Here is a 288,358-nt window from a genome sequence, read left to right as displayed (position 1 = left end):
TTTCTCACTCTTTCACAAAAATCACTTTGAGTTGCCTCCTCTTTGTTCTTGGCATGCAAATGGGCTTTGAACACATAGAAATACCTTTATAAAGACTTGGCTTTGATTTGGTATTTGTAAAGACCCACTTTTGTAATGTTTTAAAATTAGCATTTTCTTCACTTTAATACAACTCTGTCCTTTTGTTTCCTCCTTGATTTTTTGGCTTGAATGATGTTTTCTTTTGGAAATTTTTGCAGGGATAGTGGCATGTCTTGAAAAAGGAAGACCAGGGCTGCGCCTGGAGAATTCAACAACTGAAAAACTTTTGAAAATTACATGGCAATTTATTACAAAACGAAATGACAAATTTTCTTCAAAACAAGTTTTGAAGAAAAGTCATAGTCGAGCATATGATGATGAAAATATTGAAAATGAAAACTTATTAAGGACCTCCCTCATGGGTCTGCTGGCATTGTTGGACATTGTTGAAGACCAAATCAACTAACCCTAGACCTAGTGACTGAAATGACTCTTGCTGATCAATAGACTAAAACAGGACTGTAAGTGATTTTAAAACTTGATTTTGATGAATAGACCTGAGCCAGCAATGATAAGGCATGAGGGGTAATGAATGACAAGATCCTTCCGTCAGATTATGGCATGCCCCTAGCGGAATGCAGCTGAGTGAATCAAGCAAGACACCTAAAAATGAAATGCAATAAGAGAAATGATCTCTGACGGAGGGATGACCATACCGACTCTAACATTTGGCACTATCATAGATGAAGGGGCTTCAGTGAGTATCCTTTCCTCAACTGCTTGGAAATAGCTTGGTTTTCCATCGCTTTTGCCTGAAAAACAAAATTTGTCAGGCTTCAACAAAGGAACCAGTCGACCGTTAGGGATCCTTCCAAAGTTAACGATAACTTTGAGAAAGAAAATCGTTCATTTGAATGTGATGGTAGTTCAAAGGCCTTTATATTACAATCTACTTCTTAGACGTGACTATATATATAACATGGAAGTGATTGTTTCCACACTCTTTCGAGTGATGTGTTTTCCACATGAAGGCAAACTGGTGCAATTAGTTGACCAGCTTTCATTTCCCAGTTCAAACACAGCTAAGAATTAACCATCATCCCTAAATGGTCTCTTTACGTCAACAATGTCTCTTCAACCTTCATTCCATCCACTTAATTACCAGGAGTAGTTCGGTGAATGTAATGGATTTTAGGGGGCATGCACCCTGGTCTGCGTCGGTAGGCGAACCTAGAGGAAAAGAGAGATTTTCTTGAAGGTCATATGATTGGACTAAAAAAACATTCCCTTGTAGGCTATGTGATCAGTCTGAAACAGATGTTTCCTTGACAGGTTATACGATCGGATTGAAGAATCATTTCCTTGTTGGATATGTGATCAATCTGAAACAGGTATTTCCTTGTATGTTATGTGATTGGAAGCTCACCATTCACATTCGTCTATTTCAATGGACAAAGTCGAGGAAGAGTTTTTTTCTGCTGAAAAAAACAATCCTACCTAACCGCAAGAACTTTCATATGGTAACCTAGAACCTCTCCTTTTCTGAAAGACCTGGGGGCATGCAGACCTTTGTATGCAAGTGAAAAACGACCTTTGATTTTTTAGTTTTTCTAGCTTTGTAGCTCGGTCGTTTCTAACCTACATAAAAAGGCAATGAGCACATGTTATAGTAGAGTTCAAGCTCATTAAAAAATAAATCTACCAATAAGAGACATATTCAAATGCCTGGAAAGAGCAATGTTTCCACAAGGTTCAAGCTCATTAAAAAATAAACCTGCCACTAAGCATAGTTTCTCCTAGTTCAAGCTCATTAAAAAATGAATCCACCTTTGGTAAATAACTTTCGTGATTGCCCTACTATCAGCCTTTTCGATCCTTGGTTTTGTTCCTACCATCACCTCCATTCATTTGGCCGATCATACGCTTCCACTTGATTGTTTACCCTTTTGAGGAACAACTGCGAGGAGTGATTCAGGTTGTCACCCTCTTCACACTGCCATGTTTTGAGAAGTTCAAAACTTGCCTGGAACCAGTTGCTACCTAAAAATACCACTCGTTCCTCAAAAACAAGTCGCTTTTAAACTCTTTTTAGACTCGTTAAATATAAAAAGATTGTCGAGCCATTGACCTTTCTAGCTTGTTAAAGTAAAAGGAAACGCCATCCCTCCTATACATTTTAATATTTTTTGACCTAAGGGATTATCAAACAAAAAGATAGAGCGCTTGTCTTTTTCGGCACGTTAAAGTGATCGAAAAGTCATCCCTTTTGTATTATTTTATACTTTTTCAGACTTAAGGGATTATGCTACGAAAAAGGACTGTTGGAGTTTCCTTGTCATCCCTTTTCAAACTCTCTAAACAAGAAAAGGACTGATTTATCTTTGTCGTTAAACTCATTAAAACAATAGCGACAAACTTGTCCACCCAAACAAGAACGAGTCTCACTGATGCTAGGCTCGCTAAAAACATAGCGACAGGTTTTCCCGAAGGGCAAATTATAGACCAAGCATACGTTATCCTCCTCAAGCTTGACAAAAACAACGAGGTACTGGTCAGCAATGACTGGGGAAAAGGGAAGAAAACTTGAAGAATTTTATTGGTAGCAGGTCGCTCTTGAACATGACACTTTCACTCCATCACCATGATTGAGTCGGGTTGGGTTATTCTGTTCACCATATCACCATTGGTCCTCTGTACCATCCATGGGGTTAATGCTACCAATCCATATCAGCATCGCTGACATGTTCAAGAGAAGTCATTCAGAGAATTCACCATCCAGCAAATGCCTCATCCACTGCAATACCTTCAGCCTTCATTTTTCATGACCACCATTCCTGAACCTTGTATCATTAGATCGTTTTCACCTCCAAAAAATCATTTGCTCCATTTCATGTCGTAGATGTGGGATACATCAAGGCCCTCCTACAACGGGTCACTTCTTGTCGACATCAGCTCATTATCCAAGAAGTTGAATTAGAAACAACCCTTTCAGTACTTTGAAGCTTGCATGCCTTAATGGCAAGTTTCTCACTTCCGGTGACAGGTTTACATCAATGACCTTCGACCAGAAGATTTTGCGTGGTGTTCGACATCGGCTCATATATTCACACCACGTGAATTGTGTTGTAGTACCTTGAGGGTCATTATCATTATCGGTGATTCCTCTCGCGCCTATTAACAACTTACATTATTGGCTGGTAATCAAGCGATGTCTTTCCATGTTCGACTTCAGAACATCTTTTCACATGGATCGACTTGTACATCGGGCGAATATTGAACGAGTTTGAAGACCTCGGATCTAGTTTCATCCATCCGGGCTGCGATATATTCAGGAACATAAAGACATCAAATGTGCACAGAATCTACATAGATAGTCATCTAAGCAAAAGAAGATGACTCTTCATATGAAGAATCACTCTGTCCTATGTACATGAAAATGAATTTATGAAACTGAGCATGGGAATGCCCACCTCAGCTAGATCATGAAAATAATATGATGCTGAAGTATTGTATTGTATCTTATACAAGTCACCTTCCAATTCGAATACCTCGGATCCTCATGATAAAGCATTTCACCTGACATCAGAAGATTTACAACCTCATGCTTTAGGGGGCAACTGTTATAGACATATTTGGGCACTGCAACCCCAAACTCATATGTCCATAAACCAAGGGCTCTTTAGTCCCTAAAAGTGTTGTTTCATACCCTAAAGGATCATGGTCAACTGATTACATCATTTCCCAAAAGTTCCACCTGAAAAAACACTCAGAACTGGCCAAAACTAGACCATACTAACTGCTCCATGGTCAAGGTGCAATGCATACTGGCTGCCACACTAGCCAGGTGCGATGCATACTGAAATGGCCTTCTGTAGGGTGTGATGAGTGAGAATAGACAAATGGCAGAGACAGTTTGCTAAGTGGAAGCTCATGGAATCTTCCAGAAACTTCTCCCAGGACACTTGCCTCTCTAAATTCACCCAGGGATGAGTAAGAGATCAATGAAATCTCCAAGTGGAACCAAGAACTATCAGTGGAATGACACTAATCAAAAACCCAGAGCTGACTCACACCCTTGCAAGACATCTATAAATGGATCCCTCATTTGAGAGATTTGGAGGCTAGAATTTTGTAATTTGTAAGGAAGTGTTGTTGGTTTATCTGTGAGAAAAGACATTGTATTGTTGGGTGATCTTGCTTTTCATGAGGTGAAGAGGGCTTCTATGCTAGGAGGATGATGTTGGATCAGACAGCTGGGTTGTAATCCTCTCTTCTACTATTAATAAAGTTTTTTGAGTTTTCCTCCATATAATCGTGTATTTGTAAATCTTATTGTTTATGAATGCAATTGTATGGTCAATGTGTTTCTGATTCTGCATTTTTTATAATGTTTTAGATAGAGATGCCTTTGAATCTACAGGTACTCTTTGAAGCGGGACAAGTAGGAGAGAAGTGGCAAATTCTATCAAGGGAAAGAGAAATCAAGCAAGGATCCAAGCGGAAGATCTAGGTTGGTCCTCTTTTCTTCCCTCTTATCTATTACACTTAAAGGAAATCTCGAATTGCCTTTATTTTTTGTTTCTAAGGTAGCTACCCATCTTAGTGGGACTAGCAGTTCGAATCGACACTAGTTTTCCCTGAAACAGGATACACCATATTTGACTCATCTGCCCAACCAAGTGGGGATATACCAAAGTTTATACATGACAGAAATACAACAATTATTACATCATCCATCCCAAGGATATTGGGGAAATAAATTACATCATATGACCAATAGAACTCATTGAAATATAGACCATGACAGAAGAAGTTATATCACACTAATGACTGATGCAACTAAGAAATAGTTGAGTTCAACAACCATAATGCCAACAATGTGGAATGTGAACGCTCCCCCTGAACCTGTGCTACCACTATTTTTTTTGTTAGAAAAACATATACGCGCTTTCAGCCAAGGCAACCCACGTGTACCTGCGCATATACTACATGAAACCAACATGTAGTAAACTTCCTTTGAAAAACTGGATTTAACAGCAGGATGATGCAGCAACAACTCCCAACTTTTGTCTGAGATATTCAAATGTTTCTCTGGGCAGTGGTTTAGTGAATATATCAGCAACTTGTTCTTTGGAGGGGACATTCTCCATTTTGACCTTTTGTTCAATCACTCATTCTCGTAGAAGATGGTCCTTGATGGGTATGTGCTTGGTCCTTGAGTGCATGGCTGGATTCTTTGAAATACTGATGGCACTTGTATTATCACATAGAATGGAGATGGGTGGAGTACATGTGATCTGAATGTCTTGCAAAGTTTGCATCATCCAAAGTAGTTGTGTGCAGCAAGATGCAGCAGCCAAATATCCTGCTTCAGCTGTAGATAAAGCAATTGAACTTTGTTTCTTGTTGAACCAAGATACTAACCTAGAACCCATATAGAATGCACCACCACTAGTGCTTTTTCTATCATCAACACTTCCAGCCCAATCTACATCTGTATATGCATGAAGAGTAAGATTTGCATCTCTAGGATACCATAGTCCAAAGTCCTGAGTTCCTCGAATATATTTGAAAATTCTTTTGACTACCTAAAGGTGTGATTCCTTTGGATTTGCTTGGAATATTCCAACTATTCCTGCTGCATGCATGATGTCAGGTCGGGTACCTGTTAGATAAAGCAGACTGCCAATCATGGATCTGTAAGTTGGTTGATGTACTGTTGTTGATTCATCATTTGAGCTGAGACTGCATCCTGTTACCATTGGAGTACATATAGGTTTAGAATCTTCCATTTTGTACTTTTTCAAGATCTGCTTAAGATATTTGGTTTGTGAAAGAAAAATACCATCTTTAGTTTGCTAAACTTGTAGACCAAGAAAAAGGTAAGTTCACCAAGCAAGGACATTTTAAATTCTTGCTGCATTACTGAAGCAAAATTTTGACTCATGGATTCTTCATTGCTACCAAAAATGATGTCATCAACATAAACAATAATAATTAGCAATTTATCATTTTCAATCTTTGTATATAAATTGCTATCTGCAGAACCTTTTGTAAAACCTTATTGGTGTAGATGTTTGTCAAGGTGGTAATACCAATCCCTTGGAGCCTGTTTCAGACCATAGAGAGCCTTTTTGAGTCTGCATACAAGTTTTGCATCATTTCCAAGAATGAATCCTTCTGGTTGTTCAATATAAACTTCTTCTTCTAAATCTCCATTAAGGAAGGTTGATTTTACATCCATTTGGTATACTTTGAATTTCTGAAAACTGGAAAGAGCAAGAAACATTCTTATGGCTTCAAGTCTGGCAACAGGTGCAAAAGTTTCTTCAAAATCTATACCTTCTTGTTGAGCATACCCTTTACAAATAAGTCTGGCCTTGTTTCTAATGAATTCTCCATTTTCATTCAGCTTGTTCTTGAATATCCATTTAGTTCCTATAATATTTTTATCATGAGGTCTAGGAACTAATTCCCAAGTGTCATTCTTTTCAATTTGCTCAAGTTCTTCATCCATGGCCTTCACCCAACATTCATTTTTGCATGATTCATTTACATTTTGAGGTTTGGTGGAGGATAGCAATGCTAGATAGCTTGAGGTCCCTGTAATAGTTCTTCTTGTCTGTACACCAGCCTCCCTTTCTCCTAAAATTTGAGTTCTGAATGATTTTTTTGAATATACCTGGATGGAGTCTTTTCTTCTACCATTATATCTTCTTCTGGTGCTTCATTGGTTTCTTCTTCAATATAATTTTGATTTGATGTGGGAAAGTAATCCCCATCTTCCTCATTATCATAATCTTCTGTTGATTTTATCTGTTTTGGATTTATGCATGCTTCATCAACTACAACATCAATGCTTTCAACAATTTTCCCAAGTTTTATTATAACATTTATATCCTTTACTTTTGGAAGAATAATCAAGAAGAATCCCTTCATCTACTCCAGGTTCAAACTTACCAAGTTTTTCATCGGTCCTTTTGATAAAACATTTTCTTCAAAAAACTTTAAAGTATTTTACAATAGGAGTCTTACCATACCAAAGTTCATGTGGAGTTTCAGTGCTATTTACCCGAACATTTTCTTTGTTGAGAATAGTCACGGCAACTAATGCAGCTTCACCCTAGAAGGTTGCAGGATTTCCAGATTCATCTAGCATAGCTCAAGCCATTTGTTGAACTATTCTATTCATCCTTTCTACTACACCATTTTGCGGAGGTGTTCTTTTAGTGGAGAATTCTCTTTTTATTCCATGTTGTTCACAAAAGTCAAAGAATTCATCTGATATAAATTCCCCACCTCAATTAGATCTGAGGCATTTGATTTTTCGATCTGATTCATTTTCAACCAAAGCTTTGAAGGCTTGGAACTTTTCAAATGCTTCATCTTTATGCTTTAGAAGACCTATCCAACACATTCTGGAAAAATCATCAATGAACAAAATAAAGTATTCTTCTCCACGAGGTGACTTTTTCCTTGTTGGTCCACATAAATCAGTATGGATAAGTTCAAGAGGCTTACTAGCTGACCCTTCTTTTTCCATGAAGTGAACTCTGGTTTGCTTACTGATTTGACATGGTTTGCATATTGTATTTTCTGGGATGCTGATATCTAGAAGATCACGAACAGCCTTGAGTCTGCATGCTTTTCTTATTTGAGAAAAGCTTAGATGTCCCAATCTTCTATGCCACAGCTAGTTTTCATCATTTTTGCTTAGATAGCACTGTTGTTGTCCTCCTTTGAGTAAGTTTTTTGTAGTTCTTGTACCTTTGATCACAGTCTCTCCTGTATCAAGCTCACGAACAACACATCCGTTTGATCAAAACACCACTTCATTTCCTTGATCACACATTTGATTGACACTCAATAGGTTATGCTTTAAGCCATCTACATACATAACATTTCCAGCTTTAACCTTTTCTTTCAAGAAAACAAAACCTTTACCTTTTATGACAGCTAGAGTGTCATTTCCAAATGAGACATTCTTTTCCTTTTCTAAGGCATTATATGAGTGAAGTTTCTCTTTGTCACCTGTCATATGTTTGGAGCATCCACTGTCGATGTACCATTTATTTTCTTGTCCTTCTGCATACAAGGCTATACCACATCTTTCTATTCGAGATTCTTTCCTTCTTCATATCTTGGGATTTAATGGCATTTGCTCCTTTTGAGGTGTTTGCCAAAATTTTCTCCTACATTCAGATTCTTCATGACCAAATTTGTTACAAATTGAGCATTTTATTTCATTTTCAAGAGGAGAAAAGTTATTATAGGAACTTCTCTTGATCCCTGTTACATTCCTTTGATTTCGTGCTTCTCTAGTCATGATGGTTTTGTAAGCAACGCACTGAGTAGCTTTGTGCCCAAAATTATGACATGAAAAACATTGCCCATTAAAGAAGTTTCTGCGACTATCAAATCTATTCACCTGTTGATTGCAGTTTCTATTGATATTCATCTTTGGAGCAAATTGAGTATGATTTGCCTGAGGTTGGTTGTGGCTTCTATTGATATTCATCCTTGGAGCAAATTGAGTATGATTTACCTGGTGATCAGCTTTATGCCTTTGTTGATGATTGTCATATTGTTCACTGGTCTTTGCTACATCAAGATAGCTTTTGGTGGAGGTTGACGACTTATGTGATTGAGATGCTTCTTCAGTCTATCCAAGACCTGTTAAAGAGAGATTCCATACAAGCTGGCAGACTGTTATGCTAGTGGAAAAACCTGTGAGCCATTTATGAAACCAACGTTTCAGACTAGCTAGGTGAGTCCATCATCATTGCCCTGATGATGGACTCACCTAGCTAGTCCGAAACGTTGGTTTCATAAATGGTTCACAGGTTTTTCCACTATCCAAGACCTGTCTTTATCAGAGGAGAACGCTAAACTTTGATAATTTCATTCAAAGTTTCTGATCCTTTAGAAAAATTAAGATTGAGAGATTTTGTTTTCTCAAGATCTTTTCCTAGACCCACAATTTCACATTCTAGTTTTTCATTGTGTTTTTCTTTTTCAGCAAGTTGGTATGTCAAGGTATCTATGATCATATTCTTTTCTTCTAAACAGATTTTGAGTTTAGAGATTTCTTCATGAAAGGTTTCCTCTTCTAAAGCATCCAAAAAATCATCATTGTCATAAGCCATGAGAAGCCTATAATCATCACTATTAGATAAACCATCACTATCCTCTTCTAAACTATCCCAAAAATCATCGCTATCATAAGCCATGAGAAGTCTGTAATCTTGACTAGTTTCATCTTCATCACTATTAGATAAACCATCGTTATCTTCATGAGTATAGTAACTCCTTCTATTCACAACATGTTTCCTATTTCCTTTTGCATATTCCTTTCCTTTTTCATATTTATCTTTATGAGGACATCTGGCAGCATAATGACCGATTCTACCACAAGCAAAGCATTTGAAAGGTAGCTTACCTCTGAACCTTCCAAAACACCTTTGAATCTTCTTGACAAAATTTACCTCATCTTCTTCTTCTGAAATTTGTCCTGATTCATTGTGTTCTTCCTTTTCTTTTCCTTTTGTTGAAGCTTTAAATGTGGCTTCTCTCATATCTGATGGACCTCCTTTTCTCATATCAAAAGCAGTTAGGATTCCATGAAGCTATGTCATAGTGATATTCTACAGATCCCTTTTTTCTTCTATGGCAGACACTTTTGATTCAAATTTAGCAGACAAGGATCTTAAAATTTTCTCAACTAAGGTAACTTCCTTTATTTCTTCACCCAGATTCTTCATACAATTAACAACCTCATCTATACGTAAGAAGTAACTAGCTATATTCTCATCACTATGCATCTTAAGAGTTTCATACTAAATTCTGAGAGTTTGAAGCTTAGCACGTTTTACCTGAGAGTCTCCTTCGTAGCTCTGAATGATTTTGTCCCATATCTCTTTGGCTGATTTGAGCTGCATGACTTTGACAAACTCTGATTGTGACAAACTTCCCAATAAAGTATTGACATCTTTGGCATTGGTTTCATATTGCTTTTTACCTGTCGTGTCTGTAGGAATTGTTGTTGGAAATTTATATCCTCCTTCCAAAATTTCCCAGACATCTGTTCCAAGAGATTGTAGATAGGTTGTGGTTCTTATTTTCCAATAAACAAAGTTTCTCCCATCGAAGATTGGCGGTCTGATGGATCCCATGCTTTCGTGATTATTCATCTTGATGGATCTTCCTTCAAGCGATCAAGCTTCTTCTGAAGAACTTGGCTCTGATACCAATTGTTGGAAATAATACTGAGAGGGGGGTGAATTAGTATTATCAGATCAAGAATTTTTCTTTTTCATAATCAGATTTATATATGCTACTTCAGAGAGGGGAACTAGCGTGTACACGCAACTGTCTTTAAGGCAACCAGCATTTATGCAGTAAACTTATGATTCAGTTAATTCATCATATGTTGATATTTAATCAGTGCAACAGTACTTCGTCAATCATTAAACAGTAACCATGTGCAGTATAAACATAATAAACCATTACACATAAGCAACACACATGAACACCAAGATTTAAGGTGGAAACCCAATGTGGGTGAAAACCACCTACTATTGTCATCTCTGTCTTCTTTTAATAATAAGAAAATATGTTTACAATCTTGTACTGGTGCAGATTCATACCAGTATGCAGGCTTCTACCTGCAGAAGGTTACAACCTTCTCTCGTTCTCCAGCTTCTACTGGAAGGGAGCTACAACCCCCTAGCTCTTGTACTAGCCAATATGTTTACTAGTACGTAGGTGCCAGCCTACAGAAAACTCCACTCTTCCACCAGGGACCACGTTTCATGAATTTTCAAACTGGATGCTCCTAGAACATATCAAGACATATGAAGACCTTGACTCATCAATAACCCATCAAAAATTTAGAAACTCAAACTTCATCAACCAACATGCAGTTAATCTGAAACAATCAGATCACTGTCATCAGAACACTGTGTTGAACCCAGAAACCTGTATCAACATTCAGAACCAATTGAAACCTCAAAAATTCATGTGTCAGACTGTATACGCTACTTCAATGAAGAAAACCTGCATGTATACGCTACTTCCTTCAGCCCAACCTGCGTATACCTCTAAATATTCTGAATCATAAAATCTCTGAATCACAAACTGTACCAACCAGTAGTGTACTAAACATCTATTGTCAACTTACAGAACTTTACACAGGCAGGCAACAGAAAACACTTCTTCTCACTTATACAATCAATCAAATATCAACCTCCTTATGCATTCAGATTTACATTCAGATCTAAGAAGACTTCATTGATAGACAATAGTAAAATAGCAGCAGCAATAAATCAACAATATTGATCTGATAGATCAGTCATCTCTGAACATCAAGCCTTTCTTTTGTATACGCTACTTGAAAGAACAAAACCTGCGTGTATACACTCTTTTGCCAAGACGAACCTGCGTACAGATCTGCAAATATTGACTTAGAACTTTGCTGCAATTATAGACTTCAAACAAACCCAGATCATGATAGATAACAAATAAAACAGACGCAAAACATCAGATCTAGCCTCAACCAATATCAGATCATTCAAGAATAAGTCATTTCAGGTCTCATGATCCTGATCCAATATTGAACTCAAGGTGCACATAAATATTTCAGATCTAGTCCCAAACATAACCTTGCAACATAAAATATACTTCAAATAGAAGCATTACTTAGAATCTTATTCACTTGCACATATGGCCTTATCATCCTCTATTCTTTATATAGTTTTTGGCCTTTCTCAATACCATGGACCGAATCCACCTAGGACCAATACCTTGGATCAAATACCACGGACCGAATACCTCAAACTAGATAACTAGGGTCAATATCATGGTCCAAAGATACCTTGGACCAAATACCTCAGACCAAAACCATGGTTTTCAACATGTACATGCTTTGCCTTCTGTGGGAGTGCGTGTGTACGTTATACACTATTTCTGTTCTGAGTACCTGCGTGTATACACTGCTTGGACTAAGTGAACCTGCGTGTATCTCTTAAATTTCTCTTACATCATCTTCTTCCTTCAACTTCTTTATTCTGATCAATAGACCTTAGTTCCATCTTCCTAATCCTTTGTACCACTACCCTATTGCCTCTGAATATTCCTATTAGCCTCTTATCAAAACTGAGTTGACCTATAGATTTACCATCAAGGACAATACTTGTATCATAATGCCAACAGAAATTTGGTGAATTGCTTCAAGGCCTAGGGCCTCAGGTTTGGTTTCTTATGATCTTACTGCCTTCACTATCTAATTAATCAAGTTAATCACATCTAAAAGCAGTAACATTAAACTCTTACTTTACTGAAGATTTTTTGGGCATTTAATTAACTAATCTCATCACAAGGTTTAAATGATTGTCTCCTTCCTTTCTGAAGTTTAATCATAACAAAAATTTGCATCTAAATTCAACATTTTCTGAGAAATAATTGATTGGAGACTATTTGATATATTTTGCATTGGTGTGGCATCTTAAACTCACTGATAATTTACTGTTGTCCTAAATATAATTTCTAAAGTTTAAAGCTTTAAGATCATTTGAGAAAGGGAATTGTTTGATTGTTTACTTCAACAAAATTTAGTAGTTAAAGGCATTGGATACAAACGTATTTCACTCTTTACTATCAGAAATTTACTTGTTGCTCTCACAAGTTTTTATTTTCACTGTCGTCATAAAACAATTCTACTGTTGTCCTAAACACAATCTCTGAACTTTTATGTTTGCTGTTCATTTCAACAAGTTTTTTTGGCTTTGAATTTAAGTTGAATACTTGCTATCACACACACATAAGCTCACTGCCTAAATAAAATTTTCCCCACATATTTGGTCAAGAAGATAGTTATAAGAATTTGTTGCCATTTAACTTTCTATTTGCTCATAAGTTCTTAATTGTGAATGATAGTTGTGCTTAAATCTAATTTCTCTTTGAGCTAAGGAATTTACTCTAAGTGACATTGAAGATAATTTATTCCATTTTCATAACCTAAAGATAATTGATTGGTTTGATATTTAATTGCATATTGGGCATCTCTTAAATAATTTGTCTTAGAAATTCAACTAATTGTGTTCAGCATTTTTCGTTGAAGATTAGATAAGTGTTATATTGTGGATGTTGGTAAATTGTGTATCTTTCTGTTTTCAGATTGAGTATTTTCATTTTATATTGGGTGTAATCTCCATAATTGGGCTTATCTATCAAATTTCTTGGATAAATAACTTAGCGTAAAACTTGGATTAAATCAGAATCTAAGTACTTCAAAGTTCTAACAATTTCGCTTCATTAATCATCCACTATTCTCACATTGCATATGCATTGCAAGTTAGTCTTGCATTTAATAATCGACCTCCATGTATAAGCTTGGTTGAAAGAGAGATATACCTTTGTGTCTTCTCTTGAGAAGTCTACCCTTTTTAGTATCTAAAACGGTGACCTTGCAGTCGTCAGAGCCACAACCTCTACAACGTCGGAGGCACCAGGTACGTTAGATTTTAAGAAGAGGGATCTTTAATCACACCCATGTGTTCTTCACCTTGAATTATCTCAACCATTTTCTATAAAGTTTAGGATCAATATAGACAAAGATCAAATAAAATACTTAGAATAGGCATTTAAGTAAAATCAACCAAGATTTTTGCATTTCACATAAGTCTTAGGAATTGCATTTCATATAGGATAGTTACTCATCAAAGAAGTAGTTGTCCATCCTGTACTTGGTCTTAAAATTTGTAAAGCAAGAGTATTGACTCCATAAGGCACTGGTTTCAAATCTTATAAATCTAATCGAATCCTTAATATCTTGCTAAATCTAAACAAGTACTTGGTCACTCAATTGTGTCTCCCAGATTAGTTGGTTCCCAACTAGTCCTTCTTCATCTCATTTCCATAGGGTCTACCCCCCATAGTCTGCTTTTGGGAGATAGCTTAAATGGATAGGTTGGGAATTAGGTGACAACCCCTAACTTGAGTTGTTGTCACGGTGCCTATACATTTTGAGCGACAAAATTTCCACTTTAATGTCTTCATGAGATACAATGCGACTCAAATATTCCACATCCTAAATCCCCAAGACACACTTGAAAGACTTTACATATAGTTGTTGTTCCTTAAGTAGTTTTAAGACCATGTCAATGTGTTGTACATTACTCTTCCTATAATTTTTTGTAGATTAGTATATCATAAAAAACTGCTAACCCATTTTTTTTAGTAAGGGTTTGCAAATAGAATTCATCATGCTTTGAAGTGTAAAAGGTATATTAGTAAGGTCAAATAACAACACTAAAAACTCATAATCACCTTCATTTGTTTTAAAGGTTATTTTTGGGATGTCTTCTTACCTCATTTTGATTTGATGATATCCATAATGAAGAACCAACTTGGTAAAGAAAAGTCGGCCTTATAATTCATTTAATAATTTATCAATGTCAAGAATATGAAACTTCTCTTTAATTATCATCTTGTTGAACTCTCTGTAATTTGGACACATATGCCATGAACATTACCTTTCTGTAAGCCATCACCATTAGTGAAGAGAAAGAACTTTGGCTAAGTTGAATGATGTTGGCCTCTAAAATCTCTTGAATTATATGATTAATTTCACTATTTTGTGTACTTGGGTTCTTGTAAGATCTAATATTAGGTGTTACATTTTCTTTTCTTTCTTAACTAGAACATTTAATATATTTATAGATCAATGGTTGGGTTGTAGCCTAATCAACTGACATTACAAGGAGACTTCGCATCGGTGATTGAAGTTTACAAAGTGGCGCCTTAAGAAACAAAAGGGTGCGATTTGCGATCCCCGAACAATCACATCGGAGAAGAGCTATTGGCGGTGTCAGAACAAAGACCAATTCTTCTAGCGATGCGATCGATTAAGGCCCCTAAATACTTATCGGTGCTTTTAAAAATAGATGTATATAAATAACACATAAAGCCTTCCTTCGGCGCTAATTCCTTATAAACCATTATAAAGGAAATGTCCACAAAACAAACTTTCTGCCTTAGTACGATCTTGACACACATTCTAAGGTTCCACCTTTATCGTAATCAGGAATCGGTACCTCTGCGGCTTACTTTACAACACTCCTCCTCCACTTCCGATATGTGATTGAGCTGTCGGACTTCAAACTTTTTAGGCTCACGCACATAACAACATCGGGTCCGCACCCATCAGCCCTTCGCATAATCTCGTGACGCCACCAACCCTCGATCCTCGATCTGCCAACTTGCATATTGAACCTCCGTCGTTGATCTACTCTTGTTAGATTCGACGGTTCTCGTTTGTTTCGGGTTGATAACAATACCCGTGGGTTAACCACCCGATAAAGCAGTTACCCCACACTCTGTCGTTGTTATGTGTCCTCCAATTAGTTGAATCGAAGTCGAGCTCACGATACCACTTACCACTGTTGATGCCTACCAAAATACCACTCGAGGTTAAAAAAACCACTTTTTCGCTTCGTTAACTTCTGCGCTCTTTCACGAGCGATGACCCTTGATCTACTCCATCGGTCAGTTCCGATAGTTCTAGTAGGTTCTTCTGTTGCTGAATCTAGACCATTGATCACTAAGTTCCAATGGTTGCTCGGGGCATAATTTTCTTGGCGCAGCGCTGTTGAGCTATGTAATGGAGATCCACACAGGCTCATCTGAGTTTTTTTTTTAGGAACCCCTGAGTCAGACAGCATCCTTCGTTGGCTTTGATATCTGCCTCCTTGTTTGATTTGCGGAGGATGTGAAAGAAGGTGGAAGAGGTAAAAAACCCAGTAGGCCCCGTAACCTCGGGAGAGTATTGTTGAGAGCTGGGTTGCTAAGATGCTCTTCTGAGTTTAATGTCTTTATCAAGAGCTCTGAGTCCCCGAAGACCTGAAGAGTTGTGTGTCCATGCTCCTGTGCGATCTGGCAGCCTTTAAGAAGCCCGAGAATTTCAGCCTGATTGTTTGTGCTCTGTCCTAGTCCCTAGTTGTAGCTATCTATACGAGAGCCATCCTGAGAGTAGTCCACTCCACCTGCACCAGAGATCCCTGGATTGCCTTTAGAGGCACCATCGAAGAACACAGTTACCTTTCCCTGCTTCCTCCACCAGGTTTGGAACTTTGCATCCGATGTTCTAATATGCCAAGCAGGATTGAATGTGGGGTGAGCAGGTACTTTCTTGCTGGCCCAAACGAGAAGGGTTCCCAGCCAGCCTCGTTCTTCAGTTGTGAGGGTATCATCTAACTTGCTGGGGTAGTTCCCTAGAGCTTCCATCAAGGATGCCTTAGCTCTGGCTACCACAGACAAGGGAGAGGACATTACATTGTTGAATATCCAGTTATTTCGGGAGAGCTAGAGCTTCCAACAAATGAACTTGGGAATGGAGTGCCAGATCCGATTCCACAGAGATTGGGCACTGAGAGCCCTAGGGTACCTAGCAGTCCAGGTGGAGAAGAGTTCCACGACTGTGCACTGGAGAGGGGTGGGTGCATCGAGACTATGGAGGACGAGAGCCCATACCGATTGTGCAAAGGCAAAGCTTACAAAGAGGTGATCCACGTTTTCGGATGCCGATCTACACAACATGCACCAATGTGGCCTTATAATGCCTCTGTGGGCAAGATTTTCACCTATCAACACTTTCCTGTGGATAAGTAACCAAGTGAAAAAATTCACCTTGGGTATATCGTATGCATCCCATGTGTGCTGCCAGATGGAAGGATTGAGAACTTGATTTTGTGTGGATTGCAAGGCTGCAAAGCCAAGTGCAGGGGTGTATACCCATGTCTTCCCCCATCTCCAGAGATCTAATGTATGTAGGTTAACTGGTGCAAATCCCTTCAGCTTATCCAAGAGAAGGTGCTTTTGGTGAAGTAAGTGTGCTGGCAGGTTGGGGAAGACCCAGTCTTCCTAGTTCCCTTAGCTATCCCAAGCAGAAATGTTGGCTAGACTGTGCAATCCGTGCTGGGAGAGCTAGTCACGGAGATCAGCTAACTCCACTGCATGATCAAGGGGGGAGTTGCCCATGATTTTAGCTTGCCATATCATGATATTTGCTCCATTTCCAAGCACCCTGTAAAGCTGGTTTTGGAAGGTGGCAAGCCCTTTTCTGCAAAGATTCCAAAGCGGCGTGCCTTTGGGGACTTTGTCCGCTTGGAGATTTCTCAATTGGGATCCTTTGAAGTATTTATTCTGGAGTAGTTGGCTGACTGGGTGGTGTTTATTGGAGTAGAACTGCCAAAGAATTTTTCCACCTAAGGCAATGTTGGCTAGGTCAGGGTCTCTTATCTGAAGACCACCTTCCAGCTTTGGCCTTTTCACTTTGTCCCAACTTACTAAGTGAAATTTCTTCTCGTTTCCTTTGCCTCCCTGCCATAGGAAGTTTCTGAGCAACTATGAAATCTGATCCGTGATTGTCTTTGGTGCTAGGAGGAAGGAGGCCTGATAGATAGGGAGAGAGGAAAGGACAAACTTTATGAGGATTAGCTTGCCAGCGTAGTTAAGCCACTGCCCACCCCAAGTAACTATCTTGGTTTTGATCTTGTTGATGGCTTCAGTCCAGAGTGAGGCTCGGTTAGCCCCCAGAGTTAAAGGCAGTCCCAGGTATTTAATTTTTTCCCAGGAGGCATAGCCCGGAAAGTCCAGAATTCTAGCAATTCAGAGTGTGGTTTATTGCTTTGCATTCCAACTGTACACTGCACTTTTTCTTTTATTGATAAGCGCTCCTGAAATGATACAGAAGCTATGCAGGGTCCCATTGAATTCCTTTGTTATTCGTGTGGAAGCTCCTCCCAACAGAAGAGAATCATCTGCGAATAAGGCATGGTTGATTGGTTCTAATCCAGTCATCGGTCGGATGCCCGAGAGAGTACCTTTATTTCTTTCCGCTATCAGTTTCCTACTCAAGGTGTCTGCCATTATTATGTACAGAAAGGGAGATAGTGGGAATCCTTGCCTTATCCCCCTTGATGCTTGGAAATAAGAGGCAGGTTGGACATTAACTGGCAGGGTGTTCCATGGTTTGTTAGTGCAGGCCGTGATCAGGTTCACAAAAGTTGGGCTGAATCCAAAGGAGAGTAGAACTTTGTAAAGGAATGAAAGCTTTACCCGATCAAAGGCATTGATCATATCCAACTTGATCAACATCCCTTGCTCCTTCCTCTGATGACTGGAATGCATGGATTCTTGAACAAGTATCACATTATCCAGAATATGTCTTCCTGCTACGAACCCTCCTTGACTGGGAGAAATGAGCTTACTTAGCAAAGGTTTAATTCTATTTGCCAGCAATTTAGCAAGAATTTTGTAAGAGAAATTACATAGCGAAATGGGTCTGAATCTGTCAAAGGTAGCCAGATTCACTTCTTTGGGTATTAGGGCAAGGAAGGTGGATTTGGTGATGCCTCCCACTTTAGCCTTTTTCTAAAAAGCCTTTTCCATTCTTAGTAGGTCAGATTTGATGATTGTCCAACAAGCTCTGTAGAAGTGTGCTGAGAAACCATCTGGGCCTCGGGCTTTGTCTGGCTCCATATCCCAAATTACATTATTGATTTCTTCCTCGATGAAGGGCTTCATAAGATTTGAGTTATTCTCCTTGTTAACCAAGGAAGGGATCTGGGAGAGGAAGTCATTGGAAATCGCCTCGTCTCCTGTTCCATCCTCTGTGTATAACCACTAAAAGTGAGTTTCAATAGCTTCTTTAACTTGGGCAAAACCTTTGTCAACTGTCCCATCTGTTGAGGTGATTTCTGAGATGTGATTCCAGGAGAGGCATGCTCTGAACTGCCTGTGGAAGAAGGTTGTGTTTCACTCACCTGCTTTCAACCATAGGCTTTGGGACTTAAGCCTCCAAAATTCTTCTTCTTTTCTGAAAGAGCTGAAAGAAGCAAGTTGGGCTACTTGTTCTTTCTCCAATTCATGTGTGGTTATGTCTTTGTCCTCCATCTCCCTTTGTAAATCTGCTAACTATTGGACAGTTTCTTTCTGTGTGTGGTGAAGGTGTTGGGAGGTGTTTTGACCCACTCTTTCAGAGCTTCTTTGGTTGCTTTTATTTTTGCTCCCAAACATAACTGGGTGACTAGGTGACCGTGATAGACCAAGCCTTGTCAACGACTTCTATAAACCCTTCCTGCTCTATCCACAAAGGGCTAAAGCGGAACGGTATAGGCCCCAAGTTTTCTTCCTCATCCAGTGGTAAGAGGATGGGTTTATGGTCCGAGGTGAGCTTTGGTAGGATTCTCGATGATACTATTCTCTTATCCATCAAAAGAGTGCTCTGCACTAGGAATCTGTCGAGCCTGGCTGAGATGTGGGCTGCCCCTGTTCTATTGTTGGTCCAAGTGTATCTCCCCTTCTTGGGTTTAATATCAAGAAGATCCCACTACTAAATTATGTCCTCCACAAGGGGTAGCAATGGATATCTACTATTGTTACCCCCTCTATTTTCTTTTGGGTCAAGAACGACACTTAGATCTCCTGTTATTACAATGTTCATGGGAGAATAGCTATCTACAAAATCGATAAGTGTTTGCCAACACTCTTTTTTCTCAAGGTAAAGAACAGGAACATAAAGATTAAACAGGGTGAGGGTGAGCTTACTTGCTTTATGTCAAAGCTCAGTGTAAATCCAATGTTGAATCTCAAAGGAATTCTCTAGCTGGAACAATTCCTCCATCAAAACCATGGCAAGTCCTCCTGAGGTTCCCCTTGCACTTACAGCCATCCCAGCTTTGGTCTTCCAGTTCATTCTGCTTAACTCAAGAAGGGCTTCCCCTTCTATTTTTGTCTCTTGGAGCATGAGGATCTATGGGGTTTCTATTTTCATGAGATCTTTAACAGCTGCAGCCTTCATGTGGTTCCCCAAGCCTCTACAGTTCCAAGAGACTATACGCATTATTTATTTGGGGTAGTGGAGGAGAGGCCTCCCTTTGGTGGCTGTGTTCTGGTATTTCGGCTTATGGACATTACTAGAGTGGACTGACTTCCTTGCATTTTTTGCCACTCTGCTTCTTTCTCTCTTGCTTCCTTGAGGGATTTCCTCCCTGCCCCCTTCGAGGGCCTTTCAAATGTCTCCTCTTCCGATGAGCCTGTCAATTCCAAGGGTTTCTTTCTTATCATGTCTGCATAAGAGGGTGGCAGAGAGCCTTTTCCTGGGGAGTCATTTTGGGCAGGGGAAGCCCCTGCGTTTTCTTCCTCGATTAATGAGGGGTTTGCCTGTTGTTATGCATCACTTTCCGTAACAGGGGTTTCTTCCTATGTGCTTAGAGCTACGAAGGAATTTGAGAGAGGGTATGTTCTAGGGGGTACTGCCCCTTCTGGTTGTAACTCTATGGACGGCACAATGGTTCCCACTTGTGCCCCTTTCCCTCTCGTTTTGCTGTGCTACTTTGATGAGGCCATCTTCTGCACCGTTGTCCATTGGTCTCCTTTCATTTTCTCTACTTCTTCTTTGATTTTCTTTTTACAGTTTCTTGCAAAGTGCCTGTATCCATGGTAATGCCTGCACTTGAAAGGCAGTGGTTCGTAATCCAGTTCTTGCACATGAGACCATTCTGCCACTGTTAGTTTTATGGCTTCTGGAAGCCCAACTTCCAAATCAACCTCGACACAAATTCTGGCACATGAGTATTGTCCCTTCCTGTCTGCTCTGTCAATGTATTTTCCAAGGGTGTTTCTGATGGTTTCTAAAGTCTTCGGACTCCAACAATGCAAGGGTAAATGAGGAAGGCGCACCCAGACAGGAACAGCCGAGGGCACATCTTGGGCTGGATCAAAGTCTGGTGTCCATTTGTTCAAGTACGGACCCTAGGGACCTGAATTATGGCCTGTTTTTAAAGATGAGGTTCCTATCTTCAATGCAGTAAAAAATGAAAATGAAATAACCCTTACCGACAAAGTGCCATTTTATTCCTTCTGAAACAAGCGATCTCTAGTTGTGTTGCACCCACGATTCAATGGCTCTTGGTGATGGCCATGAGCCAGTGAACTGGACAATGAGTCCTCTTTCTACAATATTCAAGGCAACAAGACAGGGTTCTTCAGTTGGAAGAGCGACGGTCGAGATTGCTTCCATTTTCTTGACGAACTTTTGCTGGGAAGCTGAAATTGGGCGCTTACTACATTCGCCCACCAGCTGCTTGAAGGCCAGGAGTTCAGGGGGGAGGGAGGAAGGAGGCTCAAAGCCTCCCTCTGGAGCCATGGCTGTGAGAAGGGTTTGCAGGAGGGCACTCGTAGAGGTAGCAGCGGCACACGAAAATCCTTTTTACAATATTAGGTGTTACATTTTCTTGATGAAAATGAATATCATGGGTTATTATCTCAAGTAGGTGGAAGACCTTTATGCATATCTCTAGATACCTTAAAAATATTGCTAAAAGAAAATTGGAGATCCATAGGAACTGAGGGTCTAGATGTTTGAACATATAGTGAGTACAATTTGCACTGGTGCAATATAGACCTATTAATATTCCAAAAATTATGATGCAGTCACCAAATTTCTCTCGGTCTGTTTAAAGTCATCACATTTTCCCCTCACTAGCTTCATCGCTTCATCTTTTCCCTTTTTTATGAAGGATAACTCTCCTTCATCGATCAACTTCAACTCATTCTCTTATTAATACGCAAATTTCTTCCTTTTCTAGAGAATGTGTTCCACAATCTCTTGTCTATTGGGTCTTCACCTCATCCTTCATTCTTCTTGTCCTAATCCAAATGTGTTCCTTTGTTTTCACAGTTTCCTCTTGGTCACTTGCAATGTGAGGGAATCTCATCTAACAATCCCACATAACTCCCGCAGTTGTTGTCTCTGAAGGTGACTTATGCAGAATTACTGAGCTCTCCAATTTATTACACTATGGACGATAGTTCATTTACTAGTTTTTTTTCTTCCCATACTTTTAGTGATATGTCCATACAAAGCAACACCCAAGTGTGCCTATTGTCTACACATCACCAAGATACGAATTCTAAGCAATAAAAAGCTGAAAATCAACCATGAATCAATCTTGTGCCCATGCTATTCAACCAACATGGCTCTGATTGTGAAAAATGTAATCCCTTCACTGATCACAAGGTGTTCTCCCTATTCATTTAATACAAAATACTGTATTTATGAACTATGGACTCATGAAAGCAAGTTCAACATAGATTCCAACCAATATGCCCTATTAACAATCATACCAACATCAGATCTGCGATATTTCTCAACACAAACAATATTGGTCCATGCAGGGTGCATTCTTCAATGAGCTCATCCTGGGTTTGGTTGTTTAATTTCGCCTCTCTCAATACATAGATCAATATTCTCTCGCTTCATATTTACACATAAACCAAATTTCTACAAGCAATCATACATACATACAATTCATACACTAAACATATAAAACTTTATTCCACTTAATAAAATTTATACATACACCTACTTAGAAACTCATTCTAATCTATCTACTCATTTGGCCTTATCTACCTTCAATTGGCCACACTTCACATTCTACATTTTTTCTCCTCTTCCTATCCTCAACTCTTATTTTTTCATAATTACATACAATAAGAATCTGAGCTACAATTGGTTCAGATCCACAAAACCTTCAACAAACTCCTATCTTTAGGATCTCTAGATACACAAATTTTTCAGGAAATCCAACTACCCTCAAATCTCTCTAACTCTTTCAAATATTCTCAAGATCTCTCGTAAGAAGAGATCTTACGAGAGATCTTATTCCAATCCTAATCATATTTCACTTAAAACATAAGAAATACAATTTAATAAACAATAACACTCAATTAGGGAACCAACTCCCTTGGTAAACAAAAGACTTCTAAATCCAGTCAAAATGTGTTTTGACTTTGGAAGTAAGATGCTCTTGTAGCATACTCCTAAGGTGAAAAAAATTGCATGGTCTCTAGACCATGTGTTTTTATTGCTGCTAAAAGTCCTCCTGGATCAAAAACTTTAGTATGTAGCCTATCCTTTTGTTTGTTGTGTTGATGTTGTATTGTTGCCTTTTGTCCTCCAGGCTTCCGTATTTTATGTTGTTGCTACCCATTCGCCTTGCTAATACAAAATTCTTCAATCAACTGCATTTCCTTGTTGGTTGTCCTCATTCTTTTGTCGTACCTATTCCTGGGTGGTTTCCTCATCAATATCCACACTTCTTCAACCACTATATCAAGGTCCATTTTTGGCTAATCTGCACTGTTGTTGTTGTCCTCTTATTGCTTCATATATCCCTATGTCATGAGAGTGATAAAAATCTTATTAACTTGTTGGTCACGTCTTGCAATTGCTTCCTCATTGTCTCTGAACATAAGTTCCTTTTTCTCCAACTTTGTTTTTGTACTTTAAATATGCAACTATTGGTTTTCAAACAATTCATCAAAATCACCTTGAATTGCATTGGTGTCCTCCATCCATTTTCACTGTTTGAATCTCCTATTAGCCCTTCTTTCAAAAGTTCTACCTTATCTTCATTTTTTCTTTTCTCCTCTATCATGAGACTTCTAATTAATATTAAAATTTCCTTGAGCTTGTCTTCATGGAGTAATTTTCCATCTCTGGATGTTGCTACATCTTTTTCACTTGCATAATATTCATAAGACGATGATGGAACAAAAATTGCGACCTATTTTGCTTCACTTTCCTTTGTCATAACAACTTCCTTGTTAAATTCACCATCTTCATTGTGAACAAACACTTGCTCACAAAATTGCTCCATTACAGCCATCTCTTTGAGAAGTTCCATTTCTTTGTTAACCTGCATAAATACATCAGTTAAGTATTGATCACCATTTGTCAAACTTGCAAACATACACAAAATATCAAATTAAAAAATATAAGATTCTTGTTTTTCCTATGCTTCAGTTGCCTCTTCTTCTCCCTGCAGACTATTTATAAATTTCTCTTCAATATGTCTAGCTTCTTTTGCACCAAAGAACACATATCTTTCAAACTCAACTGCTTTGAGTTCCTCTTTCAACATGTTATACTTTCTTTGTCTTAACTTTTTATGCAAAGAAGGCCATCTTACCTTTTTCTTCTGCAATATCTAACCATAACATTGTTTCTTCTCCCATTCTTCATACTGTTGTTTCAATTTATCAAATTATGCACTCAATTAAGCCAATTATCTCTTTCTTTCTTTTGCAATCATTCTTCTTTTAATTACAATTGCTTTTTCATCCTTTCCTCTCTCATTGTGACTTCCTTTTGAACCTTGCATGTGACTACCAAAAGCCATCTTCACTTCTTCTTGTGAACTCTCACTGTTCACCTGTGGGTTTCAAGAAGCCTATCTCCTTATCTGTAACAAGCTTATTGCTTGTTACCAATACAAAGTCCCCCTCTTGGTGTTTTCTTTTTTCTTCTACACAATTATACCCACACTCACTGTGGAACTGCCTTAGCAAATTCTACCCAACCTCTACTTGTTGGAATTTTCCCTCCTTCTAGTTCCCTACAGTAGAAGCTCTTCTCCTTCTTTCTCTGAGCACGTCTACACCTCAACTTTCAAAGTTGTTTGGCTTATTCATCTACTCACTCCTCTTGAGAACTCTATTGTCCTCATCTTAGTAATCTCATCTTGATATTATTGGTTCTGTCACAATCCTTGCTTGAATTATTTGGTTGCTTCCTCTTTCCCTTGGCATAGTTTCATTGTTATATGGTTGTCACCATTTTCTCTACCACAACTTCTTTATTGTATGACTATTGCTCATCTTTATTATGTGACTTGTAAAATTACTTCTTCAAGACCAGAGTCAACAAAGAAATATTTGAATCTACGCCAATTAGCAATCTTCCAAATTCATGTGTATCTTTCAAAATAAATTGTCCGTCAAAAGTAAATTTACTTGGTACTCATTTAACCAACTAACCTTAAGAGAACACTAGCTCTCTCACTTCCTATAATCGCCTCTGCTTCCTTAATCTGTGAATTTGCAAAATTTTACCTTTCCAAGAACTATCATCCTCCAAAACTTATTCCTCGGTTTTTTTTCTCCACTACTCCAAGAGTGCACCTACTCCCTTTTCTCAATAAGCACCAAACAATCATATAAAAATAATTACTGTTAGACACATACATGGTAGTGACAAAATATTAAAGATAAGCATGAGAGTCTGTCTATTATTAACAAATGATATACATTTATAGTACATTCACATGACCTTTGATTTCGTATTCCAAGGTCTCTTGGACTTCCTTAGACTATTCAATTTACACACCAACCCTTAGAGGATTAGGTGTCCAAAATTCCCCCCCCCCCCCTAATCCGAAGGGGTATGTATGAGTCCAAGAAGAGAGTTGTAATACAAAATGTGAAAAAAATGCATGGCAGCACTAGGCTGAATGTGCTCTCTCAAATGTTAGTATAAGGGAGGTGGTTTAAGGATGACCACCAACACTGGAATGCTTAGTGCAGTTCCTAGAACTCTTCCAAGTCTAGAAGGAAGCTCAAGTCTTTTGCTAGAGGAAGTGCTCCTGATGTTTTGAAGAGGGAAACCTTCAACCATGAAAGGGAGGTCTCACCCTGCATAAAAGGGAGAACCTCAACCTAGAAAGGGAGGTCTCACACCACATAAAAGGGAGAACCTCAGCCTCGAAAGGGAGGTCTCAACCTGTGATGGTTTAAGGATGACCAACAACTCTGGAATGCTTAATGCAATTCCTGGAACTCTTCCAGAACTGGAAAGAAGCTGAAGTCTTCTGCTAGAGGAAGTGTCCCCAATTCTTTGAAGATGTATCACCGACTGAAGGCAAGCTCAGGGGCGTATTTGTCTCCAGCTACAACTCTGAATCTAGTATGGCAGGTTGTGGCTCAGGCTCTCTTGATGTGGCTTTGAAGCTTGTAGATGACCATCATTTCCCCCCTGGTCAGATACAAGGTGAGATGATGGAGAAAACTCAACTGCAAGACTGTTCAATACTTTAGAACAAGTTCGGACATATGACTAAAATATCTTATTGGTTGTTGATGCCCATTGCCAAGAAGCGATCCATCCAAGATGAATCTTTGCTCTTGCGGGAGGTTTGTTTCTGAAGCATCTGTTTGAAGAATGACTGGTTTTATGACAGTGCTTACATGGATGAAGATCAAAACAGTGATCTTTCATATGGCCAACTTGGTCACAGTGTTGGCATTTCACTATCTGTTGTTGTTGTTGTGGAAGAAGAGTAGAATCTGGAATAGCTGAAGGTGAACTATCATGAAGGAATCCAACACTCTGAAACTGAATGGGTTTTGAGTAATCTGGAATATGAAAGGAAACCTCCTTATCATATCCAAGACCTGTTATGTGCTTGTTGCTGACAAGCTCTTCCCAAGGTCTGATGATGGGCTTGTGAAGTGCAAACTAAACTTTTGCATCTGCATGTAATTCTGTTGCTTTATTGGGCACTGGATCTGAATCAACTGTAACATTATTGTCCTGCTATTTATGGGAGTCTATTTTTGATCTGATATATAATCTTAGACAATTATTAAGGTATTACAAACTCATGTGCATGGAATTGCCTATGTTATGTTGTGCAATGGATCGATAAGATTGCGAAATACATAGACAATGAAGAAGTAAAAGAAACATAATAGACAACACACTTAAACACAGCAAGTTTAATAAGGAGTTCACCCAACACTCCTAGGCTACATCTCCTGGTCCATCCTTCAATGGTGACTTCTCTATTATGTCTTCAAAACAGAGTTTCACAACAGTGAGCTCAATTTGAGCCTCACACAACAGATACAAAACAATAAGGATTTATTTGGATTCCCCAAGTCTCTTCTGAGTACACTAACTCTCCTCACTGACTCTCTGTCTCTGTTGCTCTGTTTCAGCACTACCTGCTCCTGTTTACTCTCTGTCTGTGGCTTTTAAAGCCAATCTACGTTGTCTGTTCATTTCACCTTCTCGGGCTCTCTGGCTTCTCAACCTCTGTCTATTCAGATCCCTTTTTGAGCATTAGCAATCATTGCTAAATGCTTCCATGGATGGTGGCCACCCATACTATAACAGAATGGGTCATCGGGCCGTTGAAATCCCAAAATTGGTCGTTTTTTGTTTACACAGAGAAATGCGTTCAAACACAGGAAAAGTCTTCCAAACACTATCTATCAAACTTCAAATATCCATAAATTTGCCTTATACTCCTATCGGGTCCACCTATATACCGGCATCGCATCTCCACTATTGATCTGGGAGATTCGGATCCAACAGTTATGGTTCGTTTCAGGCGGCCCTTTCGTACAGGGGTTAACCTCCTGATGAGGATGGTTTTCTCTCCCTCATCCTGGACATGTGGCAGTGATTGTATGGGATCGGGCGAAGCCTGGCCCAAACCATTTACCGCCTTTGGCCCGCCCGAAATCCCACTCATATCGTGATTTCCCTTTGTATTAAAAATACATTGAAAACATTGAAAAACCTGAAAAATGGCTTTATCATACTTGAAATCATATATAACAGTGTTAATATACTCTTTCATGTCAGAAATATCGCATCGGTGCTTTTTCTTTGGTTTTTTGTTTATTCAACGAAAATGCGATTTACAAAGGAAAACCCTGTTTTCCGGATCTCAAATCATATCAAACATCGTTTATAATCTTTATCGACCCCGCTCCATTGTAATGTTCTGATGCGATATTGCGATGCAATCAATCGCAATCGCACATCGCACATGCCCCAGGCCAATTGTAATCGCTCCTTTGTATTTGTCGATTGCGATATCGCGCGTTAACATGCGCCGTCGATCTGCGCACTTGATCGACAATCCTTGTTGATCCGCGCTGATCGCAATTGCAATTGTCATGTGATAGCCCCCGATTGCCTCTACTTGCCATCGCTAATTGCGAATTTCCATTCGGATCTGGACCGTTGACCAGCCAGATCCAACGGCTCCGATTCAAAGTTGCTTTAAACTGCTGATAACCCTGTTTTCAATGATTTCTTGATGTTTTTGCCTCCTGATAGTGTTATCCGCCTTTTTAAGCATTTATCCTTGTGCGATAGTTTTGATCTTTTGAAAGATTTTGAAGACTTAGAGGGTTTTTGGATCCATTTTGGATCACGCCTTCCCACTGAAAAAGCTTTTGGACCACCAAAAGTTGGTTTTTAAGCATCAATCAAGTGAGGATACAGCTTCCTCACTTGTCCAATCTCTATCCATCTTGCACTGCTTGGTTTTGAACCTTTGAGTCCAATTTTGAGGTACTCAACATCCCCTCAGCGCGTAGTTCTCATCTTCTTGTCTAGAACTATATCTTCCTGCAACTCATTGAGATATTCAGGCAACAGATCATCAATAGAAGGCCACTGACTTTGCTCTTCGGGGTCTTCAATCAATGAAGGTTTGAATAGTATCAAGTTCTCTGCATTAACTACTGAATAGATGTGCATGTAAGCTGGCAAATCAAGGCGAAAAGCATTCTCACCAATTTTCTCAAGTATCTTGAAAGGCCCATACCTTATTGGCTTCAACTTCTTACCTTCACCTTGCATTATGTCCTTGCTGATGTACAGCCAGACTTGATCACCAACTTGGAAGCTATGATCAATTCGATGCTTATCATGCCTTGCCTTGTACTTGGCTTGGCCCTTTTCCAATTGTTCCTGCACTACTTGGTGAAATGCTTGGATCTGTTCAATGAACTTGGTTGCTTTTTCCACATCATTGTGTCCATCAACTGCTATGTCTTTACTAAAGACAAAATCCAAGGAAGACCTTGGTATAAAACCAAAACAAGTCTCAAAAGGAGATCTTTGTGTAGAAGAATGTTTAGCACGGTTGTAAGCATGTTGCACATAACATAAATGTTCATCCCAAAGCTTGGGATGCTTGCTGCAATAGCCCCTGAGCAACTAGATCACTGTCCTGTTGACCACCTCTATTTGGCCATCTATTTGTGGATGAAATGTTGTGCTCTTCTTCAATCTGGTGTCCATTAACTCCCATATACTTGACCAAAAGTTCCTAACAAATCGGGAATCTCGATCAGATACAATAGAAGTGGGTAACCCAAAATGAACCTATACATGCTGAAAGAACAACTTTGTTGTTTGTTCAGCTGTAATCTGCATGTTACAAGGTATTAAAATACACATTTTGTTGAACCTGTCCACAATAAAATACAAATAGTCATGACCTTTTCTAGACTTTGTCAATCCCCCAACAAAATCCATGGAAACACTTTCCCAAGGATGAGAAGGAACTGGAAGTGGAGTGTACAAGCCTAGTTTTCTATTGTTGGGCTTGCTTTTAGCACACATGGTACACCCTTTAATATATCTAGAAACTGTTTCATGCATTCTTGGCCAATGACAAAACCTTTGTAGTTGTGCAACTGTTTTACTTACAACAAAATGACCTGATATTAGAGAAGTGTGTGCTTCTCGGATTATATTAACTCTTTCAATTTGAGGAATGCATAACTTTCCCAAATGATATAAGAGTTGGTCTGTAACATGATAATCCAATTCTTCTACTTGTTTGCCATGACTTAAAGTTGCATATACATCCTTAAAATCTACATCTTGAGCATATTGTTCAATGTAGCTTTCATGCAATACTGAATTATGCTTAAGTATAGTAGATGCATTTATAATTGGTCTGGATAACATATCTGCAACCTTATTTTGTATGCCTTTCTTATATCTGATGACAAGATGAAACTGTTGTAGAAACCCCATCCACCTATAGTGTCTTGATTGTTGCAATTTAGTTTGTGAGTGTAAATATTGAAGTGGTTGATGATCAGTATGTATAACTGTTTCTTTGCCCAATAGGTAATGTTTCCACTTTTTCACACTCTGTACTAATGCATACAATTCTTTATCATATGTGGGATAATTAACTACTGTAGAATTAAATGTCGCGGAATGATAACATATGGGTTTACCATGCTGCATCAACACTGCTCCCATGGCATAGTCACTGGCATCTGTTTCAATCTCAAATGGTCTTTGAAGATCTGGCAATGCTAGTACTGGTGTTGTACTAATCTTTTCTTTCAAGGTGTTGAAGGCTTTCTGTTGTTTGCCTCCCCACTGAAACACCTTGTTCAATCCTGTTAAAGCATGTAAGGGAGCTGCAATCAAGGAAAAGTTAGCAATAAACTTTCTCCAATATTATGCTGCTCCTCGAAAGCTCCTAACTTCTGTAGCAGATTTGGGTTTAGGCCAGTTCACAATGACTTCAACCTTAGAGGGATCTATCTTCAATTCACCACCCCCTACAATATGACCCAAATAATTCAAATATGTTTTACCAAATTCACATTTTGATAATTTAACATAGAGATTTTCTTTTTTCAAAACATCTACAGTCTGCTTTACATGATTCAAATGTTCTTCCCATGTTTTACTAAAAACAGGAATGTCATCTAAATATACAATTACAAAATCATCAATAAAAGGCCTGAGTACATCATTCATTACTCTCATGAAAGTGGTAGGAGAATTAGTTAAGCCAAAAGGCATAACTAGCCATTCATACAGCCCTTGCTTTGTTTTGAAAGTAGTCTTACATGCATCTTGCTCTGCTACTCTGACCTGATGATAGCCACTACACAAGTCCAACTTGGAAAAGTAAACAACCTCTTTCAACTGATCTAATAGATCATCTATGTGACGAAGAGGATAACAATTCTTGATCATTATTTTATTCAGTGCTCTGTAATCAATGCACATCCTCCACGAACCATCTTTCTTTCTCACCAATACGATTGGAGATCTGCATGGTGATGTGCTTGGCCTTATGAACCCTTTGTCGAGCAACTCCTGTACCTGCTTCTTGATCTCTGCATTCTCTAAAGCGGATAACCTGTACATTCCAATGTTAGGCAATGGAGCATCTTGCTGCAAATGAATATCATGTACAATTTCCCTTTTGGGTGGCAGACCTTTAGGTTCTTGAAATAGGATATCATATTCTGAAACAACTTTTTCTAAATCAGCTTTCTGTTTAGCATCACAGCCTTCAAATACATTGGTTTTATCAGGGGTCTTTTCCTTTACAACCATTAGTAAAAATTTCTTGCATGAATTTACAATTCTTTTCATCTGCCCTGAGTTAATGAGAGTGTAGTTATTTTTGAGTTGATGAGCTCTTACAATATATTCTATTCCATATTTTGTGAGTTGATACTTATTTTTCAGTTCTATAGAAAATGGCTTTTCTATCATACAAGTAAGGACTTCCTAAAACAATACCACATATATCCAAAGGAGCCATATCTAACTCAACCTCATCTACAAAAGTTGACCCAAAAGCAAACCTAAGTTTACATTGTCTAGTCACTTATAGCTTTGCTTTATCACATACCCAACCTAATGGATATGGCTTCTTGTGAGGTGCGGTTAGTAGTCCCAACTTCTTTACAATTGCTTCAGAAATCAAGTTTACTTGTGAACCACTAAAGTATCAATCTTTTGATGCTTGGAAATAACTCTAATATGAAAAAGCTCATGTCTTTTCCTCTCATTTTCTTCATTATCAATAGATTGTGAAGAATTACTAGTAGATGCTTCAGAATTTTTACCTTTTATACCTGCAGCTGTGACTAGTGTTTCATCACCTGAGTCTGACCCCAAATCTTTCTGAATAGCAGCAGCATTCTTCTTCTTCTTGCCATCGAACTTCTTGGGTTTCAGCTCCAGATGCAAAGACCAGCAATGTTCATCATCATGTTCAACCTTCTTGCAGTGAGTGCATGAAGGTTTGTCTTTCTGTACAGTGTTTGTCTTCCTCTCTTTTCATTTTTGCTTCCTATTTTCCTTATTCTTGCTTGCAGTGGGTTTTGATGATCCCCCAATCTTTGGGTTCACATTCTTGCCTCTAGCCTCCAAATGTGTAGCCTGAACAGATACCTCATCTATGCTAGTAGGGTTAAACATGAGAATGGTGTGCCTCAAATAGCTGTGTAGACCACCTATATACTTCAACAGAGTTTCAGGTGAGTCTAGATAAATGCCTAGAATTCAAGCTCTTTTTCTAAATTCCTGGGTATAGCTTTGTACACTTTTCCCCTTTAATTGGCGAAGAGTTTGCGAAATCATCATGGCTTGCTACATATAAGCTAGTGGATAGAATTGTTTTTTAATGGCAGAAACAAATTCACTCCAGGTAGAAAGAATTTTACCATGCTTCTTCAAATCAGCTTGTGTCCTGCCTTCCCACCACACTAGGGTAGTTCCTCCAAGGCGAAGGCTAGCCAGCTGAATCTTTCTCCTTTCTGAATCGATGTTCTGCACCGTGTAATATACATCAATCTGTCTAATCCAGTTACGTAGCTTTTCTACATTTAATTCTCCATCATATATTGGCAAATCAAATATTACATCTAATTTAATCAAAGGGCTAGAAGGAGGTGTTGATAGAGGAGGCTCTTTCCCTTTCCCTTTGCCTTCTGAATGGCCATCTAGAAGAGGTTCCTCTGTTCCTTTGTCTTGTTTAGAGGTTGAAGTATCTTCAACTCGACCTCTCTTAAATTCTCTATACATCTCTTCTACCATGGCTCTCATGGTCATGAAACTGTTCATGAACTGAGAGTCTGATTCCAAGGGAATTTCTTCTACCATTTTCCTCCTGGGATAGAATCTTCTTATTTCTGGGTTATTCTCAACCAGTTCTCCTTCTCCTAATTTGAGCTTTGACCTAGTTAGTGTTACTAGGAATAGTGTCTATGCAGAACTGCTAATCCCACTAAGGCTAGTGGCTACCTTAGAAACAAACAAAGTAAAGACTACTTTCGTTTTCCTTTATGAGAGATAGATGAGAGAACAATAAAGGAGACCAACCTTTGTCTTGCGCTTGGTTCCTTGCTCGATTCCTCTCTCTTATGATAGTCCTTTGCTACTTGCTTCCTTGTATACCCAGCTTCACGGAGTACCTGTAGAATCAAAGCAGCACAATACTATACGAGAACATGGATCTATTACCATAAACAATCTAGGATTAGATGTAAATTGACCATACAAATGCATAAAACATAAATCATACAAGAGTATGGAGGAAAACTTGAATAGCTTTATTGATAATCAAGGAAGAGCCAAGAGAGTTACAACCAAATGTTCTGACCCAGCATCATCCTCTCAGCAAGAAGAAGCCCTTCTTCACCTCATGACAAGCTTAGATCACCCAACACTATGATATTGCACCAATAAACCAACAGCACTTCCTCACAAGATACAAAATTCCAGCCTCTGGATCTCTGGGATGAGGGATCCATATATAGATATCTGCAAGGGAGGTGAGTCAGCTTTTGAGAGTTGATTAGTGTCCTCTCTCTGATAGTTCTTTATTCCACTTGGAGATTGATTATCTCTTACTCATCCCTGGTCGAATTCAGAGAGGCAAGTGTCACAGGAGAAGTTTCTGGAAGATTCCATGCTTCTCCACCTCGCGAATTGACACTGCCATTTGTCCCTTCTCGCCCATCGCACCCCATAAAAGGGCGTTTTGAAATGCAACGCACCTACTGTGTGTATTTAGGTGAGATGCAATGCACTTTGCCTATGGAGCAGGTGAAATGGTCCAGTTTTGACTAGTTCTGAGTAGTTTTTCATGGAGAACTTCTGGGAGAAGTTGTAATCAGTTGACCTTGTTCTTTTAGGGGTTGGAACAACACCTTTAGGGACTTAGGAGCCCTTAGTTTATGGACATTTATGCTTGGGGTTGCAGTGCCCAAAAATGTCTATAACAGTTGCCCCCTAAAGCATGAGGTCGTTAATCTTTTTGATGTCGGGTGAAATGCTTTATCATGAGGATCCGAAGTTCTTTCAAGCTGGAAGGAGACCTGTAATAAGATACAATACAATACATTATCTTCATAATATTTTCATGATCTAGCTGAGGCAGGCATTCCCATGCTCAGCTCTCTAAATTCATTTTCATGTACATGAGACAGACAATCGTCTGAGTGTAGACTGATGATTCTGATAGAGCCATCATCCCTTAGATTGGATGATTATTTGTGCAGCAATGATGTACATTTGATGTCCTTATTTTCCTGAATATATATCGCAGCCTGAATGGATGAAACTAGATCCGGGGTCTTCAATCTCGTTCGATCTTCACTCAAAGTAAAAGTCGATCCATGTGAGAGATGTTTTGGAATCGAACATGGAAAGACATCGCCTGATTACCAGCCAATGATGTAAGCTGTTAACAGGTGCGAGAGGAATCACCGATAATGATGATGACCCTCAAGGTACTACAGTACAATTCACGTGATGTGAATAGAGGACTTGGCATCGAACACCACGCAAAATCTTTCGGTCGAAGGCCGTTGATGTAAACCTGTCGCCAGAAGTGAGAAACTTGCCATTGAGGCATGCAAGTTTCAAAGTACTGAAAGGGTTGTTCCTAGATCGACTTCTTGGATAATGAGCTAATGTCGACAAGAAGCGATCCGTCATAGGAGGGCCTTAGTGAATCCCACATCAATGACACGGAATGGAGCAAATGATTTTAATGGAGGTGAAAACGATTTGGTGATATATGGTTCAGGGTGGTGGTCATGAAAGAATGGAGCGACGATGTATTATAGTGGGTGAGACACAGGTGAATTCTCTGAGTGACTTCTCTTGAACATATCGGCGACACTGACATGATGGATTGGTAGCATTAACCCCAAATGTGGATGGTGTGATGGAACCATGGTAATGTGACCGGTGAATGGAACAACCCAACCCGACTTGGATGCGGAGTGAAAGTGTCATGTTCAAGAGCGACTTGCTACCAATAAAGTTTCTTCAAGTTTTCTTCCCAATTTTTCCCTAGTCATTGCTGACCAGTACCTCTTTATTTTTGTCAAGCTTGAAGAGGATAACATATGCTTGTTCTATAATTTTCCCTTTCGGGCAAACCCATCGCTATGTTTTAACGAGCCTAGCGATAGTGAAACTCGCTCTTGTCTGCTATGGACAAGTTTGTCGCTATTAGGTTTTAACGAGTTTAACGACAAAGATAACTCGGTCCTTTTCAATTTTAGAGAGTCTGAAAAGGGACGTAAAGGAAACTCCAAAAATCCTTTTTTGTCATCTAATCCCTTAAGTCCGAAAAAGTATAAAACAATACAGAAGGCATGAATTTTCGGTACTTTTAACGAGCCGAACAAAACAAGCGCTCGATCTTTTTGTGTAATAATCCCTCAGGTCCAAAAAAGATTAAAATCTAAAGGAGGGATAGCACTTCTGGTCACTTTAACGAGCTAGAGAGGCCAATGTCTCGGCAATATTTTCATATTTTACGAGTCAGTTGAAAAGAGCTTAAAGGAGACTCGTTTTTTAGGAACGAGTGATAAATTCGAGTAGCAGTTGATTCCAGGTAAGGTTTGGAATTTCTCAATCACAACAGTGTTACAAGGATGGCTAACAGGATCAATCTTCGCATTTGTTCCTCAAAAGGGGTAAACAATCAAGTGGAGGTGAATGATCGGCCAATATAGAGTGGAGGTGATGATGAGAACACGACCAAGGCTTTAAAGGCTGAAGTACTACATTCACGACGGTTTATTTACCAAAAATTGGTTCATTTTTTAATGAGCTTAAACGCTGGGGGAAACATTTGCTCATGACTTATGTTTATCTTTTAACGAGCTTGAACTATGTGCTAAAACTGCTCGAGGCGGGTTTATTTTTTAACGAGCTTTAACCCTGCGGTAACACTGCTTGTGATAATTTTGCATGCCCCCAGCATAATAATGCAAATCGAGGTGCATGCCCCCCAAGCTTCATTGCATTCAACTCGGTGGTTGGAATGAAGGTTTACCTTTGAGACTTGGAAAGGGATTTGTTTCATTTTTTAATGAGGTTGATACAGTAAAAGAACTATCCTCATGACTCCTTGTTTCATTTTTTAACGAGGTCGACACGAGATAAGAACCGTCCTCGGAATCCACCGTATTTACAGTATTTGATAGAAAATCAAAAATTGAAGGATGATTAAGGTTTCTGGAATAATCTTCGTGGTAATCTGGAAGACGGGAATGATGGTGGTGATTTTCCCATGGTGCCTCTCCTATCATCATTGAGTGAATGATTCCTTTGTCTGTAGAACTTACATGCGACCAAGGATCTGAAGAGGTACCATATTCCTTAGACCTATCTATCCAAACACTCGATGAGCGTTGATTTGGGTCTGCCCCCAGGCCAAGAAAATTGATTGTTACAATATTTCTAAAATGGCGATGATCCATGCTGTCAAAATGTTCAGGAATCTTCTGAATCCATTAGATATAGAAGATTTCATATTGCAGGTTTCCACTGTGGCCACTTCCGCCAGATTATTTGGAGGCGGTAGGGAAAAAGTACCCATTAAGGCAGGGTCTTTTAGGAGACCTACTCCGATATTTTGAAGCGAATGATTGCTTCCATGGATCATTGGAATGCTTCCCGTAACTTGTGAACTGTTGGGGAGAAATGTTTGTTGGTCGACGATTGTAATTCCTCCTTGAAAGGGAAATGCAATCTTCCTGAAGTAGGTCGACACAACTGCGGCCATGGCATATATCCAGGGCCTTCCCAGTAGGATGTTGTAATCGAGGTTTCCGTCGATTACTTCAACATCAATTTCTATTGTTTTTCCCCCTAGTTCAACTTGCAAGTTACTTAAAATCCCGTATGGAGTGTATGATCGTCCATCAAATGATTTTAACATTGTTGACGATCGCGATAAGGGTGGTGAGCCTAAATTTTTCCAGCAACTCATCGACATAATACATGTAGATGCCCCTTCATCAATAATTGTTCGATGAACAGTTTTGTTGAGGGCTTTCACTTGAATAAGGAAAGCTAGTTGAGCTAGTAACTGAGGGTCATATCCTTTGTGATTAAAGGATACAAGATTGGAATCCGTTGGTTCAATCCCACCTATTACTGATAATAGATCCTGCTTTTGGGAGAGGCAATTTTGCGGTACCTCAAGTGTCGACATAGCGGACGGCGATTGGGCCAGGTCCTCTACTATATTATAATTCTGTGCTACTTTGGCACGAGGATTAAATGTCGATTTGTGTACTTCTCCCTTTGGCGGCTTTATCATTGGTTCAAGAATGATGGGTGGCACAACTTCGGTCAAAGTTGTTTTCGAACTACTAGGTTGTTCATTAGCCTTGTTATTCGACAGTTGTGGATTCCCATAATCTTTATTCCTTGTCAAAGCATTATTTTGCTGCTTTGAGATAGACAACATAAGCACTTGGGATCGGGAAGCATTTTGATTAGCAACCAGTTTGGTTCCTGGGTTTGGAAACGGACCAGTCAATACTGCTGAGGTTTTTGAACTCTTAAAGAGTTTCTTAACTTCAGCTTTATGTGGACAATCTCTCGTTCGATGATCCTCATCGCATATCTGACACCCCGCGGGGGGTTTCCTTTACCCAGAAGGGTTTGCAGAAGGTTTTTCAGGAGATGACTCATCCTGCTTCTTTTTTCTCCCTTTCTTTTTCTTCTTGCCCCCTGGTTGCTTCAGTTGTTTGCCCTTGTCGGTCGACACGGCATTTACCTCCGAGGCGAGAAGTTCTTCATTTGCATTTTGATCAGAAATCTTACAGGCTTTCTTAGATGTAGCCTTTGTCGATTTCGTGCTTGTCGTACCTATCACGCCATCACCGGAATGAGAGTCTTTGTTTGATTTAGGAGGGGGAGGAACAGAAAACTCCGGTCTAGGAGCATCAGGTATTTTATCGTAGAGCGTGCCAGACTGAGTATAGATCAAGTCTAGATATTGCACACGAGTAATAACTTGCTCTTCAGTGACGACTCCTCCCTTTGCCACATCTTCTGTAATGGAAGGTAATAATGACTTAATAAACCATTCAACTAAAAACTGATCAGGAACGTACGTTTTTACCATTTTACAACGACGTCGCCACTCATGAATATGATCAGATATGTGAGTGGCCGTTGTCTGTTTGAAATTGGTAAGAAGCTCTGTTCCTGTTTCGTACCTTATTGGTAACTGAAAATGGGTTAAAAAGGTTGTGGCTAGGGTGCTGAAGTTATCGAATGAAGCTTTAGGCAATTCGATATACCATTTTGCTGCCAGACCAGTTAACGTTCGCTGAAAAAGGCGAAGCCTAATCGAATCATCGTTTAGAGTATTAGATGAACACCACAGATGAAAGGTCATCACATGATTCGACGGGTCTTCACCTGGATTTCCATTAAATTTAGGAATATCTAGCGAAATTTTATGCGGAATCACCAGCCACCAAGGGGCGTAAGCAATTGGATCATTCGTCAGCCGGTTTAGATCTGGTAATTCTAGAGTTGCTACAAAGGGCAACTGTTGATTCAGGTTAGGCGAAGCATACCCAGGATAAGATGGAATCGCCTGAGCAGTGGGTCTTTGCATACCAGCATAAAGTATTTGATGCTGGTAACTTTGATAAGGTTGATGGGCATAACCATTATAGTATGGTTGTTGATAACCGCTTTGGAAATGCAGTTGCCCATTACTTACAAAGACTTGTTGCTCAGGTCCTTGATATGATTGTTGGAATTGCGGTTGTTGAGATTAAACCAGCCCTGGTTGTTGGACCATTTGTTGTTGTCCAATACTGGATGATTGACCAAGATGAGGAGTCATAGTACTTGTTTGAGCCTGAGTCGCTCCAGATAGGGAGGCACTAACCTGAGGTTGCGATTGAGTCGTTGAGACAAGAGGCTGTTGTATTGCAACCTGAGAAACTTGGGGTTGACATACAACAGGTAGTGCTTGTACTTGTGATGCAGTCACCATAGTAGGTATAGTGGGAATATTCGACACAGGGTGGACTGGTTGCATTGAATATACAACCCTTGGTTGCTGAGGCAGTATTGGTACCCAACCGCTGGATGTAATTCCAGTTTGACCTAAACTTTGTTGTAAACTCCCATATGGTTGTTCTCCGAGAGGGAACAATGAAAAGGCATACTGCCCTCCATATGGTGGCAATCCAATACTTAAAGGGTAGATCGGCCTTTGAAGACACATTGGATCAATTTGTTGAGTTTCAACATAAGAAATACCAGATGATAATACGGATGAAGAAATAGGAACTGACCATGTCGTCGAAACAGTCCTTGATTGGACTCCGAATTGTTGTTGATAACTTGCCGGGACAGATGGTATACCGACGAACATCGTTGGAGTAGTAGCAGGAGGCTCTGCCGCTACTACGTCAGATGACACAGTCCTGGATGTTGACGGTTGTTCAGACATATCTAGTCTATCCAAAAGATTTCCTAGCAATTCTACAAGAACTTGCGATGAAGGGAGACTAACTTCTAAGACCAACGAGGGAACAGTGACGTTATTCCGATTAAAATAAATTTTAGACGCTTTGACACAACTTGTTTTTCAATTTTTAAGAGTCGAGAAAAACAAAAGATGACTCTAGTCGACTTCGATTTTTAATGAGCCTGAAGTGACAAGTGCTCAGATGGACCTTTTCCGTTAAGGAGTCTGAAAAGGAACGAAAGGGACTGCTCTGGAAATCTAGACAGAGGGATTACCAAACCAATCGCAAAACTACAGAATACTTTTTACGATACGGCAGTCAATCTTCCCGAATGTTGTGTTCAGTGCATTGCGATCGATAGGGCGGCAGACACGGCTTCCTATGGATAAAGGATTAAGCCTATTGTGGTCTCCCAAAATATACTCGACGGTACGTGGGAGAACAAGTCCGTACTGGCACTTGTCGTCTCAAAGTGGAGGAATCACCCAACCAACAGTGAAAACAACATTTACCAGGCTTTACGATGCCGAAATACGTCTCTAGCCTAGACTTCTAGATGTTGTGCGTTAGGTTCCAAAGCGTTGTTAGAATCATTAAATTTATTTTATAGTTGATCTTGCTTAAGAAATTTGCCTTTCAGGTTCACCGCGTGATGTAAATGTACAATTCCTAAAATGCAATCTAAGATGATAAACAGTCGTTTTATCTTCTTTGTGCAATGAAAATCCTAGCTACTAAGGAAAGAGAAATGGCGTTCTTTCAGCAAAGAGCAAAGAGCACACATTATATGCACTGTCCTAAATCAAACCAACAAACAGTCTAAATGCAAATGCACATGCATGTATTTTTTTTCGGCCTTTTTAATATGTGAATGATAAAAAGAAAGCTAATGCGCAAATCTGAATTATCTTTCAAAGCGACAATTACTAACAAGTTTCTTTTCAAAACAAAATGAGGACAATGACAACACTTTGCGATTTGGAATTGAAAACTTGCTTTTGACACTTAGAAAACTACTAATTCAGACCAAATACAATAGTAACAGGATAATTGACTATCAAGAACAATCAGATTCTCTTCTATGACTGAAAACGACACTTGCGACACTTTCAAATCAAGAAACGACAGTACAATTATGCTACTTATTTGTAAAGGAGAACTGAAAATGACTCAAAAAATACATAAAAACATTTACAGTTCTTTTGCACAATGGAGGCAGAATATCAGCAAGGAAAGGGGTTTTAAACAGAGGTGTACTGACTACAGGTAGCAAAACTCCTGAATAGATCTGAAAATAATGAGCACAAAAACCAAAATTTAGGAACGAGGCCTTGTCTGATCAGCGCACCTGTAACACAATGAAACTGAAATGCAATGCACCTACTACACTCGGGAAGTGCGCTTCATTTGAAGTTCGCAGAACAGACAGTGCGTTGGACCAGGGACGAGACTTTGATTGGGTTCCGGGTCACAGTTTGCAGTTCAATTCAGGGATTTTGGCCGAGCAAGTGGTAATCAGTAAATCAATCACAGGGGTAGATCTAAGGAGGTTACTAGAGCCACCACAAGGGCAATTAGAGAGTTTGTAAATCAATTGTTTAATTCATAAACAAAACCCGGAGATTGACTGAAGCAACATTTATCTACTTTGCATTTGCATAGGAAATGCAGTTCGAAGGCTACCTGGCTCAACTTCAGGCTCCGTCTGTAAGTTTATGAAGTAAACAAATGCAAATAAACAAACAACCTAGTCGCTCCCCAGTGGAGTTGCCATTTTGTTTCGGGAAGAGTGTCTATGCAGAACTGCTAATCCCACTAAGGCTAGTGGCTACCTTAGAAACAAACAAAGTAAAGACTACTTTCGTTTTCCTTTATGAGAGATAGATGAGAGAACAATAAAGGAGACCAACCTTTGTCTTGCGCTTGGTTCCTTGCTCGATTCCTCTCTCTTCTGATAGTCCTTTGCTACTTGCTTCCTTGTATACCCAGCTTCACGGAGTACCTGTAGAATCAAAGCAGCACAATACTATATGAGAACATGGATCTATTACCATAAACAATCTAGGATTAGATGTAAATTGACCATACAAATGCATAAAACATAAATCATACAAGAGTACAGAGGAAAACTTGAATAGCTTTATCGATAATCAAGAAAGAGCCAAGAGAGTTACAACCAAATGTTCTGACCCAGCATCATCCTCTCAGCAAGAAGAAGCCCTTCTTCACCTCATGACAAACTTAGATCACCCAACACTATGATATTGCACCAATAAACCAGCAGCACTTCCTCACAAGATACAAAATTCCAGCCTCTGGATCTCTGGGATGAGGGATCCATATATAGATATCTGCAAGGGAGGTGAGTCAGCTTTTGAGAGTTGATTAGTTTCCTCTCTCTGATAGTTCTTGATTCCACTTGGAGATTGATGATCTCTTACTCATCCCTGGTCGAATTCAGAGAGGCAAGTGTCACAGGAGAAGTTTCTGGAAGATTCCATGCTTCTCCACCTCGCGGATTGACACTGCCATTTGTCCCTTCTCACCCATCGCACCCCATAGAAGGGATTTTTGAAATGCAACGCACCTACTGTGTGCATTTAGGTGAGATGCAACGCACTTTGCCTATGGAGCAGGTGAAATGGTCCAGTTTTGACCAGTTCTGAGTAGTTTTTCATGGAGAACTTCTGGGAGAAGCTGTAATCAGTTGACCTTGTTCTTTTAGGGGTTGGAACAACACCTTTAGGGACTTAGGAGCCCTTAGTTTATGGACATTTATGCTTGTGGTTGCAGTGCCCAAAAATGTCTATAACAGTTAGTATTCAACAATCCAGCACAGGCTTGTATAACCTTAGCAAACCTAAAGCTCAGATACCACTTGATCTGATATATGATCTTAGACAATTATTAAGGTATTACAGGCTCATGTGCATGGACTTGCCTATGTTATTTTGTGCAATGGATCGATAAGATTGCGAAATACATAAACAATGAAGCAGTAAAAGAAACATAATAGACAACACACTTAAACACGGTAAGTTTAATAAGGATTTCACCCAACACTCCTGGGCTACATCTCTTGGTCCATCCTTCAGTGGTGACCTCTCTATTATGTCTTCAAAACAGAGTTTTACAACAGTGAACTCAATTTGAGCCTCACACAATAGATACAAAACAATAAGGCTTTACTTGGATCCCCTAAGTCTCTTTTGAGTACACAGACTCTCCTCACTAACTCTCTGTCTTTGTTGCTCTATCTCAGCACTGCCTTCTCCTGTTTGCTCTCTGTTTGTGGCTTTTAAAGCCAATCTGTGTTGTATGTTCATTTCACCTTCTCGGGCTCTCTTGCTTCTCAACCTTTGTCCGGTCAGATCCCTTTTTGAGCATTAGCAATCATTGCTAAACGCTTCCAAGGATGGTGGCCACCTGTATTGTAACGGAATGGGTCATCGGGCTGTTGAAATCCCAAAATTGGTCGTCTTCTATTTACACAGAGAAACACATTCAAACACAGGAAAAGTCTGCCAAACACTGTCTATCATACTTCAAATATCCATAAATCTACCTTATACTCCTATCGAGTCCGCCTGTATACTAGCATCGCATCTCCACCGTTTATCTGGGAGATCCGAATCCAACGGCTATGGTTCGTTTCGGGCGGCCCTTTCGTACCGGGGTTAACCGCCTGATGAGGGTGGTTTTCTCTCTCCTTAGCCTGGACATGTGGAAGCCATTGTATGGGATTAGGCGGAGCCTGACCCAAACCATTTACCGCCTTTGGCCCGCCTGAAATCCTGCTCATATAGTGATTTCCATTTGTATTAAAAATACATTAAAAACATTGAAAAAACCTGAAAAATGGCTTTATCGGACTTGAAATCATATATAACATTGTTAATAAACTCTTTCGGGCCAGTAATATCGCATCGACGCTTTTTCTTTGGTTTTTCGTTTCTTCAACGAAAATGCGATTTACAAATGAAAACCATGTTTTCCAGATTTCAAATCATATCAAACATCGTTTATAATCTTTATTGGGTCTGGCTATCGACCCCGCTTCATTGTAATGTTCCGATGTGATATTGCGATGTGATCGATCGCAATCACATATCGCACATGCTACGAGCCGATTGTAATCACTCCTTTGTATTTGCTGATTGCGATATCGCGCGTTAACATGGGCCATCGATCTACGCGCTCGATCGACGGTCCTCGTTGATCCACGCTGATCACAATCGCAATTGTCATGTGATAGCCCCCGATTGCCTCCGCTTGCTATTTCCGATTACGATTTGCCGATCGGATCTGGACCGTTGATCGGCCAGATCCGACGGCTCCGATTCAAAGTTGCTTTAAACTGCCGATAAGCCTGTTTTCACTAATTTCTTCATGTTGTTGCCTCCCAATAGTGTTATCCACCTTTTTAAGAGTTTATCCTTATGTGATAGTTTTGATCTTTTGAAAGATTTTGAAGACTTAGAGGGTTTTTGGATCCATTTTAGATCAATTTCAATCTTCTGAACAGAAACAGGTTCAGAATGATGACTCCACTACTATAATTCTTCCTTTTGTAGTTGAGATTCAAGCTGCAAAAAGGAAATGTTTTCTTGTTCATGTTGTAGACAGGTCCGAATTTTGGAGAGAGTCTTTGTTGATTCTGAATGTGTTGTTAGTCGCTAAGTGTATCATAGTATTAAGGAACTCTAATACTTCACCAATTAGAACCATTTCACAACAAATGTACCAATATTACAACCAATACAAATGACTTCTGTCCTCCACAAAATACTTCTTTTATATAAAGTGTAGATAATACACTAAAAATGGTTCTATTTATTTATAGAGACAACTCTATAAACAACGTTGGTGCAATCATTTAGCTTTTCCAATACATAGTAGAGGCATATTTGACCCACAACACTAGTACACTAGCACTCAGTAGCAATAAATATGACTCCAAAATTAGTGTTTCAACACATACCACGGTTTGCAACTATACTGTTAGCGCTTGAATTTGGCCTCAGGCTGAAAAAGACAAAATCCAAGGCAACATCAAACCACTTAGCCTCGTAGCTAGCCCTACGGGGCTGGAGAGGGCTCTCTCCTGGTCTATCTCGGCAAAAGGTCTTCAAAGGGCAGAGATGACCAATAAAGAACACTGATTTTAGGCTAGTAAACTGATTGAGAAGGTTTGATTTTAGATTTTTAGGGTTTTGGTGGAAAACAGGAGGAGAGCAATTTTGGGTGCGGGGATGGGACACAGCTTTTGCAGAGGTCTTTTTGGGGCAAGGTAGGAGATTGTCTTGATGCCTTTGATTTAAGTGAATGAATAGGAATGACCGGTGAGGAGCTAAAGAGAGCAAGAAACTTTCGAGAGTTCTCTTTAGACAGAGGAAAACATAGATATTAAGCAAACTTAAAGGCAGAGCATATAAATTATGAATTCTACCTTAACACTTCATTTACTTAATGTGCAGAAAAGAAAAGTGGAAAAATGATACACATAACACACTTACAAGTACATGAGAGAAGCACACCATCAACACAAATAACCACAGGAATCCCAAAAAGTGCTGCAAAACCCTGGTCTTTTCTTTGCCAAAATTGCAGAGATACAAAGTGTAATACAGTCTAAGCTTATCCCTCAAGAGTCCAACCATGAAAATGACTAAGAAAATACATAATATAGGCAAGCTAACACCTTTCCTTGCCTCTAGGGGTCGAGCTCATCCTTCTAGGAGCTGTTTCAACGAATTCTAAACTGAGCACTAAAATCTAGGCAGTCAAAACCACTTGCCTCTATAAGCTAGGAAACCAATTCATTCATTAAATTTTTGACTTTTTATGAATGAATCTTCTAGAAGAGATAAATAAGTGCCATGACATCATAAAATTACATCAATTACATCAAGGAGGATGAAAAATCACTCCAAAAGTCAAAACTAGTCAAATCTGCGTTTTGTTGAGCTCTAGGTGAAAATCTGGCAAATTTCCCTGATGTGTAGCGCCCCAATTCTCAACGCGTAACGCGCCTTTGAGCCAACTTTTGAGGCACTTCCCACAATCCAAATGAGGCAAAAGTAGGCTTGTTGGAAATTTATGGATGTCTACTTTCCAACCCAAGTGGAATTTCTCAATTTGGTGGTCATTTGCCCCTCCAAAATTGCAATCTCCCAAGACTGCTCCCTGTGTGTCCAAAAAGTGGCAGAAAGTCATTTTTTGCATGTTTTTTGACCTTCTGAGGGCTCAAAACCTGATGAAATGTCTTGGAAATTGCTGAGAAAGTGTAATTTGTCATGACAAATCCAAAAATGCTGAGTTTTTGAGGAATGGACTTTCCCATCTTCAGGGTAGCGCGCAGCGCGCTACGCGTTGAGAGCAAGAACCTGTGTGTGGCACAAAAAAGTCAAAATTGACCAAAATTGCTCAAAATTTCATGAAATTTGAGCTGGAAGTGCATCATTGAGCACTGTTAGTGTCAGTCTTTCCAGCCTTCCTCCAGTGATCAAATATGCTCTTACAAAGTGGTCTCAGAGTGTCAAGGTCAAATTTTGTCATTTCAAAGAGTTTTCAAGCAAAATTTGGTCACTAGGCATTAGGTCTAGGGTTTGTTTTCACTCCTTTCAAAGTTGCCCAAATTTCAGTCCATGTCACTATTCAGCTGAGCCTATCATCATTCATAGGGTTGTCATTATTATGTCAGTGTCTAATGAGTCATTTTACACCTTGTCCATGCTTCAGTTGCGCCTAGGCAAGGTCATTTCCCTCTCCTAGGGTTTTGAAGGCAATTTCTCTTGGATGGTCAAATCGTCGGCAAAACTTGTTTCCTAATGTTCATACACCTTCCCCTATCCTTAAAGTACCTTACCAAATGCTTCCCATCACTGAGATTCCCCAAATTCCTCATTTTCGCACAAACCCTAGTTTCTAGCTACAACCTGGCAATTTTCTAGGTTTGGCCTGTGTTTTGCCCTTTTGGACCCCTTCCCCTCGCTCAATCTCTGAGATTCCACTTTCCCCTGCTTCCTAACATCCCTCCCCACTCCCAAAAATTTCCCCAAGAATTTATAAGCCCCTTATCCCCTTCATTTCGCTTCATTTCGACAAAATTCCTTGTTTCACACATCGGGATAAGTTTCACTCAAAAGATGTTTTATAGAAATAAAAGATGAATTTTGGAACACTGAGAGAGGTTTTTGTCCACAACATGCCAAGGAAGACAAACCTCCTTCACTCTTTTCACAGGTGTCATGATTTGAGAGAAATGTCAAGAATACCGTTGCCTCAGGAGAATCAAAGACACCTCTGAAGTGACCTTGGGAAAATCAAGTTTTCTCCTAGCTTGGTTGGCCAAATGATTTTCTTGATGGGTAAAATGATAACTAGACACAAAGAGCTTTCCAATTAGCTATCATGAGCTCAATTTGGGGTTGAGGAAGGTATTCAAAAGTTGACTGCAACAACACTCTTCCTTGAGGCAGCCTCATTTGGCACTTTTTGACCAGTCTTGGGAGATTTGATTTTTGACAAGGCAAATGAACTCCAAATTGAAAAATTCCAGTTGGGTTGGAAAGTAGACTCAAATAAATTTCCAACAAGCTATCATGCACCCAATTCCGACACTAGGAAGGCCTCCATAAGCCTCCTACAAAAGCGCGACCCATTGAGCCTTGCGCGCGACCTGTTGGGTGCGCGCGACCCGTCAGGCTGCCCATTCCAGTTCAAAAATTACACAGGCGCGACCCGTTGAGGGCGCGCGACCTGTTGGGAATTCCTCTGCCAAATTTCGCCTGCAAGCTGCAAAACAACTCCGGATTGCTTCAAGGTTTCATGGTAAGCCTCCCATCATTAAAATACATTGTTTGCCAAAGCTTGAAAAGCATGAGGATGTATTTTAAAGTCATCATTTTGAAATAATGAGTCCAATGTATATTTTCTTAAGAAACTCAAAGTGTTAGTAAGGCTAGGGTTTTTCTTGCTGTTTTCAAGGTCATCCTTTTCATCCCCACTTTTTCCCTACATGCCATTTCCACCTCCCTCATCATTTTTACTCAATCTCTCTACCAAAAATACCAAAAGCCCTAAAACCCTACCCCTATTCCTAAAAATCAAGAATCTAAACCTAAACCCTACCTCTCATAAAACCTTTGCAAACTATAATTGTGTGATGGGGTATATATCATGATTCCTTCCCTTAAACTCCCTATTTCATATATTTTTCCCAATTTCCCTTAAAAGTCTCCCTTCCCTAACATTTCCCTTGTGTTATTTGTCCCCTTGAAACAGCATTTCAACAATTTAAATAGCAGATTTTTGAGCGAGAGGCTATGCTTCTCTGGGTCAATGCTCATTTGGAGAGGTTGCTGGCCAAGGCCAACCAAGATAAGGACTTGCTCAGGAACATGAAAAATCATTATTGGGCGCGGATGCATGTATGCAAGGCGAAAATGAAAGTGCTCCAAAGGAAGTTGGCCAAAGCACAAAAACGAAGGAAAAGGGACGATCCCCTCCATATCTTGGCTGAGGCTTCTTTGAAGGAGCATGATACTGAATAACTCAACTCCAGCACAAATTCCAAAAAATTTTGAATATTTTGGGTCATTTTTTATTTTTTTTGGCAAAAAACAGGTTTTCCTCCCTGACGGGTTGTGCGCCGCGCGCGACCCTTTCGATTGGCAACTCGATTTTGGAAAAACTCAGCATTTCTGGATTTGTCATGAAAAGTTACACTTGCTCAGCCATTACTAAGAAATTTCACCAAGTTTTGGGCCTCCAGAAAGTCAAAAAACAAGCAAAAAATGACTTTCAGCCACATTTTTGACACACAGGAAGCAGTCTTGGGAGATTGCAATTTTGGAGGGGCAAATGACAACCAAATTCAGAAATTCCACTTGGGTTGGAAAGTAGACATCCAGACCTTTCCAACAAGCCCACTTTTGCCTCATTTGGACACCTGGAAGTGCCTCAAACGTGCCTCCAAAGGCGCGCAACCCGTCCAGGAATTGCGCGCGACCCATCAGGCAGTTTGCACAGGAATTCAACCTACAGCTCAGCAAAACGCAGTTTTGACTGGATTTGACTTTTTGGAGTTGATTTTCATCCTCCTTGTTGTAAATGATGTAATTTTATGATGTTTAGGCACTTATTTATCTCTTCTAGAATATTCATTCATAAGATAGGTAAAATGTAATGAATGAATTGGTTTCCTAGCTTATAGAGGCAAGTTGTTTTGACTGCCTAGATTGTAGTGCTTTGTTTAGAATTGGTTGAAACAGCTCCTAGGATGATGAGCTCGACCCCTAGAGGCAAGGGAAGAGGTTGGCTTGCCTATATTATGTAATTTCTCAATCATTTTCAGAGGTTGGAGAGGTTGGACTCTTGAGGGAGAAGCTCTTATTGTATTATTCATTGTATCTCTGCAATTTTTGGCAAAGGAAGACCAGGGTTTTGCAGTCCTTTTTGGGATTCTTGTGGTCACATGTATTGATGGTTTGTTTCTCTTTGTACTTGTAAGTGTGTTATGTGAATCATTTCCTTACTTTTCCTTCTGCAAATTAGGCAAATGAAGTGTTAAAGTAGAATTCATGACTGTCATGCTCTGCTTTTAAGTTTGCTTAATATCATTGTTTTCAACTGTTTAAGGGGAATTCAAGGTTATTGCTTGCTCTCCTTAGCTCCTCACCGGTCATTCTCATCCATCCATCTCTATCAAAGGCATCAATATTGTTTCCTACCTCGCCCCAAAGAACCCCCTGCGAAAACTGCGTCCAATCCCCGCAGCCGAAATTGCCATTCCCCAATTTTCCACCAAAACTTTAAAAATCCCAAATTTAAACCTCTTGATCAGTTTACTAGCCTAAAATCAGTGTTTCCTTATTGGTCATCTCGCCCATTGAAGATCTTTACTGAGATAGACCGGAGAGAGCCCTCTCCTGCCCCATAGGGCTAGCTACGAGGCTAAGTGGTTTGATGTTGCCTTGGAGTTTACCTTTCTCAGCCTAAGGTGAAATTTCAAGCACTAACAAGCACCATGCTCCTTCAAAGTAGCTTCAGCCAAAATATGAAGGGGATCGGGCCTTTTCCTCCGTTTTAGTGCCTTGGCCAAGCGTGCTTTAAGTACCTTCATTTTTGCTTTGCATACATGCATTCGAGCCCAATAGTGGTTCTTCATGTGTCGGAGCATGTCTTTGTCCCTGTTTGCCTTTGCTATCAACCTCTCTAGATGTGTGTTCACCTGAATGAGCATAGAGCTTTGCTCCTTAGGTGTCAAATCACCGGGTCTCTTGCGAGCCAAGTTCCGGTCTTCTCGGATCCTTCGCAACTCATCAAGAGAGTGTTCATCCTAAATAAGTAATTGTCCAATTTGCCATCTCCAATCTTTGCTGCAACAAGTCATTTTCAGCCCTTAGCTGTTGGATGATCTCCTTTGACTCTAGGCTAGGAGAAATGATATCAAGGTCAACAACATCTATGCCTGGAACACCTGATGGCCCCTCATCAATCTTGGGCTGCTTGCCTCTCTCTGGTACCAGTGCTGCTGTCGAAAGCGAGACCCCTTCCACCTGATGTGGAGATAATACTCGCCGTGCAGATGCAAATAAGGCCCTGTGGCCTCTCTGATATGTGACAAATGGAGGGGAGCTGACATGCTCGGGCTCTAGAATGTCAAACTGATGTGAAGGCCCTCCCTCATCACGGACAACCTCAGGAGGTGGCTGTGGCACTGTGAACAAGTCACGAGAAATGAAATCCTCCCATGGAATACCCTGTTGTGCCAACTGATGCATGATCACAATCTTGATCAGTGCATAATGATAAATGCTCTTGTGTTGCTGTGCTGGGCTCTTTCTTTGCACCAAGGGCACCATCCTCTCTATATTTCGGCACATGAAGAATGGAATGTTCATCATTTGTACCCGTGTGAAATGCATCAACAAACGGATATGGTACGAATACAAACGTGAAAATCTGCCCTCACAAGTGAAATAGCGAATGATGATCCTCATCAAAGGTGCATACTCGTCTCTTAAGAATCTGAAGGGAAAAACACCAGTTAGGTGCCTCATATATACAGGTTTGATATATGGCTCATAATGAAATCGGTCCAACTGTTGGCGCTTGTTCCACTCTTCTCCAATATTGGGTATCCCTGTTGCTTGAGCAACAATCTCGGGTGACAATGTGAAGTCCACTCCTGCAAGATTCACATGCCCATTGTGCAAATGTAGGACAAACAAGCGGGCCAATTCCTTGTGGTGTTGAATTTGGGAGATTCTCTCACAATATTCACAGCATGATTGATATCGGAAACATGACACTGCAAGTGGACAAGCTTGTAGATAAGCCAAAGAGGTGGGCTCCTCCCTGACATGCTGACCACCTTTACCACCCCTGTGATGCCTCCTTGGCACCTCTACCTCTGGTGTTGATTCACGGTCATCACTTTGCTCATAATCTGTTTCGGTTTCTGACATGGTTTTGGAGGCAAGTGACTGAAAAATAATGTTGACTGTGCACCCAATGAACTGCTGTTTTGACTTGTTTAGATGTTGTTACCAAGGGGACAAACACACTTGGGAAATTTTAGGGAAAAGGGAACATTGAGGGGATTAGGGAAAACAAATGTGAAAGGAAAATTTAGGAAAGGAACATGGAACATATACAATCATAATTTGTGGGATTTTAATGGGAAGTGGGGTTTAGGAAATTTACATAGGATTTTAGGAATTAGTAGGGTTTAGGGATTTTAATGATTTTTAATAGGGAAATTATATGATTGCATGGAAAAATGTCAAGGAAAATGGTGATGAAAATATGGGGAAAGAGGAATGGAAAATGGGAAACCTTGGGCAGCAAATTTCAATGAAACCCTAGCACATTTACATTTTTAAATTTGATACAGCAAGGTAGGGTTTTACTCCATATTAGCATGGCATTTTTGCATGTTCATTGCTCATTCATCTTAGCCAAACCAAAACCACCATGGATTAGAGGCCTACCTGAAAAGACTTGGAGAGAGAAGCAGTTTTGGTGGCTTGCTGGCGATTTCCTGAGCAAGAAACCCAACGTGTAGCGCGCCCAGCCTGATGCGTAGCGCGCCTCCAACGCGTAGCGCCTGAGTTATTTAGCACTGGAAAATGCGCACTGATGCGTAGTGCGCCCCCAACGCGTAGCGTGCCTCCTCTGATGTCTAGCGCGCTGCTGCAACTGCTCAATTCGCCCAATGAACCTTGAAATTGACTTGACAAGTATTCTCTTGAAGTGTTGAGAGGCAAATGAGTTACCAATGAGGAATGGCATGCTTTTATAGGCTTCCTTTTAATTTTTACTTGCCCAAAACCCACTTTGTAATGTTTTGAATGTTGACACTTTTTGCTTTAATTGGCTCTGACCTTTAATTTCATTTCTTTGAAAAATTGGTTGAAATGATGATTTCTTCTGAAAATTTTTGCAGGGATAGCTTCTGGGATGCTTTGGCAAAGGAGACCAAGGCTGCACTTCGACATTTGAAGAATTTGAAATTTTGAGAATTTTTACAAAAATGAGATAATGACCTTGTTTTCAAAAACAGAGTTTTTGAGAACAAGGCAAAAATTTAGTTGTACAATGATAAGAAATGTTTAATGAAGGACATCCCTCTGGCCTGCTGGTCCTTGATGACCTCTCAAGACAAAATTAGACTCAACCCTAGACCTAAGACCTTAAAACTTAAAGCAAAATGAATGACCCTTTGAGGACTTTATTTATTTAAACAAACCTGAACCAGTAGTGCCAAACAAGAGGGGAATAACGACATAAACTCCTTCCACCAAGATTATGGCATGCCTAACGGAATGCAACATGATCACACTGATGAGACACCTAACTATGAAATGCAAAGAGCTTTGATCTCTGGTGGAGGGCTACTAGACCGACTCTAACATATACAAAATAAAGAATGGCACCTACACAATGCAGAAAGATGCATATACATTCCTAAACACTCCCACTGTATATAAACACATTTACTCTGCAACCCATCTCACAAATATATTGTATCTCCAATGCACATATAACACCAGCCTTCAATCAACTTGACAATATGCGTTCACAATCTAGCATTTTATCCAATGGACGAGTGTACAAACTTCAATGCTTCAATAGAGAATTAATTCACAGTTGAGTAGATATTCTATGTTCCATTTTAGAGGTAATGTTAAAGACAACATAGCTACTACGTTCCACCATTCGCCTTCAGAAATTGATAAGCCTTTCCCAAAGTCTCTTGATTCCAACAAAATAGAGATCCTTTCCAGGACAAAGTATATCAACACCCGCTTCATATGAGTTGGATTGGTGATATTTATATGCTAACAAGATAGGTAGTGTGATTGGGAAAGGTTGCAGTATTATAAAATCCTTGAGGCAAGAAACTCATGCCAAGATCAAAATTGCAGATTATATCCCTAATGTGGAAGAGAGAGTTATTATTATCTTCAGCTCTCGAAACGATCAGCGAAAATGAGAGAATTTGTCAGGGTTTCCTCGTTCCGCCAAGACTTAGCACTTCCGCCAAGTTTAGTCTGTCTCGAAATTATATTCTGTGATTTCCTAATGGTGGGCTAGTTGCAGGTGTTAAGGATAATCGTTCCAAACAACAAACTATTCATTCAAGTTCGGGTGGAACTCCTTCTTTGGTTTCCTTTGGAGAATCAGTCATCAACCTCCAATTTTAGTTATTCTACTAAAATAGTAGAACTATTTAATTTACCCGATATATGGCAAACCTTCAAATTTTCCACGGAACCAAAAGGAATTAAAACGCCAGTTCATAACCTTATCGCGTCCGAAATTTAAATTAACTCATATGCATCTTTCGACGCGATCACCGTCAGATCTGACTCGTCTAATCGAGCAACTATCGCATCACCCGCTCGCCAACGAGCTTGGCCAATCTCCATCGTCAATCAATCCCGCTTGATCCAACAGCTATCATGTAATCTCACGTGAAATCTTGCACAATGCATAACAAGTCGAGAGTGCACGAGAAAAGTGGTTTTCCCTTGCTACGTTTCAATCACTCAGGTTAATTGAATTTGTAGAATACCATTTACAGATTTTAGGGCGCGCGAGATACTGCTTATCGCCTACGAAGATTGCTCCATTATTCTGCACTTTTCCACTCTTTTGTCGAAATGTTCCTTGATGTGATCTATCCATTTCTTAACTTAATCTCCTGCGATAAGATCTCCATCGCTCATCTTCCATTAACCTTGTCCATTGATCCGACTGATCCAACGGTTACTGTGCACTGTTACGTTCTTTTGTTTCTTACTGTGTAATAGCCTATTCGGCTTTCTGCCTATGTATTTATTCTCGCCTTACGGTCTTCAATTGTTTTGATCTTGATCTCCACTATGTTTCTTCATTTCTTTGTGCCTTTACACTTCCTTCATAAATCCTTAGGTTTTAGGAAGCCTTGCAGTTATACCTTCGCTGTAACATTGAAGGTTTTCTCCAATATTGTCTGTGTGCAAACCTATAACACTCTTCTCTGCCTTCTTCTCCGATTCTGCACACCTTTGGTAGAGCGCTCAGGTGCAAAGTCCAGGCAGGTGCGTTTTTGCTATGAAATAGGCATGCACATAATAATGGGAGTTCTATCCACAGGAATGCAGAACTGACATGCACAGAGAGGCCACAACACAAGTGGCTCAAATTGGAGCAAGGCAGGAGTACGCCCGCTCTGATACCATGTTAGACACATACATGGCAATGAAATAATATTAAAGATAAGCATGAGATTATGTCTATTATTAACAAATGATATACATTTATAGTACATTCACATGACCTTTGGTTTCATATTCCAAGGTCTCTTGGACTTCCTTAGACTATTCAGCGTCCACACCAACCCTTAGAGGATTAGGTGTCCAACAATTAACTTTAATTGTACTAGGCATATCTTCCAAAGAACTGGTCAATAGTCCTGCGATATTCCCTGCAACACTTCCAAACGTTTTTATTGACTAAAAATGTGGTTTTAATCTCTCATTCAACACAAACCAAACCAATCAACTAGAACAAATATTAAGATTCATTAATAAATACTTTTTTCCATCAAAGAACCCACCCCATAGTGGTTCGATTCTCAAATAATTTGAATCGCAAGGTGTTTCTTGCTAGGATGGTGGTTTTAGCAAAGCATTTTCCTTTCAACTAAATACAAACACAGAGGCCACTATACTAATTCATCCCTGTGAATTAAGCAATACAATTAGAGCAAACCTCTTCTTTTTTATACTATAATTTTGCGACCGCGAGGAAATTTACTCTTTAGTCTACAATCAACATTCACATCGCACAAGATTTGTTGCACATGCACTTTTCCCAACGCATATATCCTTTATTTTATGTGCACTCAGACTTTTATTCCCCTTTCATTTCAACAAGAAACTTCTTTCCTCACTCTTTATGTTCTTTATGATTTCGGCCTCGCAGGAAAACTTTAACTAGACAATAATATGACCCCTTCAACTCCGCAATGTATCATCCTGCCAATGATCTGATCCGTTGTCAGGTTGATCATAGATAATCTCTTCCTTATTGCGGTGGAAGACACAAGCAACACAAAACTAAAGTGTCAATGTATCAATTTTTCAATTCACAGTTTCTACCTGATGATAATTCTCAGTTGCAGTTTCCAAATAATCTTTGTGATGGATCAATCAACACCTATCTTCACACAATTTTCTTCATGTTCTTTGCGACAACATGATGATCCTTCAAGTTGCCAAATGTTCATCGTAATTTGCAAACAAACGTTGAGATCATCACTTTGGTTCTCACACAAGAAGGGACTTGTGACCATCGGTTATTGGAATAACTTGAGGAAGCAACTTAAGTTTCACAATTTCCTTGAACAATGTATGATCTTCACAATCCACTGTCGAATCACCCTTATTTGACACAACATAAAAAATCATTGTATTTCCTTTGCATTTTTTTAGCTTTGCAGTGCGAAAACTTGTGTTGGAATTTATGATGTCGTTATAGGTTAGACCTTTGTAACTCTAACCCAACCTTTGATCCCTTGTTTTTTTATTGATTTTGTAACCTTCAGTGGAACACCCCTTGCAGATTCTCATCTGATAATGCCACAAATATTTTTCCCCAAATTCCTTCTTCTTAGGCACAAACAAATACTATGTTTTTGGCACACACATGACCATGAGCTGGGAGAATGCATCCAAAAATGGGTCCTTGTGTTGATATGTCGCAAATGGGTCCTTGTGTTGATATGTCGCAACAATCTTCTCGCTTTTCACTACGGTAGGAAAGCTCCTACTCTGATACCACTCGATGCAATACAAACTTGTTAATATTCCAAAAATTATGATGTGGTCACCAAATTGCTCACGACTTGTTCAAATTCATCGTATTTTCCCCTCACTAGCTTCACCGCTTCACCTTTTCCCTTTTTTCTAAAGGATTGAATTAACTCTTCTTCGTTGATCAACTTCAACTCATTATATTATTACTGTGCGAATTTCTTCCTTTTCTGGAGAATGTGTGCCATAATCTCTCGTCTATTGGGTCTTCACCTCATCCTTCATTCTTCCTATCCTATTTCAAATGTGTTACTTTATTTTCACAATTTCCTCTTGGTCACTTGCGATGTAAGGGATCTCATCTAACAATCCCACTTAACTCTCTCAATTGTTATCTCTGAAGGTGACTTATGCAGAATTACTAAGCTCTCCAATTTATTACACCGTGGACGATAGTTCATTGACTAGTTTTTTTTCTTCCCATACTTTTAATGCTATGTCCATACATAGCAATGCCCAAGTGTGCGTATTGTCCATACATCACCAAGATATGAATCCTAAGAAATAAAAGAATGACAATCAACCATGATTCAATCTTGTGCCCACACTATTCAACCAACATGGCTCAAATTCTAAAAACTGTATCCCTTCACTGATCACAAAACGTTGTCACTATTTGTTCACTACAAAATACCGTATTTATGAACTATGGACTCGCCAAAGAAAGTTCAAAATAGATTCCAACCAATATGCCCTACTAACAATCCTACCAACCTTATATCTAAAATATTGTTCAACACAAACAATATTGCTCCATGTAGGGTGCATTCTTCAACGAACTCATCCTCGGTTTGGTTGTTTAATTTTTCCTCTCTCGATACAGAGATCAATCTTCTCTCGCTTCATACTTACACACAACCAAAATTCTACAAGTAATCATACACAAATGTATGGAGCTTTATTCCACTTAATAAAATCTGTACATACATCTACTTAGAAACTCGTTCTAATTTATGTTGAAATTGTAACAAGAAAAGTATTCATTTGAACAATGCCTTAGTCAAATGGATAAATTTGATTTTCCACATTAACAGGATGATCGTTGGATTGTAGTTAACTATAGTGACATGGCCTTGTCTACAATTTAAGTCAGTAAATTTGAGTTTGTAGGCTAGAAGTAGATTTGTGCATGAGTTGATTGCTAAGATCTAGCAATCTAGTTGAGTTATTGTTAGTTGAACTCAGTTAACTGAGCTCTAGTCATTAATTGAGTCGGTTGAGTAGTTATGACTATTGTTAATGTTGAAAATAGAAACAAGAAATGCTAAAAATAGAAATGTTATAAATAACATTGCTATAAATAGCATTTCAAGTACCAGTGTTGGAAATAGCAACAAGGAATGATAAAATAGAAATGCTAAAAATAGCATTTCGAGATATATTCAAATTTTAATTAGTCCCTGAATTAAAATTCGAATTTGAGCTCAGCAGTTGTTTGTAAGATAATTAATTAATTCATCTTGAGTTAATTAGTTAGAGAAAATCAAACATGAAGTCTATGTGGAGACATGCAACAGTTATCCCTTTGATTGAGGAAATTATCCCTTAATTAAGGAGATTAGGATGAGTTGTACTTTGATTTCTAATTAGTTAGCTCAGTTAACTGAGTTAAGTCCAGTTAGATTAGTTCCAATAGTTTTTGGAACTGATTGTGATCCAAAACAGATTTTGGATAAGACTTCTAAGTCTAAGTGTTCCTCACTGGGGAAAAATGAAAGTCCAAGGAAGTTCCTAAAACTAGTCACATTGCAGAGATCGTCTCATTCTGAATCTACTGCAACTTGAATGGGCAAAAACTGACTTAGGATGCAGAAGTTATCATAAAATGAAGCTGCCTATATCCTTTGGAAAAAGGAGCAAAATCCCCTAAAAAGGAATCCTAAAAACCCTCTAAATCTTCAAGTCTTCTAAAAATCCAAAAATCCATCACAAAAGGAGAAGTTTTAGACTTATCGGATAACACTGTCGAGACCCAAAAATATGAAGAAATGGTGGAAATAAGGCCAATTGGAGGCTTAAACCAAATCTGCACAGGAGCCGTCGGATCTCGCTGATCAACAGTCCAGATCCGATCGGCAATCGCAATCAGCGGTGGCTATCGGAGGATATCAGAGCATAATATATGATTATTGCGATCGCGACATCGCAATTGATGATTGCAACGGAGCGATATCTCAATCGGCGACCACAATAGAGCGCTACACCAGCCCAGGGCATGAGCAATATGCGATTGCAATCAATCGCATCGCGATATCGCAATTGCAGAAACACAATGGAGCGAGGCTTATACACATGTATATGTGCGATGCAATTAGCTAGACCCGATGGATATATAAATAGTATTGCATAAGATTTGAGATCCGTCGAAAGGCATTTCTTAATGTATTTTCATATATTTTGTTATTAAACGAAATACAAAGAAACAGCGTCGATGCGATAAAACCCGGACCTGAAGGGGTTTGGGAATGAAAATACATAATATTTGAAATCCATCATAAGCCATTTTTGCAGTATTTTCACAGTTTTAATGTAATTTCAATACAAAGGAAATCACGATATAAGCAGGATTTCGGGCGGGCCAAAGGCAGAAAGCGGTTTGGGCCGGGCTCCGCCCGAAACCATACATCGGCTGCCACGTGTCCAGGGCGAGGAGAGAGGAAACCATCCTCATCGGGCGATTAACCCCCGTACAAAAGAAAGGCCCAAAATGAACCACGGCTGTTGGATCTGGATCTCCCATATCAATGGTGGAGATGTGTTCTCGCTACAAAGGCGGACCCAATAGGAGTTTAGGGCGCAATTATGAAGATTTGAAGTTCGGGAATAGTGCTTTTTGCGGATTTTTCTTGTGTTTGGTATATTTACCTGTGTAAGCCGAGAATGCCAAAATTTGGGGATTTTAAGCACCGATTGCCCCTTCCGTTACAGAATAGGTGGCATCCATCCCTAAGGGTGTTTAGCAATGATTGTTAACGCTCAGAGAAGGGATTTGAGCAGACTGTGGCTGGAAGACAGAGAGCTCGAGAGGGAAAATGAACCAACAGCGCCGATTTGGCTTAAAAGCCACAGAACGATAGAGATAGGATGACTGTTGGTTGCTAAGGTTGTTCTGGCCTTTTCTTGCTGAAAGTGAAGCCAAAGCAGGAAGTTGAGGCGAAGGAGGCAATGCAGAAGCAAAAACGCAGCCAAGGGAGTCACTTGGAGTTCAAGTGAAAAGCCCAGAGAGTTGTAAACTGATAGAGGGTAGAAAGAAGCCAGAGACAAAGAGCCAAAGCCAGAGCCAAAGCTGAAGAGCCAGAGTCAGAGCCAAAGAGCCAGAACCAAGAGCCAAGAGCCAGAGCTTCAAGAGCCATGGAATAACATGGTGTCTGAACCCGTTGTTTCTGTGTAAAACAGTAGGAGTTAAGCCAAGAGCTTGTAAAAAGACTTATACCATAACCCCAGAGAGCCTAGTTGAGTTAACTAGAGCTCACGGAGATGTAGCCCAAGAGTTGTGGGTGAACTCCTACTTAAATTGTTGTTTCTATGTGTGTTTTACTGTTGCATTGTCCCTGGTGTTTTATTTACTATTATATGCATTTATATATCAGTTTCAACACATTAATTTATAGCGCATGAATAGTTAAAAATCAATGCAAGCATACACCATTATTTTCAAGTATTTTTAATTCCGCAAGGTTAATCAATAAGACTTGGGAATATTTTAAGCTTTGGAAGTGGGAGAGGTTCTTGTAAGTTAGACAAGAAGCTTAAGCGCCCCATTTTCATATCAGGTGGTATCAGAGCTGTAAGTTTGGTTAACCACACCTTAAGAAGGTTATATCAGAATGCTTGGTTGACAGAGCAAAGATTGCTTGTCTAAGAGGTGTTTAAACAGTCAGAGGTTGATTGTATGCTTGTTTTGCAGGCTGACTATTTTCTTAGTTTGCAGAGGTGAAGAGAAAGCTATAGATAGCTCAGTCTGGGAAGGAAAAATAGGAAGAAGGGCTGAAGGCATTCTTCTATCCCAAGGACCTCAAGGCAGTCCTTAAAGCACAAGAGGTTTGTTGCAAAAAGTTGTTGAATAAGCTCTTTATTTATCTTGTTGAAGTTTTTTTTGTTCATTAGCATAATGAAAACTTCTACAAGTGGGTCCTCAAATTCTACGTTCTTCACAAGATTCTTTGATGAAGACATGAAGCAAGAGTTGTCCACCATGATGGATATGGTGAGAGAAATGTATGAGGATGGAAGGAAGAGCAACAGACTTAGAGAGCAATTGAATTCCGTGGAAGAAGAGAAGCAGATGCTTTCTAACAAAATTCAAGAAATAGAGAGGCAACTTCATATTGCAAATATGAACCTGAAGAGGATGCATGAGTTGGAGACACGGCTCTTTGTTGCCCAAGAAGCCTTGGTCAAGTATCAGCTTGAAGAAGAGGTAAACCATTCCAGTTTGTCTTCAAATTCCTCTGAGAATGCTTATATTGGTTCTTTTGAGAAACATACCAAAGGCATAGGTTCCAAGCTAATGTCCAAGATGGGCTATGAAGGAAAGGGCTTAGGCAAGCATGCACAAGGTATTGTTGAACCAATAATGATTGAGGAAAGACCTAAGTATTTGGGTCTTGGCTATGGACAAGCTTATGGAGAAAGTCCCAAGGCTGCCATGAAGGCCATTGAAATAGTTCCAAGGAGGGGTTGCATTACAGAGTTTGAAGATTGTATTCAGGAGGAATGCAATAGCTTGAAACATCATTTGCAGGATGCAGGTTTTCAAAAGCACACACTTGAACTAGAGAGTTGGGGAGACTCTAACAGCCTTGAAGAGATTGATGGTGTTCCAAGGGGAGCCACTTATTCATTTGCTTCACCTCCTCATGAAGGCAATAAAGGTGAAAGAGGCAAGTATAAATCTGGTTCTAAACATTTTCCTTTTGATTTTGCAAATCATGGTAAATTTCCACATATGTATGGGAAAGGAATTGCATGTTCCTTTTGTGGTTTGGATAACCATCATGTTTCTAGATGTTGGAATAGAATGGCCACATATAGGAAACTTTTGAAGGAAGGGAAGCAAGAAGCCAAAGGTCCATTGGACAAGGCAAATCATGATGTCAAGAGGATGCACATGCAGTGCACTTACTGCCATAAGCAAGGACATCTTGCTGCAAAATGTTGGACTTTGAATCCAGAAATGCTTCCACAAAAGCTGAAGAAAGTGGAAAGAGAAGATGGCAAAAATGGAAGTGAAGATTCCATGAATGATGTGTCTCAGAATGATTCACATGATGATGCTGATGTGTAGACAAAGGTAGTACCTTTGAAAGGGATTGGTAAGGAACGGTTAGATCTCTTATCCGATTAAGATTGCATGTCTATTGATGCATCTACATTATATTTCATTTCAGCTTCGAAAGTACAGTGTGCTTAAGTGAAAGTTGAAGGATGAAATGCGTGCATGAGCATGAGATGCATGAACACAGGGATGTTAATGATTTCCTACTTTTTGAACATGTATGTGTAATTAACTTGCAAGGTTGATTGCTTTGATATGCATGTGATGCCATGTTGACTTGGGAGAAGTTAACTTCGTCTCCAACTAGAGATAATGATGAAGTGTTTCATGTTTTGAAAAAGAGTCCTAATGGTATTTTCTACATGTTTGACTTGAAGAGTCATTTGTTTAAAGGCATGTTTTGTGGGCTTGTTATCTAGTCCATCATTTGTATGCAGATGTAAGACATGGAGGTGTTCACAAGATGTGAAAATCTGTTTCTTTTGTTGAAGCAAGAATTTAGTATCCAGTTGTTGTCTGTATGCTTGTTGTTGTTAATAGATGTTGTTGGCAGCTTTTCAAATAGGTACAAATGAAAGTTTTGTGGAGCAGATGTACTTCACATTTGTTTGAGCCACCTTGGATCAATGATCAAGGCAAAGAAGTTCAAACCACATTCTATGACTAGTTCAGCAGAAGTTCTGCAGAAAGGCAAGGAGGAAGACAGTTCTTCCCAGGAAGACCAACCCATCTAAGAAGGGAAGTGGTCAGAAACTTTGGTTCAGAGGCACTATGCAAAAGCAAGTGTAGGGAGGCTGAAAGAAGAGGGTGAGTCACTCTCATTTACTGTTTAGATCAGTATATCAGTCTTTTGGAGACCAAAAGTTCTTTTAGTGGGAAGGTGTGATCCAAACCGGATTTTGGATAAGACTCCTAAGTCTAAGTGTTCCTTACTGGGGAAAAATGAAAGTCCAAGGAAGTTCCTGGAACTAACCCCATTGCAGAGATCGTCTCATTCTGAATCTACTGCAACTTGAATGGGCAAAAACTGACTTAGGATGTAGAAGTTATCATAAAATGATGCCTATATCCTTTGGAAAAAGGAGCAAAATCCCCTAAAAAGGGATCCTAAAAACCCTCTAAATCTTCAAGTCTTCTAAAAATCCAAAAATCCATCACAAAAGGAGAAGTTTTAGACTTATCGGATAACACTATCGGGACCTGAAAATCTGAATAAATGGTAGAAATAAGGCCAATCGGAGGCTTAAACCAAATCTGCATAGGAGTCGTCGGATTTGGTCGATCAACGGCCCAGATCCGATCGGCAATCGCAATCGAGGGTGGCTATTGGAGGATATCAGAGCATAATATATGATTATTGCGATCGTGACATCGCAATTGGCGATTGCAACGGAGCGATATCGCAATCGGCGACCACAAAAGAGTGCTACATCAGCCCGGGGCATGAGCAATATGTGGTTGCGATCAATCGCATCGCGATATCGCAATCAGAGAAACACAATGGAGCGGGGCTTATACACATGTATATGTGCGATGTGATTAGCCGGACCTGATGGATATATAAATAGTATTGCATAAGATTTGAGATCCGCCGAAAGGCATTTCTTAATGTATTTTCGTATATTTCATTATTAAACGAAATACAAAGAAACAACGCTAATGCGATAAAACCCGGACCCGAAGGGGTTTGGGAATGAAAATATATAATATTTTAAATCCGTCATAAGCCATTTTTGCGGTATTTTCATAGTTTTAATGTAATTTCAATACAAAGGAAATCACGATATAAGCGGGATTTCGGGCGGGCCAAAGGCGGAAAGCGGTTTGGGTCGGGCTCCGCCCGAAATCATACGTTGGTTGCCATGTGTCCAGGGCGAGGAGAGAGGAAACCACCCTCATTGGGCGGTTAACCCCTGTACAAAAGGAAATCCTAAAATGAACCATGGTCATTGGATCTGGATCTCCCAGATCAACGGTGGAGATGTGTTCTTGCTACAAAGGCGAACCCGATAGGAGCTTAGGGCGCAATTATGAAGATTTGAAGTCTGGGAACAGTGTTTTCTGCGGATTTTTCCCGTGTTTGGTATATTTACCTGTGTAAGCTAAGAATGCCAAAAATTGGGGATTTCAAGCGTCGATTGCCCTTTCTGTTACAGAATAGGTGGCATCCATCCCTGAGGGCGTTTATCAATGATTGCTAACGCTCAGAGAAGGGATTTGAGCGGACTGTGGCTGGAAGACAGAGAGCCCGAGAGGGAAAATGAACCAACAACGCCGATTTGGCTTAAAAGCCACAGAATGACAGAGACAGGAGGATTGTTGATTGCTAAGGCTGTTGTGGACTTTTGTTGCTGAAAGTGAAGCCAAAGCAGGAAGCTAAGGCGTAGGAGGCAACGCAGAAGCAAAAACGCAGCCAAGGGAGTCACTTGGAGTTCAAGTGAAAAGCACAGAGCGTTGTAAACTGATAGAGGGCATAAAGAAGCCAGAGCTATAGCTAGAGTCGAAGAGCCAGAGCTAGAACCAAAGAGCCAGAACCAAGAGCCAAGAGTCAGAGCTTCAAGAGCCAAGGAATAACATGGTGTCTGAACCCGTTGTTTCTGTGTAAAATAGTAGGAGTTAATCCAAGAGCTTGTAAAAAAGACTTATACCATAATCCCAGAGAGCCTAGTTGAGTTGACTAGAGCTCACGGAGATGTAGCCCAAGAGTTGCAGGTGAACTCCTAATTAAATTGTTGTTTCTGTGTGTGTTTTATTGTTGCATTGTCTCTGTTGTTTTATTTATTGTTATATGCATTTATATATCAGTTTCAGCACATTAATTTACAGCACTTGAACAGTTAAAATCAGTACAAGCATACACCATTGTTTTCAAGCATTTTTAATTCTGCATTGGTTAATCAATAAGACTTGGGAATATTTTAAGCTTTGGAAGTGGGAGAGGTTCTTGTAAGTTAGACAAGAAGCCTAAGCACCCCATTTTCAGATCAGATTGTGAGTTCAGTTAGTTAATGCATGCATGCAACTAGTGTACTTCAGATAACTGAATATTCTCTCATAAATAACTCATGCATGTCAGTTCAGACAAAGACCCAGATGAGATCAGAGGATGGGACAATGTACTATCAGTTGCAGGAATATTCCCATGAGGATATCTCTTGCATGCATAAGGAATTATTTCCTTGAGGATTGCACTATTATTTATGAGTTTGGTGAGTAGTGTGTGAGGTAATTACACACAGGTGGCAGCTTGAGGACCCAGGAGAAACCATGCAAGGAAATAGGAGGCTTGGAGGACTGAAGGAAGGCATATATGTTGTCTGTTCTATCTATGAGCAGCATTGAGGGATTGTACTGAGAGCTGGATAGCTTGTGAGCTAAAGCTTTGTGTACTCCGGAGATATTTCCACTTATATGATAATACAGAGTTTGGGGTTTTTAGCTGAGGCTTTCCCAAGATTATTCTTCTGTGTTCATGTGCGATTGTTTCTTCTTCATTTGTTATATGTGTTCTATTTGATCTTGCTCAAAATTGATTAAGCTTATGCAAGTTTGTTTGTAGAAGTAGATCAAGTATTTTGCTTTAGTATATTGCATTATCAGGTGATCTGCAGTGAGAATTTTTACATGGTATCAATGCTAAGGTGATCAAAGCAGAGAATAGTATACAAAGAAGGGAGAAGTTCGAAGTTTAAAGTTCTTGATTATAGAAATCAAATTCTTATCACATCTCAAATTTCACCAATGGCGTTCAATGGTTTGAGACTCGAGTATGCCCTGGATGGCAGCTCAAATTATATAGCCTGGAAGGATCGCATGGAAGCAGCATTGGAGGACAATGGTTTGAAGGACTTCATTGATCAAGAAGTCCCCAAGCTAGTAGTTGATAATGCCCAAGAATTGGCAGAATGGAAGAAATGTGTGGCTAGAGCGAGGAGGATTCTTCTGAAGGGAGTTCGAGACCACATTGTCTCGAGTATCCATGGGAAGGAGACACTGTTTTCAATGTGGAAAACATTGAAGGATCTATATCAGAACAGCAGTGATCAGAGGAAGCTAGCTCTGAAAAACAAGCTTCGGAAAATCAAGTGTGAAAAGGGCGACACAATCTCTACATATCTGAACAAGCTCACCACCTGCAGGGATGAGCTTGGAAGTGTAGGAATCATGACAACCGATGATGACATGGTGAGTCTTGCTCTCCTCGGTCTTCCTAAGAGCTGGCATAGCTACCAAGACTCAGTAAATGGAAGAGAGAAACTAACAGATTGGGAACGACCGTGGTCAGATCTGATGCAGGAGGAGATCCGGAGAAGCACCAGAGATGGTTCTTCATCAAAGCATGATGATGAAGAAAATCTAGCCTTAGTGAGTAAGGCAAGGAAAGGGAAAGGGAAGGCTTCCCACTCCAAATCGAGTTCTTCCCATGGTGGGAAGAAGATTGAAAAATCTAAAGTGTGATGCTTTAATTGTCATGAGGTGGGCCATTATGCTACTAACTGTCCATTGAAGAAATCCCAGAAGGGATCCTCGAAAGGATCTGAAGGTGAGGCATTGGCCTCTCAGTTCGAATTGGATTTTACCCTCATCGCATGCATGGTTTCATTGATGATGGGTTATGGTTGGTTTCTTGACAATGGAGCTTCATTCCACATGACCAGCGATAAGAGTCTGTTCAGTACCTTGGATGAGAAAGACCTCAAGATACTCATAGAGATCGGTAATGATGAAAAGTATAGTGTTTCAGGTGTGGGCACAGCTTCTTTTCAGAGGGAGCATGGAGCTCGCATTACCTTGACAAATGTGAAGTATGTGCCAGGGCTAAAGAAGAACTTGGTATCGATCGCAATGTTGGAGGACAAAGGCTATGATGTAGTCTTCAGTAAGGGAAAGGTTTTCCTTAGACACATCACCACAAGACAGGTGAAGCAGATCGGTTCACGAGTCAAGAACCTGTATGCTCTTGTGGTTCAAGATGCATGCAAAGCGTTGAGGAGCAAGGAAACTGTTGGAGACTTGGTGGTTGAGAAGGAGAGTACATTACCTCTCAACATGCAGTGCTAGAAGAAGTCTCAGACAATTGTGGAGGAGTCACAATTGGTGAAGCAGCTTCAGGAGGTTGTGGAGTAGCCACAACTGGAGAAGACGAGAGGAGACCGAGTGGAGGCATCCACTGATGCAGAGACCTCCAGTAGGGGGAAATTTTGAGCCAAGTGGGCAGAGGGATCACATGCATCCATACCTCTAGGTGGGAGGTGGGGCGATGTGTAGTGATAGTCCCAAGAACGTTGAAATAGGGGTAGGATCCTTGAGGTACCCAACCTCTTTGATTAGACCTTGCTATGGAAGCCTCGACGAGGAGTAGCAGGACTGGCTGAGTGGGTAGAGACAGATGCGGATGGAGCGGCAGAGGAAGCTTCAACATCAGAGGATGTTTCTAGCCCAACAGGGAGGTCAGTTGGGAGATCAGTTACTTACTTCTCAGTAACTGAGTTGCAGTGCAACAGTGGGCAGCACGATGCAACATGATGAGAGGAGGTGCAGTGCTGGGAGACAGGACCAGCAGCAACATCGATGCAGCAGGAGGAATCAATGTGATTGATGCAGTCAGAGATCAAAGTGACAGAGACTAGAGCAATCAGATACTGAAGAGCACAGAGGTGCAGAGTTTTTCAGTCGGCACAGGCAATAGCAGTCAGAGACTTTGATGACAGAGGCATCATTCTGATTCAGGTTGGATATTTTTTTGTTTCTAGAGTTGTTGGAGCAACAACACAGGGAGAAGTGTTGCATGCATAACACTCCAAAGGTTCAAGATCAGGTTCGAGTTGAATGCCTTTCTTGTTGAGAGGGAGTGTTGAAAATAGCAACAAGAAATGTTATAAATAGCATTTCAGGTACCAGTGTTGGAAATAACAACAAGGAATGATAAAATAGAAATGCTAAAAATAGCATCGCTATAAATAGCATTTCGAGATAGATTCCAATTTTAATTAGTCCCTGAATTAAAATTCGATTTTGAGCTCAGCAGCTGTTTGTAAAATAATTAATTAATTCATCTTGAGTTAATTAGTTAGAGAAAATCAAACATGAAGTCTATGTGGAGACATGTAACAGTTATCCCTTTGATTGAGGAAGTTATCCCTTAATTAAGGAGATCAGGATGAGTTGTACTTTGAGTTGTAATTAGTTAGCTCAGTTAACTGAGTTAAGTCCAGTTAGATTAGTTCCAACAGTTTTTGGAACTGATTGCGAGTTCAGTTAGTCAATGCATGCATGCATGCAACTAGTGTACTTTAGATAACTGAACATTCTCTCATAAATAAATCATGCATGTCAGTTCAGACAGAGACCCAATTGAGATCATAGGATGGGACAATGTACTATCAGTTGCAGGAATATTCCCATGAGGATATCTCTTGCATGCAGAAGGAATTCTTTCCTTGAGGATTGCACAATTATTTCTGAGTTTGGTGAGTAGTGTGTGAGGTAATTACACACAGGTGGCAACTTGAGGACCCAGGAGAAATTGCACAAGGAAATAGGAGGCTTGGAGGACTGAAGGAAGGCATATGTGTTGTCTATTCTATCTATGAGCAGCATTGAGGGATTGTATTGAGAGCTAGATAGCTTGTGAGCTAAAGCTTTGTGTAATCCGGAGATATTTCCACTTGTATGATAATACAGAGATCAGGGTTTTTAGCTGAGGCTTTCCCCAGATTATTCTTCTGTGTTCATGTGTGATAGTTTCTTCTTCATCTGTTATATGTGTTCTATTTGATCTTGCTCAAAATCGATTAAGCTTCTGCAAGTTTGTTTGTAGAAGTAGATCAAGTATTTTGCTTTAGTATATTGCATTATCAGGTGATCTACAATGAGAATTTCTACAGTTAAGTCATTGATCTCTCAGCTAACTAGTTAATTAACTAAAAATAAACCGAGTCATGCATGGAATTCGAATTGCCTAGTTGAGTGGATGGAAAAGGTACATTTGTATTTATAATTGTATATTGTTGAGTGTATAGTTATTTTGCATTGAGCAGGTGATCAATTCCCCATGGATTTGTGTAAGGAAATAGGGAATTTCCATATCATTTAGGAGCTTAATTCATCCAGGATTGCGAAAGGAAGTAGGATGTTGGTTGAGGCTTGAATTGGCTAAGTGTTGGCCAGAGCAGGTTAGGAAGCAGGAGAATAGTTTTATAGTGTAGGGTGTGCTTCAAAGTTGAAGCAAGACATTGTAAGTGTTTCTCTTTCTCATCTAAATTAATGCAAAGAATCGAAGGGATTTTTCCAAGTTGGGTTCCCCTATAAAATCATTGTGTTCCTTGTGTTTTGATGGTTGTATGTGTTTCTATCGTGTGTTTTCCTTTCCGTAGAATAGTAGAAGAAATTATTATCTCTTGATTTCAGTTCGATTTCATTAGCAGTCACAAATTTCTTGCAATTTCTATAATTTATCTACTCCTTTGGTCTGATCTACCTTTAATTAGGCACACTTCACATTCTACAATTTTTCTCCTCTTCCTATCCTCAACTCTTATTTTTTCATAATTACATACAAGAAGAATATGAACTACAATTGGTTTAGATCCACAAAACCTTCAACAAACCCCTATCTTTATGATCTCCAAATCCACAAATCTTTCAGGAAATCCAACGATCGTCAAATCTCCCTAACTATTTCAAATATTATTGAGATCTCTCCTTAGGAGATATCTTATTATAATCCTAATCATATTTAAATTAAAACATAGGAAATGTAATTTAATAAACAATAACACCCAATTAGTGATCCAACTACCTTGGTAAACGAAAGACTTCTAAATCCAGTCAAAATATGTTTTGACTTCGGAAGTAAGATGCTCCTCGATCATGCACGTACACCATGGTGTCCCCCTTTAGAAATTTTTTATTGTTAGAACTTGTCACTTTAGAGGGTTGCCCTTGGATACCTATGAGTTCAATTTCATTTCCTTCCAAGAAAAATGTCATGAAAAGATCTTGAAAATTAAGAGCCAATATTCCAATGATTACAACTATTAGACTCGTAATACAACATCAATGCCACCCATTTTAATTTCAATCATCATATTATCCAATAAATACTCCCCCATAGTGAGCTTCATGTTGTGGAACGTCATTGAACAATTTATGGTACCTCCATCTATAGTCATTACTTGAAACTCTAGTGCTCGAAATATAAAGCAATTAAGAAGTTTGGTTAATTTGAAATTAATGACGTTATGGGTACCACCATAATCAATAAACACTCTCACCTTTTTCTTTTCATGTATCCTTCTATCTCAAGAGTTTGAAGAGAGTTGATGCCAACCAATGCATGCTAAGATATGGTTGGGGTAGACTCTTCTAGTTCTAAATCTCGCCATGGTTCTAGTTCTTGATTTTCTTCCACTTCATAATCCATGTAGAATAATTTCCTCTCATTGGACCTATGTCCCATACTATACTTGTTATCATAATTGGAACAATGCTCCTTTGCTCCTCTTTTATCCATTTGTTGAGGTGTCAACCATGTAGGTTGAGTGAGGTTATGATCTCGGATCCTTCAGCTACCATAATTATCCAAGATCTTTTTATTTTGTGATGTTGTCAGAATTGCATTTAAAAGAGCATAAAATAACACATATGCATGCTTGAGCAAGAGGAAACATGACAACGATCAACAAGTCAAAACACAAGAAATTTGATAACGAAGTTCGTCCAGTGTGGACTACATCTCTAAGGCCGGTGTCAAGATGGTGGAGGTTGCTTCATATACCGCTGGAAATGATGATGATGTACATGGAAGACTATTTGTCATAGCAAGGACATACACCCTCAAACAAGAGTGGCTTGTCTCTCCACGAGACATTCGTCTTACAGGAATTCTCACTCAAGAAGGCTTCCTCTCAGCATGACAACTTAACATTATCTCACACAATGTGGCAATGAGTATCCCTTCCACATAGTTACACATGGATCTCAACAACAATGCATAGCAATACAAGCTAAATACATCTCACATAAGGTGGAAATAATGATCCCGACACATAACATCAAATAAGGATCTCAAACATGATACGTCATCTAAGCAATTATGAAGGAAACATAACATGCCTAATTCATGTACGTTCACCTCTGAAGTTGGCTAAAAAATGGAAGGCTCAGCTGCAAAAACTGACTACACCACTGAATTTCTGTCGTTGAGAGGTGTAAAATTGATTATCCATTTGTCGAATTCTGACACCGTCACAATATGGGCCCTTGGGAATCTTTTAGATTCCCTGTGATTCTCCAAAGATTTTGTTCTCTGGGTTGACTGGAGATCTGCAACTCAAATCACAAATATGATCTCACCATCATGATCCTTGCGAGATTCTGAGACTTTTAAGTGTAAACTCGGTTGCATTCTAACTCTATCGATTTTCAGCCTCCAAGGAATCTAAAATATTCCCTCAAGATTCTTTAAAGATTATGCTCTGCTGGGAATCTGAAAATCTACTTCTCAGATGGTGATTATGATTTCACCATCACGTTCCCTACGAAATTCTGGTTAAAACGACTGTAAACTTGATATCATTTTGATGAAATAAAAATTTACCTCCCCGGAGAATCTTTCAGGCATAAAAAAGTATTCTCTGTAAGATTCATCTCGAAAAGTGTGCCATAAATCTACCTCCTGGAACTGTGTCATGGTTCTACACTGCTCAAAGTTCCCCCCTCCTATTTTTCTCCACCATTCAGCCGCTCTTCTGTCGATTCCCCCCCATGGTTGAATGAGGTCAGGTTTAATATGATGTTGGTGGGCAGAATTTACAAGAGCGCCCTCATTGGTGCGTTGGTTAACATGGAGAAGTAAAGGCATGGAGGTCAGGGTTCAAATCCCGCCAACCCCCCACATTTTCTTTTAGGTTTGATTCGTCGTATAAATATGGTGCTCATTATGATATGGTTTCCACCATTGGATATAACAAACATTTTGTTTTATTATAATGTTGGTGCGTACTATTGATAGCAATATAAGGGCAATTCCTTAACGAGGCTAGCGGGACCGCTAGGGGTGGCTTGCCCCCCAAATTTAACACTTCTACATTGTGTCATATATATTGTTTGACCGATGGTGGTGGTGGGGGTCATGGCTCGCCACCTATTTTGTTTTATAATTTTTGTTTCTTGTTTAAACAATAGGGTGATTTTTTTATTTTAACAAAAATAAGGGTCATTGGATATTTTAAAGAGGCAACAGTTTTTCCCATTTCGGTGGCCGAATTCCAATGACCGTTGTCGGTCCAATTTGTAGGTCCATCAACCCTGCCACTTGGCCTAGTTAACCCTGAATTTTGACTGACCCTATCTCCTCCATACGGACTTGGATTTGAGTGTCGTTCACATCATTGGAGTTAGGGCGACGAGCACTTCTCTCTGGTCCTAGTTCGAGAGAAATCTGACCAATTTGAATTTTCAACTATTATAAGCCCTTTTTTACCTTTGAGGGTCTCTGGAGCCACCTGGATCATTCCTCCCCATTGAGGCGCTTTTGGTCCTCCAAAAGCATGAACATAATTTGCAATTGTCTTGTACATTATCTGCACCACAAGTGTCCTGACAAGTCACCCTTCCTTCTCCTTCACCTTTGTTCTTTGGAGCCATAAGCGATGAGCCGACACCTGCATCCTCTGCAAACTATAGTACAATCTTTTGCAAATTACATGCTTACTTACATGACCAATAATGACCCAAGCATCCCATCCTTGCCAAGAGTTTACAACACATACTATTTGGTCAAGTTTACATCAAAATGGAAACAATACCCCAACTATCACTACAAGGCCAAAACATGATTGTTGCTTCAACAAGTGATGAAAAACACATCATCACTTTTACAATTTAAATTGCAACAAATGATTTACAAAAATAAGGCCATGACAAGCTAACACATCTAGAAAAACCATCTCTCACATATCAAAGTGAATGGTTCATCTTCCTGTGGCGGATTCACTTGTTGCACAACGTTTTCAACTGGTTCATGCACAAGCATTTTATCCTTAAGATGTTTCTCTGGATGGAGCCTCCAACACGTGGCTCTTTGATGACCACATATGTTGCAATGACTGCAATAAGTCTTCGTCCTCCAAATCTGCATAACCTGCTTATTTCCCTATTGTGGAGAAGGCCTTTCACACCTCATCCTCTTTCATGCTGCCACTCTCTTTCAGCACTCAACAATCACATGGTTATGTAACCCACAAAAACTACATGTTTTTTAATGCCATGATTTATGTTCATCATTAACAACATGTTTATAATCAAAATGAGCTCTAGAATATTGAGACTTGTTATACCTTTCCTGGATGTCTCTGGTGCCATTATGGCGATGAGATTTTGCCTCAGCTCTTTCTCTGCAATGTGCACTGCCATGGGATGATGGTGACATGTTCACATCATTCTCTTTCCTTAATGGTTTCAACAATGTCTCAGAAACTTCTAACACCTTTGAGCATTCTCCTTCGGTGTATCCCAATCCTGCGAATCGAGGTCTTTGTACAACCTCCAATGGCTGAGTCATGCCTTGGCTATTAATACCAAGTCCTCCTCCTTTGTACCCCATCTTGGTAAGGAGTCTCATGCCAGTTACTATAATTGGTACCTCCATATTTCCAGCAAAAATAACATCATGTGAAGATGAAAGTGAAGAACAATCACAATTGTTTACCTCAACTGTCGATTCTGAAACAGGTGATTATGGCTTCTTTAAGTATTCGTTGTGCTTCAACTTCTCCAAGGCCCCTGTCATGGCTAGCAGTTGAAGCTGCAGTCTCCGCTTCTCCTATTTCTCTTCTTGTAGAAGTCTCCTTAATTCAGCATGCTGTGCTTGAAGACTCAGGTCGTTGCGCTTCAATTCTTCCCGAGCCTCTTCCATGGCTCACAACTAAAGCTGAAATTGTTGCTTCTCCTCTTTTTCTTCTCATAGAAGCATCTTCAATTCAGTGTTATCTTCTTGAATGCTCTGGTTGATCTCCTCATTGGAATGATGAGAAGACGATGAAGGTGATGAATGTTCATTGGAAGGGGTAGATGGAGCATCGTACTCTACTCTTTCTTTCTCTCATTCCTCTATTCTCTTCTCATAAGATTCATACATCATGTCCACCATTTTGGAAATCCTTAGGAAGGCCTCATACATTTCTTTTTCATCCTCCATTGTTGCACATTCTGTCGTTCATGCTCACAATTCACATCAGCAAGAAGACCGCTCTGATACCAAACTTCATCTGGGATCCTTTAGCTACCAGAATTATCCAAGATCTTTTACTTTTGTGATGTTGTTAAAATTGCATTTAAAAAAGCATAAAAGAACACATATGCATGCTTAAGTAAGAGGAAACATGAGAACGATCAACAAGTCAAAACACGAGACATTTGATAACAGAGTTCGTCCAGTGTGGACTACGTCTCCAGGTTGGTGTCAAGATGGTGGAGGTCACTTCATATACTGCTGGAAATGATGATGATGTACATGGAAGACTCTTTGTCATATCAAGGACATACCCCCTCAAACAAGAGTGGCTTGTCTCTCCATGAGACGTTTCGCTTACAGGAATTCTCACTCAAGAAGGCTTCCTCTTAGCATGACAACTTAACATTATCTCACACAATGTGGCAATGAGTATCCCTTCAACATAGTTACACAGGGATCTCAACAATAATACATAGCAATACAAGCTAAATACATCTCACATAAGGTGGAAACAATGACCCCGCCACATAACATCAAACAAGGATCTCAAACATGATACATCATCTAATCAATTATGAAGGAAACATAACATGACTAATTCATGTACCTTCACCTCTGAATTTGGCCGAAAAATGGAAGGCTTGGCTGTAAAAACTTACTTCACCAATAAATTTCTGTTGTCGAGAGGTGTAAAATCGATTATCCATTTGTCGAATTCCGACACCGTCAAAATCTGGGCCTTTGGGAATCTTTAGATTCCCCATGATTCTCCAAAGATTATGTTCTCTGGGTTGACTGAGATCTGCAACTCAGATCATAAATCTGATCTCGCCATCATGATCCTTGTGAGATTGTGATACTTTGGAGTGTAAACTCGGCTGCATCCTGACTCTCTTGATTTTCAACCTCCAAGGAATCTGGAAGATTCCCTCAAGATTCTTTAAAGATTATGCTCTATCAGGAATCCACAAATATGCTACTCAAATGGTTCTGATTTCACCATCGCGTTCCCTGCGAAATTCTGGTTAAAATGACTATAAACTTCATATCATCCTGATGAAATAAAAATTTACCTCCCTGGACAATCTTTCAGGCATCAAAAAGTATTCTCTATAAGATTTGTCTCGAAAAGCGTGCCATCAATCTGCCTACTGGAACTGCGTCATGGTTCTACACTACTCAAAGTTCCCCTCTCCGAGTTTTCTCCATCGTTCGGCCACTCTTTTGTCGATTCCCCCCATGGTCGAATGAGGTAAGGTTTAATATGATGTTGGTGGGTAGGAATTTACAAGAGCGCCCTCATTGGCGCTTTGGTTAAGGTAGAGAAGTAAAGGCGTGGAGGTCGGGGTTCAAATCCTATCGACCCGCCACATTTTCATATAGTTTTGATTTTCCATATAAATATGGTGCTCGTTATGATATGGTTTCCGTCGTTGGATATAACAAACATTTTGTTTTATTATAATGTTGGTGTGTACCGACGATGGCAATATGTGGGCAGTTCCTTAATGGGGCTGGCGGGACTGCCAGGGGTGGCTCGCCCCCCAAACTTTACACTTCTACATTGTGTCATATATATTGTTTTACCGATAGAGGTGACGGGGGTAATGGCCTGCCACCTATTTTTTTATAATTTTTGTTTCTTGTTTAAACAATAGGGTGATTTTTTATTTTAACGAAAATAAGGGTCATTGGGTATTTTAAAAAGGAAACAATTTTTCCTGTTCCGATGGCTGGAGTCTGGTGACCGTTTCCGGTGCAATTTGTAGGTCCATTAACCCTGCCACTTGGCCTAGTCAACCATAAACTTTGACTGGCCCTATCTCCTCCATACAGACTTGGATTTGAGTGTCGTTCACACCATTGGAATTAGGGTGACGAGCACTTCCTTCTGGTCTTAGTTCGAGAGCAATCTAACCACTTTGAATTTTGAGTTATTATAAGCCCTTTTTTACCTCTGAGGGTCTCTGGAGCCACCTGGATCAAGTTAGGATACATAATAAGATGTTATCTATAGTTGTTAGTGGCCACCCTTATAGTAGCCATATTTTTACTTTAAATTTTCCTTGTCACATTGAAAGCATGATCAAGAAATTTAAGCGCCAAGAGATGAACCTCATGTTGAACTTTAAAGTTTCTATAAATATATCTAACAAATTATCCTTTGGAATGTTCTTAATTCTGAGATTCAACATTCAAAATTGTTGAATATGCTCTATAATTGAACCTCTTTGTTACACATTTATAGATTGACTATAGAATGTGTTGCTCTTAATATCCCCATTATGTGTTATTGGTTCATCAATAAAATTGGAACAACAATAAAATCCCTTTTTCATTAACAAAGCCATTGGTACCATAAAATTTGATCAAGTTTTAACTACAAAGGATGTAAGAGTTATTTTTTTTAAAGTTGGCACTTGATGTAGATAAAATGACTATTTCATTTGGAATATTCATGGCATAAGACCTCTATAATCAAGCATCCTCATATAGATCCTAGGAATTAAGGAGTTCCTCGGTCCTAAGTTCAAACCCTAATGATACATATCTTGGAGTGATGAATACTCAAATGATTTTGGGATTCAATCTTTGTATCCTGCAAATGTGTTAAAATATTAACCATATATGACCAAGGTTCAACAATTTTTTTCTTCTTATTTTCATGATCTCCTTGTTGAAGAATGTAACTAGTGTTGATCTTCATAATTGTATTTGTTAAAAGAAACAATTATTGTAAAAGAAAAATATTTCTAAAGCACGGGTTTCATGCTCTTTCATTTATTTTCTAGGTCATAACCTCCATTGAAAGCCTCTAGGTTTTGTCAAGAGAGTCATTGTCATATTTATTAGACCCTTCTTGGGCTTTTTGTATCATGTAAAGAAATTTATTTTTGAGTCAAAATAGTCATTTTGTCCCTCCTCACCAAGTTGGCTCTATTCGAGGCAATTCAACCCTATGGAATCAGTATAAATAGAGGCAACTCGACTCACTTGGAAGCACACTCACACAAGTTCAATCTACAAAGAGAAAGAGGATGAAAAAGAGAGCGACGTTTTTGGGCATCTCTCTCTCTCATGTGAATAGTTTGCTAGGGTTTTTGGATTGAAGCTGCATTTAAAGAGTTGAAACTTGGAAACTTCGGCATAGGTAATCTACTTAAAGGAAGGGATGACTTGGTGAATGGAGGAGGTCTTTGTCTAGGTCAAAGGGGTCTTGGATTGCCTCACCTTGATATGAATCTACCAGTGGAAGAGTTGGACTGGGTTTTCCCCTAGATAGGGGTTTTTCCTTGGCTGAGTGCCTACATCTTGTATCTCTTGTTATTGTGATATTCATATGCATTTAATTTGGTAATTGCTTGATGAAGGACAACATAATAAATAAGTAAAAGAAGGCAACATAAATCACAAGTATTTATCAAGAAAAGAGGAATCAAACCCTAATACCTACATGAATTGATTTCTCAACACTCCTTGGGTAACAATATCACATTTATGGAACCTTTCATTTAAGGTATGCAAATTCATGGCTTCCATGAAATTTTGCAATCATTCCATTTTTTGATCGATCAACTTTTCCATTTTATCTTCAACTTCCATCTTTTGATTCATCAAATTTTCCATTTTATATCTAGTTTTCCTTTTAAATATTTTTGCTAAATAAATATTTTGCAACAAAATATCACCCATTTCATTAAATTGGTTCCTTGATTGGGATACTTGGTTCCTAAGCCTTCACATTCTTCACAAGTCATGGATGAGTTCCCTAGATGTTTATAAAATATAGAATTATTTCCACCACTTCTACCCATGTGAGCCAAAAATAATATTTAGTTAAATTTATCCTCTATTTCCTTTTTACCACACTTTCCAATCACCTCAAATATACATTTCAAAAAAAATCCACAAGTTTCAATTTAGGATACCTTTTGAGAACCTTGATTTGGAGATTATTATGTACAACAAGCTTGCACCTGATATACTCCACAATTTCTACACCCCTACTCACCTCTCAAAAATTTGATTTGTGGTAGTCCAATATATCTTCTATGCAATACCACATGTTTGACTAAATTATGATGTATCAAGAAAAGGTTATGGTAACCTTCGTTGATTTTGGTTCTTTTAGGAGAGTGAATTTTTTTTTTAACCAGAATGAGTAGTTTTGTTTGTTTGTTTGTTTGCTTGCTTGTTTTTGTTTGTTTGTTTTTTTTTTAATCGTGGTCATTCGCGTGAAAAATTGGGAATTTACATCATATTTTCAAGCCTACTAAGGGATTCTGAGACATCAATTTCCCCATCCCTTCCCTGAGAGTATTCCCCATGCTTCCTACAAAAATTTCTCATTTCTGGTAGCCTATGGCTATACATTCGATAAAACTGTAATAGTAAATATATACATTTATAGTTTGCCATTCAAAAACATTTTTCAAAAACAAAGTGAGAGAACAGATTATTCCTCCATCGGCGCTGGACTGTTCAAATCCAGTCCAGTGAATTCTTCTTCATTGCTCTGGTTGTTCTCCTCCATCTTGAGCTTCAGTTGCTCAATTTTCTGACGCAGCGCATCCACCTCGTCTTCCAATTGTCGAATGTGCTCCTTCTTTTCCAGCTACTACTCCTGCATGACCAGAGCCTCCTTTTGTTGTTGATGTAGACAACAATGCAAAATTTCCAAACCTTCCCAAATCTCCAAATGCTCCTGCACACAGTCCTTACAGGAATTCGTGTTGCTGTCACCTTCTAGATCTTTTCCCTCCCTCGACCCCCCTATCCTAGGCCTGCGGTGGCCCCAGGAACCGGACAGAGAACTGTCCTCTGCAGAATTGCTATGCACGCTCATGATTTTTCCCAGAATGCCACAGACCCCCAACTCTAGAGTGCCACAGACTTCCAACTCCAGTATGCCACAGACACCCAACTCCAACATTTCCGCAATGTTTTGCTCCAACTCCCCCACCTGACTCTACTTATCCACACAATTCTTAACCTCACTTAGACAACCAACACTCTGTAAATCAACACCCAGGTTCCCCTTATGAAAATAAAGTCCCCCAAAGACCCCCTTGAAGGCTGACGCTTTGACCCAAAACCCACAATAGAAGCTCAGTGACCCTAGCTTCAGCCGCCAAGCCTTCGCAAAGACCACCTGAGCAAAGATTATCCTTAAACCATAATAGCATATCAAACCGTTACTCCTTAAATAAAAGGTGCAGGTCTGGATATTGATGGTGTACTGGAGATTGGTACTCATCGAGATGAGATCTTAATGCTCCTCCTTAATTTCGCATATATCCACCATAATTTCCCATCTCTTCTCCTCGTCCTTCATCTACACCCTCCCCTTCCTCCCATGTGTGGCCAAATAAATTCTAAGCAGAAGGATTAAATGTTCCTCATGCTCTCCCATTAACTGGCCATCTCCTATGCTGGGACACCGACCTTTGCAACAAATTCTATGTTGTGGGGGTTGGGATCTCACGTTGTGAGAACTCCAAAACCCAAGTGTAGTACCATCATGAAGGACGCAGACATGTTGATGCAACGAGCTGAGATAACCATTGCCACGAGGCGCAAGGACAGGTCAGGCCAAGCAAAAAGCCGATGTGACTGGGACTAAGGAGCGGGAGGCTGATAGAAAAGGAGAAGGGGGCCATAACGAAATGGAGAGGAGGAGGAATGATAAGGATGGGAGGGTTAATGGGATGAGATGAAGAAGGGTGAAGGGAGTTAGGGAGAAGAGGGGATAAATGAGAAGAGGGGAGGGGAAGGAAGGAAGCGAGGGGGGTAAGGAAATATAATGAATGACTAACCTTGAGATATCCAATTTGTTATTTCTTTCTAACCACTTGGGTGAGCCAAGAATGCCATCCTCAAACTAATAATTCAAACACATTACTAAGATTAGGGAATGCATATCATTTCCTCGACCTCATTCACTATACTTCTTTCTGCATTCCACTGACAAGCCAAGTTTGCTTGCATGTCTGCTTCTTGGTTATTCACTCTTAGGATATGAAAAAATGACACTAAATCAAAGAAGGGAATCATCCCTTGGGATCTCTTAATAATTTGATTTAGGTTCATGTTTTTTGCTAATGAATTATGATTCATATGCTTTATGATCAACATTGAGTCTCCTAAGACTTGGATCTTTTTGATGCCATTTTTTTGTGCCAAGGATAGACTGAGAAACAAACCATAAGCTTCAACTTGATTTTTTGTCTTCCGACCCAGGCCCCCAGCATATCTGTCTTCAAAGTTTCCATTGAGATTAATGAGAATCCCTCCCCCTCCTACCACCCCAATTTAGGAGAGTGAACTTTTATGGATCATCATGCATTCAAATTTTAAAAGTTATTTCTAAAATTTTGAATTGAAATACTATGGTTCGTACTTTATTCAATACAACCAGTGTCACTCAATTCAAATATTTATAGAATCATATATGATTGTTTCATTGAGAACACCTGTTTGAGACTAGTTTTAGGACTAGTAAAAAAATATAACTTCCATAGAATGTAAATTTAAAAGTCTATTGAAACATAATCTCATTTTTTTAGTGACAATACTTCACTATGTCATCTCAGGATCCCACTATTATCTAAAACTTCCTAGAAAAAAATTACAGTAAAAATTCCAAGATGGCTTGCTTGAAGAAGCCAACCCAATGATCGTATGCTTTGAAACCAAATGTTATGCAACAAACAACCAAATAACATAAAACAAAAGAAGATAAGTAACCCCATGCCTTGAGAATAAGAGAGTAGAATGATCAACACAATATTGAAAAGATCTTCCAAGTAAGAGATAGAGTTTGGTTACACCCTAATAAAAAAAGTTGACATGGACCATGGAAGAAAATGAATACCTTGAGATATGGACCTTTCAAAATATTGGAGAAGGTAGGCAACATTGTTTTCAAACTCAGTCTGCCACCTTTATGTGTATTTACTTAGTAGTAAATGGAGAGAGCTTGAAACTCTATGGCTATTGATGCTTAATGAAGATGAAAAGGGCCAAGTCTTATCTTCTATTGAAGATTTGGCACCAAATGCACATGCATAATTAACAAAGTATAAAATTTTGCAAAAGAATATCAAAATGTCCAAATGAGATTAACAATAAGTTTAGTAGGCATGATTAAAGGGCTAACCACCAACTAATGTCAAATGGTACTCAAACGAGAAAGTTAAAGAGTTGTTTCCTTGTCTTTTTCAAAAGTAAAGCTTTTGGTGACCAAAAGCCTCCAAAATGAGGAGGGATTATCCAAAATGGATAACATAAGTATCATATGAATTCATGGATGCTCTAGACTGGGGAGAATAGTATTATAACATCTTAGAGATGGTCTTGACTTTATCAGATTTCAGGGAATCAACATTTGACATGTTTTTGGGACCTTAAGGAAACAATTTATGGCCTTGCAAAGGTTGATAACTATTGCAAACTCTCATTAACCTTATGTTAAAATTTTATTCTCATGGAGACATTCCCAATGAACTATTATGTGCTTAAAATGAAATTCATAATATGGAAATTGTGGTCCTAACAATGTAACAGTTCCAATATTCTTTGTAGGACAAAGTGATGACCATGTTAGCTCACTAGAATTCGAATATGGGGAGTTAGTAGCACATGTGAATTTCTAAACCCCTTTCATTACCCCAATTTTTGTAATGTAATTAAGAACACATAATGCTAGGATGACAACATTGATGCTATGATGTCAAACTCTATTATATGATCTAATGTTTATTTTTATTAAAAAATGCTAGAGCTAAAGAAAGTGGACTACTAACATATTATGATGCCTTGGGGAGGGGGAAAACTTGACTTAAGAGGAAAATATACCTTGGGTAAATATTTCCTCTTTATGTGATGGCTATTCTTCCCAAGAAGTTGAAAGGTTGGGAAGATGAAGGGTCAAGGTGTGATTATAAAAATAAGAGGAAAGAGCAATCAATGTGCTCTACTTCTTGGTTCAGAAGCTTCTATTACTGTCTCGTACATCTCTCGCGCTCAAAAATTTGAATTGGCATGAGAATCGGTGACAATTTGTGTAACATGAATTGAATGTGTTGTAGTGTTCTTTCCTTGGACTGGATGACTCTGAGGACTAGGAGTTTTAATGTTTGTGTGTGGCATATACAACAATGAAGAAGGGAGGGTCGAGGGACTATAGAGTTTGGAAAAATGACTCCCTTTTGCTGTGCAGACCTGCATTGTCATTTGTGAATGTCTATGGGTTTGGTCAAGGAATGGAAAGGCTGAACACTGAGATTCTTTCATGTGTATGAAGGAGAGTGGCCTTCACTTTTTGTGTTAAATTTGGTCTGAAAATTGTGTGCTAAATCCCTAAGTTTAGTTTTTCCCTCAAGGCATCAATATTTGGCTCGAGGGTGGCCAACTATGAGAAATATTGCAGCATATATGAGCCTATGGTTGGGTGGAGAGTGGCTCACCCTTCTTCAGTTCTAGATTGCAAAATATTTGACTCAAGATAAGTATCTCTTATGCATGATTATTTAATTGCTCTTTTCAACAAGTTTATATGTACATGCATTTACTTGTCCACACATTTATCATGGCTGTAGTTGTTATACTATTTGGCTATAGTTTTTTAGTATTAAATTTTGTAACAACACTGGTTGAGGAAGACATGCTTGCTAAATTCTTCTTTAAATAGGCCATGTTGGAATTTCTGCTATAAATTTTCTTTTGAGAGGTTCCAAAATATGAAACTTGGACCATAGTGAGGGAAATCCTGATGATCTTCTGGTCCAATTTTCAGATCTTGGGTCACAAATTTTAGGAAATATGATCAAAGGAACTTGGGCTTTCTAAATTCATATTTAAATAGGTCATGTTGGAATTTCTGCTATAACTTTTCTTTTGACAGGTTCCAGAAGATGAAACTTGGACCATAATGAGGGTAAATCCTGTTGATCATCCGATCCAACTTTTAGATCTCGGGTCATGATATTTTATGAGATATGATCATAGGAAGTCGAGATTCCTATATGTTCTTAAAATCATGCATCAAACATTTCATGTTGGCATTTCTGCTATAACTTTTCATCTAGGAGGCTCTAGAGACTGGAACTTGGACCATAATGAGGGGTACTCCCACTGATCATTTGGCTTAGTTTTCAAAACTTGGATTGATATAATTTAGGAGATATGTCCTAAGGAAGTTGCTATATTAGTTTACATACAAAGTGTTTGAAGAAATGCCTAAATGGTTTAATGATTCATTGCATACAAATTGTTTGATGAAATGCCCCAATGAAAATGTAGTTTTGTGGACGAGGATAATATTGTTGTATGTTAGCATTGTTGTATGATAGTCTTGCTGTAGCAGATCTATGTCTATTTGCATGCAAAATATTTGAAGAAATGTGTTAAAGGTGTTTTATTACAATTTTCATATAAAAAGTTTGATAAAATACCTCATAGACATAAATCAAAAGTTGCATGATTGAGTGGTATATTTTAGTTAGAACGTTACAAGTGGAATAACAATCTTTCTTATTAGATTTCATACAAAATGTTTGAAAAAATAGCTACAAGAAAAATACTACTTAATTTGTTGTACACAAAGCATTTGAAGAAACGTTTAAACGTAAAGTGTTTGAAAAAATGTATGAGAGATGAAAATCAAGTTTTTGCAAGTGTTGTTAGGATAAATTTAGTAGGAGTATGCGACATAATCTAGTACATGCTTCTATAAGTATTATGGAGGCTCTAAGAGGGTTTTAAAATCCTAAACCTAACCCCAATTCTGACTTTAAAAAACCTAACATAAGGGAGAGAAGTGATTCATTTTTTCACTAGCTCTTGGTTGTTCCATTATATGAGCAAGAGTGCGGTGGAGAAATAGGTGAGTAGAGAGAAGAAACCATGTTGTATAGGACTATAAAAGACTATTGAGTCTAATAAATTTATAATAAGCTTAACCTTTATAATTTTTATTATAATCTTCGTAACATAAAAAAAACACATAACATGTCCTTCATTAATTACTAATTTTGTTAAGTTACACGGTTTAATATTTGTTAGGTTACACAGTTTAATATTTGTGTTACTATTATGTAGTGTTGTTATAATAATTATAGGTTTTTGTTGAGCTACACCAGTAAATATTTGTGTTCCCATTATATGGTATTATTATAATAATTTGTTTTATATATAGTAATAATTAAAGAATCCCAATATTCTTATTTTTTTTTTAATTAGAACATTAAAATACAAAAAATAATTATGCACTACAAAAAATAAGCTCATTAACAAATTGATCATTGAAACTTCTAAACATATTATATATTAATTTAATATATTAAATTTCTATTTACATGAACAATTACTTTACTTTCTTGCTTTAATGTCCTTGAAAACATAAAAGGTCCCAAAATTTCAAATCACAAGATATTATCAATTTTTCAAAAGGTCCCAAACATTTCGAATCATAAGATATTATAAAAAAGTAGAATGTTTCCGTTACAAATTCGACAATATGACAATTAACTTCATCATAGTTAATGTTTTGTACCATCACACATTTACTTCGTGTACTTTGTCAAATTTCATATAATTTACTTTTTTCCAAAACCTTTTCAATGTGTGAATATGAATATAGACATTTAAACTGTGATATTTATTTAATAATAAATAAATTGAGTATCAAATTTCAAGTCAATTTTTCATATTATAATTTTATTATTTTTTTAATCTAATTATTAATAGCATTAATTTTATTATATATTTTTATTATTTCTTATTAATTAATGTATATTACGTAGTTTTAACTAAAAGATTATTATTATTATTATATTAATAATTAAATTTAATTAACAAAATATTATTATTATTATTAATTATATATATCATATGCACGTGACGTGCATGACATGATGGCTGGGGCGGATGGCTTTCGCTCCCCCCAGCCAGGATCGATTCCTGCGGCGGTGGTTGAGGCCCCGCGCTATGGTGTATTTGTGACGGCTATGCCGTAATTCTGCTCATCTGCTGGCTTCGGCCAAAAATTCTGCTCATCTGCTGGCTTTGGCCATATGTAATTGTAATGCTCATCTGCTGGCTTCAGCCAAAAATTCTGCTCATCTGCTGGCTTCGGCCATATGTAATTGTAAAAATATCTGCGGGCTTCGGCCATATGTTGATTTTCCCTCTGAAAAAAATCATATAGTTTAATTAATGGATGAAATAATTAAAGTAATAGTTAAATAAATTATTAGTTAAATTATTTCATCTATTAATTAAAGTATACGATTCAAATACATAATTATTAATAGTTAAATTAAAAATATAAAATAATAATATTTGAGAATTCAGGTTTGTGATTCATAATGATGAATGATAACTCTTTTGGATTAATCACAATATTGTTTTAGGGGAGATTCACTTTTTGGTCTGCTTGGAATAAGAAATCCTCTAGGAGAGGTTTTGGTGGTATAACCTGTTATATTAGGGACTCTGTTTCTTCTCACATCCGACTTCATAAAACCGACCCCTTCAATCAGTACATTTGAATTGTCGTTCCGCAAATCACAAAAATGTTGCAGATCTGTCAGAGCAATTGAGGCACACGGGAACACATAGGTGCGAGACGGAGGGATTGGTTCGTTTATATAATAATAAGAAGATTTTAACTCCGGAAATAGGTCAACAACAAGGCTAAGCCTGTAAACGGTTTCCTTAATAACATTGCCGAGAAACAGTTCAGTGGCAGGAGGTTTTAGACAACGGGCTATGGTATATATATATATATATATATATATATATATATATATATAGATGCCGACGAACATCCAAGTGCAATAATGTTTTTTTTAACGTGGGGTTGATAGGTCATGATAATGATCCACACTCTATGCAAGGCTGCTAGGGCATGGTGTCTAACGGTGAAAACATATTATTCTACAACTCGTCTGAATCTCTGGTTCCAAGAAATTGTGTTTCTGCATAATTTTGGAAGATCTGTTGAAGTGGATCGAAGAGGACTACAACAAACATTCCATCCAATTAAATCTGCATTACAAACACAACTCTAGACAACTCTGATAGGTGCATACATTCCCACTTACTCTCCTCTTGTTAAGTTTTGCTTATTTCCACTATAAGTACTTCTCCTCACATTTCTAAACACCCATCTAGCAAAGGGAGACCAAGTAAGATTACCCTAGAGATTCTTTATGAGTACATTGAATCTTCAGAAAGACGAAGAGAAGAAAGAGAAAACCATTTTAAACTAGAATTAACTACAATGTTTGAAAATAACCATAAATTGTTAGAAAATAAAATACTCTCACTCGAGACTGAACTCCAAGGAATGAAAGGTAGAATTCAAGAAATCAAACATAGCAAACAAACAATGGTTAAAGAAAATGACACTTCGAAAAACGAGATTAAAAATCTAAAATAACAACTACAAAGTAACTGAGCCCTAAATAACACAGATAATAAATTAGATATTAAACCCATAAAAGAAGAAATTAATAAACTAATTGTTCTCGACCATGAGCGCCACAAAAGAGCCTTACACCTCATAATTGTTAGCATAGAAAAGCAAAACAATGAAGACACATTAGAACTAGTTAAAGAACAATTAAAGACAAAATCTCAAATTCAAACAACTTATCTCACTGAAGCAATAAGGGTAGGAAAGATACTTGAGCATAAACATAGACTAATCCATGTCAAGGTCAATTGTAATGACCATAAATTAGATATACTTAGGAAATCCCCAAGCCTAAAAGGAACATAAATCTTTATAAATGAAGATCTCATTCCAGAAGACCAAGCTGAACTTAGGAAAGAAGTACAAAAGGTCAAGGAGGCAAGAAAAGAAGGGAAATGGGCAATCATTAGGAATCAGAAAGCTATTATTAGAGACAGAGTCCCAAACACGAGTGATAAATAGGGAATAACATCACTTTGGATCCTCTTCTGGAATTGTCATGGTTTTCCATGGTGTAAAGGTCATATGTTAAGTTGGATCTCGAGTGATATTGATCTTATTCTTTTAGTTGAAACTTGGGAGCATGACGAATCTAGGGCCCCTCACCTTGAAGGATTCACTCTTTAGTCTGCCCGGAATGAGAAATCCTCCAGGAGAGATTTTGGTGGTATATCATGTTATATGAGGGACTTTGTTTCCTCTCACATCCATTAGGGGAATTTTTATGTCTAAAATGGATCTTCTAAGGAAATTATAAAATAATAAAATAAGATTATATTACGTCATCAAATTTTAGAGGGAAAAAAGAAAAAACTATTTTTCAACTCGTATTTTCAACTTATCTCCCTATGGGTTTACTCAAATTTCGAGCGGAAACACTCGTTGAATGCAAAATTTGATTCCTCATCCAAGGAGTACCCATGTTGTATGCTTTCGATGGATCCTACTACATGAAAACTAAGAAATACATAAAAAAAAGGTGATTGCAATCACGTTTTTCCATATATTTCTCATTTTTCGTATAGCAGGGTCCATCTAAGGTATGCAACATGGGTACTCCTTGGATAAGGAATTAAATTTCACATCCAATGAGTACTCCCGCTCGAAATTTGAGTAAAACCTTAGGGAGATAAGTTGAAAATACAAGTTGAAAACATAGTTTTTATTATTTTATTATTTTTTAATATGTTTACTTTTTTACTCCAAAAATGGTGAATCATCCCCCATGGTTGACATCATCATCTTGAATCCTATTGGTTCTTATAAAGTTTATTTTGGTTGTACATTTTTCTTAGGAGGGCCATTTTAGACCTCAAAATTCCCCTAATGCAACTTCATAAAACCGACCCCTTCAATGAGTACATTTGGATCGAGATCTTTGATTCTACAACCAATAGGATATTTCTTGCAATCTTCTATTTCGCCCCTATCAACTCTACATCCTATAAGAAAAACAACCTGGATAAGAATTGTCCTTTCAATACCTTAGAAAAAAAAATCTACAAATTAAGGAATGAAGGCAATAGCCTTTTACATGGAGACTTTAATGCTTGAACATCGATAAACTATAGGAGTGTTTGGAAACTGCGGGCTGCAAAGGCACTGAACTCGCTGGTATTATCATCACTCTTCTCCTTTATGCTGATGATATTGTTCTTCTTGCATTGAGCCATGATGACCTAGACGAGCAACTTAAGACTCTTCATGTCTACTGCTCCAAGATGGGCATGACTGTAAATATCGACAAGACTAAAGTCATGATCATTAAATCCAAAAAGATCACCCATGGTAGTTTCGTCTATGATAACAATTGTCTTGAGCATGTGTCTTCTTATAAATATTTGGGTGTTGACTTTCCTCATTAGCTCAATTGGAATTACAACAACGAGAAAATAATTATTGGAAGTTGGAAAACTTATTATGAGCTTGAAAACAATTGTAAGTCAATTGATCTGTACATTTGGACTAAAAGAAGGTTCCTCTTTGAGACTTTCGTCACCCCTGTTATCTTATACATATGTGAAGTTTGGGGGTGCAGTATATCTAGGGAGTCGTGGAGAAAGATTGAGATGATCCAAAAGCAATTCATAACCTATAACCTCAAGATCAAAGGAAATACTCCCTATGCTATCCTCTTGATTGAAACTGGCCTATCCCCCATTGAAAGAGTGACTATGTTTAGATATCTGATGTTTAAGAAGAAACTTCACAATATGGAATCCAAGAGGCTCCCAAAAATTGCTTCTAACTTTAGTCAAAACCCCCAACTGCGCCTCAAGTGCGGGTGCATCAGGATGCTAAGTCTTGGCTCAACCTTTGGGGGATTAAGGAGGCGATCATCATGGGAAGAAAGGACAATATCAAAGATACTATTACCTCCAATTTTAAGGACAAGATGTGGGATGCTAAGGAGTTGGAGGGTAAAAGGAAGCTAAAGTACTACAAGGAGGTGATCAACCCCACCCTTGATAACCAGAATTATCTCTCTATGTTCACTAGCACTAAGAAGAAAATGAACATCGCTAAGATTAGAACTAACTCTCATGATCTTCGGAGTGAGGCCGGGTGGTGGTTTACTCCCAAGACTCCCCGGGACGATAAAATTTGTCAGATTTGTGATACTAAGAAGGTGGAAGATAAAAAACACTTCCTTTTAGACTGCCCGACTCTTACCCACATCCACTCTCAATTCCCTATCATCAGCCACACCTCCAAGCTTCTTGACTTATTAAGCCAGCCCAACTATATCGATCTTGGAATGCTTCTTTCCCTGCTCCTTGATCACAGAAACAATATTTTGAAAAATGACAATTAGACTCTATTTTCTTGAGGTTCGATAGATCACATTAGTCTTAGTGGATGTTAATCATCATTACGTAGTTTAACTAATAGATTATTATTATTATTATTATATTAATAACTATATATCACTTAGTTTAACTAATAGATTATTATTATTAATTTAACTATTAATAATTATATCTATATATTATATAGTTTAACTAATAGATGAAATAATTTAAGTAATAGTTAAATAAATTATTGGTTAAATTATTTCATCTATTAATTAAATTACATGATTTAAAAATTGTGATATTTATTTAATATTAAATAAATTGACTATCAAATGTCAAGTCAATTTTTTCAGATTATAATTTTATTATCATTTTTAATCTAATCATTAATAACATTAATTTTATTATATATTTTTATTATTTACTATTAATAACCATATATATTATATAGTTTTAACTAATAGATTATTATTGAATTAAGGCTTCTGTGATCTATATCAAGTTTTTGAGACATGTTTTCAGCGATAATCACATCAAAATTCATTTGTCGACGTGTTTTGAACCATCAAGTGTGGTTCATCATCAGGACAAGATGAAGAACCAGATCATGACAACAAGTTAAATAGAGAGACCCATCATTCCAACGACTAGAAAGAAACAACTACTTTTGACTATGACTAATAGATTATTATTATTATTATATTAATAACTGTATATCACTTAGTTTAACTAATAAATTATTATTATTATTATTAATTTAACTATATATATATATATATATATATATATATATATATATATATATATATATATATATATATATATATATATCGTTTAACTAATAGACGAATAATTTAAGTAATAGTTAAATATATTATTGGTTAAATTATTTCATCTATTAATTAAATTACTTGATTCAAATATATAATTATTAATAGTTAAATTAAAAAAATAATAAAAATATAAATAATAATAATAATAATAATAATATTTGAGAATTTAGGCTTGTGATTCATAATGATGAATGATAACTCTTCCGGATTAATCACAACATTGTTTCCCTCAACTATGGTTCATCATCATGACGATTATTTTAGGGGTCAACATTTCGAATCCTTATCTGTGGTTCATCATTAGGATTTGAAATGTTAACCCCTAAAACAATGTTGTGATTAATCTAGAAGAGTTATCATTCATCAATAATAATGTTATTGTTAATTGAAAGTAGCCTAGGTGGTTGGGAGGGTTTAATGATAATTTCCCCACCAAAGTTCAAGTGTGATTGACATGATGCATGTTGCTCCTTAGTGAGCCATGTTTAAAAAAAATGTTATAGCCCATAGGTATAGAAATCAACCTCCCTCTTAGCTTGAGTGTTAAGAGTGAGGTTGTTGGTACCATGCCAACCCATAGGTATACTCATTTAAGAGTTCACAAGGCATGAAGCCATTGCAACAACTATTCATGTCACTAATGGGGATTTGAACCTTGGTGGGGAAGATAACAACTATTCCACCCAACCACCCGAGATAATCCCAATTGACTAAAATTTTTGGGCATTCGGTACAACCAAAGGAAGAAAGTCGACCTCTGTCTTAGCCCAAAGGCAAGAGAGAAGTTGTTGGCACTAGGCCAACCCTTAGTGTAGACTCACTTAAGAGCGCAACATAGTTATTCTATTCTAGAGCGTAAACATGTAAACTTACAAGACTTAAACCTAGACGAGGAAGATAACAACTATTTTGTACAACTAACTAAGTTAAACTCAATTAACTAATTAAAGACGTTGTCTATGGAGGCCATTTCTCTGAGACGATGAATTTCTCGTTGGAATTCTACGAAAAGTTCTTCAAAGAAATCCAACTATGGGAGTGTTTAAATCATTTTTTTTAATGTCGAAAATTGATTCAACACCATCAAGAACCCCTGGGGTATCTAAAATCTTAAAACTTGACAATTATAACCTAGATTTTAAAAAATTCCTGCTAAGTTTTCTCAAAATCATAGTAAAATTTCTATTATTAACAAAATTATAAATATATATAAATTATTATATTTAACCATTACTATCATTACAGTGGAAAATAATTTATCTAATATTACTCCTCTTAATAACCTCATTATTTCAATCATAACTCACATGCCCCTTATTTGAAGTCAATTGTACCATGTGCAAATAAAAAACTCAAGACATGAAGTTCCAGCACAAAAAACAGCATCACCTGCTTGGAACTAGAACAATCAGAAATAGCAACAATATGTGTTCCAAAGCGATTGAACCATCCTCATCCATGTGCATGAAAATGACATGATTGTCACCATGTAATTATACATGTCCATGACCAAAATCTATTAACAATTCCGTAACATAAATACCCCCAAAAAAAAGGAAATCCCGGGGAAGAATGCGATGGAGTCACCCGTGAAATGTTGCCATTGGGCATGAAAGGAACGTGTAAAACATGGGATGGGAGCAAGGGATCATGATATGTATTGATTTGTTTAATGGAAAAATTGGTGTGAACGGTGGAGCTCAAGTTCAAGTGGCAGAAGTACGTTTTTAGTATCCTGTCATGGAAGACCACATCGCTCTGGGTAAAATTGGACCGAGGTTGTACTGAAGTTTTTTGTTTTTTCGATTCATGCAAGCATTCTGCAAAATAAACATCTGAACTGGAGGAAAACGTTTTTGTGGATCTGTCTGCGTAAACCAAATCTAATGTAGTGGGATTGAGTCGGCTGCTTCCTTCCATTACATGTTTGGAGGAGGAGGGAGATGGCGTCTCAACAGATAATTGTATTTGATGCATGGATCCACGAAGTGGAGGAGGCGATGCGGTTAGCAGAGGACATTGAATCACGTATTAGGGAGCGAGGTTCTTTTCAGGCAGTTGGAGGGGATCCCAACTCTGTCCTGATAGGAGCCCGGCGTAAGCTCATGCTCTTGGCTACCAAGCTCGACCGCTTGGAATCTCTTCTTCAGAATCCGCCTGCCAAGCCCGTCCTGTAAGTTAATCTTCACCTAATTATATTCCTACCTTTTCCATATAAAAGCATGCTTTTGTGTGCATATTTCAGCATATCATAATGGAATAATATTTATATCCCCAATTCAATTGCTTGTGCATTCTATAGCCCGGGCGGAGGTGGGGCGATCCACTGTGTGGGTTCTGTAACCGTGCATTCGGTCCATTGAATATGGACTGTACAGCAAAACCCATGTAAACACGGGTTTGATAAGCACCTCGATGTTGTGAAGTTTCAGAAGTATATATCGAGTTCACACCTATGCCTAACATGTCAAATATCATAATTCAAAATATGCAACCTTGGGCTTTGCTAGGCTTGGGTTGAGATGGATAGTATTTCTTACTAGGTTGGGTGTAGGTGGGTCCCTGCTGGTGGTTTATCAAGTTTCAACCCTGTGTGATGACCTGAATTTTTAGTGAAGTGGGTGTATTGAATATGAATACAATGCTTTGAATTTATAGTGAAGGGGTTGTGTTGATTTTTTTATGTGGTTTATGGATTTTGAAGATTGGTGATCACTATATTCACAGAATATTTATATAGGTATATTTACTTGAAGGAATCACTTTCTGCTGGTTCAATCATGGAGCTTGATCCCGAGATTATCGAGAAAATTGAATCTCTAATTTCTCAATAGCAAAAATGCTTTAATAATAAAAACACAATCAACTAAATTAACCCTTAAGATTAATGATTATATTGACATTTATAGTGATATTTCCTTGAATTTATGTTAAAGTGATTGTATTCACATCTATAGTGAAGTGAGTGTATTGAATATGAACACTATGCCTTGAATTTACAGTGAAGTGGGGGTATTGACATTTATAGTGAAGTGGGTGTATTGAATATGCATACTATGCCTTGAATTTATGGTGAAGTTTAATATGCACTTCAAGGTTGTGAAGTTCAAAGTTGCATATCTTGAATTTTTTATAAATTACAACCTATGAAATATTAAAAAGTGAGATATGCAACTTTGAAGTGTATAGTACACTCTGGTATAGATGAGTTGGTATTAATATTAGAGTGTAAATTCAGTTTAATTCTGGATTTGTTAGGTATAGAGAGGAATAAAATTGAGTGTAAATATTTTGATTATTTACATGGATCTAGGTTGGTTGTAGTTTTGTATTATATATATATATAATTTATTATTAATATATTTAAATTTACACTATAATAATATTTCAATATAAAATATCATATTTTTTTTTTCTCTATGTTACACGAAATGTCTAAGAACTTGATGTTTCGGGTCATATCAGTACCCAAAATGCCAAAACATAACGGAAACATTGCTAAAACGTCGGTGTCATATAATCATCTATGAAAGTTAATATAGATCTGGTTTTAATTCTAAATTGTTATCTGAGTCTTATTTCTCTTTTTCTTCCAAGATAATGTCTTATTTCTCTTTTTCTTGCAAGATAATGTGTTATTCGTTTAATTCAAATTATATATGTAAAAACATATATATATAACATTTAAGCCGATATTTCTATTTTTGGAAAGCGATGTTTCTAAACATACCTGTTTTGAAAACTTTGAAACGTTTCGACATTTTGTACAACATAGGTATTTCTATTTATATGTAAATCTGGTACCTGGCTTTTTGGTGTCTCTAGTTTTATGTAATGCAAACATATCAAATCTATCTCTTTCATATATACAAAAATATCTTTATTTCTGTTTATACCTCTATTGGGCTAACCTATAACCTATAGTATTATTACTATTATTTGTTATAACTGTTTTATTTTTAAAAATAAAACTATGATAATGTTAGTGTTAACCATGTGACATCATCCTACCATATTCGGCTGTAGAAGTGCCTTTCGGCACAACTAGGTTGGTCAATAACAGATGCGATGCTGCCCATTCTGAGAATCTACTTGAAAGCACAAAGCAGCCCAGTAGTTTGAATGGCTCACAATGCTGTAATTCATGACACTTTTAATTGTTTGATATTCTTATCTTTCTCTATGATTTGTTAGGCTATCAATTGCTTTCTGTTTTTTGGTTGGAAGTGCTTTGAAAAACATGCTCCACAGGGTTACACTGCAAAGAGCAGACTTCCCTTGGCTTAAGTGCCAGGTCTGAAGTGTATTCCACTAAGTCACCCAGGACATGCACCTGTCCTCGTCCGTTGGAAACTCATCGAGTCATTTCAGGCAGGTGAGGCAAACTACGCCAAGAATGGAACCTTGGAAGACAGCTCAATAATCGGTCAACCTTGTCAGTGTAACAATACCCTTTTGGTAGGCAGGCTGTCTATATTTTAGTCACTATTTAGTATTTACCTACCTTTGGTCCTCTGTCAAAGATATAGCCTTCAAAGAAATGCTTTTCACTATAATATGTGGATTTTTTCCTAGGGGGCCGATGGCTTATATTTATTTATTTATTTCTTGATATCACTTGAAAAATAAGTGAAAACATTATCGAGAAATTTGTCAATTATCAGAAGCTAGGTTGGTTTGAAAATAGCGTTTTTCTATCTGTTGTAGAAATCAAAAGAAACCACTGATAAAACAATTTAGTTTTCAATTTTATATTCATTAATTGAAACAATCATAGGAAGCATGAATGACATCTGCACTTGTATGCACATTCAATTTTAGAGAGGAGACCTTGAGCGTACATTGAAGGTTGCATAGCATCGTTGAATGAAGACTGTTCTCCACTTGAAAGGGGTGCTATGTTCTGCCAACCTTCAATATTTCTTAATGACATGACAGACTAGTTTTTCTGAAGGAAAAATTGCTAACTAATGCAAACTATAAACAGTTTCCTAACTTCTGTTAGTTTCAATCACCATTATGTTGCCCTTCTCAGTGCTTATAACTGTTTGAAAAACATTGTCTTGTAAAAGTTTCGGTGTTCTAAAAGCTTGCACTAGCTAAAAAAAACTAGATTCAGTGTTGAAAGAACTTTTTTCAAACCCGTGAACAATGTTTACCATTGAAATATGGAAATCAACCACTGTAAACATGCAAAACATAAAGTATCTTCCAGGGAGATCGAAGAAGACGGAGTCTAAAATTATATCTTCTTTTTATCTTTTGCCAAAGAAATAGGCAAGAGTGAGGTTGCTAGTATCAGGCTAGCCCACAATTATACTTGCTTAAGAGTGCTTAGGCTCAAAGCCATTACAACAATATTCTTCCCGGCATCAAAGCTCAACATGTCATTAGCAGCTATATGAACATGGGTGAGTAGGATAACATTCATTACGCACAACCACTCAAGATGTTCAGGGAAAAAGAAGCATATAACTTCATCATAATATAGATGTTGAGAGTCGAGACACACATAATTCTCCAAAATTTGATGTCTTTGAACAAAAGAGTAAAAGTCACAGGATTTTTAGAAAATGGATGCTATATTTTTTCAGACATATGTACAAGAAATAGAGATAGAGAAGATAATTTTATTAATGCCCGATGAATAACCATAAAAGTAGATCAATGTAACTGAAAAGCAACCAGTATGAATATAATGTGAGAGTGCAAGTGCAATTCCCAGACACATAAAAAGTGGAACTAATTTCAAACTGCAAACATAATATTAATGGAATCTGAAAGAGACAGAAAAACACAGGAAGAGAACAAAAAGGAAAGAAATAGAAGCGCAAAATGAAACAGTAATAAAAGGAAATCTAGACCAGTCAACCAACTCTCACTGCTATGTCTTCCACTGTTATTGACTGTTACTATTCTTTTCAGTTATTTTTGCATTGTAGCATCTGCAGGGCAACTCATGCGCATTTTTGGGCAATGGCCATTGACCTAGTTTGCTAAAAAAAATGTGTTCTTCTTCAACCTGTTTAAACAATCATTTAATTCACTTGATGCCAGAGGGAAGCTGGCCAATTTGGTAACTATGATTTTGTTCAGTCTGGTAATGAAGGTTTTTTTTTCCTGTCATAAATAGTCAGTCAAGCAGTTGAAGTATAAATAACAGCTACTCTTATAGAGGATCAAGCTAGTGATCTTGCCTATCAACCACACCTCGCATTGAACATATTACCTTTCTCTGTTGTGGTTCACATTGCGAATCGCTTTCCCTTTTGGTCATCTTTTTACTGTATTAAAAAATTACAATTAATTATTCTGTGCTTGTGATGTTTAGAATGTTGAAATGACATGTACCATTCCCATTTCAGTCAACATGACTTTATTTCAATGAAATTGGAGACTGCTGTTTTGGTACCACTTTACTTACTTTCGACCTTGCGACCTGACCGCCTTCAACTTATATTGACCTTGCGGCCTGCCCTCTCGATTGATACCTATCCGTCTATATATATCTCCCTCCTGAGATCTTCTCCCTCCTATCCCTTTCGAACTACAAAAGTCATCCCACCTACTAAGGACGTGAATCTCAAGCCGTTTCCACCAAGCCCAGTTACACCTGATGCAGTTCAACTCCCCCCACAGTTCTTGAATTGCCCAGTTCCCCATATCCACGATACAATATGGAGAGTGCATGTTTACACCCAATGAGACACGACGGACACAGTTAGTTCAACAACTTCCAGTTATCCATTTTGCCTTTTCATCACGTCTCCTTATGTTAGGCGGGATGCATTCATTAGATGGGCGGGGCTACTCGGTTGAGCTGCTGGGCAGGGCTGCTTGGCTTATAGGCTGGGCTTACGCGCTGCTCAGCTTGGCTCCCAGGCTCGGTTGAGCTTATAGGCTTGGATACTTTGCTTTGCTACTCGACTGGGCTACTTGGCTGGGTTTTTTTAGGATTATCAATGTAAGACAAAGTTCACACTTGTAATCAAAAGGGAACCCAATCAATTTACGCGGCTACCATTGTACCCAAATATATTCCACAATGCCCTCCTCCTCCCCCCCAAAAAAAGAAAAATAAAAAACCAAGATAGTACACAGTATACAATATGATTACGCGATCATGCTTGATGATCAAAATGGGGTTGATACCTCTCATATATAGGTGTTAAGTTTTAGAAATAACTCTAAGTTGGATCTGGCATAAAAACTAAACAATGTAGGAAAAAACCCAATCCTAACACTAAAGCTTACTAACTGAACCCTATGGAACCACATGTGAGCCCGTTGATGGTCACAAGTATCACCAAGACAAGGTTATAACACTAACATCTTCCTTAAGCATGACATGGGGACAAAAGGAAGGAAAGGTGGCATCATAAGAAAACTTTTGAGACCACAAGATAAAATGTAAACAAATAATACTAATAAATGTGACTGAGTAAATGTTACATCTCAACAGCCCCTCTTGATATTCAGTCAGTGAAGATGTGGCTAAAATGACCAAATAAACAAAACAATAACATCCCCTCTTGATTTTTATTCGGGGTGGGGAATACAATCATGCGCACTAATGATGATAGTCTCCAAGAGATGACAATAATGAAGGAAAAGAACATACTAAAGTCTAAATGTTGATTTTGTAGCCTCGGAAAGTCTTGTACATTGGCTTGGTCACTGGTGTCTTAGCATGTAGAAGATACTTGATTGCCTCTTTAGGTGCTTGCTTGGTGTTGTAAGTGATTTTATGATTTCTTTCCTAAGGTTAACTTAGGAACAATACAATAATCAATTTAATTAATTGTTGTGGACTATTAAGCCCGTTGCTGTTACTCTACAAGGCTATCACTAGACCAAGTGACAACAATGAGATAGTAGCCCATTGTCACGACAACTACTACACCTTGCTCTTTATGGACTTTCACCAATGGGAGGAGTCCCGGTATAAAGGTCACCCAATAGGTATTCTAAGTTTTAAAGGTATGAATTGACTTAAAGACTTCTAAGGGAAAGACACAATTTAGGTGATTGGCTCCAATTGTGAAGAGGAAGCAATTCACTTTCCTTAGAGAAGCGAAAATGGGGCAACACAAGACCTAGGGTTTGATTGATAGGTTGTGAGTTGGGATGACCCAAGGTCAAGATGCCAAGAAAGGGTTTCCAATGATGCGTTTCAACAAAGTTATGGCACATGAGACCCTCAAGAAACCCTCAAGTTGAAGCTAAAACCAAACTAGGGTTTTACACTAGGGAAAACAACCAGGGCAAGAGAAATTATGGATGGAAATGGAATGAATGCCCACCAAAGGTATTGGTTTTGAGGCAACTACTACAAACCTCGATGTTTAGACTTTCCAAGGCCAAGAATCTCCCTCCCTAGTCAATTCTTACCAACCCTAGTTGGTCGCTTGGCCTTCATAGGTCTGAATTGGAGAGAGAGAGAGAAAAGGTTAAAATTTATGGATAAAATTTGACTTGATCACCTACAATGGATGTCCAGTGCCTACTCCTTAGGTGGATGGAGTCTATGGATATTCAAGGTTAGCTAATCCTTGTAAGGGAGTAAGGATATTTTGATGCCCTAGTGTCAAAACCCTAACTATTATCTTTGTGAGGGATTAAAGGCACTTGGGAGAGCTACAACATGAGTTCACCAGGGGAATACCATTCACATGTTATATAATGAGTAATGCATGTAATAATGGTATCTAGCTTCTATGCATTAGATTTTCATCAAATTAGGGCACAACAAAAAAAACCTTAGATTAGCTATATATTCCATAGATTAGACATAAAACAAAAATTTATGAAATACAAGGCTCACTTACAAGATAACATGCATGAATAATCCATCATTGATCCAAGATAACTTCTCCAAAGACAAAGACATAGCTCCAATACAAAGTTCGTTCCATAGATCACATCTCTCCACAAGTAAAGAAGGTCGAAATTATCCTAAGAGAGGCGGAATTGTCCAAGCAATGATGATCCTTGATGAAAAGTTCCTCTTCTCTATTTATATGAGGACAAGTCTAATTCTTAGTCTAAGAAGGGTAGCACAAGGTGGGACCATCCTCATCTAGGCCCTAAATCAGTTGCCATCCCTCATATGGTGCTAGGCTAGCCTTGGGGCATGCTGGGTCTAGGTGTATCATCTTGAAGAATCATTAAATGAGTGCAAAGTGGCAGAACACTCTGGATGTAGGAGGTGCTCAGGGGTAGGTATGATGTTTTGCTATTGCTCAGAGACCCAAGGCTCTCAACACTTCACTTGTGGGTGCCAATATACTTCTCTGGGGCTTGGGTACTTGTGGGTAAGATGCCCAGGTCATGGGCTGTTGAACCACTTGACAATCATAACATAAAATCTAGTGAAAGCAACCAGTCATCAGGGACAATAATCATTATTTCATCTAAGTGAACCATGCTTGAATATAAAGGGCTATTTAACACTTAAAATAAGGATTCCCTTCGAAAAATGGGGTCTTGAACTCACAATGGTGTTTCCTCCCTAGGTAGGAGTGGCTAAAGGATACCCTATTAGGTGTTTCTAGCCCCCAAGGGGAAGTAACATTTCCTCAGTCCACCCTTCAATTGATAGGTGTTAGTGAATAATAATGATGGTACAGAGGGGAGAAGACTTCATGGCCAAGTGCCATGGTCAAAGGGACCAACATGATGGGGATCCACATCCTGAGTGTATAGATGTGAGGAGGGAGCAATCGTGGATGCATGAGTTACCAACTCGGCCTTTCTTTTTCTACCCCTCTTGTGTGCCTTTTACTTTTGCTTGATTTTTCCTTGTATCACTACTCGTAGCTCAAAGGGTTAGAGCTTGCTTTGAATGATCTATAACAATTGTATTACCCCTTAAGGATGAGTCATTTCATTGCTCATTGGGGTTAGCTCATGCAAGGGTTCCTTTTTATTTTGTGATGGAGCAACATGTGCTCAGGAACTGGGTGATGGCCATAGTGAGCGAGGTAGAGTTCATGCTAGGATTTTGCCCACATGCTATTGTGTATGTCCCGACCATATTTTGCATTTGATATTCTTTTGTTTTATTTTATGGCCATAATATGCTTTTTCCTTTAGCTGCATCAACCTCCCAAGGCAAAGTTCCGAGCCCTACCTAGGTATGTGGATGTATGGGTGCCAAAACCCAAAGAACTAATGGTTAGTTGAACCCAAAGAATGGAGGTGGAATATGGGCTTGTAATGTAAGGTGGAAAGTGGTAAGTATGGAATAGGGATAGATGGAACACGTTATCTAAATCGAGGCTTCCCGTGTAGTGCCCCTCTTATACGCATTGGGCCATTAGGGGAGATCTCACTAGACTAAGATCAAAGATTAAGCCCCCATTTAAGGTGAGGGAAAAAGATCATGGTCAAAACCCTCTTTCCAGGTCAACCCATAATCCATATTAAAAGCCCAAATATAAGCAAGCATAAGCACTCAATTGCAAAATGAATAAAGTACCTTTTAATTGGAAGCCCACCTCTGTCTATGTGCTCTTGTCGAATGGGTGAGAAAGTATATGATTGATGCAGGTGGTAGAGATAAAATGACACGTCATCAGCTAGTGGTGGTTGTCAGGGGCTGCATGGTTGGCTGACTCGATGTGAAGAATGGGATTTTTTTTTCTCCTATAGGGTCACCCACTTTGGTAGGTAACATCTGGCTCCAACTGGGACATGAGCTCACCGTAGAGCGCATGATCCATATGCTTGAACAGGGAGTTCATGAGAACTCCAACAATCCTTGGGATCGTAGACTTGTAACTTGCACATTGCAATCAACTTGTTTGGGAGCATGTGCACTAGGCATAGGGTATCACCCATGTTCTATATGAAAGTATAAATCCGTAATGAAAATAAAATCTATTTTAAATGCAATCTATATTAGTTTTTGGTAGTAGCGGACATGTGTTCTAGTCTCTATGGTGTTTATGAGGTTAGGGAACAAATTTTCTCTAATACCCATAATTTTTTTGCGAGAAAACACCTCAATTCGATTAATTAGCCAGTTATTAAAATTTCCCCGAGTTTAACTTAGGAAAACTGGTTAATTAAATTGAATTAATTGAGGAAAATCGAATTTGCTGTAGAGACTTTCAAAAAAGTCATTTGATGGAGTCAAGATGATCTTAGCCATCGATTGTGATTAGATCATGGTCGTTGATTGCTCAACAAAAGATTATAAAGAGCAAGTCGATGGGGTCAGAGAGACATTTGAGTAGTTTGACTTACTCAGTTGTAGTAATTAAGCAAGGGTGCAATTGAAGCAGAAGGAGACACCGACAACAAGGGTTTTAGTAGAGATTGGGGAGGAGAATTTCAGATAGTATTTCCACAGATTTTCCATTGTCTCAGTGACTGGAAAAGAAGTCAATTTTATTTGTAGGAGGGGGTCGAAATTAGCATTGCGAGTAGCCAGTTAGACAATGTTAGTGGCTGAGGAGCTCGTTTCAGTGAGCTAGTGCTAGATCTATCACCCAGAGGCAGAGCAAATGGGCCAAGAGCATTGATGGAGGCAGTTTGACTTGCAGGAAGTGATTTCTAATAAATCCCCAACGCTGTAATCTTTGATGTGGGTGGCCTTGAAAGCATATTGGCCAACTTGTTTGTGTTGCCCTTCTTATACTTGATCACCAAATGAAACTACTGTAAAAACCCCATCCACTTGTAATGCCTAGTCTGATGTAGCTTACTCTATTCCTGCAAGTACTGTAACGGCTGGTGATCTGTGTGGATTACTATCTCCTTTCCCATCAGATAATGCTTCCACTTCTTCACAGCTTGCACCATGGCATAGAGCTCCTTATCGTAGGCAGGGTAGTCGAAAACTGCCCCATGAAATACTTTAGAATGTTAGCATATAGGCCTTCCTCCCTGCATATGACGAAACATATGACAAGGTCACAGGAGCTTTTTGAGACTCATAGGGGTACTAGCGAGGCACAGTGTTGATAATATCGCTGAGATATCGGCGATATTCGGAAATATCGCGATATTTTCGGCAAGCCGAAATATCGCCGACCAAATATCACGATATTTTCGAGTTTTGAAAATCGCGCGAGATTTACGATATTTCGGCGATATCTCAGAAAATATCGCGCGACGACCTAAAATATCGCCGGTGACCCTGAAATCATTCCGCGCGGCCTATATAATTCGATTTTTGGTTTTTTTGAAGTCATTTTGTTTTTCTGAGCGCTGGAGAAGGAATGTGGTTGCTGCCAAGGAGGGTTTGAAGCCAATATTCGCCAATACGCCACCAACAACGAAGATTTCTAAGCTGCAAGTGCCAAGAACAGTAAGACAATCTCGATTCTCATTCTTCCGGTTCCCTACAATCATTTTGCTTGGTTTTTGATTTGATTTCAAATTGCAAGGGTTTGCATTGAGCAATACCACACATATTTATAGAAAATAACTTCATATTGATCACTGTCAAGGTAAACCGTAATACAATAATTCCATTCTCCACCTACAGCAGTGGTATCACGGTTCCAACAAAAGAGACATATTTGTTCATCTTATTGTATCCTATATGGTTTTTGTTGCCTGTCTAAACAATCTCTTCTCCACAAACATGAACCACTTCCACCGGACAGGAGCAATCAACAGACAAGTCACAAAAATATGCTGCCATTACCATATAATATATATGCACAGCGTGACAGCATAGAGGATTTACAGATGGCAGCTGTGTAATATGCTAGGCTGCAGAAACAATCAAGCATCTAATGTGCGGCTACAAAATATTTTCACAATTACCCATTCTGCAAACAACATTCAATATACAGTTTCTCATGATCTTAACTTGATGTCCTCATGTCAGTTTTTGGAAAGAATGTAGAAGTATGAATGGGATAAATGAGCATATATTCCTCCTCTTCTACAGCATTTATGCCCAAAAGATGTAGGGAATCATCACCTACAGCAGGTCTAGACTCTAAATTATAAAGTTATAAACCATTTGCAAACTACATATGTCATAAACCATCAGTAATGTGATGTCAAGTTTATGAATGGAATGAAAAACGCCTCTAAAACCTCTCAATAGGTATAAATTTATAATGCTGGCCCATGGGGATATTGAACCGTCAAATATTTGATTACCCTCGAAGAACAAAAATTTCAGGCCTATACACTTTAATAGAATGCCCACAATTATCTAAGTTCCTGACTTCTTCTATTTTCAACATACTTCAAGAATGTCTACCTGATGGATCTTAGAAGCCAATGATAACGCTTACAAAAACTCAGATGAAGAGAAGGATGATGATATTCTCAAAGATCCGAACCTTTTCAACTGCTAAAAACATGTTGTCATGGATAAGTATCAAAGTTTGAAGAAGTACTGTTGGAATTTGGAAACCTCATCTTTTCTCTCCCATATCGATGCAATCATCAAAATCCTCCCTCCATCAGCTCAAAAGGTGCTGCCTTCTTCTTCAAAGATTGCACCCTGCCTTGCTGGTTAAAGATGTAACTTTCTCTGTGCTCACTGCTATGAACTTATGAAGTCTAATAATGCATTATGCACCTACAGCAGTGGTATAAGTTATAACAGTTATATATTATTATATTTTTCCCATGCTTGGCATAATGCTGAAAGAAATTGTTCTCATTCCGTGCCAATTTGCTATGTGTTTCATTTGCCATTTGGATACCTCACGTTACAACATGTTCATACTCTTTTGTTCAAGAGTATTCAACAGTCAACTTGTATTACACTTCTATTCAACAATCAACTTGTATTACACTTCTATTCAACAGTCAAGTTAAAACTGTTTTGTAAAATGATGTGGTTATTTCAATTTGTAATTTGAAAATTTCGTATTACTTATTAAGTTACTAATTCCAATTTTTTTTTGGTGCTCTAGGTTTCCGTTTGAGTTAGCCCACTACAAAATACAAATATGCCAAAAGCCTTGGACCCATTTTGGGAGTATGGGAGCCCTGATGGTGGGACAAATCGTGCATATCTTACATGAAAATTGTGTGGGAACAAGATGACAGGTGGGATTACACGACTGAAATACCATCTTGCTAGACTCAGTGGACATGGTGTTGGGCTTTGTACAGTTTCTAGTCCGGAGCTTATACAAAAAGCTCTTGAGGCAATTGAAGAAAAGGACAGAAAGAAGAGGCGGAAAGAAACAAAGCTGAACGTGCAGGTAGATCTTTCGGGATATCTTCTCCTGATTTTGGTGTTGAGGGTAGTGGGCCTAGTGGCCCTAGTGGGAGGGGCTCCACAACTGGCACACCATCACATGCTACTGCTAGTGTGAGTGCGAGGTCATCATTTTTTGTTCCACGAACAGGCGCTGGAGCACAACCTGGCATAAAATCGCTTGTTAAAAAAAAGGAGAAGCAAAAAGCAGATAGAGTCATGGGGAGGTGTATTTTTGGAGCGTCTTACCTCTCAGATCACGAAAACCAATCCATTTTGGCAGCCAATGTGTGATGCTATTGCTGTTGTGGGCCCAGGGTACAAAAGTGCCACATATGAGGAGTTGCGGGGCCCAATTCTTCAAGCAGAAAAACAGGACATCAACTCTAGATTGGCGGAGTTGAAAAAGACATGGGAAGTCACTGGATGCACAGTGATGCTTGATGGTTGGACAGATAGGAAGGGTAGGACCCTTCTAAATTTCTTGGTACATTGTCCTAAAGGTACCATGTTTATTAAATCGTTGGATGCATCAGAACATATCAAAGATGCAGCAACGATATGTGAGTTGTTAGATGGGTTCATTCGGGAGATTGGTGTGCAGAGTGTGGTGCAAGTCATAACAGACAATGCAGCTAATTATGTGTCTGCCGGCAGAATGCTTATGGAGAGGCATCCCACATTGTTCTGGACTCCATGTGCAGCCCATTGTCTTGATTTGTTGCTTGAGGATATGGGGAAACTCTCCTTCATCAAAGAGGCAGTTGATATGGCTAGGAGCATCCCCAAGTTTATTTATAACCATGCTTTTGTTCTTAGCCTTATGAGGAGGTTCACTAGAAACAAGGAGTTGCGACGTCCTGCCATCACACGTTTTGCCACAACCTTTATTACTCTTCAGTCTTTGCTTCGATGTCAGTTCGAGTTGAAGCAAATGTTTGTGTCTGATGATTGGCGTAATTGTAGATACAACAGGAGACCTGATGGGAAAGCCATTGCAAAAATGGTGTACTCTGAGACATTTTGGCGTGGAGTAGAAGAAGCATGTGCAGTTAGCGAACCTATAGTAAAGGTTCTTAGATTGGTGGATGGAGAGAAGCCTGCAATGCCTTATTTGTATGAGGGCATGGATAGGGCCAAGGAGGCCATTCGTTCCTATTATGCAAACAAGGGTTCTGCTGGCCTTGATAGGCAGATGATGTTATGGGATGTGATCGATAGTCGGTGGATAGGGATGCTTCATCGACCCATTCATGCAGCAGCACTCTTCCTCAACCCCGCATTTTCATACAAATGCAACTTTGATTTTGATGGCGAGGTGATGGAAGGGCTCCATTCCTGTATTCAGAGGATGGTACCTGATCTTGAGCTTCGCAGCAAAATCAATCGCGAGGTACAATGTTATCAGGATTGTGTTGGCCTATTTGGCTTTGATGATGCCATTAGGGAAAGGGCCCTCTTCATGCCACGTAAGTGACAAGTCATCACTCATTAGAAATTAGAAATTTGAATTTAATTATGTTTTAACTTTTAAGTTTTTGAATTTTTTATTTCATTATTTTGTTGTAGATATTTGGTGGCGAAGCTATGGTGCAAGGGCACCAAATTTGCAAAAATTGGCTATATGAATCTTGAGTCAAACATGTAGCTCTTCAGGGTGTGAGCGCAATTGGAGTGTATTTGAGAAAATACACGCCAAAAAGCGCAACAGGTATAACTTTGAACTCAAGCCTTCAGTTGAGCAATTACACTTATTGTAATTTTTAATTTTTAATTTATGACCTTCAACTTCAAGTGTCAAGAGTCAAGAGTCAAGACTCATTACTTTTTTTGACACTCTTACAGGTTGGAGTTCGCACGCCTCAACGATTTGGTGTATGTGCATTACAACATCCGACTTCGAGTGAGACAAATAGAATCACCAATGGATCCAGATGCCATTTCCTTAGACAATATTGATGTATTGTCTCCGTGGAGGGTGGAGTCTGAGGAGCCCATATTGGAGGAGTCGCCTTCATGGTTAGAGCCAGTGGCAGATGATCCATTAGAGCAGGGGCAGTAAGAGGGGGACTCGGAGTCAGAGGAGCAGCAGCACTTAGAGGAGGAGCAGGAGGACGAGGACACTGCGGGAGCATCAGCATCAACACCATCTGCTATAGATATAGGAGAGCATAGCTCCATGCCTAGCACTCATTATTTGACATTAGGTGCAGAGGCAGGGTCAGGGCCTTCTACTACTAGGGGTAGGCCTGGCAAACAGCCCATCATGTTTTCCCGTAAAAGAGGGAGAGGGCAGTAGATAGATAGCTGCTAGTTTTATTTGTTATGCTACATGTAACTCATGATGATGAGATACTTTTATATATGTGATGTTATTTTGTATTGGTTCTCCACATTTGAGTCCTTGAATGGACAATTATCAGGGATCAGCAGGATTTGGTATTGTTGAAATTTGGTACCGGAGGACAGGTGGTTCCCTTAGGCTTTGATCTTTGGCCTAGGGAAAAGTGTCCAAAAGAATTTAATTTTTCTCCTAAAGTGACTTTATAATTTTATAAAGTTAAATTTAATTTAAAAGTGACTTTAAGTGATAAAGTTACTAAGTTTAATTTTAAAGTGACTTTTATAAAGTCATTGAAAAATTAGAAAGAAAAAGTGACTTTGGAAATAAATGACTAAGTGGGTCTTTATTAAAGTGGGGTGAATTAAAAAATAAAAAGTGAGATTTAAATGAGCATTTAATCTCAGCCATTGATCTAAATCTATTTCAGCCATTGGATTTAGAGATCACCCAAAAGTCACTTGGGTCACCCAAAAGTCATTTGGAGTTATATTAAGGGAGGAAAAGGAGGAAAAGATCACATTCGATTCAATTCTTTCATGAGCAGATTGGGAGAAGAAGAGCAAGAGAGATTTCTGAGCAGGGAGGAGAAGGAGACAGCAGCTTGGCACACATTCCAAGGTAGCAGTTGAGCAGATTTGTACAGCTGATTCAGCACACAGTGAAAGGCAGATTTTGGCATGATTTTCGAGGAGAGGTTTGCACAAAAATCGAGGAGCAGTTTGCTGGTTTTTCTGCATGCAAAACGAGGGCCATACAGCAGCATTTAATGCTGAAAGTGGGCACGAAAATCGAGGAGACCGTACAACATTTATTACTGTCCTGTTTGCTGTAATTTCCAGTTTGCTGTGAAGCATGGGAAAAGAGATAAGCTGTAAATTTGCTTGCTGATTTTTTGCTGAAAATTTCTCACTGTAAAAGGCAATTTTCAGAAATAAAGAAGAGCTCTCAAACTGGTTTTCCCCAAGAGTTGTAGGGGGTTTTTCCAGGGTCACATTGACCAAAAATCTCAGTGTTTAAATGTGTAGGGGGTTTTTCCAGGGTCACATTGACCAAAAATCTCAGTGTTTAAATGTGTTTTAATGGCTGTTTATTACTGCTGATTTTTATTTCTGCAATTTCCAGCATTCTGTAAAATTTCCAGAATTTGTGTTTTCAGCAAATTTATTTTTTTCAGCTTGTTAAATGTATGGTTATGGGAAAGGGCATTTAACTATATGGGAGAAATAAGGAGAAACTGAAAACCGGGGTGGGAAAACAGAAATTTTTACATGGTATCAGAGCTTGAGTGCTGAAGGGCAGTTTGGGACAGCAAAAGGAAAAATTACAGTTGCTGATTTTTCACTCAGAAAATTCCAGCAAGCTGATTTTTTCATAAACAACAGTTTTATCTTTACTACAGCAGTGCTATTTTTCAGTTTTAGGACAGCAGGATGTCATTGGGATTGAGGGTGGAGGATAGGCTGGATGGGCATATAAATTACAGCGTTTGGAAGGAGAGAATGCAGAGTATCTTTGAGGAGGCAGAAGTCTGGGATATCATGGTGCATACCACACAGAACCCTGTTGTTGTGCCTACTGATGCTACTCAGTTGATAGCTTATAATAGAAAGAACAACAAGGGTAAGAGGGTGATTCTAGACGGAATCAAAGACCATTGCATTCCTCATGTGAGAGGAAAGAGCAATGCCCATGAGATGTGGACAGCATTGTCCAATCTCTACCAGAGTACCAATGAGAACCGGAAGATGGTCCTGAAGGAGAAGCTGAAGAACATTAAGATGGGTAATGATAGTGCAGCTGGATATCTCACAAAGATTACTAATGTGAGAGATGAGTTGGCAGCGATTGGAGAGGCCATTCCACCCACTGAGTTGGTGCGGATTGCAGTGAATGGCCTCCCCCGTTCATGGTTGAACTTTGCTGATGGGGTTTGTGCACGTGAGACCCTTCCCACATGGGAGAGGTTTTGGGATGATTGCATTCAGACAGAGATCAAGAAAGGTCAGCTTGGGGCAGCCAAGCCAGTTGAGCAGGATGAGGATGTAGCACTGGTGGCAGGAGGCAAAAAAGGCAAAGGGAAGAAGCAGGCTTCCACAAGCAGTGGTGGGGTCAAAGGCAAAGGTAAAGGTAAACAGGGGAACACACAGAAGGACTATTCCAAGGTGAAGTGTTGGAATTGTCAAAAGATGGGACACTATGCAGTTGTGTGTCCGGAGAAGAAGAAGAAGAAGGGGAAGAACCAGGACGTGGCAGCTTCAGCAGAGATTGAGGACTTTGCTGGTCGTTTTGACCGAGAGTTTGCGTTCACTACGTGTGAGTCCTCTAGTGCAGGATCACCTGCCACACAGGTTCAGAGGGAGCATGCTTTTCCCTCGATTAGCGGAGCATCTTCAGGTATCTGGTATGTGGACAGTGGGGCTTCACGTCATATGACAGGAGTCCGTGAGTACTTCTCAGAGCTTTCAGAGAGTGGCACTGATATCGAGGTAGTACTCGGTGATGACAGAGTTGTTAGAGCAGTCGGGGTGGGGACAGTGACATTTCAGAGGGAGTTCAAACCTCCCTTGAAGGTGTCAGAGGTTCTTTATGTGCCAGGGATGAGGAAGAACCTCATATCCGTCTCAGCTTTGGAGGACAGAGGATATAAGGTACTGTTCAGGGAAGGACAGGTGTTGATGTATCCCAGGGGCACTCTAGCTAATTCAGCTAGAGTGATAGGTGTACGCCATGCAAAGGTGTACAAGTTTGCATTCCAGCCCCTTTTGGCATTGAGTAGTAGTACGGAGAGCAGAGCTAGCAGTTCTGAGCTGTGTGAGATTTGGCACCGCAGGATGGGACATATGTATCATAGAGCCTTGAGGACATTGCGGTAGATCACTACAGGTGTGCCAGATTTCAGTACTGATCACGTTGATACTTGCAGAGGTTGTGCGATGGGCAAATTTGCCAAATCCCCTTTTCCCAGCAGTGACAGCAGAGCGACGGGGATACTTGATTTGATTCATTCCGATGTGAGCGGTCGGATGTCTCATGTTTCCTTGAGTGGATATGAGTACTATGTTTTATTCATTGATGATCACTCCAGGAGGACCTAGATTTATTTTTTGAAGACCAAGAGTGAGGTCTTCAAGCGGTTTCAGGAGTTCAGAGCTCTTGTGGAGATTCAGACAGGTCGAAAGATCAAGTCCTTGAGGTCGGACAATGGAGGAGAGTACACCCTTGGAGAGTTTGTTGACTATTGTGCGGAGGCAGGCATTAGGAGGGAGTTCACTGTTCCTTACAACCCCCAGCAGAACGGGGTTGCGGAGAGGAAGAACAGATCCATCATAGGGGCTGCCAAAGCCATGTTACATGATCAGGGGTTGCCATTGTTCTTGTGGGCAGAGGCCTGCAACACAGCTGTTTACTTGCAGAACAGGAGTCCGCATCGTGCCTTGGGGCACATGACTCCGGAGGAGGCTTTCTCTGGGAAGAAGCCTGATATTGGTCATCTTCATATCTTTGGATGCATTACATACTCCTATATACCCAAGGAGAAGAGGACCAAACTAGAGCCCAACGCAGAGAAGGGTATCTTTGTGGGCTACAGTGAGACCTCAAAGGCCTTTCAGATTTACATTCCTGCACAGAGGAGAGTTGTTGTCAGACGGGATGTGAAGTTCGAGGAGGACAGGGCCTTTAGGAGGTCACGGGAGTTAGAGTATCTGGATCAGCCAGACCCTCAGCAGCAGTTGAGTCAGTCGCAGGGATCCAGTGGGCAGGGATCAGGAGGATCCGGAGGTACATCTATGAGGATGTCAGGTCCGTCAGTGAGCAGTGGCTCGCCGAGCCAGAGGGGTGGTGCTCCGGGCAGCATGCAGAGCAGTTCACTAGGGAGTCCACTGATGGACAGTTCACACGGTACCTCAGCTTCTAAAGGTTTAGGTGCAGGCAGGAGGACAGCAGACAGACAGTCAGGAGTTCAGGCTCCTGATGATGATGATGAGGAGGAGTTTCATTCTCCTATGGGAGAAGCATGCTCAGGGAAGAGAAAGCCCAAGTGGCTTCAGGACACCTTGAGAGATGCCACATCTGTTGCTGAGCCGAAGAGGCCGGTCAGAGAGAGTAGACCACCTGAGAGGTTTTGTAGCTATATGGCGATGGTTACCAGCATCCTTGACTCTGAGCCTTCTAGCTATGAGGAGGCAGCTAGCCAGCAGGTCTGGAGAGAGGCCATGCAGGAGGAGTATTCTTCTATCATGAAGAATGATGTTTGGGAGGTGGTGCCGAGGCCTGAGGGCAAATCCGTGGTTACTTCCAGATGGCTTTACAAGGTAAAGCATGCTGCAGATGGCAGCATTGAGAAATTCAAAGCGAGGTTTGTGGCTAGAGGGTTCTTCCAGGTAGAGGGAGTTGATTATGAGGAGACCTTTGCTCCCGTGGCTCGATATACTTCGATCCGCTCCATTATATCGATAGCAGCAGAGATGGGTTGGAAGATCCACCAGATGGATGTGAAGACTGCATTTCTCAATGGCTTCATACAGGAGGAGGTGTACATTGAGTAGCCACAGGGCTTTGAGGTGCATGGGAAGGAGTCCCATGTGTGTAGACTGAAGAAGGCCGTTTATGGCCTGAAGCAAGCTCCCAGAGCTTGGTACTCCAGGATAGATACATATTTGCAGGGGATGGGTTTCACAAAGAGTGAGGCAGATCCGAGCCTTTACTTTATTGTGATTGGTGAGGAGCCTCTCATTCTGGTGCTGTATGTGGATGACTTGATCATTACAGGTGCAGAGAGACTCATAGAGCACTGCAAGAGAGATCTTGCGACGGAGTTTGAGATGAAGGACATCGGCTTGATGCATTACTTTTTGGGTTTGGAGGTGTGGCAGGAGGAGGGGCATTTCTTCCTGGGGCAGGGGAAGTATATTGTGGACATCCTTAGCAGATTCCACATGGAGGATTGTAGACCCATGTCGACACCAATGATCACCAACTGGAAGAAGCTTCATGCTTCGGATTCCGAGTTGGTGGATCCCACATTGTACAGGCAGCTGATTGGTTCCTTGATGTATTTGGTCAACACTAGACCAGATATCTGTTTTGCAGTCAACACGATGAGTCAGTTTATGTGTGAGCCTAGGAAGGTTCACTGGGTGGCTGCAAAGCACATTTTGTGGTACTTGCAGGGAACAGTGGATTATGGTTTGGACTACAGGCAGGGAGATGGAGTGAGATTGGCAGGATACACTGATTCTGATTGGGCAGGTTGTGCTTCTGATAGGAAGAGCACTTCAGGGTGCTGTTTTGGGTTGGGTTCAGCAGTAGTATCATGGTTCAGCCGGAAGCAGCAGTCAGTAGCACTGAGTTCAGCGGAAGCAGAGTATATGGCAGCCAGTCTAGCTAGTTGTGAGGCTATCTGGCTTCTCAAGATGTTGTTTGGCTTATTTGGTCAGCCGTTGAGACCTTCAGTGATTTACTGTGATAATCAAAGTTGCATTAAACTCACGGAGAATCCAGTAGTTCATGACAGGTCAAAGCATATCGGGATCAGATATCATTTCATCAGAGACTATGTTCAGAAGGGAGTTGTGAAGCTTGAGTATATTTCCACTGATGAGCATGTTGCAGATATTCTTACCAAAGTTTTACCACGGGGCAAGCATGTCTACTTCAGAGACAAGATGGGTGTGGTGAGGAACACCTTCCTCGGTAAGAGGGAGTGTTGAAATTTGGTACCGGAGGACAGGTGGTTCCCTTAGGCTTTGATCTTTGGCCTAGGGAAAAGTGTCCAAAAGAATTTAATTTTTCTCCTAAAGTGACTTTATAATTTTATAAAGTTAAATCTAATTTAAAAGTGACTTTAAGTGATAAAGTTACTAAGTTTAATTTTAAAGTGACTTTTATAAAGTCAATGAAAAATTAGAAAGGAAAAGTGACTTTGGAAATAAATGACTAAGTGGGTCTTTATTAAAGTGGGGTGAATTAAAAAATAAAAAGTGAGATTTAAATGAGCATTTAATCTCAGCCATTGATCTAAATCTATTTCAGCCATTGGATTTAGAAATCACCCAAAAGTCACTTGGGTCACCCAAAAGTCATTTGGAGTTATATTAAGGGAGGAAAAGGAGGAAAAGATCACATTCGATTCAATTCTTTCATGAGCAGATTGGGAGAAGGAGAGCAAGAGAGATTTCTGAGCAGGGAGGAGAAGGAGACAGCAGCTTGGCACACATTCCAAGGCAGCAGTTGAGCAGATTTGTAAGCTGATTCAGCACACAGTGAAAGGCAGATTTTGGCACGATTTTCGAGGAGAGGTTTGCACAAAAATCGAGGAGCAGTTTGCTGGTTTTTTTGCACGCAAAACAAGGGCCATAAAGCAACATTTAATGCTGAAAGTGGGAATGCAAATCGAGGAGACCGTACAACATTTATTGCTGTTCTGTTTGCTATAATTTCCAGTTTGCTGTGAAGCATGGGAAAAGAGATAAGTTGTAAATTTGCTTGCTGATTTTTTGCTGAAAATTTCTCACTGTAAAAGGCAATTTTCAGAAATAAAGAAGAGCTCTCAAACTGGTTTCCCCAAGAGTTGTAGGGGGTTTTTCCAGGGTCACATTGACCAAAAATCTCAGTGTTTAAATGTGTTTTAATGGCTGTTTATTACTTCTGATTTTTATTTCTGCAATTTCCAGCATTCTGTAAAATTTCCAGAATTTGTGTTTTCAGCAAATTTATTTTTTTCAGCTTGTTAAATGTATGGTTATGGGAAAGGGCATTTAACTATATGGGAGAAATAAGGAGAAACTGAAAACCGGGGTGGGAAAACAGAAATTTCTACAGGTATCGCCTTTGATATATCATTTCTATTTGACATCATGATTCATATATATCAGTGTTTTCTTCATATTTATGTGCCAATGTGTTTATTTCATGTTGTTATTGCTTTATATGTTTAAAAATCTGAAAAAAAATGAATATATTATGCATTTTTTATGCTTGCCGATATTTTGCTGATATTTTCGCCGATATTGCCGATAAGATATTTTTTGGACCCTCGCCGATATTTTCCCTATACCGATATTATCAACACTGGAAAGGCAGAGGGATTGTTTTAGTACCCTGCGAGAAATGAAAGATCATAGCAAATTCCTCCTCCAATCTCCTGGTAAGATCATCTATCTCAGTAGAAGTGGCAACATTGGCTACTTGCTTTCCTTTCTTCTTCTCTTCATCTCCCTTCTTCATCAGACATCTCGACGAAAAATGACCCATCTCGCCACAGTTGAAACACTTGACCTTACTCAAGTCCTTCTTCTGCTTACCCTTCATTCGCGCTACAAGTGCCACATCATCATCAAAAGTCTTCTTCTTAGGATGAAGATCCTCGTCTCGCAACTCTTCCTGAATGAAGTCGTCCCATAATCTATTCCAATTTGGCAATTTCTCTCTGGCAACGATTCCTTTGTTGAAGGACTTCCATTCCTCAGTGAACCCTTTCAAAGCAATCCTCACCATATTAGAATTTGAAATAGTCACACAGACGACAACAAACTCATCTTTGACCTGCGACAATCTCGTCAGATACGAAGTCACGCCTTCACCCTTTATCATCTTGGTGGACTTCAACTTATCCTCCAATGCCAGTACCCGGTTCTCGTTCTTATTCTGGAACAAATTCTGAAGAGCTATCCACATCTCATGTGCAGTGTTCTTCCCAGACAGATGAGGTATTAGGGAATCCTTCACACCATCAAGGATGATCAATCTCGCCCTTGTATCCAAATCCTCGTACACTTCCAACTACTTTGGGCCAGTCGGCTTCTTGATGGCTTTCTCGGCGAACTCCCAGATCCTGTTGACCTACATGACCAACTTGATCCTTTCCTTCCATGGACTATAGTTGGATAACCCCTCCAACCTGTCCTCATACTGGATACTAACGTGTAACTTCAGCACTGTCATCTACAATGTGACCAACTCTCTCTTAAGCTGTACTTCGCTGTGCACAAATTTGATTCACTGACTTCCAAAGTAGCTCAGACATGCTCTGATACCATGTTGAATTTCCACGATCTTGGGTCTAGGTTAGAATCTTAAAATCTTTGATGCTACTAAACCAAGAATCTCAACAAGAACTACTTTGCACAGTGGAAAATATAAAGCAGTAAATCACATATGCACAAGTATACACAATTTTTAACAAAATTGTACAATAATGCACAACCCAATCTTTGTTATATTAAACCAAATTTGAATAATACAACAATCTATGGTATGCAAGATACAATGACAAACTTCACTGCAGCTTCTATGTCGTATCTTGCCCTGCTGGTCCTTCGCTCCCATATTGCTCACTAGCTGCCCCTTAGTCTTTCAAAGGACAATACATCGAGACTCTAGGAGGGATGCCACCTAAAACTACTGTAAGTCACTTATGCTGCATGTACACGAGTTGATCCAATCTACTCTCTCGGCCGGCCAATTCCCGAGCTCCAATCTGCCAGGCTAGCAATCACCTTTGTCGATCAAAGTGTTGCACTTTCGGCACCAAACTTCACCCAACCTTCAGCTCTTTTCGTCAAGTCAAGATAGCTTGTCTAGGGCTACTTTGGGCAGTCAACACATTGCCCTCCACCAGACCAATGGCACCCAATACAAACATTGCAAGATCTGCACCTAGTTGGAGTTTCTTGTCACCAAAGACAACTCGAATGCTTGGCTCCTAGAGGTTGCTCAACAATTTGATCCAAAACTGGTCAAATCTTTGACCCAACACATGACACAACTGCTGCTCCAAGTCTGATGTACTGCTGTACTTGGTTAGGGCACGTGCATGCTGCAACAACCCTCAAATACCCACTTAGACAACCCTTCTTTTGCTGTGGCCTAGGCAAGGCAAGGTGCTCTCATTGTTGGCTGTTGTTCTGGGCAGCTTGCAGCCCCAAAACCTCCCACGCTACCCTGTTTTGAGGTGGTTAGGGATGCGGCCTACTACATTCCTTGCTGTTACCTAACAACCCATCCAAACAACCTCTCCTTACCTCGTTTTTGCCCCCAAACAGACCAGCGTTTGCCTCTGTTGAAACTCGGTCTCTAATCTAGCACCTCGGCCCTCAAATAGTGGCTCGATCATCTTGAAACGAGCCCTAAAATAGTCCCTCTGCCTCACTGCTTTGTCCTCCTTACTGCGACCCTCAACAAAAGCATTCCATCTCCTCTATGAGCTTCTCTCTTGTATTGTGTTGCACTTTTGGATGGTCTAAATGACCTCCACTCACCTCCTATTTATACATAAATAGAAGGGCTCCATGAATTAATGATGGGTCATGTCTATTGGATGAATTCTCCTCAGGCCTACATGACTTGATTGTCCAAACATTAATGACAACTTCAAAAATTCATAACTCAAGTTCCAGAGCTCTGATTTGAGTGATCTTCAAAGTGTTGGAATCGGCACGCCAAGTTCTATCACCTCAAATTTTCTCATGCTCAAATTCTTCATGGTTTTGGCTCAAATCCCGATGGGTGCAAAATCACACCCTTGGGTTCTAAGCCCACAAGTGACCCTTGTGGTGCTTTTCCCTCCAAACCTCGAACCCTAGGGCTTGGAGTACCTCCCAAGCTACTCAAAAATCAACAATAGGGACCATAGCATTACTGATGGACACATCGTGTACTGCCGTACTCCCTATGTCTAGGATGCATGATATTCAACAACTTGATCACTTGTGATCAAGTCCGATTGGGTTTTGACCCTTAGTTATGAGGATTGACTTTTGTCAATGGAGAGTTGTAAGGTCTTGTGACTCACTGTTGATTGATTCTTCTTCATTATCTATATCAGTGTTCAACAGAGTTGAGATGGGATGCAAAGATGATTCATGATGATAGGATGGCATGGATTGGTAGGTGGAATTCTTCCTAGTTGAGAAGGAGTGCTAAAATTGACAACTAGGGCCAAATTCCACTTTGGACAGCTCATTTGATGAAGATAATCCTTGCATTAAATTCCTCTTCTCGAGAGGATCAAAACCGACCTAAAGATATCCAAATTTGGATAAGGAAAAATATTTATTTATTCAAAAAGAAATTCTGTAAGGCATGACTTGATCAAGGCGGGAAAAATTGAAATTTGAATTTGATCCAAGTGTCAAGTTCGGCTTCACCTCCATAAGGGAAAATCGACATATCTATTTGTATATATAGGCATCCTCCATCCTCATTAGAGACACCTTTGAAATATTGCAGGATTGAGGCTGACTAGGAATACGAGTTTGGGGAGGATTGTCTTGACATTTTGGTGCAGATCTCTTGGAGGAGCAGGGCTGAGATATCAGAGGTAAGTGTGAGCCATTCTGTGCTAATTTCAAGTGTTATTTACCATTTGTTCTGGGCCACAGAGCTTGCTGTAGCTACAACAAGGTTGGAGTAACTTGTTGGAGGACTGAGAGGCCTAGTGTTGGGTCTTCTCTCTAAACCACAGGCACAAGGAGTACACCCTAGCCTTGATAGAGGTTGTATTTTTTGGAACAGTGATCAAAACTCCTTGTGTAGCAGCTCGGTGAATTGTAGTGTGACCTAGGAGGGTATACAAGGTATCTTGATCTTGTATTTTTGTTGCCAGATTGATTCAAAATGTAAGGAAGGAAGGCTGCAACGTTTTTGGAAGAATGATGCTACAAGATGTACCTCAGATCTGAATCATAGTTTATCCCTAAGGGCCGACAAAGGGTTGCATCCTTCTTGTCAAGTAAAGCCACAAATACAAGGAGTTTTGATATAGTGAGAAGGGACAACAAGCAGTCCTAACCGGCGCAACCCTCTTCATTCAGTTCAAGTTAGGATTGCAGTTTTGTGGGTACCATCGATTCGTCTAAACGCTGTGAGGTTACATCAATTGGCAAGTCTACTTTGACTTTAGATTATTGTACTCTTATCTCTCTCTGTTGAACATTTGATATATTTAATAAGAAGATTGATCAAGGGTTTTCAACTTTTCCCCATCTTGGGGTTTTCCCCTGGCTTCAGCCAATTCCTGTCTTCTGCATTTATGTTGAATGTCCTTTCATCAGTTACTTTCATAAGATAATGGTTAATGTGATTGCTAATGAATAAATGAAATTAAAAATGGGCTAATGAAGTAACTGACCTAAGCAAGGAACACGTTATCCAAAATTTAACAAGCCCTAACTTGGATAAGAAACCCTAGGACAAAAAATTAGCCTAGGATAGTATAGTGGTATCAGAGTCGTGCATTTTGCTAGCATGTGAGTGTATGAGTCTTGTATGCTTCTAAGGGATACAAGTAACATTACAATCAGAAAACCCAAAATTATTTGTAGTACAACCATGGGGGATAGGGAAGACCGAGGAGGACTAGATCTTAATAATCTCTTACATGTGCTAATTCATGGGCAAGCAAAAATAACTATTTTGTTAATACAAGGGCAGCAATAGGGACAACAACAAATGACCAACTCATACATGCCATAAACGATCTTGGTAATAATATGGTTAATGGTTTGAATGTTGGTAACAGGACTAGTACTGAAGGGAGCAAGAACCATAATCTTGCCCCCATCAATACTTTTGCACATTCCAATGTAGGGCAACCAATTGAAGTAACCATAGACCCTTACTTCTTTGGTTTTTGGACAATCAGCTAGCCGCAACCCAAGGAGCAATAAAATAGGATGGACTCTTTAATGAGCAATTTTGGGAGTATGCAACGTATGCAACACTAGAAGAAAATACACGAGCAACCATATCTCTCTGAGAATACAACAACACCAAATTCCAAAATAGACCCAGCGAACAACAAAATCAAAATTTGATGCGCAAGGTAGGAACGCTGCCCATCCCCTCTTTTGATTGGTAATCAAAATGCTCAGCAAGGGCTTAGGTACAAAAGTTGGACACCTACTTCCGGTTTAATCCCATGCAAGAAGTAGATGCTATCCAATTTGCTACTTTACATTTGGAAGGGGATGTGCATGAATGGTGGTACCATGGATAGGTCACCTTGGGACACTCCAACATAACATCTTATATGGAATTCACCCAAAGGTTGATAGAGTGTTTGAACGGAAGGATCCTGGTATACATTTTAGAGAATTGGCACAAATCAAACAGACAGGAACATCAGATGAGTACATTGCAGAATTCGAATGGACAATAGTCATGGTGACAGGCCTCTTAGAGCAGAGGCGGGTCATGCTGTTCATAGAAGGTCTAGTTGAACCATTACATGGATGGGTCAAGGCCTTCAAACCTACCACATTACAGGAGGCCATCACCAAGACTCGAGATATGGGAGGTGTAGCACCAAAAGTGAAGACTCCACCCATACCACAAGTCCCTCCAAAAGATAAGGGCAAGAGGACATCTCTGAACGACAAAACTAAGAAGGATCGGTTGGATGAAGAAGCTCGAAATGAGCTTAGAAGAAAGAAGCTCTGTTTCACTTGCAAAGAGCCATGGGAACCTAGTCACCGATGTTTGGGAAAGGGAAAGATTCACTACATTGAAGTACTACCCGATAGCAACAATGAGAGTGATATAGCATAAACGCCAAACAAGGAGCCTAGCATTTCTGAAGAAGCACCATCCTTGAAAGAGGCTAAGAAGCCACGTCCGAGAATTGAAGGAGGTACTATCACCACTCTCTCAAGAGTCCCTAAATATCACACCTTCAAAATCAAGGGTGCTATACGAGGGCAACAAATCATAGCATTGATTGATGGTGGAGCAACATACAACTTCATTGATGCAACCGTAGTGGCAAGGAGAGGCATCCCTGCCCAAGACTTTGAAGGCTTCGAAGTGAGGGCAGCTGATGGGTATCATATGACATGCACACAGGTAGTTCCACGTTTGAGTGTCACACTAGGTAAGTATACACTTACTGATGATTTTTATGTGATAGAATTGGTAGATACTAATGTGGTGCTGAGAGTGTACTGACTAGGGAGATTCATATTGAACTACCAAGCAATGGAAATGGAATTCTGAGACCCAAATGGCAGCAAGATAGTACTAAGAGGCATGACCAATGGTGGCCCCTGAGTTGTACCAGCCAAGCAAATGGAGGTCATACCCAAGTAGGGTGAAGTCACTTGCATGACAGCTTGTAGAAATACAAGCCCTAGATCATCAAGTAACAACTTACAACCATGAGCCGGGGTGCAAAGAGAATGCTAAACACATGCACATTCTTAAGGGATTGGAGAGCCCACTTCTTAGTGGAATACTTCAAAAATAATTTTGCCTGCGAATTTTTGGATGGACTCATCCATTGTAACAAGTACAAGATAGAAGATGAGATCATCTTCTATGAAGATCAAATATATTTTGTCCCCGGATCTGCACTCAGGGAAAAAGTCATTAGAACTTCACACGATAGACCAGCTGAAGGCACATTGGAGCTTCACCGTCAAATTAGAGATCACACAAATATGGAACAAACAATGGGAAAAAACAGGTCAAAGATGGATGGCAAGGACCCCAAAGAATATCTCATCGCAACAGCAAACTCTCCTGAAGTTGAGGTCAATATTATAGGAGGAAACACAATGCATATTAACTGTAAGAAGCACCATGTGGAAATAAACAAGGAAAATGTGGAGTTCTATTTGCACAAATTTTCTGCTCATGTAAGAGAAACTGTTTATAGAATTGGGAAGCAAAAGCTGCTGATTTTCCAGGAGGATCTCATGTCCCTGAATTATATGCCAAATTTTGCTATAAAAGTGATATTGCAGTTCGTTGTGCTACAAATCATCTTGGAACGACAAAAGCTAGGGAAGGAGAGAATCCAGTCCCTAAGGATGAGATGGTTCCCACCTCTAGTTTATTTCAAAACTTCATTACTACATTACAGATTGTCAAAACTTACGCAGGGATGAAACCATGTGAAAACAGTGTCTTAAAAATTGAGAACAAGTCACCTATAAATAAAGTGAAGACATCAACTAAACAAGGGCAACTTATGGAGGCTGTTATGAACTTACTAACAATTTTCTGCTCCTTATTAGAACTATGGGAAGGTGTTACTATATCAGGATAAGTAGAATTTATTTCTACAGTAACCCGAGCCATTTGCCAACAAATTAGCTTACAAAGCTTTAAAAAAGCCTATAAAATTACTGTAGGCAACTGTGTTTTTCCACCTATGATCCAGTAAGAGGGAACAACAACTATTGCAAGATGATATTGCTCACCAACATTATGGTCATCAAACTGCAAGAAGAAAAAGGGGGTACTGATATGCTTGATATGATAACTGTGTGGCACCTGGACATGCCATTGCTTGAGGGCAAGCAATGTTGGGAAGGGGGGATTGTAATGTCTCCAATGGATTAATTGCCCATGGAAGGACGGAATAGCCTATCCAACCCCGTAGGCTATAGTCTTGATAAAGGGGGAAAACTTAATTTATCCACTGTTTGGGGCAATATTGGGTAAATTTTGGGTCGGTTGGGGCAAAAAAGCCCAAATTGGGGGTTGTACTTGCAACCCCTCACATTAGAGACACCCAATGGGGAAATCTATAAATAAAGGAGAATTGGAGTCATTTATCATCATGAATTTGGATTTGATATCTCTATTTTCTTGAGTTGAGGCTTTGAGTGTTTTATACCCCTTATTCTTGATTAGCTTCAGTGGGGTTGATCCCATCCTATCTAATCTTTTTTCCAGTTTCGGTGGAGCTGATCCCACCATACCTAGACACCACTCTTTTCCATGTCTTGGAATAGGTCATTGGAGCATATCTGTTTGGCACATTGAGACGCTTTCAGTTCAGCTAAGGGAAATTGGCCTGGAACTTGTTGAAGGACAGCCTGAGGCAATTTGGTAGCATTCCTGAGGAAACTTGGTGGTTTTCCTAAGGAAAAACTTGGTGGCTTTCTTGAGACAATTTGGTGGTATCTCTGAGGCAAAACTGGGTGGCTTTCTTGAGACAATTCGGTTGTATCTCCGAGGCAAAACTCGATGGCTTTCCTAAGGCAATTTGGTGGCACCTCCAAGAAAGATTCAGTGACATTCTTGAGGTAAATTCGGTGGCTTTTTGAGGTCATTCAGTGGCATTATGAGGCAGATTCAGTGGCAATTCTGGGATAGTTTTGGTGGTTTATGAGAGTCGAGAGAGTGATTTGGGGTCTGTTTCTATTCAGGAGACTGACCCTCTTAAGGCTGTGGCCTACCACAGGGAGACATAATTCTAAGGCAGCGAAGACAACAGGAAGGAGATCAGACTGCTACAGAGCTGGCATTTGGCCTCCTAGGGATATGGGTTGCTACAAGATTTTCTGAGCTGTAGGCAGCCAAATTTATTCCGATCCTGTTAAGGCTGCGACCTACCACAGGGAGACATAAATGATAATTCTAAGGCAGCAAAGAGTCAAGACAACAGGAAGGAGATCAGATTGCTACAGAGCTGGCATTCGGCCCTCATAGGGATATGGGTTGCTACAAGATTTTCTGAACTGTAGGCCGCCAAATTTATTGTTCTCTTAGTCAGCAAGTTAGTCAGGTTCTGTGTAGAATAATAGAGTAAAATAAGCTACTAGTTGAATTCAGTCAAATTATTGGAATTGGTTTATTTACACTTGCTACAATATTGTATTGAAGTATTGGTTGTATACAACCCTAGTTAATGGGACAGTCGATCCTATTTTATGGTGGAATTGAGGAATACCATATTGCTATCATTCCTACATATCCATTGTTGTTGTTGAATAACTAGTGTATTATGTGAAGGAATATCTGCTATTGTATGAATGATTGAATTTCTATTGCTTTTCTTTTGGGAGCTGAAACCCTAGGACAAAAAATTACCCCAGGATAGTACACAGACATAAAGACAAGCAATGTCCCACCACCACTTCTATTCAACTCCAGTCAACTCTACCCAATTTTGATGAAACTACCTAATGCAAGCCTTATAACATGGTAGAAAAAGCGTAATATGCCTAATCAATGATTCTAGTTTGAGCGAAGGGTACATTTTTGCTAAGGCCATGATAGAGAAGTTCAACAATCAATACCACCAACATCGAGGTACATAAAGGGCTTGGTGCTCTTGATTAAATGGCAATCCCATCCCTTGTACATGATAATATCCAATGAAAATGATGCAATCTTATTGATCTTGAAATCCTGAAAATTGTTAATTCCATTGAATTTTGAATGGACTATGAAATTCTAGTTTTTCCATATAAAGTCCAATGAGTTTGGAACCACTCTCAAATGTCTTGAAACAATTAATGGTAATGTCAAAAAATTAAGTAAAAGGACGTTTTGTTGGAAATACACTGATACTGATAGGGGGTGAATCAGTCTCACATGGATTTAAATTCTTTTTACTTAAAACAGAAATCACTTCTCATAATCAACCGTTAACACAATCCGTGAATACCGAGATTAAAGTGAAAAACCAATGCTGGAGAAAAGCACTTGAATGCTTTTCTAACAGTCTTCGATTTATTGCAATGTTACAGGAAACTACCTGTGAGGACACCAATCCTTTGTAAGCACCAACTTACAATATTGCAGGCTCCAAATTGTCAAGAAAATGAGGACACCAATCCTTTGTAAGCACCAACTTACAGCTGTTCAGGCTCCAACTTGTCAAATAGATGATAACATTGATCTTCTGCAATATAACTCAGCATAGTACTTTGCTGTTCACTGTTCAAGAGTCAATATTTAGGCTTATTATCTGTTCAAGAACATCTTCCCTCCTAGTAGCTTGTACCCAACGCCACTCCTTTTTTCTTCACTAGTTGACCTGCGGCCTAGACAGACTAGGACTAGGCCTTCTCAAAGGTTTAGGGTGCACTCTCTTCCAGGACTTGACCTCCTAAAAGATTTGGGTGGACTGTCTAGCTCTACTAGAACTCAGCCTGTGGCTAGCCCTTAAAAATAGACTGAAAACTTTCCCCAAGAATTGTGCCAAAAAAAGCCTCCTAGGACCTATACCTCGAGTAGGGGCATGCTTTCCTCTTCCTGACTTCTTTACTTGGTTCTGCTCCTCTTCCTCTTGGTTCACAAGGTGTGAACCCTTGTTCTGCTGCCCTCGTCCTTCACTAAAGACTCCAAGATCAGATCTGAGTTATTCCTAGGTAATGGCTAATCTCTCCTCCTCATGATGCCTATTTATAGTGATTTGCACACCTACATTGGGGCTGACTTGTGGGCTGACTTTTGCCAACTGGCAGAATATATATATATATATATATATATATAGAGAGAGAGAGAGAGAGAGAGAGAGAGAGAGAGAGCTCCAAGGGTTAGCTTAATTGGTTGAGTTCCTGTCATTAAAGCACCTCGCTAATGGGAGGTCATGGGGTCAATTCTCCTCGATGCTCTTGGGGTTAAGCTCTATTGTGGACGTAGCGGCCACCGATTTCCAGTGTCCTTGAACCACACATAATATATATATATATATAAGAAAACAAGATGTTGGTAGGGTTTAGGATTTTTTTTATATCTTTTTTTTTTTTTGGTTATAATAAAAAAACAAAAATCCTATCTCCTAAACTCTACCAATGTTTTGCTTTGGGGAATTTTCATTTTGTCTCACACAGTTTGACGGTTTCATACCAAAGTGGTCCTCCGAACTGAGCAGAAAGCCGAGTCAGTATGGTCACAGTCAACTTGGATGAGTTGACCGAGTCCAAGTTGACTCAGATCACTTTCTTAAAGACTGCTTGCAAACAACATGGGTCGATAGACTCAATGGGATGACTTAGAACCTTTGATTCTATGAAACTTAGATCCCATTGATACAACTGATTGGACACCAGATGACTTTTCGCATTGCTGATCCCAAAGACATTTCTTCAGGAATGCATGACTCAGCCTGGTATCACCTTATCTTTTCAATGATAACGCCACTCATGACTGCTAGTTTGACATAACTGTTGAATTTTGGTAGCTGCGGTCAGTATTCTTCACTACAAGTCGACCCTAAAGAAAAATGAAAAAGAAGAAATTTGAAATTTAAATTTTGAATTTAATTTTTGCCTCCAAAATGTAAGGTCAGCTCCAATTGTTTAAGTCGGCCCAGCACTAAGAGACGTGCCCCTTGGGGCACCTTAGATCACTATAAATGAGTCACTTGACCATCTCTATTCGACACAATTCGGATCTCATGCAAAACCATCAATTCTCTGTTCACACGTGCGAAAGAGAGAGAGGAGACAAAGACAGAAGTTTGACCTGTGTTGACCAAGATTATTTCTGTTCTGTTTGACTGAGATTCTGAGCAGTTGACTAGGGTTTCTGAGGCAGTTGCAGAAGGTGGTCTGTTTGACCAGGTTTGACTTACTGGATTTTGTGGTCAGTTTTTGACTGGGAAAATCAGATTGTACTTTTGATGAATTGAATAATTTCTCCCATGAAAATATTGCTGGGTTTTTCCCTAGTTAGGGTTTTCCCAGGGGAAAAATATGTCTCTTGTGTTTAGCTGTCTCTTCATGATCCTACTGTCATTATTATTTTACTGTTGAGATTTTCTATGTATAATTGCTTAATGATGAATGTGACACAAGAAAGATTAATTCAGAAATCATTGGAAAGATTATTAGATTAGAAAATCATGAAAAATCAACAGTAACCAGATCCTAACTGAAAACTTATTACTTGAGTCGGAGAAAAGATTGACTTGCACAATCAGAAAATGAAAATATAGCTCAAATTTCCAGAACTGTACTGCTTTTAATCTACTGCTTGGTCATGCATGAGTAGGATTATTCATGCCTCTCCTACCTACCTTAACCTACCAAAGAGACACTTGTCAAGAATAATCAAATTTCCAATGTAGCTAGGCATGCATTCAACAAGTTTTTCTGGATGTGTTGGTTTAGTTTCTTGTCCTTTGACTAACCCCATAAGGTTTTTATGCATTACAATAAAACTTTTTACCTTCCAAGTATCGAAGTTGTGACCATTGAACTTTTCCAGAGGGGCTTCCATTTTCAGAAAGAATAAAAGAATTATGTATATGAAACTTCTGGAGATAAGACAGTGTGTGTAATCGCCCTCTACCTTGTTTTCGAAAAATGCATCATATATTACAGGGCTCACAAATATCTTCCTCTAATTCTTCATTGCAGGACACAGGCTTGGGGGAGTATTTCAAATTTCTTGATGGTTCACAGTCTATCGTTCCTTCTTTAAACCTTCCAGTGTTTATATCACGGATATGGTAGCCCTCATAGAAAAAAATCGTCATTCCCATTACTTCTATATACTGAAAAGGGTTTTCTAGCCGAGTCAGTGAGAATATACTCATCAAATCTACATGACTCATGGATTTCCTCCTCTGTCGAATCCTCATTGCTGGATATGGATTTAGTAAAGCAACCGAAAATGTCTGATAACCTAACTTCCAAAGTTTCTTCATGTTTGTGATTATAAGCCTCTTTCTCAGAATCTGCATGTTTTTTATCATATGATAGATGAGAGAATCATAATGCTCCTTTTCCTCTATATCCTTGCATGATTCGTTATTATACTCAGAGGAATGGGTCTGTGCTACTCGGGATGCAGCAGGTGCTCTTGCAGGTGATCCTACAGATCAACGACGTACACGTTCTCAGTTCGATAGAGCCTCTTCTTTACTGGCTCAAGCTTCAGCGAATTGTGATCCTGACACCTTTGCAGAAGCTTCAGGCCATCCAGATTGGGACACAGCTATGAATGAAGAATATCGTTCATTATTGGCAAATGATACATGGGATTTTGTTCCTCTTCCAAAGGGACGAAGACTTGTTAGATGCAAATGGGTTTACAGAACCAAGTTTGGACCAGATGGAAAAGTTGATAAACATAAAGCTCGTCTTGTTGCTAAGGGTTTTTCACAAGTTGAAGGCATTGACTATACTGAAACCTTCTCCCCAGTTGCCAAAATGAACTCTATCTGCCTTGTTCTTTCCCTTGCTGCCTCTTTCAAATGGGAAGTCCATCAGATGGATGTTAAATCTACCTTCTTGCATGAAGAAATCTATATGGAACAACCTCCTGGTTTTACACAAACAAACTCCAGCCTTGTATGTCGGCTTAAAAAATCCCTTTATGGTCTCAAGCCTCGGGCTTGGTATGCCAAAATGAATAGCTTTATTTTAGATACTGGCTTTTCTAGGTGTCATTCTGACAATACTGTCTACACCAAGAAAGTGGGCAAGTCTCTTATCATTCTTGTTCTTTATGTTGATGATCTTATCCTTATTGGTAGTGATCCCAACCTTATAAACCATGTGAAGTCCAGCCATAAAAAGCAGTTTGAAATGACAGACTTAGGACACTTGCATTATTTTCTTGGTCTTCAAGTCTTGCAATCCAAGGAAGGTATTTCCCTTTCCCTGTGATCTTCTACGCCACTTTCACATGGAAGACTGTAAGTCAACCCCTTCTCCATTTCAGTTTGGAGCCAAACTTTCAGTCACTTGTACTTCCCCTAAAGTTGATGCTACCTTATACCGTCAACTTGTAGGAAAACTTTTGTATCTGACCCATACTCGTCCTGACCTTTCCTTTGCTGCTGGCCTTATTGCTTGGTTTATGGCATATGCAAAACCCACATGAAAGTCATTGGAAAGCAGCTAAAAGAATACTTTGTTATGTTCGAGGTACAGTTCATTTTGGGATTCATTACAGTGCAGAAGCATCTCCTCTATTGGTTGGTTTCACTGATTCCGATTGGGCTGGTGACCCTAATGATCGGAAGTCTATTGCAGGTTATGTCTTCACTCTTGGTTCTGGACCTATTACATGGGCTTGCAAGAAACAAATTTCCATTTCTCTTTCTTCAGTAGAAGCAAAGTATCGTGGCACCATAGAAGCTAGTAAGGAAGCCCTGTGGCTTCGTCAGATCCTGTCAGAGTTTGGCTTTCAGCAACAACATCCGACTACACTTTGGTGTGATAATCAAAGTGCCATTCAACTATGCAAAGATCTAGTCCAACATTAGCGCAACAAACACATTGAACTACACATGCACTTCATCAGAAAGCTCATTCATGACCATGTTCTTGAAGTGCAATATTGTTTAATCGATGATCAAGTTGCAGACATCTTTACAAAGACTCTCATAGAGGCGAAGTTTACTAAACTTCAATTTATAGTTGGAGTTCAGGAAGTTGTCACTAAGGGGGGATAGGCTCTAATGCCTCCTTCCTTCTTCTGTTGTGTCATATTTGTACATCCTTCAATCCTATCCCAAGTTGTTCTTAAGGGGGGATGTTAGGATATTCCAACACATAGGAAATAGTTAAGTATAACTTGGTCTAGTATAGAGTTAGGTAAAGTGCGTTTCTTTACTATTTACTTTTGTAACTTACAATTCGACAGTCACGATATGTTCTAGACATGAAGTGATCTAACGGTTCATTCTCTCTTTGGTATTACCGACACTTGATCCGTGGCTTAACATCCGTTTGGTCCATGATCTCTATTTAAAGAGCATGGAGGGTCATTTGTAAGGTGACCATTCATGAGAGAAGCTTATGTAAATTTTCATTCTTTTATTAATAAATTGCCTGAAGTGGCCGCGTTGGCTCAGGCCGTGGACTGTTTCCCTCTTTGAGGGTTTTAACCACGTCAAGAATATTGGTGTATTAATCTTTGATCTGTTTGTGAGCGGTGACCTCTGGTGTTCTATCTGAGGAACTTACCTTGTAAATTCCTACATGGGGAAGGATAGTACAGTTGGACCATGATTCTTCATTAGTGTAGGGACACCATCATATTCGTCTCCTTTGCTATTTTCATGTAATCTTTCAAAATGCAGAGAATTTTATATCATTATTATCACTTTCTGCTCGTAGTCATCATTGCATAGCTGATTTTTGGAAGTATTAGAATCCCTGGGGGAACTCAAAAGACTCTTTTCACAACAAACATCTTTGGGGAATTCTTCGTCAAAAAGATCTGCTAGCTGTTGAAAAATGGAACAATATTGTTCAATGTGGGAAGCCTTGCAAACTGTATGCTAGGTTGAGAATGATGTTACAATATTGGTTTTCATGGTAAGGCTGCTCCTTCAGCATCAAACATCAAACTCTTCTCCTTCAGTTGCATCTTAACCGCTTGCACTTTCTTAAACTTCGTTGTTGAAAGGTAGAAGATGATCTATGAACTTACCATACCTCATGACCAACTTGTCAAGTGACTCAGATAAGGGATTATCATTAGGGGTCATCTGTTGGAATTTCTAAGTCTAACTGTTAGAAATCCTTCTTGTACTTTTTGATTTATTTCTTCCTACTTGTTTTGTTAATTAACAAGTTATTTACCATGTAAATACTGAAAATAAATACAAGTACAATCTCAACACATATAGATCATCAACTGAAGGAAAAACAACCACACAAGTGACACCGTTATTTTTGGACTAATGTCCCTGGAAAAGCCCAATGTGGGAAAACCGGTGCAGCTATTTGAGGGTTTTATTATTAAGCAATTTTAAAATACAATCTGGGTGCTAGAAATGGCTCACCCAACAGCGAATGCCCTCGACAGTAGTATCTCTTAGTCGGAGACAGACAGATATAAACCCCAATCTGCCCCACGAAATCTCCTAGAGTCAACCTCTAGGGTCCGCGTCAGCTTCTCTGGCCCAAAGTTTGCCCAACGTCAGCTTCTCTGGGCTCTGCGTCAGCCTCTGCGTCTCCCACGCTGGCCCTCCTTAGGCTTTGTGCAGCTCCTTGTTGCCTCTGCGTGGCCTTTGGCTGCTTTTGCGTGGCCTCTAGCTGGCTTTGTGTCAATCCTCTTCCGGCTTCTGCGCTGATGCTCCGATACTATCTCTGCCTCTTTGCTATTGCATTCACTGCCCCTCAGCTGCAACCCTGATCACTCCTTTGATTTCCTTAGCAAGCCCTGCCCTAGAAAATAGAATTCTTGATCAACTCGGTGTGTTCTCCAAGTGACCCTCAAGCCTCCTCTTATACTTTTCTTGTTGACATTTCAACGGACGAGATTAAGTCCCTAATCAACGGCTAAGATTAGATCTGGCTTGATCCATGACTTTTGGAACATTCTAACCCAGTTTTATATTAATAACCATTAATGTTTTATTTTTCCTAAGTTTAAACTTAGGGACTCCATTAAAAATACTAATTATTTTAATATCTCCCAAACTGGTTAGATTCTACCAAACCATTTCTGGGTATTGGAGATCTCATGTGCTTTAGCATCTCCACCAATTTTCGTGGCTAGATCACATCCGATGCTACCCAAAATCAACACTCCCTCTTAGTAGTGACTGTGCTCTAGTAATACTCCTCACTTAGCATCACCCTGATCATTCGGCATCGGTCCCTGTGCTGATGCTAGGCCTGCTGCCCAACATCCTCTGCACTGCTGCATCGTGTACTGCTACCCTTGGCCCCGCCACTGCCACTGCCACTGTTGCATCTATACGACATCTCCCTCTGCATCCATGATTCTGCCCATGGCCCTGCCACTGCCACTGCCGCATCTGCACTGCAACCACTCTCATCATGCTGCATTGTGTTGCCCATAGCACTGCCACTTCTAATTGCTGCACTGCAACTCAGTTACTGAGAAGTAAGTAACTGATCTCCCAACTCTGACATCCCCATCAGGCTAGAAACACTCCCGATGCTGAAGCTCCCTCTGTCACTGACAAGTGCTCCCTCTGTCGCTCCATCCGCATTCTTCTCTACCGACATTCGCCAGTCTTGCTACTCTTCTTTGGGGCTCCCATAGCCAGGTATAATCTAAGAGGTTGGGTACCTCGAGGATCCTGCCCCTCATTGCCTGTAGTCCGTATGACTACAGCTCGATGTCTCCCCATGTCCTCTCAAGTGGCGTATGAGCACTCATGGCACAATCATCATCTGTCTCCACTTCTTTCTTCGCCCTTGCTGGCGCAACCTTGGTCTCAGAAGCCTCTCCCTTGCTCTTCTTCCTCGGACACTAGCTCGCATAGTGACCCAGTTCCCCACAGTGGAAGCATTTGACCTTGGAGAGGTCCTTCTTCTTTCATTTCTCTTGCTTTCCCTCAGATGCTAGGGCAACATCCTCCTCTTCCTCCTTCTTGATTCTAACCCCCTTGCCGCTGCTTCCCGCCTTGGTTAGCCTTCTGATCTCTTCTTGACGAAGAGCCGCCCACAGTTCCTCCCAATCTGGAAGGGTCGACCTGCCTAGTAGGCTCTGGACAAATATGTCCCAATCCTCTAAGATTGCATTCAATGCGGTCCTCGCCATCATCTCCTTACCCGGCGTGGCCCCTATGGAAGTCAGTTGATCCCGGATCTCCTTCAATCGACCGAGGAAGGTGTCTATCTGTTCTCCCTTCTGCATCTGGTATGACCGCAACTGATTTTCTAGTAGCATCTTCCTCTGCACAGAAGTATGCTGATACAATTTCGTCAGGGCCTCCCACATTACATTTTCCATGTCCTTTTCAGCAATATGTGGTACTACATGGTCCTTGACCCCATCAAGGATGATGCTCTTGGCCCTCGCCATTGCCTCCTGGTACTTTTCATTCTCAGCCGGGTCAACTGGGATCGCTATCGTGTTCAAGGCGAAGTGCTTGAGACGATTCCTGTCTAGAACAAACAAGATCTTGGCCTTCCAGACTACGAAGTTTGAGGCTCCGTCCAGTCTGTCTTGATCTCTTACCCCATTCACTGCCATTTCGTTGCTCCTCTTTCGACTCTTTCGAGTCTCTCTACTTCCCTCCTGGAAGTTCTCGATGTGACTCCCTTTGAGCCTCGATTTCCCTCCTGGAAACCCCTCTACCAATGTCGAGATGCCCCCACTCCAATCGTTAGTGCAACTGCACCACTGATCCGGATTTCTTGGCTAGAAATCCTTGGCAGCAACTCCCTCCTCCTTGGTCTTGCCCTGTTAGGTACTGTTCTGACCACAGTACCCCATCAACTTCACTCCACAACTTACCCACAGCTTCCTATGCCCCAACAAACTGAATGTTGGAGCCTCTAGGCTCTGTGCAATCCCGACACCAACAAAATCCGCACCTCCTGGCCACGGGCGTCAATCCTTCCTCACTGAGAAAGATGACTGAGCACTGCGTAGGTTAGGTCTGCTCCTCTTTGCCACTGCGCTGATCCACTTCTCGGCTCAAACTAATGATGCAGGTACTGTGTCACCCCTTCCTTGCTGCTTTTCTGCTAGGAACAACTTCTGTCACTCAGGACAACTGTTTCTGCTGCTGCTGCTCTGCTCGGTTGATGCCCTCAGTTATCTTGTGATCTACAACCACGCTCCGATACCATGTTGGAATTTCTAAGTCTAACTGTTAGAAATCCTTCCTGTACTTTCTGATTTATTTCTTCCTACTTGTTCTGTTAATTAACAAGTTATTTACCATGTAAATACTGAAAATAAATACAAGTACAGTCTCAACACATACAGATCATCAATTGAAGGAAAAACAAGCACACAAGTGACACCGTTATTTTTGGACTAATGTCCCCGAAAAAACCCAATGCGGGAAAACCGGTGTAGCTATCTGAGGGTTTTATTATTAAGAAATTTCAGAATACAATCTGGGTGCCAGAAATGGCTCACCCAACAGAGAATGCCCTCGGCAGTAGTACCTCGCAGTCAGGGACAGATTTCAGCCCCAATCTGCGCCACGATATCTCCCAGCGTCAACCTCTAGGGCTTGCGTCAGCGTCTCTGGCCCAACGTCTGCCCAACGTCAGCCTCTACGCCTCCCATGCTGGCCCTCCTCAGGCTTTGTGCAGCTCCTGGCTACCTCTGCGTGGCCTCTGGCTGCTTCTGCGTGGCCTCTAGCTAGCTCTGAGTCAACCCTCTCCCGGCTTCTGCGCTGATGCTCCAGTACTATCTTTGACTCTCTGCTACTGCATTCACTGTCCCTCAGCTATAGCTCTGATCACTCCTTTGATTTCCTCAGCAAGCCTTGCACCAGAAAATCGAATTCTTGATTAACTCGGTATGTTCTCCAAGTGACCCTCAAGCCTCCTCTTATACTTTTCTCGTTGACATTTCAACTGTCGAGATTAAGTCCCTAATCAACGGCTAAGATTAGATCTGGCTTGATCCATGACTTTTGGACCATTCTAACTCAGTTTTATATTAATATTTTATTTTCCCCAAGTTTAAACTTAGGGACTCCATTAAAAATATTAATTATTTTAATATCTCCCGAACTGGTTAGATTCTGCCCAAGCCATTTCTGGGTATTGGATATCTCATGTGCTTTAGCCTATCCACCAATTTTCGTGGCTAGAGCACATTCGATGCTACCCCAAATCAACATCTTTTGAAGGTCCAATCCTGTTGTGTGAAGTAACCATGCGAGATCTTGCCTTGAACACCACTGCTTGTTCTCACCTAAATACAAGCAACGAGACTTTTTATTTAGAAGGAAAGAGGCTTTGTCCCTTGGTAGAGTGGCCAAATGAGCAACAAGGTCTTCAATGGGCTCATCGATCATTCTCATCAGTGTTGTAGCTGAACTACTGATTCGAGGGAAATATCATTTTGGGATTATTGGCATGGATTAAGTCATTGATGCATGACCCATGCCCCATGAGAACTAATAGGAATGACCAGTTTCTCATGAATTTGACTTGTCCCCAACAACACCTCCATTTTGTTGTCTCTTGAGTCTGTCCCTTTAAGATGTGAACTGCTAGCACCGCTTGGAGCAACCATAAGGCAACTTTAGAGGTAATGCTCACTGTCACCTTGACATCACTTCTCTCACTTCATTGCTGGTCCTTTTCAAGTGGTAGTGGGGTAAGCTTGATTCATATCTCCAATCTCAATTGAGCTAAAGGATTTTATTGTAAATGATTAGATAATAACAATGTAAAGATTGAAAGGAATAAATTGAAAAAAAATGGTTGGATGCAAAAGGACTGGTGCCTGTCCTTTGGGCTTATGAAGCCTCAAATCAACATAGGGGCATGAAAATGGAATGCATAATATTAGCAGGGCATTTGAAACTTAATGAATGAATGATGCCAAAAATAAACTAGATTATATGTGCCAGTGCTGGATGAATGCATTCAAGCAATAGAATGAATCTTGATACATTGCCTGAATCAGTTAGTGAATCAAGTAACGGATTAACACAAGTTATTATTATTTAGAACTTCAAGTGCGTAATGATTTGACAACAACAAAGTTGGCCTTTTAGGCTTACAAAGAACAAGAAGGGATTGGCAAATGAGTCATTGCTCGTACACCCACCCGACTCAAACACCCAGGGGATAGAAAGAATCTATGTGAAAAATAGAATCAGATTAATTAACTCACAATCATGATTGCAACATTAACATAACAGATCTAATTTACAAAGGAAAGAGTAAGAAGAGGTGGAGGCACTGCTATGGTATTTAAATATTCAATTCCGGCAATGGCAATGTAATACCAGTATAATTCCTTCATTGCCCAACCCTTGCAAAATCTTTATTTCCTTCTTAACTAGATTGTGGATTTCAGCTTTGTTGACATGGCAACATTGTCCTTGGGCACAAACTCTCCACATAATTTCCGCAGTTTGATCATTTCTGATCATTGGGCAATAAGTAACTGCTTCTGGGCACAAATTGATCACCATGACATGTTAAATGGTGATAACCTCTTAATAAACTCAATGCTTCCATGGAAATCAATCTTGATTTGTGCATTTAGTACTCCTAGGCAAGAAAGATGGCATCGCAATCTCTCTGTTTTTCATGAAATCCTTTGCTTTCCATCTTGATCATCTTGACAGAGTCCACGATGATCAACCCTTCAACTTTATTAGAGTCCATGCTGTATCTATTTGAGATAACTGGTTATTGCTATGAGTTAAGCTTGTTACTCTCTTCTTGGAACTCAGGTTCTTCCTTGCCCTTAATTCATGAATCATTTGAGCATTTTATATGATCCATGTGGCATCCAATGATGTCCAAGCATGATGCTGACTTATCATCCCCTTTAAGGCTTCATGCCCTTATTCCTTTTTATGGTGTTGTCCTCTTCTATGTACCATGTGGAACAAGCTCTACAGGTTCCTTTTCACATTGATTGGCATCTTTGCATCAAGAGGCGCTCTCCAGTCCCTTATAGAAGAGATGTTGTAATGTCTTGTTATATTATGTTATGATATGTTATCTAAACAAAAATAATAAAATAATAAAAATAAAAATAAAAATAACCCTACATTAAAATAAAAATAACTTCAAAATAAAATAATAAAAATAAAATTTCTATGTTATTTTATTATTTTTATTAATTTTTGTTGGGTAGTTAAGGTAAACTTGACTCGGTCAAGTTACCGGCCATTTTTGAGCTCTAGGTTTTATGAGAACCCATTGTATTGACCCATGGTATTCATGTGGAAAACCAGCCTAGATCCATTTTAACTTTGGATCTATCAAGCGTCGAGAGGGATCAAATTTCTTTGTGCTCTCAAAAAAGAGGTTTGCATCTTGAGAGATTTGATCCCTCTTAGCGCTTAGTAGATCGGAAGTTAAGATGAATCTAGTTTGGTTATTGACCTTTGCTTGAGAGAATGGGAATCACTTTGCTTGGCAACCCAATGAAAATCCTTGAGGCCACTTTGTCCAGTAGATAGCCATGTTTTCATATTTCCCATGCATCTCTTTTGCTTGGTGACCAATGACCAGTCCTTTAGGCACACATAGGGTTGTTGTGCTCAATAGAGAGGTCTTTCTTGGTGAGTGAGCTCTCCTTTGCTCATAGTTTTTGTTGTTCCTTAATTTGGTGCTCCATAGCCCTTTGTTCTTCTAGTGGCCAAGTATAATCTTTCTTCTTGCAATTGAGCATATGTCCAAACTCCTAAGCAAGGCTTCTTTGATTGATGACTTGATACTTAGTCAAATTCTTCATTTCTTGCTTTGATTTTCATGCTAGGCAGATGCGTCCCATAATTTCTTGATAGTGTCATCTCTTCTTTGCTCATTGAATTGACACTCAACACATTTCCTCACTCATAGAGTATTGATTTTCTACCATTCACCGAAAAAAGCTGTTGAACAAGGTTTCTATACTTCATGTTTTATACTTGGCCATTTTTATGATTTCTACTTGATTGGCATGCTAGTTGTGTTTCTTAGTACTTTTCATCCTATATTTATCTCCCATGTATGAAGTAGAGAGTTCCTCTTACACTCAAGCACGTGCCTTGAGCAAAGTTCTTTTCTCTCTGGGCTTATTCTTGACATATTTCTTCTTGTTTTCACTTGCTCTTTGTGCTTGGAGGTTTCTTGCTTTTTGCTTATTGCATTGTTCTCGCTTTTGATTGGTCCATTGCCCATTCCCTTTGCTCAACAAATATTAAGTTGGCTCTCCATCCAACACATCAAGCACCGATTATGAAAATTGATGAGTAAAAACATTGGGCAAGTCATGTTTGCTCGATGTTAATCCCAATTGGTTTTTCATGATTTTGGTAATACATTAACATCAGGCCTTGGAGACTTAACTTTTGCTCAATCTTTCAACCACAATTACTACATTGTGAGTTTAGGTGATAATAATGTATAATGTAATTATGTTGAATAAATGTTGGGTGGAATTTTTTGCTTGTTGATTTTGATAAACTTAGTTGGAGGTTTAGTGAGGTTGGATAGAGATAACTCCCAAGGGAGTGGCTATAGGTGTAGGGAGTGGCTATAGGTGTAGTTAGAGGGATGTCACAAGAAGTTCCTAAGCTCATGGAGCTAATAGCTTGGAACAAGGAAGTAGCAATAGGCTGAGTGGATACAATAAGTTGGGTCCAAGACTTAGTAGGTACTTGGCTAGTAGGGATGAATTCTTAAACTCTTCTTGTGGAGCTCCGTATTGATTAGATTGGGGTTGTTTTGAAGAGGTTTCAAGGGTTGAGAAACAGTCGCTTGGGTTGACGAGGTTGGTTTATAGGAGATACTGAGTGCTTAGGAGAAGAGGATAGGAAAAAGGTAGAGGTTTGGATAGGATCAACAAAGGGTTGTGCAACTTTTGGAGGTGTGGGGTTAAAGTTGATAGCTGGGTTAGGACAAAGGCTATGATAGAAGGAAACATCTTTCATTTGGGGATGAAACCATGCAAAGTGTTAAATTTTTGATGATCAACATGAGAGAGATGAGAGATGTAAACATCAAATATTTTATTAGTGTAGCAGTGATCAAGAACATCAACTTGGCATTCTTTTATAAACCATGTAATACATTATTGAACCACCACTCCTATAACTGACTTATAAGTAATATGGGTTACTAGGACTAACAACACTTTATTTAATATCAATAGCAATTAGGACTACATAATATTTTTCAGTGTTGCTTATTCTAACACCCCCATTAATATGAAATCTCTCTCTCCTTGTCTCTTCATTCCTCACTGTCCTTGAATTCAAAGTTTTTAACAACTAAAGAATGATTACAGAATTTGTAGAACAACCTTGTTCAACTTTCAGTGATGCAATGTTGCTCCAATATTGAGGCTTTTGTAGGCACTCTATTTGAAGGTAGACTTCAATTGATTCCCCTACTCACTGTCAGATTGACATAACCCTCTTTTTGTTATGAAGGTAGAACTTAGAAGACAATAAAACCACCTAGCTAATCAATAAAGTAGGCATGTTCTAAAACATGTGATCATCCCTGGATCTATCATCATTTTCATTATGAGAATCTTCATAATATTCATCACCTGCATCCATGGCCATATCACAATTTTCCTTTCTAATATTTCCCTTGAGTAATATATGTTGGAAATACTGAGAGGGGGTGAATCAGTATTTCCTTTTTCTTTTCAATTGGTTAGTTAATCTTTAAACACATTATGAACATAAAACATCACATCAAGACAGTGCACAGAATTTGGCTTTAACAAAAGCTCGGTTATGTATGAATGTACATACACCAACAATTTACCAGGAAGGCCTGGAAGGAAGTGAAATACTCCCTAAGGTTTTTCCAGCAAGCTGGAAGGAAGCAAAGTCTTCCAGAAGGTTGGGCTCCCGTACCAGGGATAATGGCCCAAATACATTCAGTCAATCAATTGCTGCTACAACCATCTGCTGCTTCTGCTACATCTGCGTCAACTTCTACCACAGCTGTCTACTGCTCCAACTGCTGCCTCTACTCTACTGACCACTGTCACTGTCATTTTCTGTGTCCACTCTACTGCTGCTGCTAGTCTGTACTACTGCTGTCATAAGCACAAAGATTCTCAAAGTCAGTATCACATGCAAAAATCACTGCCATTTCAAAGCTCACCATCCTACTGGACTGTTTGTCAAGGGATATCATCATGTCATAGGTTATTATTATTACCGTTATATATGCCTTGTCATTTCTCTGTTTCTGCTCAATTTTACATCAAATCCTAGCTTCAATTGATTTTGTACCTGCATCAAACAATTCAGTCTTCTTTCTATTCTTTGTCAACAAAAGTTCTTTACTCTTCAAGCTGTCAAATTTTGACTCATGCTCCAATGCCAAACTTCATTGTAGTGTACATACTCAACTCAAATTCTGCTCTACTAGGCAACAGCCCTAGCTGCTTCTTGACAGGTATCTAGTTAATGGCAACAAGATAACTTCACTACACATATCCAGTCAGTCAGTCCCTCTAGGATGCTGATGCAGGTTCAATTCTTACTGCTACCCTCTGCTGATGACATTGTCTTGAAGATGAAGGATCACTAATGTGCCTGTAGAACCCGCTCTTTGTAGATCTGCTTTACTGCTTTGGATTTGAGTCATGCCTCAATAGATAGTAGTAGCAACCAGAATCGTCCAGACTTCCATATATGCCACAGAAAGACTTCTTCAAACACTATTGTGTCTCGTATCTTCTGATGATGCTTCCTATCTGAAGATGCCTCTGAGCTGTCAAGGTTCTGATGATGCCAACTAAGCTGATAAAGACCTGAAGATGTAGTTCTGTTGTAAATGTCAATCACTGATCTAATCCACCCATAGAATTGTGCCTGCACTTTGCAACTGCGAATTGCAACTGTAAAATCGATCTCTCCTGATCTACTTTGTCACTGCAACTAGCCCTGCACCTATCTCCTGAGGATTTGACTGCGCCTAACTGGCTCTGCGTTGTCTCTCAAGATTCTGATTGCGCCTTGTTGAACCTTCGATCCTCTTGCTACTTTACTACTTTGGGTTTCCGTAGCAAAGGTACTGATTCAACCCGAGGAATCCCATGCGCAACAACTGGATCTGATTTGCTGATCAAGCCCTCGGCTAGATCTAGACTTCCTTGCTGCTCCTCCCTAGGAACCTGCCCGATCTTGCATACTGGAGTATCATACTCCTCCATTTGAGGATAATGCTGCAAACATAGTGAATTCATGCTCCAATCTGGCAGGCAAATCCTCGATCCCTGCCGAAGCTGCTGTTAGCTTCCCCTTCTTGTCCTTCTTCCTCTTCAGACGCTGGCTGACATAGTGACCAAGCTCACCACATCTGAAGCACTTGACCTTCGACAAATCTTTCTTTTTGTTCTCTCCTTTACAGTCTTGTCCCTGGCTGGAACCCTTTTTCACTTTTCCTTTCTCTGCAAGAGCTACGTTTTCCTCCTCCTTCTCTATCTTCGGTCCCTTGCCACAACTGCTAGTAGTTCCATCGACAAGACTGATCCTCAACTCCTCTTGAGTGAAGTCAATCCACAAGTGTTCCCAAGCAGGTAGCTTGTCCTGTCCAGTAATCACTTGAACGAACATTTGCCATTCCTTGCTAAACCCGTTTAGAGTTGTATGAACCATTTCATCCTCTGCTGGCTTCTCTCCAACTGTTGCAAGTTCATTTTTGACACCCTGAATCCTCATGAGATAGGATGTTACATTCTCGCGCTTCTGCATGTTGACTGTCCTCAACTTCTCCTTGAAAGTTGAGAATCATCTTCTGACTCTCTGAAGGTTACTGGTACAACTTGATGATGGCATCCCACATCTCCTTTGCAGTTACCTTCTTTGCAAAATGTAGGATGATATGATCTTATACATCGTTTAGGATGAACCTCTTAGCCTTGGCCATGTCCTTCCTGTAATCATGTAACAAGATAGGATTTGCTGGTACAATGACTATTGCTGTCACAAAATCCTTCAGACTATGCTCATCCAAAAGGAATAGCATCCTGGCCTTCCAGATGCCAAAGTTGGAGGCTCCATCCAACCTATCCTAATCTCTTAGTCCTGCTGTGACCATCTTTGAGAAAATCTACAAAACTCATTAAACTGGAGAAATTTACATCACTCCCCCAACTTGAAAATCACTTTGGAAACACTAAGTTTCCTTTGGGAAAATTGATTCGACCTCCTTTTGCAAACTCACACCCCTCTGCGTGCAGCTCACACTGGATCTTTTATCGGGCACTAGATCCTGCAACTCACATCGACAATTGAGAAATGCTCCCGGAAATTCTTTGCGATGATTATATTGCCTCTCTCTGTCCTCTGAAGCTACTCACACTTCCTCCACCAAATAGATTTGACAACTTGAAATGAAATCACTGCTTTAGATTTGCGAACTAGGTAAACTGGCTATTCGATCTGCTTGCTTTGGCCCTCTTTTTGCAGATAAATTGACCTTTATCTAACTCTGAGAATATTGGAGAAATGAAACCCTTGTGTGCTTTGTCTTCCTTGCCTTGCACTGATTTGCTACTGCAAAACCCTTATGCTGCAAATCTCTGCACTAGATCTGCTCTGTGAATCACTGATCTACTCAATAAAAACCCTTTCCGACAACCTCACTGCCTGTTGCTACTGCTATGAGACAATCCACAATTTTCCTTCGGACTGGACTGGAAATCGAATTGCTACCTGTTTGCAATTCGCATGGCTGGCCTATGCAGATTTGGTTCTCTGTGCTTCAAATCTCCCTTCGAACTACAAAAACCTCGCTTCTCGAGGCTCTGATCCAATATTTGTTGCTTTGATAGCTTGTGAAAATTTCCACGATTGCAATAAACTGGAGTGTGATCTTCTATTTACTGCATATTATTTGTCTTCTAAATTATTATTCAACAAATAATGATTAAATCACTATTGCATTCTTCACAAATAAAAACGCTGCGGAATATAAATACTGGAACTAAGAAAATATGCACACACAATAAAAATGACACCATTACTTTTGGACAAATGTCCCTCGGAAAACCCCGAAGGGAAAACCAATGCAACAAATGAGGGTTTTATTATTATCTTCAACAATATAGGAAATTACAACTAGTTGCCCTTTACTGGCAAACCTATGGCAAATATTGATCTCAAGTGGTGAAATATATTGGAGACTAATTGTTTCCCTTTGCTAATAAATCTAGCCTCTCCTAGCCTGCTTGCACTCTCTCTGGCCACTTGCATTGCAACCCAAAATGTGCACTTCTTGCCTTTGGATTTTCGCACAACCTTTGCAAATTCAACCCAACAAGTAAATCTGTCTCCTACGGTTGCTAGACCAACTCGCTCTGCCTCTGGGACACTGATTCGACCACTGACAATTGAAACGTGGTCTCTCCGACAACTCACACTGGATAAACTAGCTATCTCACAATGCTATTTCAACCTCCTCTGCAGATGAATTCGACCCCCTCTTCTTATCTCCTAAACACTGGAAAATACTGAGGAAGTCTTCATCAGACTCCTGCTGTTGGAATTTCTAATTCTAACTCGTTAGAAATTCTTCCTGCACTATCTGGTTTATTTCACCTACTTGTTAAAATACTTAACAAGTTGCTTAACCATATAAATACTGAAAATAAACACAAGTACAGTCTCAACGTCTACAGATCATCAACTGAAAGAAAACAAGCACACAAGTGACACCATTATTTTTGGACAAATGTCCTCGGAAAAACCCAATGCAGGAAAATCGGTGCAACTATTCAGAGGGTTATATTATTATGCAGTCTTTCTAAGTACAAGAGGGTGCCTAACCGACTCACTTGACAGAGAAAAATACACTGAAACAATACCTCTATATTCGGAAACAGGTATTTAGAAAACCTGTCCCACGAAACCCTCTCCGGTACAACTGAAGCTCAGCGTTGGCCCTTTTGGCCTATGCGTCAGCCTCCTGCTGACCTATGTCAGCCCCAAGACCCTTTGCGTCAGCCCTCTGAGGCACTGCACAGCCTCTGGGACCCTCTGCGTCACTCCAACAGCCTTTGCGTGGATGACGCCGTCCCTCTGGCCACTGCGCTCTCTCTGTTGGGCTCTGCGTAGCCTAGACTAGCTGCTGCTCTCGCTCTCTCTGCTTCTGCACTGGTCTCTTAGTACTGTCTCTGCCTCTCTGCCTTGTACTCACTGCCCCTCACTGCTGATCATTGATGCAACTTTGCTTAGCAACCCTGCTCTAGCAAAATGAATCGCTGATCACTCTGGTGTCTTCTCCAACCGACCCTCAAGCCTCTTCTTATACTTTTCTCGTTGGTCCTTCAACGATCAAGATTAAATCTCTAATCAACGACTAAGATTGGATTTGGCTTGATCTATGACTTTTGGAACCTTCTAACCCAGTTTTATATCAATACCCATTAATATTTTATTTTTTCTAAGTTTAGACTTAGAAACTCCATCAAAATATTAATTATTTTAATATCTCCCAAATCGGGTACAATCTGTCCAAACCATTTCTAGGTCTTGGAGATCTCATGTGCTTTAGCCTCTTCACGAATTTTCATGGCTAGAGCACATCCGATGCTACCCCAAATCAACACTCCCTCTTAGCGAGGACTGTGCTCTAGTAATACTCCACATTGAGCATTACCCTGATTATCCGGCACCGGTACCTATGCTGATGCTAGGCCTCCCCGCCCAACATCCTCTGCACTACTGCATCCTGTACTGCTGCACATGGCCCTGCCACTGCCACCGCTGCATCCGTACGACAACTCCCTCTGCATCTGTGCTGCTGCTGGTCCATTCTCCCAGCATTGCATCTGCACTGCAACCCCCTCTCATCATGTTGCATCTTGCTACTGCATACTGCTACTACACTGCAGCGTAGTTACTGAGAAGTAAGTAATTGATCCACCCAACTTCTGACATCCTTGTCAAGCTAGAAACACTCTCGATGCTGAAGCTCCCTCCGCCGCTAACAAATGATCCCTCTACTGACCTCTGCGCTGCTGCAACAACTCCCTGCATCTCGCATCGTTGTACAACTCTCTGTGCCATCCTGCACTGGTGCAACACTCCTGTGCCTCTTGCACTGTTGCAGCCTGCTAGCGTTGCGTTGCCCGGGGCTCCTGCACTGTAGCACTCTCTCCCACTTCATCCGCATCCGTCTCTACCTACATCCGCCAGTCCTGCTACTCCTCTTCGGGGCTCCCGTAGCAAGGTATAATCCAAGAGGTTGGGTACCTCAACAATCTTGCCCCTCATCGCCTGTAGTCCTCCTGACTATAGCTCGATGTCTTCCCACCTCTTCTCTAGAGGCACATGAGCACTCATGGCACAATCATCATCCTCCTCGACTTCTTTCTGCGCCTTCGCTGGCGCTGCCTTAGAGTTAGACGCCTCTCCCTTGTTCTTCTTCGTCGGACACTGGTTCACATAATGACCCAGTTCCCTATAGTGGAAGCACTTGACCTTGGAGAGCTCTTTCTTCTTCCTCTTCTCCTGCTTTCCCGCAGATGCCAGAGCCGCATCCTCTTCCTTTTCCTTCTTGATCCTGACCCCTTTGCTGCTACTCCTCGTCTTGGTTAGTCGTCTAATCTCTTCTTGATGAAGAGCCACCCATAGTTCTTCCCAATCCAGAAGACTTGCCCTGCCCAGTATGCTCTGGACAAATGTCTCCCAATACTTGGAGATTGCGTTAAGTGCAGTCCTTACCATCAACTCCTGATCTGGCGTTGCCCCTGTGGAAGTCAATTGATCACGGATCTCCTTCAACCGACCAAAGAAGACATCTATCTGCTCTCCCTTTTGCATCTGGTATGACCTTAGCTGATTCTCTTGGAGCATATTCCTCTGCACGGAAGTATGCTGGTACAATGTCTTCAATTGTCCGGCATCTCCTTTGCTGTTTCCTTCTCGGCAATATGTGGGACCACGTGATCCTTGACCCCATCAAGGATGATACACTTTGCCTTAGCCATTGCCTCCTTGTACCTTTCATTAGCTACAGGGTCAACTGGGATAGCCATCACTCTCAAGGCGAAGCCCTTGATACGATGTCTGTCTAGAATGGACAAGATCCTGACCTTTCAGACGACAAAGTTGGATGCTTTGTCCAACCTGTCCTGATCTCTCAGCACATTCACGACCATATAGCTGCTTTTCTGTCGACTCCACTGAGTCTCTCTACTTCCCGCCTGGAAGTTCTCGATTCGACTCCTGTTGAGTTTCTCTACTTCCCGTCTGGAAGTTCTCTGTTTGACTCCCGTTGAGTCTCTCTACGTCCCGTCTGGAAGCTCTCTTCTGGAGTCCCTCTGAGTCTCGATTTCCCTCTTGGAAATCCTTCTGCCAACTGTCAAGTTGCTCCTCTCCGATCGTCTGTGCAACTGCAACACTGATCTGGATTCCTTGGCTAGAAATCTGCCTCGGCAGCAACTCCCTCTACCTTGATCTTGCCCTGTTAGGTACCATTCTAACCACAATACCCCACCAGCTTCACTCCTGCAAACTGCCCACAGGTTCCTTTGCCCCAGCAATTGAAGGATTGAGCCTCTTGGCTCTGCGCAATCCCGACACCGGCAAAGCAGCTCACTCAGCCAACTGCGTTAGCCCTCCTGGCCTCTGCGTGGCTCTGCATGAGCCTCTTTCTGCCCTCCCCAGCCTCCGCGCTACCTCTCTTTGGCCCAGACTGATGACGCAGTCAACCCTTCCTCTGTCACTTCTGCACGGATCAGCTACTGTCACTCGGGACAACTGATTCTACTGCAAATGCTTTGCTTAGTTGATGCCTTAAGCTCTCCTGTGATCTGCAACTACGCTCTGATACCATGTTGGAATTTCTATTTCTAACCCGTTATAAATTCTTCCTGCACTATCTGGTTTATTTCACCTACTTGTTTAATTACTTAATTGTTAAAATTGGCAACTAGGGCCAAAATCCATGTGGGTCATCTTATTTATGGTAGTTGATATTTTTCTTGGATCCCCCTCATCGAGAGGTGTAGGATTGATCTAAAGATCATTCGATTCCGATAAGTATTCATGGAGATATGAATTTATTTGTGTTATGGGACAATTTATCAAGGTCGGCTAGCAACCAAAATACCCCCCTCATGTGCTCAACGTTTTAGTATAAAAGGAGGTGACTTGATAGTCATTTCTACACACACTTCACTCTTGATTTCTCTCCACTTGTTCTGGGTTTTAGTGGCAAGAGAAATCTAGATGATGAAGCCCTAGATGTAGGAGGATGCCCTAGCCGCAGTCCTAAGGAGGATGCCCTAGCCGCAATCCTAAGGAGGATGATCTAGCCGCAATTCAAGGGAGGAGACCCCTACTTCTATACATTGCCCAACCTGCCCTCTACGCTGCCTAAAGGAGAGATATAGCAGGCCTATTCATGCTGCCCAAATACGCAGGTTCCCTAGCCGCAGTTAGGAAGACAGGCCAGCAAGTTTGAAGGGACATTTTCAAGTAATAGAGAACTGGAAGGAGGGCTGAAGTACCATGTTGGAGGGCCGAAATAGTAAGGGACTAATCTGGGCTAGTAGACGCAGGGATTCCTCCTGAAACAGGCCGAGTAAGGGACTATTCTGTTGTGATTAGGATGCAGGCCTGTAGGTGTTGTTTTGAGGGTCAAACATAGAGCTGTAGGTGCCTCCTCAAGCAGCGAGGTCACATAACTTGAAGAGGAAAGGAGGCCGCATAATTTAAGGTGTGTTTTGGGCATGACTATTGGGTTGCTGTAGGTTACAGTGGGAGCCCTAACCAGTGACCAAAACACTGCCCATAAACAGAAGTGCAGAAGTATGGTAACTTGTGCTTTGACTTGTTTGATTGGAAAGGTCTCTTCATTGATGAGGAGATTCTATATACTGCCACATAGGAGCAGCAATGACTAACAGTGGGACAACAGTGCTAGTAGTGTGACAACATGGTGCAGCAATGTCACAAGGCATAGCAATGCCACATGACAGCAGCAATGGCATGGTACAACAGGACAACATGACAAGCATGGTGATGCAAGCACATTGGGACAACATGACAAGCATGGTGATGCAAGCACATTGGGACAACATGACAAGCATGATGCTGCAAGCACATTGGGACAGCATGGAAAACATGGTGCAGCAAGCACATGGGACAACAGTGGTAAGCATGGTGCTGCAAGCACATGGGACATGCAGTATGGCAACATGGTTCAACATGCCACATGGGACAACAATGTGGCAACATGGTGCAACAATGGCACATGGGACAACAATGGTACATGATGCAGTACAGTGATGGGTACAATCATGATTAGTGAAGCATGATGAGATGCAACATAGTGATGATGGGTGCAACATGGTGCAACACAGTGAGGTGTACCATGATGATGAGTAGCACAATGATAGGTGCAACATGGTGATGGAGTCAGCTGGGAGAATCAGTTGAAGCAGCATGTCTTCAATTGAGTTCAACTACCTTTTGTATCATCTACTTAGAGATGATCTATGCTCTTATTTAGATAAGTCAAAGTGTTGAATTCTATTGTATATGTACTATCTCTTTCTCTCTCTCTCTGCTGAACTGTTGAAGAACATATAAGAAGAATTGATCAAGGGTTCCCCATATTGGAGTTTGTCCCTAGCTAGCGCCACATCTTGTGTCCTCTTGTCTTGGCTTGTCTTCTACGATCCATGTTTATGTTCTATCTGCAGTTTACTTTAATGCTGATGTGATTGCTAATCTGGTAAAGATATTGAGTTAACAGTGAAAATTGAAATAAATTGCTCTAAGCATAGAACATACCTAAAATTAACATGGTATCAGAGCTGAGGAGAAGACAAAGCCCAAGCAAGAGTGAAAGAGCAATCACTGAAGACAGTTGGAAAAGGAAAAAAGGCTCAATGGGTCCCTCATCCCTCTTCAAATTCACCAAGGGTGAAGTTGAAGCAGAGAACATTATCAGAATGGCGCAGCGGAAGCTTCTGATGGCCTACCTAAAGATCACTTAAATGGGAAGTACGGATCTAAGGGTGGAAGGAAAGGCAGATGCCTTGTTTGTACTAAGTTAGGCCATTATGCGAAGGAGTGTCCGAATGGCAGGGACACGTCACTTGATGAAGAAAACAATCATTCCAGGGACATCTTTAATGATCGAAGGAATGACAGGTAATGTAGGTCATCAAGGAAATAGCCGACTCTTCGAAGAAAGCAAGGATCCCCAGGTATGAAGAATCAAATGTTGTTTCTGATAAGACAAAGAAGCATTGTCTTATATTGGCCCTCTCCTCCAGACTCTTTGGGAATCTGGCTTATTGATTGTAGTGCTTCAAGGCACTTCATCGTTAGAAGGGTGCTCTCTCTAATTTGGTAGAGATGGAACTCGATTCATTTAAAAGAAGCTCTTTATGTACCTGATCGCAAGAAGAACCTGGTGTCCATTTCGACAATGGAAGTCAAAGATTTTAGGGTGGCATTCATTGATGGAAAGGTACGTGTTTGAAAATAGAATTTTCAAAGATGCTTTTACTCACGGGTTCAGGGTTGGCAATTTATATCGAGTTGTAGGATGGTCCATTGGGGACCATGTCAGTTGTCACATCTCATCTATAGCGCCGGAGGTCTACTTATTATGGGGCCTACCTGATGTGAGTCAGATGGTGACAGGGATGCCTGAATTCAAAAAGAGAATGAAGGTACATGTTTGAGATGTACTAGAGGAAAATCTTACAAGGGGACCATTCCCCTCATGTAGCAGGTCCATTCGTTTGGAACAACCTGAGGGGTTTGAGATTCATGATCAGGAATGTCCTGTATTCAAGTGGAAGAAAGCCCTCTATGGCTTGAGGCAAAACACCCCGGGCTTAGTATGAGAGGATTGATAGCTGTCTGATGAAGCTGAGATTCACTAGGAGTGAAGCTGATCCAAACCATTGCTTGAAGGTTGTGGATGATAGACCTCTCATACTAGCACCTTATGAGGACGACCTCTTTCTGACAGGTGCAGACCCTCTCATTTGCAAAAGTAAGAGGGAGTTGGATTCCGGATTTGGAATGGTAAACTGCAAGCCCGTGACTACCTCGATGGAGCTTAACTTTCAGAAGTTATGTGATAGTGATGCCGAACTAGATTTGGGAAATGCCTCTGAATTTCATAAACTCATTCGCATTGATGTTCTTGGTGAACTTCTATTCGGATATATGTTTTGCAGTTAGCATGTTGGGCTCATATTTGGTTGAGCCTCACTAGATTGGTGTCAAGCATCTTGTGAGATATCTTCGGGGCACAATCTCTCATGGATTGAGATACACTGCTGGAAATGTGAAGCGGCATGATTATTCGAATGCTGACTGGGCAGGTAGTGTGGAGGATCGCAGGAGCACTTCAGAGTGCTAATTCTTATTGGGTTCTGCTTTGATATCTTAGATGAGCAGGAAGCAGAAGTCGGTTGCTATAAGCACCGCTGAGACTGAATACATAGCTACGAGTATGACCTTGTGTAAAGCTGCCTGGTTGCGGAAGCTCTTCAGTGAGCTGTTTGACACATGATGGATACCATCGTGATCTTCTATGTCAACCAGAGGGGGATTCGATTATTGAGGAATCCTGTATTCTATGATTGCTCCAGCATATAGACATCAGATACTACCTTATCTGGGATATGGTACATCGATGAGCAAGAAGGCTCCATCGCATTGGGACTGATGTGCAAGTCACAGACATTCTGTCAAAGCCCCGAGGAAAGGTCAAATTTGTGACTTTCTGAGAACGACTTGGAGTCGTTGAGAGACCCTCTTATGAGGGTCCTGCATGATTCATACATTTAGCTCTGGGAGCTCCGGGGGGCTTGGGGTACTTCTTGGAGCAACAAGCGACCATAGGGAGACTCACCCTCCCCTAATGGTGCACTGTGTACAGGGTGAATGGTTCAGCTTTACCCTATGATACTCGTGGCGACTTATGGACAGGATGAGTGGTTCTCCTGTCAAGGCATCCTACCCATGCAGTCTGGGACTCATGGGAAGTACCTCTCATCTGGCCAATGAGTAGGGAAATGGGGTTAGGGACCATAGTAGTACTATCGATGGACGCATCGTTGTATCTACCGTACTCCCTATGCTAGGATGACCTCTATTGATCTGGGATCAGTATGAGTGGTTTGAGAAACTCTCTTTTGATATTAATCTGTGATCAATGACATTGACTTCGGGTCAGTAAGAGTGACATAACTCACTCTCTTTTGGAACTGATCTGGGATTAGTAAGAGTGGTATGACACACTCTCTTCATATGGAACTGACTTCGGATCAGTAGAGAATGGATGAGACATTCTCGATCAATTTTTCTTCATGGTTCAACAGAGCAGTGCAGGGCACTATTGGCAGAGATAGTACAGTCTGTCAAATGGATCAGCGGATGGAGTTCTCCCTAGTTGAGAGGGAGTGTTAAAATTGGCAACTAGGGCCAAACTCCATGTGGGCAAATATGGCAACTGATATTTTTCTTGGATCCCTCTCATCGAGAGGTGTAAGATTGATCTAAAGATCATCCGATTCCGATAAGTATTCATGGAGATATGAATTTATTTGTGTTATGGGACAATTCGTCAAGGTTGGCTAGCAACCAAAATAACCCCCTCATGTGCTCAACGTTTTAGTAGAAAACGAGGTGACTTGATAGTCATTTCTACACACACGTCACTCTTGATTTCTCTCCACTTGTTCTGGGTTTTAGTGACAAGAGAAATCTAGATGATGAAGCCCTAGATGTAGGAGGATGCTGTTAGAATTAATGGAGAAATCCAAACTTAGTTTACTGTTATGGTGATGATAGGATTGAGAGTCTAACTTTAGATCTCAGATCCTAATATTTAGGGAGTGGTTCAAACCACTTGATTGTGAGAAAGCCTATATGTACTAGGCTGTTCTCTTGATTGAATATAATAGATTGTGTGAGTGTTTGTACACTCTCCAGGTATCTTACCTGGGGAGTCGTTTAGTTAATAAATTCGATTTTTATCATGGTATTGGAGCTGCAGGAAAGAGAGGCCTGTACGCTGAGTTGTGGGATGATACATCGTCGCTAGGAAGCTGAAGAGTAATTGCGACGAGTCGCTGAGAAACTGAAGAGGGATTGTGACGATACCCTTGAACTCTTCACGCAAATTTTATTTTCCGCATCGTCGCAGGATTGTGGTGTACCTCTGCGACGATTGTCGCAAGAATCAGATGTATCTCTGCGACTAGTCGCAGATGCCTAGTTTAAGAGCTGCGACGATCTGAGTTGCTGCGTTTTTCAAGGCTGTGTGTGTGGAAAACGGTGAATTGTTGCGTTTTTCTTTTGAGGAGGTTGCCTGTAGAAGGGGGAGATCGCCCTAGTTTTGCCACATGAAGAAGTCAGCTGAAACGGCTTGTGATTAATTGATCGCCGAAGAAGAGTGCACCTACAACTGTGTAAAAGAGGTGCCTGTGCAAGCGTTTGGAGAGGTCGCAGAGAGGAGGTCGGATCACCGAAGGGAACAACAGAGAGGAGGCTGGATTGCCGAAGGGAACAACAGAAAGGAGGCCGAATCGCCGAAGGGAACAACAGAAAGGAGGCCAGATCACCAGCATAGTTGTGAGGAGAATGTGTGGAGGTTGAGATTGCTCAAAGAAGCTGAGTAGGTCGAGGAAGAGGCCGGATCGCTACTGATCGACGTAAGGTTGCTTGCAGACAGCCTGTGTGAAAGCCGAGGGCGTGGTTGGTAAGGAGGCGCAGCAGTGGAGGCTGAATTGGCTGTTTGGTCGGATCTGCAGACAGAAGAAGAGGTAGAGAGGAGCTCGCACCTGCTTGAAGAAGGCCTGATTGCCGGTGGAGGCCGATTGAGGCTGCGTAGAGGTCAATAGAGGCTGCGTGGATGTGGCCGGCTAGATTTGCGTTGAGTAGGGAGGCCGACTATGACTGTTGTGATCGGAGCGCAGTGGAAGCTTGGTGGCGGTGCCTTCCTGTGGGAGGCCGAGTCTTGGTGGTCACACAAAGCTCTGAGGAGGTAAGGCTCAGTGATGCCCTAGCCACAGTCCTAAGGAGGATGATCTAGCCACAATTCAAGGGAGGAGACCCCTACTTCCATACGCTGCCCAACTTGCTCTCTATGCTGCCTAAAGGAGATTTATAACAGGCCTATTTATGCTGCCAAATACGCAGGTGCCCTAGCCGCAGTTAGGAAGATAGGCTAGTGAGTTTGAAGGGACGTTTTCAGGTAACAGAGAGCTGGAAGGAGGGGCAAAGTACCATGCTGGAGGGCCAAAATAGTAAGGGACTGATCTGGGCTAGTAGACGCGGGGATTCCTCCTGAAACAGGCTGAGTAAGGGATTGTTCTGTTGTGATTAGGATGCAAGTTTATAGGTGCTATTTTGAGGGTCAAACATAGAGCTATAGGTGCCTCCTCAAGCAACGAGGTCACATAACTTGAAGAGGAAAGGAGGTCGCATAATTTAAGGTGTGTTTTGGGCATGACTATTGGGTTGCTGTAGCTTACAGTGGGAGCCCCAACCAGTGACCAAAACACTGCCCATAAACAGAAGTGTAGAAGTATGGTAACTTGTGCTTTGACTTGTTTGATTGGAAAGGTCTCTTCATTGATGAGGAGATTCTATATACTGCCACATAGGAGCAATAATGACTAACAGTGGGACAACAGTGCTAGTAATGTGATAGCATGGTGCAACAATGTCACAAGGCATAGCAATGCCACATGACAACAATGGCATGGTACAGCGGGACAACATGACAAGCATGGTGCTGCAAGCACATTGGGACAACATGACAAGCATGATGCTGCAAGCACATTGGGACAACATGACAAGCATGATGCTGCAAGCACATTGGAACAACATGGCAAGCATGGTGCAACAAGCACATGGGACAACAGTGGAAAGCATGGTGCTGCAAACACATGGGACATGCAGTATGGCAACATGGTTCAACATGCCACATGGGACAATAGTGTGGCAACATGGTGTAGCAATGGCACATGGGACAGTAATGGTACATGATGCAGTACAGTGATGGGTACAGTCATGATTAGTGAAACATGATGAGATGCAGCATAGTGATGATGGGTGCAACATGGTGCAACACAGTGAGGTGCAGCATGATGATGAGGAGGATCACAATGATAGGTGCAACATGGTGATGGAGTCACCTGGGAGAATCAGTTGAAGCAGCATGTCTTCAACTGAGTTCAGCTACCTCATGTATCTTCTACTTAGAGATGATCTAGGCTCTTATTTAGATAAGTCAAAGTGTTGACTTCTATTGTATATGTACTATCTATCTCTCTCTCTTTCTCTGCTGAGCTATTGAAGAACATATAAGAAGAATTGATCAATGGTTTTCCCACATTGGGGTTTGTCCCTGGCTAGCGCCACATCTTGTGTCCTCTTGTCTTCTGCGATCTATGTTTATGTTCTATCTGCAATTTACTTTAATGTTGATGTGATTGCTAATCTGGAAAAGATATTGAGCTAACTGTGAAAATTGAAATAAATTGCTCTAAGCATAGAACATACCTAAACTTAACATTAACAAGTTATTTAACCATATAAATACTGAAAATAAACACAAGTATAGTCTCAATGTCTACAAATCATCAACTAAAAGAAAACAAGCACACAAGTGACACCGTTATTTTTGGACAAATATCCCTGGAAAAACCTAATGCGTGAAAACCGGTGCAGCTATTCAGAGGGTTATATTATTATGCAGTCTTTCTGAGTACAACAAGGTGCCTAATCGGCTCACCCGACAAAGAAAAATACACGGCAACAATACCTCTATATTCGAAAACCTATCCCACGAAACCCTCTCCGACACAACTGAAGCTCAGCGCTGACCCTTCTGGCCTCTCGTCAGCCTCTTGCTGACCTGCGTCAGCCCTAAGACCCTTTGCGTCAGCCCTCTGAGGCACTGCGCAGCCTCTGGGACCCTCTGCGTCACTCCAGCAGTCTTTGCGTGGATGACATAGTCCCTCTAGCCTCTGTGCTGTCTCTACTGGGCTTTGCGTAGCCTGGACTGGTTGCTGCTCTCACTCTTTCTGCTTCTGCGATGGTCTCTCACTACTGTTTTTGCCTCTCTGCCTCGTATTCACTGCCCCTCGCTGCTGATCACTGATTCAACTTTGCTTAGCAACCCCGCTCTAACAAAATGAATGACTGATCACTCTGTTGTCTTATCCAACTGACCCTCAAGCCTCTTCTTATACTTTTCTCGTTGGTCCTTCAACGAATGAGATTAAATCTCTAATCAATGGCTAAGATTAGATTTGGCTTGATCCATGAATTTTGGAACCTTCTAACCCAGTTTTATATTAATACCCATTAATATTTTATTTTTCCTAAGTTTAGACTTAGGAACTCCATTAAAATATTAATTATTTTGATACCTCCCAAACCGGGTACAAACTGTCCAAACCATTTCTGGGTCTTGGAGATCTCATGTGCTTTAGCCTCTCCACCAATTTTCATGGCTAGAGCACATTCGATGCTACCCCAAATCAACACTAGCTCCCAATTCTCTACTTAAACCTCTGCCTCTGATGCTTCGCTAGCTTAAACTGTGCCCTTGCTGAATAAGGACAACTGGGTAGTCGAATTGCTCACCTCACAACTGATTCAATGTCCTTTCTGCAAACCCTTCGACCTGCTCTTATAATCTCTCATTGGAGTCTCAACGACCATGATCACATCTCAACCAATGACTAAGATCATCTTAGCCTCATCAATAGAAGTTTCTAGAGAAAAATCAAACTCCCTTAATTAATTCACTTTATTTAACCATTTTTCCTACTGATTCGATGCCCCTTCTCCAAACCCTTTGACTTGATCTTATAATCTCCCAGAGTTTCAACAACCACGATCACATCTCAACCAATGGCTAAGACCATCTTAACCTCATCAATAGAAGTTTCTAGACCAAAATCAAACTCCCTTAATTAATTCACTTTAATTAACCAATTTTCCTAAGTTACACTTAGGGAATTTTTAATTATTGGCTAATTAATTTAATTAAAGTGTCTCCAAGTCTTTTCTCGTGAAACCTTTTCTAGGTTTTGGAGATCTCATGTTCCCTAGCCTCTTAGACATCATAGAGACTAGAACACCTGTCCGCTGCTACAAAAAACTAACAATATTTACAATTAGAAATGCAAAAAGCAGAAGGGTGAATATAATGGATTCCGTAACCTCTTCTTGTGAGCTCCTAGAGTGGAAATAAAAGCAGAATATTCTTTGTGATCCAAAGATTGGGCATCGTTGATCAATGAGGCTCCCTTTGCCAAAAGCTGGTGGCATACCTCATCTTTCCTCAAAGAACTGAAAGAAGACAGTCCACAGTTAATGCCAAAGTTCAGAGAAAGCATCACTAACAAGGAAGTGGCCATTCCCAAAGAAAGTAGCGTGCCAATGCACCCTGCCATGAAGTAGTGCAAAATGTTGATCCTCTAACGAGTCTAACCAACTCCAACAGCACTTGGTGAACCAACATTCCCAAAGGATATGCTTGACAGTCTTCAGGCGCTAATAAACTGGACAAAAGTCATCTGAAAGACCACTCTTGGCCAACTTGTCCTTAAATGGAATCCCCTCATAGATGTCCAGCCAAGCAAAATCCCTCCGCTTATAGGAAAACTACACAGTTTAGACAATGTGTAGATGTTAAACCCAATGTTCCTTCGTTCTTGAGGTATCCTTCGAGTTTTAAAAGCCAAAGAAAGAGGGTGTCTCAGATGAAGAGTTGAATACAAATAATGGGAGTCATATTGAATAAGTGGACAACCAAAGCTCCATTTCTAGTCCCTCCAAAATGACCCAGGCATACCAATGCTCATCTTAAACAACTTGGACTTCTGAAGGAGTGCTCACAGCTCCATGTCAGAGAGATGATCAGTGGTAACTGGTAAGAACTCCATACTTTTGATAAGTGGGAGGCTAGTTGGGTCGGTTGGGATCTAGCATTGTTTGATTTGGCACTAGAGGGAGGAGGGTGATTGTATTTTAGAGGTGTCGTGCTTTTAGGTGTGCAAGCTGAGCTGGAAGGGCATCTGCCCACTTTTCTTATTGTACACAATTTTCACTGTCAAAGAATAAATACTTTTGAAAACCTGAAAATATTTTCTCTGTTTTTGAAAAAAATAGGGCATTAATCTCTGTTCTTGAAAATTTTCTTCAAGAAAGAAATACCTTTGTCAGAATTAGGGTTTGCTACTGTTTCCAAGTTAGGGCACTCATATTTCCTCCTGGCATTAGCTTTTAAGTTTTCTACATTTGGCATTTATGGCATCTTTTTTGCATTCTCTTCTCAGAGTTTGAGGCCAGGGATCTTTATGTGTTTGCCCTTCATTCTGTTGTGATCATCTTGCTGGGCAGGATTCTTAGTTTGTTGTTGGGCATATTATGATCACCACTCGATTGAAAGATCACAATCTGATTCTCTGCTTTCTCCATTGGTGGTCAAATGTCTTAAGGTCAATGGTGCATTTTGATGTGCACTTGTCTTATCTCCTTTAATTCATTCATTTCCTTTATTGTGGGTTGTGTTATTACTTTCCTGTTCCAACAATCTTCTCTGGAAGAGTTAACTAGATAATGCACACTGTCACCTTCTACAGTCTTTTTTCGCTTTGGGTTAGTGCTCGCTAACCATGGGAGGAATCACCATGCAATCTAGAAGTGAATTGTGAGCCTTAAAGACCAAGGAGTGATGCAAAACTGAATTAAATGCTTCCTGTAAATTGAAATATCAGATCGGTAATCTGCATTAAAACACTAGCAACAACAAACAACAGTGCAAATTACCTAGGGATGGATTTCTGTATTTTGAAACATGTAAATCTGCTGTTAGGGAATGGAAATCTTCCTTAAAAAGTGCCGATATGCGTGTAAAAGTGTAAAAAGCAGCAAGTGCAAGGATGGAATTATGAGTTGTGATTGCAGTACCTTGAATCCTGTGGGTTATGGATTTATAAAATGGATTAAGAGGGAGTGGTTTCTGATGTTAACAAATTCATATATTGAAGCAAAGAAAAAGACATAATTAACAAATAAGATATAGCAGCTGAATAGATGTTACCAAAGTGGCAAGTACAAAGTTTGGGGAGCGTTATCTCCAACTACAAGACCTCGAAGGGGTGTCAAACCACTTTTGAACCACCTTCTCTCACCTTGTTCAAGGATGAATTCACTTGAACTAAGTGGGAGTAACTTCTATCTTCCACTGAAAACTATGAATTGTTACATTCCCTCCAGCTAGAAAGGGGGGTGTGAAGATGAGAACTCAAGAGAAAATAATCACCAACAAGATTTAACTGTTCTCCTCACTAGCTCTTCTGCCTTCACAGAATATGCATAGAGATTTACAAAGATAATATAACCTTAAAAATAGAATAAAAGCCACCACAAGTCAAAGAAATGCTCCTCCAAAGACGGTGCATGGGCTCTAGAAGAGGAAAGTTCTATCTTAGTCATTTTTTGTTTATGTTAAAGTTTTTCTATCCCATACACTTTCCTCTTTAATAAGGATGGCCCATATAAAAGTAGGCAAATCCACAATTGCCTTCGTCCAAAGCACAAAAGGTCTCCTAAAGGATACACTTTACTTCTTGGGTGAGAATGCCATGTAAAGAATGAAAAGTCCACAAAAGCAAGGCTCGACCACCACATCACATACTCTTATGCTTGTGGTTTTAATGGATGGAATTTTCCAATGTGTTTAGTGCACGGTATTGACTCTCGTTGAACACTTAGACTTTTCCAAACAAATGGAGATATAGAAGTTGGCCGTTTGGATATTTGGTTATGATATGGCTATCGAAGACAAGACCACTGGGATGCTAGGTAAGTTTCAAGTACAAATTTCAATATCTTTCCTTTCTATCTATTTGTTACTTGATGGAAATATAATTTGTTGTTTTTCCTTTCCATTTATTCATTGTAGATGTTGGGTGGAAAACTTGCCATTTAGGTGCCTAGCCAAACTTGCAACTATTTAGTGAGTGCAATTGGAGTGCCTTTGAAAATTTACACTCCAAGAAGTGCAACAGGTTTGAAATGTTCAAATTAAAATTTTATTTTTTTATAATTTCTTTAGTTTTAAATTATGCCCATGGGCTATCATCCTCTAATTACAAAATGACCCTCATACAAGTTAGATGTTGACTTATTTAATAACACAGTCTATGTTGATTACAATCTCAGGCCATGGGTGAAGTAGATTGATAAAGCACCTAACATAGATGCCATTACATTGGATGTGATTGACAGAAGTCTGTGGAGAGTGGAGACCAAGGGGCCTATCATGGAGGAGGCACTTGAGTGGTTGGAGCATGATGTCAATCCATTTGTGAGAAGGAATTAGAGGATGATGTTCCTCTTTTAGTAGTGGCACATTTGGAGAAGATTGAGAATGTGTTGCAGCCACCACCTCCAAAGAGACAAGCAACTAGGGGAATAGTCGGAAGACATCCCACTTCAACTTCCACCTTAGCCCCAACACCTTCCACCTTAGCCCCAACACCTTCCACCTTACCCCTAGTAGTTGCACTTTCCCCCTAAGGCTCAACGTCGCCCACCTACTTCTAGAGGACAAGTAGTGACCTTTTCCCATAAAAGGGGTAGAGAGAATCATCGATTTCTTAGTGCATTATCCTTGTAGTATCCATGTGCCTCATGATGACTCATCTCATGAAACACATTTATTTTTGTTTTGATGTGGTTTTGTATCATTTTGTTAGGAATTATCACTGAGGATAGGTATCATATTTAGTGTCGAGTTGTGATGTACCACTTGATACCTTATAAATCTTATTTTTATATATCAATATTTTTTCATATTTATGTAGCAATGTGTTTGTTTGATGTTTTTTTTTGTGAATAAGATAGATTATATTACTGCACAAAAGCTATATCTACAAAAAGTTGGGTTGTGCGAGCAAAACGCTCTAGCACTATAGCCAACAGCACAGGCCTACTAGGTTTCAGATGGAGCAATTTTACATTGAAGCTTACAATTTTTTTTTTTGAGATTTTCTGAGAAAAATTACAAAAAAAAGCGGTGTTGAAACTATCTCCCATGATGCAGAAGGGAGGGGTGACAATGATGAGGGCATGACTGTCCCAAAATTCCTTATTGCCGATATTGTGCCTGCCGATGAGAACTCTTCGACCACTGAGAGTCAAAGATAGTAATATAGCAAAAAAGGAAGTTCGCCCTGGGGCGCTAAGGATTCCCTCCACAGGGTCGTCGTCCAGGCTGATGGGCAGCTCTTGAGTGTTGCCTTCTTGCGCAACTGGGGCCATTAGACGACTAGAGGAAGCACCTGCTGCCTCCTTTTTGACGCAGGGAGATCCATCGATTGGCAAGCGGACACCTGTGGCAACACGTTTCTTCAACATTGTGTAGTGCGGAGATTCCCTGGTAACAAAGCGACAGTGGTGCACTGATTCCACGTAGACGACAAACTTGTCCGTAAGCATATCAATTTTTTCTTCCACAACCTTGGACATTTCTGCCTGCTCCTGCATCGCAAGACCGAGGATCGTTTTATGCTACCAGGAGAGGTCAATTGCTTGAGTGTACAAATTCTCCCTAGCCTTGGCGAGACTCGGGTCAGGGATCCACTCGAATTTCGTTGCCACCTCTTCCGAAGACACCCTGCGTCTAAGGACGCTCGCCTGAGCTTCCAGGTTAGCAACCTGTTCCTGCGTCTCTGGGTTAAGCAATGGCATAATTTAGGGCCGCCCTCCTGGCGAAAGATTTGGCTCTGGTGGTAGGCAGAGTACCTAGGTTGTTCTAGCGGGAAGGGTCACAGCCACTGCCTTTACCTCGCTGGGGAGCCGGGCTAGAACCTCGCCTGGGCGCCATGAGAGGGGGAGAGGGGATCAACAGACAGACAATGAAAGGGAGCTGCGAGAAACAAGATGCAGGAGCAATCAGGGTGACAGGGAGGAGCAGGCTGGAGGGAATATACATAGGGGCTGAAGAGTATTGAGGGGTGGGATGTCCTGAGGTGGGGAATGAATGCGGGCCGTGGGAGGTACGAAAGGTAGGTGAGGGAGGATGTACTAGAGGTGGTTGATAGGATGGATAGATGATGCTCATGAGGGGACACAAAGCTTCTATTTGCGCTCGTAGCAAGGTTTTCATTGGGATTGTAGCACGGGGTAGATTTCCTTTAGTACTGCCTGTGACAGAGCAACTGTTGTCATTATTATTGAGACTGTAGATCTCAAAGCAGTGGTAGCCTGTTATTCTGATTTCCCTTTTCATTTATGGTCTCGCATTGCTGACACAGCCTGCCGTTCTCCAAGTCAGACTAAGCCAGCGATTGAAGACGATAGTTGTCCACCATACCCTCATTTGCTAGCCTATCAGTGAGGCCATTCCCTTTACGGCCGACGACTTGAAAATGCAGCTCGTTGACCCTCTCTATGTGGCCTTTTATCCGTTGAAGGATTTTGTTTAGGCGCCAGTTGTTTGACACCCGAGCAGCTTCCATGCCTTGCTGTAATTTGCGGTTGGCCTGAGTTGCCAGTGTTGAGTCCCCTTCGATGATCAGAGGCCCAAAGTTGTGGAGTTTGGCTATGGCCAACCCGTGTTCCAGGGCCTGTAATTCCGCTGCGTTGTTGGTAGTGTTGCCAAGATTGCCCGCATAGATCCATTTGATTTCCCCTTGCGAGTTTCGGAAAACACCCCTGAAAACTGCTCTACTCGGGTTCCTTTCGCTACCCCATCATAGTTTAATTTGAGAGTGCCTGTCTCTGGGGGAGACCAATGGTCTACAATTCCCAGATTACCCGAAATCCTTGAGGCCTTGGAGTAATGGGTAAGATGAAGATCCAGGAGGGTTAGAATACGCTGTTCCGAACAACTGGGAGGTTCGTTGGGGCTCTCAAGAGTGGAAGAAGCCACAGTTTCCCTGATAGTTTGCTTGACCATGGACAGAAAAACCTCTTCCGGATTGTGGATTCCCCTGAAAATTCTTGCATTCCTCTCCTTCTAGAGAGCCCAACAAATGATACATGGTATAAGGGTGCAAGCCCTATTCACCAAAGGATTAGGGGATAAGGAGGATCTCCAATTCTCAATGGTATTGAAGATGGAGGAGATATCCCTATCTGAAACTTTGAAAACTAAATAGACCCAGTTCCACAACTTGTTTGCAAAGGGGCAATCGTTCAGTAAATGGTTAGTTGTTTCTTCACTTTGCTCACAAAGATTTCATCTGGAGGGGCCAGTGAACCCTTTCTTCCTTAAGTTGTCCCAGGTTAATTAATTTTGTGCATGATGAGCCATAAAAATAGGGTGATTTTAGGCCAGTGTTTCCTCTCCCACAGAGTCTGCCATTTTCGCTCCGGTTGACATTGGTCGTGGAGCGCAATGTAGCTGTAAGCCTCCTTTAGGTTGAAGTGCCCGACTGGATTCTTCCCCCATCTGATCTTATCCTCATTGGTTTCAAATTGAATTTGTCTTTCCTGGAGTTTGATCGAGATCTCTTGCCACTCCAGAGGGTTAGGCGGGGGGTCCCAGTCTTTTTCATCCAGCCATTCCCTCTAGTTGTCACTGCCATTGCTAGGCTTCTAGTAGTGGCTGACCTTGTTCTTGCCCTTGTTTTGCATGTTTATCTAGATCTGTCTAAATTTATCTTTGTTTAGATCCGACCTTTGTTTCCAGGCGTCTTCCCAAAAGAGAGCTTTATCCCCGTTGCCAACCTCCCAAAAACTGTGATTCTGTATGACTGCTCTGTTGTCCCAAGCCTAGTTCCAAATGGCAGAGCCCTTGATGGTCCCATTGAGCCTGATGAGATGCTCATGCGAGTGGGTAGGAACATATTTCTCTTTCCAAATGATGCCCCAGGGGGAGTTTGGGTTTGAAATCCATCTCCACCACGTTTTGGCTCCAAGGGTTTTCCCTAAGAGCTCAGGGTCCCTCGACCTGAGACCTGCTTTTTTGGGTTTGCACAACTTGTCCCAAGCCACCAACGCCCACTTCTTTTTTTCCGAGCCCCTCCACAGGAAATTTCTTTGGAGGTTTCTAAGAATGTTGGAGATGGATTTGGGGGCCGCAAGGGCAGAGTACAAATATTGGGGAATGACCTGCAGCACAGACTTGACTAAAACTAGGCGACTTGCCAAATTGAGAGATTGAAGGTCCAGTTGGCTAATCTTTTTTCCATTTTGGTGATAAGATCTTCCCATATTGAACGAGCCAGGGGCTCGTCTATAAGAGGGACTCCAAGATATTTTGAAGGGAGGTTGCATCTTTGAAATTCCATTATTTTGGCAATGTTCCTTTGGATGGCTAGAGGGGTGTTAAAGAAAAACAATTTGGACTTTTCATGCTTTATGGAGGTGCCGAAGCATCAGAGAAACCGGCGAGGATGGCTTTGAAGGATATGGCTTCTTTGATAGTGGGGAGGCCCATTAAAAAGGTATCATCAACGAATTACTGATGTGTGGAGGGAGGAGCAGAGGCATAAAGCTTGAGGCCAGATAGGGCATTGTTGGAAGAGGCGACCATGATGGATCTGCATAGGCCCTCGGCCATAATGACAAAAAGGAAAGGAGAAATGGGATCCCTCATCCCCCTGTCGGATACCTCTGGAGGGGCAGAAGGGTTGAGATGGGGAGCCATTCAGGAGAATCGAGAAGAAAGCCCCAGAAACCATTGCCATTATCCATTTAATGCAGTCCTTGTGAAAACCAAAAGCTGCTAGGACACCTTTCATGTACTCCCAACTGATTTTATCGAATGCTTTGGACATGTCCAACTGCATCATCATTCCAGGCTTTCTCTGAACTTTAAGGGAATGAATCAATTCATGGGAAAGGATGATGCTATCTAGGATTTGCCTTCCTTCCACGTAACCTGATTGGTGCGGGGAAATCAATAGAGGCAGGATGGTTTTTATTCTATTGGCCAAGACTTTTGAGATGATCTTGTATATGACGTTGCAGAGGGCAATAGGGTGAAATTTATCCGGGGAATTAGTGCCCTCATCCTTGGGAATTAAGGTTAGAAAGGTGGCATTTAGAGCTTTTAGAACATATTTTTGTATTCTTGACTCCTCCACTAAGGCGTGAACCTCATTTTTTATCAGGGGCTAGCAGGCTTTGTAGAAGTCTATGGTGAACCCATCCGGACCCGGTGCTTTACCATTGGACATAGTCATAACTACTTCCTCCACCTCTTGCATTGAGACTTTTCTTAAGAGCATTTTATTGTGATCCTCAATGAGGATAACTAGAATGTTGTTGGTTATTTCTTGAATAGCCCTCGCCTTGTCTGTTCTAGGCTTAGTTAGGAGATTGTTGAAGAACTGATTTAGTTCGACAACCATGTCCTCATGAGAGTGGATTAGGTTTCCCTCTCTATTTTTTAGGGCCAGAACCCTATTGTGTGTTTTGTGCTGTATCATTGAACGGTGAAAGAAAGCCGAATTTCTTTCACCGCACTTAAGCTAGTTTATGCGAGATTTCTCATGCCAAAGTTTCTCTTCTTGAGAAAACCTTTCCTCCCAACTTTTTGAAGATTAAGCTCTTGCTGCTTTCTTTGTTCTGTGATTCCCTCGCTAATGATTTGTTGCTAGAGGATTTCCATTCTAAGTTCCAGGTTCCTTTTGTCAATGATGATGTTGCCAAAAGTTTCCTTGTTCCAAAGTTTGATCTCATTTTTGATGAATTTCAGTTTTTGTTGGAATTTATACATCTTGTTTCCGGTTTGGGGCATCGGGTTACTCCACCATTCTTTCATTTTTTCCATGAAATCCGGATGCTCCATCCAGAAGGATTCAAATCTGAAGGGTCTATTCTTTGGGCCAGAGGAAATGTGAACCTTCAAGGATATTGGCCAATGGTCGGATCCTGATTGAGGAAGAATTCTGGCCTCCATTTCCTAGGAGGTGAGATAGATCTCTTCTGAAAGAAGGAAACAGTCAAGCCTAGAAGCAATTTGCCTATCTCCCCCTCGTCTGTTATTCCAAGTGAAGATTCCATTGTTCGTAGGGATGTCAATTAGACTAAGGCCCTCAATGGTGGACTAGAAGGCTTCAGAGTCCTTGTCTAGTTTTCTGATGCCTCCCTTCTTTTCCCTGAGGTTTAGCACCATGTTAAAGTCACTCGCAACAATTTTGAAAGGCAGGTGGATAGAATCAAGGAGCTTACTTATGCTCTGCAACATCTTGATTCTTTCAACCGCTCTGTGTGGAGCATAGATGTTGGTGACACAAATGCTATCGTTGGTGCCAATGATTTTCAAAACAGTTGTGATGGAGTGTTTTGTGGCAACTGAGGAGGTTAGATCATACTGAGAGCTTTTCCACATAGTCATGATTCCCCCTGCAGATCCTGTGGCCGAGTTCGCTGTATAGCTGTAATGCTTGAAACAATTTTTTTGAAGGAGGGTGAGGTTAGCCATGTCAAGTTTGGTTTCTTGAATTAATAGGATATCCGGTTTATCAGTTATGAGTCTGTTTTTCAAGACTCTCTTCTTTCCAGGACCATTGAGTCCTCTAATATTCCAAGATATGCAATTCATTGATAAAGAGTGGGAGTTAGGGCTAGGGCCTTTACCTTTCCTTCGTTAATGAGTCTGGCCCCGAGTTCCTGAAGAAGCTGACTGGTTGTTTTCCTTCCTCTTTTCCTGCTTGGGCCTTTTGGGTTGTATTTTCCTGCTGCCATATTTTCCAGAATGCTGTTGACTGCGCTGTTTCCAGGTGGTGTTTGACTTGAGCTTTGTTTTAATTCCTCCTGTAGGAGGTAGGCTCCTTCGATTTTTTGGATTTGGTCTTCTGGAATCGCTGCAAGACCGTTTTTCTTCCATTCCTCTGCGACTGATATGAGGTCAACTCCTTCCAATGCCTCTTCTATTGCGTTTTCCTCCGGGGTAGAGTCCACCAGAACTTGTTCCATTTCTATGTCTTCTTGTATATTCTCATCTTCAGTGTTGTTGTGTTCCAAGTATTGATCCTCTTGCCTTTGGTTTGCTGCGTTTTGTTTATCTACTTTGGCCTCCTCGTCATTTGAGCTGTTTGAGAGCGGTTGTTCTTGCATTTTGTTCAGAGCTTCAAATTTATTTAGGCTGGCTGCCTAGTGCTGCTCTTTCTTTGTGTGTGTCTTCTTGCTATTTTTGTTCCTTGTGCTTACTCTGGTGAAACCCTGTTCATCCTTTTTCTTGTTGACCTTTTCACTGCTTTGAGGCATTTTATTTTGTGGACAGTCCCTAAAGAGGTGGCATTTTCTACATCGGAATGGGATGTGTTTGTAATCAATGCTCTGGAGCCAAACCTCATCCTTGAATATTAGTTTTATGGCCTCCGGAAGGGCTCCTGAGACGTCGATGTAAACACATATTCTGGCATATGAAACATAATGTCCATTTCGTGTGCCCTCAAACATTTTTATATATTCACCTAGTTGGTCTCCAATGCCTTTGAGGACTAATGGAGCCCAATAATCAGTTGGCAGGGAGTAGAGGCGAACCCATACCAGGACCCTAGTGAAGTCCTCTTTCTCTGGAGTGAAATTTTCTTTCCAGAATCTCATATAAAGTCTTGCAGAGTTGAAGAAGTAGGGTCCTCCCTCAAATATCCTGTCTCTGTCTTCCAAGAGATCAAAGATGACTGTAAACCCCTTTGAGCCTAGTTGTAGTCTGATTTCACCCTTTGGTTTCCATTTGGATTGAATCCACCAGTTTAGTGCTTTCTCTGTGGGCCAGATGCCCATAAATTTACATATTATTGTGTGTTCTTGCATATAGTCTCTATATACAGCTACCCCCGGGTCTTGAATTTCCAACTCCGGGATTTTTTTGGCTTTTGGGTTGCAACTGCTTCTTAGTTTTGTTCTTGCCTTTTGTAGTTCTTCCTCTGTGGTTCCTACCTCCAACGTTGCTAATGCATTTGCAGAGGTGGTGCCTGTAGTTGGTTGAGCCTCTACATTTTTCCCTTTTTCCTTCTGTTTTTCCCTTGCTTCAGGGCTCGTTCTGGAGGAGTGAAAAGTTGTGCATGAAGCTAGCTTGGTGAAAAAAGAAGACTCTTGGTCCTTCGGTCGACCAGTGACCATATCACGAAAGGAGGGGGCCTCAGGGCCATCATCTGACTCCTCCATGAAAGTAGTAGAGGCAAGGGTTAAGCCCTAGCGGCCAAGCACCGTGGCGCTCCGAGGGGAGCTGCCGGGAGAGCATAGTGGAGGCTAGACCTAATGCGTCTGCGCGTGATCGCCTGCCAAGCCCCATAATTTTTTTTTTCTTTTTTTGTGTTTGTTTGATGTTGCTCTTGCGTTAGATATTACAAAAAATTGGAAAAAGAGATTATTTTTGTATTTTTTTAAAAGTTTCTCAATATTTTCTGATATTTTCCCCAGCATTGTAGATAAGTTATATTTCAGACCCTCAATAGTAAATTCACTAAGACAATAAATGTAATGTCGGTTATAACAACAAATGGAACATTCCTTGCACACTTATCCATGAGATCCATGTTATGAGGAGTTTACTAGCATCATTTGGCGACTTCTCTATCCAAGAGACTTCCAATGTCTATCATCTATTAAATAAAGGCTTGGTCAAAGAGTTACACATGGAGGGTTTGTTGTATTCATCACGAGGGCATCCCACCCTTTGCACACCTTTCTAGGGCACACTATCTTTGAGGGGTTGTAACTTGTTATAACAACCATGGCCAACTGTCTTGTACATTTGTCTATTTGATCCTCTTTTCAAGAGGAGTGCTAGTACATATTTAGGAATGAAATGAAACTGATTATATAAATAGCTTATCATAATGTCAATATTGCATGACTCGTAACATGGCATTATTTAGACTAAGTGTGAAGTAAGAAATTAAGAATCTACTAGAAGAAATTCAAATAGGTTGCCTAAAAGACAAGGATGACATTACATTCTTTATTCCTCTCTCCTGAAATACACATGTCTGTCAAACAATATGAAGCAATGCAGTATGAAGGTTCCAATTAAGTTGCAATTGTGTGAAAATGGTCTGTCATCCCCGGACGAAGGCTTTCCACTGAAATTAGGACGTCAAAAGAGCGTAGGCTCCATTGCTTGAACCTTGGGATTAAATTGCATTTCCAAAGAATAGTGTTCTAGCTTTTCACATTATTTATGGCTACCAAACAAGTTAATATCATGGTATGCATGCATGCCACAATAGAGAGAATTAATAGTGTCACCATAAGAATTACCCAGCTTACCCAGCTTATGTGACATTTTCATTGAGAATGTGGTTATGAAAGTTTCTTTTCAAATCAATAATATTATATTCTTCTTTCTCCTATAGCTTATATTATTTTGATAGTTTGTTCCCTCAAACTTCTAGACCTGTCTTGGTTGTCTTGTTATACTTGAGAAACTTTTACTATGCCATGCATTTATCAATTGTTCTCTCCTTTAGAACTTATTGACCAAATCACCGAGTTTCTGTAAGTTGTCTTGGTCCATTCAGTGTTATTGTGATGGCATGGCTAACATGATTACTTCATAGTTATGTTTTTCTGCAGAATCATATTTCTTCAAATGCAAGATATAACTGGTACTTTGATTAATTTAATACTTGTATTAATCTAGGGTTAGTGTATTTATGAGATTTGCAGGAGTGAGAGGGATTTACACAGCCGCAAAGATATGATACTTGACATGCAACAACGGACAAAGCAAATGGCAATCAGCCTTTCCACCTCACAGAGCCTTCAAAAGTAATGTTTTATCCATATTGTCTCAATGTTCCTTTCAATCTAATCAATTGAGACTGTTGCATTTGTGTAGATGCCATTTCAGTAATACCACCTCTCTTCATACACTAGATGTAAGCCATGCCAAGGGAACAAATAATTGATAGCTGATTCCTTTATTAACCAAACAAAGAATATTTATCTAGGTGCAACTTGCACTATACATGCAAGATCTCTTCGTTGGTCAATTGACTGATTGATTTTACTGACATTGATGAACACATAACTTAGTTGGAACTTGGAACGTGCAATCAATTAAAAAATTATAAAACAGTGAATTATTTAATTTTGAAATAGTGGGAGGTAGGGTTAAAACATTATGCCACATCTAGAAATGGTACCTTCATATGTATAAAAGGCAGTTGGTGAAATTGTGGCATTCGTTCTGCCATGACTGTCCAGTGTCAATTGAGTCTGTGAGCAGGAGATTTCCTCAGGCTTTTGATTTGAATTAGGGAATAGCTTCATTCTCTCCTAGGGAATTTAACGCTGTAGTTCTTAATTAAATAAAGTAGAGATTAGAAACGCACATTTTCTCATAAAGAAGGTTCTCAACTGATATCCTTATGGGTATGATCAGATGGTAAACAAACTTTAGATTGATCTTGGAACTAGATAATGATCAAGATTTCTCTGTTAACTCTTGAAGAGATCTGCATATCTGCTAATATAATAGAACTTACGAAAGTAATTTGTGCTATTATCATAACAGAGTTGAAACCAAATTACCATGCAACAATAACCAGGGATATGCTGTTGTCTGCACAATACCAGCAATGGAATAAAGTTACTCACATACAAGAAACACCAGAGAAAGCAAGTATGTTGTACACATATGCTGTACACTATATAATCCATTTGAGTAATTTATTAAGGTACATAGAGGCCAAAATTGGAATGTCCATGCACAAGTGACATGAAAAGCTTTCATCACTTAGCTTTCCAAATAATGGTTATCCAAAGAAGGAGAACTTGGATGAGAATTGTTGCCACCTAAATCCACACCTAAGGTTAGCGTGGAGGAAATCCCTAACTTCACTTGGTGTGGCCTTGGGGGCAAGTTGTGAGTTGGGGCTGTCACCCAGTTCCCAACTCCTCCTTCTAGGTTCTCTCGTAGTCGAAGTGAAGGGGGGTAGACCCTAAGGAAAATCTAAGGCTGGGTTAGTGCTACACTAAGCAAGTTTTAGGAGATGAATGATAAGTTAGCCAAGAGATACATCAACCATCAAATTACGCATTTACAATAAACCACTTGAAACATGTAAACGCTTCAACAAGTAAGATTACCATGAGTATATAGAGATAACCATTTATGATCAAATATATAAAACAATGATAGCAATTTGAAGGATGCTTTGCAACTAAGAAACCGGATTCGTTCTTGAGCCCTCACGTGTCCCGAATTGGGCGAATCAGACACAATTCAGTGGGACACGTATCCTCCGGATCGTGTTCGAGTGTGTCCCGACGGGACACGAATATGTCCCAATTCTGGGACATGTGTTGTCATGTCCCCATTTTCATTATTCTTCATAGTACAAGCAGGGTGGATTTCTAGGGCAGGAGATGGCCAGGTCAGTGGACCAGGTTTATGTCATTAGGGGTTCCGATGGAGTTTTGAGGGGTTTTTATGGGATTTGATGGCATTCACTTGGCATATTCCATCATCCACATCATTTGTCTTTTGTTCTATTGCATTCCGACAACTTTAAAAAATCAGCGTTATTATTGGGCATAACTTAATTAATTATGCTCGAGGTGGCATTCCAGGGAGATTAATTGATGGAACACTTTAGTGTAATAGCTCGTTGGAACTGGAACAAGAAGATCTACAAGATGAGATGGTTAGATATGAGTTCCAGGTGACCTGAGGAGACATGGTGGTCAATTTACCCCGTTCCTGCATTAAAAAGAATATTTTAATTGAAATAAAAGAGGGAAAAGTGCTCCCTGATTAAAATAATAATAAAATAGAAGGTTTTAGAGGAGTCCATCAAATCTATAAAAGAGGAGGAGACCATTGGAGGACATCTTGGTTTTGATATTGTTTCTTATATGTGAGGTTGAAACCCCGGTTGTCTACTCCAACAGTAGCCCCAAGACAGAAACCCTCAGGTGATTCAGTGAGAGTGGGCGAGCACCCATCTTTTCCCTTGGTGAATCCATCCCGGGTTCATAGGTTGTAGTGTATTGTTTTTCAGTTCTATTTTGGAGGCTGATTTGCGGCATTATTGTAGATCTATTTGAGACTAGCTTTTTATCTTAGCTATACGGGTTGTATGTGCATGTAAAACCCTGGTTTATCTAATATAATAACGCTGAGTATTTTTCTATTCATGGTGTTACGGGATTGCAGTGCTTTCTTTGCTTAATTTTAAATGACAATCTTCTGTTAAATGCATGATTAGTTTGTATCGGAGCCTCGTTCTTGGCTCAGCCTGCGGGTTTTTCAGTTACAACTATTATGGTTTGAGGGTTTTGAGATTAATCACATTGATTTTGTAAATTGCTAAAATTGTTGTACCATATCCACTGCGGGAATGTGAGCCAGGGTTTTCTTAAACAAATCCTTGGTTAAAAAAGGAGCCAATTATCTCTTTTGAAATTTCTGGGTTTGCCATCAATATTTAGAGGTCGATTTCTTATCCAGAAAGTCGAATTCAAATAGTTGGGGCAGATTTCACTATTGGAGGACCAAATTGCCCAGGATCGAAATATTTTTTAGCCGAAAGCCGTGGGCATTTTCATTGAAGCAACCAAGATCGAATATTACTGTGCGCAAACTTCGAAGGGTAGTGGACTTAGTATAAGCATTCACCGGAAACCACTTGTGCTGCCCACAAGATCGAATCAACTATCACTGAAAGGGACGATGAATTTCAATCCGGGGCGTTGCATAAATGCGATCTCATGAGACTTGGTTGAAAGCTGGCTGATATAGTGCAATCTGGTGCGTCGTAGCAGAGAGCGACAGAGGAACGAACAATTTGTTTAGAGTGGATTTGTCGGCAAAGAGTTCACGTCAATATGCACTCGGTGCATCAATGCATCGAGCCACAATTCCAATATGAATGCACATTAGCGTGTCGAAAGGTTGTGACGGCTAAGTGATTCTTAGAACGCGAATTGAGCTAGACAAATCAATGTATTCCTGGCCGCGGAAATTAACCAATAGCGATCAACGCAGGAGTGCCGAATTAAATCGAAGCCATACAAACGGGTCCAGGCTGCGGCGAAAAGCACTGAGGAAGTGCGATCGGCATAGCCATAATAGTTACGGTAAGCATTCGTCATTCTTCTGAGGTGAGCCGCATGGTCATCCGATGGGAGAGCAAGTGCGATCGGCATAGCCATAATAGTTACGGTAAGCATTCGTCATTCTTCTGAGGTGAGCCGCATGGTCATCCGATGGGAGAGCAAATTCGTAGGGGATGAAACTGTGAAGACGCCCGCTTCTCATCACGCCCGACCAATCGGGAATCCTCCCATAGCGTATTTCCAAATGACCGAGTTGAAGTGCTAGCTCGATCAACAGTTGGTTGCATGAGCACGCATCATCAGAAGAGATCAGGGCAACGAGTGGTGTCGATTCTCGTACACGAGCCGCCATCAAAAATTTCCATTGAGCAGACCGAATGGCGAAAGGCTGCTATTAATTGTGAAGGTGTCAAATATTATTTACAGGATGCCGCATTAAAATTGGGAGCGGAGAATTCCAAAATCTGAACAGAGCTGTCCAATATTTATTTCCGCAGGTGCTGAAGAATCGGTCGGAGTCGAATATTACTTACAGGAGGCCGCATTTAAATTCTGAATGCTTAGACACTGCACAAAACGCAGAACAACTTTCGAGCCAGAATGGGAGCACGAAATTTCTGGAGCCGATATTTATATCTTTGGGCGTTCTTCTTTGTAAGAGGCAAGCTTAATAGAATCGATTCTCTTGATAGAGCAGTGGGCGTGGGTTCTCCTTGGAGAACATGGTTTTTTTTCTTCTTGATACAAATTCGTCCCACCTCTGGTAGCTGATCCAAATTGTAGCTAGCAGAGTTGAGCTTGTTGGACGAAATCCATACACAGTGAGGCAAATTCCCATGCTTGTTTGACTACTATATGACTAGAAGATCAACATTGTTCGTTTTGCTACTTGCTGAATGCATGGAGGATTGTACATGCATTTACAAACATTGATATATTTTGCATTGTTGGAAAGTGTCTCCGTTGTGTAAAAATTCTCATTTCCCACCCCGGTTTTCAGTTTCACCTTATTTTTCCCATATAGTTAAATGCCCTTTCCCATATCCATACATTTAACAACTGAAAAAATAAATTTTTGCTGAAAATATAAATTCTGGAAATTTTACAGAATGCTGGAAATGCAGAAATAAAAATCAGCAGGTACAAACAGCCATTTAACACATTTGAACACAGTGATTTTTGGTCAATGTGACCCTGGAAAAACCTCCTACAACTCTTGGAGAAAACCAGTTCGAGAGCTCTTTCTTATTTCTGAAAAATGCTTTTACACTGAGAAATATTCAGCAAAAAATCAGCAAACAAATTTTACAACTTATCTCGTTTTCCGTGCCTCACAGCCAACTGGAAAATACTAGCAAACAGCAAAACAGGACAGCAATGAATGTTGTATGGCCTCCTCGATTTTCGTGCCCACTTTCAGAGTTAAATGCCACTGTACGGCCTGCAATAAATATGCTGTAAGGATCTCGATTTGCATGCAGAAAAACAACAATACGTTGTATGGATTTCCTTCGAAAATGTGCCAGCAAACTGCTTTTCGATTTATGTGCAAACTTCTCCTCGATTTTTGTGCAAACAGCTGTACGGATTTCTAGAAAATCGTGCCAAAATCTGCCTTTCACTGTGTGCTAACTCAGCTATACGGATTTGCTAAACTGCTGCCTTGGAATGTGTGCCAAACTGTTGTCTCCTTCTCCTCCCTGTCCAAAAATCTCCCTTGCTCTCTTGCTCTCCTTCTCTCAATATGCTCATGAAAGAATGAATGATCTTTTTCTCCTTTTCCTCCTTTAATCTAACCCTAAGTGACTTTTGGGTGATCCTTAAATCCAATGGCTGAAATAGATTGAGATCTAGGGCTGAGATTAAATGCTCATTTAAATCTCACTTTCTATTTTTTAATTCACCCCACTTTAATAAAGACCCACTTAGTCATTTATTTACAAAGTCACTTTTCCTTTCTAATTTTACATTGACTTTAATAAAGTCACTTTAAAATTAGACTTTAGTAACTTTATCACTTAAAGTCACTTTTAAATTAGATTTGACGTTATAAAAATTATAAAGTCACTCTAGGAGAAAAATTAAATTCTTTTTGGACACTTTTTCCTAGGCCAAAGATCAAAGCCTTAGGGAACCATTTGTCCTCCGGTACCAAATTTCAACACTCCCTCTTACCGAGGAAGGTGTTCCTCACCACACCCATCTTGTCTCTGAAGTAGTCATGCTTGCCCCGTGGTAAGGCTTTGGTAAGAATATCTGCAACCTGCTCATCAGTGGGAATATACTCAAGCTTCACAGCTCCCTTTTGAACACAGTCTCTGATGAAATGATATTTGATCCCGATATGCTTTGACCTGTCATGAAACACTGGATTCTCCGTGAGTTTAATGCAACTCTGATTATCACAATAAATCACTGAAGGTCTCAACCGCTGACCGAATAAGCCAAACAACATCTTGCGAAGCCAGATGGCCTCACAACTAGCTAGACTGGCTGCCATATACTCTGCTTCCGCTGAACTCAATGCTACTGACTGCTGCTTCCGGCTGAACCATGACACTACTGCCGAACCCAACCCAAAACAGCACCTTGAAGTGCTCTTCCTATCAGAAGCACAACCTGCCCAATCAGAATCAGTATAACCTGCCAATCTCACTCCATCCCCCTGCCTGTAGTCCAGACCATAATCCACTGCCCCCTGCAAGTACCGCAAAATGTGTTTTGCAGCCACCCAGTGAACCTTTCTAGGCTCACACATAAACTGACTCATTGTGTTGACTGCAAAACAAATATCTGGTTTAGTGTTGACCAAATACATCAAGGAACCAATTAGTTGCCTGTACAATGTGGGATCCAACAACTTGTAATCCGAAGCATGAAGCTTCTTCCAGTTGGTGATCATCGGTGTCGACATGGGTCTACAATCCTCCATGTGGAATCTGCCAAGGATGTCCACAATATACTTCCCCTGCCCCAGGAAGAAATGCCCCTCCTCCTGCCACACCTCCAACCCCAAAAAGTAATGCATCAAGCTGATGTCCTTCATCTCAAACTCCGCCGCAAGATCTCTCTTGCAGTGCTCTATGAGTCTCTCTGCACCTGTAATGACCAAGTCATCCACATACAGCACCAGAATGAGAGGCTCCTCACCTATCACAATAAAGTAAAGGTTCGGATCTGCCTCACTCTTTGTGAAACCCAACCCCTGCAAGTATGTATTTATCCTGGAGTACCAAGCTCTGGGAGCTTGCTTCAGGCCATAAAGGGCCTTCTTCAGTTTGCACACATGGGACTCCTTTCCATGCACCTCAAAGCCCTGTGGCTGCTCAATGTACACCTCCTCCTGTATGAAGCCATTGAGAAATGCAGTCTTCACATCCATCTGGTGGATCTTCCAACCCATCTTTGCTGCTATCGATATAATGGAGCGGATCGAAGTATATCGAGCCACGGGAGCGAAGGTCTCCTCATAATCAACTCCCTCTACCTGGGAGAACCCTCTAGCCACAAACCTCGCTTTGAATTTCTCAATGCTGCCATCTGCAGCATGCTTTACCTTGTAAAGCCATCTGGAAGTAACCACGGATTTTCCCTCAGGCCTTGGCACCACCTCCCAAACATCATTCTTCATGATAGAAGAATACTCCTCCTGCATGGCCTCTCTCCAGACCTGCTGGCTAGCTGCCTCCTCATAGCTAGAAGGCTCAGAGTGAAGGATGCTGGTAGCCATTGCCATATAGCTACAAAACCTCTCAGGTGGTCTACTCTCTCTGACCGGTCTCTTAGGCTCAGCAACAGATGTGGCATCTCTCAAGGTGTCTTGAAGCCACTTGGGCTTCCTCTTCCCTGAGCGCACTTCTCCAATTGGAGAATGAAACTCCTCCTCCTCATCATCATCAGGAGCCTGAACTCCTGACTGTCTGTCTGCTGTCCTCCTGCCTGCACCTGAACCTGTAGAAGTTGAGGTACCGTGTGAACTGTCCATCAGTGGACTCCCTAGTGAACTGCTCTGCATGCTACCCGGAGCACCACCCCTCTGGCTCGGCGAGCCACTACTCATTGACGGACCTGACATCCTCATAGATGTACCTCCGAATCCTCCTGATCCCTGCCCACTGGATCCCTGCGACTAACTCAATTGCTGCTGAGGGTCTGGCTGATCCAGATACTCTAACTCCCGTGACCTCTTGAAAGCCCTGTCCTCCTCGAACTTCACATCCCGCCTGACAACAACTCTCCTCTGTGCAGGAATGTAAATCCGAAAGGCCTTTGAGGTCTCACTGTAGCCCACAAGGATACCCTTCTCTGCGGTGGGCTCTAGTTTGGTCCTCTTCTCCTTGGGTATGTAGGAGTATGTAATGCATCCAAAGATACGAAGATGACCAATATCAGGCTTATTCCCAGAAAAAGCCTCCTTCGGAGTCATGTGCCCCAAGGCACGATGCGGACTTCTGTTCTGCAAATAAACAGCTGTGTTGCAGGCCTCTGCCCACAAGAACAATGGCAACCCCTGATCATGTAACATGGCTTTGGCAGCCCCTACAATGGATCTGTTCTTCCTCTCCGCAACCCCGTTCTGCTGGGGGTTGTAAGGAACAGTGAACTCCCTCCTAATGCCTGCCTCTGCACAATAGTCAACAAAATCTCCAAGGGTGTACTCTCCTCCATTGTCCGACCTCAGGGACTTGATCTTCCGACCTGTCTGTGTCTCCACAAGAGCTCTAAACTCCTGAAACCGCTTGAAGACCTCACTCTTGGTCTTCAAGAAATAAATCCAGGTCCTCCTGGAGTGATAATCAATGAATAAAACATAGTACTCATATCCACTCAAGGAAACATGAGACATCCGACCACTCACATCAAAATGAATCAAATCAAGTATCCCAGTCGCTCTACTGTCACTACTGGGAAAAGGGGATTTGGCAAACTTGCCCATCGCACATCCTCTACAAGTATCAAAGTGATCAGTACTGAAATTTGGCACACTTGTAGTGATCTCACGCAATGTCCTCAAGGCTCCATGATACATATGTCCCATCCTGCGGTGCCAAATCTCACACAACTCAGAATTGCTAGCTCTGCTGTCGGTACTGCTGCTCAATGCCACAAGGGACTGGAATGCAGACTTGTACACCTTTGCATGGCGTACACCTATCACTCTAGCTGAATCAGCTGGAGTGCCCCTGGGATATATCAACACTTGTCCTCCCCTGAACAGTAACTCATATCCTCTGTCCTCCAAAGCTGAGACGGATATGAGGTTCTTCCTCATTCCTGGCACATAAAGAACATCTGACACCTTCAAGGGAGGTTTGGACTCTCTTTGAAATGTCAGTGTCCCCACACCGACTGCTCTAACAACTCTGTCATCATCGAGTACTACCTCTATATCAGTGCCACTCTCTGAAAGCTCTGAGAAGTACTCACGGACTCCTGTCATGTGACGTGAAGCCCCACTGCCCACATACCAGATACCCTAAGATGCTCCGCTAATCGAGGGAAAAGCATGCTCCCTCTGAACTTGTGTGGCAGGTGATCCTGCACTAGAGGACTCATACGCAGTGAACCCAAACTCCCGGTCAAAATGAACTGCAAAGTCCTCAACCTCTGCTGAAGCTGCCACGTTCTGGTTCTTCCCCTTCTTCTTCTTCTTCTCCGGACACACAACTGCATAGTGTCCCATCTTTTGACAATTCCAATGCTTCACCTTGGAATAGTCCTTCTGTGTGTCACCCTGTTTACCTTTACCTTTGCCTTTGCCTCCACCATTGCTTGTGGAAGCCTGCTTCTTCCCTTTGCCTTTCTTGCCTCCTACCAACAGTGCTACATCTTCATCCTACTCAACTGGCTTGGCTGCCCCAAGCTGACCTTTCCTGATCTCTGTCTGAATGCAATCATCCCAAAACCTCTCCCATGTGGGAAGGGTCTCACGTGCACAAACCCCATCAGCAAAGTTCATCCATGAACGGAGGAGGCCATTCACTGCAATCCGCACCAACTCAGTGGGTGGAATGACCTCTCCAACTGCTGCCAACTCATCTCTCACATTAATAATCTTTGTGAGATATTCAGCTGCGCTATCATTACCCATCTTAATGGTCTTCAGCTTCTCCTTCAGGACCATTTTCTGATTCTCATTGGTACTCTGGTAGAGATTGGACAATGCTGTCCACATCTCATGGGCATTTCTCTTTCCTCTCACGAGGAATGCAATGGTCTTTGACCCTGTCTAGAATCAGTCTCTTACCCTTGTTGTTCTTTTTATTATACTCAGCCAACTGAGTAGCATCAGTAGGCACAACAACAGGGTTCTGTGTGGTATGCACCATGATGTCCCAGACTTCTGCCTCCTCAAAGATACTCTGCATTCTCTCCTTCCAAACGCTGTAGTTTGTATGCCCATCCAACCTATCCTCCACCCTCAATCCCAATGACATCCTGCTGTCCTAAAACTGAAAAATAACACTGCTGTAGTAAAGATAAAAACTGCTGTTTGTGAAAAATTAGCTTGCTGGAATTTTCTGAGTGAAAAATCAGCAGGCTGTAATTTTCCTCCTTGCTGTCCCAAACTGCACTTCAGCACTCAACCTCTGATACCATGTAAAAATTTCTCATTTCCCACCCCGGTTTTCAGTTTCACCTTATTTCTCCCATATAGTTAAATGCCCTTTCCCATATCCATACATTCAACAACTAAAAAAATAAATTTTTGCTGAAAACACAAATTCTGGAAATTTTACAGAATGTTGGAAAATGCAGAAATAAAAATCAGCAGGTACAAATAGCCATTTAACACATTTGAACACAGTGATTTTTGGTCAATGTGACCCTGGAAAAACCCCCTACAACTCTTGGGGAAAACCAGTTTGAGAGCTCTTTCTTATCTCTGAAAAATGCTTTTACAGTGAGAAATATTCAGCAAAAAAATCAGCAAGCAAATTTTACAACTTATCTCGTTTTCCGTGCCTCACAGCCAACTGGAAAATACTAGCAAACAGCAAAACATGACAGCAATAAATGCTGTACGGCCTCCTCGATTTTCGTGCCCACTTTCAGCCTTAAATGCTACTGTACGACCTGCAATAAATACGCTGTACGGACCTCGATTTGCATGTAGAAAAACAGCAATACGCTGTATGGATTTCCTTGGAAAATGTGCTAGCAAACTGCTCCTTGATTTCTGTGCAAACAACTGTACGGATTTCTAGAAAATCGTGCCAAAATCTGCCTTTCACTGTGTGCTAACTCAGCTGTATGGATTTGCTAAACTGCTGCCTTGGAATGTGTGCCAAGCTGCTGTCTCTTTCTCCTCCCTGTCCAGAAATCTCCCTTGCTCTCTTGCTCTCCTTCTCTCAATCTGCTCATGAAAGAATGAATGACCTTTTCCTCATTTTCCTCCTTTAATCTAACCCTAAGTGACTTTTGGGTGATCCCTAAATCCAATGGCTGAAATAGATTGAGATCTAGGGCTGAGATTAAATGCTCATTTAAATCTCACTTTCTATTTTTTAATTCACCCCACTTTAATAAAGACCCACTTAGTCATTTATTTCCAAAGTCATTTTTCCTTTCTAATTTTACATTGACTATAATAAAGTCACTTTAAAATTAGACTTTAGTAACTTTATCACTTAAAGTCACTTTTAAATTAGATTTGACTTTATAAAAATTATAAAGTCACTTTAGGAGAAAAATTAAATTATTTTTGGACACTTTTCCCTAGGCCAAAGATCAAAGCCTTAGGGAACCACCTGTCTTCCGGTACCAAATTTCAACACCTTGCTCGTGTATCTCTTCACAATTCTGAAGGTGCATTTGGCAGCTACTACAGACTAGGTTCCACTTTATTTACGTTTTAACATATTAATCCAGAAATATCTATTACTGAGGTATAGCCAATTGAAGAGCCTGTGGTCCTACTGAAAATTATCTCCATCATTATATCGTTGTAGCAAAGATTGCCTTGTGTGAAACTTTGTATATCTGTGAGGTCAGGGTTTATGCATATAATATGGGTTGCTTGCTGATCATATAACCTATAAGTTTTTGTCATGTCATGTTGGTCATATATGCTAAGCAATTGTGATTAGTGAATTGTTGTTCCCAAGTAGCTAAGTCAAAGTCACTCCTAAATTAAGTCATAGTCTTGATTGAGTCCAACACTGTTGAGTTATTGTGGTCATGGGCTGCCATTATCATTGCATGACATTGTGAATGTTGGGTTGAAGAATCTGTCAGTCAAGTCATGTAGGTGTGCATCCACTTTGATATAGTGTTGCTAAGACATTTTAATAAGGAGATTGGTGTACTATTGTTAGAATCATGCATGAAACATTAATAAGCCAAAACATGGATGAAACCTTTATAAACTCTTGTAATAAACTAGCAACAACAAACGACAGACCTTTCTCAAAGGGGGTCTATGCCATTCTTCAAAAGGGATAACCAAAGGATCTGCAGAAAGAGCTGGAGATTGGACACAAAACATTTGCACTCGGGATAAATTTGAAGCACATGAGGGTCACATGGAAAATCCTCTTCAAACTTGATGAACTAGATGCGCTCATTTCCAAAGTGAGCCAGTTAGGAGGGAAGAAACTAATTTGGGCTCTAAAACTAGCGATGCTTGCTCTCATACAACACAAGTTCTTGGAATAACCATGTGAAGGGGTTAGACTTCCCGTTGCATCTTGTCTCAGTAACATCATGAGACTAACTGCCCCTATAGCGCCTTACACTGATGGTGTTATGAGGAGAGTTTTCAGGCTGATTGTAGAAACTTTCCAAGACTTGGACAACAGTGTAGGCTCTACCTTTGGGAAGAAGCTTGATATTCTAGGAGGCATGGCCATGACTAGGACTTATGAGATCCTGTTTGATCTGGAGTATGGCGATTTGATCCTACAGATGTTCCAATGCTTCTTCAACATTAGAAAACATCATCCTGACAGAGTCATAGAATGTATGCAGTCCATCGTGTCCTCATGTATGAGAGGTCGTGATGCCATTTGTCATGAGTTGCAGTCTTGACTGCTATCTGTTTCGAGGAGAGAGAAGTTGGTCTCACTTGTTGCTTATGAGCTAGTCGAGAGGTTGGTTGAGCAGAACATTGGGTTGTTTAGGAGGCAGTTGACCAGGGAGGAGCAACTCAAGATTGGGGGATCATGCAGCAAGAATGAGATGAGGAGGAAGGGAATTTGCTTCGTCTGCAAGGGACCTAACCACTCATGCTTGAGTGATGCTGAGGAGATGATAGAGGTAGAGCTGGAGGAGATTCCTTCTAACTTTCAAGGTGAGGACTCTTCTTTGGACGAGTCCATGGGTTCATACGATGATACCTCTGAGGAGCACGAGCAGTCATGTGGAGTCGATGCCAGTAGCCTAGATGTGCATCCATGTGTGGTAGAGGAGTATGACAAGCAGCTGATTGTTCCCATGAGGGAGGGAGATCCGGGAGCAAATGAGCAACTGATGATTCAACATAGGGAACACCTAGAGGAGCATGAGACAGATGACACACACAGTGTGCGGGATGGGCCAGTGTTGGAGAGTCGGCTAGGGGCTCATGTTGAGCCAATGATGGAAGATGAGCAGACACCTTTGGGGCTAACCATTGGAGTGGAGCATATAGATGTGTAGACAGCTTCCAGGGAGGCAGTATTTGCAGACACTTGTCCTCAGGAGATGTTGGAGATAGACAGGGTAGTCTTACATGAGGCTAGTAGAAGGCACGAGCTGTTGGAGATGATGGTGCATCCATCTTTGGGCTGACCCACTGATGAGGTGCGGGTAGATGCGCAGGCAGTTGGAAGAGTTGCAGGACTTTCAGGTAGTAGCCCTCTCTAGGAGTATATAGATAGGGCCTGCAACACAGTGTGCCCACTTCTTCCCATTAGAGGGAGGAAGGCAAAATTTCTCAGACATGTTTTGATTGACTGAGTAGAGCCTTAGGAGTTGAGCATGGACCAGTTTCAGCCTAGCAGACGTATCCCTTGCACAGGTGTCCATACATTAGATTGGCAGGAAATCATGAGCCGGTATCCTTTTGATGGAGTATCATTTTTAGTTAGGAACATTGTATTGCAGGAGCCCTTAGAGGTGAGGGATATCACATGCTTTAGTTGGCAACAAGATGTGGGCTGGCCACTCATCAGTATCTCAACACGACATCAACATGATGGGATTGACCTTGGTCTCTGCCAAGGGTTGGATTGGAGAGAGGTGATGAGTTGGTATGTGGTGGATGGAGCAACATTCATAGCTAGAGTTATAGCACAACAGGAGCCGTGGAGCGTTGATGCTCCTTCTTGGTGGCATTGGGATCTAGGTATTGGAGGATCCAGTCATGTTTCAATAGCTTGGAGGCGTGATGTGGACCAGTGGTTTGCATGGGATCTAGGCATTGGGCCACCAAATTGGTCCACAGATTTGGATTACTTGAGGGCAAGCAATCTTGGGGCGGGAGGACTGTCATGTCCCCATTTTCATTCTTCTTCATACTACTATTAGGGTGGATTTCCAGGGCAGGAGATGGCCAGGTTAGTGGACCAAGTTTATGTCATCAGGGGTCCCGATGGAGTTTTGAGAGGTTTTTATGGGATTTGATGGCATTTGCTTGGCATATTCCATCATCCGCACAATTTGCCTTTTGTTTTGTCGCATTCCGACAACTTTCAAAAATCAACATTATTATTGGGCATAACTTAATTAATTATGCTCGAGGTGGCATTCCGGGGAGATTAATTGATGGAACACCTCGGTGTAATAGCTTGTTGGAACCGAAATGAGAAGATCTATAGGATGGGATGGTTAGATATGAGTTCCAGTGACCTGAAGAGACATGGGATGGTTAGATATGAGTTCCCACATTAAAAAGAATATTTTAATTGAAATAAAAGAGGGAAAAGTGCTCCATGATTAAAATAATAATAAAATATAAGGTTCTAGAGGAGTCCATCAAATCTATAAAAGAGGAGGAGGAGACCATTGGAGGAAATCTTGGTTTTGATATTGTTTCTTGTATGTGAAGTTGAGAACCCGGTTGTCTACTTCAGCAGTAGTCCCAGGACGGAAACCCTCAGGTGATTCAGTGAGAGTGGGCGAGCACCCATCTCTTTGGTGAATACATCCAGGGTTCACAGGTTGCAGTGTATTGTTTTTCAGTTTTGTTTTGGAGGCCGATTTGCGGCATTATTGCAAATCTATCTGAGGCCAGCATTTTATCTCAACTATACGGGTTGTATGTGCATGTAAAACCTTGGTTTATCTAATATAATAAAGCTAAGTATTTTTTTGTTCATGGTGTTATGGGATTGCAGTGCTTTCTTTGCTTAATTTTACATGACAATCTTTTGTTAAATGCATGATTAGTTTTATGAGAAGTGCCTGTTCCAAATTTTCAACATTTGGGACACTACATGTGTCCTGCTTTTTGACCACTGCGCGGCCATAAAAGGCCGATTTGGGCCATTCTAACATCACAATACTCATTCTCTATTGTTGTGGGTTTGCTGTGGGTGTGTGAGAATGAAGAGAAAAGGGTGTAGGAGCATTTTGGAGGCGATTCAAGCAATAGGTAAGTGCATTTTGTCCCCTTTTTTTTTGCATTTTTATTACAATAGTTTGCATGTGCATTTTTTTTACAAATTTGTGCATTTTTTCTTTATTTTTTTACAACATTCATGGCTCAATCAAGAGCAGCAGGGAAAGGGCAGAGTAAGGGGAAGAATGTCCCCATTGGAGATGCCCCTCCTCTTCCAATTTCATCAGGGTCTGCAAGTGTTCCCTTTATTGGAAGTGGGGCTGCAACAACAACTTCAAATGTTGAGGGAAGACAACAACCTCAAGATAACAAATATCCCTTGTGGAAATATGTCACAAGAGAGAAAGGGCTAGGCAGTAAGATGAAGGGAGGAGGCAATGTTGCTTGGAAATGCAACTATTGCAACAATCATTTCATGAGCACATATTACCGTGTGAAAGCTCATTTGTTGGCTTTACCAAGTTGTGGAATTGCAACATGTACACAGGTGTCTTTAGCTAAGAGGAAATAAATGGAAAAAGAGGTCAATGTTGGTATGGCAAAGGTGGCTGCAACATCTAAAAAAACAAGAATGATGACCCCCTTCCATTCTTGAGGAAAAGCAGCAACAAATTTCCATTTGAGAGTTCTGGTGGGGGACAATTAGCAAAAAGAAAGACAATAGCCCTTGGTCCAATGGACAAGATTTTTCAGAAAGAGAAACGAGAAGAGCTTGATCTCACCATTGCATTTTTTCTATCAGAACTTCATATCCTTTAATGTTGCATGCTCACCTTTATTTATTGAGATGTGCCGAGCTCTAACTCAAGGGGCTCCATTAGGGTATGTGCCTCCTGGGTCAGAGAAGCTTAGAACCACATTGTTGACGAAGGAAAAGAAAGAGGTGGACAAAATGCTTGAGCCTATTAAATTAGCATGGCCAACATCCGGGGTTAGCATTGTTTCTAATGGATGGACAGATCGAGCATGACACCCACTCATCAACTTCATGGTATCTTCCTTGAATGGTCGAGTTTTCTTGAAATCAGTGGATGCACTTGCACAATAGAAGGATGCACAATATATGGGTGAGTTGTTTATTAAAGTTATTGAAGATGTAGGCGTTGATTCTTGTGTGCAAATCATTACAGATAATGCACCTGTTTGCAAGGCTGTTGGCATGATTGTGGAAGCTAAATATCCACAAGTATTTTGGACACCTTGCATTGTCCATTCTTTGAATTTAGCACTTAATGTTGAATTTCCACGACTTTGGGTCTAGATTAGAGTCTTAAAATCACTGACACTACCAAACCAAGAATCTCAACCATAGACTACTTTGCACAATGGAAATATAAAGTAGTAAATCACATGCACAAATATACACACTTTTGAAAAAAATTGTACAATCACCAATCTTCATTATATTAAACCAAGTCTGAATAATACAACAGTCTATGGTATACAAGATACAATGACAAACTTTGCTACAGCTTCAATGTCATATCTTGTCATATTGGTCCTTTGCTTCTGTACTGCTCACTAGTAGTGCCTTAGTCGATCAAGGCCACTACACATCGAGACTCCAGGAAGGCTGCCACCTAACAATGCTTCATGTCACTTCTGCTACAAGTATACGGGCTCATAAATCTACTGTCTGGGTAGGCCTAATTCCTGAGCTCCAAGTAGTCTCTTTCGTCCATCAAAGAGCTACTGTTTAGGCTGCAAACTTCACCCAATCACGCACCAAATAACGTCCTTCTTGTATGCCGCTCTAGGGCTACTTTGGGTAGCCAATACACTGCCTCTAATCAGATCAATGGTACCCAATCCAATCACTATGAAATCTGCAACGATGAAGGCTTATGGTCACTCAAACAAGCCTCCAAATTGGCTCCCACAAGCTGCTAGATAATTTGATCCAAATCTGACCGAAAGACAAGGATCCAACACACATCACACTGTTGTTTCAAGTCTGCAATATTGCTATTGCGACTGTTTAGGGCATCATGGATTGCTGCAAAAACCCCTAAACCGTCACCCAAAAATCCCTCCTTGGCTGCGACCTACACTTGGAGAGATGCTCCCCTGATTTGCTGCTGTTCTGGGTGTGAACAACCCTCAATATACCCTACGCTGCCCTTCAATAGTGAGGTAGGACCTGCGGCCTACCCACAACAATCTACACTTCCTCTCCCAAGACTTCTCCACCCAAGAACCGCCTCAAACAGCCCTGAAACACATCCTCCCTGTCTTGGCCTCTCCAACCAGCACTTTGGCCACCCTAAAACAAGCCTCAAACTGTCCTCGAAGCCCACTGTCCTTGTCCTCTTGTGCTGCGGCCCAAAACAGAGCTATGTCTCTCCTCCAACGAGTTCTTGTTGGCTATGTGTGTTGAAAATTTTGGATGGATTAAAACAACATCACTTCACCCTCTATTTATAACCAAAAGAGGGGCTCCATTGAATTAGTGAAGAGACACATCTATTGGCTAATTTTTACATCAAGCCTACATGACTTGAAAACCAATAATTAATTTTCAACTTCAAAAATTCATTTCTCCACTTCTACAACTTAGAATTTGACGATTCTTGATGCGTTGGATTCTCCTTTCCGCCCTCTATCATCTCATGCCATCACATGTAGAAATGTGCCTCTGGAATTACCCCAAACACGATTGGGTGCAAAACCCCATCCTTGGTTCCAAGCCCACAATTGACCCTTGTGGTGCTTTGCCCTCCAAACCCTGAACCCTAGGGCTTTGAGTACCTCCCAATCTACACAAATCAACACTCCCTCTTAGTGAGGGAGGTACTTCCAAGGCTAAGAAGTAACTCGTCATCATCATCACTACTCACAACACTTGCCCAACTCTTGGCACTCACAATTGCAACAATCCCTGTACGGTGAACTACGCCCTTCTCGGAAGTGTTGTTGTCACTGCTGGAAGCACCCTGCTTCTTCTTCTTATCCTGTAACATCTTCCACTCTCTCCATGATTCCTTCTTGGCAGTTGTAGGAGCACCCTTGCTCCCCACTGACCACACGCTCTTCTTGGACTGCAGAGTCTCCCTTTGAATCTGTAAGCTCCCTCTCAAACTTGACTCGCTCTGAGTCTCTAGAACCTGGACCTTCTCAGGAAGGTGTGCCTTCTTCTCGGGAACCTGTACCTTCTCCTCTGAAGCCTGCACCTGCACCTGCACCTGCTTCTACTTCTCTGGAACCTGCACTTACTCCACTTGCTTCTTTTCATGATCCACAGGCTTGCTCGTCAACCTGTAGAGACCATGCTCTCTAAATCTGAGTACAATCGCATCGGACTTAGAGCCTCTAGGCCTGAGTCTTGCCTTCCCATCCTGAAGCAAGAGCTCAAACCCTTTCTTCTCGATCATCGAGATGGAAATCACGATATATCTAAGTCCTGGTACATATAGTACATCATGGACCCGCATCACACGTCCTGTTTGCATCTAGAATGGCACAACCTTCGATCCTCGGATCTCCAACTGACTCTTGTCGCCCAACACCATGTGTAACTTCGAGTCCAATTTAGCTAGAGTCTCAAAAACCTCCTGTGATCCTGTCATATGCTTCGTCGCACCACTATCCACGTACCGTCCATCCTCATTGATAGTACCCTGCGAGAAATGAGAAATCATAGCAAAGTCCTCTTCCAATCTCCTGGAGAGATCATCTATCTCCGCTGAAGTGGCAACACCGATGGCTTGCTTTCCTCTCCTTTTCTCATCATCTCCCTTTTTCTCATCGGACATCTCGATGAATAATGACCCATCTCGCCACAGTTGAAACACTTGACTTTACTCGAGTCCTTTTGCTTACCCTTCATTCGCGTTGCAAGTACCATGTCATCATCTGAAACTTTCTTCTTCATATGAAGATCCTCATTTCGCAATTCTTCCTGAATGAAGTCATTCGAGAACCTATCCCAGTCTGGCAGCTTCTCCCGGACAATGATCCCATCGATGAAGGGCTTCCAATCCTCGGTGAACCCTTTCAAGGCAATCCTTACCATATCTCCATCTGAGGTAGACATACCGATGGCTGTAAGCTCATCTTTGACTAGAGACAATCTCGTCAGATATGAGGTCACGCTTTCACTCTTTATCATCTTGGTGGACTTCCAACTTATCCTCCCAATACCAGTACCTGATTCTCGTTCTTATTCTGGAACAAATTTTGAAGAGCCATCCACATCTCATGTGCATTGTTCTTCCCAGACAAATGAGGTATTAGGGCATCCTTCACACTATTTAGGATGATCAATCTTGCCCTCACATCCAAATCTTCATATATTTCCATCTCCTTAGGGTCGGTTGGCTTCTTGATCTCTTTCTTGGTGAACTCCCAGAACCTGTTGACGTGCAAGACCAACTTGATCGTTTCCTTCCAAGGACTATAGTTGGACAACCCCTCCAACCTATCCTCATACTGGAGACCTTCCTGCAACTTCGACATTGTAGTGAGCCCTTCACTTACAATGTGACCAACTTGTTGCTTTGGGTAGCATCGGATGTGCTCTAGCCTTGATATTTGGTGGAGAGGCTAAGGCACATGAGATCTCCAAGACACAAAAATGGTTTGGAGAAATTCCACCCGGATGAGGAGTTATTAAAATAATTAATATTTTTAATGGGTTCCTAAGTCTAAACTTAGGAAAATAAAAATATTAATGGGTATTAATAAAGATAAGGGTGAGAAGCTTCTAAGAGATGAGGATCAAGTTTGTTTTAATCTTAGCCGTTGATTAGAGACTTAATCTCGGCCGTTGATTCATCAACAAGAAAAATATAAGAGAAGACTTGAGGATCATTTGGAGACACAACGACAGATACTCAGTGTCCCAAGGAAAATCGATTCTCAAAGAGAAGGAGATCGATTTCAGAGGGAGGGTTGCAGGGTGGAGGAAGAGGAGGGCATCAACAATAGTCAGTGACAAAGGAGAAGGTGACGTAGGACCATTGAGAGACAACGCAGAGGGAGATGCAGTCCAGGGGAGACACAACCCTCACACAAGCTGACCCAGAGGGACGTGGAACCACACAGAGTGACGCAGAAGTGACGCAGAAGTGGGAGAAGGGTCTCCAGGGTGTTAGAAAGTTTCCAGGGGAAAGTCTCAGGTGTTTTCTCTCAGTTTCTCTGTAAAATCATTCCTTGTAAAGCGATTGTTGCTGAAGATTAATAAAACCCTCATCTGCTGCACCGGTTTTCCCACATTGGGTTTTTCCGGGGACAATTGTCCAAAAACAACTGTGTTGATGTGATTGGTTCTTGTGCATGTATATCGTTGTTATTTTCTCTGTGTAATTATGTGATAACTGCAGTAGAATTTATTTTAATGTTTGCTGAAGGGATTTCATAAATAACTTATTGTGAAGAATAAGTAGGTGAAATAAATCACTCGCTGTAGTAGAATTCCAGATCATAAATTTTCACATAGTATCAGAGCAGAGATCTGACAACAGGAGAGAAGAATCGGCTATGGGTCAGGAGCATGATCCAGAGGCATCAACTCAAAGGGACTTAAGCAGATTTCGAGAAGAAAGCATGAGGGACATGGATCACTATTATTCTATGTTAGCTTCTAGACTGGAAGAAGCAGTCACTTGCCTAGCAAGCTTTGCCTCCTTTGAGGTTTGGTATATAGATAGTGGAGCTTCTTGGCATATGACAGGAATTCGAGAATGTTTTTCAAATTATCAGGAAGAAAGGATGATTTTTCAGATCACCACGGTAAATAAGACAAAGTGTAACCCAGTAGGAAGAGGTACTGTAGTCTTTCAAATCGAAGTAGGAGAGTGGCTTCGAGCAACCAATGTGTTGCATGTGCTAGGATTGGGGATGAACTTACTCTCCGTATCTCAACTTCAAAACAAGGGCTATGACATTTTCTTCATTAAGGAAAAAGTATATGTCAAACACCCGACTTGGAAAAAGAAGGCCCAGATTGGAATCAGAAGTAACAGGCTGTATAGATTACAACTAGAGTCTCCAATGGCACTGATAGGCAACAATGGAGATAAAGATTTGAATGAACTATGGCACAAGAGGATGGGACACTTACACCATGGGGCTTTGAGAATTCTCAGGAAAACATTACCAGGAGTTCCAGAGTTAAGTACCAAACGAGATGATGTATGCAGATGGTGCGCTCCAGGCAAGTATGCCAAAGCAGCGTTTTCCAGAAGTAACAATAGAGCTCAGAGTGTTCTAGGATTGATACACTTAGACATCTGCGGACTTATGTCCACAAAAGCTTAGAGCTCAGAGTGTTCTAGGATTGATACACTTAGACATCTGCGGACTTATGTCCACAAAAGCTCTTAGTGGTGCCGAATACTTTGTCACTTTCATCGATGACCATTCTAGGAAGACTTGGATCTACTTTCTGAAAACCAAGGATGAGGTTTTTGGTCGATTCAAAGAGTTCAAGGCTCTAGTAGAGAATATGACAAGAAATAAGATAAAAGTGTTGCGCTCAAACAATGGTGGGGAGTACGTTGACAAGGACTTCATAGATTTTTGCGCTAGTGAAGGCATTAGAAGGGAGTGGAAAACTCCCTACAATCTAGAGCAGAATGGAGTAGCAGAAAGGAAAAATAGGAGTATTGTGAAAGCAGCTAGGGCAATGCTTTCTGATCAGGATATGCCCAAATTCCTGTGGGCAGAAGCATGCAGCACAACAATTTATGTCCAAAACATGACTCCTCACAGGGCATTGGGCAAAATCACTCCAGAAAGGGTTTTCACTGGGAAGACACATGAAGTCAGCGATTTTAGGATATTTGGGAGTTTGGCTTATTGCTGTATACTTGAAGAAAAGAGAAAGAAATTAGATCAAAATGTTGAGAAAGGATATTTTGTGGGATATAGTGAGAATGCTAAGGCATATAGAGTTTATCTACCTGGGAGTAGGAAGGTAGTAGTTCGGCGGGATGTAAAGTTCATGGAGGACATAGCTTTCAGGAAATCTCGAGAAATGCCTTCCGAGGAGCAGTCAAAAGACGATCCATTGGTCCAACCACTTCGACCAGCAGAAACTAGTACCAACAATTCTCCTAAAGGCAAAGCTTCAGAACAAGAGGAATCTCAGGAAGAGGAAGAGCTGATAGATGTACCCACTACCAGTGGAAAAACGAGCCAGGAACTCCAACAGATTCTACGGGATGCCGAGGACTTCATTGGTGCACCCAGGAATGATAAAGGGGAGCAAAGACATGCAAACAGATACCAGGCCCTAGTAGCTTAGGTTGGGGAACCTTCTAGTTTTCAGGAGGCCGTTTAGCATCAAGTATGGGTAGATGCTATGGTGGAGGAATATAATTCTATAATGGTCAATGATGTCTGGGAAGTGGTGCCTAGGCCTCAGGATAGGTCAGTGGTAGGTTCAAGATAGATCCACAAAGTCAAATTTTCTGTAGACAGTAGTGTGGAGAAATGCAAAGTCAGGTTTGTGGCTAAGGGGTATGCTCAGAGGGAAGGGATAGACTACAAAGAAACTTCGCCCCAGTAGCTAGGTATACTTCTATTAGAATTGTGATATCTCTTGCAACACGGATGGGGTGGGAGATTCACCGGATGGATGTCAAGACGACGTTCTTAAATGGGGTGATAAAAGGAGAAGTATACATTGAACAACCAGAGGGCTTTGAGACACATGAGAAGAAATCTCATGTATGCAGATTAAAGAAAGCCGTGTATGGGCTTAAACAGGCACCTAGAGCATGGTACGATTGAATTGATGGCTACTTGCAGAAGATGGGGTTCGTCATGAGTGATGCAGATCCTAATCTCTACTATCTTGTCGTAGAGAATGAGCCTCTAATCCTGGTGTTATATGTGGATGATCTTTCCCTGACAGGATCATCCAGGCTCATCAAAGACTGCAAGAAGAGCCTAGCCACAGAATTCGATATGAAGGATTTGGGATAGATGCATTATTTCCTAGGGTTGGAAGTTTGGCAGTAAAGGGTGAGATCTTTCTTAGACAATGGAGATATGCTACAGAGATCTTGAAGAGATTCAGGATGCAAGACTGTAGACCTATGGTTACTCCTATGATCACCAACTGAAAGAAGATTGATGCATCAGAAGATAAAGACGTTGATCCCACCTTGTACAGGCAACTTATATTGTCCATGATGTGTCTGGTTAATACTAGGCCAAACATTTGTTACGCTGTCAACACCCTCAGTCAGTTCATGGTAGAACCCAAGAGGGCGCACTAGGCAGTATCCAAACATGTTCTCAGGTATATACAAGGAACAGTCGAGCATGGACTATTGTACACCCAAGGCAATGACATCAGGCTGAGTGGGTTCACTGACGCAGATTGGGCTGGAAGTTCAGTAGATCGGAAAAGTACAACTGGGTACTGTTTCAACATTGGATCAGGAATGACCTCTTAGTGTAGTAGAAAACAGAAATCCGTGGCTTTGAGCTCAACTGAAGTAGAATATATGGCAGCTAGCACAGCTTCGTGCGAAGCCATATGGCTTAGGAAATTGCTTGTGAATCTATTCAGGAGAAGGATGGAAGTGACCAGGATTTTGTGTGATAATCAGAGTTGCATCAAGCTCTCTGAGAATCTAGTATTTCATGATTCGTCGAAGCACATTGATATCAGGTGTCACTTTGTCAGAGACTATGTCCAACGAGGGGTAGTACAATTGAGGTACACTCCTACAGGAGAACAGGTGGCAGACATCCTCACCAAGGCTCTAGGAAGAACAAAGTTTGTTTATTTCAGGGAGAAGATGGGGATGGTCAAGAATCCATTTCAGTAGCAGAAATGGATAAGTATCAGGAGTTGCAGTGTCATAGTTAGTAGTGGCAGTGCTATGCGCAGCATGATGCAGCATGTTGAAGGGAGTTGCATTACAGATGTAGCAGTGGCAGTGGTAGTGTCATGGGCAGCAGTATAGGAAGCAACAGTGCAGTGTGGTAGTAGGCCAAGCATCAACACAAAGGATCGATGCGGAGGATCAGTGTGATGCTTCTATGGTGAAGCATTGCTAGAGCACATTCCTCGCTAAGAGGGAGTGTTGGTTTGGGTAACATCAGATGTGCTCTAGCCTTGAAATTTGGTGGAGAGGCTAAGGCACATGAGATCTCCAAGACCTAGAAATCGTTTGGAGAAATTCCACACAGATGAGGAGTTATTAAAATAATTAATATTTTTAATGGGTTCCTAAGTCTAAACTTAGGAAAATAAAAATATTAATGGGTATTAATAGAGAGAAGGGTGAGAAGCTTCTAAGAGACGAGGATCAAGTATGTTTTAATCTTAGCTGTTGATTCATCAATAGGAAAAGTATAAGAGAAAACTTGAGGATCATTTGGAGACACATCGATAGATACTCAGTATCCCAAGGAAAATCGATTTCAAAGAGAAGGAGATTGATTTTAGAGGGAGGGTTGTAGGGTGGAGGAAGAGGAGGGCATCAACAACAACCAATGACTGAGGAGGAGGTGACGCAGGGGCATTGAGATACAACGCAGAGGGAGACGCAGTCTAGGGGAGATGTAGCCCTCACGCAGGCTGACGCAGAGGGACGCATAACCACGCAGAGTGACGCAGAAGTGGGAGAAGGGTCTCCATGGTGTTAGAAAGTTTCCAGGGGAAAGTCTCGGTGTTTTCTCTCAGTTTCTTTGTAAAAATCATTCCTTGTAAAGCAATTGTTGTTGAAGATTAATAAATCCCTCATCTGCTACACCGATTTTCCCACATTGGGTTTTTCCAGGGACAATTGTCCAAAAACAATTGTGTTGGTGTGATTGGTTCTTGTGCATGTATATCATTGTTATTTTCTCCGTGTAATTATGTGATAACTGCAGTAGAATTTATTTTAATGTTTGCTGAAGGGATTTCGTAAATAACTTATTGTGAAGAATAATTAAGTGAAATAAATCAGTTGCTGCAGTATAATTCCAGATCAGAAATTTTCACACAACTCCCTCTCATGCTGTACTTCGCTGCACACAACTCTAGTTTACTCACTTCCAAAGTAGCTTAGACACGCTCTGATACCATGTTGAATTTCCACGACCTTCGGACTAGGTTAGAGTCTTAAAAGCACTGATGCTACCAAACCAAAAGTCTCAACCATGAACTACTTTGCACAATGGAAATATAAAGCAGTAAATCACATATGCATAGATATACAAACTTTTTAACAAAATTGTACCATCACCAATCTTCGTTATATTAAACCAAATCTGAATAATACAATAGTCTATGGTATACAAGATACAATGAAACTTTTTGCTGTAGCTTCAATGTCATATCTTGTCCTGCAGGTCCTTCGCTTCCATACTGCTCACTAGTAGTGCCTTAGTCCACCAAGGCCACTACACATCGAGACTCCAGGAGGGCTGCCACCTAACAATGCTTCATGTCACTTTTGCTGCAAGTAAACGAGCTCATAAATCTGTTCTTTGGGTAGGTCTAATTCTCGAGCTCCAATCTGCCTTCTAGTAGCCTCGTTCGTCCATCAAAGAGCTACTGTTTAGGCTGCAAACTTCACCCAATCACGCACCAAACAACATCCTTCTTGTATGTTGCTCTAGGGCTACTTTGAGTAGCCAACACTGTAATGTTCCAAACTAGGAAAAATATTGCTATGCAAAGCAAACTATAAAAACAACACCATAAAATTGAAACATTTAGTGCACACCCATAAAAAGTCTAGGAATAACCAACAACTGAGCCATTTATTATAATCTGGGAGAAAAGTACAATAATGTGGAAGTGGTGCACCTCGGCTTGCCTCAATGGCAAGTGTGATCAAGCCTACGTGGTAATATGTCAAGCCTAGATGGCAGAAATAATGGCTGCAATGATGCCCTACGCTGCCTCTGTGAAACTGTGTTGTCTGCTGCAAAGATGTTGCTGGAAACACCACCTTTGGTGCTCAGAAAATTACGGGAAATTAACCCCGGCCTCTCCACCAAATATGCAGAATAACCCACAAAGGAATTGGCCAAATGTTGACCTCAGAATTTTGGCCCAAATTCCCCTTAGCTCCTCTAACTCTTGGCTGAGTTGGGACCCCTGTTTGACCTCTCAGATTTGCCCATAAAATTCTATAAAATTAGGAGTGTGATCCTTGCCCAAAACCCAGAAGAACCCAGAAAGGGTTTCCCTTGGTTCCAACCTTCAAAAATTGACCCTTCACAGCTTGGTCTTCCTACAATTTCGAATTTTGTTGCTGTGACTGATCTTGTCAATCTTTGCTCTCCCAACTCTAGCAATCCTCCTCAAATGGCCCTCCAAATGATCTCCCAGCACCCCAACTCCAAACTCCCCCAGATGGTGCTGCCCCAAAGAGTCTCACTCCAATGACTACGCAGTGATGGAGGAGATGACACAGTCCTACGTGTGATAAAATGAGAGCTGCGTATAGGACGACCCTCCTGTCTGTAGCTGCTCTTTATACTCCTCAAAATGATGAAATGATGCTCCTGTCTCCCCAACTTCCCGGAGTGCCTCACACTGTGACTGCGCAATCCCTGTGATGTTGTTACTCCCCTTGCTGTTGGTACTCGACTTATCATTGTTGTAACACGTCCCCCTGTTGCTGCTACGAACTAAGATGAAGAAGAACTCCCTTCTAGGGCTGGCACTCAAAGTCCACCGAAGTAAGGGTTGAGATCTCTGCTCGGAGACACTCGTGTGCTAAACAACACAGTAACCCGGCTAAGCAGCTCGAGCAACTAAGATTGAGTTCAATATGTCAAAAGATAAGATATCCAAATGAGGAGAGTTTCCTTATATAGATTTCGTGGAGCACTTTTCCCTCCATTTCCCCTCCATTGTGGGCCCCTCACATAACCATCGATTTCCCCTCCATGCAAATCGAACTAGGGAATGTGTATTCCCCTAGTATGGGTGGCCCCCACGTATACTTAACCACATCGAATTAACTTCTACTAAGTCTAGCCTCCTAATAAAATCGAATGGGCCCCATCACCTCCAAAATTGGCCCAAAATGTAGAAATTAATATTGTTCCAAAATAATTTAGGAAGGGACATGACAGTCCTCCCCTCCCAAATGTTGATTATCCCCAAGCAACTTCAGTGCTGGACACTCAAGTATGTGCTCGCCCTCCCAAGTAGCATTCTCAACCGGCAAGCTCCTCCAATGCACCAAAAATTGCTTGTCCTGAAGCAATGCTTGAATGAGCATCCTCTCTAACTGTTGCTCCCCACTGTCACTGCAACATGTGCCAGGGCCCCAGATGTTCCACTGAATCATCCTTGACTTTAGCACTGTCCTGATATGAAAGAATCCTTCAATACCAGGATCCCAAGCCATCCTGTCCAACATGAAGCTCCCCTCGCTCCACTCATTATCTTGCCTGGTGCAAGTACTAGAACTCCCCTACTCCATCAATGACTCGCTAAAGCCCAATGGAAGATCTCTATGATCTCCCCCTGCAGTAGCCGACGCATCCCTAAAGGTTATTGAGCTGTGAAGAGCTGTGATGCCCCAGTTCCTTGCTAGTCCCAGAGTAGTGCCACCCTGTTGATGCTGCGCTACTCTGACTATGTCATACTCTCCATCATGCGCAGTCAGTACCCTCCTTTCCTGGAACTCGATGGTGGAATACTGAAAGAGGCAAGACACATCCTGCCTGGGCATCTCCATGGTGCCAAGTCCTACCCATCCAAATCTAACTTCAAACCTATGCAGCAACAGAGAATGTTTGCCTCCCCATATGATGAAACCCTCTGTATACCCCCATGTGCCATCCTAAGAGCGAACTATATCACTCTCTGCCACAACTCCACTCATCACGATTGATCTATCGATCAAATAAATCCCTGTATCCCATAGCCAAACCTGCTGTGGCATAGCCTTGTCAACTGATGGAATCCCTCTGGCCCTCATCTCTAGTCCCTGCATGCCACCCATATATAGGCTTCATACATCATGAACTAATCTAAGGCATGTTAAACTATCCTATGCCTGCCATTGTGTAGTACTGATGATCACTGGAAACCACATGTGCCAAATAGCTACCCCTTGAATGCAACCAATAGATGGGTATCTGATACGTGCGATCGACTCAGTGTATGCAGATCCATCCTGTCCCTGCCAACCATCTCCCCTGGGTCTGCCATCCGCCCTCTCGATAATGTGCCAATATAATGTCCAGAGCCCGGACACATACTGGGAAACTCCCTCAGCCGTACCCGATATCCTCTGCTCATGCATGGTATCGACATGCCTTGGGAAAAGAGTGTCACATGTCTCCCTTGTGACTAGATCCCCAGACGTTGGCTCGGTGAGGAACGATATGCCACCCCTGCAGGTGATCACCTCATCCCCCAACTTGTGGTGTTAACTGATGCACCAACCCAATGCCATTGCTGAGAAGTCTCTCCCCTAGTGCGTTGAGTGTCATCCAAATATCTCGTGTGAGCTCCTCGTCCCTCGTTGCTCATGCCCAGAGTGCCAAAGGACAACAACAAAATCCCAGGGGAAGGCTGAAGCACTCACCTTGTACACAACAAATCACTAGGGAAAGGCTGAACTACTCACCCTATGATTGTGTCTCGACAGGAGAAGGATAAACCACTCATCTTGCCTACATAGTAGACCACTAGGGGAAGGCTGAACCACTCACCCTATGGTTGCTCATTGCTCCACGATGTACCCCCAAGCCCCCTGGAGCTCCAAGAGCTGAATGTTCATATCATACAGGACCTTCAGGAGAGAGTCTCGCCACGACTCCTAGTCGTTCTCGGAAAGTCACAAATTTAACCTTTCCCAGTGGCTTCATTAGAATAACGGCGACCTGCACATCAGTCCCAAAGTGATGGAGCCTTCTTGCTCCCCGATGTACCATATCCCAGATAATGTTATACCTGATGTCTGTATGCTTGGAGCGATCATAGAACATGGGATTCCTCGACAATTGAATCCCACTCTGGTTGTCAAAGATGATCACGGCGGTATCCATCACGTGTCCAAACAGCTCACTGAAGATATTCTCTAACCAGACAACTTCACACAAGGTCATACTTGCAACTATGTATCTGACCTCAGCAGTGCTCAAAGCACCCGACTTCTGCTTCCCGCTTATCCAGGATATTGAAGCAGAACCCAAAGAGAACCAACACTCAGAAGTGCTCTTGCGATCCTCCACACTGCTTGCCTAGTCAGCATCAGAATAATCACGCAGCTTCATATTTTCGACAGTGTGTCTCAATCCATGAGAGATTGTGCCCCGAAGATATCTCAAAAGATTCTTGGCATCAATTCAGTGAGGCTCAACCATATATGAGCTCAACATGCTAACTGCAAAAATATCTATCCATACGGGAGTTCACCAAGAACATCAATGCTACTATGAGTTGACAAAACTCAGAGGCATTTCCCAAATCAGGTCCGACAACACCACTGTATAACTTCTTAAAGTTAAACTCCATTGGGCTAGTCACGAGCTTGCGGTTCACCATTCCAAATTCGGAATCCAACTCCCTCTTACTTTTGCAAATGAGAGGGTTCGCACCTATCAGAAAGAGGTCGTCCTCAGAAGGTGCCAGTATGAGAGGTCTATCATCCACAACCTGAAAGCAATGGTTTGGATCGGATTCACTCCTAGTGATTCTCAGCTTCATCAGATAGCTGTCTATCCTTTCATACCAAGCCCGGGGTGCTTGCTTCAAGCCATAGAAGGCTTTCTTCCACCTGCTTACATGAGATTCCTGATCATGAATCTCAAACCCCTCGGGTTGTTCCAAATCTATGGACTTGCTAGATGAGGGGAATGGTCCCTTTGTAAGATTCCCTTCAGTACATTTCAGACGAGTACCTTCATGCTCTTCTTTAAATTCAGGCATCTCTGTCACCATTTATCTTACATCGGGTAGGGCCACCTCCAGTGCCATAGAAGAGATGTGTCACACGACATGGTCCCCATTGGACTTCTTGCAACTTGATACAAATTTCCAACCCTGAATCCAAGAGTAAAAGCATTTTAACATTCCTTTTTCAAACACGTACCTTTCCATCGATGAATGCCACTTTGTAACCTTTGTCTTCCATTGCCAAAATGGACCTCAGGTTCTTCTTGAGACCTTGTTCCAATTGAACAGTAACATTCCTTACACCCTTTACAAGATAGGTGGCATCGTCTCCAAGAATAATCTCCAAGATTGTTTCCTTCTCTCTCAGATTGGAGAGAGCTTCCTTGTATCCGGTGAAGTGCCTTGAAGCACCACTATCGATATACCACTTTTCCAAAGTGTCTTGGAGAACCTTGCTTTCTTTAAGAGTCAGTCATTTCCCTGATGACCTGCATTCCTTCGATCATTGAAGATGCCCCTGGAATGATTGTGATCACCATCAAGTGATGTGTCCCTTCTATTCGGACACTCCTTCGCATAATGGCCAAACTTATTGCAAGCAAGGCATCTGCCTTTCCTTCCACCCTTAGTGTACTTGTTCTTTGTAGCTGGTGCATTTGATGAAGGCTCCAGGATTTTATTCTTCTCGTAATCCAACACTTCTTGCTCTTTCAATGAGGAACCCATTGAGGCCTTTTGTCCTTTCCAACTGTTTTCGGTGATTGCTCTTTCACTCTTGCTTGGGCTTTAACCTCACCTCAGCTCTGATACCATGTTAATTTTAGGTATGTTCTATGCTGAGAGCAATTTACTTCAATTTTTCATTTTTATCTCAATATCAATTCTAGATTAGTAATCACATCAGCATGATAGTAAAGTGCAGATAGAATATAAACATAAACATCAAAAGACAAGCCAAGACAAGAGGACACAAGATGTGGCACCACCCAGGGACAAACCCCAATGTGGGGAAACCCTTGATTAATTCTTGTTATATTCTTCAATAGTTCAGCAGAGAGAGAGAGAGAGAGTACATATATATTAGAAGTCAACACTTTGACTTGACAAGATAGAAGATCAGACATCTGAGATCTTCACTATGAAGATGACACAATAGTTCTGATGACTGGGACTGCAGATCTGATCTCAAGTGAAGGCACACTGCTTCAACTGATTCTCCAAGGTGATTCCATCACCATTCTGCATCCATCATCATGCTGCATTCAACCATGCTGCATCCATCATCATGCTGCATCCATCATCATGCTGCATTCAACCATGCTGCATCCATCATCATGCTGCACCCATCACCATATTGTACTCATCACCATGTTGCACTTATCACCATGCTGCAGTATAGGACTGCTTATGAACACAACTCCTAAAAAGGTCTCCATTGCTGGCTATGGCCTATGGCCTAGCCTAGCAGTGAACTTCAACTAGGTCTCTCCATACAATGATGCTTCCCGTACAGAGGAGCAATGTGAGTTGGTGTGATATCCTAAAGAAACCCAAAGCATCTTGATGCCAACCATATTATAGAGAAACAAAGTGTATCGATCAAGAGAAACAAAGAATACATACTGCGGATCGTGATACATCAAGTTGTCTGCCACATCTACTATATCATGTCACTGGGGAGACTACCCTGTTATGGATACCATGTTTTCCATGTCATATAATATATATACTGTCTGCCATACCAAAATCCTGTCAGCCATACCATGTATATACATGTTGTTCACTGTCTCCCATGTCAAAGCACTGTTTGCCATATCATGTATATACATGTTGTTTGCCATACCATGACACTGTCTGCCATGTCAAAGAAACATTGTCTGCCATATCATGTATATACATGTTGTTTGCCATACCATGACACTGTCTGCCATGTCAAAGAAACACTGTCTGCCATATGTTGTTTGCCATACCATGCCATACACAGTGTGATGATAATATATAATGCAAACAGAGTGCAATGCGAGTTTATACAATGAGTGCGATGTTAATTACAAATCACAGAGTATACCATACATATTGAAATGCCATACATGTATTACAGTGTGTTGTAATTACATATGTTCTACGGAAATTTGATGCTAGCGTGACTGTGCTTTTCAGCGAGTCACCAATTATTCCATATGCGGGCTAGAGATTATGACATACACGGATATACCTTATGCGAGCCAGAGATTATAATGAACTCGATCATACCATATGCGAAAAGGGATTGCAGTCATACCATATGTGAGACAGTCCTGTAACAGAGATGCGAGAGCATTCGATATAGAGTTATGAAGCCACCTGCGAACTTCTATATTCCACAAACTAGTAGATATGCAAACCAATCAATGGAACATAAATTGCGTTTAGGGCTTGAGCTCCCTTCTAAGACTGCGGCCAGATCCTTCTTTTCTCTGCGGCTAGGGCATGGTTGTACCTTCTCTAAGACAGCGTCCATAGGGCTGGCTTCATTGACTGTAATATAGGGCAGCGTAGGCACTCCTAGAAGACCTTTTCTCTTCCTCGTCTAGGGCTTCTCCCTGACTGTAATTAGGGCTTTCCATGGCAGCGTTAGGGCATCATTAGGCCAACGTATTCTCTTAGGGTCTTCTCCTTCCACCAAAACCCAAACAAGTGGAGAAGAAGATCACAAGAGATGAGTGACTAAATGACTTGAAGGCCACCTCTATATATAGTAAAACGTTGAGGATAGATGGGGGTAATTTGGTTGTTGGCCAACCTTGACGAATTGTCAAATAACACAAATAAATTCATATCTCCATGAATACTTGTCGGAATTGGATGATCTTTAGATCAATCCTACACCTCTCGATGAGAGGAATCCAAGAAAAATAATAGCTACCATAAATAAGAAGACCCACATGGAGTTTGGCCCTAGTTTCCAATTTTAACACGCCCTCTATTGTCTCATGCCATCACATGTAGAAATGTGCCTTCGGATTTGCCCCAAACACGATTGGGTGCAAAACCCCATCCTTGGTTTCTAGGCCCACAAGTGTCCCTTGTGGCGCTTTGCCCTCCAAACCCTGAACCCTAGGGCTTTAAGTACCTCCCAAGCTACACAAATCAACACTTAAATCTATTGCTTCTGATGTGCTTTAGATTGGAAGCATTATTGAGGATGCACAACATATTTGCAACTTTGTACAAAATCATACAAATGCCCTCACTATCTACAATGAGTACACCAATCTATCATTGTTGAAGATTGCGGATACACAGTTTGCCTCTTCATTCATCATGTTGAAGAGGTTGAGGGAGGTCAAGACCGCTCTTGGGGCCATGGTTATTTCAGAGTTTTGGTCTTTTTGGAGAAAGACAGATCAAGCAGCCTCAAAAAGAGTGAAGGACACAGTGTTAGATGATGCTTGGTGGGAGAGGGTAGATCTACTTATTCAGATCATGGACCCTATCATTTCTTTGCTTCAATTTGCAGATACAGACCAACCCATCCTAGGAGAGGTTTACGAGGATGGGATTCCATGATTGAGTTTGTGAGGAGCATTATTTTACAGAGTGAGTGCCCCAAGTATGAGACATCATCAGAGGTGCAATTCTTATTAGAAAATGGGACAAGAATTGCACACCTTTACTTTTTTTGGCTCACTCATTGAACTCAAAATACTATAGCCATGAGTGGCTGAATGGTGGACCTTCCCGTAGATTCCCTCTGCACATGGATGGTGAAATTTCATAGGGGAGGAAAGATGCATTGAGGCGGATTTTTCAGGATAAAGCATCCCTTGATGAGGTTGAGGATGCCTTTGCAGAGTTTTCTACTGGCATTGGTCAATTTGCAGGATATGATGTGATTAGAGACAGGGGGCTAAGAAGCCCTATTCTTGATGGGTAACTTGTGGGGCAACAAGCCCTCCTCTACAACAGTTAGCCATGAGGCTCCTCTCTCAGGTGACTTCATCCTCTTGTTGTGAGAAGAATTGGAGCACATATGGGAATTTGTATAGTGTGAAGAAGAGCAGGCCTGTGCAGTCTAGGGTAGAGACAATGGTGTATGTGCACACCAACCTTCGTCTTATTTACAGGTAGAGGGATGAGTGGTTGAAGGGAAAGACAAAGATGTGGGATGTCTTTCCTGATGATATGGGTTTGGACAACAGTGTTGAGTTGGCATTGGCCAACTTGGATCTTAATGACCCAGTGCTAGAGCCTGTCACTTTTGATTATGGTGGTACTGTAGAGGGGTCATCCTCCACATCAGCAAATGCAGAGATGACATTGGATACAGAGGAGGAGGATGTAGCAGAGGAGAGCAATGGTGACCATGACGATGAGTATAGTGATGCTGATTTTGATGATGAGGATTGATGACTCATGAGCTACCTACTACCTTGAGGCTTGTAGTTGTTTTGTATGTGCTATTTCTATTTGCCATTGGCATTGCTACTACCTATGTAACAAATTTTGATTTTGATGAGTTAATGAGAAAACTACAGTTTCTTGTCTTTCTCCTATTGGATCATTTTTGAATATGTATTATGTCACAATTGTATTTGTATGCATAATGTTACTTTGTAAAATTACATGTCGATGAAGATCTATGTTTGAATCAATGAGTTTGTATCAAGAATGAGAATTTGTGTAAGAAATATCTAATTTTTAATATATATATATATATATATATAATATGTAATGTGTCCTGTTCCGGGGGTTCAACGTGTCCATGTTCGACACTCGAATCCTTGTGTCCTTCGTGCCCCATGTTCCCATGTCAGGTGACTTAGCTCTAGATGCAATACTAGTAAGTTGGATGCTGTAGTCATTTTGGACAAGCAAACAAATATATTGCAGCATGAAAAACACTGTCATTTAAGTTTTTCATATTTTCAACTTTATATAAACCACAGAGGACCTTTGGACTTCTGTTACTGAATTTTGACAACATAGTTTCTAAAGGTTGTGTCACAAGAAAGCAACACAAATAGAAGCTTGAGTCAGTAACTACTTGGAGGGCAGAAAAGGTATTGGAGTTGATTCTCATCGATTTGTGTAGATTGATACCAACACAATCCTTGGGTGAAGTAAGGTATTTCATGATCTTTATAGATGGTTTTTCTAGAAAATTTGGGTTTAGTTTGAAAAAAAATGTGTAGTTGTTTTCTTAAAAGTTTCATGGCAGTGTTAACTGGGGCCTGGATAAATGGTAAATTGAGGGTGTTTCATACCTCCTACCAAGGTTGAAACCTCCTGGAGTGATCTAGAACTGCCATGGGTATCCAGTGGACAAGTCATCATAATAAATCTTATTATGCCACTACAAATCTAGTGGGACTAACTTCATTATTCAATGGTTACTTATGATTAAGCCATATATTAGGAGCATACAAATTGCATTCTTGAAATTAATAAATGAGAAGATAAGAACACATCTACAATAGTAAAATACACCACAGAACACCATGGAAATAAGATTTGACCCTAGGGAATCCCAAGTGCAAAAACTCCAATGAAAAATGTGGAAGACATGGTGCTGGAGCTTGGAATTTCTTTCTTTGGACCTTCTTTGTCTTTAGGTTTGTTGTGAGAACCAAATTCCTCATTAGGGTTGGCCCACTACTCAAATGGTTGACAAAATTTTTTCCACGAAGACCCCAAAGAAAACCTTCTCTAGTACGGACATGATTTGTAAATTTACTAAATTGCCTTGAATATGGGCAACTCATCACAATAGATCTTGTATGGTACTACAAATCTTTTTTTTTCATCAGAAAAAATTGTAATCTTCTTTCATTAGAAAATGATGAAAATTATATTCTGTCAATGCACTCTGCTGAATGCATTATGAGCATAAAAGATAAGGACAATAAGACTGAGGTGTCTTTCAGACACCTCCATTGCATGCATAGTTGAAAGTTGAAACAGTACAAAAACTCTACAGTATAGCATAAATACATACATATAAATGTGGCAATTCTCAAAAACCTTTAGTGATAAGAAGCATTATACTTCATCAAAAAGTCTGTCAAAAAAGAGTTTGAAGGCTGCTGTCTTGGTACTTCTTCAATAAATGGACGGTGATAAAATTCGTAGCATTCTGCTTCTTTGTTTTCCTTTATCAACTACTGCCCAAAATCCTGTCTAAGACATGTTTTAGAGAGCTGGTCTGCTATCTGATTCCTCTCCCTGTAGATATGACAGCATGAGAAAACATCAAAAGTGCCTTTAATGCGATGCAGTTCTTCAACTAGGGGTAAAATGTTCATGTTGAGACACCTCTGTACACCGTTTAATCAATTGATTACATTCAGAGAATCCCCAAAGACTTGGATAGAAGCACATCCTTTTTCCTTTGTGAAGAGGAGAAGCAATTTAAGGGCCATAAGTTCTGCGTAATTGTTAGAGCCTCTCCCCAGCCCCATCTCTAAAGTGAAGGAATGAGTTTCAGTTAAGAAAAGGATGGCTCCCCCCCCTATCTCCTTTCCGCTCCTTGAGACTCTGAGAGGCCCCGTTGAAAAAAGCCCACAGCCTAGACTTATCAATCTCTTCAGCTGTAACATTCCTCATGCCATGAACACGATCATTTTGTGGAAGGTTTGCAAAAATTGCAAGGCTTTGGGACACTGTTCAGTCAGGACAAGATGGGGTGTCTTGGAAAATAGCCCTATTCCTTGCTAGCTAGATTCCCCAACGTTGGAGCAGGGGGATTACCTGGAACTTTTTGAGTGTTCTGTTTTCAAACCAAACTTGTCGGGCTTCCTACAAGTTCTATCCTTGCCATTCATTTGTGAAATGTAGCTTTGTTCTGCAAATATCCCAAATATACCTTGTGAAATAGCAGTCAATAAAGAGATGTTGGACCGTTTCATTCCCAGCCTTGCACAGTATACACCAGCCAGGTCCTTCAAATTGCCTATTTTGTAAGTTATCCCATGTGGGGACCTTATTTTCAAGAAGGCACCACATGAAAAGTCGAGCTTTGTCCAGACATTTTATCTTCCACAAAGGCTTCTAGCCCCAGACTTCTTCCCCTCTCAGTAGATTTGCAATTAAATGAAGGTAACCCATCTTGGGTGTATAGTCACCAAAAAGAGAGTGACCATAAAATTTTGTCCTCCCTATCTGTTAGCTGGATGTGAGCAGTACGCAGACTTGCAACATAAGCCCTCCATTCTTCAGCAAATTCTTCTAGAATTTCCTGCTGCTCAACCAAAAGCCACCCTTGTGCCCAAAGATTTATATTTTCTGGATCAGCTGCTAAGCTGAGTGTGAAGAGACTGTTTCTGTTTAGGAAGTCCACTAAACCTTGGGGAAGTCTATAAGCATCTCCACAATTGTATCATGGATCAATGCCTACTCTCAGCCTCTGACCATTGCTGACTCTCAACGAGAGTCCATCTTCAATCATGGGAAAGGAAGCAAGGACTGCCTTCCAAATGACAGACATGTTATCACATCCTTTAGTCAGGCTTCTGATCCAATACTCAATTGAAAATGGGGAGATGTATTTTGAGTGTACCACTGCTGTCCAAAGACTATGTGAAGACAATAGTCTCCATCCCACTTTGGCTGCAAGAGATTTTGTAAAGAGAGGTAAATTCTTTAGGCCCTATCCGCCCAGGCCTTTGGAACAACAATTCTGTCCGGTTTTACCCAAGGCATAACAAAATGATCTCAGGAACCTGCCTAGAGAAATCTTAGACATACCTTTCGTAGCTTTTCCAGAATTCCTTTGGGAATCCATGTAAGAGGCATCCAATAGACTGGAATGGCCTCCAATACAGATTTGATCAGCACTAGTCTTCCTGCCCAGGATAGCCATCTCACACTCCAAATTTTTAAGCACTTTTTCAATTTTGCTATAAGCCGATACCAATCCTCTTTCTTTTAGGAATTTGGTTTCATATGGAAATCCAAGTAATTTAGACTGTCATCGAAAGGAATTGGAGAGAAAGGGAAGACAGTTTACACATAGATCACCTTTGCATTTACTAGCATATGAATAGAAAGGGTTGATTTAACCTCATTTATCCACATGCCTGTGGCCATCTGGAAGAGGGATAGTACTTCATGAAGGCAGTCAATAGCTCTCCTTGACCCATCACAAAAAATTAAAATATCATCTACAAACAAAAGATGGGAAATGATCTGATTGTCTGTCACCACAATTCCTCTAAAACCTCTCTATTTAGCATTTGCTAGTAATCTAATAAGTCCTTCAGCAACTAGCAAGACAAGAAGAGGAGAGAGAGGGCATCCTTGCCTTAAAGCCCTTTTTGCATGAAAGGAAGGAGACACAGAACCATTGATAAAAAGTTAAAATTGCAAAGGAGATTGTAGTAAGATAGCTCATGACCCATGTGATGAAGGGCACCTCAAAGCCAATATGGCTCAGAGACATATGAATGTAGAGCCAACTGACACGGTTGTAAGCTTTGGAGAGCAATTTTTAAGAAAAATCCTATCAATTTCCGTGTTTTGAGACTGTGTAAACCCTTTTGTGCCACACCTATTGCTTTGTTGAAAATGAGGGGTACCAAGTAGGTGTTTCATAGTGCATTTATCCTTTTGGCCTAGGAAGACATTAATGTATTTTTGTCATGTGACATTATGACCTATGTTAATGTCATTGAGGAAAGTTACTTTTAGTGAGTTATTGTAACACCTCACCCCACATTTACCCGCTTTTACAAGCTCAATAGGGTAAACATGAGATGAGAGTTATTATGCATGACCCAACATCTAAGTTCCAATTATGGAAGTGGGGTCCACTTGTCCAAACCTGTCTGCACATCCTTAGAGACATATCATCACCCAAAACCACTGGTAACCTTGTCCTTGAGCCTAGGTCACTCCTTGACCTTGCTTATTCCTTAGTCGCACGCATGCAACGCAGTGAGTGTGGCAAGAAGCATCCAGCTGCACACAGAAGGTGTGTTGGAAAATCCGAAAGGCAATAAAGATTTTCTCGATATTGATAATTACTTGTGATGTTTCTTAATATTACGATTCTTTATATCTTCTTTCTTTAGTTCATTAATAAATTACCAAATGCAGCAATACATAAAACAATGAACATAAGATGTAGCCACATGCTAGGGCAAACCCCCCACGAGGGGAAAACCTAGTCAACGTAATTCTTCCTTTCAATAGTATTCTTTGAGACTCTTCACCCTAGACCAAGACCAAACTTTCCCTCCACACCAAGTCAGCCTCTAGAAGATTGACCTCTTCCTAGTAACTTCGACTATGCAGCAACTTGCAGCAGCGAGCAGCTTCCGACAGTAATCCAACTTGGAAGACTACGAAACAGAGTGAGACCACCACAAAAATTTTGATTTTTTCTCTTCTCCTTAAGACTCCCCCAAACTTGCATTCACTTCAGCTTCCCGACAACAGACTTTCCCAGCTTCCTACTTTGCACTTCTGCCCAGCAAACAAATTTTCACATTTCTACCCATTAGAGAGAGAATGAGAAATGATGCTCCAAATGAATTCATTGTCCTTCCTTTTATAGTTTTCTTGTGGGGTCGAATAGGATCCTAGGCCGACTTGATCTTCCCTTAGGCCGACATGGTGTGAGGTTCCCTAATTCATATTTTACTCAATACTAAAGCTTTTTACATGATTCAAAAGCCCAAGAAGGGTCTCTTTAAATGTACAATAATTATATAGACTTAGAATAAATCCTAGAAGTCCTCAATGGGGACTTTGACCTAAAACAAGGTGACCCAAGCATGAAACCCATGCTTTAATAAGTCACAATAATAATAATAATAATAATAAGAATAAAATTCGTTTCTTTATTCTTTTGACAAGTACATTACATAATGACTCAAGTACATTATTGAAGACTGAACATAGTTACTTTTTCCAACAAGGCGTCCTCCATGCGGCTATGGCACAGTAGCTGCACGCAAAGGCCTTTCTGAGTGCAGCCACGAAGCTAACTCCTAGAAACACAAAGTCTTCAGTCAAGCCCACTGCCCAATATCCTCCAGGACTCTGTCATCGGTGTGTCTGAGTCCTCATGCTTTGTTGTGGGTTCTCTTCCTACTCATACTTGATCAAAACATAGAAATCATTTATACAAACATTTTGTAGACATAGTACTTGCAGGCCATGAATGCACATTTATTCACTGTTTTATTAGTTTCATCAGAGAATCATCAAGATGACTTACTACCCTCTCAAGTTAGCTACAACAAACACTCGTTAGCTCATGCATTCATAACCATTCAATAACTTATCAAACCATGAACAAGGTCCATAACAAGAGTACATTGTATAATAAGAGTGTACCATGCTTATAACCAACATTTAACCAAAATGAATCCATGACAAAACAATCATAAAATCAACACAGTAACCAATACTTGTGTTCATTGATCTCAATAAGAAATAACACATAATAACATATGCATAAAACCAACCAAGTCAGGGACTTCCACGTACCACCCGACCATAGATTGGGACTGAACCAAAACTTTCTTCTAGCCCAATCACCTCCGTGCCAGATTCCAAGCTTGAATGTGGGATCACATGGAATAAACCAAAACATAACCAAACAGGGAATCCAAAGGTTAAACCACCTCCTCCCTCAAGCCACAGTTATTTCACCTAAATTGGTCCAGAAATCACCAAAACGAATACAACCTTGAATGCCTCAGAATTTCTTAACCATACCTAGAGGAATTTTCCTGTCTCCACCCACCTGTCAAGAGCTTACCCAGAGATAAAGCTCTCCACTCTTAACCCTTGGGATTTTCCTGAGACCACCTCACCTGGATCCAAAATCTACCGGCAATACAAATCTCAACCAAACATAAAACCCATACATCATGGCTATCCAGGAAATGGAAAGGAAAGGTTGTAAACATCTGTCAGGAAAATCCCATGCCAATGATAGAAAACTGACCAATAAACCAATACATAAACCACGCATTCACATCCCAACAAGATAACCAAACATGCAACCTGTTACCTGCAAAATCCTCTTACTGATTGCTCTTTCTGTACTTAATTTCTGCCCTTGCTTACAACTGCCCAATTTCTTTTTGTGCTCCCTTGCTTGTTCCTTTATTGCTTATGTCTTCCTTGTGTCCAAGTGCTTGCCTCTCTCTTGCTCTCTTCTTCTCTAAGTCAATGCTAGAATGCACAAGAGTGTGTGTGTGTGTGTGTGTGTTCTCTCTCCTTTTTCTTTTCCTCTTTCCTTTACTTTTCCTTCATTTTCCCTTGCATGCATATTCTTATCCCTTCATCTTCCCTTTCTCCTATTTTCTTTTATTTCTTATATCAAATTGTCATTTATTGCCTTTTGCCTTTTCCAATGCCAATGCCAATTTACATAGCCAATAATAAACCACAAGTGAATGCCTCCAGAAGCCTCCAGCTACACGCACAAGGCGTCCTCCATGTGGCTATGGCACAGTAGCTGCACACACAAGGCATCCTCCATGGGGCTATGGCACAACAGCCGCACGCATAGGCCTTCCTAAGTGTGTCCACAGGGATAACTCCTAAAAACACAAAGTTTTCAGTCAAGCCCACTGCCCCGAATCCTCCAGGGCTTTGTCATCAGTGTGTCTGAGTCCTCATGCACTGCTCTGGGTTTTGTTGCTGTTCATACTTGATCAAAACATAGAAATCATTTATACAAACATTTTGTAGACATAGTACCTGTAGGCCATGAATGCACATCTATCCATTGTTTCATTAGTTTCATCATAGAATCATCAAGAAGGCTTATTGCCCTCTCAAGCTAGCTGCAACAAACACTTGTTAGCTTATGCATTCATATAACCATTCAATAACTTATCAAACCATGAACAAGATCCATAACAAGAGCACATCATATAATAAGAGTGTACCATGCCTATAAGCAACATTTAACCATAATGATTCTATGACAAACCAGTGATAAAATCAACACAATAACCAATACTCGTGCTCATTGATCTCAATAAGAAATAACACATAATATCATATGCATAAAGCCAACCATGTCAGGGACTTCCATGTACCACTTGACCATAGATTGGGACTGAACCAAAACTTTCTTCCAGCCCAATCAGCCCCGTGCCATATTCCAATCCTGAATGTGGGATCACATGCGACAAACCAAAACATAACCAAATAGAGAATCCACAGGTTAAACCCCTTCCACCCTCAAGCCACAGTGTAAACCCTCTCTACCCTCAAGCCACAGTGATTTCACCTAAACCGGTCTAAAAATCACCAAGACCAATACAACCTTGGATGCCTCATAATTTCTTCACCATACCCAGAGGAATCTTCTTGTCTCCACCCACCTATCAAGAGCTTACCTGGAGAAAAACCTCTCCACTCTCAACCCTTGGGATTTTCCTGAGACCACCTCACCTGGATCCAAAATCTACCGGCAATCCAAAGCTCAACCAAACATAAAACCCATACATCATGGCTATCCAGGAAATGGAAAGGAAAGGTTGTAAACATCTGTCAATCCAGGAAAATCCCATGCCAATGATAGAAAAAATGACCAATAAACCAATACATAAACCATGCATTCACATCCCAACAAGATAACCAAACATGCAACCTGTTACCTGCAAAATCCTCTTACTGATTGCTCTTTCTGTACTTAATTTCTGCCCTTGCTTACAACTGCCCAATCTTCTTTTTGTGCTCCCTTGCTTGTTCCTTGATTGCTTATGTTTTCTTTGTGTCCAAGTGCTTGCCTCTCTCTTGCTCTCTTTTTCTCTAAGTCAATGCTAGAATGTACAAGTGTGTGTGTGTGTGTGTTCTCTCTCCTTTCTTTTTCTCTTTCCTTTACTTTTACTTCATTTTCCCTTGCATGCATATTACTATCCCTTCATCTTCCTTTTCTCCTATTTTCTTTTATTTCTTATATTAAATTGTCATTTATTGCCTTTTTCCTTTTCCAATGCCAATGCCAATTTCCATAGCCAATAATAAACCACAAGTGGATCCCAATATAATGTTTTCCCCTCCATTCAGCTTGGAATATGTGTCCCATGACCTTGGTTTTATTTTTTCCTTTTATAATGCCCATTTATTACATGGAACTTTAACCTAGGGCTGTAACAATTATGTACTATGTACTTTAATATTAGTGTCACTAGTGTATAAGTGACCTTATGAGAAAAGTACAAGGTACGTTTTATTATTAAAGTGATTTTTATATCTTAAAAGTGACTTTATGAGAGAAAAAGTGTACACGGTACAAAATCATTAAAAGTGACTAGGAGTCTCATTGATTGAAGGGGACTGTTAAAATTGGCAACTAGGGCCAAATTCCACCTTGGCACAACTCATATGATGTAGATGATTATTGCATTGGTTTCCTCTTTTCTAGATGTCCAAGTTTGATATAAAGATCATCTCATTCGGACAATTTGAAGTGAAAATTTGAATTTATTCTCTCTCATGCACAAGTTGTTAAGGTCGGCCTCAACTTAATGTAGGCTCAAGAAGCCCATTAGATGTGTCCTTTAACCCTCAACGAATTGTATAAATAGGAGTGACCTCTCTCCTCATTTGGACATCACTCACTCATCATTTCTTCTCTCTCCAAAACAGATTGGTTCTTGCAACTTGGTGATCATCTCTCTCTCTCTCACACGTGTGGATGAAGAATGAATTTTTGGGATAGTTTGTAGGCCAAAAATTTCGGGGTTTCAGGACAGTGTTGACCAAGGCTTCATTGACCAAGTTTGACAGCGTTTTCTGGGGCAGAAATTTGATCTCTTGAGGCTGCATTTATTGGCACAAAAATCGAGGTGTTTGGGACAGTTTGACTATTGTTGACTTCAGGTTGACTTTTGTTTTGACTGTAGAAAGTTAGATTTTCTCTCTTTTGACTGGGTTTGACCGAGCTATTTTAGGATGCATTTGACCTTCTCTTCGGGCTGAGTTTGACCAAGGAGGACCGAGCTACATTGGTGAAGTGTTGCTACTGTTTTGACCAGCGTTGACTTTTTGGTTAGGTCTAAAATTGATTGCAGAATTTTACAAAGCTGATTTGACTGTGTATTGGGCAAGTGAATTTGATTATTGTACTCTCTCTCTCTCTCTGCTGAACTATTGAATAATAATAAGAAGATTTGATCAAAAGGTTTTCCTCACATTGGGGTTTTTCTCTGGCATCTGCCAAATCTGTTGGCCTCTTGTCTTGGGCTTGTTTTCTGCGTATGTTTTTATGTTCTATCCGCATTTACTGTCAATGTGATTGCTACTGGAAATAATTGAAGTAAATTATGCTAAGCATAGAACATACCATTGTTATCTAAAATTAACATGGTATCAGAGCTCAGGTGAAGACAAAGCCCAAGCAAGGGTGAGGAGAAGCAATCACTAAGGGAAGCTGTTGAACAAGAACTTGGAACTAGTCTCAATGACGACTACATCTTACTTCAAATCCGAGGACAAGCTTAAGGACAAATCCGACTATCATGCATGGAAGATGTCTCGAGATTTGACTTTGGAAGAAAATGATGCTATGGACTATGTCAAGGGGGAGTGGAGGAGCCTCTTTCAAGTGCATTTGCTACTACAAAAACAAAATACAAGAAAGGTGAGGTTAAAGTTAAGAAAATTATTGTTGATTCTATTCACAAACTTTTGGTTGCCTATATTTTTGATTTGGAAACATCTAAGGAGATGTATGACAAGCTGATTGGGATGTTCAAAGTAAATAATGCAAATCAAGTTCTCTTTCTCAAGAACAAGTTGAAAGACATCAAGATGGATAGAGGAGAATCCATTCAATCCTACTTCATGAGGAGTACCAAAATTAAGAATGATCTCCTATCTATTGGAGAAGTTATTGGTGACATGGAGCTCACTCTTATTGCACTTGGAGGCCTTACAAGAGAATGGGATGTGTTTAACACTACCATCCTCAACAATGACATGATTCTAGGATTTGATGAATTATTGGCTAGATGCACTCAAGAAGAAATAAGGATGATGGAAAGAGACAAGCCCTCAAATGGAAACAATCTTATTGCCTTCTCCGCTCATACTAAAAGGAAGAACAATGATGGTCCAAGAAGACAAGGTCAAGGGTTCAAGTTGGGATTCAAAGAACGAAGAAAAGGAAGATGCTTCAATTGTAATAGGTTTGGCCACTTTGCTAGAGAGTGTCCTCACAAGAAGGATACTGAGATGATGACAACAAAACAACAACTACAAAGGCGATGGCAATAAAAGGAACAATAGGTTCAACACCAAAGGAAAGAGGAATGCTCCCGCTGCTCGATATGGAAATGGTCGTCCTCCCAAGAAGTCGAGAAACTCCAGGTATGAAGGAGTTAATGTTGTAGAACAGAAAAATAATTTTATCTTATTTCTACCCTCACCACCGTCTCTCCTCCAGATACATTGGATCATTGGTTGCCTGATAGTGGTGCCTCAAGGCACTTCACTAGGTACAAGGAGGCCCTTTCAAACTTGATTGAAAAGAAGACTAATATGGAAATTATACTTGGGGATAATGCCACTTATCCCGTAAAAGGAATTGGGACTATTACTCTTCACTTAAATCAAGGTCAAACCCTTCATTTACAAGAAGTGTTGTATGTACCTGATCTAAAAAAGAACCTGGTCTTTATTTTTGTGATGGAAGATAAAGGTTTCAAGGTGGCATTTGTTGATGGGAAGGTTTGTGTTTGGCAAAGGAACTCGAAAGATGCATTTACACTTGGATTTAGGGTTGAAGGTCTCTATTAGGTTGGAGGAAGTCCATTGGGAGAAATGACTTGTGATACTTCTCTGTAATCCAAATTATGGCACTGAAGATTTGCTCACCTTCATTACAAAGCCTTACCTGATGTAAGGAAGATGGTCACAGGTATGCCTGAATTCAACTTACATCATGAAGGAGTTTGTTAGGTTTGTGCAGCTAGAAAACATACAAGGGAACCATTCCCCATAAGTGGAAGTCAAACTACCGATATTCTTCAATTGGTCCATTATGATCTATTAGGTATGTTGCCCGTAACATCTTTGGGAGGATATTTGTACTATGCAATTTTTGTGGATGACTTCTCTCGCAAAACATGGATCTATTTCTTAAAGAAGAAGGATGAAGTGTTCAAATGGTTCCGCTCTTTCAAAGCCTTGGTCAAGAATCAAACAGGGAAGAAGATCAAAATATTGAGGACTGATAATGGGACCGAATATGAGTCAAACTAATTCAATGACTATTGCAGAGAAGCTAGCATTAAGAGGGAGACCACTACTGTATATACTCCTGAACAAAATGGTGTTGCCGAAAGGAAGAATCGAACTATCATAGAAGCCACCCGTGCCATGCTTCATGACCAAGGTCTACTGAAGTTCTTATGGGGAGAAGCTGCTAACACCACTGTGTGTTCAAAATAGATGCTTGCATCAAGCATTGGACTTCATGACACCCAAAGAAGTTTTCACCGGTAAGAAACTTGATGTTTCTCATTTTAGAATTTTTGGTTGTCTTGTATATTTTCATGTGTCGAAGGAGAAAAGAAACAAGCTAGATGCATCTGGGAAGAAAGGAACGTTTGTGGGCTACAGTGAAACTTCGAAGGCATATAGAATCTATGTGTTTGGTCAAAGAGAAGTGGAAATAAGTCATGATGTCACTTTCGATGAAGATTCTACCCTTAGGAAAGTCCAAGATCTTCCTATCCCTAGGAAGGACAATGATGATGATGCAGGAAAGCAGGATGAATCTTCAACGGATGATCTGATGCCTGATGTTGAAGGTCCGATGGATCCCATTGATCCACCTCCTAGTGAGCCCTCTACTTCAAGAAAAAGACCTTTGTGGCTCAAAGATACTCTTGAAGATGCTGAGAGACATGTTGCACCAAGGGAGACATTTCATGAAGGCAAGAAATCGAATAGCTACCAAGGGTACTTAGCTGCTATGAGTACCATTGTATAATCTGAGCCATGTACATTCGAAGAAGCCGTGAAGCACCAAGTCTGGAAGGATGCGATGAATGAGGAATATGAGTCGATCATGAAGAATGATGTCTAGGATGTGGTTCCTAGACCCAAGGACAAGTCAGTGGTCACTTCAAAATGGCTTTACAAAATCAAACATGGAGCTGATGGGAGTGCCGAAAGTTTAAAGCCAGGTTCGTTGCTCGAGGCTTCTCTCAAAAGGAAGGAGTAGACTATGATGAGATATTTGCACTGGTTACCCGATATACCACTATTCGTTCAATCATAGCCCTTGCTTCCTCGCAAGGATGGAGCCTACACCAAATGGATGTCAAAATTGCTTTCTTGCATGGCTTGCTTAAGGAGGAAGTCTATGTAGAACAACCCGAGGGGTTTGAAGTTCAAGATCGTAAGACACATGTATGTAGGTTCAAGAAAGCCCTCTATGGATTGAAGCAAGCCCCCAGGGCTTGGTATGAGAGGATAGATATCTATTATGAAGCTGGGATTTACAAGGAGTGAAGTTGACCCGAATCTATACTTCAAGGTTGAAAAGGACAAGCCTCTCATTCTGGTCCTTTATGTGGATGATCTCTTTTTGATAGGTGATGACGCTCTCATTCATCAATGCAAGAGGGAGTTGGCTTCCGAATTCGAGATGAAGGACCTAGGACTGATACACTTTTCTTAAGGCTAGAGGTCTAGCAAAAGCTAGGCGAGATTTTCCTTTCTCAAGGAAAATACATTGTGAAGCTACTTGAGAGATGTGGGATGGTGGATTGCAAGTCTATGTCTACTTTGATGGAACTCCACTTCAAGAAGCTATGTGGAAGTGCTGCTGGGCCCAAATTAGCAAATCCTTTTGAGTATCGACCACTTGTGGGGGCCCTGATGTTCTTGGTAAACTTTCGTCCTGACATATGCTTCGTTGTGAACACACTGAGTCAATTTATGATCGAGCCTCATCACATTCTTTGGATTGCTATTTAGAATCGCTTGAGATATCTTCGGGGCACAATCCATTATGGACTAAAATACACTGCGGGGAATTTGAGGCTGCATGGATATATAGATGCTGATTGGGTTGGCAGTGTGGTGGATCGTAAGAGCACATCTGGTTGCTGCTTCTCTTGTGGGTCTGCTTCAATATCTTGGATGAGTAGGAAGCAAAAATCGGTTGCTTTAAGCACCACCGAGACCGAATACATTGCTGTGAGTATGGCTTGTTGTTAAGCTGTTTGGTTGAGGAAGCTCTTCAGTGAGATATTTGAGCACGTGATGGATACCACCGTGATTGTCTGCAACAACCAGAGTAGGATTCGCTTTTCAGAGAATCCGTGTTCCATGACCGCTCCAAGCACATTGATATTAGGTACCACTTTATCGGGGATATGGTACAACGAGGAGCAATAAGGCTCCATCACATTAGGATGGATGAGCGGGTCGCATACATTCTCACAAAGCCCTTGGGGAAGGTCAAATTCTTAACTTTTCGAGAGAGACTTGGAGTCGTGAAAATACCCTCCTATAAGGGTCCCATATGAGTTGGACACTGAGCTCTGGGAACTCCTGGGGGCTTGGGGTACTTCTTGGAGCTATGAGCAACCATAGTGTGAGTGGTTCACCTTCCCATAGTGGTGCGCTATGTACAAGGTGAGTGGTTCATCTTCCCCTATGATGCCCCATGATGGTTGACATGTGTGTAGGGTGAGTGGTTCACCTTCCCCTATGATTTTCATATGCATAGGATGAGTGGTTCACCTTCTCTTATGGCATATGAGCAAGATGAGTGGTTCACCTTCTCCTGTCGATGTCCTAGCACACATCCTACCCATGGAGTCTGAGACTCATGGGAAGTACCTCTCATCTGGCCAATGAGTTGGGAAAAGTGGTTAGGGACCATAGCACTACCGATGGATGCATCGTGTACTGTCGTACTCTTTATAACTAGGATGTTGATCTAGATTGTCATTGATGTCAATATGGAAATATTCTAGATACTAAATGATGATATGAAGCCAAGGAGAAGCAGAGTAGATCCATGAAGAAACAGGAGCGAGAAGCCATCATGAAGCCAAAGTGTAAGAGCGGAAGAGTGAGGAGAAGCCACAGGAAAGCCAAGCCATGAGTAAGAGTCTGTTACAAACTGTTCTTATTAAAATATCGCATATGCTCAAGAGTAAGAGCCATATCAGAGATATCGCATGAAATATCGGAGGAGCCAACATATCAGAGGAGTTAACATCGAAGGAGCCATATCGGGAGTATCGCATGTAATATATGCCCAAGAAGAACCGATAGGAAGAATTCATCAGAAGGAGCAAAGAGGAACACGCAGTGAGGAAAGAGCCAATAGGAGCAACAACTATCGGAAGAGCGGGGGTAGGAAAGTACGACTCAAGTCCTGCACTCGTGAAGTCCCGCAAACCGTCGTTTGTGATAAAGTTGTGGACCCGATTGAGTTATCAAAAGAAGCTTATTGGAGTACCGCATCGCAAGTTATGAAAGGCATGTCACATTAAAAACCCGATTGCGATATAAGTATGCGGACCTGTTGCACCATTATAATACGTCCTAAAGAAATATCGCATCCGTCGCATATCGCAAGTCTTGAAGAGATGTAACAATGGAAAACTGCTGATTGCGATAAGGCTGTGGACCCGACGGGTTTATTAAAAACTGCTTAAGATCGCATCACATCCGCTTTGTAGACAGTAGTGGAATCACTGTGTTATGTGCAAACCTCCGAAAAACTGCGATTGCGATTAAGGTGATGATGTGGCTGGTGGGACCATGATCCAGGTGGATGTTGGTGGCCACCCACCTATCCCACTTGGACCCCCACAACTGTCTCTTTCAGTTTTTCGGTTTCCTTAATTATAGCGCAGTTTACTAATTTTAGCAGTTTTTCGGGTCCTAAACTTCCGGAGCCGTTTTGAGGCCCTAAACGACGTTTTTTTGGAAATCTACCGCCAACGATTTTTCTAATAAAAATCGTCTTTTCCGTCGTAGTCCTCGGAGAGATCTTTCCAACGAGCTATCATGCGCGTCAAACGGAGATAATACGACCAATTCGCGACCCCGGGAAGTTGGCTGTCCAACTCACCCCAAAACGGGGCCCACAATTTGGCGTTTCATCTTCTAGGGTTAGGTTTTGGAATGTGAAGGGTTTTCCATTGTTTCTCAATAATAAATAGGCCTTCGAGCCTCATTGTAAACACAGTTCGAAACAGTTCAGAGGCATGTAGCCGACACATCTCTTCTCAGAGATAAGCTACCATCGCCCTAGCTGGGTTATTTCTATTTGTAAGCATATTTCAGTATTCTCCATTAATGAAATGAAGTATTATTTCCGCTGCATCTCTATTTTTTATGGTTATCGCATCTCTGTATTTATGGTTATCTATGTAGTCTATTGCGTTCCTGCTTAAATCCGGATCAGTGGTATCAGAGTGGTCTGCTTTTTCTCTGTTTTTCTTTGCATGTCCCCAACGAGGTCGGGATATAAGGAGCTAGGGCTTGAATTGGTCGAACCTTTGCAAGACCAGCCTCGCAGATCTCGACGACCTCCCATGGCGGATGAGAAGAAAGACGAGGGGGCAGGAGATCCTATCAGAATCTTGCTTGAAGAAGCCCTCGAGTGGCAAAGGAACGCGATGATGGATAGCTTTGCGCAGATCCTTCAGCGGCTACCCAGAGGTGACGCATCGGCTTCCAACAGCTACTCTGGAAATGCCACACCGTTTAAGGTACAAGTTAATTTTGAAATCCCCATCTTCGAGGGTCAAATAGACGCAGATGCCGTAGTTAAGTGGTTAAATCTGCTAGATGGGTATTTTTCTGTTCACGAATTTTCAAGTCGGGAAAAGATTGTTTTCGCTCTTCTCAAAGCAGCCCCCCACGTCAAGGACTGGTGGGAAACCTACTGCGAGCAGAAGGATGAAAGTACAGGCTCACTATTTTCAGCCGCACCCACTTGGAATGACTTCCGGGATGCCATCAAGGAGCAGTACTACCCTGTCGGAAGCTATGAGGACAAATACATCAAATGGACCACACTGCGGCAGGGACGAGACCAAGATGTGCCGGAGTTCACAAACATTTTTCATACCCTTCGCACACAATTGGGTATCAAAGATTCTGAGTTGCATCTGGTACTCAAATACCGCGGCTGCCTACACAGATACATCCAGGAAGAGATGGAGTTCTTGAACATCTCCTCACTCGGCACAGCATACCGATACGCTGTCAAAATCGAGCAAAAGTTCAAATAGAAGAAGCGAGACTTTGGATCTGCAAATCCAAAGCCCAAAGGACAAAGCCAAGGCGGGGTGACCCAAGACAACCCGTCGAAGCCGCAAGAAAAGAGCAACACCACGAAGCCGAAGAAGGACACAGGAAAGTGGTGTGAGTTCCACAAGAGTCCCACTCATAACACAAGTGAGTGTCGGACCAAGCAGTCGCTGGTGGCCGAGTTGAAGGCTTCTGAATCAGATGCATGTTCCGACTCTGAGTCAGAACCCGACAAGGGGAATGACAAAGGGAAGCAGATCATTGATGCGGATCCCAGTGCCACTGTTGCTACTGCCAAGATCCAGAAAAATGAGCCCGAAGATCCAGAGGAGGGGGAACGTCTTTTCCACTCACAGATGTGGGTGAAGGGTTCGCCGCTGCAATTCATTGTCGACAGTGGCAGCCAAAAGAACCTCATTTCAGCAGAGGTCGTGAAGCGGTTGGGCCTACCAACTACACCACACCCACAGCCGTACAGTATCGGTTGGCTTCACGAAGGACGAGATCTCAAAGTTCGCCAGCAGTGCCACCTTCCCTACAGCATCAAGCCCTTCACAGACGAGGTATTGTGTGATGTTACACCTCTAGATGTTTGTGATGTACTATTAGGCCAGCCATACTTGTGGAGGCGACATGCTGTGTATGAATCAAGGCCTCGCGCTGTCATCATTTCTTTGGATAATTCATTATACAGGATACCGGAGGTAGCCCCACCTACCGCCACCTCTTTGATCACTGCTAAGAAAGGCAGCAAGCTCATCTCACAGACTAGGAAATTTATTTTCTGTCTGGTTCGCTCCCAAAGTAAGGGGAAGATCGTTGCTACATCCATGACCCCCGCAAAGGGTTCCTCCACGCAACAGCAACAACATAGGGATACAGTCATGACAGAACACAGGAACAACTTCCCCTTACCTAGAGGGGTACCACACAAGTTTCAGGTGGGCGAAAAAGTTTGGTTACATCTGCAGAGAGAACGCCTTACCAGAACCCATCAGAAACTCAGACCGCTTCGACATGGTCCTTACACCAGTAACAAGGTTGTGGGCAACAATGCTTTGAAGCACAGCATTCCTCCATTCCTTCGCTTGCACCAATTGTTCAATGTGGACCATCGCTGACCATGCTTCCCACCATTTCTGGACACATCAAAGATTGCAGAACGGCTCACCAGAGACCCAGCTCAGCAGAAGCTTCCTCATCTCAAGGAGGAACTCAACGCAATGGAGACCATTGCTTCCTAAGGGGGGAGGAATGATCCAGGTGGATGTTGGTGGCCACCCACCTATCCCACTTGGACCCCCACAACTGTCTCTTTCAGTTTTTCGGTTTCCTTAATTATAGCACAGTTTACTAATTTTAGCAGTTTTTCGGGTCCTAAACTTCCGAAGCCGTTTTGAGGCCCTAAACGACGTTTTTTTGGAAATCTACCGCCAGCGATTTTTCTGATAAAAATCATCTTTTCCGTCGTAGTCCTCGGAGAGATCTTTCCAACGGGCTATCATGCGCGTCAAACGGAGATAATACGATCAATTCGCGACCCCGGGAAGTTGGCTGTCCAACTCACCCCAAAACGGGGCCCACAATTTGGCGTTTCATCTTCTAGGGTTAGGTTTTGGAATGTGAAGGGTTTTCCATTGTTTCTCAATAATAAATAGGCCTTCGAGCCTCATTGTAAACACAGTTCGAAACAGTTCAGAGGCATGTAGCCGACACATCTCTTCTCAGAGATAAGCTACCATCGCCCTAGCTGGGTTATTTCTATTTGTAAGCATATTTCAGTATTCTCCATTAATGAAATGAAGTATTATTTCCGCTGCATCTCTATTTTTTATGGTTATCGCATCTCTGTATTTATGGTTATCTATGTAGTCTATTGCGTTCCTGCTTAAATCCGGATCAGACCACCCATTATATGTTTTTTAACTATGTAGAAATATGAAGATCGATGATGTTGATATTGGAGGACAGAGTATGTTATGGGCACGACTTGTAAAAGACCTCCGGAAGCTGCGATTGCGATTAAAGGAATGACGTGGCACATGGGATCTCCAATATGGGTATAACCTCTCTCGTGATGCGATTTCCGTGAACAATTAATGTTTATTGTATGAATATTAAAAAGGGCCACTCTGATATAGTTTTAATATGCAACACTTTTGTAATTCGGCCTCTCTTCCGAATGAATGTGTCCTTTGAGTATTGGTGAACTCGAAGAGACAGAGGAAGCCGAAGAGCGAGCGCAGAGGAAGCCGAAGATCAAGCGAGCGAAAAGGAAGCCAAAGGTCAGGGGTATCAGACATATATAACAGAGAACAAGGAAAGTTTAGAGGTTGGCGAACTGTAAGAAACAGAGGAAGCTGAAGGTCTGGCAGACGTGGAAGAAGCAGGAGGATAGAAGTAAGTCGTAGGTCCAGCAGGGTTGGGAGCAGAGAATTACTACCAAACAGATCCAAACAATTTACAGCAGAGGGTTGGAGCCCTTGGGGTTGGTGCCTCAGAACTGGAAGGATTGGTGTCTTGGGAGTTGGTGCTCCTAAATCCAAGGTTGGTGCCTTGACAAGACAGGGTTGGTGCTCTGGAGGTTGGAGCCTCACAAAAATTCCAAGTTGGTGCTTGGCAACTGGTTGAAGCCCTATATACATTGTACTTGATTTATTGCAAAGATTATATTAATAAAAGCATTTATTCCTGTTATTTATTTCTGTGTTCTAAATATAAATGATTTAACTGGAAAAATAACAATTGAAAAGAAATACTAATTCACCCCCCCTCATTATTTCCAACATAGGAGGCATAGTGTTCAACAACTTGATCTGCGATCAAGGACTGACTTGTGTTAGTGGAGAGTGGTAAGGTCTTGTGACTCACTCTCGATCACTTCTTCTTCATTATTACTTCATGGTTCAGCAGAGCAGAGCAGTGATGATAGAGATGGTACATGATGACAGATGGATTGGCAGGTGGAATTCTCCCTAGTTGAGAGGGAGTGTTAAAATTGGAAAGTAGGACCAAATTCCACCTTGGGACAACTCATATGATGGAGATGCTTATTGCATTGGCTTCCTCTTTTTGAGATGTCCAAGTTTGATATAAAGATCATCTCATTCGGACAAGTAGAAGTGAAATTTTGAATTTATTCTCTCACATGCACAAATTGTTAAGGTTGGCCTCAACTTAATGTAGGCTCAAGAAGCCCAATAGATGTGTTCTTTCACCCTCAACGATTTGTATAGATAGGAGTGACCTCTCTCCTCATTTGGACAACACTCACTCATCATTTCTTCTCTCTCCAAAACAGATTGGTTCATACAACTTGGTGATCATCTCTCTCTCACACTCGTGTGGATGAAGGGCGAATTTTTGGGACAGTTTGCAGGTCGAAAATGTCAGGGTTTCAGGACAGCTTTGACCAAGGCTTCATTGACTAAGTTTGACTATGTTTTCTGGGGCAAAATTTTGATCTCTTGAGGCTGCATTTATTGGCACAGAAATTGAGGTGTTTGAGACAATTTGACTAGCATTGACATCAGGTTGACTTATGTTTTGACTGCAGAAAATCACAATAGATTTTCTCTCTCCTTTGACTGGGTTTGACTGAGTTGTTTTGGGCTGCATTTGACCTCCTCTTTAGGTGGAGTTTGACCAAGGAAGACCGAGCTGCATTGGTGAAGTGTTGCTGTTGTTTTTACCAGCGTTGACTTTCTAGTTAGGGCTGGAATTGATTGCAAAATTTTACAGGGCTTATTTGACTGTGTATTGGACGAGTGAATTTGATTATTGTACTCTCCCTCTCTCTGCTGAACTATTGAATAATAATAAGAAGATTTGATCAAAAGGTTTTTCCCCACATTAGGTTTTTTCCGTGGCATCTGCCAAATCTGGTGTCCTCTTGTCTTGGCTTGTTTTCTGCATATGTTTTTATGTTCTATCTGCATTTACTATCAATGTGATTAAGTTAATGTGATTGCTACTGGAAATAATTGAAGTAAATTGTGTTAAGCATAGAACATACTATTGTTATCTAAAATTAATAGGGACACATGTAAGAAGGGGTCAATAGAGGGAATGATCTCCACCCTTGATCTAATGAGCTGAGATTTAATCTTAGCCATTAGATCTCAAGGGTTAGGGTTCTATTCATTTGAGAAGACAAAAAGGGAAAAGGAAGAGGCTCTCATTCATTCTACACGAGACAATTGAAGAGGAGAAGAGAAAGAGAAGAGGAGGAAGTAGTGATTGCAAAGGTTTGCTTAAGCAGAGGATTACTCACAACAAGGATAGTTACCCATCTGACCTGTGTTTCCTAGCAGAGAAGGTTAGCATCAAACTCGAGGTTTTGTAGATGCCATAGCGAAAATTTTAGGGTGGATTTATAGGAGACACAACGAGTTTTCAGGTGATAGAGGCCCGCATTTTTAGGGGAATCCCAGCACGAGATTTGAGGTTGATAATTAGGCTGAATCTACAGGAGAACAATCAGTCTGTGGCTCAGATTCATATGTTGAAAGATAGTTGTCTGTGGCACACAGATTGTGGGATTTAAGTTTGTTTGACAACGTATTTTGTGGAGCACTTATTGTTGATAATTGACATGGTCTCCAAGGGAGAAGATTTCAGTTTTCTTGTGGCTTTTTGAGTGGTTATCTCCCTCCTCAACGAATCTAGGAAAAAGTTGTGCTAATTTGACCACCTCAGCTATAGGCACACCTTCCTCTTCTTTAAAGAGAGAGTCGAAGTGATATTTCCCCCGTTGTACTAACTCTTCAAAAGAAGAGTCAACCCACCTTTCGGGTTTCCAATTTCCAATTTGTGTTGGACATATTATGCCCTTTCGCAAAAATTGGAAAAATTTAGTATTTTTGTCCCTTGCTTCCAGCCAAATAGCCTTGCTTTTTAGTCTCCAGGTAGCTTCCTTATCCTCTAAGAGTTTCCTTTTTCTAGTTTGGAGGTGGAGGATCCTAGATTTAGTATCATCATTGAGAAAACCCCCATCCTCTGAATTACAAAGGGCCTCCAGTTCCTTTTCCACATCCTTTAATTCCTTCTCATCCCTTATCTACTTGTTAGTAACCCACTGAATGGTAACCTTATTAACCTTAGATAAATTTGTTGCAAAGTGAACACCAACAGAGATTCCTGAATTAGGATCATGTTTAACCCAATTGGGTTGGACTAGATTTAAAAAATTTTCTTCCTTTAACTAGGTTGTATTAAACTTGAAAGAGCTTGTTGGCTTCTTCCCCATCCCTTTAATTTCCAAAAAGATCGGGTACTGGTCAGATTCTCCCCTGTTCTCAACCCACTGTCGCACTAGAAGCAAGCCTTCCACTAGTTCTTCAAATAAGAGAAATCGATCCAATCTTTTTGCCAACATGGCCTACACTACTCGCTTATTCGTCCAAGTCGGTTGAACCTTTGTCAATTTAGCATCAATGAGCTTATGTTCCATAAAAAGATGCTTAATGTAGTCTATCAGGGGCTCTGGTCTTGCATGAGGACCCCGGGTTTCAAATGCACCTAGGGGAAAATTAAGGCCCCTGCCCAAGATCAGATTCTCTGTGCCAAGCATTTGATTCCGGAGGAGGGTTTTCTAGAAAGTTGGTCTTTCAGAAAAAGGGTTATAAACATTTAGCACTTGTATTCCAAATCCAAATCGATAGAGACGAAATCCAAGCCCTAAATCAACTCAAAACCCCACTGATTTAGGGCCTTGATTCTACGTGGGTTCCATCTAATAGTAAGCCCACTTGATTTTCCTCAAGCATCATAGTAGAAGAAACACCAACCTTTTAATAGAGACTCTAGTACTTTGTTACCAAGTCCCCCTTTCCCAGGGTCTCTTGTAGCAATAGTATGTTTGGATAATTAAAATAGACTAACCTCCTAAGTGTTATTTTTTGGAAGGTCTGGCCAGACCCCTGCAATTGAAAGATTGAATGATCATGAGGTACCCCCTCCTAAGGGCCTTTGCTGCTCTAAGTGCCCTAACGATGGACAATTTTTTCCTAACAGCCACGTCCAAGCGTGCCTTGACTTGGGCTTTAGCTATGTGTGATTTTCTTTCATGCCCCCTCCGTTCAGTGGCACAAGAGGTCTTAACTAGCCCACAAGGAGGAGTATATTTGGTCACTTGTGTAGGTCGGGGACTCGGGGTCACAGGAAGTAACAACCAAATGAAATAGATGAGTCGACATTTGTTCTTCTTCGAGGGATACAACTGTCGACTAGGTGTATAAATTGACAAGATGATACTGACAAGAGACAATGGCAAGTTCGAGCTTTGCAAACGAGAGGGGAATTGAGGTGTCACAACCATTGGTGCTATCCCAACCCTTACCCAAATTAGCAAAAGAGCCAAATAAAGATGACAAAGGATTGGAAGAAAGAAAAGTAGTCGAAGCCAATGCTTCCTTTTGTATTGTTGCCACGGTTTTAGTGATTGCCTGAACTTGTCCTATGTTCATATCCTGTAGCTGCCTCACAAGCCCATCATCTGAGATCTAGTGAGGAGGATGAGCGTTGACCCAAGCCTTTTCAGGACAAACCTAAGGAGATTCCATTATTCCATTTTTCTCCTCTAGGGGAAGATTCTTCTTTTTCGTGGCAAAGTGGCTCCAAGTTCCATGGAAGGTAAGTGTATAGTCCTGCATTATATGCCTCGTCTTATGGCACCTTTTGCAACGAAACAAAGTCCCATCATATTCTAGAATCTATAAGTGGGAGTAACCTGAATGCCCAATTTCCAACTCCACCACCAAACCTTCTCGTGTATCCAAGTTTAGCAGAATACGTGCCATGGTCATCGCACTTGTTATCAAGAAGGACATGTCGGCATCCGAAAATTGCCCCAAATAATTCCAAATCTCACAAAAGGCTTCCCAATACCAAAATTGCATTAGTAACCCTAACATGCACACCCATATGGGTGCTTTCTCCATGACTTCTTTATTTGCATCAAAAAGAGGCGTTCATCGCTTTAATAAAACTAGGGTTGAGTCTATTGCCCAATTTCTTGCCAAAACATAGGGAACATGATGTCCAGATTCAAAGAGGACACTAAACCATCCTCTTGTTAGAACTGTGATTGTCGAGAAGGGGTCGATTTGCTGCGCCCACTCCTTGGCCACCCAATCCTGGAGAGTTCTAACATCGTCAACTCCTTGCCCGACCCACAATGGCCATATCAACCTTCTTCTCTACTTCATGGATTAGCACATTGTCCCTAAGAAGCATTCTTTATCCTCCCTTCTTGGTATTTGCACACTGCGTTTTCTTTTTTCGACTGCCATTTGAACCCTAACTAACATCACTCTGCGCCTCCTCGCAGATCTTTGTTAAAGGGGCTTCCCATGAAACCCTCCCTGTCGACTCAACTTCTTTAGGGTCCCTAGAAAGAGCTGTTGCACAAAGTGTTGAAACCCTCAGAGCAACTTGCGTTAAGGCTATTAAGGAGATAGGCCCTGAGCCACCTCCATTAGGTAAAATCACCTGATCCTTTTGCACTCTTGGCACCACCAATAGTCGTCCACCGCAAATCCTTCTAACAAAACTGTCATCGAGTATGGAACACCTGGTTTTTGAGAAATCTTGGGGTAACTAGATTAGGTGATTTCTCTTACTTTGATAACTACTTGTGATGTATTTTTACTTAACTTGATTAGCTTCTTCTTTTTCTTAATTATAATTAGTGTTCTTATTATCAAACAACTACCAAACAATGAAAGAATAATGAGACAAGAGGACACAAGATATAGACTATCATCCAGGGCCAAAACGTCTCCTCTTGAGAGGAAAACCCACCAAAATTCTTCTCTTCTTATAAAATGTTTAGATGATGAATTCCAAGACCAATGACCCTTGACAAAGACCCCTCCAAGGCTAAGTCAAACTTTCCTTCTTGATGAACCTTTCTCTTCAACCTCCAGCAACTTCGACCTAGCAGCTTCCAACAACTTCGACCTAGCAGCTTCCAGCAACTTCAACCTAGTAACTTCCAACAACTTCTACAATTTTGATTTCCCCAACAACTTCATCTGCAACTTCGACTTGCCCAACAACTTCTGCAATTTTAACTTCCCTATCAACTTCTTTTGCAACTTTGACTTGCCTAACAATTTCTACATTTCGGTCTAGCAGCTATTTTAGAAACCCTAACACAAGAGAGAGAGAGAGAGATAGGTCGAAAACTTCGATCTTGCTTCTCTTCTTCTTATCCTTGATTTTCATCCTTTTATTTCTGTCTTTCTGCTTCTTTCTTCTGGAGATCAAACTTTCTTGTTTTGTCTCAAAATGAAGTCGAGTTCCTTCTTATATATAGGCTTCTAAGGAGGTCGAATTTTTGTCCATGAGACCGTCTTGATCCCTCTTGTAGGTCCTCTTGTTTGACAAGGTCTTGGAGGGTCTTTATGACACTTTTGACTTTGCTAAAATTTTCTTTACAAGATACAACATGCCCAAAGGGGTCTTACATGTATGACAATGGCTCTTTTAACTTCATAATTCTATGACAAACCTAGAAGCACTCAATGGATGCTTGACCTATAAATAAATTTATCTTGAGCATGAAGCCCATGCATTAAGAATGACAATAATAAATTTATTTTCTCTTTAATATCAAAGACATAAAATCACGATTACATTAGACATTATGAAGACTGAACCTAGTTACACTTTTAAACACACCCTCTTAACTAGGGAGGTATTCATAATCCATACAAGGTACTTGGACATTCTCATACCGAAGAATTCTTATAAGAAGAGTCAGATTGGAAAGCCATCTTATCTTATCTTATCAGCTTATACCAGTGCATCTCATTATATCAGCCAACATTGTCACATAGCAAGGCCTTGACTAACAACTCTATCTCTCCACAAGATAAGAGCACAATGCTGGTGAGACAATGACTAATAGACACCTTCATCATTGTCTCTTACGACACATACCCCACCTGGATTAACACATCCTCAAGGAATTCCCTCTTCAATTACTCTTACCTATTGCATGCCCTACCACATTCTCAAAGAGTATCGAAATCAGTCTCAGATGCTTGCCCAATCCTCCATTCTTTCTTCATAACATGAAGACAAGAATGATGTGTCTATCTCTCCCTATCAACTAGGGAGGATATACTCATTCCTATAAAAGGAATATACCCAAGCTCCCTCTTAACCAGGGACTTGCCCAAGCTCCCTCTTAATTAGGGACTTGTTTCCAACATCAGTTATATGCTCTTTGGTGGAATCATGATACTATCAGATGCTTGTAGGGCTCCTCCTTTCGGCGTCACTCATGAACTTCAACTTCTTCATCATGGAGCCTTCTTCTTTCAGAACTTTTTTGTGGGCATCGACCATATTCTATATCACTTTCTCTTCAACAAATCATAGTGTTGAACCAATAGTCATGTCATCCTTCTCTTCATCGGAAAATGATCTTTTAGTTCACATCTCGTTATCCTTCATACAAATACCTTTTCCAAGTCATGTTTCTTTCATGATCTTCCATCCAATCTCATGAGTACAAGTTATAGGTGACATCTACAACTCTCTTTTGGTAGATCTGTTTCAACCCAACTAGATGATTTCTCAAAAATCAAAATGAATAGTAAATCAATGTTAACTTTTTATGATGTCCTTTCGTCATGCTATCAACTTCTTCCAACATCAACATTCTGTACATGTATGAATCCATCTCCAAAACATACATTACCAAGGTTCTCCTTTCTAGCATACATATCAGGGTCTTCATACCTTCTTCATGAAGATCTCATAGCTAATACATCTAGTCATTAGATGTTGATTCCTTATCTTATCTCATAGATGCATCTTCCCACGAATTGTTCTTTCATTTTCTTCACATATTGCCTCCACAGGTTATTCTATACGTAGTTCCTTCATTATAGGAACCATAGTTGCTAACCACCTCTTATTCTTTATGAGGTCATATTATGTTGATTTCATTTTGAGAATATGTAGAAGAGTTCAAGGCATATTGTCTGCACGCCTTCGTGTATCTTTCTAATGGAAGAGATTCTTCCTTTTCAATCATGCTGATGAGTTAGACTATTCCAACATTCTATCTACAACTATATGATGACATAACTTTACCTATCAAACATATACATACCTCTTCCTCATCTAGACTTCCTTCAAATGCTTGAATATGAAAATACTTCAACCAACTTGACATGCTGCACATTTAGTCATCATACCTTACCAATGGATCCCACACAAGGTGGAATGTGGACTATTTGCGAGGCACTGTGAACCTTCTTATAAAGATTCTAGTGAAGGATCTTGATGACCCTTATTCTGCAAGTGCTCCTTTCTAATAATGATGATGTATGATGATCACTCTTTATCTTTTATCTTGCTAAATGACTTTGTCCAACCATATATACTGCTACTTTGGTTATCCTTCTATGCTTGCAATGAAGAGGTCATGAGCTACTTTCTTTCTATCATGATGACTGCTACAATTATATAGTCTTCTACTTTGACTGACCTTCCATGCCTTTATGATGATGTCATCTTTCTTTCTGCTACAATGCATCCTATCATACTTGTGATGCTTACTTCTTGATTTTCTGACTTTTATGCACTTGAGCAATAAGCTAGGTGAGTGAGGGACCTTCTAAGAGTGGAGGTCTACCACTTCTTCTTTCTTTGACTTCTTATTTTCAGGTTCTTCTACTTCTTCGGTGATATAGGCTTCATTTCTTTCTTTTCTCTTCTTGTTGTCCTTCTTGAGTTTAGGACAATTCTTAAAGTGCCCATATTCATTACATTCATAGCTTTAGAACTTTGACATGTCGATCTTCTTCCTTCTTTGAGGATCAAACTTTCCAATCTTCCCTTTCCTTCTAGCCATTGCAACATATGCTTGAGCTTGTTCATTTGATCCAACATCGCTCTTTGCCTTTAACCTAGTTTCTTAAATCTTACATAATGACCCTAGTTCATTGAATGGAGTGGCTTCCTTCTTTCCATAGATACTTGATACGAAGTTGCCCCATTCATCAAGTAATGCATTGAGCACAACGATGGTCATTTCTTTATCAAACATTATTTCTTCTAGCTCTTATAGTTGATCTCTTCTTTGAGATACCCTCATAAGGTATGGGGCTACTTCTTCCTTTGATACCTTCATCTTGTATAGCTCGGTTCTTAATGATATAACTTCTCCTGCAGTGCTTACAGAAAACAATTCTACCAACTTATCATAGATTTCTTTTGATTTCTCCAACTTTGCTACATAAGGAATGAGAGAATCCTTGATTGATTTTATGAGGATTCTTTGAGCCCTTACTTCCCCTTTCATGTACTTCGATAGTGCTTGAGATTTCTCTTGAGATGGTTTGGACATTGAACTGTTAACATATTCAATAACTTCATTCTCTATGAGGATCAAATCTATCCTCTTCTTCCATGCAAGGAAATTTGACGACCCAACCAGTTTGTTTCTTTCCTTGCAGAATGAAGTCATTTTGATAGTAGATTCAGACATAAATATAAAGTACTTGTCAAGTGAAGATGCTCCTTTTGTAGATGATATCTTCAACTTGATGTCTTCTTGATGATGATTGCTTTCTTGAAGATGTTCAAGAGAGGCAGATAGCCTTGATTCCTTTGATGATGATGGCAATGCTTGTTTTTGCTTCCTTGGATGATGATTCAAGAATGCTTCAAGTGTAGGGTCCTTTGTTTAATGAGGTAGGGTCTTTGAGGTCTCCTTCTTCAAGAGTTGTGATGATGTGATCCTTGTGATGAGATGGATAGTCCTTCTTGATGCTTCTTAGTTCCTTCCTTCAAGATGATGTGTGGATTAGTCCTTCTTGATGATCTCCTTGTGTTTGGCCCTTATGTATCCTTCTTCAATTGGATGATATTTAAGCTATCTTTCCTTGATGTAGTCACCTTAGCTCTGGCACAATGTTGAGAAATCTAGGGGCAACTAAATTAGGTGATTTCTCTTACTTTTATAACTGCTTGTGATGTATTTTCACTTAACTTGATTAGCTTCTTCTTTTACTTTATTATAATTAGTGTTCTTATCATCAAACAACTACCACAAAATGAAAGAACAATGAGACAAGAGGACACAAGATATAGGCCAGCTAGGGCCAAAACCTCTCCTCTTGAGAGGAAAGCCTACCAAAATTCTTCTTTTCTTATAAAATGTTCAGATGACGAATTCCAGGACCTAAGACCCTTGAAAAAGACCCCTCCAAGACCAAGTCAAACTTTCCTTCTCGATGAACCTTTCTCTTCAGCTTCCTACAACTTCGACCTAATTTTGACCTAGTGACTTCCAACAACTTCGACCTAGTAACTTCCAACAACTTTTCCCAGCAAGTTCTGTAATTTCGACTTCCCCAACAACTTCTTCTGCAACTTCAACTTGCCCAAAAACTTCTGCAATTAGGTAAAATCCCCTGATCCTTTTGCACTATTGGCACCACCAAAAAGTCATCCACCGAAAATCCTTCTAACGAAACTGTCGCCGGGTATGGAACACCTGGTTGTTGAGAAATCGAGGGGCAACTAGATTAGGTGATTTCTCTTACTTTGATAACTGCTTGTGATGTATTTTTACTTAACTTGATTAGCTTCTTCTTTTACTTGATTATAATTAGTGTTCTTATCATCAAACAACTACCAAAGAATGAAAGAACAATGAGACAAGAGGACACAAGATATAGGCTATCATCTAGGGCCAAAACCTCTCGTCTTGAGAGGAAAACCCACCAAAATTCTTCTTTTCTTATAAAATGTTTAGATGACGAATTCCAAGACTTAAGACCCTTGACAAAGACCCCTTCAAGACTAAGTCAAACTTTCCTTCTTAATGAACCTTTCTCTTCAAATTCCAACAACTTCAACCTAGTGACTTCCAACAACTTCGACCTATTAACTTCCATCAACTTTGCCCAGCAACTTCTGCAATTTCGACTTCCCAAACAACTTCTTCTGTAACTTCGACTTGCCCAACAACTTCTGCAATTTTGACTCTCCTAGCAACTTCTTTTGCAACTTCGACTTGCCCAACAACTTCTGCAGTTTCGGTCTAGCAGCTATTTTAGAAACCCTAACACAAGAGATAGAGATAGGTCCAAAACTTCGATCTTGCTTCTCTTCTTCTTATCCTTGATTTTCATCCTTTTCTTTTTGTCTTACTGCTTCTTTCTTCTGGAGATCAAAATGAGGTCGAGTTCCTTCTTATATATAGGCTTTTAAGGAGGTCGAATTGCTGTCCATGAGACTGACTTGATCCCTCTTGTAGGCCGACTTGTTTGACAAGGTCTTGGAGGGTCTTTATGACACTTTTGATTTTACTAAAATTTTCTTTACAAGATACAATATGCCCAAAGGGGTCTTACATGTATGACAATGACCCTTTAAACTTCATAATTCTGTGACAAAGCTAGAAGCACTCAATGGGTGCTTGACCTATAAATAAATTTATCTTGAGCATGAAACCCATGCATCAAGAATGACAATAATAAATTTCTTTTCTCTTTAATATCAAATACGTAAAATCATGATTACATTCGACATTATGAAGACCGAACCTAGTTACACTTTTCAACATTGGTAAGATTAACTCCGTGGGTGTGCCAAACGGGGCCCAATCTGACTCCCAAACTGTTAACTGAACCTCCTCCCTGCCATCAAAAGAATGGGGGTTCAAGAAAGAATCAAAACCGATATGTCCATTCGAGTCGTAATCACCATCTCAGGTAATGACAACGCCTTTTGGGCAAACAACACCTGGCCCTGATCCAGATCCAAACCGGCTCCAACCAATACTTCCCCACAATCCGTCATAGCAGCGACAATTGGCTCTGACCAAATTTGGCAATTTTCCAATGGGTCAGGAGAGTAGTCAACTTGTTTTTCATCCATTTTAACCATAGCAACTAGCTTTTAGTTGTAACCGTGTCCTTGTTGGAAATACTAAGAGGGGGGGTGAATCAGTATTTCTTTTCAATTGTTATTATTACCAATTTAGATTCTTTACAATTTTAATCAAAGAAATGATTTTATTAAATATAGAAAAAGATTGAATACAATATCTGATGAGTTTTGCCAAGCACCAACTTGGACTTTGATGAGGCTCCAACCTCTAGGGCTTTGACCCTATCTTACCAAGGCACCAACCTTGAATTTAGGAGTACCAACTCCAAGGACACCAATCCTTCCAATTCTGAGTTACCAACCCCAAGGGCTTCGACCCTATAGATTTACTCTGTCAGGAAATGTTTGATTGTATTATACTGCTTCCAAGGACTTCTTTACAAAACCCCTGTCCTTGTAGTCTTTGCAACAGGTCGTTGTTTGCACTATAGCTTCACTTTGGGTCCAATCCTTCCAAGATGAATCAGGTCAGAAGATTGTCTTCCCACTCTGTCTTCTGCTTCCTTCTTCGATCGGCCTTCAGCTTCTGCTCGACCTTCGGCTTCCTCTGTCTCTTCAAGTTCACGAATTGTGAACTTCTTTAATTCTTCTTTTTGTCGATTCCCGATCGATGCTTAAGGTGAGGTTTTATAACTTGTATTTATACGGGTTTCCCCAATACTCAAAAGACACGTTCATTTGAAAGGAGAGGCCGACTTATGGATATTCATCCAATTACTCATAAACTTATTTTATTTACGAAAGATTTTATAGGAGAGACTGTACCCAAAGAGGTCCCACATCCATGTCATCAATCGCAATCGCAACTCTTAACATCACCGATGTAACATGGTTGATATTCATACTGTTGATGAAATGGACGTGATATAATACTAAACCATCGTCGATAGATCCGTCGGGTCCAAAACTCATATCGTAATCGGCGGTCGGGTTCACAAGTCTTACCGCAATCGGCGGTGACAACCCTTAAGATTTGCGTAACTTCCTCGATACCTAGATGCGATACTACATAAAGCTATATTCTATGGAGGTATCGGGTCCATGTATCATTTGGAAATCGACGTTTTGACATCCCTTTGAAACTTGCGATTACAGCGCATGCGATATTTCATTAAGTCAAGCTATAATGTTGCAGTGGGTCCGCATTGTCATCGCAATCGGAGGATTTGGATATACATCCCTTATGGCTTGCGATATGAACATTCTGATAGGCAGACACGATATTTCATTAAGGTGAATTGTAATGGTCCCACGGGTCTGCAATATTATCACAATCAGAGGATTTAAGTGGCATTCCTTTGTAATACATAACTTTCAATGCGGATGCGATATTCCATTAAGGTGTAATATAATGGTCCAGCGGGTCCACATATTATATCACAATCGACGGATTTGTATGTGACAAGGTTATAAGGTTAGCGATATGGCGGATCCGATATTTTTTAGGGCGTGTTGTAAAGGGACCATCGGGTACGTAACTCATATCGCAATCAGGGGTTTGAGGAGTGTTTATATAACTTAATATAATAGAACCACCGATAATATTTTTGTCGATATTATATATTGTCAAAAGGGTTTCCATGGTTTATTACCTCCTCCGATATGGCTCTTACTCTTGGCATATGCGAGAGATCTGCATTGTCTTGGCTCTTCGCTCCTGTGGTTTCTCTTTATTTCTATGGCTTCCGATACATAGCTCTGATAGCTCTTCTCTGCTCCGATAGCTCTTCTTTGATGGCTTTCGATGAACTCTTCCTACTCCTGTTGCTTCACGGATCTGCTCTGCTTGGCTTCACATCATTATTTACTATCCAGAATATTGCCATATTGACGTCAATGACAATCTAGATCAACAATCTCCCCCTTTGTCATTGGTGGCAATATTCTTCTTCTCTCCCCCTTTGACATCAATGGCAAAGGAGTGCACACGGACTCCCCCTGTCGAACTGCTCCCATTGTCAAACTGGTCCCCCTGTCATGTGGCATCTTAAGAATCGGTTTAGTAATGCTAAAGCAATAAACCCCATCTTCTGACGAAAATGTTCAAATGCTTCTTGAGGAAGAGGTTTGGTGAAAATATCCGCAATTTGTTCCTTTGTATTAATATATTCCAACTTGATGTTTTGTTCAGCCCCCTATTCACGGAGAAAATGATACTTGATTGGTATATGTTTGGTTTTTGAGTGCATCACTGGATTTTTACTGAGACTGATAGCACTTGTGTTATCACAATGGATGGTGATTGACTGTTTAGTTTCTATGTTGACATCCTTCAAATCTTCCTTCATCCATAGTATTTGTGTACAATAGTCAGTTGCGGCTATATATTTGGCTTCAATAGTAGAGAGAAATATAGATGATTGTTTTTTGCTGAGCAAAGCTATGAGACAATCTCCCATAAAAAATGCACTTCCATTGGTGCTTTTATGATCATCCATGCTTCCAGCCCAATCAACATCGTTATAAGTTGTCACTGTAGTATTGGTGCTTTTGGGATACCAAAGACCAAAGTCAGGGGTTCCTTTTAAGTATCTAAGAATTCTTTTCACAACCAACATGTGGGATTGCTTAGGAGCTGATTGAAATCTTCCCACCATTTCCACTGCTTGCGTAATGTTAGGCCTTGTAGCTGTTAAGTATAAGAGAGCTCCAATTATTGACTCGTAAAGAGTTGCATCTATCGGGTTGAATCATCATTTTTGCTTAGTTTGCAGTTTGTGGTCATTGGTGTGCTTATAGGTGCACATTCTTCCATTCCATATCTTTTAAGCATATCTTTGAGATATTTTTCTTGAGAGATAAACATGCCTGCTGTGGTTTGCGATACTTGTAGTCCAAGGAAGTAGGGTAGCTAACCAATCATTGACATTTCGAATTCTTTTGACATATTTTGAGCAAACTCATGGCTCATTTCATCATTATTGCTAGCAAAAATCAGATCATCAACATATACAAGGGTGATTAGTAATTTATCCTCATCCATCTTCATGTAGAGATTACTTCCTGCCACCCCCTTTTTGAAGTTTTGTTGTTGTAGATAGTGATCCAATCTTGCGTACCACACTCTAGGAGCTTGTTTCAAACTGTATAATGCCTTTTTCAACTTACATACAAAGTCTTTTCCTTCTGCTAGATCAAAACCTTTTGGTTGCTCCATGTAGAATTCTTCCTTGAGTTCCCCATTCAGAAATGCTGATTTTACGTCCATTTGATAGACTTTGAATCCTTTTGAGCATGAAAATGCCAAGAACATCCTTATAGCTTCCATACGAGCGACCAGTGCAAAGGTTTCTTCAAAATCGATTCCTTCAATTTGCGAGTAACCTTTACGGACAAGTCTTGCCTTATTTCTGATGATTTGTCCTTCTTCACTCATTTTATTTTTGAACACCCACTTAGTTCCAATTATATTTTTATCCTTTGGACGAGGTACCAACTCCCATGTCTCATTTTTCTCAATTTGAGACATTTCTTCTTCCATGGCTTCCACCCAATGAGGATCCTTACTTGCTTGAGTAAAAGTTTCTGGTTCTATCATAGATAGGAGAGAAACATCATTTCTCTTTGGTGTACTTGTCATCCTTCTTCGGGTTTGTATTCCTTCATCTACATTGCCAATAATCTGCTCTTTCGGGTGATTCTTTTGGAGGATTTTCACTTTTAAAGGAGTTTGAGATGATTCTTTTTCTTTTTGTTTTTCTTAATATTTTTCTTCCTTTTCAGGTTCTTCTTCACTTTCTTCAATAAAGGGATCAATTTCATGATCTTCAATTTTCTTTTCTGGAATCCCTTCATCAATCTTCACATCAATACTTTCCACTATTTTCCGTAGTTGATTATTGTAGCACTTGTAAACTTTGCTTCTGGTAGAATACCCAAGAAATATTCCTTCGTCAACCCAAGAATCAAATTTTCTTGGTGAGTCGTCATTGATCTTTATGAAGCATTTGCTTCCAAATATCCTGAAGTATTTAACTGAAGCAGGTCTTCCTTTCCATAATTCATAAGGAGTCTTCTCATTATTTGGTCTTAGTTGAGTTCGATTCAAGGTATAAACTGCTGTCCCCACTACTTCCTTCCAAAATTTTGGTTGCAAGTCAACTGCTAGTAACATAGTTCTGGCCATTTCTTGAACAGTTCGGTTTCTCCTTTCAACTACCCCATTTTGTTTAGGTGTTCTAGCAGCGGAGAGCTCTCTTTCGATTCCATGTTCTTTACAGAATTCATCAAATTCTTTTGATGTGAATTCTCCTCCTCTATCCGTTCTAAGACATTTCATTTTCTACAAGAGCTTTAAGATTCTTAAAACATTCAAATGCTTCAGATTTATATTTTATGAAATATACCCACATCATTCTAGTATAGTCATCAACAAATAAAGCAAAATACCTTTCTCCTTGGAGTGCTGGAGTTCTGGTTGGCCCACATAAATCTGCATGAATGATCTCTAGAGGTTTTGATGTGGAGAACTCCTTAGTCTTGTGGCTGGTTCTAGTTTGCTTGCCATGTTGACATGGGCCACATACAACTTGATCTGGTTTGGACATCTTTGGAATGTCCCTTATTGCATTGATTTTGCTGATATTGATCAATTTATCAAAACTTGTATGCCCCAGTCGCTTATGCCACAACCAACTTTCATCTGTTTGACTTAGATAACATTTATCTTCTTGAATTTTGTTCAGAATGTAGATGTTATCTGATGTTCTAACTCCTTTCGCCACAAGTTCTCCTGAGGAAGAGTTCCTTATTTCACAATTTTTAGTGCCGAAGACAACATTATGTCCTTGATCACAGATTTGGCTAACACTCAAGAGATTGTGTTTGAGCCCATCTACCAGCAAAGCATTTTGAGCCTTTTCCATTAATAAGGGTAACGGTTCCTTTTCCAACAATTTTGGCAGACCCACTCCCAAAGGATACATTTCCTTCCTTTTTGTTTAATGAGACAAACTTCCTTTTGCCACCTGTCATATGTCTGGAGCACCAGCTATCCAAAAACCAAAGATTTTCTTCACTGTGAGCACATAAAGCTAGACCACATTTATCCATCTTGGGATTTTCATCTTTTGCTTCTCTACTTTTAAGGGGGCAATGTTGTTCGCTATGTCCATTAGCATTATATAATGAGCAAATTGGATCAAATTTTGCTAGAGGATCAAACAAGTTGAAAGTCTTGATTTGTCCTTGCCCTTTGAGACTACATGGTTTGTTTGTTTGATTCTTCAATCTTGGTGCTTCATTCTTACAAGCCATGCAATGTTTAGCTTGATGGCCAAAATTTTTACAATAATAACAATGGCCAAGAAAGATAGTTTGGTACCTGTTATAATAGCCATGATTTGAATAAACCTTCTTCCTTGGAGTTGCTCTTTCCTCATTCTTTGGATTTGAGTTGGGCCTTTGATGAGATGATTTTTCTTCTTTTGGATTTCTGCAAAGTACATCGGCATAGCTTCCTATATTATCCTTGGCACTTGATGAAAAACCGATCCCGGACTTGTCACTTTGAGATTTCTGAGTGTTGAGAATGTGATCAAGTGTTTGAGAACTTTGCCAAATTCTTTTTATTTGCTCCACTTTCTTTTTGAGAGATACTATTTCAGCTTCATGTCTTTGACATATAATGTCCTGCCTTCTTTTAGCTTCCTCTTTGTTTGTTTTAAGAGAGATAACTTTCTTTCGTAACTCCTCATTTTCTTCAATGGTACTTGTCAGTAATTCATTTGTATCTTTCTTGTTTTCCTGTCTTGGTTCATCATCTTCAGTGAATGCCATAAATAGTACTTCCTTGCTTCTAGCATAGTCATTCTCTTCATTTGATTCATCATTACTTTCTTTGTGATGGAAGATATCTTTGGATGATTTCTTCTTGATGACCACATATTCATCCTCATCAGATTCATCTTGTTTAGAGAGGAAATTCTTCTTAGTAAATCCTTTCTTTTTGTATATCCTTCCTTCCTCATTATCACCATCATGCTTATGAGGACATTTTGCAGCGTAATGACCTATTCTTCCACAGTTGAAACAAATAAGAGGATGCTTACCTTTTAGCTTGGATCCTTTCTTTAGTCTTCATACAAATTGCGCCAATTCGAATTCAACATCAGAGTCATCACTGCTGGTATTTCGTCCTTTTCCCTTTTTTGATTTTAAGGCCTTGAACGCTGCATCTTTGGAACTTGGGATTCCTTTTCTCATCTCATAGGCAGTGAGAATTCCATGAAGTTCATCCATTTTGAGATTGTCTAATTCCTTCATTTCTTCTATAGCACTTATTTTGGAGTCAAATCTGTCTGGGAGAGATCTTAAGACCTTTTGAACAACAATGTTTTCTTCAATCTTTTCTCCCAATCCTTTAAGAGAGTTGACTGCTTCAGCTACTCAGAGGAAGTATGATGCAATATCTTCTTCATCATCCATTTTCAGACTTTCGAACTGCATCCTATGAGTTTGAAGCTTTGCCTTATTAACCTTGGAGTCCCCATCATATAAGCTAACCAGTTTATCCCATACTTCTTTGGCCAAATCGCAATTCAAGACTTTCGTAAACTCAGAATTAGTAATTCCATTGTAATGGAATTTAGAGCTTTGGCATTGGCAATGTACGAATTCCTTTCATCTTGATTAGTGGGAAGAGTGGGGGGGGGCATTGTACCCATTCAGAACAACATTGTAAACTTCAGGTCCAAGGGACATTAAGTAGTAAGACATTCTCTTTTTCCAAAATCCAAAATTAGTACCATCGAACAAGGGAAGCCTTCCTGTTGTCATTTCTTGATTCTTCATTGTAACTAAGAATCCTTCTTCCAGCAGTTAGGCTGATTTTGAAGAAGTCGGCTCTAATACCAATTGTTGGAGATACTGAGAGGGGGGTGAATCAATATTTCTTTTCAATTGTTATTATTACCAATTTAGATTCTTTACAATTTTAATCAAAGAAATGATTTTATTAAATACAGAAAAAGATTGAATACAATATCTGATCAGTTTTTCCAAGCACCAACTTGGACTTTGATGAGGTTCCAACCTCTAGGGCTCCGACCCTATCTTACCGAGGCACCAACCTTGAATTTAGGAGCACCAACTCCAAGGACACCAATCCTTCCAATTCTGAGGCACCAACCCCAAGGGCTCTGACCCTATAGATTTACTCTGTCAAGAAATGTTTGAATGTATTATACTGCTTCCAAGGACTTGTTTACAAAAACCCTGTCCTGGTAGTCTTTGCAATAGGTCGTTGTTTGCGCTATGGCTTCATTTCGTGTCCGATCCTTCCAAGATGAATAAATTCAAAAGATTGTTTTCTCGCTTTGTCTTCTACTTCCTTCTTCGCTCGGCCTTCGACTTCTGTTGCACCTTCGTCATCTGCTAGACCTTCGGCTTCCTCTGTCTCTTCAAGTTCACGAGTTGTGAACTTCTTTAATTCTTCTTTTTGCCAATGCCCGATCGATGCTTAAGGTGAGGTTTTATAACTTGTATTTATACGGGTTTCCCCAATACTCAAAAGACATGTTCATTTGAAAGGAGAGGCCGACTTATGGATATTCATCCAATTACTCATAAACTTGTTTTATTTATGGAAGATTTTATAGGAGAGACCGTACCCAAAGAGGTCCCACATCCACGTCATCAATCGCAATCGCAACTTTCAGAGGTCCCACAATCGCAACTCTTAACATCATCGATGTAACATGGCCGATATTCATATTGCCGATGAAACGGACGTGATATAATATTAAACCATCGTCAATAGATCCGTCGGGTCCACAACTAATATCACAATCGGCGGTCGGGTTCACAAGACTTATCGCAATCGACGGTCGGGTTCACAAGTCTTATCGCAATCGGCGGTGACAACCCTTATGATTTGCGTAACTTCCCCAATACCTGGACGCGATATTACATAAAGGTATATTCTATGGAGCTATCGGGTCCACGTATTATATCGCAATTGGTGTTTTGACATCCCTTTGAAACTTGCGATTACTGTGGATGCGATATTTCATTAAGTCATGCTATAATGGTGCAGCGGGTCCGCAATGTTATCGCAATCGGAGGATTTGGATATACATCCCTTATGGCTTGCGATATGAACGTTCCGATAGGCGGATGCGATATTTCATTAAGGTGAATTGTAATGGTCCCACGGGTCCACAATATTATCGCAATCGGAGGATTTAAGTGGCATTCCTTTGTGATACATAACTTTCAATGCGGATGCGATATTCCATTAAGGTGTAATATAATGGTCCAGCGGGTCCGCATATTATATCGCAATCGACGGATTTGTATGTGACAAGGTTTTAAGGTTAGTGATATGGCGGATGCGATATTTTTTAGGGCGTGTTGTAATGGGACCATCGGGTCTGTAACTCATATCGCAATCGAGGGTTTGAGCAGTGTTTACATAACTTAATATAATAGAACCGCCGATAAGATTTATGTCGATATTATATACTGTCGAAAGGGTTCCCATGGTTTATTACTTCCTCCAATATGGCTCTTACTCTTGGCATATGCGATAGATTTGCATTGTCTTGGCTCGTCGCTCCTGTGGTTTCTCTTTATTCCTATGACTTCCGATACACTACTCTGATAGCTCTTCTTTCGATTAGCTCTTCTTTGCTCCGATAGCTCTTCTTTGATGGCTTCCGATGAACTCTTCCTACTCCTGTTGCTTCACGGATCTGCTCTGCTTGGCTTCACATCATTATTTACTATCCAGAATATTGCCATATTGACATCAATGATAATCTAGATCAACAGTCCAGTTTCACCACTTGTAACACAACTCCATTAGAGATATATCGAGACCTTGGGATTTGGTGAAGTCTAGATCTCGAATATCAAATCTACTAGGGAACATAGATCATAGTTATTAATCCAATGGTACTACAAATCTAGTGAGACTATACTCCACCATTTAGTGACTAATGATTGATCTATAGTATATACTATATGAGGCATTTGGCTTGCATTCTTGAAATTAAGTAAAAATAAGAACAAATCTACAATAGTAAAATCACCCCACAAAACACCATGGACACAAGATTTACACTAGAGAAACCCTAACGAGAAAACTCCAAAAAGAGATAAGCGTCATGTCTTGCTCTTTTATTCTCTTATTTATAATACAAAATACAGAGAAAAATAATATCTTACTATGAAGTAGATAGACATTATGATTGATACATGCTACTATAGCTTTGCCTTCTTCCTTTCTTTGCTTTGATATCCCACTCCCTCGTGTCTCAAAACTATGGAATATAAAATTATTATGGTGGGAATGAAACCCATTTCTCTCCTAGTGGCTAAGATTAACACCTTTTGATTGTCATAAGGGTTAGGTTTTAGGGTTTTGCATTCCCCACCAAGAGTTTTGTATCCTCTAGAATCTCCTTGAAATACTATACATGGATAGCTTCACGTTTGTGAGTAACAACAGCTAGTATGGCTTTCACTTTAGATAGTGGTGGTCAAAGCCACTATTAACTCACCAAAGGCATAACCTTCTTATACAAATTTGTATTGCACACGCTACTCTACTAGAAAGCCCTCAACAAGATGAAAAAGGTTGAAAAACTGTTATGCTATTTTGGTGAAGTTTTGACCGCAAAAACATTAATCAATCCCTATGATGAACAATTTTCAGTTTTCACCATGCTTAGTGTAATTTAGGACTGGTTATGAAAATGAACTCAACAAGACCATAGATCAAGCTTTCTAGGCCATAAATCACCAAGAAAGAAGAAAGAGAACAAATATTCTTTTGATCCATTTGGATAATATTTTTCAAGAATAAATGTGATGCAATAATTTTCTTTAATGTTTTTATGAAAGTGTCAATTGGGCCCTGATTAGACAATAAAGAGGGGGCATTTCATACTCCCACCAAGGTTCAAATCTCCTAGAGACATGTTTCACCTTTTGTGGGCTATCTCACCCATGCAAACAGGTTGTTTCAAGTGGTTGGGGCTAGTTACAAGTCTCTGATGACTTTGCTGAAATAGATACCCACCACCCACAACTTCTTAGTCCAAAAAATAATTGTGTCACTTTTATGTGTGTGCTAGCATTTCTCAATTCCTATTTTTGCTTTCGCAGTATTTTTTTATGGTGAAGAAATTGCAGTGTGAATTATTCGTTGTTTGTCATAGCAACTAAACTGCATAATAATTAACCAGTTAGAAGAATAATCTCCAATTGTTGCATTTCAAGGAATTTTCACATGGTATCAGAGTGTATTTGATAGACAGGAGGCTCAAAGTCGAAGAGGAAAAATTTCAATGTGCAGAGGGAGTAGTAGGATGAATTTTTCAGAGGCTGCTCAGTGCCTAGCTAGGCAGTGCAAATCGCTAGACAGGGTTCGATTTTCCAGTAGTAGAAGGCAGGAAAGTTCCATTTATCTGTGGAAGCAATTTCAACAGGCAGATAAAGCAACAACTCAGTGTTTTCAGAGGGCGGACTCTTGGTCTGGGCACAAAGAGTTTGCAACAGTTTGCTAGAGCAAAATTAGTGCCGAGTGGAAGAGAAATTGCACCCACAGAGGGAAATTTTTCTTAGAGAGTTTCTAGTTCAGAAATCCAAAATTTCTAGTTGCAGCAAGTAGTAGTAGCAGACAAATTTTCTCACTTCAGGAAGGAGTGAAAACAACAGAGCTAGCAACCGAACAGGTGAAAGAGGGAGATTCCCGTCCCAGGTTGAGTTTTTTGTAGTGATGACTTCAGCAAGACTTCGAGGTCAGGACATATTAGAGGGTGCATCAAACTATTGTATCTGGAAGGCTAGGATGTCCTTCTTGCTAGACGAGTATGGTCTAAATATGTACGCAGAACGAGTTGTAGCCGTGCCTACAGATGCAAACCAGCTAGCTAATTACAATAAGGAGATCGCCAAGGGTTGATTCTTGATGGAGTTCGAGATCATATTGTCTCTAACGTTGTGGCCAAGAACATGGCCAAAGAAATGTGGGACACTATTTCCTCACTATATATTAATCCTGTTGATCTAGATTCTCATTGATGTCAATATGGCAATATTCTGGGATACCAAATGATGATGTGAAGCCAAGGAGAAGCAGATCCGTGAAGGAATAGGAGCAGTCAAAGAAGATTTATTGGAGGCCACAACAATATAAAGCACATGAGCAACAACAATATTGGAGGAACGAAGAAGAACACATCATCGGAATAAGAGCTATTGGAAGAGTGAAAAGAAATCACAAAGAAGTCATAGGAGCGAGAACGCAAGAGTAAGAGGAAGAAGTTGTTGGAAACCCTTTAAAACGCATATTCCCAAGTGGAAGAGCCGACAGGAGTTAACAGTATCATTGGAGGAACTTTATTGATGGTTTTATTATATTAAGTTATGTAACACTGCTCAAAACCCCCGATTGCGATATGCATTACGGACCCGATCACTCAAACACAACACACCTCTATATAATATCACATCCGTTGCATCGCAAGTATTGAAGCTTTGTTACACTGAAATCCCCGATTGCGATATGAGTTACGGACCCGATGGTCCCATTACAATGCGCCCTAAAGAAATATCGCATCCGCCATATTGCTAGCTTTAAAGCCTTGTCACGTACAAATCCGCTGATTGCGATATAATATGCAGACCCACTGGACCAATATAGTACACCTTAATGAAATATCGCATCCGCATCGGAAGTTATGTATCACAAAGGAATGTCACACTTGAAAACTGCATTTGCGATATCATTGCGGACCCACTGCACCATTGCAATACAACTCAATATAATATCGCATCCATCGCATAATCGCAAACCATTGTGTTTGCATAATCATGTTCCATTCAAAACGCCGATCACTATAATATGCGGACCTGACATCTCCATTAGAATACACCTTTATGTAGTATCGCATCCGGGTATCAGAAGTTACGCAAACCATAAAGGGTTGTCACCCTCGGACTGCCATTTGCGATAAGACTTGTGAACCCGACTGCCGATTGCAATGGAGTTGTGGACCCGACGCACCGCCGATTGCAATGGAGCTGTGGACTTGACGGATCTATTGATGATTGTTTAATATTATATCGCGTCCGCTTCATCGACAATATAAGTATCGGCTATGTTACATTGGTAATGTTGAAAGTTGCGATTGCGATTGATGATGTGGATGTGGGACCTCTTTGGGTATGGTCTCTTCTATAAAATTTTCCGTAAATAAAACAAGTTTATGAGTAATTGGATGAATATCCATAAGTCGGCCTCTCCTTCCAAATGACGTGTCTTTTGCGTATTTGGGAAATCTTTATAAATACAAGTTATAATACCTCACTTTAAGCATCGATCTGGGCATCAGGAACAAAGAAGAATTAAAAGTTCACAACTCGTGAACTTGAAGAGACAGAGGGAGCCGAAGGTCTAGCAGAAGACGAAGGTGTAGGAGAAGCCGGAGGCTGAGCAAAGAAGGAAGTAGAAGACAGAGCGAGAGGACAATCTTTTGACCTGATTCATCTTGGAAGGTTCGGACCCGAAGTGAAGCCATAACGCAGACAACGATCTGTTGCAAAGACTACAAGGACAAGATTTGGTAAATAAGTTCTTGGAAGCAATATAATACAATCAAACATTTATTGACAGAGTAAATCTATAGGGTTGGAGCCCTTGGAGTTGGTGCCTCAGAATTGGAAGGATTGGTGTCCTTGGAGTTGGTGCTCCTAAATTCAACGTTGGTGCCTTGGTAAGATAGGGTCGGGGTACAGTGATGTGTGGTTTAACGGTAAGTCAAACGGGCGAAGCCTGGGAGACCAAAGTTCAAATCTCATTGAGTACAGTGACCTGCTGTGGTGGCGGCTAGAGGGGCGGACCCCCCCTGACCGTGGGTCTGCTCTTGCTAAAATCATAGGATCTTAGCATACCCGACTTGCAGGTGGTTGGTTATGCTCTTGGTGTTATAGTGGCAGCTATGAGGTTTGATCCTGGGTCTCCCGTGGATTAAACTTGATAGTTACCGATTCACCATGTAGTTAAAAAAAAAAGATAGGGTCGGAGCCCTAGAGGTTGGTGCTCATCAAAGTCCAAGTTGGTGCTTGGCAAAATTCATAGATATTGTATTCAATCTTTTTCTATATTTAAAAAAATCATTTCTTTGATTAAAATTGTAAAGAATCTAAACTGGCAATAATAACAATTAAAAAGAAATATTGATTCACCCCTCTCTCAGTATTTCCAACAATTGGTATCAGAGCTAGCTTCTTCAGAATTAGCCTAACAACTGGAAGAAGGATTCTTAGTTACAATGAAGAATCAAGAAATGACAGGAAGGCTTCCCTTGTTCGATGGTACTAATTTTGGTTTTTGGAAAAAGAGAATGGCTTACTACTTAATGTCCCTTGGACCTGAAGTTTGGAACGTTGTTCTGAATGGGTACAATGCCCCTCCCACTCTTCCTACTGATCAAGATGAAAGGAAAGCATACATTGCCAATGCCAAAGCTCTAAATTCCATTACCAGTGGAATTATTGATTCTGAGTTTATGAAAGTCTTGAATTGTGACTCGGCCAAAGAAGTATGGGATAAGATTGTTAGCTTATATGATGGGGGCTCCAAGGTTAAGAAGGCAAAGCTTCAAACTCATAGGAGGTAGTTCGAAAGTCTGAAAATGGATGATGAAGAAGATATTGCATCATACTTTCTCCAAGTGGCTAAAGTAGTCAACTCCCTTAAAGGATTGGGAGAAAAGATTGAAGAAAGCACTGTTGTTCAAAAGGTTTTAAGATCTCTCCCAGATAGATTTGACTCCAAAGTAAGTGTTATAGAAGAAATGAAGGAACTAGACGCTCTCAAAATGGATGAACTTCATGGAATCCTCACTGCCTATGAGATGAGAAAAGGAATCCCAAGTTCCAAAGATGTTGCATTCAAGGCCTCAAAATAAAAAAAGGGAAAAGGATGGAATACCAGTAGTGATGACTCCGATGTTGAATCCGTATTGCTGCAATTTGTACGAAGACTACAGAAAGGATCCAAGCCAAAAGGTAAGCATCCTCTTATTTGTTTCAACTGTGGAAGAATAGGTCATTACGCTGGAAAATGTCCTCATAAGCATGACAGTGATAATGAGGAAGGAAGGATATACAAAAAGAAAGGATTTACTAAGAATTTCCTCTCTAAACAAGATGAATCTAATGAGGATGAATATGTGGTCATCGAGAAGAAATCATCCAAAGATATCTTCCATCACAAAGAAAGTAATGATGAATCAGATGAAGAGAATGATGATGCTGGAAGCAAGGAAGTACTATTTATGGCATTCATTGAAGATGATGAACCAAGACAAGAAAACGAAGAAGATACAAATGAATTACTGATAAGTACCATTGACGAAAATGAGGAGTTACGAAAGAAGGTTATCTCTCTTAAAACAGACAAAAAGGAAGCTAAAAGGAGGGAGGACATTATATGTGAAAGACATGAAGTTGAAATAGTATCTCTCAAAAAGGAAATGGAACAAATCAAAAGAATTTGGCAAAGTTCTCAAACACTTTATCACATTCTCAACACTTAGAAATCTCAAAGTGACAAGTCCGGGATCGGTTTTTCATCAAGTACGAAGGATAATACAAAAAGCTATGCTGACGTACTTTGCAGCAATCCAAAAGAAGAAAACTCATCTCATCAAAGGCCCAACTCAAATCCAAAGAATGAAGAAAGAGCAACTCCAAGAAAGAAGGTTTATTCAAATCATGGCTATTATAACAGGTACCAAACTATATTTCTTGGACATTGTTATTATTGTAAAAATTTTGGTCATCAAGCTAAACATTGCATGGCTCGTAAGAATGAAGCACAAAGATTGAAGGATCAGACAAACAAACCATGTAGTCTCAAAGGGCAAGGACACATCAAGACCTTCAACGTGTTTCATCCTTTGGCCAAATTTGATCCAATTTGCTCATTATGTAATGATAATGGACACAGCGAACAAAATTCCCCCCTCAAAAGTAGAGAAGCAAAAGATGAAAATCCCAATATGGATAAATGTTGTCTAGCTTTATGTGCTCACAATGAGAAAAATCTTTGGTTTATGGATAGTGGGTTCTCCAGACATATGACCGGTGACAAAAGGAAGTTTGTTTCATTAAACAAAAAGGAAGGAAATGTATCCTTTGGGAGTGGGTCTGCCAAAATTGCTGGAAAAGGAACCGTTACCCTTATTAATGGAAAAGGAAAGGCTCAAAATGCTTTGCTAGTAGATAGGCTCAAACACAATCTCTTAGTGTTAGCCAAATCTGTGATCAAGGACATAATGTTGTTTTCAACACTGAAAATTGTGAAATAAGGAACTCTTCCTCAGGAGAACTTGTGGTGAAAGGAGTTAGAACATCAGATAACGTCTACATTCTGAACAAAATTCAAGAAGATAAATGTTATCTAAGTCAAACAGATGAAAGTTGGTTGTGGCATAAACGACTGGGGCATACAAGTTTTGATAAATTGATCAATATTAGCAAAATCAATGCAGTAAGGGACATTCCAAAGATGTCCAAACCAGATCAAGCTGTATGTGGCCCATGTCAACATGGCAAGCAAACTAGAACCAACCACAAGACTAAGGAGTTCTCCACATTAAAACCTCTAGTGATCATTCATGCAGATTTATGTGGGCCAACCAGAACTCCAACACTCCAAGGAGAAAGTTATTTTGTTTTATTTGTTGATGACTATACTATAATGATGCAGGTATATTTCATAAAATATAAATCTAAAGCATTTGAATGTTTTAGGAATCTTAAAGCTCTTGTAGAAAATGAAAAGGATTCCAAAATTAAATGTCTTAGAACGGATAGAGGAGAATTCACATCAAAAGAATTTGATGAATTCTGTAAAGAACATGGAATCGAAAGAGAGCTCTCCACTGCTAGAACACCTAAGCAAAATGGGGTAGTTGAAAGGAGAAACCAAACTGTTCAAGAAATGGCCAGAACTATGTTACTAGCAGCTGACTTGCAGCCAAAATTTTGGAAGGAAGCAGTCAGGACAATAGTTTATACCTTGAATCGAACTCAACTAAGACCAAATAATGAGAAGACTCCTTATGAATTATGGAAAGGAAGACCTGCTTCAGTAAAATACTTCAGGATTTTTGGAAGCAAATGCTTCATAAAGATCAATGATGACTCACCAGGAAAATTTGATTCTCGGGTTGATGAAGGAATATTTCTTGGGTATTCTACCAGAAGCAAAGCTTACAAGTGCTACAATAATCGACTATAGAAAATAGTGGAAAGTATTGATGTGAAGATTGATGAAGGGCTTCCAGAAAAGAAAATTGAAGATCATGAAGTTGACCCCTTTATTGAAGAAAGCGAAGAAGAACCTGAAAAGGAAGAAAAAGATCAAGAAAAAGAAAAAGAAAAAGAACCATCTCAAACTCCTTCAAAAGTGAAATTCCTCCAAAAACATTACCCGAAGAACAGATTATTGGCAATGTAGATGAAGGAATACAAACCCAAAGAAGGATGACAAGTACACCAAAGAGAAATGATGTTGCTCTCCTATCTATGATAGAACCAAAAACTTTTACTCAAGCAAGGATCCTCATTGGGTGGAAGCCATGGAAGAAGAAATGTATCAAATCGAGAAAAATGAGACATGGGAGCTGGTACCTCGTCCAAAGGATAAAAATATAATTGGAACTAAGTGGGTGTTCAAAAACAAAATGAATGAAGATGGAAAAATCATCAGAAATAAGGCAAGACTTGTTTGTAAAGGTTATTCACAAATTGAAGGAATCGATTTTGAAGAAACCTTTGCACCGGTAGCTCGTATGGAAGCTATAAGGATGTTCTTGGCATTTGCATGCTCAAAAGGATTCAAAGTCTATCAAATGGATGTAAAATCAGCATTTCTAAATGGGGAACTCAAGGAAGAAGTCTACATGGAGCAACCATAAGGTTTTGATCTAGCAGAAGGAAAAGACTTTGTATGTAAGTTGAAAAAGGCATTATACGGTTTGAAACAAGCTCCTAGAGCGTGGTACGCAAGATTGGATCACTATCTACAACAACAAAACTTCAAAAAGGGGGTGGCAGGAAGTAATCTCTACATGAAGATGGATGAGGATAAATTACTAATCACCCTTGTATATGTTGATGATTTGATTTTTGCTAGCCATAATGATGAAATGAGCCACGAGTTTTCTCAAAATATGTCAAAAGAATTCGAAATGTCAATGATTGGTGAGCTATCCTATGTCCTTGTACTACAAGTATCGGAAACCACAACAGGCATGTTTATCTGTCAAACAAAATATCTCAAAGACATGCTTAAAGATATGAAATGGAAGAATGTTCACCTATGAGCACACCGATGACCACAAACTGCAAATTAAGCAAAGATGATGAATCCCGCCCGGTAGATCAACTTTTTACAGGTCAATAATTGGAGCTCTCTTTTACTTAACTGCTACAAGGCCCAACATTATGCAAGAAGTGGGAATGGTGGGGAGATTTCAATCAGCTCCTAAGCAATCCCACATGTTGGCTATGAAAAGAATTCTCAGATACTTGAAAGAAACCCCTGACTTTGGTCTTTGGTATCCCAAAAGCACAAATACTACAGTGATAGTTTATATCGATGCTGATTGGGCTGGAAGCATGGATGATCATAAAAGCACCAGTGGAAATGCATTTTTTATGGGAGATTGTCTGGTAGCTTGGCTCAGTAAAAAAAATCATCTATATTTCTCTCTACAGCTGAAGCCGAATATATAGCCGCAACTAACTGTTTTTACACAAATACTATGGATGAAGGAAGCTTTGAAGGATGTCAACATAGAAACTAAACAACCAATCACCATCTATTGTGACAACACAAGTGCTATCAGTCTCAGTAAAAATCCAGTGATGCATTCAAAGACCAAACATATACCAATCAAGTATCATTTTCTCCATGAACAGGTGGCTGAACAAAACATCAAGTTGGAATATATCAATACTAAGGAACAAATTGCAAATATTTTCACCAAACCTCTTCCTCGAGAAGCATTTGAACATCTCTGTCAAAAGATGGGGGTTATTTCTTTAGCATCACACTAAACCGATTCTTAAGGTGCCGCATGATACAGGGAGTAGTTTGACGGGGGCAGTAGTTCGACAGGGGGAGTCCTTGTGCACTCCTTTGCCATTAATGTCAAAGGGGGAGAGAAGAAGAATATTGCCACCAATGACAAAGGGGGAGATTGTTGATCTAAATTGTCATTGATGTCACTATGGCAATATTCTAGAATACCAAATGATGATGTGAAGCCAAGGAGAAGCAAATCCGTGAAGGAATAGGAGCAGTCAAAGAAGAGTTATCAGAGGTCACAGGAATATAAGTCACAGGAGCAACAACGATATCGGAGGAACAAAGAAGAACACATCATCGGAAGAAGATCTATCGGAAGAGCGGAAGAGTGAAAAGAAATCATAGAGAAGTCATAGGAGCGAGAACCCAAGAGTAAGAGGAAGAAGTCGTTGGAAACCCTTTAAAACGCATATGCCCAAGAGGAAGAGCCGAGAGGAGTTAACAGTATCATCGGAGGAACTTTATCGGCGGTTCTATTATATTAAGTTATGTAACACTGCTCAAAACCCCCGATTGTGATATGCATTGCGGACCCGATCACTCAAATACAACACACCTCAATACAATATCGCATCCGCTGCGTCGCAAGTATTGAAGCCTTGTTACACTAAAATCCCCGATTGCGATATGAGTTACGGACCCGATGGTCCCATTACAACACGCCCCAAAGAAATATCGCATCAGCCATATCGCTAGCTTTAAATCCTTGTCACATACAAATCCGCCGATTGCGATATAATATGCGGACCCACTGGACCATTATAATACACCTTAATGAAATATTGCATCCGCATCGAAAGTTATGTATCACAAAGGAATGTCACACTTGAAAACTGCAATTGCGATATCATTGCGAACCCACTGCACCATTGCAATACAACTCAATATAATATCGCATCCATCGCATAATCGCAAACCATTGTGTTCTAATCATGTTCCATTCAAAAAGCTGATCGCGATATAATATGCAGACCCGACAACTCCATTAGAATACACCTTTATGTAGTATTGCGTCTAGGTATCGGAAGTTACGCAAACCATAAAGGGTTGTCACCGTCGGACCCCCGATTGCGATAAGACTTGTGAACTGGACCGCCGATTGCGATATTACTGTGGACCCGACGGACCGTCAATTGCAATATTACTGTGGACTTGATTGATCTATTGACGACAGTTTAATATTATATCGTGTCCGCTTCATCGGCAGTATGAGTATCGGCTATGTTACATCAGTAATATTGAAAGTTGCGATTGCGATTGATGACGTGGATGTGGCATCTCTTTGGGTACGGTCTCTCCTATGAAATTTTCCGTAAATAAACAAGTTTTATGAGTAATTGGATGAATATCCATAAGTCGGCCTCTCCTTCCAAATGAACGTGTCTTTTGGGTATTTGGGAAACCCGTATAAATATAAGTTATAATACCTCACCTTAAGCATCGATCTGGGCATTAGGCACAGAGAACTCGTGAACTTGAAGAGACAGAGGAAGTTGAAGGTCGAGAAGCCGATGGTCTAGCAGAAGACGAAGGTGTTGCAGAAGTCGAAGGCCGAGCAAAGAAGGAAGCAGAAGACAGAGCGGGAGGACAATCTTTTGACCTGATTCATCTTGGAAGGTTCGGACCCGAAGTGAAGCCATAGCACAGACAGCGACCTGTTGCAAAGACTACAAGGACGAAATTTGGTAAAGAAGTCCTTGGAAGAAGTATAATACAATTAGACATTTCTTGACAGAGTAAATCTATAGGGTCGGAGCCCTTGGGGTTGGTGCCTCAGATTTGGAAGGATTGGTGTCCTTGGAGTTGGTGCTCCTAAATTTAAGGTTGGTGCCTTGGTATGACAGGGTCAGAGCCCTAGAGGTTGGAGCCTCATCAAAGTCCAAGTTGGTGCTTGGCAAAATTTATCGGATATTGTATTCAATCTTTTCTATATTTAATAAAATCATTTATTTGGTTAAAATTGTAGAGAATCTAAACTGGTAATAATAACAATTGAAAAGAAATATTGATTCACCCCCCTCTCAGTATTTCCAACAAATCCTTCTGAGCAATGGAAGATGTTCTTGAAGGAAAAGCTGAAAAATGTTCGTATGCAGAAGGGTGAAGGAATTGACCCCTTTCTCACTAGATTTCAACGTATCCGGGATGAGATTCCAGCCGTAGGAGAAGCGCCTCATGTTGAAGAAAGTGTAACTAGGTTCGGTCTTCATAACAACTTGTGATTATGATCTTATGTAAAGAAGAAACAAATATATTTATTGTATTCCTTGCATCATGGGTTTCATGAGCAAGAAGTGTTTTTCATAGGTCAAAGACTTCTTCTTGATGTCTTTAGGGATTTATCATCTTGTCATAAATATATAATTTAGAGTTTATGAAGTGTTGTTACACTTGTAAGAGTCCTCCAGAATAGACAAGCACAATCATCCTCACGACATCAATATATATATATATATGCTCAAACTTCATGTCGGCTTCGATAAATGGAGACACAACCTTTGGAGAAAGCCATATATATATATAACATGTCGGCTCAGCGAAAATGACACGTTGGTTCATAAGGATAGGTCGTCTTAAATGTATGATGCAACAACTATAAATAGGAGCCTGTACCTTCGCATTTCCACTGTGGACAGACTGGACATATTTCTAAAACTTCGGATGGGTACAGGAAAGAAAAATGCAGATTATACACAGAAACCTTCTAGACATATTCTCTGAGTTTCTTGGTGATCCAGGCAGCAAGAAGATCGATTATTGTAGTGATCACAGTGCAGATTGTTTTGGGGTAATATTACAGTGATATTCTCCTTGCTGTCTCAGGCTTATACTCACTAAAATGCAGATGAACAATGCTGCTGAGTGATGTTTAGGTGCTGTAGTGATATGATCAGTTATGCAAGGTACTACATGATGCTGCTAAATGTTACACGATGAAGGAATGATGAGGCCAAAGTTCAGGGATAGATCACAACGTAGGAATATTGCAGTGATCATGTTTTGGTGCCATGAAGTAATTGAACAATCAAGAGAAGAAGGATCACTGTGTCTTGGTCTAGGAATGGAAGTATAGGTCAAGGGTCTTGGTTTTGGTCTTTGTCAATTGGAATCTCTATAAGAAGAATTTGTGTGGGTTTTCCTCTCAAAGAGTGAGAGGTTTTGGCCCTGGCAGAATGCCAACATCTTGTGTTCCTGTCTCTTTGTTTTTGGTAGCTATTTGATGAACTAATAATATCAAAAGGAAGATTGTGCTAACAAGAATAAGTTGAAAACACCTCACAAATAGTTATCATGCTAAAAAGAATCTCATTAATTCAATCTGCCCTAGATTCTTCAACACCTCAAGCTAGAAAGCTTATGCGTTTGGCCCTCAACAGTGTCACCAAGGAATGGGAGACCTTCATTCAGGGCATTCTGGGATGAGATTAGATACCTAGGTGGGACCGGATGTGGGCATATCTAGCACAAGAGGAGATGAGGACGACTCTAGTAAAGAGCTCCATTAGTGGCAGTAGAAGCAAAGGATCGAAGGGTGTGAAGGAGGAAGAAACTGTGGCCCTTGCATAGAAAGAGAAAGCAAAAGGACTCGGTCAAGGACAAGGCTCGCAAGGAGAGAAGAAGAAGAAAAAGGATATGTCCAAGATCAAGTGCTTCAAGTGTGGCGAGTTTGGCTACTACAGTACTTAGTGTCCTGAGAGGAAGAAGGATAAGAAGGAGAAGCAGGATCAGGAAGCAACATCCGCGAGATCGATAATCTTTCCTCTAGGCTAGAGGAAGATTTCGCCATGTATGTAGCTATACCTCCAGGAGAGAGATGGGGCGATGTAGAGCTTTTGTCCCAGAGTTGCAGAGATCTGGACAAGGTCCATAAAGGAGCAACAGTTGCAATTTACTCCTCGCATGGATCATTACCCTTGCTACAGGGGACCATAGTATTCACTAGAAGGAGGATCAGTGTTAGTTGGTGCAGTTAGTTCCAGAGTGAGAGTTGCAGACTAGTTACAGTCAGATTACTGAGGAGTGTGGAGCAGTGTTGATAGCAGTGCAGGAGGCAAGTGCAGAATGAATTGCAACGAAAATTCCCTAGTGGATAGTGTAGAAGCTAGTAGCAATAAGAGACTCAGGAGACAGTTGCAACACAAAGACATAGTTGATTCATTATTTTGGATGCTTCTCAGTTGCAGTAGTTGCAGCAGCAACCACAACAATGAGAGGGAGTGTTAGTTGGGCTGCAGTGTAGATGTAGAGTTGGCAGCAATACAGGTTGTACAGAGCAGTAGCACAGATGTAGCATGGTTTAGCTACAGTCAGTGACAGATGAATCAGAGCTAGCGTAGTGGTTGATGGATAGTTGCAGGAAACTACAGTGGTCAGACATCGACATCGTGTATGGGAGGATGATGCAAATACAGAGTGTTGTAGCAGTGCAACACTAGAGAACACCTTTGTTGCTAAAAGGGAGTGTTAGTTTTTGTAGCATTGGATGGTGTTCTAGTCTCAAACTTTGTGGAGAGGCTAAAACACATGAGTTCTCCAAAACCCATAAATTATTTCTAGAAATTCCACCTATATATAGCTCAATTAAATTAATTGACCATCATTTATTTTTTTTTAAGTCTAACTTAGGAAAATTGGTTAATTTATAGTAATTAATTGAGAAAAGTGTGAATTCTCTAGAAACTCACACGAATTGACTTGGAGATGATCAACCATCAATTAAGTTTTAATCTTGGTCGTTGAAGTCTCAACTGGATATTATAAGAAGAGGTCGATGGGTAGATGGAGAACACACCAGTGCAAATACTTAGTGATCAAGGTAGTTCGATTTCCTAGTGGTAGGTGATTTAGCAGTGAAATCGAGCCAGTGATCGAGTAGTGGGTGGCAGAGGGGCAGTAGAGTAGATTCCTGGAGGAGTTTCTAGTTCCAGAGAGGCAGTGAGAGGAGGCCGAGATTATTCTCCAGGAGGCTGTGCAAGGGTTGCGCAGTGCCTTAAGAGGGCAAATTGATTCAGCCAATTAGGAGGTCGATTCCCTTGCCGAGTACCAGGAATTTCTTCCAAAGGGGTCAACGAATTTATCTTAGAAGCTGAGGCAGTTAGATTTGGGCACACAGAGGTAGTTCCAGGCTGTGTGAAATTCAGCGTGCGCAGAGGCAAAGTTGGATCCTTTTGTGGGTGCAGACTGAGCCAGAATTGCTTGTGGAGGAGGGTAAGTTTCCTCAGATATTTTTGTCAGTATTTTTCTCAAATAGAAATGTCAGTTTGGTGTCATTTTATTGTACTCAGAATTTCTGCTGCTGCATAATAATAAAAGCCTCGCTGCTGTACCGGTTTTCCTGCATTGGCTTTTCCAGGGACAATTCTCCAAAAAATAATTGACATTTTATGTGTGTGTCGGCATATCTCAGTGCCTATTTTTGCTTGCACAATGTTTTTTTATGTTGAAGAAATTGCAATGTGAATTATTTGTTGTTTGCCATAGCAAATAAACTACATAATAATTAACCAGTTAGAAGAATAATCTCCAGTTGCTTCATTTCAAGGAATTTTCACATGCCTTCAATAGAAATAGCAGTTACATCCTTGTTTATATCATTCTGAGAAAATATTAATGATTTAGCTAATTCGTGTTGAATTTTAACATGTAAAAACATCTGATTGTTCATCTAGCTGAGCCACTAGGGATGTGCTATGTTTCCCTTGTTCATCCTAAAAAATGGAATTCTGACCATTTGACTCTGTGATTAGTTTAGTAAGTTGTTTATTAAAATGTTCAGTTTCTTGTTTTGTAGAACAATATTCTGAGCATCTGACTGCACCACATCTTTGGTCTGTTGGGGATATTTTTCAACAATTACACTTAAAACAGGGTTATGACTATCTAACTAAGGAACATGGTCATTTTGCATGTCAGAACTATTATCACTGGTCTTCTCCTCAGCAATGTCATTGCCATCCAACATTTCATCATCATTGCATTTGAATGAAATGGTAGAGGGTTGTGATTCACTGTTGCTATTTTCTAAGTGACTAGTATCAACTCGAGTGATCGCTGACTCTAATTGTTGAGTGTCTGCAACATTCTCCTTTCTAGAGTCCCTTTGATGAACCATCTTTTTCATGTGTTCTTGTCAAAGCTTTGCAAGTTATCTTGATCCACGAGCAGATTTTGATGCTGAAGCTATAACTGTGTTTCAAATTCTTTCTGTTGATTGAAAGCTTCTCGTAGCACTTCGATTTTGTTAGATGCTACCAATTGCTATTGCTTGTATAATGAAAGAAAACATTTGAGCTCAGTCCCAGATGTATCTGCTCGTTTGAAGGCTGCCTCTATTTGTGTCCACAATTTACCTACTCATTGAAATTTGTTGGTGCAAAAGAACCTTTATCATCATCAACTCTAGTCAAAGAGTTCTGAATGAAATCCACAAAAGATACAGGGATTCTAGGAAGATCCCACTGTATAAATTTTGATCTCTTTCTAAGCAATGTTGTTTGTCTTGCAAATTCTTTTGCTCTCTCTCACACTGATTCAGAAATATCGTCCATTTGATGCCCTACTTCAATGTCCTTAGTTGGAAGCTCAGGGACAACTATCTTGTATTCATTGTTTAGTAGTGTTCCACGGGGACGCGTCCCCCAGGGTGGGGTGCACGCACCCCACGCTTTCCATGCACCCGGGATGGGGGGACGCCTGGGGAAACATTTCCCCACATCCCCCTTTTGGGGAGACATGGGGAGATGCAAGGGGAAACGTTCCCCAGTGTGGGGGACATGTCTCCCCAAAAGGGGTGCTTCTGGGCGCACCCCCTCAAAAGGGGGACGCCTAGAAGCACCCCTTTTGAGGGGGGGACGCCCAGAAGCACCCCTTTTGAGTTTCAAGAACTTTTGTGTGGGGAAGCCTAATATTCAAGCCTATGGCCCTATTATTGCTATGTAATTCATGGTAATGTTAAATTCTTAAAGTAAAAGTGACATTCTCCTTTATCTTTCATTTTCATCCTTTTACTTAAATTTTTAACATTACCATGAAATGACTTAGGATGTTTGAGAGTGGTTTTGACCTCATTGGATTTCATATGGAGAAATTAGAATTTTAGATCTTACTCAATATCTAGCAAACTTAACAATTATTCAGGATTTTAGGGTCAAGGGGATTGCAACGTTTCCATTGGATTTTGTCATGTACAAGGGTATGGAAATAATATTTAAGCAAGAGCACCAAGCCCTCTATGTACCTTGATGTTAGTGGCATTGGTTATCGAACTCCTCTATCATGACACTATTAAAAATGTGTACCCATCACTCAAACCAAATCTTGACTTGACATGCTAAGTTTTTTCTATCTTATTTTAATGCTTAGAGGGTGATATTGATGACAAAGATCCAATATAGATAATGATTTTGATGATATGTAGGTATTTGTTGGGGCGTGTTTTTTTTGGTTTTTTGTTTTTTGTACATTTATTTATATGCTAGAGGCCATCTAGAGCCTGTTTGTTGATATATTTTGATGTATTTTTGATTCAGAGATGGATTGCACTCGGTGCTATTTTGGTTATGTGCACCCTTACATGCTATATGAGTGAGAAGCTTTGCTTATTTGTGTATAAATGGTTTGGATTCATATGGATACACATGAATATATATGTTTTTTTTTAAAATTTGAATATTTTAGGTGTTTTTGGTCGACTAGTTTTTTGGTCCGTTCTTTTTACCGGTTCCGGTCCAGTTCTGACCAATTCTCGGTTCAAAGGGTTTTCTGGTTCGATCACTAGTTTGGTTTCGATAACATTGGTATCTACTATAGTCTATTTTTCTTAGTACTAATTAGATTCTAGAATGATGAATGATGAATTTAAATTTTAAATCAATTTACATTCTAGAATGATGAATGATAAATTTAATTTTTAAATCAATGTAAATTCTAGAATGATGAATATGGATCAATGTATTTCATTATTGAATCTCGCAGTGTATGGATGAATGATGAGTATGCATGATGCACCAATATGAACAATGAATATGGATTAGTGTATTTCATTATTTAATTCAATTATGTATGGATCAATATATTTATGTTTTCATTATTGAATATGAATTTGAAATATATATATATATATATTAAAAAAATTACATACCTCGACGTCTCCCCGTCCCCCCTAAATTTCCCTAAAATTTGAGGGTACTCCAACACGTCCCCCTTGTGTGTCTCCTCGCACCACTGTTCCCCCGTCCTAGAGTCTTGGTGGAACATTGTTGTTTAGTACAAGAAAATCACTCCTCAGTTGGAAGTTCAGGGACAACTATCTGGTATTCATTCTTTAGCACAAGAAGATCACTCAAACTAGCAAGAAGGTTCCTCCTGATTTCTGCTTGCCTTCTACTCTCGTCCTTTGAGTTGTCAGAGTTTCCATACCTTCATTTATGTGAAGCTCATCTCGATTAGGGGTGCTTCTGGGAGTCTTGTTGAACTCTCCAGATGGAGTGTGCAGAGGTGTAATATGATTTGGAGTTTGAATTTCCCACTTTTTGGGGTTCATTTTTCCACAAGGCTAGAGTTACCTTGACTTCTTGAAAATCATGAAGACTCCTTCCCTTCATCATCTAGAAACATGTGGGCCCTGTTTCTCCTCTCCCATACAATGTTGGTTACCATTGTTTTCAATTTGTAAACAGGAGACTAGATACTCGGGGAGTGTTATAGTTTTAGGTGGGGTAGTTTGTATGGTTAGGGACTCCCGTCAGAGTAGGGTCTCTGTGGTAGCATTAGACAAATTTTCCAAATTCCTTCACATTTGGATCAAAGCCTTTGCTTATCTTTCCAGAGACATCTACATAGCAATTTGCTACTTTCCTCCCATTTGTTATTCATGGTGATTCAATTGGGAATCCCTACCTAGACTTGTACCCTGACATTACTTAGTATTCAATGAGTGGGGAGGTCATCCTTTTGGGTGACTTCAATGCCCACACCAGGGATCCCTAAATACCTCTCCAAACCACTTAGAGGATGCATTTTGTACTCTAGAGATGGATCCATAATTAGTAGGATTTCATAGATTGCTAGATGATGCTTTGGGGCCCATTACAGCTTATGGAACGTACATCTTACAACTTGGGGAATCTCATGAACTTTTGATTTTGATTGGCCTCCCTTGCTTCCTAGCTTTTTGGTACTTCAAATGCTTCCCACATGGTGGGGGAAGCTAGTGTAATGGACTATATCATGAGTAGCTAGGATCTACTCTCTTTCGTGTGGCATTTATTGGTAACCCCCACTTCCTTAACCAACCATGCCCTCCCTCCCAGCTGACCCTACTCCTCCGACTCCAGCGCTCTTGGGCCCACTGCAAATTGCTTTCCTTTTTGATGAGGGAGATTTGGATAAATATTCATCTCACCCCTCCAACAGAATCACAGATGCTACCTTTTGACTCTTGATTTTCCTTCTTTAACTTTGCATCTGTCGGATATGAATGTCTCTCCTCCATCATTTGGGAAGCAACCCTCAAATCCTTTTCTTAGATTAGTAGGTTGACTTCCCACTTCCCAAAAACTAGCCCCATGAATAGGTGGTATGATGCAAAATGCAAGGCTTTCCATGGCTAGCTTTGTCATTCCTTTTCTTGAGATTGCCTTTCCTATTTCAAGTGGAAAGTTTCCTATAATTACCTTCTTTGCCATAAGAAATGTCTTTTCATCTCATAGAGGAGACATAACTTGTCCACTCCCCAAGAGCCTTTGGTCTACCATCGTTCCTTGCCACTGCCCCCTCCCACCTCTTCTAGATCCACCCTCCATGTTCTCTTGTACCTCCAATATATATGATTTCCTTGGGCAACCCCTAATTTGGGTCACCTCTTTCCCCCCTCTCTTGCTAGTTATTCTCATATTGAGACATCCACGAAGCTGTATGGCTAATGAATACCAACAAAGCTACTAATGATGAGGGGTTTTAGAAAGAGTTCTTCAAACATGGTCTTCATACTTTGGATGGTCACTTGGCAAACTTGTTCTACCATGTTGTCTATGTCAGTGTTACATAGCCTTGGTCTAATCGCACTATTCACTTGATCCGCTAATTGGGTCCCAATGTGAATCCAAACAACTACATGATGATTAGGTGGTCAACATGTCCTTGCTCTATGCTAGAATTCTCCATATGAAGCTTTTTAGAAAGCTTGCATGGATGGACCTTAGAGCTAGGGGACATGCTGGATTTTGACATGTACATCAGATGATTGATCAAATTCTTACTATTCGAGCCATCATGGAGGAGGCACAACATTGCTTTTGAGAATTATTGTTACTTAGTCCTCTTTCTACCAAATAATTTGCATTCCAGTTAGAACTAATCTCCATTCTATCATTTTTAGTTTAACTGTGGGTGGTGGGTGAAAATGCCTTAATCATGATTTAGCTAATGATAAAAGTAGTAGCATTGGCAGGTTTGTTTCTCTTTTCATGGCTATGGTTTGTAGCATCTAGGCTTTTGGAATGCCTTCACCTTAACCCCCTAGGAGGCCTTATTCTAGTGATAGAGACATCAACATTGATATTACTTATAGCCCTTAGGCACATGTATGAGTCGGTCCTTAGTCATCTCCACATTGTTCATGAGATGTTAGATTTTAGCAGGAGTACCATTGGAGTCAAACAGGGGTGCTCCCTATTCCCCGCCTTGTTTGGTATCTAAATTGATGAGCTTGAGTCCTTTTTGCAGGATCATATCCAAGATGGTGATGGGTGCCTCCTCCAACGAGTCTTGATTTCTATCCCTTTTTGCTAATGATGTGGTCCTCTTAGACTCATCCCTAGAGGTATTGCAAAGACAGCTAGATGCTTTGGCTCCTTTTCATGACCTTCAACAACTAATGGTCAACCTCGGTAAAACCAAGGTTATGATCGTTAGTGGGTCAAAGGTTCTTTTGGATCAACATTTCTTTTTTGGAGGGGAGGAGATTGATATCACTAACACTTATGATTATTTGTGGGTGCAATTTTCAGGTCTTCGCTTCAATTTGGGACATGCTCTTCACCCCTAGGTCAACAAGGGTTAAAGATCCTCTCCATTTTCAAGAGACAATGTTTTTGACACCATTTTCAGGACATATAATCAAATATGTCCCTCATGGATAACGTTGTTCGACCCATGGTACTTTATGACTTAGAGGTTAGTGGGCTTGGTTTAGCTAAGAGAGCACAAACCCTTCTCCTTTGACACATCATCATATGCAAGCAAACAATGCTATAGCCAATCAGCCAAACCACTCTCGCTTGAGACTGTGTTTAGCTTTCTTTCACTTCTATATCATATTCAAAATTGCACTAACTCGATGAAGGGGTGGGACAAGTACCCAACTTAGCTTCTTGTTCATCTAAGTCCATTGCTTCAGTTGTCCCTTTGGGTTGTTGTGCATGGTGTTGGTTTGCAAGGTTTTCAGATCTTTTGGAGTCGATGGTATCTCAATGGATTGTCTTCCTTCATTCAAATACTTAGATGCACTTGACCGCCTCTTACCAACTAGGTAGGACTTGAATAGGATTATCCAAGATGACATTTACAAGTCGTTTGTATAGGTCACTTCGACAAACTTTCTAGGTGGGTGATGTCCAAGGATGACCTTGTGCATTGAGCACTTCATGGAGGTGAGGAACAAAATCATACCTAACCTCCCCACACATCTTAGGCTTCAGCATTGTGTGCACTCTTTGCATTCCCCTAGGCCAGTTCTAGGCAAGTTCATATAGTCTTTATGTTGAGACAAACCACCATACTGATTGATTAGATAAGATTTTGTAGTTGTGCAGCGTGCCATCTTTGAGAGGTTGAGATACAGTGGCACTTCTTCTATTGGCCCATCTATTATGAGATTCATGGGCAGTTCCATTTCTTGTTTAGAGGAACCTAGACTCTTTCTTGTTTCTCTAAGTACCTTGACCATAGATGTGTGGCCTTATACATATAGGAGGCCTTCAGGCTCCATTCCCATACTTTTCTATTCATATTTGTAACTTGGGTAGGTACTTTTGCACATGGCTAAATCTCTGGGCGTGCAAAAGTCGCCTAATACATCCTTAGACCTTATCAATTACTTTAGTAATTGAAGTAATTTCTTTTTATAATACAAAAGTGAGTTTAATCTAATGAAATGCAAAGGTTCTTTGTATTAATGAATTAGATGAATCTCAACCATCGATCTGGAGTGAGGTGAGATTTAATCTCAACCGTCAATCACATTGGAGATTAGGGTTAGGGATTTGGTCATAACTCAAGCTTATAAAAGAAAGGCTAGGCCAAGGGAGAATACACACAAACAATGAGTAAGCGCAACACATTGAGAGGACATCTGAGTGGTTGGGTGGAGAATTTCCATCCAAGTGTGCTGGGTCCAAGGAAGGTGCTGGAGTTCAGCCAGGAGATCCGGATCAGCCAAGTCTAGGGCTTGATCAGCTGGATCAGATCTAGATCCGTTGTATGTATTTTTTCCAGTTTGGGCCATTTTCCTAGTAAGGGAGCAAGCCCAAGTAGGTTCTGATCATTATTAATGAAGAACTGTTGATTGGGCAGAATTTGTTTGTGTAATGTGTTATTGAGATTTGTTGTGCTTCCGTTGCATATTTTTATTTATATGAAAAACCCTGTTGTGCTTTTATTGAGTAGATCTGAGATAGTCTGCTAGGGTAATAAATTGCCAGGTGCTGGGTTCAGAAATTCAACATCTTCAGCCTCCTCCTAGACCAAATTCCACTTGGAGGATTACTTCATTCTCTATGATAATGATGCTCCCATCAACTAAGGGTCACCAAGAGATGGATAGCAGCATTGTTTCTGACTCTAGACCTGTGTGGTCCAGAAGCCACCCCCCTCTCTAGAGGCCTTACCAGCACTGTCAGACCAGAACCATTATCAATAAGCAGACAAGACCACCCAAGCTTCAGCGGTGGGTGACCCTTCCATACAGCAGTTTAATGAGTGGTCCAAATCTTCTCCTAGCTCTTCTTCAGGACAGCATTCTACATTGAGTTAATTTTATGTTAAGTGGGGATTTTGGATTAATTCTTCAATAATACTTGGGAGCTATAAATGTTTATATAATGGCCATTTTATATTAGTGACACATGACCAATGTCACATTTAGATGTTGAGGTAAGGGTTAGTTGATTGATCATTAACTCGCTGTAATGACTTAGCGGTGTCATAAATTATAATGGGATATGCTATAAAGGTATGTAAGATGTATTAGTTGCAAACATTAATAATAAAAGTCCATCATTTATTCTATCTAACATTGTCTTTATGAAGGCGTGCACCCTAATTTCTACATCTTCTATATTAATTTTGGTTCTTTCACTATTATACAGGCCCCAATTAATTGATTTTAACTTCACCTGCACAACATACGTGTATTTCCGTGGACAATTACATGGGCCCTAATGATTTTTTGCCCAAATAATTCCACCCTTTTTCCAACAGGATTGTTTGTTGACACAGTCTTGCTAAATAGTTTATATATTTGATTTTTGTTTTGTTCTCTAGAAGATCAGTCTTTCGTGCTTTGATTTTCTGTATTTCAGATTTCTGAATGGAATATTAATGTCTGTTGCGGCCATTTGCATTATACAGGTCTCTTCTACACTACAGAAAAGGCACATTTGTACTTTTCTTTCAAAGCTAAGAGGCCATCTCCCCTTAATATCGAATTATAAGAACAAAATTAGTCATCTAGTCTTACAGGCATTCAACCACTTGCCTTTTATCTCATTCCCTGGTTTTTTCTCATAAAAAAAAAAAAAGCTTTCCTATACCTACATTTTTCTTCTTTAAGAGAAGATGAACTTGCACTGACAGTTTTTGAATGAAAGTAATTTATTTGACCACTTTTCTGCAGCATGTGACATATGAAAGTTATGTATTCATGATATAAAGAGATATCCTTTATCGAAGTTTGCATTATTTATGAAGTCGCTGGATTCTGAACAACATGTGATATCAACAGGACAGATGTACAAGATGTAAATGCTAATTTACTGGTGGTAGATAAGGAGAAACCTACTAATCCTAATAATCACGGCATCAGTTATTTGGAAGGTCAAGTTGTGAAAGGTATGTAGTCTTGTTTGATATTGCCTTTAGAATAAGTTTACTTTTTCTTCTGCATATTGATGATCTAGAATATGGGAGAATTTAGAAGCAAACATGTTGTTCACCTCATCCTGGAATGGAAAATTTGTTTCAATGTTCAGACAAGGAGCTTTTATCTTCCAAAGTAACTGAGAATAAGAGCAAGCATATGGCGACAGCTGCTGAGGAGAAAATCAACTTGGATATTCCACTTCTGGTATGGAAATTGAAGGGCAATGCCTTATATGCATGTTTGTGTGCATCTCTGATTGATTTTGGTGTGTTTGAATGATACTCTATGTTGTTCTTCATGCACTCTGAAATTGCAGTTGTGACTGGGTAGGTGTTGATGCCTTAAAATATGATGCACATTTGCAGGATGATGTAGATAAAGCGGATGATTCTACTCAGTCTGTAATGTGTCCAGTAAGACCTAACAAATCCTTTTCAAAGATTTGCTGTTACAATTTGTTTTGTTTTTCTTCAACTTATTTGCAATTGTCAACCTAATTTTGTTCTTGTTGGCTGATTCCAGATGATGCGAAATGGTTTGGTGGTTGTGGGTGGATGGTTTGATGGTTGCCACTCAACCATCAGTTTACTTCTAATAGCATTTACAATTGTTATACTAATCCTGATCATATTGGCAGTCATTGAATCCCTTTAACTAGTTTCATTTCTTGTTGTCAGGTCTCGAGTTTCCTTCCTGGTTTCTATATAATCAAATTAGGTCTAGTTGATGATGGCAATGCTAATGCATTTAAGTATCTTACTGAGCTGTCCAGTATATTGGCTGGTGTATTCAAGTTGCCAAGTGTATGCCATGAAAGATAAATTATTTTTTATTTAAATTGAATAAATGTCAAATGTCTGCATAATATCAACTTCCCCTTTATCTAAGTTGAAATGTCTACATGGAAAGTCTATTACATCTAAAAGAACGGGATAGATGATAAATGTATTAGAAATGTTCATAATGCCGCAAGGACTAGATTTCAACCATGCCTTCTTACCACTCAACAAGAAAGAACTCTTCCACACTATTAATCAAATGCCTGATTTCTAGATGCTGAGCAGCTTAATCCCGAAGAAAATAATTTGACACTAATTAAGAAAATACACTCTAAATTTAACTCGTAAATACAAACTTGTTTTAATGAGTTAACCTTGAAACGTTGCATGTGTTAATCTAGGTTGTCATTGATGTCAATAGTTGATTGTCAATATGGCAGTGACTGGGCTGGCAAGTATTCTTGAAGATGCCAGAAGATGACTATAGCTCTTGTTAAGATATCAAGACAAATGAAGTAACAATCTTATACCGTGATGATCATAATGAAGGATTACCATATCACTGCACTTGATGAAGGTCTAGAAAATACACATGATGATGACACCACATGATGACATGTTCTACCTCTAATATGGACCATGATGATGAATAATAATTAGAAGACTACCCTCTATGCCTGGACTATGATGACTTATCTTACATTGAAAGACTAGACTATGATGATGACTTATCTTAAAGACTGGACTATGATGATGACCCTATGTTGAAGAAGTTAAGTAATAAGGCAATCAAGAACATGAAGAAGGCAAAGACATAATGACATGAAGACAAGGACATGATCAAGGGCATAATGATGGTGGGCCTACATTGAAGAAGACAAGGACATGAATTGTGAAGACAATTAACGAAGGAATCATCCATGAAGTAGAAGCCCATCTATGAAAGAATGGTGCTTCCTATATTTCTGCACTCATAAAGATCAGTCACATTAAAAAATATTTTTGCTACCTTAGAGGCGAAATTCTTCCATGAGACCTTCACCATCTTAAAGAGCATAATTTTTCCTTTCCAACAAGCTATTACTCAGCCCGAAACTCCAAGCGGTTTGGGAGAAATGAATTTTTGAAGTTAAGATATTAATTTTGGACATGGAGCCGACCTGTGCTAGAGTCCTAATGTCGGCTCGTCTATTAGACATGTCTATTCTTTTTTCACACACACACACACATACACACACACACACACACATACATACATACATACATACATACATACATATATATATATATATATATATATATATATATATATATATATATGAGTGTCCTCTACCTCATTATAGCCAAGGAACTCGGACTTGATAAGACAGTGAATAAATAACGATTTCACATCTCGTGAACTATACTTTGAGGAGTATACTCCTGTGGAGACTGCGATTAAGAAGTTCATCAGTGCGGACTGTGTTAGGGTGGTTGGAAGAGACAATTTTTAAAGAAAATTCAGTGCAGTAACAACCACAGTTCCAGACCTCCTCTCCTAGCTACATACGTGGTTGTATTATGTTGATCTGGGCTGGTCTACCTTGCGGACTGGGCAAGGTCACATGCTATTGATCGCCGGTTGAGTACATGGACTAGGCCTCGGACTGTTGGATAAGACTTCAAACTATTCTGTCTACTCACCTGTGGAAGAAACACTGATCTCAAACTTGGAGGACTGTTGGCTAGGAACTAAATAATAGCCTTGAGGAAGTGCGGACAACTGCCTGTACACATATAAAACTTCGGAATAGTGAACAGACCTACAAGAACAAGTTTCTAGGAATAGTGTATTACACAGTCACTTATCTAGAATCTTGGATTTGGAAGAAACTTTAGACGTGTGACAATGTTAGTGCAGCAGTTGATTTGGTGTGTGGAGTATGGAAAAGTCTTGGTGCAGTGTGATATTATTTGGACAGTTGGTGCAGTATGGTGTGAACATCTTAATATAGTTAACATGGTGCAAGAATTTTGATGCTACAGTAAAGTGTTTATGAAGAAGGGTGACAGTGCAGAATAAGGCAGATTGGTAAAGTGAAGTATTGGAATAGTTTGAATAGTGGTCTGGTGCAACATGGTACAAGAATATTGTTGCTGAATAGATGGTGCAAAATTGGTGAGTTGTGGTGAAGAAGTGTTGGTGAAATACTGGTGACGTGGTGCAAAAACATTGATGCAAAATTGATGAAGAAGTATGGTGCAAAATAGATGGTGCAGATTGGGTGATGAAGAATGGGATAGTGGTGTAGTGTGGTGCAAGTATTGTCATTGTTGAAGTCTTGGTGCAGCATGGTGCATTGGGCAGTGTGATATTTTGAACAGTGGTCTGATGCAGTAAATGATTATTGCTCATATGAAGATTGAAGGTTGGGTCTGAAGTTTATTGACTTGTGAAAAGAACAATCACCTTGAACCTGTGATGTGTGGATGAGTAAGACTTGAAGAAGCCTTGTAAACATCCTTGGAGACATAATGTTGTACTGAATTCATCATGAAGTACACTTGGAGGATTTGATTGGGTACCATGAAGAACAGTGGCGATACCTTCTAATTGACAAGGTTGTCATTGATGACATGACGTGGAGATTAAGTGAAGGGATAATTGATGATTGACAGGGCTCGATGAATAAGACTTTGGGATCGGTGAAACCAAAAGTATCTTGACAAAGTGAAGCTATAGGATTGGTGTCTTTGGAGTTGGTGCTCCTAAAATCAAGGTTGGTGCCTTGGATAAGATAGGGTCGAAGCCCTAGAGGTCAGAGCCTCACTAAAGTCCAAGTAGGTGCTTGGCACATCCCAGGTTGGAGCTTGGGTGTCTTCATCAAGGGTTGGAGCCCTACCTATATTGTACTTGATTCATTGTAAAGATTATATTAATAAAAGCATTTATTTCTATTGTTCATTTTGTATTTTAAATATAAGTGATCTAACTGGTAAAAGTAACAATTGAAAAGAAACACTGATTCACCCCCCTCTCAGTGTTTCCAACAATTGGAATCAAAGCCAGTGCCTTCACTCAAAGACTAACAACTTGAAGGTTGATCAATATAACACAAATGACGAAGCCAAGGAAGAAAGTCTCCAATCCTCCTAAAGATGTGTCTCCCTCAACCATCAAAGTTGAAATCAATCAATTTGTGAAGGCTCCATTATTCAATGGAAACTTTGATATATGGGAGTAAAGAATGATGAATTTATTAAAGACTCAAGGCATTGAAGTCTGGAAATCGGTGATTGATGATAGCATGATGGATGAAGAATCTGAGGAACATGATACAAGAGTAATGAAATCAATCTTGAATGGGCTCCCTGATTCTATGAAGGCCAATTTTGAAAAATGTTCGTCAACAAAAGACATATGGGATAAACTTCATGATCTTCACTCAAAAGGAGCATTGACAATGATCTCTAGTCAAGAAAATGATGGAAAACGAGAAGGAAATCCAGAGCCCATCAAGGAAGGTGAAGATAAGAGTGATAACATCAAGGCTAAAGAAGACCTAGAAGATGAAGAGAATGAAAAAGATTTTGAAGAAGATCTCCTCACTATACTTATGGCTACCATGGAAGAGATTAACAATTTGAAAAAGGAAAATGAGGAACTTAAGAAGATAGCACAAGTTGGTGACCAGGACAAGACAAGGAAGGAAGTTGACCTTGTCAAGCTTCAAGTACAAGAAAGAGATGAGGAGCTTGCCAAGATTAAGGAAAAAATTCATCAAAACAAGAGAAAGCATCATGAAGAAGTCATAACCATGACAAATCAATTGGATAAGGCAAAGAAACGGGAAAATACCTTGTCAAGCCACCTTGAACAAAGGCACAAAAGCTTGAACAAACTTGAAGTAGAGATTGGTCAATACAAGGAAGAGGTCTCCTCCCTTAGATCTCAACTAGAAGAAGCAATGAAACAAGCATAAGGAGCTGAGAAGGTGATGGAAGCTTTGACATTCATAGAAGGACAAGTTGATGAAGCAGAAAAGGAGAGAAACACCATGATATGCCAACTAGAAGAAAAGGATGATGACATCATCGAGTTAAAATCAGAAATCACTTTGCTTAAGGCCCAATCATATGAAGCAACCAAGATGAAGGAAGAAATGGAGATCATTCTATCAAAGAAGGACGAAGAATGCAAGAAAATGAAGGAAGAAATTGTCTTTCTTAAAAAGGAAGTTGACTTGTTGAATAAGAACTTGAAAAGTTCTCAAACCCTAGATGACATCCTAAGTCATCAAATGTCTCCCCTTGATAAATCAGGCCTTGGCTATGTAAGTGAATCCTCAAGCAAGAATGACAATTCTTCAAACAACAAGGATGTGAGGAAGCCTGGAAGAAATGATGATGCCTTCAGCAAAGGCAAGAGTCAAGTTGACATTGGAAGAAATCCTACCCCAAGAAGAAATGTAGATGGTGTCAAGGATGCAAGAAGTAATGGTTATCATCAAAGTATTCGAAGGCAAAATGACTTCAGAAATACATCAAGGAAACCTTCTTATCCCAACTACCAAAGTATATTTCTTGGTTATTGTTATGCTTGTACAAACTTTGGACACATGGCAAAAGATTGTAGGGCTTATAATGGTCCCCATCAATCTCCGAGAAGCAATTTCGCAAGAAGTAATGAATTCTTCTTCATGAACAACATAGAGTGCTTCAAGTGTCATAACATTGGTATATGGCACGTGATTGTAACTTGACTTGGGCTCCTACACAAGCTAGAACCATGCAAGAGAAGAAAGTTACACAAGTATGGAGAAGGAAGTAAATATAATCCGAAAATTGAACTCTCCAGCCAACAACATATGTTGTTGACCTAATCTTCGACAATCCAAGCATTTGATGAGGAAACTCTGCCAAAAGGAAGATCATGCATACAATTAGGGGGAGCTTATGATGATTAAGCATTCTTGCAGAAGCCATCCGTGAATGGGCTTTATGAAATCCTTGATGAGCTATATTGACAATCATTCTTTGATAGATAATTTTTGAACACTCCATTGAAGAACATGATCTCTTATCTATCCAATGGACTGTTGTTGAAGATATCTTCCACTTGATCACTAAGCAAGGAATCTTTCTTGAGCTAGAGGAGGTTGTGCAAACATGGGGAGTTGGTTCATCACATAAAGGAATGTAAACAAATCTATCATGAACCACATTGCTAGAAAGAAGAGCACCATGTAGAGGGAGTAACATACCTATGAAGAACTCCTATTCGTGAATAAAAGAAGCAACTTGACAGGGGGGTCCTTTGGCACCCCATTTTCCATTGATGTCAACGGGGGAGAGAATATTTGAAAGGGCAAGAATATTGCCATCAATGACAAAGGAGGAGTTTGTTAATTTAGGTTGTCATTGATGTCAATAGTTGATCGTCGATATGGCAGTGACCGAGATGGCAAATATTCTTGAAGATGCTAAGGGATGACTATAGCTCTTGTTAAGATATCAAGACAAATGAAGTAACAATCTTGTACCTTGATGATCATAATGAAGGATTACCATATCACTGCACTTGATGAAGGTCTAGAAAATATACATGATGATGACACCACATGATGACATGTTCTACCTCTAATATGCACCATGATGATGACTAATAATTGGAAGACTACGCTCTATGCCTGGACTATGATGACTTATCTTACATTGAAAGACTGGATTACGATGATGACCGTATGTTGAAGAAGTTAAGTAATAAGGCAATCAAGAACATGAAGAGGGCAAAGACATAATGACATGAAGACAAGGGCATGATCAAGGGCATAATGATGGTGGCCCTACATTGAAGAAGACAAGGACATGAATTGCGAAGACAATTAACGAAGAAATCATCCACGAAGAATAAGCCCATCTATGAAAGAATGTTGTTGTCCTATATTTTTGCACTCATAAAGATCAGTCCCATTAAAAAATACTTTTTGCTACCTTAGACGTAGAATTATTCCATGAGACCTTCACCATCTTAAAGAGCATAATTTTTCCTTTCCAACAAGCTATTACTCAGCGCGAAACTCCAAGCGGTTTGGGAGAAATGAATTTTTGAAGTTAAGTTATTAATTGTGGACATGGAGCCGACTTGTGCTAGAGTCCTAATGTTGGCTCATCTATTAGACATGTCTATTCGGTTTTCATACACAAGAATGTATATATATATGAGTGTCCTCGACCTCATTACAGCCAAGGAACTCGAACTTGATAAGACAGTGAAGAAATAATGAGTTCACATCTCGTGAACTATACTTTGAGGAGTATACTCCTATGGAGACTGCGGTTAAGAAGTTCATCACTGTGGACTGTGTTAGGGTGGTTGGAAGAGACAATTTTTTAAGAAAATTCAGTGCGGTAACAACCACAGTTCCAGACCTCCTCTCCTAGCTGCGGACAAGGTTGTATTATGTTGATCTGGGTTGGTTTACCTTGTGGACTGGGCAGGGTCACATGCTATTGATTGTAGGCTGAGTACATGGACTAGGCCTTGGACTGCTAGATAAGACTTCAGACTATTCTGTCTAGTCACCTGTGGAAGGAATACTGATCTCAAACTTGGAGGACTGCTGGATAGGAGCTAAATAATAGCCTTGAGGAAGTGCGGACAACTCCCTGTAGACATATAAAACTTCAGAATAGTGAACAGACCTGCAAGAACAAGTTTCTAGTTACATTGTATTAAACAATCATTTATCTAGAAGCTCGGATTTGGAAGAAACTTCAGACCTGTGACAGTCTTAGTGCAGCAATTGATTTGGTGTGTGGAGTAGGGAAAACTCTTGGTGCAGTGTGATCATCTTTGGATAGTAGGTGTAGTATGGTGTGAACATCTTAATACAGTTAACATGGTGCAAGAATTTTGATGCTACAGTAAAGTGTTTATGAAGAAGAGTGATGGTGCATAATAAGGCATATTAGTAAAGTGAAGTATTGGAACAATTTGAACAGTGGTTTGGTGCAGCATGGTGCAAGAATATTGTTGTTGAATAGATGGTGCAAAATTGGTGAGCTGTGGTGAAGAAATGTTGGTGAAGTACTGGTGACATGTGGTGCAAAAACATTGATGCAGAATTGATGAAGAAGTATGGTGCAAAATAGATGGTGCAGATTAGGTGATGAAGAATGGGACAATGGTGTAGTGTGGTGCAAGGCTTGTCATTGCTGAAGTCTTGGTGCAGCATGGTGCATTGGGCAGTGTGATATTTTGAACAGTGGTCTGATGCAGTGAAGGATTATTGCTCATAGGAAGATTGAAGCGTGGGTCTGAAGTTTATTGACCCGTGAAAAGAACAATCCCCTGGAACCTGTGATGTGTGGATGAGTAAGACTTGAAGAAGCCTTGTAAACATCCTTGGAGACATAATGCTGCATTGAAGTCATCATGAAGTAAACTTGGAGGATTTGATTGGGTACCATGAAGAACAATGGCGATACCTTCTAATTGACACGGTTGTCATTGATGACATGACGTGGAGGCTAAGTGAAGGGATAACTGATGATTGACAGGGCTCAGTGAAGAAGACTTTGGGAGCCGTGAAACCAAACATATCTTGACAAAGCGAAGCTATAGGATTGGTGTCCTTGGAGTTGGTGCTCCTAAAATCAAGGTTGGTGCCTTGGATAACATAAGGTCGAAAGCCCTCAAGGTTGGAGCCTCACTAAAGTCCAAGTAGGTGCTTGGCACATCCTAGGTTATAGCCTGGGTGTCTTCATCAAGGGTTGGATCCCTACCTGTATTGTACTTGATTCATTGTAAAGATCATATTAATAAAAACATTTATTTCTATTGTTCATTTTGTGTTCTAAATATAAGTAATCTAACTGGTAAAAGTAACAATTGAAAAGAAACACTGATTCACCCCCCTCTTAGTATTTCCAATAGCATGTTTAGTGGACAATTTAACTGGAAGAAAATGACCCGTGAATAAGGAAGATAGTTTGGACAATGACCAATTAGGATTCAATTCTCTTTGGGGCCTCTGCTACATCTGTACTTTGCATTCTTTGCCCCCATGGGAAACATGGCTTACTCAGTGGTATGCAAGCGTCTCACCAAAGACCCTGGTTTGGTCTGGACTTCCACTTACAAGTACAAAGACAGGTTTTCGGTTTTAGCCTTGTATTAAGAAAGCATTTACTCAAGCAACCTTTATTGCAATTGTTAATCTATTTTATTTCTAGTCAATAAATACACAATGCATGGGGGTTATGTAGATATCCTTATTTATTCGTTAGGAATTTTAGTGCAATGAACATTTCTAGCCATTATATATATATATATATATATGGAGGATAAATGCCCATTTATAATGCCTTCTTTCTGATAAATTTCTGTTTATAGTGCCTTCATTATTATTTTCCTCAATTATTGCCCAGGGCATTGTTTGAATGGAATATTCAAATACCATTTATGGGGCCTTAGCGAGCGAAGCATGTGATGATTATTTGATGATTTTTGGCCATTTTTTTAATAGTAAATGGTGAATCGGTAACTTTGAAACACTGTTCTTGCAAAGCTCAAGATTGAATCACAACCATTGCCACTATTCACCTCAATATCAAGATATTCAAATTTTCTTGCCCTTCGGGCTTATAGGAATTACTCATCACGATATTCAAATTTTTCAAATTTTCCAAATTTTTGCCACATGCTAACATGTTTCTGGAAAATAGAACTCATGTGGATGGGGGATTAAACCTGCTAGCTAACCACTTGAGATATTTTCCTTTGACGATGATTTTTGGCAAAATTATAACAACAAATTTACCAAATTTTTCCAGGTCTTATAAGCCAAGGGGAACCTCCTGGGCACTTTTCCTCTCATTTTGGGGATGGTACCTACGAGAAGTCCTAGATTCTTCAAGACAAACTAGGTCAACAACTCATGAATAGATCATATATAATTCATCAACATTGTCTTATTAAGAGAAAACATGTCACACAGTGGGATTTTAACCCAGGTGGATGTTGTTTTTCCACGACCTTGGGTCTAGGATAGAGTCTTAAAGTCTATAACGCTGCCAAACCAAGAATCACAACGATACTACTTTGCACAACATGATATAAACAACAATAAATCTACTAATGCAAAAAATATAGACAACTTTTTACAATTTTCAACCCAACTTCGTTATATTAATCAACATAGAATACAGCAGTGTAGGGCTCCCGTAGCAGGGATAATGGCCCTCATACATCTACTAGTACAAGATACAAAACTGGGGCTTGGTGTTAGTCCATTGACAACCAATCTACCCTCAAAAAGATACTCTGACCATCTAGCTGTTGTAGTCAACTTTCTCAACTCCTCTCGGTCGTACCCTGTACTTGCCTGATCCTTCGGCTCCCGATCTGCAACACTGCCTCTATCAACGATCCAAGTCCATTTGACCACTGAACCTCGACTATCCAATCTGCTCACTAGTTGTGCCTTAGTCCAAGGGCATAACACATCGAGACCGCTGTTAAGTTGTTCACAACTCCACTTGTGAACCACTCTCAACTGCCCACTGTTGCTCCTCAGCTACTCAAGGACTTCAACCCACTATGGTCTTCCTGCGCTGCTCCACTGAAGACCAACATAGTGCACGAAGGGTTGCCACCTATCACTGCAAGATGTCCATCTCCCACAATGAACATGGGCTAAGAGGATTGACCATCATTTTTGTAGGTGTCCTTCTCCACACACAAGTATAGGGTTGTACAAACTGCTCTTGGTTGATTAGACCCATGAGCTCAACAATTGCCACTTTAGCAACCACCTAAGTCCATGAAGATAGTGCACATCGGGCTCCAACTTGGGCACTATCACGTTGTCCTCCAACAAACCATAAATGCCCAATCCACTACCCACATTTGGTACATTCTCATGTTGCCCTCCAACAAACCACGAGTGACCAATCCTTACTGTAGCATCTGCTCCTAGTTAGGGCATCCAACACCTAGGAAACCCCTCCACATGGCTACTAGCAAACTTCCAAACTGTCCTCTCTTAGGACACCATCCACTAGCATCAATTCAACCTTAACACATCAATACAATACATACCTAGTCTTGCTCAACTTTTGCATCACCCTGGTGCAGTCTGCTACATGCTCAACCCTCACTCGCGCTACCTGCACCCGCGTTCCTGCACTCATGCATTCTTGCACTTGCATGTTCATGCACTTGTGCGTTCATGCACTTGCGCATTCTTACACTCACGCATTCCTGGACTCACACGTTCTTGCACTTGTGTACCTGCACTCATGTGTTCCTCCACTCACATGTTCCTGCACTAACGCGGTCCTCCACTCGCGTTCCTCTACTCATGTTCCTACACTAGCGTGTTCCTGCACTAACGAGTTCCTCCACTCACGTTCTTGCACTCGCGCTGCCCGCACTTGAGCTGCCTACACTCGCGTTGCCTTTCTTGACGTGCAGACTATGAAAGATGTCTCTTATTGCCTCACGTTTGACCTATATTTATAAGCATCAAGTGGCTCCAATGAATTTATCTTTGAGCACTACTTCAACCTCAACCCGACCTGCCCAACTAGACAAATTTACCCATCTTGACTTCAAAAATTCATTTCTCTTCAACCACAACTCGGAATCGGATGACTTTCGATGCGTCAGATTCGTCTCGACGAGTACTATTATCCTCATCCATCACATGTTGAAATCTCCCCATAGTTTTGTCCCCAACATCGATGGGTGCAAAACCCCAAGCTTGGGTTTCAAGTCCACAAGGCCATTTGTGGAGCTCCTTCCTTCAGACCCTCGATCCTCGAGGCTTGGAGTACCTCCCAAGCTACAAAAATCAACAGTGGAGAGTGACAATTTTTCCTTACAACCACGCATGTAATATACCTTGGGGGGATAATATGGGGTACAAAGGGAGGTACCCAATGGAATAATGTAATAATGGGATGGGCCATAGTAATAAATAAGGTGGTTAACCCGTATCATGTAAGGGACCACAAGTAGTTAGTAATAATGTAATGGGCCCATGGTATTAGATAGATGGTATTGAGGGAACCATGGTAATGACCCATGGTAGTGTATGTATGAGGCCTATATAGAGGCTAGAGACTCCCCATTGAGGTGTTAAGGAATATTGTATGAATAGGCATATGGCTTGTGGAGTGTTCTTCTTCTTTGTGGAGTGTATGGTGTTGCCCTACCTTAAGTGTTTGATATTAATAAACAAACATTTCTATCTTATTATTTCTGGGTATATTTGTATTCTCATATATTTTCAGATTAGATCTATAACAAGTGGTATCAGAACACTTTCTTGGGCAAAAGTGGAGAATTTTATTTTTATTTTTTATTTTTTGCAGGAACTTTCTGGGGTGGCGAGTTTGCAGATCAGATCTGTATGTTTTGGGGCAAAATCTGCAAAATCTAATTGCAGATCTGGATTCTTTGTGAAAAAATACCCAAATTAAAAAAAAAAATCAGTTGAATTGGAGTCCGGATGAGGGAGATATTGCTGATTTAAAATCAGCTATTTTTTCAGAAATTTTTTGTGACGGCGGGACAGTTGCAGCGCAGATCTGAAGTTTCAGTGCCTGAATTGGGATTTCTATCACATGGGTAGATGCAGAATGGTTGTTCCATTTCCGAAAACAGGTCATAATAGAGATTCTGAACAATATTGACTAAACTGTGGCCACTTTAAATTTTCGGCAAGTAAGTGATTTTTTTTTATTTTATTTTTTTTATTTGTTCGTGCTGTCTAGCAAGATGTTTTTTACAGGAAAAGATAATGGCCCTACTATTGAAGAATTCATAAAACAAAAAAAGTTCACATATGAGATAGATTGGAAGGAATTAGTGTGGCTTGGTTTCAAAGATGAGGCTACCAAATGGCATTTCTCACTTGACAACAAGCAATTGACCAAACTTTCAGATGCAGAATTTGAAAGAATCCTTTTAAACAAATGGTCTCGTGCTAGAAAAAAGGAGAATGAGACACGTAAGGGGTTATTTTCTACTAGTGTCTCCTTATTGTAGGTTCATGGATTGATTCAGAAGGAGAAGATCGTTGTGTCTATAAATCCTAGTTGCAAGCAAAATCTCATAAATGTCAACTTGGCAAAAAAATTACAAGTTCCAGCAAAACACATTGAAAACACACAGGTTGATGATGTGGATGTTCAAGTTTATAAGGATTTGAAGCTTTCTATGGATAAGTATGTGTTGCATGGTGATTTTTATATTTCAGATCTGGATAACATGGATGTTGTTTTGGGATATCCTTGGATGGAATTCGTGGGTACTATCAATATTAATGTGCAGAATAAATTCCTGAAGCTCTGGTATAAAAAGAAGAAAATTACATTGCAGGATATTTTCATTAAGACCGAAGCAGAGACTATGGAGGTAGAAGCACAAAGCTCTAATGAAACTTACACATCCGATGATGAGCCTTTGATGATCGACAATCAAACACAAACAGAGGCTGAAGCAGAAAAGATTATAGGTGCTGACACATCAGATGAGGGCTCAGTGGTTGAAGTAATATTGGAAGATAAGACACCACAGCAGGCACCACAACATGCACCAGATAACAGTCAGGCTCCGGTAAGGCGTGAATTAAAGAAAAAGACACCATGGGTTAAAACTCCAACATATCATCACCCACATCACCCCGCAAGAAAAAAACCAACAAGATGGCAACCAATTAGCCACAAGGACAACAACCCCCGCATGACAGATAGAGAGGAGCGAAGATCCACCTACTACACATCAACATAGAAGAGCTGCCAAGGTCAACTTCCATCTCAAGGGAGCGATGCACCAGCGAGATCGAGGGTTCACTTTTCTCTTGGAAGGCTAGATGCACGTGCATGGTACCAGTGGACTACTCTTTTGAGTAGATCTTATTATTTGTGTTTTTCCCATGTTTCGGGGACGAAACATGTTAAGGGTGGTGGAATGTAATATACCTAGGGGGGATAATATGGGGTACAAAGGGAGGTACCCAAGGGAATAATATAATAATGGGATGGGTCATAGTAATAAATAAGGTGGTTAACCCGTATCATGTAAGGGACCACAAGTAGTTAGTAATAATGTAATGCGCCCATGGTATTAGATAGATGGTATTGATGGAACCATGGTAATGACCCATGGTATTGTATGTATGAGGCCTATATAGAGGCTAGAGACTCCCCATTGAGGTGTCAAGGAATATTGTATGAACATGCATATGGCTTGTGGAGTGTTCTCTTTCCTTAATGAGTGAATGTATGGTGTTGCCCTACCTTAAGGGTTTGATATTAATAAGGAAGCATTTCTATCTTATTATTTTTGGGTATATTTGTATTTTCATATATTTCCAGGTTAGATCCATAACAACTCAAGTGACACACAATTGACACTATTTATGAGAATATTACAATTCTTTGATAAAAATCTACATTGTATTATTCTACGTAGCATATGGTCTTAGGACCAATACACAGTACTAATTTATTGTAGGAAATACAGAGAGTAGGGGTGAATCAATGTTTCTTAGCAATTAGCACTTTTTAATTTTTTATTTCAGAGCGTTAGTTAATCTTTAGTTATTATTATTGTTCTTGTTCAAATAATCATAAACAATAATCAATAGTAGACAACACCATACAACAATGCATAAAGATAAAACAGTGGACATAGATTTTTAGGTGGAAAACCCCCTCTGGGTCAAAAACCACCAAACGCTTCTTAGTAATTGTCTTCTTCTCTCTTTTAAAAGAAAATAATTACATCAAGGTTTCAGCTACAACTGAGGGAGGCGCCAACCTCCTAATTCATAGGCTACAACTTGTAGGATGCTCATATACCCAATAAACTTGTTGCAACTAGAAGGACGCCCCAATGCCCTGTAAGTTAGGCCACAACTTGACAAGTGCCCCAACACTCTATTTACTAACCACTGTTAAAAGGATGCTTTGTCGTGTTGTAATTTATTAGCCACACCTGAAAGGATGACACAATGCCTTGTGCAAGACACGAATTGCCCTAGTACCACCCTGCCACCTTAGAGAGTTCTCAGGCCACAACTTGAAGGTGTCTCCAATCACCCTGAAGAGTTGACATACCACGTTTCACAATTTTCAGACTGGATCCACCTGTACTATGAATCAATATAAGAATGTTGTAATAACATGTTGTTTATCCTGTCAAGTCCTTGTAGCAACTAACCATTGTACTATACTGCTTAAGATGATCACTGCACAATACTGGTCATACTGATCACTGCACAATACTGCACATCAAACCTTGACTTTCAACCCTGCCAAACCAATTGACAACTGCACAATCTAATCACTACTTACCATTGTACGACCTGCCATTAATGACCACTACACATCACTGCATGTCACTAATCACATAGGCTATTGCACATCACAATTGAACCACTGCACTGCATATGAATAGATGAGCGTTCATGAGCTCACAACACTGGCTACCATCACTATATCAAACTGTTTGTACTGCTGCAAATATTGATCCCAAATGTCTAATAATGACATACACCAAGATGCCTTAGGTCATCCCTAAGACTTGCTCGCAAAGTTGTCAAACTTAGCCCAAGGAGGGCCTACCAGCATATGTATTTTCACTTCTATCGCTGATGAAAAATCATACAATGTTGTCTATGTCCCATGTTAGTGAGTTGTGCAACAAAGTTATTATCACTTGTCATGAGTTAGGTCAGTGTCTATTTGCGAAGTCACTATGTCAAGTCAAGTCACTATAGGTATATAAGTCTATGTCAAAATGAGACCAGGTCTAATAGGCCAGGTCTTTAATGTCACCATCAAGTCTATTGTCCAATCCAAGTGTCAATTCCATATTAAGTCTTCTTTTCCATACTAATGAACTATAGGTATAATAAGATCAATGTAGGCAATAGGTCAGGTCATCATTATTGTTATCATAAGTATCAATGTCTTGTCATATCATCCAGTCTCTATGTCAGATATAGGTCATTGTTAACTCTATTTATACAGTAAGTTAAGTCAACATCACAATATTGTCCTTGTAACTATTGGGCCAGATCTATGTTGTCAAGTTACAGTGAAATCCAACTTGTCAAGTTTGTTTAGTGAGTCTACGTCAAGTCATTGTCAAAACTAAATGTCAAGTCAACACTTATTTCATCAATGAACCTCAATATCAATGTTGTCATAAGCATCAAAACACATTCCTTATTGGTAAAGTCAATATTGTTGCATATACTTGTCCATCACACCAAGTCAATTCACGTCATTTGTTAGGCTTGTAAAGTCAATGTCAAGTAATGAGTTATATATTCATTGTCATATCAACAAATCTTCATATATTAGTTCACTGCATATATCATATCATACACCAAGACTCAACTATCATATAGGTTAATCTCACAGTCTCACTGCTTTGTTCAACTATCACATTAAATCTCATCAGAGTTAAGGTATCATTTTAAAATAGTCATGTCAAAATCATGTCATGGTTTTCACTGTTTTGCAACATAATGACAAATTCACATAGGGTATGTCACTGTGTCAAAGAAGTCAAGTCCATGTGTCAAAATGTCAAGTCATGTCAGGGTATATATATCAAGAATTTATACAATGTATTTTCAATTCCACTAGAATTCAAAGTCAATGATTGGCTTAGTGCATTTTTGAAGGTAGTCGCTGATACATAATGAGATTACAATGAGAATTGTTGTCATATATTGACAATTATAGGTGAACAAACTTCCTTTCACTGCCCTAACTAGATTTTGATGAAACCTAAAAACAATCGAAAATAGTGCCAAACTTCAGGCCTAAAACATATCAAGACAGACCCTAACTTATCTACCTCAAGGCTAAGAATAAGCCCTAATTACCACAGGTCTAAGGCCCTGTCTAAAGTGAATTGATCTTTTCACATGTTTGATATTTCAAAAGAGAGACATAGGTCCGGTGTTGCAAATGAAACATAGGTCTGAAGTGATCTTGTACTAAATGAACTTGAAAGGGGACCTAAGAAGGCCGCACCACACACATGAGGATAGAACCAAACCATAGCCATTTTAAAAGATTGTTGTACATACCTCATGACCGAAGTTTGACAAGGAAACAATTGATCAAAAGAGAAGTGAAATTTGCCCTACCACAATACGAAGAGATGACCAAGAAGATCAAGATCCTTACCTTAGAAATATTTCTATCTCTCCTTTGTCTCAACCTCAAGAGGTCCAAACTCTTCTGTAATTCTATTTTCCTCAGACATCCTTAGATAGGCTGAAATTTCAAAGAGTATTCATGTGTTGAGGATGTTATGACTTAGAAGGAGTGATAGGTCTTTCTTTTATAGAGAGGCTAGATTAATTGAAGGGATTTTTCAAGGATATGAGTTGGAGTGACTTAAATTCTTTTAATTGTTGATTATTCAAATGATCATAATTAATTAATTTATCATGGGCCTTAATTAGAATGAACGATGCCCTTTTAGTGAGGAGTTTTAGTCTTTAGGGATTAGTTAGTTTAGAAATCGTTTCTATAAATTAGTAAGGGATTCCCAATGTAAACATTGGAGGAGGCTTGTGTTGGAAATAATACTGAGAGGGGGGGTGAATCAGTATTATCAAGCAATTTACCAAATCTTCCTTATTTGATATTTTGAATTATTCTTGCATATCAGTACCATAAAACAATGAGCATGAATAAAGAAAATAGACAGTCACACCAAAGAACACAAGATGTAAGGTGGAAACCCAATGCGGGAGAAAACCACCTGCTGCAATATGTCTCTATCTTCTTTCAAGAAATTCTTTTTACAATGATTTTGTACTGGTGCAGTCCTTTACCAGCACGCAGGCTGCAACCTGCAGAGAGCTACAACTCTCTCTCGTTTTCCAGTTTCTCCTGGAAGGGAGCTACAACCCCCTACTTCTTTTCATGAAGAATCAAATGATCAACAAGTATATAACAGATACAGTCCACTACGGATATCAGATCAGTAATTACAGAAATAACCCAGAACACCTTATGAACAGAAATATACAGTCAACAGATCATCTTAAGACAGGGACGCATATTTTCTTTCTGTGACCTGCGACTGGACGCAGTCTACCTTCCACTGTTCTGCGTGCCGACGCACTGTTCCTCTATGCTTTGCTGCGACCGGCGCACTCAGAAACACTATCGCGCCGCGTCTTTTGCTTCAGAGACGCACCCAATAACACAGTCGCGCCGCGTCCTTTGCCTCAGAGAAGCACCCAATAACACAGTCGCGCCGCGTCCTTTGCCTCAGAGACGCACCTGAGCCTTTACTGTACTGCGTCCCGGCGCACTTTCCCTTCACTGAACCTGCGTCCCTTCAGATATAAAAGATATGAGGACTTCAGAACCAACCCAAACACTCAGATCCACAGATCTGATCATGCGCCATAGAGATCACAGTCCATTAGAAGATTCGCCTTCATAGATCTGGACTAGATCTCACCGAAAGATATTCAACCAAGATGATGCTAAATCCAAATGAACTCCTTTGCTTTATATAGGCAAGCTTCTCCCCAAAACATGGAACAAAACCACGAGCCGACACCATAGAAACACAAAACCGTCGGCTAGATACCACACAAGAAACCCCCACATGCTTTTCTCTGCCTTGAAATGTGTGCACTGGGCGGACGCACCTTCTGAACGGCTGGCCTGCGTCCCTGGACGCGGGTTCTGTATGGTATACCTGCGGGGACGCACTTGCTGAACATATTTCCTGCGTCCTTCTTGATTTATCACCTGAATGGGTTTGCCATCAAGGACAACACCTGAATCATAATGCCAACAATCTCCCCCTTTGGACTTGATGGCAACCACATAATCTTCAGCTTCATTCTCCCCCTTTGACATCAAGGGCAAAGGGTATGCTCCCCCTATGCTCATGCATCTCCAGATCTGTAACCAGAAATCCATCATGAAGGAGATAGAGACATATTGCAGCTATTTCCAAGATCTCCTTTTCCATAATGCCAACAATGCATTATGTGCTCCCCCTGAGCCTATACCACCAATAGGAATATGATCAACAGTAAGATGATGCATCAACAACCCCCAGCTTTTGCCTGAGGTATTCAAAAGTGTCCCTGGGCAACGGTTTGGTGAAAATATCAGCAACTTGTTCCTTAGAAGGAACATACTCCAACTTGACCTTCTGTTCAAGTACTTGTTCCCGGAGAAAATGGTACTTGATTGGTATGTGCTTGGTTTTTGAATGCATGACCGGATTCTTTGAGATGCTGATTGCACTTGTGTTGTCACATAAGATAGGGATTGGAGGAGTACAAGTGATTTGATAATCCTGCAAATTCTGCATCATCCAAAGGAGTTGGGTGCAACAAGATGCAGCAGCAACATATTCTGCTTCAGCTGTAGACAAGGCAATTGAACTCTGTTTCTTGCTGAACCAAGAGACCAGTTTGGGACCCATAAAGAACGCACCACCACTTGTGCTTTTCCTGTCATCCACGCTTCCGGCCCAATCTGCATCTGTATAGGCATGAAGAGTAAGATCTGTATCTCTAGGATACCATAAGCCATAATTTTGAGTCCCTTGAAGATATTTGAAAATTCTCTTCACTGCTTGAAGATGAGTCTCCTTCGGATTTGCCTGAAATCTTCCAACTATTCCAACTGCATGCATGATGTCTGGTCGGGTACCTGTCAAATATAGTAAACTTCCAATCATAGATCTGTAGGTTGGTTGATGTACTGCTGCAGATTCATCATTTGCACTGAGACTACATCCTGTGATCATGGGTGTACATACTGGTTTTGCATCTTCCATGCCATATTTCTTCAAAATCTGCTTGAGATACTTGGTTTGAGATAAAAAGATTCCTCCTTCCTTCTGTTGGATTTGCAAACCAAGGAAATATGTCAGTTCTCCTAGCAAGGACATTTCAAATTCTTTCTGCATGACTGAGGCAAAGCTTTGACTCATAGCTTCTTCATTGCTGCCAAAAATAATGTCATCTACATACACAACAAGTATTAGCAATTTGTCATTTTCAACTTTTATATACAGATTGCTATCTGCTGAACCTTTTAAGAAACCTTGTTGATGAAGATATTTGTCCAACCGGTAGTACCAAGCCCTTGGAGCTTGTTTGAGACCATAGAGAGCCTTTTTCAATCGACATACAAGATTTGGATCATTTCCAAGAATGAACCCATCTGGCTGTTCAATGTATACTTCTTCTTCCAGGTCTCCATTCAAAAAGGCTGATTTCACATCCATTTGAAATACTTTGAAGTTCTGAAAACTTGAGAGAGCAAGGAACATTCGGATGGCCTCAAGTCTTGCAACAGGAGCAAAAGTTTCTTCAAAGTCTATTCCTTCTTGCTGCGCATACCCTTTACAGACGAGTCTGGCTTTGTTTCTAATTACTTCTCCATTTTCATTCAATTTATTTTTGAAGACCCATTTTGTTCCAATAACATTCTTATCTTTTGGTCTAGGAACCAGCTCCCAAGTGTTGTTCTTTTCGATTTGCTCAAGTTCTTCATCCATTGCTTTTACCCAACATTCATCTTTGCATGCCTCTTTCACATTTTGTGGTTCGGTGGAGGAAAGTAATGCCAAATAGCTTGAAGCTTCTGCAACTGTTCTTCTAGTTTGTATACCTGCTTCTTTTTGTCCCATGATCTGAGATTCTGGATGATTCTTCTGAACATATCTGGATGGAGTCTTTTCTTCTATTCTTGTCCGTTCTTCTGCTTCTTCGTGAGGTTCTTCTTGAGATTCTTCTTGAGGTTCTTCTTCTTCATCATTCTGTCTTTGAGGGTAGCTCTCATCTTCTTCGATGTCTTCACGATGTATTTGCCTAGGAATATATCCCTTTTCATCAACCACTACATCAATGCTGTCAACAATTCTGCCAAGTCTTTTATTGTAGCATTTGTATGCTTTGCTATGTGGAGAATAGCCAAGAAGAATGCCTTCATCTGCTCTAGGATCAAGTTTGCCAAGCTGCTCCTCAGTGTTCTTGATATAGCATTTGCTCCCAAATATTTTGAAGTGCTTTACCGAAGGAGTTTTACCACTCCAGAGCTCATGAGGGGTTTGAGTGCTGTTCACCCGGACATTTGTCTTGTTGAGAATAATAACCGCAGTATGTGCAGCCTCACCCCAGAAGGTTGCGGGGGTTCCTGATTCATCAAGCATAGCACGAGCCATTTGTTGGATTGTTCTGTTCATTCTTTCAACAACTCCATTTTGCTGAGGCGTTCTAGCTGTAGAGAATTCTCTCCTTATCCCATGTTCATCACAGAAATCGAAAAATTCATTTGAAGTAAATTCCCCACCTCTGTCAGATCTGAGGCACTTAATTTTGTGACCTGATTCATTTTCAGCCAAGGCTTTGAAGGTTTTGAATTTTTCAAATGCTTCATCTTTGTGCTTCATAAGACCTAACCAAACAAACCTGGAGAAATCGTCAATAAATAATATCAAGTATTCCTCTCCTCTAGGTGTTCTTTTTCTGAAAGGTCCACATACATCTGTATGTACTAGCTCAAGAGGCATGCTGGCTGATCCTTCTTTCTCTGGAAAGTTAGTTCTGGTTTGTTTTCCAAACTGACATGATCTGCATATGGTGTTGTCAGGAATTTTGATATCTGGAAGATCGCGAACTGCCTGATATTTGCAAGCTTTCCTTATTTGTGAGAAGCTTAGATGTCCCAACCTTCGATGCCATAACCAGTGCTCTTCATTCTTGCTTAGATAGCATTGTTGTTGTCCTTCATCAAATATGTATAGATTATTTGGAGTTCTCTTTCCTTTGAGAACTGTTTTACCTGTATCAAGATCACGAACAAGGCATCCATTTGATCTGAATATAACCTCGGTTCTTTGATCACACATCTGGCTGACACTTAGTAGATTATGCTTCAATCCATCAACAAACAAAACATTTCCAGCCTTAACATCTTCTTTTAAAGGAGCAATACCTTTTCCTTTTATAGTTGCAGGAGTATCATTTCCAAAAGAGACTTTCTTTCCCTTTTCTAAATTAGAATAAGACTCAAGTTTTTCTTTATCACCTGTCATATGCTTCGAACATCCACTGTCAATGTACCATAGATTTTCTTGTCCTTCTGCATAAAATGCTATCCCACATCTTTCTGTTTGAGGTTCCTTTATTCTCCATGTTTTGGCGCCTGAGGCTTGTTCCTTTTTCTGCTCTTGTACCTTTCTTTCCGGAAACCTGCTTCTGCATTCAAAGTCTTTATGTCCAAAATTATTGCAAATAGAACATTCAACTTCATTTTCAAGAGCTGAAAAGTTGTTATAGGTTCTTTTTGTAATCCCTGTCATACTTCTTTGTTTTTGAGTTTCCCTAGTCATGATTGTTTTATACGCAACACATTGAGCTGCTTTGTGACCAAAGTTATGGCAAGAAAAGCATTGTCCATTGAAGAAGCTTCTGCGATTATTGGATCTACCAGCCAACTGATTGTAATTTCTATTTTCATCTATTCTTGAATCAAATTGAGAAGATTTTACCTGTGGCTGGTTGTGGCTTTTATTCACCCTTAAGCTGGATTGCCCCTGATAGTTTCTGCTTGACATTTGTCCCTGCTTTACCTGATGATCTTCCTTATGCTCTTGCTCATTTCTTCTTGCTGCATCAAGATAACTTTTTGAAGTGGATGCTTGAGAAGTTTCTCCATTATAGCCCAAACCTGTCTTATTTAGTGGAGACCGCTGCACACTGATAATCTCATCCAAAGTTTCAGATCCTTTGACAAACTTGAGATTAATAGTTTTTGTTTTCTCAATTTCTTTTCTAAGACCAACAATTTCACCTTCTAATTTTTCAAGATGTTTTTCCTTTTCATCAATTTGGAATTGTAGAGTATCAATAATCATGTTCTTTTCTTCTATGCATCTCTTGAGTCTAGTAATTTCATCATAAAGGTTATCCACATCTACAGCATCCTCATAATCATCATCTTCAAATGCCATTAACAACCTATATTTATTACCTTGTTCATCTTCATCACTGTTTGATAAGCCATCACTATCTTCATGGGTGTAGTAGCTTTTCTTGCTTTGTTTCTTGTTCCATCTAACTGGTTCCTTTCCTTTATCCTTATAAGAGCATTTTGCAGCATAATGACCTACTCTTCCACAAGCAAAGCATTTGAAAGGTAGCTTACCTCTGAATCTTCTAGAACCTCTTTGAAGATTTCTGACAAAATTTGATTCTTCTTCCTCTTCTTCTGGATCATGGCTTGCTTCATAGTAATCTTCTTTGCCTGATGCTTTAAAAGCAGCCTCCCTTCTATCTGATGGTCCTCCCTTTCTCATTTCATAAGCAGTTAGAATTCCATGTAGCTGAGACATAGTAAGAACACGGAGATTTTCTTTTTCTTCTATTGCAGATACTTTGGATTCAAACTTGGGGGATAATGATCTTAGAATCTTTTGAACTACTAGAGACTCCTTTACTTCTTCACCCAAATTTTTCATACAATTTACAATCTCATCTACCCGAAGAAAATAATTAGCCACACTTTCATCATTATACATCTTGAGAGTCTCATATTGAATTCTGAGAGTTTGAAGTTTGGCTTGTTTTACCTGTTCATCTCCTTCATAGCTTGTGATCATTTTGTCCCATATTTCTTTTGCTGATTTGAAGTGCATTACCTTCATGAATTCTGTTTGGGATATACTTCCTAATAGAGTACTGACTGCTTTTGCATTTGTTTCATACTTCTTTTTCTCAGCTGGATCTGTAGGAGTAGCTGAAGGAAAAGCATAGCCTGTTTCTACAATGTCCCAAACTTCAGTACCAAGAGATTGAAGATATGCAGTTACTCTTACCTTCCAATAATTGAAGTTTGTCCCATTAAAAACTGGTGGCCTGATTGATGCTTCTCTCTCGTAGTTGCTCATGATGAACGATCTACCTTCAAGCGATCAAGCTTTTCTGAAGGACCTGCTCTGATACCAATTGTTGGAAATAATACTGAGAGGGGGGGTGAATCAGTATTATCAAGCAATTTACCAAATCTTCCTTATTTGATCTTTTGAATTATTCTTGCATATCAGTACCATAAAACAATGAGCATGAATAAAGAAAATAGACAGTCACACCAAAGAACACAAGATGTAAGGTGGAAACCCAATGCGGGAGAAAACCACCTGCTGCAATATGTCTCTATCTTCTTTCAAGAAATTCTTTTTACAATGATTTTGTACTGGTGCAGTCCTTTACCAGCACGCAGGCTGCAACCTGCAGAGAGCTACAACTCTCTCTCATTTTCCAGTTTCTCCTGGAAGGGAGCTACAACCCCCTACTTCTTTTCATGAAGAATCAAATGATCAACAAGTATATAACAGATACAGTCCACTACGGATATCAGATCAGTAATTACAGAAATAACCCAGAACACCTTATGAACAGAAATATACAGTCAACAGATCATCTTAAGACAGGGACGCATATTTTCTTTCTGTGACCTGCGACTGGACGCAGTCTACCTTCCACTGTTCTGCGTGCCGACGCACTGTTCCTCTATGCTTTGCTGCGACCGGCGCACTCAGAAACACTATCGCGCCGCGTCTTTTGCTTCAGAGACGCACCCAATAACACAGTCGCGCCGCGTCCTTTGCCTCAGAGACGCACCCAATAACACAGTCGCGCCGCGTCCTTTGCCTCAGAGACGCACCTGAGCCTTTACTGTACTGCGTCCCGGCGCACTTTCCCTTCACTGAACCTGCGTCCCTTCAGATATAAAAGATATGAGGACTTCAGAACCAACCCAAACACTCAGATCCACAGATCTGATCATGCGCCATAGAGATCACAGTCCATTAGAAGATTCGCCTTCATAGATCTGGACTAGATCTCACCGAAAGATATTCAACCAAGATGATGCTTAATCCAAATGAACTCCTTTGCTTTATATAGGCAAGCTTCTCCCCAAAACATGGAACAAAACCACGAGCCGACACCATAGAAACACAAAACCGTCGGCTAGATACCACACAAGAAACCCCCACATGCTTTTCTCTGCCTTGAAATGTGTGCACTGGGCGGACGCACCTTCTGAACGGCTGGCCTGCGTCCCTGGACGCGGGTTCTGTATGGTATACCTGCGGGGACGCACTTGCTGAACATATTTCCTGCGTCCTTCTTGATTTATCACCTGAATGGGTTTGCCATCAAGGACAACACCTGAATCATAATGCCAACAGCTTGAGCTTAATCACCATTAATAATATTTAATGATCTTACTTTACTTTGTTACCTTACGCACTAAGTAAGGAGACTATTTGCCCTATAAGTGAGGGGATTAGGTTAGTTAAGAGGTTGATTCCACAAGGTATGATGATGAGCCCTTAGTTTTCCGTAAGACATAATGAGGAACCCACATATTTAATTTTTGATTCCCACAACTAATGAAATTATTCCATGTCGCTACCCTTTCGGGTTTTAGCCCAGAAAACATCTCAACAAGGAGAATCCAATGACGTGGATCTCCAAAACAAACCTAATAATTTTCCACTTCAACAACTCTTAACAAAGTCGGGTTATGTCCTTAGGCTAGGAAACCTAATCCCCAGAACTAAGGTTTTCAACCATCCAACAGTGATTCTTCCAACTTGAAGTAATCCAGGCAACTATTAAGAATATTAATTTGACATCAATGATTGGTGTTTTAGTGAAAGTCAAACCTAATCAAACCCCAAGGCTGACATCAATGACAATACCATCCAACAATCTCCCCCTTTGTCTTTGATGGAAACACATGTATTCCTTCTGCGAGTACAACTCCCCCTGAATTCATGGTTTCATCTTCTTCTCATGACTTCTCTCCCCCTTTGACATCAATGGCAAAGGGCGACTCCCCCTAACAATACACATACTTCCTATGG

The 288,358-nt window shown here is 40.4% G+C and overlaps 1 protein-coding gene and 1 long non-coding RNA gene across 7 annotated transcripts; both read left to right on the top strand.

The window, feature by feature from the left end:
- Positions 1-90,805: 90,805 nt before the first annotated feature.
- LOC149157167 (syntaxin-52-like) lies at positions 90,806-263,514 on the top strand. 6 transcript variants are annotated; one of them, XM_089439170.1, is made up of 6 exons: positions 90,814-91,411; positions 165,472-165,573; positions 262,502-262,608; positions 262,749-262,843; positions 263,005-263,040; positions 263,162-263,514. In XM_089439170.1, exons 1-6 carry the CDS (start codon positions 91,182-91,184, stop codon positions 263,291-263,293), a joined length of 702 nt encoding a protein of 233 aa, XP_089295296.1. In that variant the 5' UTR covers positions 90,814-91,181; the 3' UTR covers positions 263,294-263,514. The 6 variants fall into 6 exon arrangements, 3 of the variants coding, with proteins under 3 accessions (XP_089295297.1, XP_089295296.1, XP_089295295.1); XM_089439169.1 differs by having other exon boundaries at positions 90,816-91,411; positions 263,005-263,052; XR_016262463.1 differs by having other exon boundaries at positions 90,819-91,411; positions 262,970-263,040; positions 263,162-263,284.
- Positions 167,640-169,172, top strand: LOC149157168 (uncharacterized). The gene is made up of 2 exons (XR_016263629.1): positions 167,640-168,912; positions 168,998-169,172. It is a non-coding gene; the product is annotated as an uncharacterized LOC149157168 (long non-coding RNA).
- Positions 263,515-288,358: the final 24,844 nt, after the last annotated feature.

This window comes from Pinus tabuliformis, chromosome 9, assembly GCF_031772625.1.
Source record: "Pinus tabuliformis cultivar Carrire ecotype Pingquan chromosome 9, CPIR1, whole genome shotgun sequence".
NCBI classification, from domain to species: domain Eukaryota; kingdom Viridiplantae; phylum Streptophyta; class Pinopsida; order Pinales; family Pinaceae; genus Pinus; species Pinus tabuliformis.
This window is presented reverse-complemented; position numbering and strand designations above follow the sequence as displayed.

What these genes read in the sequence shown, in the direction of transcription:
- LOC149157167 (XM_089439169.1), top strand. Translation starts at nt 91,182, where the DNA reads ATGGCGTCTCAACAGATAATTGTATTTGATGCATGGATCCACGAAGTG. An exon ending in CCGCCTGCCAAGCCCGTCCT is followed by an intron (nt 91,412 to 165,471) that starts GTAAGTTAATCT and finishes TGAGATTTGCAG; the next exon opens with GAGTGAGAGGGATTTACACA. An exon ending in GGAAGGTCAAGTTGTGAAAG is followed by an intron (nt 262,609 to 262,748) that starts GTATGTAGTCTT and finishes TTCAATGTTCAG; the next exon opens with ACAAGGAGCTTTTATCTTCC.